Source organism: Pinus tabuliformis, chromosome 6, assembly GCF_031772625.1.
Source record: "Pinus tabuliformis cultivar Carrire ecotype Pingquan chromosome 6, CPIR1, whole genome shotgun sequence".
NCBI classification, from domain to species: domain Eukaryota; kingdom Viridiplantae; phylum Streptophyta; class Pinopsida; order Pinales; family Pinaceae; genus Pinus; species Pinus tabuliformis.
The window spans coordinates 71,096,638-71,384,995 of record NC_142292.1 but is presented as its reverse complement, the minus strand read 5'-3'; the positions used below and the strand labels follow the sequence as shown (position 1 = coordinate 71,384,995).

Genomic DNA, 288,358 nt, shown 5'->3' with positions numbered 1-288,358 from the left:
AGTGTGAATGCTTGATTGCAATGTGTGATCATTTGAGGAAGCGTGTGAGTATCTTGGCTGAGAGGTGGCTCGTCCTCCTCATGATTACTGAGAGGCGCTATGAAATGATGGCCAAGCGCAAAGAGGGCAGACATCATCACATGGTGAGGATAGATCATGAGTGAGTGGTGGTTGTGGTTCATGTCTCGTCAATGTGCTGGAGGGTAATCGCTTATGGAATTGGGAATAGACAGGTAAGGAATCATGATATATGATTATGGGCGAACTTAGGAGGGATTCAGAGGTATACTTCTATGATATCATTTTAACCATCTACTAGTTAAATTCAAGCAGAATACAAGCGTGTACCTGAACCACTTTAGCGATTTGGTGTCGATTGTGTGATTGGATGTGCTTACCGGAGCTTGAATGTAAGTAATGCTTGCTGCAATTGTGTGTCGCAACCCTAATCCTAGAAATGGAACTCAATTAACATGTTGTATCCTTGGCAAATTGAGTATTGATCCCCTGGATCTGTACTTACACAGAATGAATTGTTAACCCTAATCATCTTTGACTGCTGGTGAAGACAGGTCCCGGCTCAGAAACATGTTGACATATATATAAAGATGATCTCTTATGATCCAGAAGACTTCTACGTACACACTATGATAGCAAATGTATAATTATAGGACACAGATCTAGACAGAATCTCAGGACCCCCATATGTACTAATAAGTTTCATTTTAGACAGAGCACAGAGTATAGGCTGTTTGAATCATAATTCCGGGATCCTCATACATAAAAACCAATTGAATTTAGACAGAGTATAAGGCATAGGTTGTTTGAACATGATTTCAAGACCTTCAGACTTAATGCCATATACCAGGCTGCTCATTATCTTCAGAAAAAGGAACTGCTTATCAATCCATGGATTTTAACCAGGCCTGGAATGATGACTGCCTGGGGCATTTCTTCTTTAGGGAGCTGGAAATGACCAGAAAGAGAGCTCCATGGGGGCTTCTTTTTCGTAGTTATTCCTTTGGCCCGGAAAAGAATAATTCAATGCCCAAAGGATCCCTAAACTACTACTACCTTATTATTTTAATGAGCCTAAAGTAGTTAGTGCTCGAGGCATTCATGTTTAGAGAGTCTGAATTGCCCATAGTAGACTCCAGGGGGTTTCCTTTCCGTAAACATTTCCTTGAGCCCGGAAAAGAACAATTCTATACTCAAGGAATCCCTAAACTAATACTGGTCCATATTATTTACGAGCCTGGATCAGTCAATGCTCGGGAGCTTCATGTTTAGAGAGTCTGAAGGCTTCCAAAGAAGACTCCACCAGTTCCTTTTCCATAAATAATCCACCAGACCTGGATAAAGGAATAAACTTTCTCCTGGTGAATTCCTCCTTTATTCTACATGGGCTGTGGGGAGGACCTCCTGCAGATATAAAAAGTGACAGCCCACTGGTTTATATATATATATGTGTGTGTGTGTGTGTAAATATAAAAAGAATTAATCAACTGAACCAGCAAGGGGTTGGTCATTGGCATGAATCAGCTCCAAACCTAGATCCCTTTGAACTTCCTGCAAAAACTGATCACGTGAAAGTGGTTTATGATAAACTTTAAGCCGATGACCATTTACTACAAAAGAAGTCTTATCATCATCGATAGTACAAATACGAACTAAACCGTTATCAAAAACTTCAATCACCTCATACAGTCCTAACCATCTAGTAGAAAATTTACCTTTGAAATGCTTAAACTTACTATCGTATAATCGGGCTCTTTGGTTCTGTACTAATGCAGTTCTATGGTAGGCATCTTGTCGGATCTCATCAAGCTCGTTCAATTGCATCAATCTCTATTCTTGAGCCTCATTTAAATTCATGCCCAACTGAGTGGCAGTTTTGAATGTTTTTACTTGGAATTCGATGGGCAAGAGTACTTGTTTACCATAGACTAATTCATAAGGTGTGTGTCCGGTCACATTCCTCCAAGTGATCCGGTAAGCCCATAGTGCTTTTGGTAACTTTTCCGCCCAATCTTTGTGATGCAGTTGAATTGTTTTTGTAAGGATGGATTCCAAAACTTTGTTCATAGACTCCACTTGCCCATTAGCTTGGGGGTGGTAAGGAGTCGATTTGCGGTGCTTAACTTGATATTGCTTCGTGAGTGCCTTGACCAACTTTGATGTAAATTGGGTTCCCTGATTAGTGACAATTTCACGAGGCACCCCAAATCTTGTAAAGATGTCCTCGAACAAAAACTCTACTACTGCCTTTTCAGTGGCAGCATACAATGCTTTAGCCTCCACCCACTTGGTGACGTAATCAGTGCACACCAAAATATATTTCTTCTTATTTGACATTGGGGAGATGGGCCCTACGAAGTCCAATGCCCACTTCTCAAAGGGTTCAATGGAAATTTGTGGTTGAAGAGGCATTTCATTGGAGGCAACTGGTCTCCCCATTCGTTGGCAAGCATCACAACTTAAAACAAACTTCTTGGCGTCTTTAAAGAGGGTAGGCCAATAGTATCCGGTACAGAGAACTTTATATGTTGTTCTTTTATCAACAAAATGGCCACCACAAGGCTCATTGTGACTGGCACTTAATATATCATGCATTTCATCTTCCCGCACACACCGCCTCATAATCAAGTTTGGCCCTGTATAAAATAGATCTCCCTCGATCCAGGAGAAACTAGCATTGCGCTGCACTATATTATGCTTCTCTTGGCCCGACTTGTTTTGAGGTAGTTTTCCTGATACCAGATAATTGGCAACATCAGCGACCAAGGAGTAATAGTAGAAATGGCAAATAGAGCTTCATTTAGGAATTCGTCAGGCACTAGCGTTGGCATGCTTACCTGTGTAAGATTCAAATGAGATAAGAAATCAGCTTCCAATTTATCTCTTTTAGGCCTATCAAATATAGTTATATTGAATTCTTGTAGAAGCAACAACCATCTAGTTTTACTACCGTTATTAATAGGTTTATTCATTAAAAATCTAACATCAGAATGGTTGGTATGGACAAATGTCTCATAATCGGTAATATAATGTTTAAACTTCCTTATAGCATGCACAACTGCTAACAACTTTGTTTCAGTAATTGTATAATTTAATTCAGTAGGAGAAAGATTTTTACTAACAAAATAAATGGCATAGGGAAAGTTATCCTCCCTTTGTCCCAAAACTGCTCCTAGTGCAGTTCCCGAAGCATTTGTACAAATATGAAAAGGTAAGGACCAATTTGGCCCTCTTAGCATCGGAGCTGTAGACAATCTTTCCTTCAATACCTAAAAAGCCCGTTGACAATCAACATTCCATACAAAGTCAGCATCTTTAGTTAACAATTTAAATAATGGTGCTGCAATTCTAGTGAAACTCTTAATAAATCATTGATAATATCTTGCGTGCCCTAGAAAAATTCTTACCTCTTTTTGCGAGCTCGGAATAGGGATACACGAAATTACCACGATTTTTGCTAGGTCAACTTGAATCTCATCAAATGACACATGATGGCCTAGAACAATTCCCTTAGTTTGCATCATTCTACATTTATTGCTACTAAGGGCCAGATCAGCTTCTTGACAACGAATCAATACCTTCTCTAGATTTTCCAAAGCCTGTGGGAAGTCATCTCCATAGACTGTGAAGTCATCCATATAGACTTCCACACAGTCATGGATCAGATCAGAGAAAATGGAAAGTACAGCTCTTTGGAAAGTGGTGGGGGCGTTACAAAGACCAAAGGGGAGGACTTTATATGCATAAGTACCCCATAGGCATGTAAAGGTAGTCTTTTCCTGGTCTTCTTCGACTATTTGTATTTGATTGTACCCGTTGTACCCATCTAGAAAAGAAAAATATTTCTTACCTGAAAGCGTGTTGAGAACTTGATTGATGAAGGGCAATGGAAAATAGTTGCGCAATGTGGCCTTGTTTAGTTCTTTGTAGTCAACGCAGATCCACCACTTGTCATTCTTCTTTGGAACTACTACTAGAGGTGACACCCACTTACTATCAGAAATGGGGTAAATGAAATCTACGGCCAAAAGTTTCTGAAGCTCCTCTTTAACAATGTCTTTTAATGCTGGGTTCATACGCCTTTGTGGTTGCCGAACAGGTCTCATTTCTTCATTCATATAGATATGGTGGATGCAAGTGTCTAGATGTATACCCCTCATATCTAAGTAATCCCATGCGAATTCTCCAATTTGTTCACAAATCATACTCATCAATTGTTTCTTTTGTTCTACTGTCAATCTTGTACCAATATGTAAAATTTTCCCTTCAAATATTTCCACAGGTTTTGTGGTGAGCTCATGACTTTCCTCCATTGCTACAAATGAGGTGAAGACAGTTGGGTGGCAAGTTTTCTGAAACTCATCACTAAACACATGCTGATAACCATTAAAAGAGATGGGATAATTGATACAAGAGCTATCCTCTAAAAACTACTACAAAACATGCTCATCAGAATGCTCCTGGAGACCTCTAGACTGATCTAATGTTAACAAGGGGAACATGCAGTCTTCGTCTCCATATGGGTTTTCGAGCCATAATGGTACTTTGGCAGTTGTCTGAGCAGGTGGAAAAATAGACAATGTTTGATTTTGAGGACCATTAGAAATGATCATTTCCCCATTTCTACATCCTATGACGACATCAACAGTTGCCAGCCATGGCCGCCCCAGGACTACCGGGTGTCCGGGCCTAGAGGTTTTTGGAGAAATGACTATGAAATCTATGGGGTATTGCCAAGAGGCAATAGTAACTACTATGTCCTCCAGGGATCCTATCGGTCTAACGACGGATTTATCTACCATTTCTAAAAGGATAGGGGTGGTTTTAAGTCCAGGTAGTTGTAATGACATCATTGTTTCATAAGTCATTGCATTTATTGCTGCCCCTAGATCTACAAGAGTGTTTGGCAGAAGTACTCCATTTATCTCAATAGTGACAATGGGATTCCCGGGGTCATTGTATTTGGCAGGCATATCAGAAATCATAGTGGACATTTGGCTCATGATTTTGACATTCTGGTTCTTATGCCCCTTCCTCCCCGGTTTCTTAATGCAGAGATCCTTGACAATTTTGGTGTATATGGGAATGTCTCTAATTGCTTGTAAAAGTGGGATTTTAATACAGACATTCCTAAGTTCATTTTCTAGATCATATTCAAGCGGGGTCTCTTCTTTCTTTACAATTAGTCTTTCTGGGTACGGTGGTTCAGGTGATTCTTCTTCTTTCTGTGATTGTTGTTGTTTTTCGTTTTGTGAATGATTTTCAGATGACGTGGAGGGTACCTCTTCTTGGATGACAACAACTGATTTTCCTTTGTTGACTGTCTTTCCTAATCGTAATTGGATTTCGTTCATAGGAATGGCAGTGATCATGTATGTAGGAAAAGGCTGAATATCAATGTTTTGCACTGGTTGAGGTAACCTATTATGACTTGGGTTAGGTACGGGTTGCGCAGGCAACAGTGTAGGATGGGGTGGGTTTATGGTAGCAGGTGCCTGCGAAGATGATGGGTTAGTAGGTGCAGGTAATAATTGATGCAAAGGAGGTGGTGGCAGCGTAGGTTGTTGATACATATTAGGGTTATACGCTTGCTGATAGGTTTGCATGGTCGGATTATATGAAGTACTTGGCATATTTGGATAAGGCGCATAGAATTGGGGCTGAGGTTGATAGTTGTTGGCATAGGGGTTTGTCCTCCAATTCTAGCCCCAGGCAGTATTTTGTGGTTGTTGAGCAACCCAAGGAGGGTAGGATGCAGGAAAGGTCCATGGCTGAGTCTAGCTATAACCTTGAGGATTTGGATCTGGAAACACATTCTGACTCTGGCCTCTCCAGGTGGGTCTTTTGGTCGCTTGAGATTGGTCAACGGTTTCAGCGTTCCCCTTGTAGATGGCCTGTAAGCCGGGAAGTGATGGGCACTTCTCGGTCGGGTGTTCTAGGGTACAGATTCCACAGACCTCAATGGTGTTTAAAGGACATTCCCTTTCTACATGTTTATGCCTACACTTGGAACAAAAGACTGCCATGGCTGCTTTCTCAGCTTCTTTCTTTTGTTTAATTTTCATGGTGTCTAGTTGGTCACTGATTGTGTTCAAGATATCAGTTTTAAAATTTTCTAATAGGTTTCCCAGCTCGACTCTTGTAACAACATTAGCCGCAGTTTTCTTTTGCACATAGTCTCTAAGTTCCCGAAGCTTTTTACCTACTTTAGCTTGGCTTCTAGAATAGGTGCGACACAACTCAATGACTTCAGCAAATTGCTTTTTATAAATGTCTCCACCACTGAGCAGGTTTAATGTTTCAATGCAGTCATCTCTCAGCCCTTTTAGGAACACAGTTCTGATAATCTTTTCATCTAGGTTGGACCCATGAGATTTGTGGAAGTTGTATAGGAACCGTTCAAGATACTCTTCTAGGTTTTCATCTTCATTTTGCTGCATCCTAAGGATATCATTGATGTCCCTACTTTTACAAAAATCTTGATACTTTTTAAGAAAAACTGATCTCATGTCATCCCATGTGTATATAGTGTGTTTCCCTAGACTCATGAACCACCTAAGGGTTGCATCTTTTAATGTGGTGGGAAATAATTTAAGTTTATGAGCATCGTCATAATAATTATAACCATGACATAAAATATCGAATTCAAAAAGAAAGGCATCGGGATATTCAAATGATTTATCGTAGAATAATGGGAGAGATGCCATTAGAATGCCTTTCATTTTGATATCACGAGTCACATCTAGGATAGGGAATCCAAAGGTAACCTCCTCTTCGTTTTCCTAGTTGCCTCCTCTAAAGAGGTTCTCGCTACGTCGAGGACCTTCTCCCTCTTCCTATTGTTCTTCGTTGTGTATGTCCTCCCCATCTTAGTGATCCATTTCTGCAACTGGCACCCGCTGGGGTTTGCTGATTATGGTATGAATAGGGGATATGGGACACAGTGTATGTTGGTTGATTGCTCATCCCAGTTGTCTTGTTGTTCCACTGGTTCTTCTACAGGGTTGTCAAAAACAATTTGTTGAATGATCCTTTCCCCTCGATCTAAGAATTATTGATCTGAAACCACGTTGGCATCTAGACTTCCTCCTTCTTGTCTCAGACCTACGTATCGATTAGTAGCGGTAAGAATGGGTGTATTAACTGATCCAAAAGTTGTAGGAAACTTAGAACTAGAAATAAATCTACCTTTGTTATCCCTAGGTCGACTACCTGTACTCCTACGCATAAAGATAAAAGAAATAGAACTCAAGAACAAGAAGTGATTGGTCAGACTTTGGAGCAACCCCACAAAAGTGGATGCGTGGCTCTTCACTCGTGTCTTACTGTACTCTCTCCACCCTCTGACAGTCCTACAAGATCCTGAAACTCAAATGATAATGGTTACTTGAATAAGAAATGACAACTTCCGCAGAAACGGTGCCAAAATGTTGAGAGATTAAATTGGTGAATTAATCTCATAATATTTATATGTCAATCTAGACTCGTAAGCACGAGTTGTCTTGCACTTTCTTTGTTCAGTTCTAGATTAGAGTTTTAACATTTCCTTATAATGATCAGCGGGGTAATAAACACACTAATGCTTTCAAACTTAAAGGAAATCAAACATCTAGCTGTCATAAGCAGACCCAACAATCAAATTTAATCTGAAAAGACTTCAAAAACCTTTACACACTTAACCTAGGACTGAAATCTGAACTTAACAGGCTACTGGACTCTTTACCACTAATTTCAAATGATGAGAATGAATATCTAGTCACACAAGACTTAATCAATCAAATCACTCGAGTTCTGGTTCTAATTCCTACAATCCACACTCAAAGGAAATAAAGATTCACTACTTATAATAGCAATCCAATTCTAGCTTAAACAATCAATCTATACTTGATGATTTGTTACTCTACTAGCTCGTCACACCAAAGATCTTGAAGTTAAGTACTAAACTGGACACTTTGTTTCACTCTTGACTTACCAACTTGATTTTGTATTCTTAATTCAAACTGCATCTAGGTCCTTAATGATTGATCTGAAAATGGAGTGTTAAAGGCTTCTTGTCTAAATTACAAGAACTTCTCCCACTTCCAAAGCTTATATATATTCCCAAGATCTCGTGATTAACCAATTGCAGAATTAATAATGCTTGAAATGGGTGCATGCTTATGTTTGCCTTTAACTGTTAAGTCCTTTAAGTTTTGTTGCTTATGTTGATATTTAAATACATGTGACAGTAAATAATGCAGAAAATAAACAAACACAATAGAAATATTAATTTGGAGTTCACCCAAAACTCTTGGGCTACGTCTCCTTGAGCTCTAGTCAACTCGAGTGGGCTCTCTGGGATTATGGCATAAGTTCTTTTACAAGCTCCACGCTCAACTCCATTGGATTACACAAAAACAATGGGCTTAAAACACCATCTTATCCCTGTCTCTGAAGCTCTCAGGCTTTCTGGCTCTGGCTCTGGCTCTTTGGCTCTCGCTCTGACTCTTCGGCTATGATCTTCTCTCGGCCTCTACATGCATTTGTAGTTCGCTTGACCTCCAAGAGAATCTCAGCAACCTTCCAGTGACCTTCATCAACAACTCGTTGTTGTCAATTGAGCTCTTTGGTTCACTCGACCTCCAAGTGACTCCAAAACTCTCTGCACTCTCTTCGCTGCCTATCAATCGTGCTCTCTAGCTTTTGTGAGGCATCCTTCTGGCTCTATGGATTCTTGTCTGTTTCTCCACGTGTAATCATTCCTCTACCTCTTCAGCTGGCCCTCTGGCTTCTAGCTGTGTGGCTCTGCACATTAAAAACGCATCATTGGTACAAAATGCCCGCTTGCAGTGATCAGGAGCTCAGTACCAAGTGTCATAAAATGGTCAAAAATGAAAGTGCTTAGAACTGATTGGAACCTAAAAGACCGGATAGAGCTTGTCTTCCTGACTCCGGCGCCGCAAACGGTTCGAAAATCGGTCGCCGTATGAGAAAGTTATGCCAAAAACAAAATCACCCAATAACCCTTAATTTTTGAATTTAAAAAAAAAATTAAAAAGAATATTCCACAAAATATTCTTTGGAATATTTCGGGGAATATTCCTTTTGGGCAGCCAATCACAGGCTTCCATGTGGCAGGCCCAGAGGCCGCCACGTGGCCCAAGGTGACGTCATCAAGGGTATGGGCACATATTAAAATTTGTTGGTGGAATTGTGGTTTGAACCCGCAACCAACTCTACACAAATGCCAAGCCTTACCAACGCGCCACAGGGATGAGATTTGTCATATGGGTGGCATAAACGTAATTTGAACTTTGATTTGTGTTGGGAGGGGCCCAAATGGGGCCAGTCCCCCCATGCCATACGACCAGCGCCCAAAACCATGGGCCTAAACCCCCACCGCCCGACGCGAAATCCAATGTTAACCGCCAACCGGATTTTTCGGTCACATGCAATTTTAACAACCAGTTAATGCCCGGTTCGTTTGGCGGAGATTCTGGCAGGAGCGCCAAAAGTGGCGGGCCCGCCATATTTGGCGGGCTATCTGGACTTAACTAAAGTTAGCTGGAGTTTTTGTAGGGGCAGCTGGCAGTTGGGAGTAAATGGCCATAACTTTGGCTAGGAAAGGCGGTTTTGGACGAATTTTTTTATTTATTTTGGGTATCTTCGACCTTCTGAAGCCATTGGCACAGGTTTCACAGTCATCTGAGGTCATTTTCAGGTGTTTTAGCTTCGTGGAAGTTCCAGGAGCCACTAGGGCCAAATCAGTTTGGGAGTTGCATTGGGAATTGTGCAGCCAGTGAATGTGGAACGAAGGTCATTCTTGAAGGTTTTCAGCATTCTGAATCCATTTCTACAGCTCGTTTTGCCTGCTGAGGAATTCTTCTCACTGTTTAGCTTCAGGGAAGCTTTCAAGGCCATCAGGGCCATTTCAGTGTTGGAGCTGTTTGGGGGCTATATTCATCCATTTTTGGTGATTCAAAAGCCTATGTCTGCTATTTTCGACCTTCTGAGTCTAATGGCAGAGGTTTTAGAACCAATTGAGGTCATATTCACCTCGAAATTCTCCATGCAAGTTTAAAGGGCCACCAAGGCCAATTGGGGAAAGTACTATATAAGGTACAAATTTCATTGTTTAGTGTTTAGGAAAGAGCATGTTTAGCTAATTCCTATCTTCTGATTCTATATTTACAGTTATATCTGTCCTTTGAGACACCCATATTCTTGTATTAGCCTTTGTAGCATTTTTAATATAAGAGGACAAGCCTAGTTGGAGAGGTTTGGTCCAGCAGATGTAGCCCAGAGGGGGGGTGAACTGCTTTATCATTTTGATGTTTTTATTTGTGGAAGATGATATGCTAAAAAAAACTGATATAAAGTATTAAACAACAAATAAATATAACTTGCATACACACATAATCACCTATTCAGCTACAGAAAGTTACTTGTCTTATTCCGCAAGACCTTAAACTTCAAGTATGTGTATGTCAAAGACTTCTAAGTGTTTACTTTGTTATTTCTTTAGGCAGAGCCTGTAGAGGGCCAGGTAGCCTCTGGAACTCATCCTCTTTTTAGAGGTGACATGTCTGGTGAATGCCCCTACAGTCTATCTCTGTATAAGAAATAAGAAGTTTATACATTTTTAGAGGTCATTTGGAGTGTCTAGCTCACAGTTGAAATTATTGGAAATGGATACCTTGCACCCTTAAACAAGTACATTCCATTTTCAGATCATGCAACGTGGCACAATTATCAGGGGCAGTTACAAAGGAATCGGGGCCTTCCTTCAGGTGAAAACCTGAAAATGGAACAAAATTCCAATACACAGAGATTTACCGGAAATACACTATCGGGCACAAAATCCCGAACTTCAAATTCTATGAAATCATGCTCATAATCCCTATTGGGTCCACCCTTTTGTGGCTGTCGCAAGCCCACCATTGATCTGTGTGATCTCCAATCCAACGGCTGACAACCATTTCGGGTGGTTTATGTGCGCAGAGATTGCCCACCTGAAAAGGCGATTTTCTCTCTCCTGCGCCATGCCACGTGTCGGCCAATGTATGGGATCGGGTGGAGCCCGTCCAATACCACTTACCGCCTGAGGCCCGCCCAAAATCCCGCTTACCACGGAACTCAAATAAAAGAAAGTTGCATTTATAAACCTTTCGGGTCTGTCTTTATCACCTCGGGTCATTTCCTTTGTATTTCGGTTTTATAATGGAAATGCGCTAATACATAGAAAAATCCCGAAAACACTTTTATATCGGAATACAAAATTTATAGAATCGCATCCATAATCCCATCATGTCCATCTTCCTATCGCAAATCACTAGTCGCATGGTGAAATGGCCAAAAACCCATTTACACGGGAAATACATTAAAAATCTGAATTTCCGGATTTCAAATATTATAAAATCGGTTCTATAATCCCATCGAGTCTGGCCCTTATCGCTTATCGCATGTCGCGCTGTCAATGGCCCTTTATCTCGAGGATCACCAATCGCTGATCATCGTTCCGTCGATCCGCTGATCCATCGATCGTCGATATCTCTGATCATTGCTATCGGCTCCAATCGCAAATCGCAATCGGCATATCGCAGTGCCTGGGGTCCCGATATCGCATGCGGGCCTATCTCCGATGCGATAAGTTGGAGGTCGCAGTCGGGGGAGTCCTTCCGCCTTTGCCTTAAGTCCACCCCTTTGCACATTTGCGATGCGATTTCCTTAAGGAGCCTTTTATGCCATTTTTAGAAGAAATGCCTCCTTTTTCAAAGGACAAAGGCAATCTTCTTTCTGTGATAACTTCTTCATCCAAAGTCCATTTTAGCCCATTCAAATTGCATCAGATTCAGAATGAAAAGATCTATGCAATGGGACTATTTCTAGGAGCAGCCCTAGACTTTCATTTTCCTCTGTGAGGAACATTTTAGACTTAGAAGTATATCCAAGATCCATTTTGGATCACACCTTCCCAGTGAAAGAACTTTTGGTCTCCAAAACGCTAATATACTAATCTGAACAATACATGAGAGTAACAACACCCTCTTATTTCAGCCTGCATACACTTGCCTTGCATAGTGCCTCTGAACCAAAGCCTTCAACCACTCTCCTTCCTGCATGTGCTGGTCCTCCTGGGAAGAACTGTCTTCCTCCTTGACATCCTGTAGAACTCCTGCTGAGATGGTCACAAAAGGTAGTTTGGACTTCTCTTCCTTGATCACTAATCCAAGGCAGCTCAAACCAATGTGAAATTACATCTGCTTCACAAATTTTCATTTGTACCTGTTTTACAAGCTGTCAACAACAACTGTTAACAACAACATAAATACAGACAACAAATAGATGGCCTAAACTCCTGCTTGAACAAAAGAAACATATTTTCACATCTTGTGAACACCTCCACGTCTTACATCTGCATACAAATGATTGACTAGATAACAAGCCAACAAAAAATGCCTTTAAAACAAATGACCCTTCAAGTCAAGCATGCCTTTACATCTTTTCAAAATATGAAACACTTCATCATTATCTCCATCTTGGAGACCACATCAACTTTTCTCAAGTCAATATTACATTACATGTATGTTTAAGACAAAGAAATCAACCCTTCAAGTTAATTACACATACATGTTCAGAGACAAGGAAATCATTAACATCCCTGTGTTCATGCACATCGTGCTTATGCATGCATTCATCCTTCAACTTTCGTTTAAGAACACTGTACTTTCGAAGCTGAAATGAATATAATGTTGCAGCAATAAAGTGAGTCTCCTACTCAACTTTTCCATTCACCTTCTTAGTAAAAACCTGCAACTTGCAATCCATTGACAAAGAAATGCAAATAGATGCATCAAATCAAAAGACATGCAATCTTTAATTGGATAAGAACTCTAACCATTTCTTACCAATCCATTTCAAAGGTGCTACCTTTGTTTGCACACCAGCATCAACATGTGAATCATCTTGAAACACATCATTCATGGAATCTTCCTTTCCATTCCTGCCATGTTCTCCTTCCACCTTCTTCAAGTTTCGTGGAAGCATTGTTGGATTCAAAGTCCAACACTTTTCAGCAATGTGTGCTTGCTTATGGCAGTAAGTGCAACACATGTGCATCCTCTTGACAGCATGATTTGCCTTGTCCAATGGACCTTTGGCTTCTTGCTTCATTTCCTTCAAAAGTTTCTTGTATGTGACCATTCTCTTCCAACATCTAGAAACATGATGGTTATCCAAACCAAAAAAGGAACATGCAATTATTTTCCCATACTTATATGGAAATTTACCATGTTGAACATAATCAAAAGGAATATGATTAGAACTAGATTTATACCTCTTTCTTTTACCTTTATTGCCTTCTTGAGGAGGTGAAGTGAATGAAGAAGTAGCTCCCTTTGGAACACCATAAATCTCTTCAAGGCTATCATAGTTTCCACAACTCTCTGGTTCAAGTGTATGCTGATATACACCTTCTTTCTGCAAAGTATGCTTCACACTATTGCATTCCCCAAGAATTCAATCTTCACAATCTTGAAGTATAAGACCTGAAATGAAACTCCTTCTTGGAGTTGTTTCAATGGTCTTCATGGTAACCTTGGAACTTTCTCCATAATATTGTCCATAGCCAAGACCCAAATATTTAGGCCTTTCCTCAATTATTATTGACTCAACAACACCCTGTGCATGTTTACCCAAGCCTTTTCCTTCATAGCCCATCTTGGACATTACCTTGGAACCTATGCCTCTGATATGTTTTTCAAAAGAACCAATATAAATATTATTAGAGGAATCTGAAGACAAACAAGAATTGTTTACCTCTTCTTCAAGCTGATACTTGACGAAGGCTTCTCTGGCAACAAAGAGCTATGTCTCCAACTCATGCATCCTTTTCGGGTTCATATTTGCAATATGAAGTTGCCTCTCCATTTCCTGCAATTTATCAGAAATCAATTGCTTCTCTTCCTCCACGGAATTCAACTTTCTCTAAGTATTTGATCTTCCTTCCATCCTCATACATTTCTCTCACCTTGTCCATAATGATGAACAAGTCTTGCCTCATCTCTCCATCAAAGAATCTTGTGATGAAGGAGGAATTTGAGGACTCACTTGTAGAAGTTGTCATTATCAAAATGAACAAAAGAACTTCAAACAAGACTATCAAAGAGCTTATTCAAGCAACCTTTTGCAACAAACCTCTTATGCTTCAAGGATTGCTTTGAAGTCCTCTGGGATAAGAAGAATGCCTTTAGCCCTTCTTCCTTTTTGTCCTCTCCTGGATTGAGTTATCAATAGCTTTGCCATCACCTCTGCAAACTCAAACAATAGTCAGTCTGCAAACAAGCATACAATCAATCCTTGATTGGCCAAACACCTTTCAAACAAGCAATCTTTCCTCTGTCAATCAAGCATTCTAATCTGACACCACTTGAATCATGATACCACCTGCTTCATGATATAACCAGTTCTGATATAACCTTCTTTGAAGGTGGGGTTAATCAAACTTAAGCTCTGATACCACCTGATCTGAAAATGGGGCATTAAAGGATTCTTGTCTAACTTACAAGAACCTCTCCCACTTCCAAAGCTTATATATATTCCAATATCTCGTGATTAACCAATTGCAGAATTAATAATGCTTAAAATGGGTGTATTCTTATGTTTGCCTTTAACTGTTAAGTGCTTTAAGTTTTGTTTCTTATGCTGATATTTAAATACATGTGACAGTAAATAATGCAACAAATAAACAAACACACATAACAACAATATTAATATCGAGTTCACTCAAAACTCTTGGGCTACGTCTCCTTGAGCTCTAGTCAACTCGACTGGGCTCTCTCTGGATCTGGCTCTGGCTCTCGGCTCTAGCTCCGGATCTGGCTCTTGGCTCTAGCTTTGGCTCTTGGCTCGCTCTGGCTCTTCGGCTCTTACTCTAGCTCTTCGGCTCTGAGCTTCTCTCAGCCTCTGTGTGCCTCTGTAGTTCGCTTGACCTCCAAGTGACTCTCAGCAACCTTCCAGTGATCTTCAACAACGACTCATTGTTGTCAATTGAGCTCTCTGGTTCACTCAACCTCCAAGTGACTCAAAAAATCTCTGCGCTCTCTTCGCTACCTCTCAATCATGCTCTCTGGCTTTTGTGCGGCATCCTTCCAGCTCTACGGCTTCCTGTCTGTTTCTCCACGTGTAATCATTCCTCTGTCTCTTCAGGCGGCCCTCTGGCTTCTGTCTCTGTTGTTAGGATATTCCGACACATAGGATATAGTTAAGTTCAACTTGGTCTAGTGTAGAGATAGGTATAGAGTTAGGTAAAGTGCGTTTCTTTACCGCTGTACATTTTGTAACTTACAAACCGAAGGTCACGATATGTAGTGATCCGACAGTCCATTCTCTCCTCGGTATTACTGACACTTGATCCGTGGCTTGACACCCGATTGGTCGATGAATTCTATTTAAAGCGCATGGAGGGTCATTTGTAGGGTAATCCGTGCATGAGAGAAGCTTATGTAAATTTTCATTCTTTGATTAATAAATTGCCTGAAGTGGCCGCGTTGGCTCAGGCCGTGAACTGTTTCCCTCTTTGAGGGTTTTAACCACGTCAAAAATACTGGTGTATTGATCTGTGATCTGGTTGTGAGCGGTGTCCTTTTGGTGTTCTTTCTGAGGAACTTACCCTGTAAATTCCTACATGCTATCAGAGCTATTTGAGGGCCGCATCCATTGGTGATCAAAATCTAAAGCCGGTAGAACTGCATCCGACTGTTGTTTCCTAGATCTGCTGTTTCTGACTGCTTTCGGGCCGAGAGGACTGCTCTGTTGTGTTCGGAGCATCTGTTCCAGTGAGGAACCCCTTTCGTTTCACGCGAAAAGGTTTCCGGTAGCCCTAGCTGCGTCTTTTTTAAGATCTGGAGGTATACAGTGTTTATTTGCAGTTTACTGTTATTTTCTCTCTGCTTATTTCGGTTTCGGTTTATTTAGCTTTTTTTAACCGGATCTATATCTTTCATTTCTGCGTATGCTCTTTGCCCTGCGACTCTGTGCGATCTGGGCAAATCAGAAACAGAAAGGAAGGATTTTTCTCATGCGTATGCTCTTTTCCCTGCACCTTAGTGTGATCTCGGAAAATCAGAAACATTGAGAAAAATATTTAGTTTTTCGGCTAAAGCTAACTTTGAGCCACAAGGTTCAATTTTTTGAAAATATTTAGTTTTTTGGGTAAAGCTAACTTCGAGCCATAAGGTTCGTTTTCTTTGCATGCCCGTGTTGGGTTTTGTGTTTTTTGTTTTGTAGGGAAAAAGAGCTTTCTCAAAGCAAGCACGCAACCCAAAGCCCCCCCTCTCTCTCTCTCTCTCTCTCTCTCTAATTTTTTGTATAGATCAATTGGTTCAAAGCTATTTTAAGAGAGTAGAGGTCTTGGGTTCAAGTCTCCATTTTGTGGGGGCGGACTTTTTCATTTCCGCACATTCCCGCACTTCGTCGGCAACTTCAACAACCTTTTTTTAAAAAGCCATAACTTCTTCATCCGGAAGCCTTTTTCAGAGCCGTTTTTTTTAAACCAGCCTAATTTTTCTAGATCTATCCATTGGAACACTTACTTTCAGCATATTCAGCTTCAGTTTCTGTTGAAATGGAAAGTCAATACCAAGTTACCCTTGACAGCACCAACTACTTCCAATGGTTGTCCTACATGGAGGATTTACTTAGAAGTAAAGGTCTCTACCGAATAGCCACAGGCCAAGAAAAGAAACCAAAAGATGAAGACAAGGCTGCTAAATGGGAAAATAGACAAGATCAAGCACGTGGTTTGATAGGGATGTCTATTTCTCCAAATCTTAGATTCCATATTGCAAAACTTGAAACTCCTCATGAAGCAATGAAACAAATCAATAAAGTTTTTGGGATTAAAAATGAAATTAGAGCCCATCAACTTGAAAATGAGTTGCTTACATTGGACCCTAATAATTTTTCTTGCATTGAAGATTTCTTGTCTAAGTTCAAGACCCTTAGATATCTTTTGGAAGGTGTTAAGGTTAAGAAAGAAGATAGTAACCTTATTTATTCCATCCTTACTAAGTTGGGACCAGCCTACTCTGTATTTGTTTCCACCTTCCATTCTACAAGAGAAGCCTTCATTTCTCAAGGAAAAGACTACAAGCCCCCTTCCTTTGACTCTTTTTGTGATTCTTTAATAAGAGAACAAGAAAAACTCTTACACCTTGGTCTTCTTAATCTTGGAAAGTCTTCCAAGAAAGCGTTAGCCACCCAGCAGCAACCAAATTCAAAGAATCCTAAAAATTCATATCCTAAAAGGAATGGTCCTAAACCAAACAAGGGTCCTAAGCAAACTCAGCCTCAAAATGAAAGATCATTTCAGCAAAATGATAAGACCAATAAAAACAAATGGAAGAAGACTGACAGAAATTGCAATTTTTGTAATCGAGATGGGCACTTAGAATCAAAATGATTTAAGAAGATGGAAGCCTTGGAAGCAGCAATGAAGAATCATAACATCCATTTGGGGCAATCTTCAACTTCAACTTCATCTTCAGGAATGGCACTTTCTGCATGTGGCTTTCAATCATCTCGGTCTGGTTATGCATTAAATGTATCTTCTTCTTCTCATTCTCATGAGTGGCTCATTGATTCTGGAGCTTCTTATCACATGGCCAAAAACAAAGCCATGTTTTCTTCTTTAAATGATTGTAACACCAAAAATATCTATGTTGGTGATGATAGATCTCTTAATGTTGTAGGGACTGGAACTGTTCATCTAGACAATGGTCAGTTTAATGATGTATTATGTGTTCCAACCTTATCCTGCAACCTTCTATCTGTCTATCAGATAACTCATTCAGGTGAAGGTAAAATCGTTGAATTTTCACCTCATGATGTTGTAATCAAGGACTTAAAAGATCCTAAACAGATTTTGGCTACTGGCATTGCTGATGACTCTACAAGGTTGTATAAGTTTCACAACTTTGGGTCATCAAATCTTCCCTCAGTATTTGTTGCTCATAACGATGAAGTGAGCAAACTTTGGCATGAGCGATTTGGTCACTTAAACTATCGCTCCCTTCAGCATCTATGTAAAGAAAATATGGTGACAGGTCTTCCTATGGTATCTTGCAGAGATGGTGTTTGTTCCGGATGTGTACTCGGAAAACATCATCGGGACAGTTTTGAAAAACGTGCCTCTTGGCACGCCTCAGCCCCTTTACAGCTTGTGCATAGTGATTTATGTGGTCCACTTCTAGTTGTGTCATTCTCTGGTTGCAAGTATTTCTTAACTTTCATTGATGATTTCTCCAGACGCACTTGGGTCTACTTCTTAAAACTCAAGAGTGAAGTATTTAACACTTTTTTGGCCTTCAAGGCCTTTGTTGAAAAACAATCTGGACATCAAATTCTTAAGTTAAGATCTGATAATGGCGGAGAATATGTTAAAAACACATTCATCAACTATTGCACTGAGAATGGAATTCAAATGCAACATACTGTTCCATATACTCCACAACAAAATGGTGTAGCTGAAAGGAAGAATCGCACCTTAAAGGAAATTGCTAATTGTATGCTACAATCTAAAGGACTTGGTCTTAGTTTTTGGGCAGAAGCAATTAACTGTGCAAATTACATAATAAATCGCACTCCTACTAAGGCTTTAAAGAATATCACTCCAGAAGAAGCATGGAGCTCAATCAAACCAGATGTAAGTCACTTTCGTGTTTTTGGAAGTGAAGCTTGGGCCCATATTCCAGATGAAAAGCATAAAGCTTTAGAACCTAAGAGTGAAAAATGTACTTTTGTTGGATATTCTGAAGATGTAAAAGGCTATAGACTTATTCCATTTAAATCCAAAAATGTTATCATTAGAAGAGATGTAAAATTTGATGAAAATATATCGGCCTGCAAGCCTAGTCCGACGGATGTGCCACCTCTCTCTATCTCTTCTACTTTTGAAAACATTTCTTCTTCAGATGATGAAAGTGAGGATGACAATCCTCCCCCACCTTCTCAGGATCCTCCTTCAGCTCCTGAGCTTCCAAAATGGGTTCGTGCTACTCGAGATGCAGCAGGTGATCTTGCCGGTGATCCTACAGATCAGCGACGCACACGTTCTCAGTTCGAGAGAGCCTCTTCTTTACTGGCTCAAGCTCCAGTAAATTATGATCCTGACACCTTTGCAGAAGCTTCAGGCCATCCAGATTGGGAAGCAGCTATGAATGAAGAATATCATTCATTATTGGCAAATGATACATGGGATCTTGTTCCTTTACCAAAGGGACGAAAACTTGTTAGATGCAAATGGGTTTACAGAACCAAGTATGGACCAGATGGGAAAGTTGATAAACATAAAGCTCGTCTTGTTGCTAAGGGATTTTCACAGGTTGAAGGCATTGACTACACTGAAACCTTCTCCCCTATTGCCAAAATGAACTCTATCCGCCTTGTTCTTTCCCTTGCTGCCTCTTTCAAATGGGAAGTCCATCAGATGGATGTTAAATCTGCCTTCTTGCATGGGGACTTGCATGAAGAAATCTATATGGAACAACCCATTGGCTTCATACAAACAGACTCCAGCCTTGTTTGTCGACTTAAGAAATCCCTTTATGGTCTCAAGCAAGCTCCTCGGGCTTGGTATGCCAAAATGGATAGCTTTCTTTTAGAATCTGGCTTTTCTAGGTGTCATTCTGACAATACTGTCTACACCAAGAAAGTGGGCAACTCTCTTATCATCCTTGTTCTTTATGTTGATGATCTTATACTTACTGGTAGTGATCCCAACCTTATAAACCATGTGAAGTCTAGCCTCAAAAGGAAATTTGAAATGACAGACTTAGGACACTTACACTATTTTCTCGGTCTTCAAGTCTTGCAATCCAAGGAGGGTATTTCCCTTTCCCAGTCCAAATATGCTTGTGATATTCTACGTCATTTTCACATGGAAGACTGTAAGCCAGCCCCTTCTCCCTTTCAGTCTGGAGTCAAACTCTCAGTCACTTGTACTTCTCCTGAAGTTGATGCTACCTTATACCGTCAACTTGTAGGAAAACTTTTGTATCTAACCCATACTCGTCCTGACCTTTCCTTTGCTGTTGGCCTTGTTGCTCGGTTCATGCAAAACCCCCGTGAAAGTCATTGGAAAGCAGCTAAAAGAATACTTCGTTATGTTCGAGGTACAGTTCAGTTTGGAATTCATTACAGTGCCAAAGCATCTCCTCTATTGGTTGGTTTCACTGATTCCGATTGGGCTGGTGACCCTGATGATCGGAAGTCTACTGCCGGTTATGTGTTCACTCTTGGTTCAGGACCTATTACATGGGCTTGCAAGAAACAGGGTGCCATTTCTCTTTCATCAGCAGAAGCAGAGTATCGTGGTGTCGTAGAAGCTAGTAAGGAAGCCTTGTGGCTTCGTCAGATCCTGTCAGAGTTTGGCTTTGAGCAGCAACATCCGACTACACTTTGGTGTGATAATCAAAGTGCCATTCAGCTATGCAAAGATCCAGTCCAACATCAGCGCAGCAAACACATTAAACTGCACATGCACTTCATCAGAAATCTCATTCACGACCATGTTCTTGAAGTGCAATATTGTTCAACAGATGATCAAGTTGCAGACATCTTCACAAAGGCTCTCACAGAGGCGAAGTTCACTAAACTTCGATTTATGGTTGGAGTTCAGGAAGTTGTCACTAAGGGGGGATAGGCTCTAGTGCCTCCTTCCTTCTCCTATTGTGTCATATTTGTAAATCCTTCAATCCTATCCCAAGTTGTTCTTAAGGGGGGATGTTAGGATATTCCGACACATAGGATATAGTTAAGTTCAACTTGGTCTAGTGTAGAGTTAGGTATAGAGTTAGGTAAAGTGTGTTTCTTTACCGTTGTACATTTTGTAACTTACAAACCGACGGTCACGATATGTAGTGATCCGACGGTCCATTCTCTCCTTGGTATTACCGACACTTGATCCGTGGCTTGACACCCGATTGGTCCATGAATTCTATTTAAAGCGCATGGAGGGTCATTTGTAGGGTAATCCATGCATGAGAGAAGCTTATGTAAATTTTCATTCTTTGATTAATAAATTGCCTGAAGTGGCTGCGTTGGCTCAGGCCGTGGACTGTTTCCCTCTTTGAGGGTTTTAACCACGTCAAAAATACTGGTGTATTGATCTGTGATCTGGTTGTGAGCGGTGTCCTTTTGGTGTTCTTTCTGAGGAACTTACCCTATAAATTCCTACATCTGTGGCTCTGCACGTTACAAATGCATCATTGGTACAAAACGCCCGCTTGCACCGTGGCACAATGATCAGGGGAAGTAACAAAGGAATCAGGGCCTTCCTTCAGGAGAAAACTCGAAAATGGAACAAAATTCCAATACACAGAGATTTACCGGAAATACGCTATTGGGCGCAAAATCCCAGACTTCAAATTATATGAAATCGCACTCATAATCCCTATTGGGTCTGCCCTTTTATGGTTGTCGCAAGCCCACCATTGATCTGCGTGATCTCCGATCCAACGACTAACAGCCATTTCGGGTGGTTTATGTGTGCAGAGATTACCCGCCCAAAAAGGCGGTTTTCTCTCTCCTGCGCCATGCCACATGTCAGCCAGTGTATGAGATTGGGCGGAGCTCGTCCAATACCACTTACCACCTGAGGTCTGCCCAAAATCTCGCTTACCACGGAACTCAAATAACACAAAGCTGCATTTATAAACCTTTTGGGTCTGTCTTTATCGCCTCGTGTCATTTCCTTTGTATTTCAGTTTTATAACGGAAATGCGCTAATACACAGAAAAACCCTGAAAACACTTTTATATGGGAACCCAAAATTTATAGAATCACGTCCATAATCCCATCGGATCTGCCTTCCTATCGCAAATTGCCAGATGCATGGCGAATTGGCCAAAAACCATTTACACGAGAAATACATTGAAAACCCGAATTTCCGGATTTCAAATATTATAAAATCAGGTCTATAATCCCATCGAGTCCGGCCCTTATTACTTATTGCATGTTGCGCTGTCAATGGCCCTTTATATTGGGTATCACCGATCGCCAATCGTTGATCGCCGATCCGCTGATCCGTTGATTGCCGATATCTTCGATCATCGCTATTGGCTGCAATCGCAAATCGCAATTAGCATATCGCAGTGCTTGGGGTCCTGATAGCGGGCCTATCTCCGATGCGATAAGTCAAAGGTCACAGTCGGGGGAGTCCTTCCGCCTTTGCCTTAACTCCACCCCTTTGGACATTTGCGATGCGATTTCCTTAAGGAGCCTTTTATGCCATTTTTAGAAGAAATGCCTCCTTTTTCAAAGGACAAAGGCAATCTTCTTTCTACGATAACTTCTTCATCCGAAGTCCATTTTATCCCATTCAAATTGCATTAGATTCAAAATGAAAATATCTATGCAATGGGACTACTTCCAGGAGCAGCCTTAGACTTTCATTTTCCTCTGTGAGGAACATTTTAGACTTAGAAGTCTATCCAAGATCCCTTTTGGATCCTTGATCATAGTAATGAGAGCGGTTTCAAGCATTAATTCTACTTAAGCAAGACAATCAAACAAATAACTCTGAGAAACTATACTCTAAATCACCCTACAATCGTATTAATCTCCAACAATGAGTAACCCTATTCAAAATCAATGCTCTGCTATTGAAATCCAATCAGGCATTTAAGCTATGGGAAATTTAACCAAGTAATTAAATGAGACAGAGGAATCAATAGTCCAAACGAAACTAAAGAAAGTGCTTTAACACTAACAAACAAAACAGGGGAATCAATCATCCAAACGAGACTAATGAAACTGCTTTAACAACTAACACACGAAACACTTTGTTGCATTCTGAGGTTAATCCACACAGTCTACTTATCATTCGAGAAGTCTATTTGACAAATAAAACTAGTTGAAGTTATAATAATCACTCAAATCAACACTCTGAACATAGTTCTCATGTTGTACACCTTTATGCAAATAAACTAGCATCAACCCAATCAACTTAAATTAAACCAAGCTCACACCAATCACATTATTCAAACAATCAATCTAGAACAAATGCTTCCTATGTCGCAGATACCTGCAAAAACAATCCAAAAGAGAGTCAATCGATTCAGTGACTAAAGGAAACAAGAGAACGATTTCGAAATTGACTGATCTCCATCTAAATTAACTCAAATTCCATTCATCTTTGGTCTCTAAAAATGTTGTCCGCTTTAAGTATTTGAAAATAGTTTCTACGCTTCCAATAGATAAACTAAATCTTCACAATCATTACATGACAATGCAATTCGATAAACTTCATGTACATCTATGAAAATCACAGTTCAATACAATGTGTAAGGTTCATGAACAGAGTAGGTCTTTGTCCGAAAGCAAAAACAATGATTTACACCAGAGATTTAGATTCAGATTGCCAAAGCAACGAGGTTTAAAAACATCATAACATCAGCTTAATGCAATCGATCGAAACTTGAGAAAACTTTCCACATAGCAAGCAAACTAACAATTAAGTGCAAATAACTGAAGAATTGACTATGTCTACCACACAGAGATACTACTAAGCAATATTACAAAGCTAAACCCAGATGGGTGGGCCCGACCACACTTGGGAGCTGGTTAACTTACAGTAAGTAAGAGATTTTGATCACGATTAACTCGTCATCCACAACAAATCATCAAACGATTAACTCCAACTTAATGCAGAACCATTATGGACATATTTGATTCAAAAATAATAAGTCAAGGGATACATAGTAGCAATTTCAACTTTTGTTCACTAGCTCTAATGTATTACATCGCAGCCTTTTATAGGTGTTTAACTAAGTAAAACAAACTAACTATGGATAGTGAATCATAATAGTCGAGCTAATATATTCCTTCAACTTGGAAGGCTCAAATAACTTGTCCAAATTAGTTCAACAACCTTCAACCGACCTTAATCTTGGTGTCTTCTCAAGGATCTTCATTGTGGCTGGCATCGAACATATTCAAGCATGGCCGAAGGCAGCTTGCCATCTAGAAGCTTACAACCTCTTATCCCATGCGTTATTAGGTACCAAACCCAAAGATGGCTCTTGAGTATGAAATTGGGGAACCATGGTTCACTGCATGCATTTTCCTACTATCATACTACATATCTGTTGAAATGTCTACACTTCGACCATAGTAATTAGTTAGTTTAGGGATTAGCTACTCATATCTACTTAAATTCACTAATAAATAGCAAAATATTACCATAAAAGAATTTACCTTATAATGAAGATTAGGACAGTGATTATGACAAGAAGAATGGCAGGTGAGTAGGTTTGGGAATGCCAAAAAGGTCAAAATAGGGATGAAAAACAATAGTTGTCTGAACAAAACAAGGGATCAACAGTGAGTTAGGTAATGTAAATGATCTTAGTAAAACCTTGAGTATATGTAACAACCTATGTAAGCCTATAATTTTGATGACGAATTTCATCATAGGAGGTTTTTTAACAGCCCTGATTACCCGTGTTTTTCGACACAGTTAATCAAAATATTTTTTTACCTCAAGCTTAAATCCCCAAAGCTAGGGTGAAATTTATTGTCTTGAGGGTCTAAGACGAATGTGTATTCCCTCTTTGATTCTTGTAAATGAAAAATCATATGTATTAGAGGGTTGGAAAAATAATTAATCCCCTCATGTGTAAATTAAATAATTTTTCTGCAAAATAAAATTAAATCCGAAGCTAGAAAATTAATTAATTAGATTCAAAATTAAATTGTCTAGGAAAATAAATTCTCCAAATAGAAAAATATGTGGGTCTTAAAAGAATCAATTTATAAAGGTCTCCCACCAAGGGAATATGGTCTTTTTCAAGGAAATTTGGACCTTTGGACCTTGGTGGTTAAGTCAAAATCAAAATTTTGAAGAAATTAGCTCTAAATAATTAATTTTGAGTTAATTAAAATGGAATTAAATGATAAATTGGAAAATTCCTCAAAAATAAAAAATCAATGGTCAATATTAAAAGATCTTAAAGTGTTTGTCAACAGTCAAAATTATTTTGACAATGATCAAAGAAACTAGTCGTTATTTTTCCATTTGGAGGATTTACCTATAAATTAGAGAGCTAGTTGGGTCTCTAGTCATCTTGATCTCTGGCTAGAAAATTTATGTTGAAGCAATTTTGTAACTATTGTCCCACTGGGAACTAATTTTTCAATCGCAATAAAGTCTTTGGAGTGCAATTCAGGGGTTCTTGCTTATGGATTTGTGGTATGTGCTGACTATGAGCATCTCTATGTTGTGATGAATATTGGTAAGATTTTTTTTGACAATAGATGGAGATAGAACCATACTATTGATAGTTTTGGGCTAATCTTAGGTGGTTTGATTCCACATGTGATCTAACAAATTATTTTGAGATAAATCTATAGTGCTTGCAGGTACTTCAGTCCTTAGCCTCCAAGTTCACAAATTTGGGCAAGAATCATTGTTGCTTGGATTCTAAATATTTATATGGTGGATTAAATCTTCGCTAAGGCTATAGTATACATTGGGGTTTCTAAAGTATTTTTAGCCATTCTTCAAAGGAAAAAACTCCATAAAAATATTTTTCTCAAAAATTTAATTTTTTTAAAACCCTTGTATATTTGTAGATCTTGTGAATAATTTTGTAGATCTAACTTGTATATTATTTTTTCTAACTTGGGTTTTGGGGATTTTTAGTATTTTGTGTATATTTTGGGTTTGGGTGTTTTTATTTTCATTTTTGTAGGTTGGATCATGGAATCAAGTAAGAGAAGGTCTAGATCTAGGATCTTGAGGGTAAGATCTAGTCTCTAGCTAATTTTGCAGGGACATTTACTGAATATTTGATGAAAAAATTCAAATCCAAAAATAAATAAAATTAAATTAAAAAACAAAATAAAAATAAAAAACTTTTTGAGACATGGGTTTTCAGTTTTTGGCCTCCTCTTGCCATTTCAGCCCCCAATCTATCATCCTAGCCCTTTTATCCCCACAAATTTATCTCCCTTAGCCTTGTTCCCCATTTTCTTGGTCTTTTTTGCCTAGATTGACCTAAAACACTAATCTAAAGTTTTAATGCTAAATACTTGGCAGTTTTGCACGCTTAAGGTCTCAAAATTTTTATTTTTCAAGCGGCAAAGTGAGCTCAAAGTTTTATTGATTTTCAACAGTGGGATCTTCAAGTCCTTGGGTCTAGGGTTTGACCTCTAAACCCTTGTTTTATGCAGTTCTATTACAACAAACAAATTACTAATAGTTAGACCCTAAAATCACAAACCAAATGGTCAAAATCATTTAAATTTGCAAAATCTTCATTTTGGCCTCCTCTTGCCATTTCAGCCCCCCATCTGTCATCCTAGCCCTTTTATCCCCACAAATTTATCTCATTTAGCCTTGTTCTCCATTTTCTTGGCCTCTTTTGCCCTAAATTGACTTGAAACTCTAATATAAAGTTTTAATGTTAAATACTTGGCGGTTTTGCAGGCTTAAGGTCTCAAAATTCTTATTTTTCAAGAGAAAAAGTGATCCCAAAGTTTTATTGATTTTCAATGGTGGGATATTCAAGACCTTGGGCCTAGGGTTTGACCTCTAAACTCTTGTTTTCTGCAGTTTTATTACAAAAAACAAATTACTAATAACTAGGCTCTAAAATCACTAATTAAATGGTCAAAATCATTTAAAATTGCAAATCTTCATTTTCACAAATTTTGGCCTCTTGGGTATTTGAGTTTTGGCCTAGATCTAACATTTAAGTTTGCTGTATTTTTCTACATAACTGAAATTTTCTGCAGTTCTAAAATTTCTTAATCAAATACTTAATAAGCACCAAAAAATGAAATTTTCAATTTCCATAAAATTTTACCATTTTTGGAAATATTAGGGTTTTTCTTAATCATTGCTGGGTCGTTGATCTATCACAATTTCACTACTATAATAACATATCAATTCTGAAATTTCTGAATCACATCCTCTAAATAACTCAAAAAATTATTTTTTTCAAGTTTGGTGAAATTTTTCTATTTTTAGAAATATTGAGCATCTATTTTTGGTTTGATTAGTTTGTTGATATGTGGTTAATTCACTGTTGTAACAAACATATCAGTTCTTAAAATTGTTGAGTCAAACTCTCTAAAATCCCTAAAATCAAAATTTTCAAGTTCTGGTGCATTTTACTATTTTTGCGCATATAGGCCCTATATTTTTGGCAGTTTTATCTTGCTGATTTGTCTTTACTTATTGTTGTAAATCAAGAAATCAGATCTGAAATTTGATTGAATATATCAGCTTAAAGTGATCTAAGCAGGGTGAAGTACATTCATTGATCATTAGAATTTCAGTGTTTTATGTGGTGGGCAAGTTTCATCATTTGAAGTGGTTTATGCATTGTTGTTACAACATTGATAAGCTCTAAATTTTATGAAGTAGTATTGCTGGTATAAATTTGTGATCAACATCTTGATTATTTTAAGCATTTGGCATCTTGGGTTACTTGGTATCTTGTGGCATATTGTTGAAATTTACATTTGTATCTCTAGGCATTTTATCTTGTCTAAGATTGTAATTCATTGTTAAATAATCTTAAAGAGAATATAATTAAGTACTTAAACAACTTAATGAAATCTTAACTCAAGATAAATCTCACTCATAATCTCTTGCATAAGCATACTAGATTTAGATTTGCATTAATAATTTACCTCCTAGCATAAGCTAGGTTGATAGAGATATAGGACAACTCTTCTTATCTAGCTTGAGGGGCCTCAAAAACTCTTCGGTGGTTAACACAGTGACTTTGCAGTTGTTAGAGCCACAGTCTCTATAGCGTCGGAGGCATCGGGTGATAGAAGCCTAACAAAAAGTATCGTTAATCAGACCCTAGCTTGCTTGATGTTAGCCTCCTTCCCATAACCTACCTTTGAGCCTAGATTCAAAATAGTTAAAGGAATGTTACACTTAGACTAGACTTTTAACTAAAATTTACCAACATCACTGCATCTCACATAGGTCCTAGAATTTGCATATCATATAGGTTAGTCAATCATTCAAGCAGCGGGTGTACATCCGGTTATTTGGTTCCAATTCATAAGAAACAAGAATTTGTAACTCCATTAAGGCATTGGTCTCATAATAAAAAAAATCTAACTTAATCAATAATCTTGCTTAATTTCAACCAAGTGGCTAGGCCACTCATCCGTGTCTCCCAAATAAGTTTATTCTCAACTTGCTTTTCTTCACTTCATTCCATAAGGACTAACCCCCATAGCATTTTTTTTGGAGACAACTAGAATGGAGTGGGTGGGAATCAGAGTGACATCCCTCATCCTAAGCACTGTCGCAGTGCCTGTACAATCCGGGAAACAACACCTACCATACAAAAATTGCAAATTCTACAAACATACTTGGAGGGTTAGTTGCAAAACCCTAGTGACACTATTGACAAGGCATTTATAAAAGATTTTGTTTCTTGATCATAAAGACCTAGTCTTCACATGTAAGGAAGAGATTTCAAAAGTCATATCCATAATCTCTAATATGCTAATACTTTTTCAAAAGAATGTGAGATCATTAGCTTTCACCATGACCTAGAAAACTCAGCATAACATGCAATATACTTGGCATAGGTCATTAATTGCAAATGAACAAAAATCCTTTTTCAACCTTACCTATCCATCTTTGTAGATATATGGTCCTTTCACATGTACCAACTTATTTCAAAGGTACCTCAATCCTTCAATCACAGAAAGTTCTTTGGACTGCTAGCTTTGTCTTGGTTCCTTTCAAGAATCATAGACAGGTCGATGTCATGCTATGATTCATCCTTCTTTTATGTATAATTGTTTCTCATACTTGTGGTTCAGATATCTTGTCATAGCTCTTTTTATGATTTGATTTCTTCTTGCAAACTAGAATGTCATAGGTATGTTCTCTATAAATATTTCTTAGTGCCTCCAAGTTTGCATCCTTCATCATTTTGCGTTTCTAGCAAAGAATTGTAGAAGGCTCGGGTGTCATCATGCTTTCTTGTTTCTGTAATTTCCTTGTGACTCACATCATTAGATATTTGTATCATTGCAAATATGGTAGAATTCTTCATACGACTTCTATACTTCCGAAGTTATTCATAAAAAATGTCAATTGCCTCCGAGATGATATACTACAACAAGGTGACATAAAACTTTCAGTTCTTTGTCTTTTGTATATGTTGCTATAAACTCTATCATGTCCTTCCCACAGAGCATGGTTTCACTGAAACTTGGATCAACCTATCAACAAATTTATCTCAGAACTCTGACTACTCATAAAATTTCATATACCATAGTGCCATATAAAATTCAGATGTCATCACAAAATGGTTGGTTTTGTCAAACGTTCGAGTCTCCTCCTTTTGCTTTTGTACATACAAAATACTTCTTCCAAATTCTGAAATTAGATGCTTCAACAAACCTCAAAGAAGTGCCACAATATTAAATTCAAGTTGTAGGAATATAGAGCCACAAGTACGCAAAAATGTCAACTCAGTTCTTTAACAATTATTCTCATAAATTTTGTCTCGAGCTTGTTATTGTAGGTTCGATGCAATAGTAAGTTGTCATAATGATCTCTTCTTAGATAAATTACCATAGAATTTTGTATTCTAGCTTAGAGTGTAGACTTCAATTCATAAAATATAAATCTTTTCTTTCCAGAATGATTGCAAATCTTTTTCCACATCGTATAATCTAAGTCTCTCAGAATAGATGCAGACCTCCTACAAGTAATTAGAATTTCTTGTAGTATTCTCACAGGTTTGGTTTGTTCTTCACACTTGTTATCAAAGAATATGTTTCTTTGTATGTATTAAAGAAGTGTCATAGATCAAAAGAATAATGTTGTGTCACACCAGGATAGAGGCTCATATAAATACTAATGTAGTGATGTCTTAGGTAGCTTGGAAATTGTGCATAGAAAACTTGGATGTATGCCATCATTAATACTTCGAAGAACTCATATTTATGCCTCAAAATGGCTTGTACAACTGCCTCAAGAGTATTTGCATTACAGAGAGAAAGTATCCCATAAAAGGAATACTTACTTGTCAAAGGAGTGGAGTGCTTGAATGATGATGATGTTGAAACACACAAACCTTGTCATTGGATTTATCACGTGGATACTCATTTATAAAACATTATAATTTATTATTCGATATTCAAAATATGGTTTACAAGCCCTTGGGCGGCTCTCCTTTATAGGAGTTGACTAACCACAAGGGTTTAAAGATCATGTCTCTTGACATAAGTGTCTCTTCATAAGTAATGGGCACCAATTAAACTAACCTATTAATTATGACTATTTATTTATTATTATTATTATTTTTTTTAATTAAGATTTATGTATATAGATATAAGTTATGAATAAAAATATTCATAACATTGCCTCTCCCTTAAAAATTCTTTGTCCTCAAAGCATAGGCAGTGTTGGGTGTTGTTGGCGAAAACATTTTGTCTCCCATGATGAATCTTCTTCTGGTAGTCTTTTCCATTTGATAAGATATTCTTTAATAGTATTGGATCATAGTACCTTCTCCCTGGTATCTCTGTTTGTGCTGTTTGGTTTTGACAAAGTACCATTTTGAGGCTTGATACATGAAATGTGTTGTCAATTCGACAATGGTATGGTAACTTTAATCCATAAGGCACGTACTTATTTTTTATTTTATTTGATATGATATGTAATACTTAGGTGATAACTTATTTTTCCCTTGTTGTTTTAATGATAACTGCCTATAGGGTTGAAGTCTGACAAAAACCCAATCTCCTTCTTCAAACTCTCTTTCAATGTGTTGATTTCGGGTAGCGTCAGATGTGCTCTAGCCATGAAAATTGGTGGAGAGGCTAAAGGACATGAGATATCCAAGACCCAGAAATGGTTGGGCAGATTCTAACTGGTTTGGGAGATATTAAAATAATTAATATTTTTAATGGAGTTCCTAAGTCTAAACTTGGGAAAAAAAAATATTAATGGGTATTAATATAAAACTAGGTTAGAAGGGTCCAAAAGTCATGGATCAAGCCAAATATAATCTTAGCAATTGATTAGAGATTTAATCCTGGTCATTGATGGACCAACGAGAAAAGTATAAGAGGAGGCTTGAGGGTCAGTTGGAGAACACACCAAGTTGATCAAGAATTCGATTTTCTAGGGCAGGGTTTCCTGAGGAAATCAAGTGAGTGATCTGAGTTGCAGCTGAGGGGTAGTGAATACATAGCAGAGAGGCAGAGTTAGTACCAGGAGGATCAATGCAGAGTCGGGAGAGGTTGACATAGAGCCAGCTAGAGGCCATGCAGAGGCAGCTAAGAGTTGCGTAGAGCCAGAGAGGCCAGCGTGTGAGACACAAAGGGCCTAGGGGCTGACGCAGAGGCTCCAGAATTTGAGACAGAGGCCAGAGAGGCTGATCCGGGGCCTAGAGGTAGCGCTGGAGGATTTTGTGGGATAGACTGGGAGCTGAAGAGTTGGATAGGGTGATGTGGTCCCTATCAGAGTGACACAGAGCAGCAAACGCTGCATTGTTGGTGGGATCATCCATCCAGTGATTTAGCCGGAATATCTATCTCCAACTGAGAGGTACTACTGCCGAGGGCATTCTCTGTTGGGTGAGCCAATTCTGGCACCCAGGTTGTATTCTGAAACAGCATAATAATAAAACCCTCTGAATAGCTAGACCCATTTTCTCGCATTGGGTTTTTCGAGGACATTAGTCCAAAAACAATGGTCTCACGTGTGTGCTTGTTTTCTTTCAGTTGATGATCTGTATGTGTTGATATTGTACTTGTATTTATTTTCAATATTTACATGGTAAATAACTTGTTAAGTAATTGAACAAGTAGGAAGAAATAAATCAGATAGTACAGGAATAATTTCTAACGGGTTAAATTTAGAAATTCCAACATGGTATCAAAGGGTGGTTGTAGATCACAGGGTAACTGAAGGCATCAGCCGAGCAGAGAAGTAGCAACAGAAACAACTGTCCCGAGTGACAAAATTTGTTCCTAGCAGAAAGCAGCAAGGAAGGGGTGACGCAGAGGGCCTACGCCATCAGTTCGAGCCAGGATGAAGATTACTGCAGAGGCAGAGAGGAGCATACCAGACCTACACAGTGCCCGATCATCTTTCTTAGTCAGGAACGATCGATGTTGTGGCGAGGAGGTGCAGATTTTGTCGATGTCAGGATTGCGTAAAGCCTAGAAGCTCAGTCCTTCAAGTTACTAGGATATAGGAGGTTGCAGATAATTTGTGGAGCGAAGCTGGTGGGGTACTGTGGTAAGAATAGTACCTAACAGGGAAAGACCAAGGAGGAGAGATTTTCAGAAGGGAAATTGAGACTCAAAGGGAGTCGAACCGAGGACTTCTAGGAGGGAAGTAGAGAGACTCGGAGGAGTCGGAAGAAGAGCAGCATAATGGTTGTGAATGGACTGAGAGATCATGATAGGTTGGATGGAGCATCCAACTTCGTGGTCTAGAAGGATAGGATCTTGTCCATTCTAGACAGATATCACATCAAGGACCCCACCTTGAAAATAATAGTGATCCTAGTTGACGCAACTGAAAATGAGAAGTACGAGGAGGAAATGGCCAGGGTGAAGTGCATCATCCTTGATGGGGTCAAGGATCATGTGGTACCGCATATTGACGAGAAGGACACGACAAATGAGATGTGGGATGCCTTGAAGAAATTGTACCAGCATACTTTTGTGCAGAGGAAGATGTTAATTGAAAATTAGTTGCGGTCATACCTAATTCAGAAGGGAGAGCAGATAGATGTCTTCCTCGGTGGATTGAAGGAGATCCATGACTAGCTAACTTCCATAGGGGCCGTGCTAGATCAGGCACTGATGGTGAGGACCACATTGAACGCAGTCTCAGAGGATTGGAGGTATTTGTCCAGATCATATTGGACAGGTCGAGCCTTCCAGATTGGGAGGAATTGTGGGTAGCTCTTCATTAAGAAGAGATCAAACGGGTGACCAAGGCGGGGAGTAGTAGAAAAGGGATCAAAATCAAGGAGGAAGAAGAAGATGCAGTTCTCGCATCTACGAGAAAGCAGGAGAAGAGAAAGAAGAAGGACCTCTCCAAGATAAAGTGCTTCCATTGTGGGAAACTGGGTCACTATGCACACCAGTGTCCGAGGAAGAAGAGTAAGGGAGAGGCTTCTGACTCGAAGGCAGTGCCAGCAAAGGCAGAGAAATAAGTCGAGGAGGATGACGACTGTGCCATGATTGCTCATGCACCACTCGAGAGGAAGTCGGGTGACAACGAGCTGTAGTTAGACAGACTACAGGCGATGAGGGGTAGGATCCTTGAGGTACCCAACCTCTTGGATTATACCTTGCTACAGGAGCCCCGAGGAGGAGTAGTAGGACTGGAAGATGTCAGTAGAGATAGATGCGGATGGAGCGGCAGAGAGTTCTACAGTGCAGAAGTCTTGGTACAGCACAGAGGCTAGCAGGATGCAACAATGCGAGAAGCACGAGAGTATTGCACCAGTTCCAGATGGCATAGAGAGGTGCGCAACAGTGTGAGATGCATGGAATTGTTGCAGCAACGCAGAGGTCAGTAGAGGGAGCACTTGTTAGCAGCAGAGGGAGATTTAGCATCAGGAGAATCTCTAGCCTGACAGGGATTTCAAAGTTGGATGGATCAGTTACTTCCTTCTTAGTAATTGGGTTGCAGTGCAACAGTTAGCAGTGGTAGTGCTATGGGCAACACGATGCAGCGTGAGGAAAAGGGGATTCAATGCAGATGCAGTGTTGGGGATATGGACCGGAAGCAACATAGATGCAGAGGGAGTTGTCGTACAAATGTAGCAGTGGCAATGGCAGGGTCATGGGCAGCATTACAGGATGTAGCAGGATAGAGAATGTTTGGTGGGGAGGCCTAGCATCAGCACAGGGACCGATGCTAGATGATTAGGGTGATACTTGGTGTGGAGTATTACTAGAGCACAGTCCTCACTAAGAGGGAGTGTTGATTTGGGGTAGCATCAGATGTGCTATAGCCATGAAAATTGGTGGAGAGGCTAAATCACATGAGATTTCCAAGACCCAGAAATGGTTTGGGCAGATTCTAATCAGTTTGGGAGATATTAAAATAATTAATATTTTTAATGGAGTTCTTAAGTCTAAACTTAGGAAAAATAAAATATTAATGGGTATTAATATAAAAATGGGTTAGAAGGGTCCAAAAGTCATGGATCAAGTCAAATCTAATCTTATCCATTTATTAGATATTTAATCTCATCCATTGATGGACCAACGAGAAAAGTATAAGAGGAGGCTTGAGGATCAGTTGGAGAACACACCAAGTTGATCAAGAATTTGATTTTCTGGGGCAGGGTTTGCTGAGGAAATTGAGTGAGTGATCTAAGTTGCAGCTGAAGGGCAATGAATACATAGCAGAGAGGCAGCATTAGTACCAAGAAGATTAGCGCAGAGCCAGGAGAGGTTGACGCAGAGCCAGCTAGAGGCCACGCAGAGCTAGAGAGGCCAGCGTGTGAGACGCAGAGGGTCTAGGGGCTGATGCAGAGGCTCCAGAAGATGACACAGAGGCTATAGAAGCTGACGCAAGGCCTAGAGGAATCATTGGAGGATTTCATGGGACAGACTGGGAGATGGAGATTTGGATAGGGTGACGCAGTCCCTATCAGAGTGACAAGAGCAACAGAAGTTGCATTGTTGTTGTGGGATCGTTCATTTGGTGATTTAGCCAAATATTTGTCTTCGATCGAGAGGTACTACTGTCAAGGGAATTGTGTGTTGGGTGAGCCATTTATGGCACCCAAGTTGTATTTTAAAACTGCATAATAATAAAATCCTCTGAATAGTTACACCAGTTTTCCCGCATTAGGTTTTCCGGGGACATTGGTCCAAAAATAATGGTGTCACTTGTGTGCTTGTTTTCTTTCAGTTGATGATCTGTATGTTTTGATACTGTACTTGTATTTATTTTCAGTATTTACATGGCAAATAACTTGTTAAGTAATTGAACAAGTAGGAAGAAATAAATCAGATAGTACGAGAAGAATTTCTAACTGGTTAAACTTAGAAATTCCAACATGGTGCAATGTTGGTCAGTTTGTTGCTTCATTCTATTATGTGCCATGGTTAGATTTTCTTTTAACAACTTAACATCTTTGAATTGCTTCTAAGTGATTCTTTATAGATTGAACTTAAGAGTTGTGCAGCGCAAAATCATTCCACCTGGGTGGTTCATATCTGTATAGGGCTCGGAAAGGATTCATTTTAGTTAAAGTATAATAGGTGGTATTGTACCACCATTCTGCCAAGTGTAGCCACTAAAACCATTTGTTTTGTTTGTCGGTGACAAAACAACAGAGATATGTTTCCAAACATTTATTTACAACTTTAATTTGACCATCTGTCCAGGGGTGATAAGCCAAACTCATGTTGAGAGATATTCCTTCTTGGTGCCAGAAATCTTTCCAAAAATTATCTTTAAATTTTGCGTCTTTATCACTGACAATAACCTTGGGAAAACCATGTAGTTTGTAAATGCTTTTACAAAACACATTCATGATTTTCTTAGTTGTGTCAGTTTTTTTTATTGCCATGAAGTGGACATATTTGGTGAGTCTGTCCACTACGAAAAATATCTTGTCCTTACCATCAAACATAGGTAGTCCTTCAATGAAATCCATCGAGATTTCCTCCCATTTTTTATTTGGAATATGTAATGGGTGTAGTAAACCAAGGGTTGAGATATTTTCACTCTTACTTCTCTAATAAACATCACATTCCACAACATATTTTTGGATTTATTTACTCATGCCCTTCCAATAGAAAGATTGTCAAATGTTAGTAAGTTTGGAAGAATCTAACATACCCAGTTGTAGGAGAACTGTGAGATTCCTTTAGAATTTTCATTCTAAATTTGGATGATGGGCTTAGGTAAATTCTACCTTTGTACCATAATATGTCATTTTTCCATTCAAAATTGGCATATTGACTGATATTCTCAATCATAGAACTACAGTCCAATTCCTTAGGATACTCAGCTTGTATTTCGTCTAACCAATCAAGAACAACTACCAAAGCGGCACATGTTGTGTTGTCATCATCCTTACATGAGAGTGCATCAGCAACGACTTTTTTCTTTCCCTTTTTGTGCAGTATTTCTAGGTCGAATGCTAAAAGTTTCTCCATCCACTTTTGTTGTTCTGTTGACAATGTTTTTTGTTGAGGTGGGAATTGAAAACTATTGTGATCGGTTTGGATTGAGAACTTACTTCTAAGCAGGTATTTTCTCCAATTAGTTAAAGCATGTATGATGACAAACATCTCATTTTGGTAAGTAAATTTCAAGCTTTCCCATTTTTTAATCTTCCTGCTCTCGAAGGCTATAGGATGGTTGTCTTGCATTAATACTGCTCTAATTCCGAACCCTGAAGCATCACATTGGAATACGAATGGTTTGGAGAAGTCTCGAGTTGCCAGTATCGGTGTGGTTGACATCACTTCTTTTAGATTCCTGAAGCATTCGTCTGCCTAGTTATTCCATTGAAAAGCATTCCTTTTTAACAAGTTGGTCAAGGGTGTCGTCAAATGTGCATAATTTTATGAACCTTTTGTAATACCCAGTTAAACCTAGAAATCCTTTTAGTTTTGATATATTCTTGGGTTTGGGCCATTATTTAATTTCTTTGATTTTTTTGGGGTCCACTTTGACTCCTTCCCTGGATAAAACGTGTCCTAGGTATTCAACTTCCTTTTCCCCAAAGGTACATTTTTATAACTTGGAGTAAAATTGATTCTTCTCTAATACAAACAGTACTTCCTCTAGATGCTTGAGGTGCTCCTTCCACATCTTACTATAAGCCAGAATATTGTCAAAGAAAACTAATACAAATTTTTGCAAGTATGGGTGGAAGAATTCGTTCATGGTTGCCTAGAAGGTGGCTAGTGCATTTGTTAAACCAAATGGCATTACCTTAAACTCATAGTGCCCTTCGTGAATTCTGAATGCAGTATTTTCGATGTCTTCTAATATCACTCGAATTTGATAATAACCTAATCTCAAATATAATTTTGAGAAATATTTTGTGCCATGGAGTTCGTCCAACATCTCATCAATGAATGGAATCAGAAATTTGTGTTTAATAGTAATTTTGTTTAATCCTATGTAATCTATACACAACCGGAAAGATCCATCTTTCTTCCTGACCAATACCACTGGTGCAATGTATGGACTCCTACTTTTCGTAATGAATCCATGCTTTAACAGATCTTGTATTAATCATTCTATTTTTGTTTTATGATGATGGGGATAGCGATATGGATTTACATTTACTTGTGTTGAATCTAGTTTGACTTCGATGATATGTTTAATTTTCCTTTTAGGGGACAATTTCATCTGTAGATATTGAAAAATGTTCTTATATTTATGGATTAGGGATGAAACTTCAAACTTTTGGTGAACCCATTCCATCGATAATAACTCTAATTGTTAACATTGTGCAATGAATACTGGGGCTCCCTTGCGAATAAGCTTTTTTATTTGTTGAGCAGAAATGACTTGGGTAGTGGGGCTTGGAACCTAAACAAATTATACTTCCTCCCATCCATTTTGAACTTAATGAATTGTTTTTGGTGATTCACCGAATACGTCCCTAGTGTTTGCAACCATTGTACTCCTAAGATGGCGTCTGCTCCTCCTAAATGGACTTATAAAAACTGGACTTGATTTCGTATTCATTCAATTGCATTTTAACTTTATGACACTTTCTGAATCCATCTATTCGTTTTCCATCTGCCACCATAACTTTTAAATCTGCTACGAGATAAGAAAAAATGTTTAGTCTTTTTGCGACATTGTCATATATAAAGTTGTGTGTACTTCCTCAATCTATTAAAATGATAATATTTTGTTTCCTGATATGTCCTTTAAGCTTCAGTGTTTGTGGTTGAGTTATCCCTGTGATAGCTGCCAGAGAAATTCTTTGCATATTCTCTTCTTTTGGATCTGTATTAGGGGTCTCATTTTCTTCATTGTTTTCTTCGTCGGAGCTACCCTCTGAAGATTCTTTTTCTTGTTCTGCTTCACAGTTGTAAAGTTTTTGCGTAGCGCATCTGTGCCCTGGGGAATATTTATCTTCACATGTCCAACACTTGCCATCCATTTTTCTTTAAACACTTGACTGTTATTTTCCTCCATTGCACATTGGTGGTGGAATATACTTACCAGTGTTTTCTAAAGATGATTTACTTGAATTCCCCTTTGCGTAGTTGTTTGATTTTTAATTACTGGCATATGGCGCTTTATAGAATTTATATTTTCATTCAATAATTATTGTTGCATGTCTAGCTTCTTCGATGGTTTAGGGTTTATATAGTTTTAATTCTTCCCGAATATAACCCTTAAGGCCACATTGATACATTTTTAGCAGCTCTTCGTCTAAGAATCCCCTTTGCCTTATAGCTAATACTTCCCACTCGTGGGTGTATTCGCTTACCGATCCTTTCTATTTGAGGTGAACAAATTTTTCGTAAACATTGTCTTCTTCTTCGTCATGAAACCTTTTTAGCAGGGCATTTTAAATTTTTTCTCAATTGAACGAACAAGCTGCACATTTGTTGGACCACCATAGGAACCAATCATATTCTTCCACTTCCAGGTTGTTGGAGGTGGTTATGATCTTTTCTTGTTCACCTATTGGTTAGTTTGCTCTGAAAATGGCGTCCATTTTATTTACCCATACAATGATGTTTTTATAGTCCTTACCATCGTACTTAGGTAATTCTCTTTTAATTTTAAGGTAGTCTCTGTCAGGAAACTTTGTATGATATTGACTTCCTTCGAACTGTATATGTGGTACTCGTTTTTCCTGCATCAACGGAAATTCATCACTTGGAAAAATTTCCCCTTCTGAAGTCTTGGGACTTTGTGTGGCTGAGAGTGGATTGGTTCCTCCCATAAATTGGCTCATCATGTTCTTCAATTCTTTGATATCATTTGTCATTTTATCTTGATTACTAACTATCTTCTCGACATTGTCAAGGCAGTTACACATCTTATCAAGTTCTTCTTGGTTTTTTTTTAACTCGCATCATCACTGCTACTTCCCATTTTGTTTTTGTTTTTCCTAGTAGACCCAATTTTTTTAATATTAATAATTTTTTTTTCAATTAAATAATTAATTAAATTAATGGGAGTGTTTTTCAGACGACAGTGTGGACAATTGCAGTGGACGGCAGGTTTGAAAAACGAAAACAGATGCATTTTTGTGTAGCAGTGGAAGGGTTGCGACATCGAGCAGCATAGGGGAACGATTGCAGCTGACAGCAGGTTCGACGACGGGGTTGACGGGGGATTGCGGAATGTGTGTTGTGGGCAACATAAAGTATATCAACAGTGGAAGGTGTGGTGTGGGCAGCGAATGGTGAGCATGATGAGCACACAGTAACAAAGAACAGTGAGCACACAGGAACATAGCATAGTGAGCAGATGAATAGGTGGAACAGGTATAATCACAGGTCGAGGGGTTGACTGCTCTAAAACATGCAAACCTTGTCACTGGATTTATCACTTGGATACTCATATATAAAACATTATAATTTATTATTCGATATTCAAAAAGATGGTTTACAAGCCCTTGGGCAGTTCTCCTTTATAGCAGTTGACGAGCCACAAGGGTTTAAATATCATGTCTCTTGACATAAGTGCCTTTTCATAATTAATGGGCACTAATTAAATTAACCTATTAATTATTACTATTTATTTATTATTATCTTATTATTTTATTAAGATTTACGTATATAGATATAAGTTATGAATAAAAACAATCATAACAGATTCTTCAAAGAATGTAGATGATTCTATCTAGAATCTTGAGACCTCCAAAGATGTTCTTGAATGATGTCTTCTATAAAGATGTCTTCAAGCTGCTATGATGGCTTCAAAGATGAGTGATGAGCAAAAACTTTTAATAGAGTCAAAACAGAGAGATTGATTGTCGCTACAAAGATGATGGTCTTCTTCAAAATGATGGTTGCTAATGATGATGATCCTTGTGCCTTCTTCTTGTCAAATATAGTTGCTACAAGTAGTGTCCTCCATTGTGAGATGACTATTGTAGAGATGCCTTCAACTATGCCAACAAAAGTGATCTTCAAGCTACCTTTCCTTTATCTTAGCTCTGATACTATGTTGAGAAACCAATAGGCTAGGAAATTAGGGTTTATTTCTCTTACTCAATAATTTCTTGTGAATATTTGTTGGCTTCTTATTTCTTTTATTATGTTCTCTTCATCAAACAATCACCAAAATATAAAAACACGAATATCACAATATACAAAAAACACAAAGATGCAGGCTCCAAGACCAAGACTTTCCACAAGACCTAATTCAACCCTCCTTCAAACCTTCCTCAACCAAGTCAAATCCAACAAAGTCAACACTAGTCAATGCTCTTAAAAATTGGTCAAACTTGAATTTTTGGCCTTGCAATATCTCTGAACTTTTTCATCCCTACAACAGTCCTGAAATTTTCGCATGTGCGATAGAATTAGGGTAAAAAACACAAGAACTTCTCTCCTTTGACTTTCACTCTTCTCTTGATTTTCCCTCGCATTCATTCTCTTTTCTTGGGACAAAATTTGATGTGATTAATTGTTGTACAAATGAGGTCAAATCGTGCTATATTTATAGGTATCCAGGAGGTCGAATAGGTGTCTTTCTTGGCCGACTTGGTCTTGTGGAGGAAAAATTGACTCTTTTGACTCAAATAAAAATAATTTTCTTTTTGTTCCAAGAATTCCAAATGGGACTTTGACTCAATTACGTTTCTTTGATTCAAAATATTTTTTCTTTTGACTCAGATAACCCTATAAGCATGAAGAACATGCTTTGACTAATAAAAATAATAATAATAATAATATTTTTTTTGCTTTTACATGAAAAACATATTGATACAATTACAATGATAATTTTGAATATCGGACCTAGTTACATTTTCAATATCAATGCCCTAAAATCATTTTACATAACATTAAGATATTTTTAAAAAACATTATTAAGCATCATCATCACGTCCACGATAAAAATTAAACTTTCAATTTTGTAATTATGATTGAATCATTTTTTATTCCAAATTCTTCATTTATTTAGAATTTTAATAAAAATTGCATTTGATACTTCATAATAAATTTAATTGAAAATTTTATTTAATATCAATGACTACATTATAGAGCCCCTGGGGACAACCCAACTAGCAATCGTTGTGATAATGAAGTGCTATGTACCATGAGATTTGAGGTTCAAATCCCCCGATTTACTTGTGTTTGCAAAAGAAGTGTACGTCAGGCACCTAGAGGTTATAATGGTAGTGGTCAAAATCACCTCCATATCATATGAGTACAACACTAGCCTAGTTGTCGATTTCTCTAGTTACAAAAAAAAAGCTATATTACAAAAAATGTGTGTAACTAAGTATCGTTATCTTATATTTCATCCTAATGTATTAAATAAAGCATAACTATATATAAAAGATTACAAGTTAACTTATGATCTTTTGGATAATCTAAAATGATAATATAATGATATATATTAAATTAATATCAAAGTTACTATCTAGTTAAATCGAATCTTCCAAAAATTCCAATTCCAATTTCAATTCAAAATAATTATCAAATTATTAATATATATACACCAGAATTTTCAAAGTCTTATTTGCCAAATTATGCCACATAAACAAGAACTTAAACCCCTTTGGAATATATATATATATATATATATATATACCCTTGCCCAATGTTATCAAAAAAATTCAAAATGTCAAGAGGGTGGGATAGTAACGAAATCATTTTATGGATACAAATATTAATTGGTCAGAATTTAAAATATCGTAAGAGAAAATATTGATTGGTCAAAATTCAAAATGTCTAAGAGAGGAATAGAAATGAAATCATTTTATGAATACAAACATTGATCGACTATGTACTAGTAGATAATGTATCTATAGATAGGAGATGCACTGCTATGCACAAACATATGATGTATATATAATGTATATATAAATAGGAGATGCATTGTTATGCACAATAGATATTGATAATGGAATTGTTAATCAATTAACAAACTCTCAAATACAACTAATAGATATGCAAACCCCCTTTACTTACAAAATCATCTCATATTTGGCAATTATGATTTCACGTGTACAAACATGTCTCTTATAATCAAATTATATGGTAAAATATATACTTAAAATAACCAATTAACTCCTACATCATGTACACACTGTTACTTTTCACAATGCTCTATATTATTTCAATTACTTTTAGCTCAATTCAAATTTCAATTAGCAATCTTTTCAATAACAATTAATATTTTCAATCATCAAAAATAATTAAAGATAGAACAGTAAATGAATTGACAAAGGAGACAATCAACACATCAACAAGAGACACCAAATTTGGTCAAAGACTAGGGAAAACCTCAAGGGAGAAAACGCCTTGAAAATTTTTATTCTATTAGATTGTCGTAAAATGTTCAATGGAGAGTAAAATGAGCCCAATACAAAATCATCTAGCAAAATTAATCCATCAACATTCAAAAATATGTTCCCAACATCAATATATATCAAAGACAACTTTTCATATCTGCGGTCAGATGTCAAAACTTAGCTCGAGAGCCCAACCGCACGGAGGAAGATTTGTGCATGTCGTTGAGACCTTCTAACCGCACCCTTGAGTCTGCTAGCCTGTGGTTATAGCCGAAAATTGTCTTTGACAAGCTTGCAGTTGTGACCCAAACCCTAGAACACATGGGAGTTTCAGACCCTGGATCTATGTGAACCTCTTTCCTCGACCCAACCTCAAACTTGTGCAAACCAATCAATGAAGAAGAGAAGAAGATGATGCTTGGTGATGTCCAAATGAGTTTGAGGTCACTTGTATTTATAGGATTCCAAGGGTGACCAATTTCTTGTTAGGGTCGACCTATCCAATAGTGCATATGCGAGTTTTCTTCATAAGTACACTTTCCCTTGTCCAAATTGAGCGCTTCAATAATCAAAATTGATCTTCTCAAAAAGAAGAATCTAGTCCCATGGTTGGAATTTGTCACTGAGATGTAAAATTAACACTCTCTCTCAGATAGGGAGAAACTCCAACTGCATCATGTCATGTGTATCATGTCATCATATCATGTCCCATCTCCGCTCAACTCTATCTTGTTGAAAAATGCAGCAAGAACTTCTCAATTTGATTTTGCCTTGATTAAATTGAGAAAATTTGAACTTCCACACCAGCGGACAACTTGGATGCAACTAACTTGTGTGACATGGCCTGTGTCACCCAATTTACTCAGTAATTTCGAGTTGGAAGAGTTAGAGTTCAGTTAAGCATGTTTGATTACTAATTTTTAGCAAACAAAGTCAGTGTCTCAAGTTGTTTTTAGTTAAACTAGTTCCAACTGTTGGAGGAACTAGTTGAAGGTCAATTGTGCAGTGGGACTTCAGTCAAACTCAGTGATCATCCAGTTAACTGATCAATCAACCCAAAATAGTTACTACATGCAGAGAATTCAATTTCTCCAGTTGTGGTGGAGATTCCAAGGCATTGTAACATCAGTTGTAGACTAGTCTTGAGTGTATAGGTGTTACATAGAGTCACATGATCAGCCTTGGGAATTTAGCAATCCATTTTGGAGAAATTCCTAAATAATAGGGGTTTAATTTCTCAAGGAATTGCGCAAGGAAATAGGGGCTCAAGTAGAGGGAAAATTTGACTAAGTCTAGGTCAAAGCTTTTCAGTGAACAGAGAAATAGATTATTCACTTGCAGGCTGTGCTCAGTTGAACAAAGCAATTGTAATACATCTCTATTCATCATATTAATGCAAACAAACAGGATTTTTAGTAGATTGTTTTCCTCGGGAAAAATATTGTGTGCATGTGTGTTATTTCTTATTGCATGTCTGAAAATTTTGTTCTAAATTGTTAATTAACTTCTGTAGAGCAATAAAGTAGGTTTGTGTCTTGTGATTTTGATTAAAACTTCATGAGCAATTGCAAATCTACACCATAATTTCCACATGGTATCAAAGAAGGATTCACATTAGAGTAGGAATTTTGAAGTTGTTTCTCAGGAGGATCGAATTTGAAGTTCAGTGTAGCAGGATCTCTTCAGAGTTGAGAAGATGGTCTTCAATGGACTGAGGCTAGAGTATGTCTTGGAAGGCAGCTCTAATTTTATCTCATGAAGGCCGTATTGGATGACAATGGATTGCTAGAATACATCAAGACAAATGTTGCAAAAACATCAGAATCTAATGCCAAAAACCTTTCTCAGTGGAAGAAAGATGTATCCAATGAGAGGACAATAATCTTAGAGGGAGTACGGGATCACATTGTCTCAAATCTCCACATAAAATAAACTTTTTTCACAATGTGGAAAGCACTGATAGGATTGTTCGAGAAAAGTAGTGACAAGAGAAAGCTGGCACTCAAGGATAAACTTCGAAGTATCAAGATGCAGAGGAATGACACTATTCCACAATATGAGCATGTTCACATAATGTCGTGATGAACTTGGCGTGGTTGGTGTTAATATTCTAGAAGATTACTTGGTAAGCCTAGCCCTTCTAGGCCTTCCTAAGAGCTGGCATAGCTACCAAGATTCGATGAAGGAGAAGGAGAAACTATCGAATTGGGAACACTTATGGTTTGATTTGGTACAGGAGGAAATAAGACGAAATACTAGAGACGATACTTCATCCAAGGGCGAGGATGGAGAAAACTTTTCATTGGATGGACAGGGAAAGAAGGGAAAAGGGATAAAATGTCATTCCAAACCAAAATCCAATGAAGGGGGCAAGAATAAAGATTTTTCCAAAATTAAATGCTTCCATTGTCATGAATTTAGGCACTATGCCACGAAATTTCCACACAAAAAGGCAAGCAAGAAGACCCTTATCACGTGCATGGCCAACACAATGATGGGGAGAATTTACTACTTGGACTCAAGTGCATCGTTCCACATGACAGGGTGTAGAGAGTTTTTCAATGACCTAGACGAGAAAGACCCATAAATGCACATTGAGCTGGGGGACGACGGAAGGTACAATGCGACCGGGGTTGGTATAGTCACCTTTCAGAGGGAGTCAAGCTCCCCTCTCAAGCTCAAGGATGTCATGTTCGTTCCGGGCCTAAAAAAAATAATCTTTGTTGCAGTTTTGAAAGACCGTGGTTATGATGTGATCTTCAGCAAAGGATCCTGAGACACATAACCACGAGATAGGTGAACCAGATCGGGATTCATGTGAAGAACCTGTATAAGCTAGGTGTGGAAGATTGTGTTGCATTAAGCACAAAGGCGGAGAAGGTGCAAAGTCGTGATGTCGATGTACTTTGGCACAAAAGACTTGGCCATTTGCATCATGGTGCCTTGAAGATTATGCAGCAAATAACCACTGACCTCCCTAAAAGAGCACTTGAGCAACAGGATGTATGCAAAGGATGTACCTTGGGGAAGTACACAAAATCCACATTGCATAATCGAAACGACAAAGCACATGCAGTCCTAAAAACGACCCACTCTAATGTTTGTGGACCTTTTTCAACAACCTCCACTGCCAGACACAAATATTTTTCCATATTTATTGATGACTTCTCACAGAAGTGGTGGATCGTCTTCATGCGGAAGAAAGATGAGACATTCTCCAAGTTCATAGAATTCAAGGGACTGGTTTAGAAAGAAACCGACAAGAAGGTGAAGGCTCTCAGAAGCGATAACGGAGGTGAATATGTGTCTAATGAATTAAATATTTATGTGCAAATGAAGGCATTTGATGAGAGTTACAACACCCCACATCCCATAGCAGAATGGGGTGGCTGAGAAAAAGAACTATAGTATTGTGGGAGTGGCGAGGGCGATGTTGCATGACCAAGGCCTACCACTGTACTTGTGGGTAGAGACATGCAACATAGCAATCTATTTGTAGAACCAGAGTCCTCATCATATTCTAGGTATGATTACACTAGAGGAGGCCTTCATGTGGAGAAAGTCAAATGTGTCGTACTTCAGGATTTTGAGCCTCTGTTTACTGCCATGTCTCCAAAGAATCAAGGAATAAGCTTGAGTTGAAAGTAGAGATGGGGGTATTTGTGGGATACACAGAAACTCCTCACAACTACCATGTGTACTTGTCATCCCTTAGAATGACATTTGTGTGAAGGGATGTAAATTTTGATGAGAAGAAAGAGATGTGGTGCTCTCTTGAGAGGGAGCTTCAGATCCCACCAGAAGAGGAGCTTTTAGCTCCAAATGAGGAACCTCAGGAAGTTGTGGAGTAGCCACAAATTGAGGAGCTGAGAGTTGAGACAACCACTCAAGCAAAACCATCCAGAGAAGGTAAAAAAAAGAACCAGGCGAGCTGAGAGACTTGTGCATATGCGAGGGAGAATGTGGGTGCTCCTTCAAATCAACACAGGTAGAGAAGGTCACCTGATCGGTACACTGGCTACATGGTTCTAATGACTGAGCTTGTAGAGACTGAGTGATTCTCTTTCAAGGAAGTAGAAGAGCAACCTATATGGGTTGATGCAATGGTGGAAGAGTATGAATCCATTGTAAAGAACAATGTTTGGGAAGTGGTCCCAAGACTAGCAGATACATATGTAGTGGGTTCAAGATGGATCTTCAAGGTAAAGCAGGCATCAAACAAAAGAATAGAGAAGTATAAGGCCATATTTGCGGCCAAAGGGGTAATCTCAAGTTGAGGGAATTGAGTCTGAGGAGACCTTTTCTCCTGTAACAAGGCACTCATCCATTAGATCAATTCTTGCTCTCACTATGTAGATGGGGTGGAAGATCCACCAGATGGATGTAAAAACCACATTTCTCAATGGGGTTATTGAGGAGGAGGTTTACATCGAGCAACCAGAAGGCTTTGAGACATTTGATCGAGAGTCTCATGTGTGCAGACTCAAGAGAGTGTTGTACGGTATCAAACAAGCACCTCGTGCTTGATACACCAAGATCGGTAGTTATCTCACCGATTTGGGCTTCACCAAAAGTGAAGTGGATGCAAGCCTCTATAATATCTTGGTAGAAGTTAAATTGTTTATATAGTCTTGTATGTTGAAGATTTGATTTTAATTGGTGATGAGTAACTAAACAGATCTTGCAAGAGAATTTGAAATAAGGACATCGGTCTCATGCACTACTTCTTGTTGAAGAAATTATGACTAGGTTCGATCTTCATAATGTTTTGATCTTTGAAAATGATGTAATAAAAGAAAATAAATTTATTTTGTATGCCTTGGTGCATGGGTTTCATGCGCAAGAAGTGTCATAGGTTAAAGAATTATTCTTGATGTCTTTAGGATTTATTAATAATGTCAAAGATTCAAGTCATGTATGAAGCAACTCTTCTTGAGCCTATATTTAATGTATACTAGTCTACAAAATGTGTAGAAGCCCTCCAAAGACCAAGCACAATCCTCCAACTACAAGCACAAAGAAGTCTGCAAGCAAAACGAGAAGGAGATCATCATGTCGGCCTCAAAATTAATTAAATAGAAAAAATGGCAGTCATGTCGGCTTAGATAAATAGACACAATGGTTCATAAAGTCAAGTCGGATTATTTTTGGAGGACAAACCACTATAAATATCGGTCTAGGGTCTACGCAAAAGACAGTAGAGAACTCACATTTTCTCTCTGAAATTTCGAATGGGTAATAGAAGCATAGATCTGCATCACAGGAGGACATACCTCTACACTTTGGATGGCACAATGAGACGGGATTTCTAGCAAGCGAAGGAGTACAAGCACTTCGGATGGGTATAAGGTGCCGGCAACTTCAGGTAAGGATCTATGTTGTTTGGATGGGCACCACAAAGATTACATTTCGACCTCCTCACTGTCTTGGTTCACACTCTAAGATGCAGTCAATTGTGGATAGAGAGATACACTCTCTAACAGTCTCAGCATAATTATTATGGTCTCGAACATCCTACAGTTTCAATGGAGAGGATCACGATGATCCCACAGTAGCACATATTTGTTATACCCTCTCGGCATAATCACGGTCACAACTATAATGATATCAGTGCACACTCTGTCTTGACATTCTAGATAGACGCAACGTATCATGACTTATATCTCAGTCGTATACTTGGTGATCATTGTATCATTAAATATAGTCATAGTCTTGATATATTTGTGATAAGGAGGGATCTTTGTGATACGTTATCATACATAGTCTTGATGCTAGCATAGATGTAATCATGGTAGTTATAGGATCATGATTTTGATCTCGATATAACTCTCATATGTCTCAATGGTATGGCAATGATCTCAGTGCAAAAAGGTGCAAGAAAGATGCAATAGTAAATTATCTCAGTGGTACTGTTGTGAAGGTATCAGTGTTGTAGCAATGGTGACCTCAAAGAAGGTACATCAATGATGATTTCAGTGAAGGAGCAACAAGGATGATCTCAGTGAAGGTGCAGCAGTAGTGTGATGACATAAGTATAGCAGCAGTGATGATGATGATCTAAATAGTGATAGAGAAAGGGATTGATGTCTTGGTCTTGAAGTGGCAAAATAGGTCAAGGGTCATGGTCTTGGTATTTGTCAATTGGAATCTCTATAAGAAGAATTTTGCGCAGGTTTTCCTCTCCAATAGGGAGAGGTTTTGGCCGTGGCAAAAAGCCAAATAGTTTGTGTTCTTGTCTCTTTGTTTTTTATAGCAGTTTAATGAAGTAATCACAAACACTAATAATAATGAGAAGATCAAGCTAAGAAAAATTGCAAAAGAACTTCACAAATTATTATCATGCTAAGAAGAATCACTTTAATTCTGATTTCCCTAGATTCTTCAACATGGTATCAGGTCAAGGGTTCAGAAGTCAAAAAAAGGGTAGAAAAGAGACATTCAAGGATCAAGTTTCTACAAGGCATATGTTAGCGCTTGAGATTTCACCCTAGGCTGAGGAAGGTAAACCTTCAAGGCAACATCAAACCATTTCACCTCGTAGCTAGCCCTACGGGGTATGAGAAGGCTCTCTCCGGTCAAACTCAAGGTATTTTCTCAATGGGGTGAGCTGACCAATTAGGATCAAAGATATTAGGCTAGTAAACTGATGAGGAGGGTTGATTTAAAGTTTTTGGGGTTTTTGGTGGCAATTGGAGGGAGTGCAATTCAGGGTGTGGGGATTGAGCTCAGTTTTTGCAGGTGGGTCTTTGGGGCAAGGAAGGAGTTTGTGCTGATGCCTTAAGCTGAGATGGATGATCAAGGAAGAAAGAGAGGGAGCTAAAGAGGGCAAACAATGACTTTGAATCCTCTTTAGACAGTGGAAAACATAAATATTAAACAAAATTGAAAGCTGAGCATGGCATGCATGAATTCAAACTTTATCACTTCTTTTGTTTAATTGGCAGCAATAGAATAAGAGATGGAACACATAAACACACTTACAATGACAAGTAGGAAACACACCATCAACACAATAATCCACAAGAATCCACAAGAATCCACAATGATGTCTGCAAAACCCTGGCCTTCCTTTTCCTCAAATTGCAGAGATACAAGTAAAATATACAATAGAGCTTCTCCCTCAAGAGTCCAACCATGAAAATGAGCAAGAGAAGGCATAATATAGATCATCTAACTCCTTTCCCCACCTCTAGGGGTCGAGCTCAACTTCCTAGGAGCAGTTTGAACTAATTCTAAACTAAGCACTAGATAATAGGCAGTCAAAACAACTTGCCTCTAAAACTTAGGTAACCCATCCATGCATTTAATATTCACTATTTACATCAAGGAAACTTCTAGAAGGGTTAAAGGAGAGTAAATGTATCCATGTGCCATGAAAATTATCCAAAAATCCATTATTTACAAGCATTAAAAGTCAACCATAGTAAAAACTGAGTTTTGCAGGCCGAAATGGTCAAACTGGCAAAATTTCCCTGAGTGGTCGCGCCCCTCCCTTGGAGTGGTCGCGCACATTGGCAGCTGTGTTTGAGGGCCTTCCTGGTGTCCAAATCAAGTGCAAGATAGCTTGTTGGAAAGGTCTATGAGTCTACTTTCCAACCCCACTGGAATTTCTGAATTTGGAGTTGATTTGACCCCTCAAAAGTCATTTCTCCCAAGGCAGCTTTCTGCAACTCTAAATAGGGGCAGAAAGTCAAAAATTGCATGTATTTTGAGCTTTTGGAAGCCCAAATCTCCATAAAAACTTGACCCCATGCATAGGAAAGTGTATTTTTGCATGAAAATTCCAAAAATGCAAAGTTTTTCTCATTCTGAGCTGTCCCCACGAGTGGTCGCGCGCGGGGTGAGACCACTCCAACGGCCAAAACCTGTAAAATTGCACAAAAAATTCACAAATGACAAAATTTTCTCCAAATTTCTTGAAATTTGGGCTGGGAGTCCCCAATCAAGTACCATGCTCAGTCAAAGAGGCTTTGGCCAAAATTTGGAGTGGATCGGGCGTTTTCCTTCGTTTTTGTGCTTTGGCCAACCGTCCTTGGAGCACCTTCGTTCTTGCCGGTATTTTTGACATTTCTCTCAAACCATGACACCTGTGTAAAAAGTGAAAGAGGTTTTTCTTCCTTGTCATGTTGTGGACAAAAACCTCTCTCAGTTTTGCAAAATTCATCTTTGATTGCTCAGAAACAGCTTTTGAGTGAAACTTGTCCCGATGTGTGAAACAAGGGATTTTGTCGAAATGGAGCGAAATGAAGGGGATAGAGGGCTTCTAAATTCTTGGGGAAATTTTTGGGAGTGGGGAGGGATGTTAGGAAGCAGGGGAAAGTGGAATCTCAGAGATTGAGTGAGGGGAAGGGGTCGAAAAGGACAAAACACAGGCCAAACCTAGAAAATTGCCAGGTTGTAGCTAGAAACTAGGGTTTGTGCAAAAATGAGAAATTTGGCGGATCTAAGGGATGGGAAGTGTTTGATAAGGTACTTTAAGGATAGGGGAAGGTGTATGAACATCAGGAAACAAGTTTTTCCGGTGATTTGACCATCCAAGAGAAATTGCCTTCAAAACCCTAAGAGAGGGAAATGACCTTGCCTGGGCGCAACATGAAGCATGAACAAGGTGTAAAATGACTCATTAGACACTGACATGATAATGACAACCCTACGAATGATGATAAACTCAGCTGAATGGTGACATGGACTGACATTTGGGCAAACCCTAGACCTAATGCCTAGTGACCAAATTTTGCTTGAAGACTCACTGAAATGACAAAATTTGACCTTGACACTTCAAAATCACTTTGTAAGAGCACATTTGATCACTGTAGGAAGGCTGGAAAGACTGACACTAACAGCATCAAAGCAAGCTGAAAGATATCAAGCCCTACATTGCAAAATCAAACCCTAATCATGATCAAACCCTAGATCAAAGGATCAGTATTCAACAACAGTATTCAATAACAAGGGTTATTGTCTATGCAATCAAGGAGACAATCTACAACAACAAGATCTCTTTAAGGCCTCCAAGACTCTCATCAAAATGTCTACAAAGCAATGAAGCTCAAAGGACCTCAAATCAAAGACTACATCAACTCAAAGAAGGTCCTAGAAGCAGTCTTGATCTAAACTACAATTGAAGGCAATAAGGCATGAACATCTTCAGAGGATCATTTCCTTACCCTAGAAGGAAAACAGTCAAGGGAAGCAGCGAAGCATTCAAGAAGAAGCCCTCATACATCTTCTTCTACCAACATCAAAGAAATCAAGGTGAATACTTCATCTTCACAATCAAGTAAGTATCTTTTCATTCTATAATCAAGTTTGGTTCTATGACTTCATGATTGCAAGAAGATCTATAGGTTGGATGGGTCATCAAAGGTTCTTGCACATAATAAGAAGGATTATCATAATCCTTATGGAGAAGAGAAGTCAGTGAACATATCAAGGTCTCATTTGAATCCATAAGAAATCTTAAGGTTCTCTCTTTCTTATGTAGCAAGAAAGGAGACATAAAAGGGATACATGAAATTCTAGAAGATATACTCTCTAAATTGCAATAAAGAAGGTATCAAAGAATGAAGAAATATCTTCATGAGATCTCAATTGGGAGATCTTAGAAAGATGATAAGAAGATAATCATCTACATTCTTAATAAGAAATATGGCAAGTGTCCTTGGGACATGGAAGTTTCCTCATGCAACAACTTGTGGTATCTATGCAAGATGGAAGAAGGACAAGTTATGGAAAAAAGTGTTGAAGGTTTAAAAAACTTAAACATGTGCAGAAAGGCAATGGAAGTTTTCAATACAGAATAGTATAGCTAAGATTCAATGCTATGGAAAGACGCTCATATTGCCAGAAGGATGGAGGAAGCTGAAGAAAAAGGCCCAGGAAAGAGGTGTAAGAATTTACAGGGCAAGCTCCTCAAACAAAACACCAAAGGACACCGCTCACAAACAGATCACAGATCAATACACCAATATTATTGTTGTGGTTAAACAGTCCATGGCCTGAGCCAACACGGCCACTTCAGGCAATTTATTAATAAAATAAATAAAATTTACATAAGCTTCTCTCATGAATGGCCACCCTACAAATGACCCTCCATTCTCTTTAAATAGAGATCATGGACCAATCGGGTGTTAAGCCACGGATCAAGTGTCGGTAATACCAAGGAGAGAATAAACCGTCAGATCACTTCATTTCTAGAACATATCGTGACCATCGGATTGTAAGTTACAAATGTACATAGTAAAGAAACACACTTTACCTAACTCTACACTAGACCAAGTTATACTTAACTATTTCCTATGTGTCAGAATATCCTAACATCCCCCCTTAAGAACAACTTGGGATAGGATTGAAGGATGTACAAATATGACACAATAGGAGAAGAAAGGAGGCATTAGAGCCTATCCCCCCTTAGTGACAACTTCTTGAACTCCAACCATAAATCAAAGTTTAGTAAACTTCGCCTCTGTGAGAGCCTTTGTAAAGATGTCTGCAACTTGATCATCAGTTGAACAATATTGCACTTCAAGAACATGGTCATGAATGAGATTTCTGATGAAGTGCATGTGTAGTTCAATGTGTTTGTTGTGTTGATGTTGGACTAGATCTTTTCATAGTTGAATGTCACTTTGATTATCACACCAAAGTGTAATCGGATTTTGTTGCTGAAAACCAAACTCTGACAAGATCTAACGAAGCCACGAGGCTTCCTTACTAGCTTCTATGGCGCCACGATACTTTGCTTCTACTATAGAAAGAGAAATGACACTTTGTTTCTTCCAAGCCCATGTAATAAGTCCAGAACCAAGAGTGAAGACATAACCTGTAGTAGATTTCCGATCATCAACGTTACCAACCCAATCGGAATCAGTGAAACCAACCAATAGAGGAGATGCTTCTACACTATAATGAATCCAAAATTGAACTGTACCTCGAACATAATGAAGTATTCTTTTAGTTGCTTTCCAATGACTTTCATGTGGGTTTTGCATTAACCGAGCAATAAGTCCAACAACAAAGGAAAGGTTAGGACGGGTATGGCTCAGATACAAAAGTTTTCCTACAAGCTAACAATATAAGGTAGCATCAACTTCAAGAGAAGTACAAGTGATTGAAAGTTTGGCTCCAGACTGAAAGGGAGAAGGGGTTGTCTTACAATCTTCCATGTGAAAGTGGCATAGAAGATCACAGACATACTTGGACTGGGAAAGGGAAATACCTTCCTTGGATTGCAAGACTTGAAGACCAAGAAAATAATGCAAGTGTCCTAAGTCTGTCATTTCAAACTTCTTTTTAAGGCTGGCTTCACATAGTTTATAAGGTTGGGATCACTACTAGTAAGGATAAGATCATCAACATAAAGAACAAGAATGATAAGAGACATACCCACTTTCTTGGTGTAGACAGTATTGTCAGAATGACACCTAGAAAAGCGAGTATCTAAAAAAAGTTATCCATTTTGGCATACCAAGCCTGAGGGGTTTGCTTGAGACCATGTAGGGATTTCTTAAGCCGACATACAAGGCTGGAGTCTGTTTGTATAAATCCAGTAGGTTGTTCCATATAGATTTCTTCATGCAATTCCCCATGCAAGAAGGCAAATTTAACATCCATCTGATGGACTTCCCATTTGAAAGAGGCAGCAAGGGAAACAACAAGGCGGATAGAGTTCATTTTGTCAACAGGGGAGAAGGTTTCAGTATAGTCAATGCCTTCAACTTGTGAAAAACCCTTAGCAACATGACGAGCTTTATGTTTATCAAATTTTCCATCTAGTCCATACTTGGTTTTGTAAACCCATTTGCATCTAACAAGTTTTCGTCCCTTTGGAAAAGGAACAAGATCCCATGTATCATTTGCCAATAATGAACGATATTCTTCATTCATAGTTGCGTCCCAATCTGGATGGCCTGAAGCTTCTGCAAAGGTGTCAGGATCATAATTTGTTGAAGCTTGAGCCAGTAAAGAAGAGGCTCTATCAAACTGAGAACGTGTACATCACTGATCTGTAGGATCGCCTGCAAGAGCACTTGTTGCATCTTGAGTAGCACGGACCCATTTTGGAAGTTGAGGAGCTGAAAGAGGATACTGAGAAGGTGGGGGAGGATTGTCATCCTCCCTGTCATCATCTGAAGAAGAAATATTTTCAGAAGTAGAAGGGATAGAGAGAGGTGGCGAATTCGTCGAACTAGGCTCGTAGGCTAATATATTTTCAACAAACTTTACATCCCTTCTAGTGATAACATTTTTGGACTTAAGTGGAATAAGTATATATCCTTTGACATCTTCAGAATATCCAACAAAAATATATTTTTCACCCTTAGGTTCCAAAGCTTTATGTTTGTCATCTGGAATATGGGCCCATGCTTCATTTCCAAAAACACGAAAGTGACTTACATCTAGCTTACTTGAGCTCCATGCTTATTCTGGTGTGATATTCTTTAAAACCTTAGTAGGAGTGCGATTTACTATGTAATTTGCATAGTTAATTGCTTCTTCCCAAAAATTAAGACTAAGTCCTTTAGATTGAAGCATACAATTAACCATTTCCTTTAAGGTGCAATTCTTCCTTTCAGCTACACCATTTTGTTGTGGAGTATATGGAATAGTGTGTTGCATTTGAATTCCATTCTCAGTGCAAAAGTTAATGAATTTGTTGTTAACATATTCTCTGCCATTATCAGATCTTAGCTTAATAATTTAATGTCTAGATTGTTTTTCAACAAAGGCCTTAAAGGCCAAGAACATGTTAAATACTTCACTCTTTAGTTTTAAGAAGTATACCCAAGCGCGTCTGGAGAAATCATCAATGAAAGTTAAGAAATACTTGTAGCTAGAGAATGCAACAACTGGAAGTGGACCACATAAATCACTATGCACAAGTTGTAAAGGGGATGAGGTGTGCCAAGAGGCACGTTTTTCAAAACTATCCCCATGATTTTTTTTTAGTACACATCCGAAACAAACACCATCTCTACAAGATACCATAGGAAGACCTGTCACCATATTTTCTTTACATAGATTTTGAAGGGAGCGATAGTTTAAGTGACCAAATCGCTCATGCCAAAGTTTGCTCAATTCATCATTATGAGCAACAAATACCGAGGGAAGAGTTGATGACCCAAATTTTTTAAACTTATACAATCTTATAGAATCATCAGCAATGCCAGTAGCTAAAATTTGTTTAGGATCTCTTAGGTCCTTAATTACAACATCATGAGGTGAAAATTCAATGGTTTTACCTTCACCTGAATGAGTTATCTAATATAGAGATAGAAGGTTGCAGGATAAGGTTGGAGCACATAATACATCATTAAATTGACCATTTTCTAGATGAACAGTTCCAATCCCTACAACACTAAGAGATCTATCATCACCAACATATATATTTTTGGTGTTACAATCATTTAAAGAATAAAATATGGCTTTGTTTTTTTCCATGTGATAAGAAGCTTCAGAATCAATGAGCCACTCATGAGAATGAGAAGAAGAAGACACATTTAGTGCATAACCAGACCGAGATGCTTGACAACCACATGTATAAAGTGTTATTCCTGAAGATGAAGTTGAAGTTGAAGTTGAAGAGTGCTGCAAATGGATGTTATGCTTCTTCATTGTTGCTTCCAAGGCTTCCATCTTCTTAAAGCATTTGGATTCTAAGTGGCCATCTCGATTACAAAAGTTGCAATGTCTATCAGCCTTCTTCCCTTTGTTTTTATTTGCCTTATCATTTTGTTGAACTGATTTTTCATTTTGAGACTGAAATTGCTTAGGACCCTTGTTTGGTTTAGGACCATTCTTTTTAGGATACTGCTTCTTAGGATTTTTTGAATTTGGTTGTTGTTGGACAACTAAGGCTTTCTTAGAAGAGTTTCCAAGATTAAGAAGACCAAGATGTAAGAGTTTTTCTTGTTCTCTTATTAAAGAATCACAAAAGGCATCAAAACATGGGGACTTGTAGTCTTGTCCTTGAGAAATAAATGCTTCTCTAATAGAATGGAAGGTGGAAACAAACAGAGAGTAGGCTAATCCCAACTTAATAAGAATAGAATAGATAAGGCTACCATCTTCTTTCTTAACCTTAACACCTTCCAAGAGAAGTCTAAGGGTTTTGAACTTGGACAAAAAATATTCAATGGAAGAAAAATTATTCGGGTCCAATGGAAGCAACTCATGTTCGAGTTGATGTGCTCTAATTTCATTTTTAATTCCAAAAACTTTAGTGAGTTGTTTCATTGCTTCATTAGGGGTATCAAGTTCTGCGATATGGAATCTAAGCTGTGGAGAAATAGACATCCCTATCAACCCACGTGCTTGATCTTGCTTATTTTCCCATTTGGTTGCCTTATCTTCATCTTTAGATTTAGTTTCTTGGCCTGAGGCTATTCTGTAAAGACCTTTACTTCTAAGTAAATCCACAATTTAAGACCACCATTGAAAGTAGTTGGTGCTGTCAAGAATAACTTGGCATGGACTTTCCATTTTAACAGAAATTGAAGCTGTATATGTTGAAACTAAGTGTTCCAATGGAAAGATCTCGAAAAATTAGGCTGATTAAAAAAAACGGCTCTGAAAACGGCTTCTGGATGAAGAAGTTATTGAAGCTGTAGGTGTTGAAACTAAGTGTTCCAATGGAAAGATCTCGAAAAATTAGGCTGATTAAAAAAAACGGCTTCTGGATGAAGAATTTATGGCTTTTTGAAGAAAAGTTGTTGAAGACGCCAACGAAGTGCGCGAATGTGTGGAAGTGAATGATAATGTTATATTTAAAAAAAATCCACCCCCCCCCTTCCAAACTTAATCTAATTAGCTCACTTTAAAAAAATATTTTATATAACACACTTTTATAAATAAGTGAAAGTCACTTTTACAATGGTACTTCATGAGCTACTCACTAAATTGTAACTTAAATAAAAGACAAAGAGACTTTAGAATTATAAGTGACTCACTTTTTATAATGGGTGAAAACAATTTTACATAAATTAACTTTAAAACATAAGTTACATGTGCTTTTTGGAAAAGTAACTCAACAAAAAGAAAGATTTGAACGCAAGACCTCTATTCTCATAAAGCAACTTTGGTCCAAGTGAGCTAGTTTAAAAGGTTAGTAATTTTTGGAAAAGAGGAAACTTTTCTTTTTTCTTTTTTTTTATTGAAGCTTTGGGGTGTGTGCTTACATGAGAAAAACTCTTTTTGCCTACAAAAAAAAAAAACACACAACCCAACACGGACATGCAAAAAAACCCGAACCTTATGGCTTGAAGTTAGTTTTCACCGAAAACTAAATATTTTCCTCAATGTTTCTGATTTTCCGAGATCACACTAAGGCGCGGCAGAAAAGAGCATATGCATGAGAAAAATCTTTTCTTTCTATTTCTTATTTGCCTAGATCACACAAAGTCGGAGGGCAAAGAGCATACGCAGAAATGAAAGGTATAGATCCGGTAATAAAAAACAGAGAGCTAAATAAACCGAAATAAACATAGAGATGAATAACTAGAACTGCAAAAAAAGTGTATACCTCCAGATCTTAAAAATGACATAGCTAGGGCTACCGGAAACCTTTTCGCGTGAAAGGAAAGGGGTTCCTCACTGGAACAGATGCTCCTAACACAATAGGGTAGTCCTTTCGGCCCGAAACCAATCAGAAACAGTAGATCTAGGAAACGACAATCGAATGCAGTTGTATCGGCTTTGGATTTGGATCACCAACAGATGCGGCCCTCAAATAGCTCTGATACCATGTAGGAATTTACAGGGTTAGTTCTTCAAACAGAACACCAAAGGACACTGCTCACAAATAGATCACAAATCAATACACCAATATTCTTGACGTGGTTAAAATCATTAAAGAGGGAAACAGTCCACAGCCTGAGCCAACGCAGCCACTTCAGGAAATTTATTAATAAAAGAAATAAAATTTACATAGCTTCTCTCATGAATGGTCACCCTAAAAATGACCTTCCATTCTTTTTAAATAGAGATCGTGGACCAATCAGGTGTTAAGCCACGGATCAAGTGTCGGCAATACCGAGGAGAGAATGAACCGTTGGATCACTTCATGTCTACAACATATCATGAACGTCGGATTGTAAGTTACAAATGTACATAGTAAATAAACACACTTTACCTAACTCTACACTAGACCAAGTTATACTTAATTATTTCCTATGTGTCGGAATATCCTAACAGACCTCTACTATGAGTGAGATGGTGTCCCTCACAAAAAGGGTCCTATCACAAGCTCCAAATCTTTTGCAGATATGATCATGATGATAAGATGCGTCGTGGCATCATGGAAACAAGAGCTCGTAATATCACCATGGGAATCATGAAGGAAAAAATCCATGGCAGTCGAACATGAAGGACATAGCTCTTGGGAATCTCATTGGATATCAAAGGAAAGGAAAATAAGTAAAAGGAAAAACATTTTCCAAATGGAGACATCGAAGATCCTCAAGATTCTTTGATAGAAACCTCAACGAAAGATCCACTAATCTAGGAAGGCAGCAAGTGTTTCATCAAGAAATCCAACTTATGGAATTCATGAAATAAAGGTCTGTTGACATGAGAAATGAAGCATATCAAGGGATTGAAGATATTTTCAATCAAGGAAGCTGCTGGAAGGAGCCTAGATGACCTAAAGGTAAAATGAGGTATGTATGCTTGTGTTTAATATGGTTGCAGGTAACATGGATCAAGCATGATCAAGAACAAAAGGATCTCCTCCTCTGAAAGGATGTAGGAAGGCTTAAGTCACACTAGATGAAATCAACATAATATGTCCTCATATGAAGTATGAGGTGGCTTAATACAATTAAGAAAATCTCATTGAAAGCTCCTGCGAATGGAAGGTTTGAGGATGGAAGAGATCGTGAAATATGCAACCATGATGAAGGCAATCAGCATCCAAAGGATCAGGAAGATTTGACTAGGAAATCTCCTGGAAAGATATGAAGACTCTGGTGGAACTCTGAAAAGATGAAGACCCTTAACAACAGATATCTTTGGGAGATGTGTCAACATGTATGCAGGGTGTTGACACCTACAAGAAGATGTCATTGGAAAAAGGCCATCACCAAAAAGGTAATATGTGATTTGTTTTTGGTTTCTGACCTCTCGAAGAAATTCTGGGTATGTGTGTGAAGGATGTCACAACTATGTACCTTGTGATCTAAAGAGGTCACTGTTGAAGAAAAAGTGAAGATAGATGGCCCTATGAAGGAAGCCCCAGATGTAAAGCCAAGGAGGATACTTTCTGAGAAAGAATGAATGACATGATGGAGGAAAGTGATGGATGGTTGAACTCTACATATGAAGAAATTGATGACATCGAGGTTTTGGATCATCAGTAAAAAAGAAGACCTTATAAAGTACTGATGATAGAGTCCCTGTTTAAGAGGGAACTCTGGAAGGTTCCTATTAGTAAAGGAACATGAGTAAGTTTCTAAGTAAAGAGAAACTTGGAACTCATCCCTGGTTAAGAGGGAGAGTTAGACACAACATTCTTGTCTTCGGTTTGGAAGAAAGAATGGAGGATTGTGTAATCATCTGGCATCTAACACTCTTTGAGGATGTGATAGGGCATCCAAGACAAGAGTGGGCAAGAGGACCGATATTCTTGAGGGCTGGGAACCCAAGATGAGAATATTCCTAGTAGGGCATACTCGGAGAATACCCAGGTGGGTATGACCCTAAGAGAGACAATGATGATGCACGTATGTCAGTCATTGGTCTCGCCAACGTTGGTTGCTCTGATCTAAGTGAGAGATAGAGTTGTTAGTCAAGGCCTTGCTAGCTGAAAACAATGTTGGTTGAAATGATGCTATAACAGATGGATTGCAAATCTGATTCTTCTTATGAGAAATTCTTCAAATTGAGAATGACCAAGTACCATTATGAATACCTCCCTAGTAAAGAGGGAGTGTTGAAGAAAATATAACTAGGTTCAGTCTTCATAATGATTTGATCTTTGAAAATGATGTAATAAAAGAAAATAAATTTATTTTGTATGCCTTGTTGCATGGGTTTCATGAGCAGGAAGTGTCATAGGTCAAAGACTTCTTCTTGATGTATTTAGGATTTATTAATAACGTCAAAGAGTCAATTCATGTATGAAGCAACTCTTCTTGAGTCTATATTTAATGTATACTTGTCTACAAAATGCGTAGAAGCCCTCCAAAGAGCAAGCACAATCCTCCAGCTACAAGCACAAAGAAGTCTGCAAGGAAAATGAGAAGGATATCATCATGTCGGCCTCAAAATTAATTAAATATCAAAAATCGCAGTCATGTCGGCTTAGAGAAATAGACACAACGGTTCATCAAGTCAAGTCGGCTTATTTTGGGAGGACAAACCACTATAAATGCCCGTCTAGGGTTGGCGCAAAAGACAGTAGAGAACTTGCATTTTTCTCTCCGAAATTTCGGATGGGTAATAGGAGCATAGATCCGCATCACAGAAGGACATACCTCTGCACTTCGGATGGCACAATGAGATAGGATTTCTAGCAAGCGAAGGAGTACAAGCACTTCGGATGGTATAAGGTGCAAGCAACTTCGGGTAAGGATCTTTGTGGTTCGGATGGGCACCATAGAGATTACATTTCGACCTCCTCATTGTCTCGGTTCACACTCTAAGACACAGTCACTTATGGATAGAGAGATACACTCTCTAACAATCTCGACATAATTATTATGGTCTCGAAAATCCTACAGTTTCAATGGAGAGGATCACAATGATCCCACAATAGCACATATTTGTTATACCCTATTGACATACTCACAGTCACAGTTGTAATGATATCAGTGCACACTTTGTCTTGACATTCCAGATAGATGCAACATATGATGACTTATATCTCAGTCATATACTTGGTGATCACTGTATCATTAAATATAGTCACAGTTTTGATATATTCATGATAAGGAAGGATCTCTGTGATACGTTCTCATACACAGTCTTGATCCTGGCATAGATGTAATCATGGTAGTTATAGGATCATGATTTTGATCTCGATATAACTCTCATATGTCTCGATGGTATAGCAATGATCTCGGTGCAACAAGGTGCAGGAAAGATGCAATAGTAAATGATCTCGGTGGTACTGTTGTGAAGGTCTCAGTGTTGCAGCAATGGTGACCTCAATGAAGGTACATCAATGATGATCTCGATGAAGGAGCAGCAAGGATGATCTCAGTGAAGGTGCAGTAGTAGTGTGATGACATAAGTATAGCAACAATGATGATGATGATCTCAACAGTGACAGAGAAAGGGATTGATGTCTTGGTCTTGGAGTGGCAAAATAGGTCAAGGGTCATGGTCTTGGTATTCGTCAATTGGAATCTCTATAAGAAGAATTTTGTGCAAGTTTTCCTCTCCAAGAGGGAGAGGTTTTGGCCCTGGCAGAAAACCAAATATCTTGTGTTCTTGTCTCTTTGTTTTTTATAGCAGTTTGATGAAGTAATCACACACCCTATTAATAATAAGAAGATCAACTAAGAAAAATTGCAAAAGAACTTCACAAATTGTTATCATGCTAAGAAGAATCACTTTAATTCTAATTGCCCTAGATTCTTCAACACTTCCTTGGGTTGAAGTATGGCAAGTCGATGGGGAACTGTTTGTCTCTCAAGACAAGTATGCAAATGAGATACTACAAAAGTTCCACATGGAGAGTTGTAAACCCATGGAGACACCTCTAGCGACCAACTGGAGGAAGGAAGATGCCACTTCAAGTGAAGTGGATGTTACTATTTATTGGTAACTAGTGGGTTCAATCATATATCTTATAAACACACGACCAGATATGTGTTATGCAATCAACCAGCTGAGCCAAGCTATGGTTAGGCCAACCAAATTATTTTGGAAGAAAACTACGCATGTTTACATTACCTCAGAGACACTACCCAGTTTCAGACTATGGTACAGACAGACAGAGGGATTGAAGTTGTCTGCCTTCATAGATGTACATTGGGCATGGAGTCCACCATACCAAAAGAGTACATTAGGTCGAATTTTCAGTGTTGGGTTTGTTACCCACCATTTCTTTGGTGATATCCCTAGGAATTTTTTTTCTCCAAGATGGTCCTCAACCGGCAGCCAGCAGCCTCTTGAAGCCACCAGATATCTCATTGTGCCATTTCTCAACCGCCTTAGCCAGCCATGTGGTCCCTCGCCCATCTGCCATGATCGTATGTTTGAAGGTGGGCCTCCAGAACCTAAAGGTATGCCTTGTCATTTGGTAATTGAGTATTGTAGTTTTTTTATCATGGACACTTCTGGGCATGGATTAATGAGAAGATTGAATGAAAAGAATGGGTTAGGTCCGTGCCCTTGTCCCCAGACCCCTTTTGGATATTAACCTTACATTCCAGTCCCCTAGGATATCTTTTATTGACCATTTGGCTTTAGGGATGGTATTTCACGGGAAACCCTGATTTTGGTTGCATGGTCTCGTTACCTTATCTCCTTATATTACAATTTTTCCACTCATTACTACCCTAATCATCATTTGTCCCACCTGGGTCCACATTCCTCCACTGGGTCCACCTAGGGTTAACTTGCCTTTTCCTTTCGCCCACACCTTGGGTCAAGCTTGGAATGATGCCCCAAAGGTTGATGCAGCTAGAAATAAATACAAAAGCATATTTGGCCACATTCAACAGGAAAATGTAACACAAAATGCAAAAGATGGTCGGGAAAAACACATTTAGCACATGGAAAAAAGCCAATACATGAGTTCTACCCCATCATCATGGCCATCACCCTAGTTCCTACGGGTTCTATGAGCGCCCTTCATCATATAGGAACCCATGATTGTCCCAACCCCTGGTGGGCAATGAACCGCCCCACCTTAAAAGGGGTTATTCACTGCTACATCTTATGCATCATGCTCTTGCCCCTTAAGCCCTGAGCAATTAATCAAAGAAAACCATAAAAAGGAAAAAGACATAAAAAAGAGTGAAAAAATCAAGGTCGGGGCACCTCATGTACCACATTTTCTCTCTCCTATACATTATAAACCCAAGTGTGGGCTTCACATTTATTAGCTACCCTTGTATGCCAACATGTGGCCCAGGGTTGCCCCTTCTCATCCCCTACTTCATTCACCTATCTATCACATGCCACCACCTTTTGAAGGATGTACCTTGAACATACTATCCTCTTTAGAAGTAGAGACCCCCTAATAGGATGCTTGGTTAACCCCATTTGGATTTTAGGAGACAGTGGCACATTCCGAATTATGGAAGGGCAGGCCATTATGAAGCCCCCACATATTGTCCATGGTTGGTAAGCTTATTTACTCGATTTCTCTAATGACTGGTTGTACTAAAAGGCTACGTGACACATTAGATCTTATGCAGGATTGTAGATGGTCTCCATCTTGGGTTTGGTCTCCCTATACGGGGTCCTAATCCTCCAGAGGGCCACATTGGCACATGTAGGGTGTGCGTTGAGAGCCATGGGCCTCCACATCAGTAGAAAGAAATCGATGGATCCTCGAGGATGGTCAGAGATGCTCAAGATACTCCCATTGGACGAGGAAGATGCACCTGGTTCACCTTTGCCAACCAGCCCCACAGGTGTACCATGCACTTAGCAGTTGAGCCAGGACATGTAGGATGATGTGGCATCCCCTACAGCATTATCAGAGCCCTTGCAGACGATTTACAGGTATCTTCAACTCATTTGGAGACCCATGAGGCTATTAGTGTGCCCCCACACCCATTGAGAGCACCACAGGTTTATTGTTTGGAGAACAAGGGGCCAACCCCTTGTCCATCACTTTTGAGGGTCCTACTCTTCATTATGGCACCCATGGACCTCATCAGGCCTCTTAGAGGGGCCTATGACATGCATAGATTATTATTTGACCTCTTGAGAGGCTTATTCTTTCATTTGTGAACTAGTTTGGTGGGTTTCACCAAAAGTTAGATTATTAGAACACTATTTTATTTTTGGGGCTTATGTAGGCCAAGGAGGCTTATTCGAACTCCTCATTAGTGTATAAATAGAAGTGAGATGAGTTAATTTTCTCATCATCACTTTGGATTGGATCTCTTCTCTCTCTTGAGAATTTCACAATTTTTCTTAGAGGATGAATTGGAGCTTTATGGATGAATTTTGATGTGTGGATTTGGTCTATCTTATCTTGGAGCTTCTCTATTTTCTAATTGTGAATGGTTGGATATGTTCTATTACATGTACGTATATGCTTTTAATTTTATTCTTTTTTTACTTTGTCATATATATTGGACAGAGAGTTTTGCTATTTTTAGGGCTAATTGTTGCATGCATTTACTGCTTGAAATGTGGAATTTTGTCTCTATATAACATCTCTCAATGTATGGGCCAAGCAATTTGAATGAAATATCCTACGGGTAATTCTATAAATGAATTTACCTTGGATAAGCCATCCCCTTTTTCACATCAAAGTATAAAATCTGCAAAATTGCTTCTCTTTGACCTAGAATGCTAGCGAAGTAGTCTTGAGGCCTAATTGACTAAGAACCAAAAGTCCTCACTCATATTTATCATAGACTCCATTCTCCCAAGACTAAGGCATTGATCTACCAAGAGGTGATCACCTAAAATCAACTTCTTTTCACCTTTTCCTAAGTCTAGCCAAGTTGGGTCACCTAGGGCATCATTTTCCCGATGAACTAGCCCTCCAAAAAGTTCAACCTCCTTGCCTCTCTTGCGCTGGTGTTTCCTCAAGACCTCCTCCAATTTTGAAACCATTCCGATGGTGGATTTGTGAGAAAAGCCAAACCCTAGCTCTGAAATCAAACTTTTCCCTAGTATCCCCAAGGCTAGTGCCTTATAGGATCAATTCAGCATCTTTAAGTGAATATTATTTCCTTGATCCTTTCCCCCACCTTGTCTATGTTAATAACATCATTAGTTACTAAAATCTTTCCTCCTAACCTGGACTGGGTCTACCTAGTCTCGTGTGGTCTCGTTCTTTTGAAAAGACAATACTTCAAGAACCATCTGGGTTACCAATTTCAACAAGGATTTTAGGGATTTGGAAACTCTTTCACAAGTATTATTCCCTAAACCTAACCCTCGAATCCTCCCATCCTTATCCTAGAAGATATTGTACCTTGCTTAGAAAGCAAGCAAGCTCTATTCTTCAACCTCTTCTGGAAAGAGATCACTTGGGTCACTCCATATTCACTTATTGATTTATCCTTCATTGGTGACTCCAGAATATACCCGATCTCCTCCCATCGGTGAAAGTCTGTAAAGAGTAGGGATCCTTAGCTGAGGTGACATTGGACTAAGTCTTCATTTGTTGTCCTTGGTCTAGAATTTTTCCTTTAGGTCCCCTGCTAGTTTGAGCGGTAACAGGGTCCATAGTAGTTTCCTGTTATAGCAGGAAGCAAAGATCTGTGGCGCTCATATCGGTAGAAGCAAAATACACGGATGCAAGTCAACCAGCATGTGAGGCGATCTGGATGAGAAAGATATTTGTTGGACTATTTGGTTACATGATGGATGCAACTGTGATCTACTATGATAATCAGAGTTCCATCAAGCTCTTTGAGAATCTTGTTTTTCACGATCGATCCAAACACATAGATATCTGATATCACCATTTGTTAAGATATGGTATGTTCTATGCTTATAATAGTTTACTTCTTTTTCTAATTATATTCCATAGATTATCAATCACATGTACAAAAAGTAAAGTGCAAATAGAACATTAGACGATCGACAGAAAACAAGCCAAGACAAGGGACACAAGATGTGGTGGCTAGCCAGGGACAAACCCTACAATGTGTGGGGAACCCCTTTGATCAAATCTTCTTTTATCTTCAATAATTCAACAGAGAGAAATAGTACAATAAATCTGATTCATATCAGTAGTATCAAACCCTAGATCAGCAGCATCAGCATTATTGGCTTCATCATCAAACTAGGGCAGATGATATCTCACAAACCGATCGTCGGATCGGCTTGATTCCACCACCAAAAGTTGTGCTTCCAGAGGAGGTTCAAATGAACCTACAATGCAGTTTAGATGAGGAGATCTTCTAGTCCACGCAGGTCAAACTTTACTTCTGCAATTGCAGCTTCAGTTTCGGCAGCTTCCGACTTCAAACTAGGGTAGTCGATATCTTGCAAACCGTCTGTCGGATTGACTTGATTCCACCACCAAAAGTTGCGGCTTTCAAAGGAGGTTCAGATGAACCTACAACGCAGTTCAGATGAGGAGATCTTCTAGTCCACGCAGGTCAAACTTTACTTCTGCAGTTGCAGCGTCAGTTTCGGTAGCTTCCGGCTTCAAACTAGGGCAGTCGCTATCTTGCAAACCGTCCGTCGGATTGACGTGATTCCACCACCAAAAGTTGCGGCTTTCAGAGGAGGTTCAGATGAACCTACAACATAGTTCAGATGATGAGATCTTCTTGTCCACGCAGGTCAATCTTTACTTCTGTAGTTGCAACCTCAGTTTTGGCAGCTTCCGACTTCAAACTAGGGCAGTCGATATCTTGCAAACCGTCTGTCGGATTGACTTGATTCCACCACCAAAAGTTGCGGCTTTCAGAGGAGGTTCCAATGAACCTACAATGCAGTTCAGATGAGGAGATATTCTAGTCCACGCAGGTCAATCTTTACTTCTGCAGTTGCAGCTTCAATTTCAGCAACTTCTGGCTTCAAACTAGGGAAATCGATATCTTACAAAACGTCCGTCAGATTGACTTGATTCCACCACCAAAGGTTGCGGCTTTTAGAGGAGGTTCAGATGAACCTATGACGTAGTTCAAATGAGGATATCTTCTAGTCCACGTAGGTCAATCTTTACTTCTGCAGTTGCAGCTTCAATTTCAGCAGCTTCCGGCTTCACATGTGTGAGAGAGAGACCCTTTTCTGCGCAGTAGAGAAGAGACTCTTTTCCGCACAGTAGAGAGAGAGATGTGATGAGATGAGTGAGTCCAAATGAGGAAAAGTCCTCCTGTATTTATACACAATGTTGGTGTTTGAATAGATGCAACTGTTGGGCTTCTGAGCCTACATGAGTTGTAGGTCGGCTTAATAATAATTCCATAATCAAAATAAATTCATATCTCCATGAATACTTATTAGAATCGGATGATCTTTATATCAATCCTACACCTCTCGACGAGAGGAATCTAATAAAAATGTTATCAGCCATGAATAAAATGACCCACGTGAAGTTTTGCCCTAGTTGCCAATTTTAACACTCCCTCTCAACCAGGGAGAACTTCATCTGCAATCTGTCTATCGATCGTTACTATTCATCCATCAAATGCACTGCCCTGTACAGCCTGTCCCTTGCCTTGCTCTATGCTATCTTGCATGTTCTGCTTTGTCTTGTTTTTCCCTGTACTAATCTATATTGTTTTGCTCTATTCTGCTCTGCTCTTGAATTGTTCTGTTCTGCTCTGCTTTTGTCTGAATTATGAAGAAGAAGAATTGATCGAGGATGTATCATACTGACTCAAAGTCAGTCTCAGAGTATGTATCACTGGTCCCAGGCCAGTGTCAACCAACCCGAAGTCAGCGTCATAGTGAGTACAACTCTACTGGTCCCAGACCAGTATCATCCTCCACTGAGTCAAAGTCAGTCTCAGAGTGCATACCACTAGTCCCAGACCAGTCTCAACCAACCCGAATTCAACTTCATAGTAAGTACCACTCCTACCACTAGTCCCAGACCAGTATCGCAGTCTCAGAGAGTGTACCACTGGTCCCAGACCAGTCTCAACTGACCCGAAGTCAGCGTCATAGTATGTACCACTCTCACTGGTCCCAGACCAGTACTGCACTGACACGAAGTCAGTCTCAAAGTATGTACCACTGGTCCCAGACTAGTCTCAACCGACCCAAAGTCACCATCATAGTATGGTACAACTCCTACCACTGGTCCCAGACCAGTATCATTGATCCCAGATCAATGGAGGTCATCCTAGCGTAGGGAGTACGATAGATACAAGGATGCGTCCATCGGTACTACTATGGTCCCTAACTTCATTTCCTTGCTCATTGATCAGATGAGAGGTACTTCCCATGAGTCCCAGACTACATGGGTAGGATGCCTCAACATGAGAACTAATCAATCCTGTCCTCACAGGAGAACACATCAATCCTGCTACAATCGCCATGGAGAACACATCAATCCAAGCCTCACAGGAGAACACATCAATTCTGCTAAAATTGCCATGGAGAACACATCAATCTAGGCCTCACAGGAGAACACATCAATCCTGCTACAATCGCCATGGAGAACACATCAATCCAGGGCTCACAGGAGAACTAATCATCTTGCTACACAGGAGAGCAAATCATCTTGTTCCGCAAGAGAGCAAATCATCTTGTCCCACAAGAGAGAGAATCATCTTGTTCCATTGCGCACCACCAGGGGAGGGTGAGTCACCCTGTGGTCGTATGTTGCTTCCAATAAGAACTGCAAGCCCTCAGAGCTCCCAGAGGTCAATGTATGCAACATGCAGGACCCTTGTACAAGGGTTTCTTGATGACTCCAAGTTGTTTGGGAAAATCACATATTAGATCTTTCCTGGGGCTTTGACAAGGTGTATTGACCTGTACATCATCTTAATGCGATGGAGCCTCCATGCGCATTGACTTACCATATCCCATATGATGTCTATCTGTTGGAGCAATCGACGAATACGAGATTCCTCAATAATCGAATCCCACCTCTGGTTGTTACAGAGAATCACAGTCGTATGTGTTCAAACAGCTCACTGAAGAGCTTCCCCAACTAGGCAGCTTCATACGAGATCATACTCGTAGATATGTATCTGGTCTCGGCAGTGCTTATGGAAACCAACTTCTGCTTCCTGCTCATCCATTATATCGAAGCAGAATCCAAAGAGAAACAACACTAAAAATTGCTCCAGTGATCCTCCACACTACCTACCTAATCAGCATTCGAATAATCATGCAGTTTCATATTCCCGGCAATTTATCTCAATCCATGAGAGATTGTGTCCTGAAGACATCTCCGAAGATTCTTGGCACCAATCTAGTGAGGCTCAACCAAATATGAGCTCACAATGCTAACTGCAAAACATGTGTTCGGACGGAGGTTCACCAAGAACATCAACGCGAATGAGTTTTTGAAACTCATAGGCATTTCCCAAATCTGGTCCGACATCACTACCATATAACCTCTGAAAGTTAAGATCCTTGAGGTAGTCACAGGTTTGCAATCCATCATACCAAATATTTTCAGAATCTTCACCACATATTTTCCTTGAGATAGGAAAATTTACCTTGGCTTCTGCCAGACTTCAATTCCTAGGAAATAGTGCATTGGTCCTAGGTCTTTCATTTCAAATTCAGAAGCCAACTCCCTCTTACATTTGTAAATGAGAGGGTCTACACCTGTTAGAAAGAGGTCATCCACATACAACACCAGTATGAGAGGCTTGCCATCTTCAACCTTAAGGTAAGGGTTAGGATCGGCTTCACTCCTAGTGAATCCCAGCTTCATCAAGAAGCTATCGATCCTCTCATACCATGCTTGGGGTGCTTGCTTCAGCCCATAGAGAGCCTTCTTCAACCTACATACATGAGATTTTCAATCCTAAATCTCAAATCCTTTGGGTTGCTCCACATAGACCTCTTCTTTGATCGAACAATGCAAGAACACGGTCTTGACATCCATCTGATGTAAGTTCCATCCTTGTGAAGCCACAAGGGCTATGATCAAGCGGATGGTCGTATATCTGGCAACAGGTGCAAATATCACATCATAGTCTATACCTTACTTCTAGGAGAAACCACGAGCAACAAAACTAGCCTTATATTATTCCATACTTCCATCTACTGTAGCTTTATCTTGTAAAGCCATTTTGAAGTAACAATTGTCTTGTCTTGGGGTCTGGGAAGTAGTTGTCCTGGGGTCTGGGAACTACTTCCCAGACATCATTCTCCATAATGGTCATAGCATCCTTCCATACTTGATGCTTGACGGCATTTGAGAATGATGAAGGCTCATTTTGTATGATTGTGCTCATACTAGTAAGGTATCCCTGATACCTGTTGGGTTTCTTACTTTCACGGAAGGTTCCTCGGGGTGCAGCATGTCTTTCATCATCATCAAGTATCCCCCTAAGGCATGAAGGCCTCTTCCTGGAAAAGAAAGGCTCGGGTGGATAAATAGGATCCATCGGTTCTTCTACATCAAGCATTGTTACATCATCATAGACATAGCTTCCACAATCGTATGGTGCCGCACCATTCTGCTTTGGAGTATGTGATGTAGTAGTCTCCCTCTTAATGCCAACCTCAGGTATGCCTGACTGAACCAGCTGTAATATATCGGAGGTCTTGCTTAGGATTGAGGGGAATGGTCCTCTTTTGAGCTTTCCTTCAGCACATCCCGAACATACACCTTCTTTTTCTACTCGAAATTTGGGCATCCCTATTACCATATGTCTTACATCGAGTAGATATTTGTAATGAAGGCAGGCAAACCTCTAATGCCAAAGTTCAGAGTGAAGATATGTGTCATAAGACATGACACCTACCCGACTTTCATCGACCTGATAACATGAAACCCAAGAGTAAAGGCATCTTTAACATTATTTTTCGATACACGTACCTTGCCATCGCTGAAGGTAACCTTGTAGCCTTTGTCTGAGATGGAAACCAGGTTCTTTCGGAGGTCAGGTACATTTAATACATCCTGGAATTTCTAGCCTTCTTGAATGTTTGTCCTCTTCCTTGATTCCTAGCTCTCCTCTTACCTTTGCTGTTGAATTTTCCATTCCTTCGATTACCATGAGAGGGATTTTAATCATCGTCACGGTGAGAATCCTTTATATCAGGACGTTCCCTTGCATAGTGACCTACTTTATTGCAAATGAAACATCGTCCTTTTCTTCCACCCTTAGGTCCAGCCTTTCTTTTCGATTTAGACCCAAAATTATTTATTTTCTTAGCATGAGAAGAAAAAGTAGGAGGAGGACCTTTAGGCAAGGGCATTTCTTACTCTTCTACCCTTGTTTCTTCTTGAATGCATCTAGCCATTAATTCCTCGAAACCAAGAATTACATTATTGTTCAGAAGAGTAGTCCTGAATACGTACCATTAAGATGGTAATCCTCCAAGAGTTGTGAGTGCCATTTCTTTGTCAGTAATAGTCTCCCCAATAGATAGGAGATCGTTCTTGAACTCGGTGATTTTTAAGAAGTATGCTTGCATACTCTCATCTTTACCCTTCTTGAATTCTCTCAGCTTATTTCTAAGAAACAAAACTTGATTTGCATCATTAAATTTAAATAAACTCACCAGCTTATCGTAGATTTCCTTGGAGGTGTCTAGTTCAGAGATGTAGGCCACCAAGCGCTTGTTGATAGAGTCTCGGATGATCTTCTTTGCTTTAATTTCTTCGTTCTTCCATTTGTTCCTAGTAGTCGGAGGTGCATTTGATGGAGGCTCAACAATATTGCCTCTCACATGATCCAACACTCCTTGATCCTCAAGGGTTAGACATATTCCATCCGTGATAGTCAGCGTTCTCACGGAGCTTGTCTTCAGCAAGAAAGAGTGTTGAGGACCCCATCATTCTTTTAGAATAGCCTTGCCAATCTTCTCTTCGGTGATTGCTCTTGCTCTTGCTCGGGCTTTGTCTTCACCTCAGCTCTGATACCATGTTAAGATATGGTATGTTCAACTTCTTTTTCTAATTATATTCCACAGATTATCAATCACATGTACATAAAGTAAAGTGAAAATAGAACATTAAACGATCGACAAAAAACAAGCCAAGACAAGAGACACAAGATGTGGCGGCTAGCCAGGGACAAACCCCACAATGTGTGGAGAAACCCTTTGATCAAATCTTCTTTTATCTTCAATATTTCAGCAGAGAGAAATAGTACAATAAATCTGATTCATATCCGCAGTAACAAACCCTAGATCAGTAGCATCAGCATTAGCGGCTTCATCATCAAACTAGGCCAGACGATATCTCACAAACCGACCGTCGGATCGGCTTGATTCCACCACCAAAAGTTGCGGCTTCCAGAGGAGGTTCAGATGAACCTAAAACACAGTTCAGATGAGGAGATCTTCTAGTCCACGCAGGTCAAACTTTACTTCTACAGTTGCAGCTTCAGTTTTGGCAGCTTCCGGCTTCAAACTAGGGCAGTCGATATCTTGCAAACCGTCCGTCGGATTGACTTGATTCCACCACCAAAAGTTGCGGCTTTCAGAGGAGGTTCAGATGAACCTACAAAGTAGTTTAGATGAGGAGATATTCTAGTCCACACAAGTCAAACTTTACTTCTGCAATTGCAACTTCAGTTTCGGCAGCTTCCGGCTTCAAACTAGGGTAGTCGTTATCTTGCAAACCATTCGTCGGATTGACTTGATTCCACCACCAAAAGTTCTGGCTTTTAGAGGAGGTTCAAATGAACCTACAACGTAGTTCAGATGAGGAGATCTTCTAGTCCACGCAGGTCAATCTTTACTTCTGCAGTTGCAGCTTCAGTTTCAGTAGCTTCCGGCTTCAAACTAGGGTAGTGGATACCTTACAAACCGTCCGTCAGATTGACTTGATTCTACCAACAAAGGTTGCGGCTTTCAGAAGAGGTTCAGATGAACCTAAAGCGTAGTTCAGATGAGGCTATCTTCTAGTCCACACAGGTCAATCTTTACTTCTGCAGTTGTAGCTTCAGTTTCAGCAGCTTCCGGCTTCACATGTATGAGGGAGAGACCCTTTTCTGTGCAGTAGAGAAGAGACTTTTTTCTGCGCAGTAGAGAGAGAGAGATGTGATGAGATGAGTGAGTACAAATGAGGAAAAGTCCTCCTGTATTTATACACAATGTTGGTGTTTGAATAGATGCAACTGTTGGGCTTCTGAGCCTACATGAGTTGTAGGTCGGCTTGATAATAATTCTATAATCAAAATAAATTCATATCTCCATGAATACTTATCGGAATCGGATGATCTTTATATGAATCATACACCTCTTATCAGCCATGAATAAGATGACCCACATGAAGTTTTTCCATAGTTGTCAATTTTAACACCATTTATGGGACTGTGTGTAGATGCGGATAATGTTGCTTCAGTACATTCCTACAGAGGAACAAGATGCTGACATTTTGACAAAGGGCTTGTCAAGAGGGAAATTCGAGTTCCATAGGTACAAGATAGGGGTGGTTGATAATCCATTTCTTGCTTAAAAATGCAATAAGTACTTCTCAATTTGATTTTGCCTTGATTAAATTGATTAAATTTGAATTTCCACATCAGTAGACAACTTGGATGCAATTAACTTGTGTGACATGGCTTGTGTCACCCAGTTTACTAAGAAAATTTGAGTCGGAGGAGTTAGAGTTCAGTTAAACATGTGTGATTGCTAATGTGTAGCAATCAAAATCAGTGATCTCAAGTTGTTTTTAGTTAAACTAGTTCCAACTGTTGGAGGAACTAGTAGAAGGTCAATTGTGCAGTGGGACTTTACTAAAACTTAGTGATCATCCATTTAACTGATCAATCAGCCCAAAATTGCTAGTGCATGCAGAGAATTCGAGTTCCCCAGTTGTGGTGGATATTTCAAGGTAGTGTAACATCAGTTGTAGACTAGTCTTGAATGTACGAGTGTTGCATGCAGTCAGATGATCAACCTTGGGAATTGCACAATCCCTTTTGGAGAAATTCTTAAATAATAGGGGCCTAATTTCTCAAGGAATTGAGCAAGGAAATAGGGGCTCGAGCAAAGGCAAATTTTGACTAAGTCTGGGTCAGAGCTTCTCAGTGAGCAGAGAGATAGGTTATTCACTTGCAAGTTGTGCTCAGTTGAGCAAAGCAATTGTAATACATCTCTATTCATCAAATTAATGCAAACACGCATTGGGGTTTTTAGCAGATTGCTTTCCCCAGGAAAAATACTATGTGCATGTGTGATATTTCTTATTGCATGTCTGAAATTTTTGTTCTAAATTGTGAATTAACTTCTGCATAGTAGTAGAGTGGCTTTGTGTCTTATGATTTTGATTAAAAATTCAAGAGCAGTTGCAAATCTACACCATAGTTTCTACATATCTGTTGAAACATTCTCGAATCTAAAGAAGAAGAATCATTGGGGAGCATTAGCTACCACCATCTATAAGGTAGGAGAGCACATCTCAATCCAAAACAATATCAGGGAGCACATCTCAACCAAGAATCTCATGGGGGAGAAAATCATCTTCAACCCCATATTGAGCAATAGGTGATATAGGGGGAGCACATGTCAACCCATCTTATTGCCCACTGATCTTCCCAGAAATGACCCTCAAGAGTCATGTGGTAGAACATCTGTATAATAATTAGCTTGAGTTGTACACCCCCAAGTACACTCTCAACCTGTTGGCCAAATGGGGAGTGGTAATCCCAACAAGCCTAGCTTGTGGGTATGATGCCAACTGGGATATACTCTACAAAACCAATATAGGGAAGCAACATCTCCAACCCTATGGGTAACATATATGGGAGCAACATCTACGACCCTATTGTCCAGAGACCCCACAACCCCAGGAGCCTTTCCATCTCAATTTCTCACCTTGGGAGTTCAGATAGGGGGGGAAGTTGGCTCAATGTTCTCCATCAATGATGCCCCTTATCAGGAGGGGTTGCATCCATCAGTCCAAGCTGACCTCTAAAGACCAATAGCTTCCCTTTCGACAAAGGCTTGGTGATAATATCTACAATCTGTTCATCTGTCGATATATGATGGAGTCTAGCGGCTCCCCTCTACACCATGTCTTGAATGCAATGATATCGAATCTCTATGTGCTCGGACTTGTCATGAAATATGAGATTCTTTGTCAGATGGATCCCACTCTTGTTGTCGCAATATATCATTGTAGTGTTTAGGACCTGCTCAAATGGCTCTCCAAAGAGCTTCCTCAACCAACTGCTTTGCAGCTAGCCATGTTAGCGGTAATGTACTTTTCCTTGGCAGTACTTAATGCTATGGACTTTTGCTTCCTGCTCATCCAAGATATCATGGTAGATCTAAGGCTAAAACAACATCAAGATGTACTCTTCATGTCGACAATGTTTCCTGCCCAGTCAGCATCGGTGTATCCATGAAGTCGAACATCTCGGGCAAAATATTTTAGACCAAGTGTGATTGTCTCATGCAAATATTTCAAAATGTGATTGGCAGTGATCCAATGTGCATGGAGAGGCTCAGTCATGAATTGACTCAACGTGTTTACTGCATAGCATATGTCCAGACAAGTGTTCACTAAGAACATCAGAGCCCCAATCAAATATCTATACTCGGATGGATTCGCCAAATCGAGTCATGCATCTTCTCCACATAACTTCTTGAAATTCATTTCCATTGGTGTGTGCAAGGACTTGCATTTTGTCATTCTGAATCTCTCCTACAACTTTACGACATATTTTCCTTGTGAAAAGAAAATCTCATCGGGCCTTTACCACACCTCAAAGGCCTAGAAAGTAGTGCATGAGTTCAAGGTCCTTCATTTTGAATTCAAAGGCTAGCTCCCTCTTACACTCGATCATCAGGGGCTCACTACCTATCAAGAATAGATCATCAACATATAAAACCAAAGTCAATGGCATACCTTAGACTACCTTGAAGTAGAGGTTGGGATCGACATTACTTCTTTTGAATCTCAACTTCACCTGATAACTGTCTATGCAGGAGTACCATAGTCTGGGGGCTTGCTTTAAACCATACAATGTCTTCCTCAACCTGCAAATATGTTTCTTTCGATCTACTTTGAATCCATGTGGCTTCTCAACGTGCACTTCTTCTTGTAACATGCCATGGATGAATGTTATCTTCACATCCATCTGATGAAGGGTACATCCTTGATTTGTGGCAAGGGCAACTATCGAACAAATGGTTGTATATCAAGCCACAGGTGCAAATATACCATCATAATCTTCTCCCTCTTTCTGGGAGAATCCTTAGGCCACGAACCTTGCCTTATATTTTTCAATGCTACCATCAACTCCATGTTTGATCTTGAATAGCCACTTTGAAGTCACCACAAATTTTCCCTTCAGTCTCGGCATGACATCCCATATGTCATTCTTCATTATTGTTTCATATTCTTCGGCCATAACATCCTTCCAAACTTGTTCTTTCACGACTTCTTCAAATGTGGGAGGTTTGGCTTGAATCATAGTGCTCATAGTTGCAATATATTCCTGGTATCTGCATGGATTTTTGCTTTCTATAAATGATCTTTCAACGGGAACACGTCTCTTATCATCTTGTAATGTGTCACAAAGCCAAAGTGGCATTTTCCTGAAAGGAGGATCACATGGAGGAGGATCTAAGGGATCCATGAGCTACATGGGATCATCAACAATGTCTATCTCGGATTCATGCACAGAAGGACCATCTAAAATATCGATATCATCATTCTTCTTCTTAGGAGGAGGAGGTGGAGGAAGGTCCCTTGCTTTCCCAAGGGCAACATCTTCATCGAACGTTACATCCCTGCTAATTTCAACATTCCTTTGACCAGCAACATATATTCTAAATAGCTTTAGAATTTTCACAATATCCAACAAACGTACATTTTCTTCCTGTGGCTTCTAGCTTATTTCTTTCATGTTTCGGCACATGGAAATATACAAGGCAACCAAAGACACGGAGATGGCCAACATCAGGCTTGACACCTATGAACACTTCTTCGGGGGTCTTGTTGTCCAAAGCTTGATGAGGCAGCCTGTTTTGAACATATACAACAACATTTGTTGCTTCTCCCCAAAGGAACTTCGATAACTTTTGATCGTGGAGAATGGCACAAGCGGCTCGTACAATAGACCCATTCTTTCTTTCAGCTACTCCACTTTGTTCAAGAGTATAGGGCACAATCTTCTCTTTATTAATACCTTCTTTTTGGCAAAAATCAATGAACTCCTTTGAAATGTACTCTCCACCATTGTCAAACCTGAATATCTTGATTTTCTTCCCTGTTTGATTTTTGACCAAAGTTTTGAACTCCTTGAATATTTTGAAGGTTTCATCCTTGTGCTATAAATATTATACCCACGTATTTCTTGAGAAATCATCAGTGAAGGTGATGTAGTAGAGATGACCACCAATAGAATGTACGGGCATCAGACCACATATATCGGAATAAATAAGATGGAGGATGTCATTCGTCTTGCTCTCGCTAGAGGGGAATGGTCCCCTTGACTTCTTTCCACTCGCACAACCTGGACATACTCTATCATGTTGGGCTTGAACATTGGGAATACCAAAGACCGATTTCTTCAATTTCGGAAGAGCATCATAATGTAGATGGGCCAATCTTCAGTGCCATAGCTCGCTTAGATGATTTGTATCATGGACCAATGCTAGAAGATGTCTTTCAATGACTCTATAGAGTCCTTCAAATCTCGATCCCAATGTGAATGCATCTCTCATAGGTCATCCTACAGGCCAAGTGAGAACCCTTCCCTTGATGAAGGCAACCCTCATCCCTTTATCTTCCAAAGCATATATTGATACCAAATTCTTCTTTAATCTTGGCACATACATCACATCGTGGAGCAAAACAAATTCCCCGGAATCCAAATGAAATTTGACGGACCCAAAGCCTTTAATGGGATGAGTGGAGTTGTCTCCAAGAATAATTTTCAAATTTGACTCCCTCTCTACCAAATTAGAGAGAACTTCTTTATACCTAGAGAAATAATGAGTGGCCCCACTATCAACCAACCAACTATCCCACGAATCCGGAGGAGAAGAACTAGTGAGAGCATAAATAAGAATATATTCAGATTGATTGCCAACATTACTTTCATACCTTGAGAATCTTGGTTTCTTTTCAGGACGACATCTTCTTCATGATCACTTGGAGCATCTATTCTTCTTCTTTAATCTCTTCCATTGTGGTCATTCCTTCAGCCATCTCTTCTTCTTCGATCATCAAACTTCTTTTTGTTGCTTCTAGTGTTGTAGCACAGACCATTGTTCTTCTCAAGGCAATCTTGAGCATAATGACCCTTCTTGTGACGATTGTAGCATTCAATGTGAGATGATGTTCTATCATTCCTTCTCTTTGTATTTCAAGGAGGCTTTCTTGAATTTGATGAACCTCTTTTTCCTTTCTTCTTCTTGTTTTGAGTGACGAATGCAATGGACTCTCCTTCTTCATGTTTTTGTATCCTTCCTCTTGATATCATCCTTGATTCTTCTTGAGTGAGCTTTCCAACAATTTCATCAAATAACGAGAAGGTATTGTTGTTGCTTATAGTGTTGATAAAGATTTCCCAAATGGGAGAGAGACCTATAAGAGTTACAATTACCAATTCCCTTTCAAACACAGTTTCCCCAAATTTTTGGTAAGACGATATATCATCATAATGTAGGATTGCACAAACTCCCCTTTGTTCATCTTCATGTCTTTGAGTTGATCTTTCACGGAGATGATTTCATTCAAATTATTGACTTCATACATGCCAACGATCTTATTATCCAACATATGCAAGTAAACTATCTTGTAAACCATCAGCTATAATTTGTTTTGCTTTTAACTCAACTTTCTTGTGCTTGTTCTTGGCAGCAGTGGAACTATTTTCTAGAGGCTCAAGTACTTTTCCTTGAATGTATTCCAAAACATCATTGTTATCAACTACGATTTCCAACCTGATCTTCTATGTAGTAAAGTTAGATGAGTCACCCAATTTCTCATGCTCCTTGAAGAAAGATGAAGACATCTTGACTTGATTAGATAGGCTCCTTCAACCTTCCAAAGATGACTGTTTCAATGCTTGTCTCCTTGTGGGCTTGTCCTTCACCTTAGTTCTGATACCATGTTAATTTTCACAATGCTCTATGTTGTTTCAATTACTTCTAGCACAATTCAATTCATCAATTAGCGATATTTTCAATAGCAATTAATCTTTCCAATCATCAACAGTAATTGCAAATAGAACAAAATGCAATGGCAAATGAGACAATTAACACATCAACAAGAGACACATGATTTGGTCAAAGACCAGGGAAAACCTTTTGAAAATTCTTCTATTATATTGTCATAAAATGTTCAACAGAGAGTACAATGAGCCCAATACAAAATCATCGAGCAAAATTAACCCTACAACATTCAAAAATATGTTTCCAACATCAATATATCAAAGACAATTTTTCCTGTCTGCAGTCAACTACGGTCAGATGTCAAAATTTAGCCCTAGAGCCCAACCACATGGAGGAAGAGTTGTGCATGTGGTTGAGACCTTCCAACTGCACCCTTGAGCCTGCTAGACTGCGGTTATAGCCGAAAATTGTCTTCGATGAGTCTATGGTTCTGACCCAAAACCCTAGAACATGTGCGAGCTTTGGACCCTGTATTTTCAGATTTGTGCGAACCTCTTTCCTCGACCCAACGTCAGACCTGTGTGAGCCAATCAATGAAGAAGAGAAGAAGATGATGCTTGGTGATGTCCAAATGAGTTTAAGGTCACTTGTATTTATAGGCTTCCAACGGTGACCAGTTTCATGTTAGGGTCGACCTGTCCAAGAGTGCATATGTTGGTTTTTCCTCATAAATACACTTTTCCTTGTCTAAATTGAGTGCTTCAATAGTCAAAATTGGTCCTTTCGAAAAGAGAAATATAGTCCCATAGTTAGAATTTGTCACTGAGCTACCAAATTAACACATAATTCCCTTTGAAGTTATAATACAAATACCATGTTTTATGGGTGAAGGATTTACATTGTACATTTGCAATCTCCAAGCATTAGTCTAATAACTAAAATTCCACAGAAATGTGCATACTCCTTTAGGTATGAATATTTTGGTGTTTGAAACATTAAAATGGAATGGGATTTGGGCTTAAATAATATTTAGTGATCTTTTCTCTCTTACTTGGTTTAGGATAACCTGTTTATGTTCAACAAGCCGTTAAAAAATGATGAAGTTTATCTGTTGCTACACAACAAACCGTTTAGAAATGGTAAATTTCATCTCTTGCTTCACAACAAACCTTAGATCAAGGATATGAAATTTGACTCAAAATACTTTCCTTTGAATTTCATTGTTTTACACCTTCTTGTTGTTGTCAAGCTGACTCGAAATTTCACTGATCTGTGATCTTTCACCACTTTCAGCTATCGTGCACTTGATTTCATGGTGGAAAGGTAACTTTCAACATAGTCTGAATGTTTGAATTTTTTCATCCTTGTCTGTGCAGATTGATTTTTCAATCAATTTTGCTTGAAATCTGGCCAGCAATTGTTGGAATTGTAGTTTCAAGTTGTTAAGTGTCTACAATCCTACTACCCCAAGGGCTTTTCAAGGTGCAGAATCCATTTCTGCATTTTAAAATGTAATTTAAACAATGAAAAATCATGATCTCACCAAGAATCGTATCACAGAATTCTGGTAAAAAAGAGCAAAAAGTAGAATGTTTAGACTCTGCTGTAAGTTTCTAATTCTGGTTCTTAGGAGTTTGGCATTCTGTTAAAGTGTAGTTTATCTAAATGTGCCTTGCGAAATGTGATGAAATGATGTATTTTGGAGGCTCCAATTTTGTAAAATTAATCTCAAGAATTTATTGCTTAAGCCCAAGGATTCCTTTCTGCCTCCGAACTAGTCTGTTGTTTTCGAAAAGGACGTAGTGCACCTACACCCGAAGAATCATTTTGAACTTAGTGCCTTTCTTTACCTATGAGTTGAGAAAATTTTCTTACTAAGTATATTTCTATAACATAATATATGTTGCTTTCTCCCCAAGCACAAATGTATGCATATTACTTCTTTAGAATTCTGAATAAAGAGATGTGCCATAGAACATTTTCTTAGATAGTATATTTCTATAACATAATATATGTTGCTTTCTCCCCAAGAACAAATGTTTGCATATTACATCTTTAAAATACTGAATAAAGAAATGTGCCAACTTTCAGAAGAAATGTTTTCAATTACTTGCAACACCAACTTTGAAATCTGTAAATAGAAATAAACTATTAAATTGACAAATGCATAACGTCTTGTGGAATAAGCATGGAATTGTACTTTGATGACAATTTAAAGCTAATAATTTGTTTCTCAATTAGAACTTAGTGCAGCTAAATAAGCTAACAATATGGAATGAAGGATGAGAAACTCAAAATGATAACAGGTCGCTGCCATTACAGTACAAATTAAGGCTAGTGCTATTACAAAACAAAACAGCTCCTAATGAAGAACAATTTTATAGAGACAAGATTTATGAAACATGGCGTGATTTTCCCTTTGCAGATCTGCGGCCACTAAGAAAGGACAATAGGAAACCCTTGCTACGTGGAGGATGATGAACATTTGATCTCTGATTATTCCCAAAAGACGACGACTTTGTGCCTTGTCTAGGATCCTGCCAACATAGCAATCGACGATATTAAAAACTGAAATATGGTCTTTCAGAATCACAATAAGAATCTTCTTGCTAAAACTAGTTACCAGGGAGGCAAGCATAAGGCACATGGAGATTACAAAAAATTATGAAAAAATATGCCACCCACATTTTGTAGAATTAATGAAACCAAGTAAAAACATGGAAAAGTGCTTATGCATGCAATAGAATGTACACACAGTAATTGAAATGAAGCCAGTTATTACAAAATGAAAAGAATTACTTGAGTATATTCTAGGAAAAAATAAATTTTGGTTTTCAAATATAGTATGTGTTATGAACTTTGTGCCCTAAAAATGATAAGAAACCAATGATTACAGTTCCTCTTCGAGGGGGAAACCTCATTTTACAATGAATACAATGTACAAGACAATATTGGATGATTCTAAGATTAAGTCTCCTTAGTATATATATAGAAGCCCAGGGGTAAAATTATAATAAAGTGGGACCATGAAGGATTTTAGCCTACATAACAATATAACAATAGAAATGTAGTCACTCAATATCTAGGGCTTAATAAGGAGTTTTATGATTTACATGAAGCTTATATATGGTTTAACATGCCCCTCTGCTTCAAACAAGTGTTGTCTAGAACACTTGACTAACTGCTAGTGATTCTACCAAAAGTCATCTCCCCATGTCATCTTTTCCAATAGTAGGTTCTTCTATTTAATGATGTACTCCACAATTGTTGGGTTACTCGGTCACTTAATCCTTGTTTCAAGGATTGTTTCTACTTCTAGTATGATTTTCCCTTTTTCATTTATTTCTGGTACACTTCCCAGCTACAAATAAATAGCATGGTCATGATCTCAATAAGGTAGAAGACCCTTAGACATTAATCCAAATACCTTGAGATGATTGTTGACAGCTTTATGGAAATCTCCTGAGATGGATGATATTGGTGTTTATACATTTAGTGAACATAATTATGTCATTACACACTAGTGCCTATTTTTGAGTAATTTTGTCATTCCATTAGAGCTTATCACTTTAGAGGGTTTCCCTTGGATACCTCTAAGCTCAATTTCCTTCCCTTTTGAGGTAAATCTTATGAAGAGATCTTGAAAATTAAAGGTCATTGTTCCTAATTATTGTAACCATTTAACCCGTAATATAACATCTGCACCAACTGTTTGTATTGCCATCACAGGACTATCCAACAAATAAACCCCCATATTGAGCTTAATATTATGGCACTTCCCTGAACAATTTATGGTGCCTCCATCTGCAATCATTACTTGAAATTTTGGTGTTGGATATATGAAACAATTGAGAAGTTTTGCTAATTTGTAATTGATGAAGTTATGGGTACTTCCCAAATCAATCAACACTCTACCTTTTTCTTTTTGATATATCCTTCTATCTTGAGGGTTTGTGGAGTACTGATCGCAGCTAATGCACGACAAGATATTGTTGGAGTAATCTCTTCTAGCTCTACATCTTGTGATTGGTCCAATTCTTGATTTTCTTCCTCTTCAAAGTCTATGTAGAACAATTTCTTCTCACTGCATTTATGCCCTTTACTGTACTTTCTGTCACAATTGAAACATAGTCCCTTTGTTCTTCTATCATCCATTCGCTGAGGAGACAACCTTGTCAGTTTTAGGGAGGAAGCATGATCTTCGTTATAGTTATTGGTGACCGATTTTTTATTGGCCATATTTTTCCTTTCAACTTTCCTTGCAACACTAAAATCCTACTTTAGAGATTTAGGTTCAAAGAGACGCACCTTATGTTGGATGCTTGCCTTTAAAGTTCCCATAAATAAGTCTAACAAAATTATCCTCTGAAATATTCTTTAACTCTTGGAATTGTTGAATGTGCTCTATAACTAGATCTTTTTGTTGAAGATTTACCGATTGACTTGTTGACCACACTTTGTCAACAGTCCAAGAGGCAAAGTACAAAGCAGCAAACAATTTTTTTTTCAAGGATCATTATCATCATTGTAAACCCAATATCTGCAAAAAAATATTGTAAATTATTCTAGTATGACTATTAAGCCATGTAACAACACCTAGGTAAGCATATGATTCTTCTCAAAAGGTTTCATCCTAGGGAGTTTTCTAACCTCCCCAAATTATGTGTGCTTATAAACACGGCAGAGTTTTTCTCCCAGATATACCCCAAAGCTAGGGTGGAATTCTTTGACGAGGTTTTAGGTGAATCCTAGTGTTTATCGAGTTTATGTATTTTTCATGCTAGATCATATTATATCACAGAATTGGATAGTGTCTTGAGGGTCTATGTCTAAATGTGTCTTTCCCCTTCTAAGGGTTTTATTAATTTGTAGTATCTTGATGTAAAAAATATTTTAATGCATGGTTACTCATAGTTAGACACCATGGCTAAAGTATTTGAGGGTGGAAAAATTAATTAATCCTCTCTAGAGTCAATTAATTAATTTTTCTAGCAAAATTAAATAAAAATCCCAAGACAAAATTAATTAATTTTGAGTCAAAAAATAATTTGAGAAAATTAAATTCTCTCAAAGTGGAAAATAATAAAAAATTTATGGGTCAAAAGAGAATTAATTTTTTAATGTCCTCCACCAAGGAAAAAATGGATTTTTAAAGAAAATTTGAGCCCTTGGACCTTGGTGGTTAAATCAATGAATTTTTTGAGGATATTAGTCCAAAATATTATATTTTGGATTAATACAAAGGGGGTTGTTACCCACCATTTTGTGGGTAATGTCCCTAAGAAGATTTTTTTTTCTCCAAGATGGTCCTCAACCGACAACGAACAACCCCTTGCACCCACTACCTAGCTCATTGTGCCATTTCTCCGCCACTGAACTATCCATGTGGTCTCTCGCCCATCTGCCATGATCGTATGTTTGAAGGTGGGCCTCCTGAACCTAAAGTTATGTCTTGTCATTTGGAAATTGAGTATTGTAGTTTGCTTATCATGGACACTTATGGGCATGGAATAATTGAGGGATTCGGCGGAAAGAATGGGCTAGGTCTGTGCTCTTGTCCCCTAGACCCCTTTTAGGTATTAATCTTGGATTCTCGTCCTGTGAGATTCCTTTTACTGACAATTTGGCTTTAGGAATTATATTTCATGGGAAACCCTGATTTTGGTTGCGTGGTCCCACTCCCTTATCTGCTTACATTACCCTATTTCCATTCATTATTATCCCGTTCATCATTTCTCCCGCTTGAGTCCACATTCCTCCACTGGATCCACATAGGGTTAACATGCCCCTTCCCCTTGCCCACACCTTGGGTCATGGCCTGAAATGAAGCCCGGAGGTTGATGTAGCTAAAAAGAAAGATAAAAGCATATATGGCCACAATCAACAAGAAAATGTACCACAAAATGCAAAAGATGGTCGGGACAAACACATTTAGAATGTGGGCAAAAACCAATACATGAGCTCTACCCCATCATCATGGCCCTCACCCTGGTTCCTACAGGTTTTATGAACCTCCATCTTATAGGAACCCATGATTGTCCCAACCCCTGGTGGGCAATGAACCCGCCCCACCTTAAAAGGGGGTATTCACTGCTATATCTTATACATCATGCTCTTCCCCTTTGAGCCCCGAGCAGTTAATCAAAGAAAATCATAAAAAGGAAAAAGGCATATAAAGAAAGGTGGAAAAATCAAGGTCGGGGCACCTCATGTACCACGATTGCTCCCTCCTATACATTATAAACCCAAGTGTGGGCTTCCCTCTTATTAGCTACCCTTGTACCCCAGCGTGTCACCCAGGGCTGCCCCTTCTCATCCCCTACTTCACTCACCTATCTATCACATGCCACCACCTTTTGAAGGATGTACCTTGACTATATTATCTCCTTTAGAAGTAGAAACCACTTAATAGGATTATTGGTTAGCCCCATTTGGAGTCTCGGAGACATTGGCACATCTCGAAGCCCATTATGGAAGGACAGGCCATGATAAACTCCCCACTTGTGGTCCATGATTTGGTAAGCTCATTTACTCAATTTCTCTAATGACTTGTACTAGAAAGCTAGGGGACACATTGGATCTTATGCAAGATTGCATATGGTCTCCATTTTGGGTTTGGTCTCCCTATACAGGGTTCTAATCCTCCAAAGGGCTACATTGACACATGTAGGGTGTGTGTTGAGAGCCATGGGCCTCCATAGCAACAGAAAACACTCCATGGATCCTCACACCCATTCAGAGATTGCTCGTGGTTCACTTATTGGACGAGGAAGATGCACTTGATCCATCATTGCTAGATCACCCCAAACTTGCACCATACACTTGGCAGATGATCCAAGACTTGCACAATGATGTGGCATCACCTACACCATCATCCTAGCCCTTGCAGGCGATCTACAGGCATCTTCGATTTGCTTGGAGACCCATGAAGACACTTGAGTGCCCCCACATGTCATTTGGAGCACAACAGGTTATTACAAGGGGTCAACCCCTTGTCCACTACTCTTAAGGGTCCTATTCTTCATTGTGGCACCCATGGACATCATGAGGCATCTTAGAGGGCCCTATGACATGCATAGATTATTATTTGACCTCCTGAGAGGCTTACTTTTTCACTTATGATCTAGTTTGGTGGGCTTGTCACCAAAGTTGAATTATTAGAACATTATTTTATTTTTGGGGCTTATGTAGGCCGAGGTTAATTTGAACTCCTAAGTTGTGTATAGATACAAGTGAGATGAGCTCATTTTCTCATCATCACTTTGGATCGGATCTCTCTCTTCTTTAGATAATTTCACACTTTTTTCTAGAGGATGAATTGGAGCTTTATGGATGAATTTTGATGTGTGGATATTAGTCTATCTTCTCTTGGAGCTTTTCTCTTGTCAATTGTGAATGGTTGGATATATTTTGTTATATGTAAGTACATGCTTTCCAGGAAAGGGATTGTTTGGGTCACTCCACATCATTTCATTCACTTATCCTTCAATAGGTGACTCCACAATATACTGGGTCTCCTCCCATCAGTGAAAGTTCGTAAATAGGAGGGAGCCTTAGTTGAAGTGACAATGGGCTAAGTCTCCATTTGTTTCCCTTGGCCTAGCTTTTGCCCTTTAGGGATCCCTTTTAGGTCACCTACCAGTTTGAGCGGTAACATTTTGGCACCATTTTCAGGGACACGAGACGTGTTTTGTTCCCCATACGACATATCGACATATCATTATTGGCGACTCCATTGGAAGAATGAAACCCTAGTTCTTCATTGAGCTTTAAAGTTAATGCTTGTAGGGTGAAGCAAACATCTATCAAGGCACTTTAATTCACCCTGGTGACTCCATTATAATCTTAGTATGCAAAATCATAAAAAATGGAGATTTCTCTTAGTCCTATATTTGAAAAACTCAATAACCAAGAGATTCAGGAACTGCAAAAGAAAGCGGTGGAATATGCAAAATCTTTTCAAAATATGTTGGAGGGCATGGATATGGAATTCATGCTCAGGTTTTATAGGTCGCAAGAAGTACAACTCGACATAGTAAGGTGTGCTTATGAAAAGGATCCTAGTCATCTCCTTGACCTTGCTTGCATAACCTATGCTGTGAATATTTTGGATAAACTCATCAATAACAATGGGAAAGGGAATACCTCCTCTGAGGATTATGAAGAGTTGGATCCTGCAAGCCTCCAAATCACGCAAGAAAGAATGGATTAATATAGTAGGTCATGCAGGGAGGTAGTAAGGGAATATAATTCTAACATATTTTTCCCCTGTTTATATGATGAAGAGGTGAAGCTTCATAAGATGAAATGTGAATATAAAGAGAACCCTACTAATGCTCTCTTCCTAGAAGCATACTACCAGAATCATGTAACAAATACCTTAGCCATTGTTCTTCAAGAGAAGAGATACGAAGAGAGATCTCGCTTGTCAACCAACCAAGATGAAGATGAGCTTGAGGATCTCAGTGATGAGCAGAAGATGAGTCCTCGTTGGGGCTGCAAGATAGACAGGATGATTTTGAGAGCACGTGTTAAGGAGAATGAAATTATGGAAAGTAAGGTCGAGACTGACCTTACCTTTCTCGAGGATATCACTCTTGATTCCTCTCCTTTCGAAAACCTTGAAGAAGGTGATCCTATGAGCTCCTTGGAAAATGACACTGGAGATTATTTCCGCATTGAAAAAGAAAAATGGGAGATTGTTGGGCCCCAATTTGATTGTGTTCCCATTTATGATACTGACAAGGAAGATGAGATTGAGATTGGTTTTTCCTTTATCCTGAACATTACTTGCGATGACATATCCATTGATACCTTTGGGAAGGAGAATTATTATTTTCCCTTGCATGAAGAAGGACAGTTGGAAGTGATTGATTCTCCTTTTAATGAAAGCCCAATCTTTGATGCTTATAATGAGGAAAGCAATGAGGCTCCCACCTACCCACCTTATGACTATGTATTCAAATCACTTGAGCCTTTAGATTGTGGGGAAGGAAAACTCGTTGAATATGATACTTCGCCCTCCCCTTTGCCTTTCCCTCTTGTTCATCACCTTGAGTCTTCCTCAAGTAACTCCCTCGTCCCTTTTGATATGACCTCCAGTGACAATGCCCCTTTCCCCTTTTTGAATATGGTGTCAAGGAAGAACCCTTCATTGAATATACTTTATCCCCTTTGACTCATCCTCAGGGTTGTGATCACTCCGCGACCTCCCCTCCCCAATGTGACCATCACCTTGAGAGACCCATTTGTTCCACTCCTCTCCCTTACCTTTTATTCCCCTCTCATCACAACCTTGTTGCATCTACAAAGCATGATACTGTAGACAATGATTGTGATAAAGAGTTCTTGAGAGTGATCATTTATTCCACAATTGTGTACTTAGAAGGAAAGCCTAGGACCTCTAAATTGACCTATTTTCCTTCTCCTAGGACTTCCCATTACCACGGATGGAGATCATATTTTCCCGCCTCCCACCCGCTTCATCCGCCATGTGACTATGTCCACATTCAATTTGGGAGTTTCTACATGAATAATCATACTGACAGACATACATATATTGATGTGATGATATGTTGTTTGCATTATCTTTATGATTACACTTAGTATTAACCTTACTATATGCATGTTAGGTTAGGATGCATTGCATGCTCATTTTCTCATGAGAACTAACATCATATGATATTTCTTATAGTAGATAGGTGCGTAATGGCATATTTGATTTTCTATTGATTTTATGGCATAACATATAACATGTGTGATCATGAGACGTCGCGAAAGCATGTTGCCTCGTGTTTTTCCATCTATTATATGTGCAGGGGACAGGTTTGTGGTAACCAAGATATTGTTGGAATTCTCGTGACCTCTTGTTCGAGTAGCTTCGCGCACTTCTTTGAGAGATCACATCCCAATGGAGTCAGATGTTACCCACCATTTTGTGGGTAATGTCCCTAGGAAGAACTTTTTTTCTCCAAGATGGTCCTCAGTGGGCAACCAACAACCCCTTGCAGCCACCAGCTAGCTCATTGTGCCATTTCTCCACCACCTGAGCCAACCATGTGGTTCCTTGCCCATCTGCCATGATCATATGTTTGAAAGTGGGCCTCCCGAACCTAACGGTATGCCTTGTCATTTGGAAATTGAGTATTGTAGTTTTCTTATCATTGACACTTCTGCGCATGGATTAATGGGGGGATTGGGTGGAAAGAATGGGCTAGGTCTGTGCTCTTGTCCCCTAGACCCCTTTTAGGTATTAACCTTGGATTCTAGTCTCGTGGAATCTTTTTTACTGACAATTTGGCTCTAGGGATGGTATTTCATGGGAAACCCCGATTTTGGTTGCGTGGTCTCACTCCCTTATCTGCTCATATTACCCTCTTTCCATTCATCATTTCTCCCACCTGGGTCCACATAGGGTTAGCATGCCCCTTGCCCTTGCCCACACCTTGGGTCATGGCCTAAAATGAAGCCCGAAGGTTGATGCAGCTAAAAAGAAAGATAAAAGCAGATATGGCTACATTCAACATGAAAATGTACCACAAAATGCAAAACATGGTCAGGACAAACACTTTTCGCACGTGGGAAAAAGCCAACACATGAGCTCTACCCCATCATCATGGCCCTCACCCTGGTTCCTACAGGTTCTATGAACCTCCTTCATCTTATAGGAACCCATGATTGTCCCAACCCCTAGTGGGAAATGAACCGCCCCACCTTAAAAAGGGGTATTCACTGTTATATCTTATACACCATGCTCTTCCCCTTTGAGCCACGAACAGTTAATCAAAGAAAATCATAAAAAGGCAAAAGGCATATAAAGAAAGGTGGAAAAATCAAGGCCAGAGCACCTCGTCTACCATGATTGCTCCCTCCTATACATTACCGTTGAGAGATTAATTTGTCCGATTAAATCTCTTAATATTAATTGTCAACCCGGGGTTCGTTAGCGTGAATTGCCTTGCGCTTTCTCGGTTCAGGCTATGTCAGAGTTTAATTGTTTCCTTATTAATGATTTATGAAATAAATACTCGCAAATCTTATCGTCTAATGAGCAAACCCAACAATCAAATTTAACCTAAAATCTTCACAAATTCCAATATTCAAATCTGTACTTAACTGAGTATTCCTAGTGGCAAAAACAAACTTCTATTCACACCAAACCCTAATCAAACTTTGCATGTTGGTATCAGACTCTATATGAAAAATCACTCAATTGTTTTCAACAAGCATTCTATAATGACAATTCTTTGAAAGAAATCAAACCACCCGATGATAATCACCACTCAGCTTATTAAACTATTGATGCCATAATCATTCGTTACCAGAGCAAATAATGATAACCAATCTATAACAATCCAATTACTAATTCAATGAGTGATCTATCATGTTAATGCTTCAATCAACCAATTATTCTGCACTTAAGGGTTTATGTTCAGATCAAGTTTTAAGGTTCAAGTATCAATTGGAGGAATTACTCTATTTTGATCTATTCTGTTGTTTTGTATTCAATGGATTACTTACAGAATTCTAATAAAATGAGAGCAACCATGATACTTATCTCACTTGATGTTCAGCTATCAAATCTAAGACTATACCTAATTCTATGCTATAATCAAAATAAATCCCTACCTCTTGCTGCTGTAAGACATAACAATGATCTATTCATGGAGTAAACACCCTAATATATGAACTGAGAAAGAATTCATTCAAAGGACACTGCCTTTTGCACGAAAGTGAGGATGATTGTTTCGTTTTACCACCGGTATTAGTAATTAAATGAACAGAGAAGATAAATGGTGACTGTGGAACGGATCTTTTGAAAACGTTCCTGTAATGTTTATACCAGTTTACAATGCATCAATCCGCAATAAAACAAGTCAATTAATTATTTGTGCAACCAAGACATTCTCATATTTAAACTATCAATTCAAAAATTCAGTTGAGTTCATTAAGTCTTTCGAATGATCTAGCTAGTTTCATCCTAATTTCAAATGCCTCTGTAATACTATAATTGGGATTAACTTAAATCAATTCTTGTCAATAAAACAGAGGTTAATTTAAGGGAAGGGGACAAAGCCTATCTGATTCAATCGAAATCATTCTCCATCTATAACTACTCAAAAGATTAAGGGCTCAGACATTCACTATGGGTGACAATCCAAATATATTGATGACTATGCAATGCGTTTCAAGTGAAGGCAACAAAACAACAGGGTGGCTCTGGTTCGAAGGGCGCGATATCACACTAGAATTCAGTTGCAACTCAGAAAATGACAAAGACTCTGCAAGCATAACCAATAATCAATTAACCAAATAATAATTCACACAACAGAACTGTAAATGAAAAGGAGATTAAGCAAATCTAAGGTTGAAGTGTCACTGTTGTTTCAAATACAAACAATCCCAGATGGGTGGGCCCGGCCACACCTGGGGCTGATAACTTACATTAACTAAATGATTTGGTTCACAGTCAAAACATGGACTCCATTCCAATCAACGCATTCGAAAACAGCTTCAGAACAAGAGCATCATGATTATATTCAAATTGGTTCGATCATACATTAAAAATGCTTCATAAGTTCAGTGCTACAGTCCTTTCTTGTTGCTCTGCTTTTATACATGCTGGAGATTAATTACATTCTAAATCAAATGGGACAACAAAAAATTTGACTTCTCTAGATGGCCTTCGAATAGCTAATGGTTGTTGTTGATGTTGATCAATGCATGAATGGAGGAAAGGATCCTATCAAACCATAATTGTGGCACCAAAAATAGGCAAATCCGAATTTGATTGTTCGGTAGAAATCTGGACATTTTATATAAATTGGCCTCAGAGAACTCCACATATCTTCCAAACCGTAAGGAATTTTAGAAAATTGTTTGAGGGTTAGTAAATTGGTTATACTTGGACCAAAACCCATGTTCCAGGTTTTCCCATTCTCCTTCACCTGCACAGAAATCTAGGCGAAAGTTGGTAGTTTAAAAATTATTGCAAATTTGGGCAAATTTATGAATTTCCTTCTAGAGACCCACATGAGTGACTTGGGTGCAATCCAAGTTATGCAAAAGTATTACATCATTTTTGACAATAACCTCTCTCGGTTTCTTCGAAAGCATGCCGAAAGTGTCAAAAGTCCCAAATTGGTCATTTCCATACTCTACTGGTTTTGTGCAGAAACTTGGCGATGGAACCCTGTGAAAATGCGCTTGGCAAAACCGTCATTAGTAAATCATGGAATAATCATCTTTAATCATAGAAAAGCTAATAAAACTAATGATAATCAACCACAAGATATACGATGTGTTTTGGCGATAAATGATGGAATTAGGGTACGGAACAGGTTAAAGACCTAGGGTTTTAGGGTATGAATGGTGATATTGCGTGATGAAAACATGGGCATTTTTTAGGCCCATCAATTATAAACCCAAGTGTGGGCTTCCCTCTTATCAGCTAGCCTTGTACCCCAACATGTGACCTAAGGTTGCCCCTTCTCATCCCCTACTTCATTCACTTATCTGTCACATTCCACCACCTTTTGAAGGATGTACCTTGACTATATTATCCCCTTTAGATGTAGAAACCACTTAATAGGATTATTGGTTAACCCCATTTGGAGTTTAGGAGACATTGGCATATCCCGAAGCCCATTATGGAAGGGCAGGCCATTATGTGTTGGAAAATCAATGCAAATAGATTAGGGTTTGATTCTCCTTACTTGATAATTACTTGTGAGTTATGTTGGCTTCTTTTACTTCTTTATTATCTTATCTTTCATCAAGCAATTACCATATTATGTGTATGAAGATCACGAAACAAGAGACAAGATGTAGGCACTATGCCAGGGCAAAACCCAATCAAAAGTTCTCTTCCTTTCAATAGTATTCTTTGAGACTCTTCACCCTAGACAAAGACCAAACCTTCCTTCCACACCAAGTTAGCCTCCCAAGTCTTCGACCTCTTTCTAGCAGCACTTTCTTCGACTATGCAACAGCTTCCAGCATCAGGTAGCAGCAGAACTTGGAAGACTTTGATCTACCAAGCTAGGCACGAAGTAGAGAGAGAGGCAACAAAAGTTCGTTTTTCTTCTTCTCTTTAGACTCCACCCAACTCGCACTTCCTTTTGCTTCCTTAGACCGACTTCGCACTACTTCGCACTACTCCAGCTTCCTTAAAGATATCAAACTAGCTTGAGATGAGATGCTCCAAATGAATTTGAATTGCTTCTATTTATAGGCTTCAAGTGACCTCGATTAGTGTCCTTAGGTCGATCTCTTCTAGGCCGACTTGGTGTGGAGAATACATAAATTATATTTGAGTCAATAGTAAACCTTTTTACATGATTCAAAAGCCCAAGAAGGGTCTCTTTGAATGTACAATGACTCTATAAACTAATATTAATCCTATGAGTCCACAATGAGGACTTTGACTAACATAATGATGACCCAAGCATGAAACCCATGATTTAATAAGTCATTGACACAATAATAAAAATTTATTTCTTTATTCTTTTGACAAGTACATTTCATAATGACTCAAATACATTAATGAAGACCAAACCTAGTTACATTTTCCAACACTCCCTCTTAACTAGGGAGGTATTCATAATATACAAATACAATGGAAGATCTCAAACTATATGAACAATGAAGAACTTTAGGCACCACAATGCCATGGACTAGATTCTTGACCAGGGCAATCTATCCATTGGTCTCTCATCAATTTAGGCACCACAATGCCACAGACTAGATTCCTAACCAGGGCAATCTATCCAAGTGGGAATAAGGTGGACTCAAGCTTTCAACCTCTCTAGGTACCATCAGGCTTACTTGATAACCACCAACCCAGGGACCCAGGTGCATATCCATGGTCAGAGCTCTACAACCCATGCCACCTTCCCTATTTTGGGACCTAGACATCAACACAAAGTCTCTCAAAAGCATATAGAATCTACATCAAGGAAGGAAGACATATTGAAGTAAGCAGGGATGTCATATTTGATGAAAATCAAGCATATAAGAAATCAAAGGATATTCCTATTGACTTTGATGACGAAGAAGTTCCCATATTTGAAGAAGAAGAAGTTCATCATGAAGAACCTACTACAAATCTAGAAGAAGAAGGATCAAGTGAGCCTATTCAATTGGTGGTTATCCCAACCACAAGGAAAAGGCCAAATTGGTTAAAAGCTACATTAAAAGATGTTGAAGGACATGAAGCTATGAAAGGAACCTTCAGGGAAAGTAAGAGATCAAAGAGATATTTTGGTTGTGCTACATATATGACGAAGTTAGTTGAAGCCGAACCATCAACATTCAAGGAAGTTGCTCATCAAGAGGTTTGGAAGAAAACAATGCAGGAAGAATATCAATCCATCATGAAGAATGGGGTTTGGGAAATCGTTACTAGACCTAGTGACCAATCGGTTGTCACCTCCAAATGGATCTATAAGGTCAAACATGCAGTTGATGGAAGTATAGACAAGTACAGAGCAAGATTTGTTGCAAGGGGTTTCTCTCAAAAGGAAGGCATTGATTATGAAGAAACCTTTGCACCCACAGCAAGGTACACTACCATTAGATCTTTGGTTTCATTGGCTGCTACAACGGGTTGGAATATCCATCAAATAGATGTGAAAACCACATTTCTAAATGGAACCATTGATGAGGAAGTGTACATCGAACAACACGAAGGCTTTGAAGTTAATAGTGTGAAAATTCCTAAGCCGGAATCCCTACTGCAACAAACTGATGTTACTTCTCCTACTTGATTAAATCATACAAGTTATTTACTATCTTCTACAGTAAATTTCGAAGTAAATACATATGCAGCCTTCACTCAATTTACATGTATGTGGAAACAAAATACTGAGCAAGAAAGAAAAATTCAACACATAGGACAGTTATTTTTGGACAAATAGTCCCCGAAAAAACCCAATGCGGGAAAACCTGTGCAGCGGCTCTGAGGGTTGATTATTATTAAGCAATAGAAAAATTTGAATACATCACTGAACACCTCACGGGGTCATTTAGCTTCGTGAGTTTACCTCACACAATCATTGAGACAAGTGTCGGCTGTTCCGGCTGCTGGATGAGATGCCCCTAACAGGCACTACGTTGCCTCTACGTTGTCCCAGCGTCAACCCTTTCAGGCATTGTGTCACCAACTGGGAATCCAATCAAAAGTCCAGAGTCACTGCACTCAACCTCCCGGTCGCACAACCCAGCTTATCGCTGCTGAAACTGACCCTCTCCTCTGATTTTTTACCTTCTCTCTCTGCCTCTACGTCACTTCTGCGTGGCCCTTCTAGCCCTGCGTCTAGCTCTGCGTCAAGGGTTCTGGATTACTTACTGCCTCTCTCTGCTGACGTATCTCTGGCTAAGAATCTCTCTCTCCGGAAGGTGCTATCCCTGCCCCTCAACTGTAAGAGATTTCCTCAATCGATTTTTCCTCCTGAGAAATTCTCACTTCAGAAAATTGATTTTCTCTATCTCTCTATGTGTTTTCCAAATGACCCTCAAGTCCCTTCTTATATCTTCCCGTTGGGCAACCAACGACCTAGATTAAAACATAATCAAAGGCTCGGATCGTTTTGACTTGATCCATGGCTTTTTCTAGAAGTTTCACCCCTAATTAGATTAATACCCATCAATATTTTAATTTTCCTACATTTAGACCTAGGAACCCCATTAAAAATATTAATTATTTTAATAAAATCACTTCTGGGTGGAATTTCCCAAAACGCTTTCTAGGTTCTTTGGAATACCTGTGCCCAAGCCTCCCTGCAAAATTTGAGGCTTAGAGCACATCCGATGCTACCACAAATCTGTAAGAATTTACAGGGTAAGTTCCACAGAAAGAATACCAAAAGGACACCGCTCACAACCAGATCTCAAATCAATACACCAGTATTTTTGACGTGGTTAAAACCCTCAGAGTGCAAGGAGGGAAACAGTCCACGGCCTGTCCCAACGTGGGTACTACAGGCAATTTATTAATCAAAGAATGAAAATTTACATAAGCTTCTCTCATGCACGGATTACCCGAACAATGACCCTCCATGCGCTTTAAATAGAACTCATGGACCAATCGGGTGTCAAGCCACGGATCAAGTGTCGGTAATACCGAGGTGAGAGTGAACCGTCGGATCACTACATATCGTGACCGTCGGATTGTAAGTTACAAAATGTACAACGGTAAAGAAACACACTTTACCTAACTCTAACCTAACTCTATACTAGACCAAGTTGAACTTAACTATATCCTATGTGTCGGAATATCCTAACATCCCCCCTTAAGAACAACTTGGGATAGGATTGAAGGATTTACAAAAATGACACAATAGGAGAAGGAAGGAGGCACTAGAGCCTATCCCCCCTTAGTGACAACTTCCTGAACTCCAAGCATATATCGAAGTTTAGTGAACTTCGCCTCTGTGAGAGCCTTTGTGAAGATGTCTGCAACCTGATCATCTGTTGGACAATATTGCACTTCAAGAACATGGTCATGAATGAGCTTTCTGATGAAGTGCATGTGTAGTTCAATGTGTTTGCTGCGCTGATGCTGGACTGGATCTTTGCATAGCTGAATGGCACTTTGATTATCACACCAAAGTGTGGTTGAATGCTGCTGCTCAAAGCCAAACTCTGATAGGATCTGACGAAGCCACAAGGCTTCCTTACTAGCTTCCACGGCACCACGATACTCTGCTTCTGCTGACGAAAGAGAAATGGCAGCCTGTTTCTTACAAGCCCATGTAATAGGTCCTGAACCAAGAGTGAAGACATAGCCGGCAGTAGACTTCCGATCATCATGGTCACCAGCCCAATCAGAATCAGTGAAACCAACTAACAGAGGAGCTGCTTTGGCACTGTAATGAATCCCAAACTGTACTGTACCTCGAACATAACGGAGGATTCTTTTAGCTGCTTTCCAATGACTTTCACGGGGGTTTTGCATAAATCGAGCAACAAGGCCAACAGCAAAGGAAAGATCAGGACGAGTATGGGTTAAATACAAGAGTTTTCCGACAAGTTGACGGTATAAGGTAGCATCAACTTCAGGAGAAGTACAAGAGACTGAAAGTTTGACTCCAGACTGAAAGGGAGAAGGGGCTGGCTTACAGTCTTCCATGTGAAAATGACGAAGAATATCACAAGCATACTTGGACTGGGAAAGGAAAATACCCTCCTGGGATTGCAAGACTTGAAGACCGAGAAAATAGTGTAAGTGTCCTAAGTCTGTCATTTCAAATTTCTTTTTAAGGCTGGACTTCACATGGTTGATAAGGTTGGGATCACTACCAGTAAGAATAAGATCATCAACATAAAGAACAAGGATGATAAGAGAGTTGCCCACTTTCTTGGTGTAGACAGTATTGTCAGAATGACACCTAGAAAAGCCAGATTCTAGAAGAAAGCTATCCATTTTGGCATACCAAGCCCGAGGAGCTTGCTTGAGGCCATAAAGGGATTTCTTAAGTCGACAAACAAGGCTGGAGTCTGTTTGTATGAAGCCAATGGGTTGTTCCATATAGATTTCTTCCTGCAAGTCCCCATGCAAGAAGGCAGATTTAACATCCATCTGATGGACTTCCCATTTTAAAGAGGCAGCAAGGGAAAGAACAAGGCGGATAGAGTTCATTTTGGCAACAGGGGAGAAGGTTTCAGTGTAGTCAATGCCTTCAACCTGTGAAAAGCCCTTAGCAACGAGACGAGCTTTATGTTTATCAACTTTCCCATCTGGTCCATACTTGGTTCTGTAAACCCATTTACATCTAACAAGTTTGCGTCCCTTTGGTAGAGGAACAAGATCCCATGTATCATTTGTCATCAATGAATGATATTCTTCATTCATAGCTGCTTCCCAATGTGGATGGCCTGAAGCTTCTGCAAAAGTGTCAGGATCATGATTTACTGGAGCTTGAGCCAGTAAAGAAGAGGCTCTTTCAAACTGAGAACGTGTACGTCGCTGATCTGTAGGATCACCGGCAAGATCACCTGCTGCATCCCGAGTAGTACGGACCCATCGTGGAAGTTGAGGATCCTGAGAAGGTGGGGGAGGATTATCATCCTCGCTTTCATCATCTGAAGAAGAAATGTTTTCAAAAGTAGAAGAGATAGGAAGAGGTGGCACATCCGCCGGACTAGGCTCGCAGGCCGATTTATTTTCATCAAACTTTACATCTCTTCTAATGATAACATTTTTGGACTTAAATGGAATAAGTCTATAACCTTTTACATCTTCAGAATATCCAACAAAAGTACATTTCTCACTCTTAGGTTCTAAAGCTTTATGCTTTTCATCTGGAATATGGGCCCATGCTTCACTTCCAAACACACGAAAGTGACTTACATCTGGTTTAATGGAACTCCAAGCTTCTTCTGGAGTGATGTTCTCTAGAACCTTAGTAGGAGTGCGATTGATTATATAATTTGCACAATTAATTGCTTCGGCCCAAAAACTTAGACTGAGTCCTTTAGATTGCAGCATACAATTAGCCATTTCCTTTAAGGTGCGATTTTTCCTTTCAGCTACACCATTTTGTTGTGGAGTGTATGGAACAGTATGTTGCATTTGAATTCCATTTTCGGTGCAAAAGTTGATGAATGTGTTTTTAACATATTCTCCACCATTATCAGTTCTTAGCTTAAGAATTTGATGTCCAGATTGTTTTTCAGCAAAGGCTTTGAAGGCCAAAAAGGTGTTAAATACTTCGCTCTTGAGTTTTAAGAAGTATACCCAAGTGCGTCTGGAGAAATCATCAATGAAAGTTAAGAAGTACTTGCAGCCAGAGAATGAAGCAACAGGAAGAGGACCACATAAATCACTGTGCACAAGCTGTAAAGGGGCTGAGGCGTGCCAAGAGGCACGTTTGTCAAAACTGTCCCGATGATGTTTTCCGAGTACACATCCGGAACAAACACCATCTCTGCAAGATACCATAGGAAGACCTGTCACCATATTTTCTTTACATAGATGCTGAAGGGAGCGATAGTTTAAGTGACCAAATCGCTCATGCCAAAGTTTGCTCACTTCATCATTATGAGCAACAAATACTGAGGGAAGATTTGATGACCCAAAGTTGTGAAACTTATACAACCTTTTGGAATCATCAGCAAGACCAGTAGCTAGAATCTGTTTAGGATCTTTTAGATCCTTGATTACAACATCATGAGGTGAAAATTCAACAATTTTACCTTCACCTGAATGAGTTATCTGATAGACAGATAGAAGGTTGCAGGATAAGGTTGGAACACATAATACATCATTAAACTGACCATTGTCTAGATGAACAGTTCCAGTCCCTACAACATTAAGAGATCTATCATCACCAATATATATATTTTTGGTGTTACAATCATTTAAAGAAGAAAACATGGCTTGGTTTTTGGCCATGTGACAAGAGGCTCCAGAATCAATGAGCCACTCATGAGAATGAGAAGAAGAAGAAGATACATTTAATGCATAACCAGACTGAGATGATTGATAATGACATGCAGAAAGTGCCATTCCGGAAGTTGAAGTTGAAGTAGGCTCCACATGGATGTTATGTTTTTTCATTGCGGCTTCCAAGGCTTCCATCTTCTTAAAGCATTTAGATTCTAAGTGGCCATCTCGATTACAAAAGTTACAATGTCTATCAGTCTTCTTCCATTTGTTTTTATTGGTCTTATCATTTTGCGGAAATGATCTTTCATTTTGAGGCTGAGATGGTTTAGGACCATTCTTTTGAGGATATGACTTCTTAGGATTCTTTGAATTTGGTTGCTGTTGGGCGGCTAACGCTTTCGTGGAAGAGTTTCCAAGATTAAGAAGACCAAGGTGTAAGAGTTTTTCTTGTTCTCTTATTAAGGAATCACAAAAGGAGTCAAAGGAAGGGGCCTTGTAGTCTTGTCCTTGACAAATGAAAGCTTCTCTTGTAGAATGGAAAGTGGAAACAAATACAGAGTAGGCTGGTCCCAATTTAGTAAGGATGGAATAAATAAGGTTACCATCGTCTTTCTTAACTTTAACACCTTCCAGGAGATATCTAAGGTTCTTGAATTTGGACAAGAAATCTTCAATGCAAGAAAAATTATTAGGATCCAAAGTAAGCAGCTCATTTTCAAGTTGATGGGCTCTAATTTCATTTTTAATCCCAAAAACTTTAGCAAGTTTTTCTAATGCTTCATGAGGAGTCTCAAGTTCTGCAATGTGGAATCTAAGATCAGGAGAAATAGACATCCCTATCAAACCTCGTGCTTGATCTTGTCTATTTTCCCATTTTGCCGCCTTGTCTTCATCTTTTGGTTTCTTCTCTTGGTCTGTGGCTATTCTGAAGAGACCTTTACTTCTAAGTAAATCTTCGATGTAGGCTACCCATTGGAAGTAGTTAGTGCTGTCAAGAATGACTTGGCATGGGCTTTCCATTTTTTTTAAAAACTGAAGCTGAAAATGCTGAAAGTAAGTGTTCCAATGGATAGATCTCGAAAAAATAGGCGGTTTTAAAAAAAACGGCTCTGAAAAAGGCTTCCGGATGAAGAAGTTATGGCTTTTTGAAAAATAATTGTTGAAGTTGCCGGCAAAGTGCGCGAATGTGCGGGAATGAAAAAAATCCGCCCCCACAAAATGGAGACTTGAACCCAAGACCTCTACTCTCTTAAAATAGCTTTGAACCAATTGATCTATACAAAAAATTTGAGAGAGAGAGAGAGAGAGAGAGGGGGGGGGGCCTTGGTTTGCGTGCTTGCCTTGAGAAACCTCTTTTTTTCCCTACAAAACACAAAACACAAAACCCAACACGAATATGCAAAGAAAAACGAACCTTGCGGCTCGAAGTTAGCTTTAGCCAAAAAACTAGAAATTTTAAAAAATATCTCAAAGTTAGCTTTAGCCGAAAAACTAAATATTTTTCTCAATGTTTCTGATTTTCCGAGATCACACTAAGGTGCAGGGAAAAGAGCATACGCATGAGAAAAATCCTTCCTTTCTGTTTCTGATTTGCCCAGATCGCACAGAGTCGCAGGGCAAAGAGCATACGCAGAAATGAAAGGTATAGATCCGGTTTAAAAAAAAAGGTTAAATAAACCGAAACCGAAATAAGCAGAGAGAAAATAACAGTAAACTGCAAAAAAAACACTGTATACCTCCCGATCTGAAAAATGACGCAGCTAGGGCTACCGGAAACCTTTTCGCGTGAAACGAAAGGGGTTCCTCACTGGAACAGATGCTCCGAACGCAACAGAGCAGTCCTCTCGGCCCGAAAGCAGTCAGAAACAGCAGATCTAGGAAACGACAGCCGCATGCAGTTCTACCGGCTTCAGATTTGGATCACCAACGGACGCGGCCCTCAAATAGCTCTGATACCATGTAAGAATTTACAGGGTAAGTTCCACAGAAAGAATACCAAAAGGACACCGCTCACAACCAGATCTCAAATCAATACACCAGTATTTTTGACGTGGTTAAAACCCTCAGAGTGCAAGGAGGGAAACAGTCCACGGCCTGTCCCAACGTGGGTACTACAGGCAATTTATTAATCAAAGAATGAAAATTTACATAAGCTTCTCTCATGCACGGATTACCCGAACAATGACCCTCCATGCGCTTTAAATAGAACTCATGGACCAATCGGGTGTCAAGCCACGGATCAAGTGTCGGTAATACCGAGGTGAGAGTGAACCGTCGGATCACTACATATCGTGACCGTCGGATTGTAAGTTACAAAATGTACAACGGTAAAGAAACACACTTTACCTAACTCTATACTAGACCAAGTTGAACTTAACTATATCCTATGTGTCGGAATATCCTAACAAAATCAACACTCCCTCTTAGCGAGGAATGTGCTCTAGCAATACACTGCCTCTCTGCATACTGCTCTGACTCTAAAGCATCGTCTTTGCACTGTTGATCTCTGATGTACTGTCCACCAACCACTGCATTGTTGCTGCTACTGTCCTGTTGCCTTTGACACTACCACTGCGAATGCTACATCTGTACTGCAGCTCTCTCTGCATCCGTGTTGCTGCTAGCAGTGTTTTACAACCAGGCCGAGTTGACTCGGAAACGGCCTGGTCATACCGAGTCGGAAAAAAAAAATGCGACCAGGCCAAGTAACCGGCCAGTTTGGCCGAGTCAGCTATGACTCGGCCTAGTCATCTAATGACCAGGCCGAGTCATAGCTGACTCGGTCAACCAGGCCGAGTCCGCATTGACCAGGCCGGGTCAATAAAAAGCGGCTGGGCAGCGTTAAGCATGTGAATTTAACTCAACACTTTATAATTGGAGGCATGTGAATTTAATTCAATGACATGTATTTGATTGTGAATACAAAATCTCAACTGTAATTTACAGAGAGGACACAGTGGGTTGATCTGATTGTTTGTTGTTTCTTGTACAGGTATTAATCACTGTATTTGAAGTCAGTAAAAATAAACTGCAGAAATTCTACCTTATGTATGCTGATCTCACTTCTGATGCTTCAGTGCAATCGATGAATTTCGATTTTCAGCTGTAGCCAGTACAAAAATTTAGGACCTTGTGAAAGAGATGAATGCTGATATTGGATTGTCTTGTTCTTGATGATGTCAATGTCAAAAAATTGGCATAATGCTGAAAATGGCTCACCATTTAGTGATGATAGAACTCTGATGTAGTTACTGTGCAAGTTGTCCTGGCTAGCAGTGATTTTTTGGCTGTGTGCATGTCTGGAAGGGCAGATAAGTGTTACTACTAAATTTATGGTATCCGTGTTGGGCTAGATAATTTTGTGCACAGAACATGAGGTTTAGTTTATCCAATTTGTCCTTTGCCATTTTTGACATTCTTGGTTTCTCATTTAACGATTAGAAATTAAAGAGAATTTATTGCATTTGCTATGTAATAGAGTAGGGAAGAAGGTATCTGAGGATAATATGGAGTAGAGTAAGGGGAATATTGCCTAATTCTGGTAAATTTCTTTAATGTTCAACACAGAATTGAAAACTTGACCTTTGGAAAGATCCAGAGGTTGAGCATCGTAAAAGCAGAGTCTTTTTCCCACATTTTCTTATGTGAAGCATCATAACCATAATCAATTATTGAATCTCGAGAGTTAAGCACATAAGTATACAGACATACATAATTGTATGGCAGTTTGTTCTTGTGGGAACTTTGTGGGTTAAGATTATGCTAATTGATGTTATGGATAACTCTGATAGATTAAACATAGTTATAACTTATAAGTTGTCTAATGGGGTTCAGCTAATTTACGCTAGAAATGCATAGAGAAAGAGAGAAGGAAAACACAGATTTAACTAATCAGATAGTGTTGATCTAATTGACAGCCCTTGGGGTAACTGCCAATCCTCCTCTTAGTTGTTTGACTTATTAGTATTGTCCCTGTTATCACCCAAACTTGCAGCCCTTAGTGCAAAGCCTTCACATGGTACCACGTTCAAGTTTAACTCACAGGAGTTGTCATTGTCACCTCAACAACTACCTACCCTTTAGGTTGGGTAATCCAACACAAGGGGTTACTAATCTCAAGTGTAACTCATAGGAGTTGTCATTGTCACCTCAACAGCTACTTCCCCTCACTTTAGGTTGGGTAATCCAACACAAGGGGGTACTAAGCTCAAGTGTAACTCACAGGAGTTGTCATTGTCACCTCAATAACTATTGCCCCTCACTTTAGGTTGGGGAATCCAACACAAAGGGACCTTCTCTAACAGCAACCAGGTTCCCTAAGTCTAGAATACAAGGTTTCATAAGTTACTACCCACTTGCATCGACTTCATATATTAGTGATTAGCACTTGAGTTGATTCTTTAAGTATAAGCTCAGATCATGAGCCTACTTTGATCATATGTTGTCTTCCATCTATATTATAATGCTATGTGTTTGGAAACATGAATGAAAATCTTTAAAATTATGTTTAAAATATTTAAAATTATGTTTTTTTATAAAAAAAAAAAAATATTTAATGTATTTTTTACAACGACCGAGTCATTGAAATCGACTAGGCCGAGTCATTACCGAATCCTGGTCGGAGTCGGAGTCGATCCTCGGCCTGGTCGGAGTCCTGGTCCTGGTTGTAAAACACTGGCTGCTAGTCATTCCTCCCAACACTGCATTTGCACTACATCCTTCTCCTCCTGTTGTTTAGCTACAGAAAGGCCTCCCACTCAAACGTTGCATCTGCTATGCTGCTAGCACTACCACTGCTAACACTGCATCCGTACTACAACTCAGTTGCTGAGTGAAGCAACTGAAAACACCCAAAAACTGGATAAGTATCCAGTGGATACTCCTCGGTGCTGACATCCTAACTACTGCTAGTCCCACACTGCCTTTGAAGCCACTACACTACTGAAGCTCTACATTATGCCTCCTCGCACTGCTGCCTATTTGCTCTGCAATGCTCAATCTCTAGCTCTCCTAGCCACTGCATCTATCAAATCAACAAATAACAGGGAATCTCATGTTTGCAGACTTAAGAAGACCCTATATGGTTTGAAGCAAGCACCTAGGGCATGGTATGCAAGGATGGATGGATCTCTACTTAGAATTGGGTTCGTGGAGAGTTTTGCTGATTTGAATCTCTACATCAAGGTCGTGAATGACGTGCCCGTCATTATTCTACTATATGTGGATGACCTATTCATCACAGGTGTGGAGCAAAGAATTCAAGAATGCAAGAAGATGTTGGCAATTGAATTTGAAATGAAGGATCTAGGACTGATGCACTATTACCTGGGTCTAGAAGTATGGCAGTGAACTGGGGAGATATATTTGAGGCAAGGAAAGTACATCATCAAGTTATTGCAGAAATTCGAGATGATGGATTCCAAGTCGGTGACTACTCCTATGATTACCAATCTTAAGAAATTGAGTGACTCTGACTCTAGTCTTGTGGATCCTACCTCCTCTCAACAGTTGGTGGGTTTCCTAATGTATCTAGTAAATACTAGGCTAGATATATGTTTTGCAGTAAACAGTCTTAGTCAGTTGCAGTTGGAGCCAAGTCATGATCACTGGATAGCTGCCAAACATATATTGACGTATCTTCATGGCACTATACATCACTACCTAAAGAATGATAGTAAGGAAGTCGAGCTAATTGACTTCATAGACTCTGATTGGGGTGGAAGTGAGACCGGTGGAAGGAGCACTACCAGAGGATGTTTTAGTCTGGGAATTATTATGATCTCATGGATGAGTAGGAAGCAAGATCCTGTCGCTTTAAGTAGTGCTGAGGCAGAATATGTGGCTACATGTGAAGTAGGAAAGGAGGTTGTTTGGTTAAGGAAGCTTCTGACAGATTTGTTCGAGAAGTCTCTGGGTCCTAGTGTGATTAATTGTGACAATCAAAGTTGTATCAAGATGTTTGGAGATCTCGTGTTTCATGCTAGAACAAGGCATATCAATAATAAGTTCCACTTTATTAGGAACCTGGTGCAGAATGGGATCGTGAAGTTGGAGTATGTCTCGACAGATGAACAGGTAGCAGACATACTAACAAAGGCTCTTCCTAATAAGAAATTTGCATATCTAAGGAACCTGCTTGGTTTAGTAGATATTGCTGATCGTAGTGATGATAAGAGATTGGAAGAGATTTGTTAAGGCTTTGCGAGTGAATAATTACTTGGGAGGATATCTGGTTGGCACTTTGTGTTGATGTCTAGGTCCCAAAGTAGGGAAAGTCGTGTGGGTTGTAGAGCTCTGACCATGGATATGCACCTAGGTCCCTGGGTTGGTGGTTAGCAAATAAGCCTGATGGTATGGGACCACGTGGGACCAAGTGGACTCAACCTAGGTTAAGGGGAGGGAGTTTAGCAACCAATGATGATCTTAACCTAAACAAGGAAGGGGAAAGGATAAAAACAAAATTTTCCACTTAAAAGTGTCAAATTGATCCTATGAGGTACTAACCTAGGGAACACCAGGGCAAAATTTGATCTCAGAGCCGGGACTTGGGATATCTCACAATCCCACCGTCGAACTTTCTTCAAATTTGGAGGAGACCTTGTGGACACACTAGCGCAGTAGAGTCTAGGAGATCGAACATTTTCTATGGCTACTTTGTCGGGAAAGTGATGGCCTAGATGGCCTAGCGTGGCTAGACCTAGAAAAGAGGGGAACAAGGTGAAGAAAATGGTTTTAAGGTGATCACCTTATGGTGGATCAATGCTTAATTCCTTTGGGGATATGGAGTCAAGAAGAATTATGAGATTGGATCATGTTTCTAGTTCAAGGAGACTTTAAGGGAAACTTCGTCCAACGTTAGGGCAAAAACGAAAGTGGCCTTAAAGCGTTTATACTTCACTTGCAAATGAAGATGGCTTATCAAGATAACTTCGATCTCTAGGACAATGCGTTCAACAAACATGGCACATACATAGAGATATGCTATATAGAAACATAATTCCACAATGAAGCAGTAAATGCTTGCAACAATTAGCCCTAAAATAGCGAAAATCCCATGATCAATGTATATGACAAAGTAATAGAAAATAGCATCAATATTGTAGTTACATGTAAGAGAATATATCCAACCATTAGTATAGAAGCTCCAAGATAAGAAAGTCTAATTGAAACATCAAAATTCATCCAACTTCCAATTTGTCCTCCAAGAAATAAATGTGAAATTCTTGAGAGAGAATGATCCAATCCAAGTGATGATATAAATGAATTCATGTCTCAACTATTTATACACTCATTAGGAGTTCGAATTACCTAATTTGAGCCTACATTAGCCCATCAACTAAACAAACGTGCAAATGACTATCTATTGGTGACAAGCCCACAAAACTAGCTCATAAATAAAATTATAAGCCTCCCAAGAAGTCGAATAATCAGTAATACATGTCGTTGGGCTCTCTAAGAGGCCCGATGAAGTCCATAAGTGCCAAAATGATGAGTTGGACTTCTAAAAGTAATGGACAAGGGGTTGGCCCCTTGTTCTCCACATAATAAACCTGTGGTGCTCCCAATAGATGTCAGGGCACACAAGTGACCTCATGAGTCTCCAAGTAAGTTGAAGATGCCTGTAGATCATCTGTAAGGGCTCAAATGATGGTGTAAGTGATGCCACATCAACATACAAGTCCCGGGTCATCTGCCAAGTGCATGGTACAACTTTGGGGCAGGTTGGGCAAAGGTGAACCAAGTGCATCTTCCTCGTCCAATAGGTGAATCTCGAGCAATCTCTGAACATCTTTGGGGATCCATAGAGTGTTGTCTACTGCTGTGGAGGCCCATGGCTCTCAACACACACCCTACATGTGCCAATGTAACCCTCTGGAGGGTTAGGACCAATGTTGCACAAAGTGGGGACGAAACAGAGACGTTTTTTGGAAGCGGGGACGCAGAAGCGTCATTTTCCAAAAATCTAGGAAGCGAAGCGTCTCAGAAGCGTCTACTATATATATATATATATATAATCTTTTTTTGCATTTATATTAAAAAAACATCCAAAATACCAAATTAGTTGTAGAAGACATGAAAACATGCATATTTTTACATAAATCAAGATAGATATGGCATCCATTGTACATCAATGATTAATTATTCCAGCATCAACCATCTACAATCTAGATTCCTCTTCTCTTGTCTAGCCTTTGCCTCTACTTCAATTCTATAGGGATTTTAGTCAACATTGCCTAATTTTGATCAAACAGCTTAATCCAAGCCTTATAATATGGTAGAGAAAGCTTAACATGCCCGATCAATGATTTTGACTTGAGTGAAGGGTACATAATTGCTAAGGCCATGACAAAGGAGTTCAACAATCAATAACACCAACTCTGGGGGGGTACATATAGGGCTTGTTGCTCTTGATTAAATGCCAATCCCATGTCCTCATACATGATATAATCCAATGAAATGCCATAATCCCATTGATCCTGAAAACTGTCAAGTCTGCTGAATTTTGAATGGGATATGAAATTCAATTTTCTCCATATGAAGTCTCATGAGGTTGGAACCACTCTCAAACACCCTGAGTCATTTCACGGTAATGTCAAAAATTTAAGTAAAAGGATGGAAATGAAAGATAAAAGAGAATGTCACTTTTACTTTAAGAATTTAGCATTACCATTAGGGAGCACCTTGGGAGTATTCGGAAAGTGTAGTTCCTCACAGAACAGTTCGAAATTTCCAAAAACAAAAAAAGCCCTGCGGAACCGTCCACCTTCTCTTGGATCCATTCGCGATCCGCGGTGGATACACGCCCGAACCTCCACAAATCCGCGGATCAGGGAGTAGGAGCCACGGATCGAGGCCCCACGAATCCAATTTTGAGGAATCGCCGAAAAAAAGATGATCTACAAATCTGATTTTCCGATCTGTGGTTTTGCTAAAGGATCGATGGTGAATCCGTACGGGACGCGGATCTGCCTTTAGATCCTTGGGGGGCGGGACGGTTCCTGCAACACTGGTTAGGACCCCGTATAGAGAGACCAAACCCAAGATGGAGACCACTTGCAATCCCACATAAGATCCAATGCGTCCCATAGCCTTCTAGTACAACAAGTCATCAAGGAAATCGAGTAAAAGAGCTTACAAACCGTGGACCACAAGTGGGGTCTTCACAATGGCATGCCCTTCCATAATGGGCTTTGGCATGTTCTATTGTCTCCAAGTTCCAAATGGGGTTAACCAAGAATCCCATTAGGTGGTTTCTACTTCTGAAGGGGATAATATGTCCAAGGTACATCCTTTAAAAGGTGGTGGCATGTGATAAACAGATGGATGGTGTAACAGCCCTGGTGAAAAGTTCATATAATAAAAATTAATAAAGGAAAAATAAGACTACGGTTAAGGGACACATATTCCAAGCTGAATGTTGGGCAAATATATCCTAGTGGGCATCACTGGATGTGTGTTTTGGCTAAGGAAAATTGGCAAAGGCTAAGGCAAAGGCATTAAAAGGCAAAAAGGAATTTTTGACACATTTATTTATGAAAATAATGGAAATTAGGAGAAAAGTAAAGTGAAAGGTCACATGTTGCATGTGAGGAGGAAATTGAAGGAAAATAATGAAAAATGAAGAAATTAGAGGCCTCATTCATAAAAAGGCTTCTGAGGACCAGTTCATGGCTTTTGTCAATTCAACCTTTTGTCAGTTCAAGTTGGGAGCTCTCTCATTATTCTCTCTTTATTTCTCTCACTCTTGGTTACTTAGAGTTTTATTGAATCACTCTAGTTTGGAGCAAAGGAAAGGCAAAGCAAGCAAAGATCAAGGAAAGGAAAGCAAGACTCGAGCAGCTTCATCAGGAATACTTGAAGGTAACCTTTTGCATGTGTGATTTGCTCGTTGGTTTGGACATGCATAGCTTTGCATGTTGGTGTATGGTTCTCTTGCTGTCGGTGGCATGGTTTTGTCAGGTTATTACAGTGGATTTCAGCCTAGCCTAGCCTAGCCTTTTTCCGGATGCCATGGTATGTTGGGATGTTTATTTCGGTTTTAGAACTTTGGAATTGCTGGATGGATTTCGGAATCCGAGGAGGATGTGATCTCAAATTCCATTCCCAAAGGCCTAGGAATCCCTTGACCGATTTTGGCGGGATACATGGTAAAGCTTGAGGGAGATGTCTCAGTTTAGGGCCTAGTGACCCGGGTTGGATTGCGATAAAGCCTGAGAGAAAAGGATACGGAAAATTCCTCAAGGATAGTGATGGAATCCTGTTAAGTTTAGGTATGTTCTATGCTTACAACAAATTTACTTCAATTTTCCATATTAGCTCAATATAAATTCCAGACTAGCAATCACATTTAGCAAGACAGTAAAATGCAGATAGAACATAAACATAAATCGCAGAAAATAAGCCAAGACAAGAGGACACAAGATGTGGCGTCACCAAGGACAAACCCCAATGTGGGGAAACCCTTGATCAATTCTTCTTATGTTCTTAAATAATTCAGCAGAGAGAGAGAGAGAGATAGTACATATACATCAGAAGTCAACATTTTGACTTGAAAAAATAAAAGCAGAGATCTTCTCTAAGAAGATGACACATGAGGTAGCAGATCTGAACTCAAGTGATTCCATCACCATGTTGTACCTATCACTGTGTTGCACCATGTTGCTCCCATCATCATTGTGCATCATCAATGTGATGCACCATGTTGCACCCATCATCACTGTGCATCATCAACGTGTTGCACCATGCTGCACCCATCATCATTGTTCATCATCAATGTGCTGCGCCATGTTGCACCCATCATCATTGTGAATCATCAATGTGTTGCACCATGTTGCACCCATCATCAATTGGAACAGCACCATACAACCCTCTAATAGTCTGAGATCTCAACAGTATTACACACAACAGCTCCATACATAACGCTAATGATATGGGTCCTTAAATATCTCATACAGTGACCCAATCAGAATTTACGCAACAGCCCTATTGGATACTTCTGCCCAACATCACATACCCAAACAAAAATGTTGTTGTTTGGAGCCTCCGTTCGCTGCATATAAAACACTTATTGATAGCGTCCTAGTGCACCCTAAGTGCTGCAGTTAGGAGCCTCCTCTAGCTGCTGTGTGTTTCCTAATATAGCGTGAAAGGATTTCCCTTTACTGCGGATTAGATCTCCCTTTGAGGACTACCGTTAGGGCTTTTATGGATCTTCCTTTAGCTGTGTATAGAGGCTCCCTTTGACAGTGAATGGAAGCCTCCATCGTGACTACGTTAAGTGCCTCTTCCTGCTGCATACACACTCCTAATAGGACAACGTATTATGCCATCATTTAGCAGTGGTTAGGGCTTCTCCATACCAGTGTTAAGGTTGGCTTCATGGAATGTAATTTAGGGCAGAGTAGGTCTCTTTAGGACAGCGTTAAACATCTTCATGTTTAGGCAACGTAGAGCTACTCCATGATAGTGTTAGGCTTCTCCACATTAGGGCAACGTAGAACTTCTTTAGGACAGCGTTAAGCTTCTTCATGTTTAGGCAGCGTAGAGCCTCCTTTCTCATGCCAGCATCTAGATCTAGGGCTTCTTAGAACAGCGTATTCACTTAGGATCTTCTTCCTTCCACCAAAACCCAAACGAGTGGAGAGGAAGAGATCACATGAGATGAGTGACTAAATGACTAGCAAGCCACCTCCTTTTATAGTAAAACGTTGAGCACAAGTGGGGGCAATTTGGTTGTTGGCTGACCTTGATGAATTGACCCATAACACAAATAAATCATATCTCCATGAATACATGTTGGAATCGGATGATCTTTAGATCAATCCTACACCTCTCGACGACAAGAATCCAACAAAAATAGCAGTTGCCATAAATAAGATGACCCACATGGAGTTTGGTCCTAGTTGCCAATTTTAACACTCCCTCTCCACTAGGGAGAACTCCATCTGCTAATCCATTTGCCAGACTGTACTATCTTTGCCATCAGTGCCCTGCACTGCTCTGCTGAACTATGAAGAAGAAGAAGAAGAAGTGATTGAGAATGTATCATACCATCCCCTACTGACCCGAAGTTAGTCCCATATAACAGAGAGTGTCTCATACCACTCTCACTGACCCGAAGTCAGTCCCAATGAATAGAGTGTGTCATACCACTCTTATTGATCCGAAATCTGTTCCAAATAAAGTGAGTGTATCATACCACTCTTACTGATCCGAAATCAGTTCCAAAAGGGAGTGAGTTATATCACTCTCACTAACTAGAAGTTAGTTCCAATTGATCCCAGATCAATATCATCCTAGCATAGGGACTACGGTAGTAACACGATGCGTCCATCGGTACTACTATGGTCCCTATCCTCATTTCCCTGCTCATTGGCCAGATGAGAGGTACTTCTCATGAGTCCTAGACTACATGGGTAGGATGTCTCGACAGGGGAAGGATGAACCACTCATCCTGCCTACATAGCAAACCACTAGGGGAAGGTTGAACCACTCACCCTATGGTTGCTCATCGCTCCAAGATGTACCCCCAAGCCCCCGGAGCTCCCAGAGCTCAATGTCCATATCATACAGGACCCTTAGGAGAGAGTCTCTCCATGACTCCTAATCATTCTTAGAAAGTCACAAATTTGACCTTCCCAAGGGCTTCGACAGAATGTCGGCGACCTGCACATCAATGTCAATGCGATGGAGCCTTCTTGCTCCTCGATGTACCATATCCCAGATAAAGTGGTACCTGATGTCTATATGCTTGGAGCGATCATAGAATACGGGATTCCTCAACAATCGAATCCCCCTCTGGTTGTCACAAAAGATCACGGTGGTATCCAGCATGTGTCCAAACAGCGCATTGAAGAGCTTCCTCAACAAGTAGCTTCACACGAGGACATACTCGTAGCTATGTATTCGGTCTCAACGGTGCTCAAAGCAACCGACTTCTGCTTCCTTCTCATCCAGGATATCGTAGCAGAACTCAAAGAGAACCAGCAGCCAGAAGTGCTCCTGCGATCCTCCACACTGCCTGCCCAGTCAACATTCCAATAATCATGCAACTTCACATTTTCGACAGTGTATCTCAATCCATGAGAGATTATGCCCCGAAGATATCTCAGAAGATTATTGGCACCAATCTAGTGAGGCTCAACCATATATGAGATCAACATGCTAACTGCAAAACATATATCCAAATGGGAGTTCACCAAGAACATTAATGCTAGAATGCGTTTATGAAATTCAGAGGCATTTCCCATATCAAGTCTGGCATCACTACCACATAACTTCTGAAAGTTAAGCTCCATCGAGGTAGTCATGGGCTTGCAGTTTACCATTCCAAATCTGGAATCCAACTCCCTCTTACTTTTGCAAATGACAGGGTCTGCACCTGTCAAAAAGAGGTCTTCCTGATAAGGTGCCAGTATGAGAGGTCTATCATCCACAACTTTCAAGCAATGGTTTGGATCGGCTTCACTCCTAGTGAATCTCAGTGTCATTAGATAGTTGTCAATCCTCTCATACCAAGCTCGGTGTGCTTGCTTCAAGCCATAGAGGGCTTTCTTCCACCTGCATACATGAGATTCCCGATCATGAATCTTAAACCCCTCGGGTTGTTCCAAATCTGTGGACTTGCTACAAGAGGGGAATGGTCCCCTTGTAAGATTTTCTTTCGATACATCTCGGACATGTACCTTCATGCTCTTCTTGAATTCAAGCATCCATGTCACCATCTGACTCACATCGGCTAGGGCCCCATAATAAGCAGACCTTCAGTGCTAGATGTGTCAACTGACATGGTCCCCAATGGACTTCCTGCAACTTGATACAAATTGCCAACCCTAAACCCAAGAATAAAATCATCTTTGAAAATTCCATTTTCAAACACATACCTTTCCATCGATGAATGCCACCTTGAAACCTTTGACTTCCATTGCTGAAATGGACACCAAGTTCTTCTTGAGATCAGGTACATAAAGAACTTCTTGTAAATGAATTGTGTTACCCTCATTCAATTGAGGGGTAACATTCCCTACACCCTTTCTGGGATAGGTGGCATTGACTCCAAGTATAATCCCCACGATTGTTTCCATCTCTACCAAATTAGAGAGAGCTTCCTTCTATCCGATGAAGTGCTTTGAAGCACTACAATCAATAAGCTAGATTCCCAAAGAGTCTGGAGGAGAAGTAGTGGAGAGGGCCAATATAAGATAATACTCCTTTAACTTATCAGAAACAACATTTGATTCTTCATACCTGGAGTTCCTTGCTTTCTTTGAAGAGTTGGCCATTTCCTTGATGTCCTGCATTACCTGTCATTCCTCTGATCATTGAAGATGTCCCTGGAATGATTGTTATCATCATCAAGTGATGTGTCCCTTCTATTCGGACACTCCTTTGCATAATGGCCAATCTTATTGCAAGCAAGGCATTTGCCTTTCCTTCCACCCTTAGATCCGGACTTCCCATTGAAGTGATCTTTAGGTAGGCCATCAAATGCTTCTGTTGCGCCACTCTGATAATCTTCTTTGACTCGACTTCACCCTTGGTTAATTTGAAGAGGGATGAGAAACCCATTGAGCCTTTTTGTCCTTTCCAACTGTCTTCGGTGATTGCTCTTTCACTCTTGCTTGGGTTTTGCCTTCACCTCACCTCTGATACTATGTTAAGTTTAGGTATGTTCTATGCTTAGAGCAAATTTACTCCAATTTTCCATATTAGCTCAATATCAATTCAAATTAGCAATCACATTTAGAAAGATAGAAAAATGCAGATAGAACATAAACATAAATTGTAGAAAACAAGCCAAGACAAGAGGACACAAGATGTGGCGCCAGCCAGGGAAAAACCCCGATGTGGGGAAACCCTCGATCAATTCTTCTTATATTCTTCAATAGTTCAACAGAGAGAGAGAGATAGTACATATACATCAGAAGTCAACATTTTGACTTGACAAAATAAGAGCAAAGATCTTCTCTAAGAAGATGACACATGAGGTAGCAGATCTAAACTCAGGTGATTCCATCACCATGTTGTACTTATAACTGTGTTGCACCATGCTGCTCCCATCATCATTATGCATCATCAATGTGCTACACCATGTTGCACCCATCATCACTGTTCATCATCAATGTGCTGCACCATGCTGCACCCATCATCACTGTGCATCATCAATGTGTTGCACCATGCTGCACCCATCATCACTGTTCATCATCAATTGGAACAGCACCATACAACCCTCTAATAGTCTGAGATCTCAGCAGTATTACACACAACAGCTCCATACATAATGCTAATGATATGGGTCCTTAAATATCTCACACAGTGACCCAATCAGACTTTACGCAGCAGCCCTATTGGATACTTCTGCCCAACATAACATACCCAAACAAAAATGCTGTTGTTTGGAGCCTCCGTTAGCTGCATATAAAACACTTATTGATAGCATCCTAGTGCACCCTAAGTGCTGCGGTTAGGAGCCTCCTCTAGCTGCTGTGTGTTTCCTAATATAGCGTGAAAGGATCTCCCTTTACTGCGGATTAGATCTCCCTTTGAGGACTGCCGTTAGGGCTTTTATGGATCTTCCTTTAGCTGCGTATAGAGGCTCCCTTTGACAGTGAATGGAAGCCTCCATCATGACTGTGTTAAGTGCCTCTTCTTGCTGCATACACACCCCTAATAGGACAGCATATTATGGCATCATTTAGCAGTGGTTAGGGCTTCTCCATACCAGCGTTAAGGCTGGCTTCATGGACTGTAATTTAGGGCAGCGTAGGTCTCTTTAGGACAGTGTTAAGCTTCTTCATGTTTAGGCAGCGTAGAGCTACTCCATGATAGTGTTAGGCTTCTCCACATTAGGGCAGCGTAGAAATTCTTTAGGACAGCATTAAGCTTCTTCATGTTTAGGCAGCATAGAGCCTTCTTTCTCATGACAGCATCTAGATCTAGGGCTTCTTAGAATAGCGTATTCTCTTATGATCTTTTTCCTTCCACCAAAACCCAAACGAGTGGGGAGGAAGAGATCACATTAGATGAGTGACTAAATGACTTGCAAGCCACCTCTTTTTATAGTCAAACGTTGAGCACAAGTGGGGGCAATTTGGTTGTTGGCCGACCTTGACGAATTGACCCATAACACAAATAAATTCATATCTCCACGAATACATGTCGGAATCAGATCATTTTTAGATCAATCCTACACCTCTCGACGAGAGGAATTCAACAAAAATATCAGCTACCATAAATAAGATGACCCACATGGAGTTTGGCCCTAGTTGCCAATTTTAACAATTTCGGATGGCGTTCCAAGTTCTGTTCAGTTGTGATTGGAGCACCAGTTTTAGTGTGATCACGGCTTAATGAGGGTGGAGGCGGTTTAACCTCTAGATTCCCTTGGTTGTTCTTGGATTGGTTGTTTTATGAGATCCCATATTCATGCTTGGAATATGGCATGGGGTGACTAGCTGAAAGAGAGATTTGGTTCAGCGATGTCTATGGTTGGGTGTTACGTGGAAGTCCCGAAACCTGGTCAGATTTGCCTATGATTAATAAAAGCTAAATTCTCTTACTTTTGCACTGATTTATATGTGGATTTAATGGCTGGAATATCTTTGGTATTTATATGGTTTTAAGCGGGTTATAAGCATGGTTGAATAGCTGGTTTGTGTCATGGTTATTTCATATATTTATTTGTAACTATTAAATGGATGGATGCAAGACCTCATTGATGTTGTAGTAGTCCAATGGAGAAAGAGGTGATTCTTCTAGTTATGTTTCATAAATTGTTTCAGTTGTTTATGCTCTATCTCATATCCTAGACCTATAGGTTGCATTGATGCGAAGTGTTTGACAGAATGTCAGTCCCAATTGGGGATGTTCAGGCCTAGTCCTGGGGGTGATTTTTTATTGCTTAGCATTGTTATCATGTTTTTAATGAGTTCTGGAAGTTACAACAAGTTCTGGGCAGAGGCCAGGATTCTAAGCTAGAAAAGTGTCTTAAATCTCGGGGCCGCTGGCACAGAACTAGCAATTTTAGTCCACAGTCGCTGGTAGGCAGGCCTGTAAGAGCAACTTTGGGTTTTTGGTCGCTCCCTTGCCCATAGCATGAGATCAACTATGGCCTAAGAGTTGCAGAATAGCAGTGAGACCCAAGAACAGGTTGTCTGAGTGTCTGACTTGTCTCCTGAGGGTTTTGTTGATGATGTTGGATAATTGTATGTGATGTTCCGTCTATTCCACTTCCTTAACGTAATATAGGAGGTTGAATCTGATCATAGTAGCATCTCTCCTCGTGTTTACCCCAATTGTCATGGTAACTTTGGGTAGACCTGGGAGGGGGTGTCACAGATTGGTATCAGAGCATGGTTGCGCTCTCTTTGGGTCATATCTGGTGCTACAGATATGGGTGAATGTGTTGGTCATGCATGCATGTCAGTTGCGTGTGTGGCTCTTACACTTGCGTTCCATGTGCTTGTTGCACTGCATCATATTGATCATGGTAGTAGTAAGGTTATCATGAGGAACTTGATGTCGATTTTATGGAATGCATTGTCATGAGTATATGACTGGTTATACAATTATATGCAGCTTGATTACATCCTTGTACATTGGGTTGCATTCTTGGTTATTTGATTACATGCATCAGTCTTGTAGGTTGATTACAAGAATTGATCGCTTATGCTCGACTACATGCGGTTATGCATATGTGTAGTTGATTAGGCATTGCTTATGCAGGTGGATAGTTGCATGAGGCAATGTGTATACTAGAGTAATGGTTGTTGTCATGCATGAGGTCATAGCATGCATTGTTGATATGGCCTTGCATTGATGACTGGACCCTAGTTAGTATGATGGTTATGCGTTGATGCACTTATTGATATATGTCTATATGTTATTATGGTTATGTTGTACATGCATCACGCTGATTTGATGATCTTGTAGACAAGGTATCCTCCCCGAGTTATGCTAAGGTACGTTGATTTATGGTGATTTGTTTAGCTGACATAATATGCTTTACAGGAAATAGATCAGATGGCTAGCAAGGTGGTAGACTACATAGAATCTCCCTATGAGTCAGATGGACAGCGTGGTTTAGGGTACTCTTCTGACTTGGCAGACACATTGAGAAGCTTGAAGGAAGAAATAAGGAGTTGCAAAGCAGACAATGACAAAATCATGCAAGCACAAGAGAAACAAGCAGAGGTGAATGCGATATTACTTCAGAGTTTGTCAAATTTGCAGCGACAAGGACCTCTTCGGATCAGCCATGGACATGAGGAAAAAACTAATGGGGCATATGGCAACAGGTCTCATAGTAGACATAGGTCAGATAGATCTGACACTATCAGAGATGGCAGGATGTTGGACACTCCGGATAGGAGGGGTGACAGACACAAGTATTACTCTAGTTTTGGTTCTGATAGACATCATGATCGTCATCATTATCATCCGTACAGGAGGAATGATAGGGGATACTTGTCGGATGAGTTCAAGAAGGCAAAGCCACCTACCTTTGATGGAGAGATGAAGAAATCACAAGATGCGGAGGCTTGGTTGCTTGGCATGAGGAAATTATTTAGATTGCATGATTACTCAAAAAACATGAAAGCAAGGATAGCCCTTTTTAGTCTCAAAGGTAAAGCGGATATTTGGTGGGAAGATGTGAAGAATGTCAAGGACATACATGAGGATGATTTGACTTGGCATGCGTTTGAAAGGCTCTTCAAGAAGAAGTACTTGTCTGAGAGGTATTATGATGACAGAGCTAAGGAGTTTTATGAGTTGCAGATGGGTTCTATGACAAATGAGGAGTATACTAGCAGATTTTTGGAGTTGTTGAGATATGTGCCTTACCTCAGAGAGGAGAAGGCCAAGGTTCAGAGATTCATCAGTGGATTGCCAGTTGCATACAGAGATCGGATTGAGTTTGATGAGCCTAGATCATTGGAGGAGGCCATCCGAAAGTTGAAGCATTGTTATGAGCAGTCGAAGTGCAAAGTTGAGCCAAAGCATGACTTGAAAAGAAACAACAAAGCTAAATGAAAATGGCCACCAAAGCGAGGAAGACCTCAAGATGCAAGTGAGAAAGATAATGCAGTTCCTTACAAGAGATTCAATATAGCTGAGAAGGGACATGGAGAGCAGTAGGCTAGAGGCGGTGGTAGGGAACCATTGCAGTGTTGGATATGTGGTAAGGATCATTGTAAGAGGGATTGTCTGCAGTATCAGAGTGGTGGTAGACCCCAGATCTATAGTGCTCAGGAGGCGCATACAGTTGGTGATGTTGGTCATAGCATTCCTTGGATCTATGTAGTTGTGGACAACAGGCAGGCGGATCATCAGGCATCGATCATTGAGATGGATGGTAAGCTTTGTGATCAAGTTGTTTCTATTTTGATTGATCTTGGATCTAACTATAGTTATATTAATCCTGACCTGGTGGATAAGTGTGGTTTGAGAAAAGAAGTGCATGCAAAATCTTGGTTGGTACAGTTGGCTACAGGTACAAAGAAGCGAGTTCACCATTGGGTAAGAGCTTGTGCATTTGAGTTAAATGGTATGCCTACAGCAACGCATTTGAATGTATTTCCATTGGGATCGTATAGTATGCTTTTGGGTATGGATTAGTTATACCTTCACAGAACCAAAGTAGACTACTTCAACAAGGCCATTGAGTGTGTGGATGATAGTGGGGAAAAGAGGACCTAGCAAGGAAAGAAGAAGCCTACATCAGTGAGGATGGTTACCGCTATGCAGGCTAAGCGTAGTTACAAAAAAAGTTGTGTGATGTCTGCAATACACATTTCCAATGACAAGGGTAAGGAGGTTGAGGATGCAAAGGTGTTAAGCAGGTACTGTAGAGTCCAAGGACTGTCTTACCTTGACAACCTTTTTGCCTATACTTCTTCCTTTTTTTCCCTATACCTTATCACCTAAATAATGCAATAGACACAAGGTTTTGTTAAAGGTAACTTAAATGTCTTCTTCTTCATATTTGTCTATATACCTTATTGTTTTGTTAAAGTATGAATTCAGCTACGGAATTGCCCTGTTTCTGCAGCTAATCCAGATTTCCGCAGCTACCTCCATTGTTAACAAGGTTCAGATGCTCCAGCTCAGCAAAGGAAGATATGGATGGATGAGGAATGATCCCCTCGTGGATTATTTCCTATTCTCTTGAGCCAATCCTTCAAGAATATCACACGATAACACGATCAACCTCAAAGTCAACTGCAAGATTATCACCGGGATAGAGACCGAGTTTTCACGAAATCTTATCGATTTGCTTTTCCAAATAGAAAATCGATTATTTAGCGATATAGTTTGATTTAATAGGATCGAAATAAAGATATGTAGGCTTGAAACTCTCGTACTGTTATACAGAGAAGTATTATAAAAGCAATGGTCGCTCTATGTTTTGGGTGTGTGTCGATATATGTAAATTTTGAGAACATCTTGTTAAACTTGTTTGCGAGTAATAGACTTGGTTTATGTTTTCCATACTGCGTTGATTGGAGATTGTCGACTGTTTCGTGGAGGGCCCCTACGTCTAGTACAGGTCTTTAACCAATTGCACATAGATTTCTTTAATTGCTTAATCGTAGATGCTCTGTTTTGTGTTTTGAAATGCAGTATGATGGAATTCGCAATTGAATCGTTGTCTGCATAAGCAATTTCCTTTGCTTTATACCTAGCTTAATTCTGTTATTTCATTTGCTTTTTATCTGGTACAGTTTGATCATTTTCCTTGCTTTCTACCTAGTGTAGTTCAACTGTTTCATTTTCATAGCATAGTTGCTTTTCAGTTTATCAGATTTATGACTTGTTTGGATGAAGTTGAATGAGTAAAAGAGTGGCAGTGATTTTCTTGACAATTAAATTTAGACATCATTCATTTACAATCTGATAGAATAGATCTCATGAACTCATAGTAATTTAGACTTGGCTGTAGCATAAAATTTAGAAATAAAATCCAAAACAGTCTAACAAGAGTAAAGCTTAGAATCACACTTAAACCATCCGTAAACTGATTCAATAGAGATTAAATTCTAAGATAAGTAGCCAACAACTTTAAGGAACAATTCTCTAATATAATCAGTAATATCATCTTCATATTAATTCTAAGTTTAAACTTAACAAGAACATAGATATCTTAACGACATAAAATAAATTTATGCTGACAATTTAAGGACATTAAATTGGCTAAACAGGTACCTAGTTTTGCAGCAGTTTCAAGATGCATTTCTTGAGGACATTACAGAGTTGCCACCTCACAGGGAGTTAGACTTTTCTATTGAGTTAGTATCAGGGGCAGCTCCAGCATCAAAAGCACCTTACAGGATGAGCACACCTAAGTTGATAGAGTTGAAGTTGCATCTAAAGGAAATGTTGGACAAAGGATACATCAGACTAAGTGTATCACCTTGGGGCGCATTAGTGTTGTTCATAAAGAAGAAAGATGGTACTCTTAGATTGTGCATTGACTACAAGCAGTTGAATAAGGTAACAATCAAGAACAAGTACCCATTGCCGAGGATTGATGATTTGTTTGATCAACTAAAGGGAGCAACAGTGTTCTCTAAGATCGACTTGAGATCGGGATACCATTAGGTATGCATCAAGGAAGAGGATATCTTCAAGACTGCATTCAGGACCAGGTATGGGCATTATGAGTTTGTTGTTGTTCCATTCAGTTTGACTAATGCTCCAGCTACATTCATGTGTTTGATGAATAGTGTGTTGCGTCCTTATTTGGACAAGTTTGTTATTGTATTCATTGATGACACACTGGTATATTCTAAGAATGAGGAAGAACATGCCGAACATTTAACAGCAGTGTTGAGATTGCTAAGAGAGCATCAGTTGTATGCTAAGCTTAGCAAGTGCAGCTTCTTTCAGACTGAGGTACACTACTTGGGACATGTTGTCTCCAAGGAAGGCATAGCAGTAGATCCAAAAAAGATAAGGATCATCATGGAATGGGCAGCTCCTAAGAATGTAGATGAGGTGAGATCATTCATGGGATTGGCAGGGTACTATAGGAGGTTCATCAGGAACTTTTCATGCATTGCATATCCTATCACATCATTACAGCGGAAAGGTAAAAAGTTTGAATGGACGACAGAATGTGAAGATAGTTTTGAGCAGCTTAAGCAATTGTTGACACATGCACCAGTGTTAAAGATTGTGGATCCAGATACAGAGTTTGTAGTGTGTACAGATGCTTGCAAGAGGGGACTTGGTGGAGTTCTCATGCAAGAAGGACAGGTAGTGTGCTATGAGTCACGAAAATTGAATGAGCATGAGCAGAACTATCCAATGCATGATCTTGAGCTAGCAGTGATTATACATGCATTGAAGATGTGGAGACATTATCTTCTGGGCAGGAGGTTTACATTGATGAGCGATCACAGTGGGTTGAGGTATTTGTTTGACCAGCCAAATCTAAATGCCAAGCAAGCTAGATGGTTGGCTACCCTTAGTGAGTTTGACTTCGAGATTAGATACATCAAAGGGAAGGAGAACCGAGTTGCAGATGCTCTTAGTAGGAAGGTACAGGTAAATCATATAGCAGCTATAAGCTCCTATGGGACAGAGTTACATGATAGGATCTTGTAGGAAGGACAACGAGATGACAAATACATGGAGGTCATACACAGGTTACAGCAAAGTACAGGCATAGGTGCAGGTGCAGGTACAGGGGATCAGGACGCAAACTATTATCTCACGGCAGATGACTTGGTGAGGTTTCAAGACAGAATCTATGTGCCGAATTGCAGTGAGCTCAAGAAGATTATCTTGAGGGAGTTTCATGTGAAACCGTATTCGAATCATCCAGGATATCAGAAGACATTGACAACAGTGAAGAAATTTTACCATTGGCCGAATCTGAAGGAAGTAGCAAAATTAGTGGCAAGATGTTTAGAGCAATGTGGAAAAAGTCGAAGTCGGGATTAATTCGGCAAGGGTCCAAAAGTTGAAAAACTCGTCAAAGTCGGGAGTTTTTTGAAAAAGTCGGCAAAAAGTCGGCAAAAATTAAAAAAACACAAAATTATTCTTTTTTATTTTATTTTTTTTAACATCTAGAGTATCCACAACATCAAATAAAAGCATTTCCACATAAACATGTAAAGAAAGCTAATATGTAATATGTATATGAAGTCTAATGCTACATCACATATCAAAATAGTGAATCAACTCCTGAATTTTGGGTCATGTCTGAGTCTCAACTCTCAAGAGTCAAAATATCAACAAAAAATATAATAAATGTATATCATGAGTCATCTAAAAGTCATCAAGTAATCAGTCACTGAGATCCTCTTCCCCTTTTAATTTTTGTTTCCGCTAATTGTATTAAGAAATAAGTCATGCATTTATTCAGTATATTGTAATCTGCTTGGGTAATAAGGTGTCAGGTGGTAGGTCCAATGAAAATTAACAGTGAGTATCACAGTAGATGTGAAAATTAACGCTTGGTGACTCCAAGCTGCTTATTTTTTGAGAAAACAGTAGATGTCAGATTACTAACCTAGCCTTGGCATCTATTATTCAAAAACTCTTGGAGATAAAATCCACTTTTGATACATAACCTTTGCCCACATTTACAGGGAGTTCACCACTAAAGAAGATTCCCTTTCAAAACATGCTCTCATTGCAGGAAGGATCTTTGTTGTCACAAGATTTCACAGGTACTTTGTTCCTGTCTGAAAAATGGGTTCTTTTTTGAGGCACTGGTTTTGTTTTTCTTGGACAGGTTGTTGCTATTTGATCTTCATGACCTCCTCTTTGTTGTTTCTTCTAGAAGAATTCAACAACTGTAACAATGTTTTTGATGGTGTGGGGTTCTTTCTACGGAAGACTGTTGTATGCCTGTCCTTTTGGTACTTTTGTAATCTTTTGAAGGGGCAATGGTTGTTAGAGTTTGGATCACTAAAAGCCTGGAGGCTTAGCCAATGTATACTTTGCTTTCTAACTAGAAATATGAAGCATAAAGAATTGTTTTTCCTTGGAAAAAAAAAACATATCTTAACCTCAAAACTAACAAATTACAAATGAGACTGCTATGCTCGCAAGAAGTATGACAAACAATACAATGCAATAACTTGAAAATGCATGGATGGAAGCTTCAATTTACAGTTTTTTCACCTTTGTGGCCTCTTTATCCACGGCCTGGGAAGGGAGGCAGACTTTTTGGGTCAACTCCCGATTAAATCGGGAGTATAAGGAAAAAATCAGGATTTTTTCCTTTGTGAAAAAGTCGCCAAAAAGTCGGGGGATTAAATCGTTTAGTTCAAAAAATCGCGTTTTTAGGATTAAATCGGGATTTTTTCCAGACTTTTTCCACACTGGTTTAGAGTGTCAGCAGGTAAAGGCGAAATGCAAGCATCCAGGTGGTCTACTACAGCGTATTGCAATTCCGGAATGGAAATGGGAGGTCATTTCCATGGATTTCATCACAGGTCTTCCGAGGACAGTGAGGCAACATGATTCTATTATGGTCATGGTTGATAGGTTGAGCAAGGTAGCTCACTTCATTCTGGTGAAGACTACATATTTAGCCAGTGAGGTAGCACAGGTGTTCATCAGAGAGATAGTGAGACTGCATGGTGTTCCAAAGAAGATTGTGTCGAACAGGGATGCAAAGTTCACTTCCAAGTTTTGGAAGGAGCTATTTGCAAGCTTGGGTAAAAAGTCGGCCTTCAGTACAACTCATCATCCACAGACAGATGGTCAGACAAAGATGGTCAACGGGATCTTGGAAGATATGTTGAGGATGTACGTGATGCACCACCAGAGGAAATGGGAGGATTATCTACCAATGGTGGAGTTTGCATACAATAATGGTTATCAAGAGTCCTTGAGGATGAGTCCTTTTGAGGCATTGTATGGACGGAGTAACACTCCCATCAGCTGGAGTGATCCAGTGAACAAGGTACTTATTAGACAAGACATGTTGACGGACATGGAGTAGGAAATGCAGGTTATAAAGAAGAATCTAAATGGATCACGGGATAGGCAAAAGAGTTATGTGGATCAGCACAGGGTGTTCAAAGAGTTTCAAGTTGGGGAGCATGTGTATTTGCCCATCAAGCCCAAGAAAAGCTCTTGAGGATTGATTTGTGTGCCAAGTTGGCACCACAGTATTGCGGGCCTTTCGAGATCCTTAAGAGAGTTGGACTAGTGGCATACCAACTTGCACTGCCTCCAATAGTGAAAGTCCATGATGTTTTCCATATTTCATTGCTTATGCAGTACATAAAGGATGTTGATCATGTTATTGATTGGTCTGTATTGCAAGTGCAGCAAGGAGAGTTCCAGCCAAAGCCTCAGTGCATATTGCAGTGGAAACATCTCATGCTCAGGAATAGAGCCATAGAGCAAGTTAAAGTGCAGTGGAAGCACTTTGGGCCTGAAGAAGCTACATGGGAGATGGCGGATCAGATGTGGGCCCTATATCCTTCATTGTTTGCCAGTTGAGGCAAAGCAGTTTTGGTTTGATGTTGGTTTATGTTTGGCATATGTTTTGTTGATGTTTTTATATTTGTATATGTATATGTATATGGATGTAAATACCGCCATGAGCTAAGTTATAAAGCTCCAATAAGCAATATGGTTATTATCTTGTCATGTTGTCATGATGTTTTGCTTTTGAGCAGGTTCTTCATTGTAAATACTGCAACGAGCTAAGTTATAAAGCTCCATAGGCAGTATGTTTGCTTTTCAGCAGTTTTGTTGAGGTCTTGGTGTGGTTTAACACCGAGGACGGTGTTCCCCAAGGGGGAGGGTTCTATAACAGCCCTGGTGAAAAGTTCATGTAATAAAAGTTAATAAAGGAAAAATAAGACCATGGGTAAGGGACACATATTCCAAGTTGAACGTGGGGAAAATATATCCTAATGGGCATCATTGGATGTGTGTTTTGGCTAAGGAAAATTGGCAAAGGTGAAGGCAAAGCCATTAAAGCGCAAAAACACATTTTTGGCACATTTATTTATGAAAATTAAGGAAATTAAGAGAACAGTAAGGTGAAAGGTCACTGGTTGCATGTGAAGAGAAAATTGAGGGAAAATAATGGAAAATGAAGAAAAAATTAGAAGCCTCATTCATAAAAAGGCTTCTAGGGACTAGTTGATGGCTTTTGTTAGTTCAACCTTTTGTCAGTTCAAGTTGGGAGCACTCTCATTATTCTCTCTCTCTCTCACTCTTGGTCACTTAGAGTTTTCCTAGAGCACTCTAGTTTGGAGCAAAGGAAAGGAAAAACAAGCAAAGATCAAGGAAAGGAAAGCATGACTCAAGTAGCTTCAGCAAGAATACTTGCAGGTAACCTTTTTCATGTGTGATTTTCTAGCTGGCTTGGACATGCATGGCTTTGCATGTTGGTGTATGGTTCTCTTGTTGTTGGTGGCATGGTTTTGTTGGATTATGATAGTGGATTTCGGCCTAGCCTAGCCTTTTTCCGAATACCATGGTATGTTGCGATGTTTATTTCGGTTTTAGAACTTTGGAATTGCCGGATGGATTTCGGAATCCGAGGCGGAGGTGGTCTCAAATTCCATTCCCAAAGGCCCAGGAATCCCTTGACTGGTTTTGGCGGGATACATGATAAACCCTGAGGGAGATGTCTTGGTTTAGGGCCTAGTGATCCGGGTTTGGATTGCGATAAACCCTGAGAGACAAGGAGACGAAAAATTCCACAAGGATAGTGATGGATTCCGGATGGCATTCCAAGTTCTGTTCGGTTATGATCGGAGCACCGGTTTTGGTGTGATCACGGTTTGATGACGATGGAGATGGTTTAACATCTGGATTTCTTTGTTTTTTCTTGGATTGGTTGTTCTATGAAATCCCACATTCATGCTTGGAATATGGCACGGGGGTGACTGGCTGAAAGAGAGATTTGGTTCAGCCATGTCTATGGTCGAGTGGTACGTGGAAAGCCCGAACCTGGTCGGATTTGCCTATGATTAATAAAATCTAAGCTCTCTTACTTTTTCACTGATTTATATGTGGATTTAATGGCTATCATATCTCTGGTATTTATATGGTTATAAGCATGGTTGAATGGTTGGTTTGTGTCATGGTTATTTCATATATTTACTTGTAACTGTTAAATGGATGGATGCAATACCTAATTCATGTTGTAGTAATTCAATGGAGAAGGGGGCGATCCTTCTAGTTATGTTTCATAAGTTGTTTCAGTCGTTTATGCTTTGGCTTGTATCCTAGACCTGTAGGTTGCATTGATGCCAAGTGTTTGACAAAATGTCAGTCCCGGTTGGGGATGCTCAGGCCTATTCCTGAGGGTGATTTTTGATTGATCAACATTGTTATCATGTTTTTAATGAATTCTAGAAGTTACAACAAGTTCTGGGCAGAGGCCAGGATTCTAGGCTAGAAAAGTGGCTTAAATCCCAGGGTCGCTGGCACAGAACTAGCAATTTTGGTCCACAGTCACTGGCAAGCAGGCCCATAGCATGAGAGCTACTATGGCATAAGAGCTGCAAAATAGCAGTGGGACCCAGGGACAAGTTGTCTGAGTGGCTGACTTGTCTCCTGAGGGTTCTGTTGATGATTTTGGATGACTGTACGTGATGTTATGTCGATTCCACTTCCTTAAGGTGACATAAGAGGTCAAATCTGATCATAGTAGCATCTCTCCTCATGTTTACCCTGGTTGTCATGGTTACTTTGGGTAGACCTGGGAGGGGGTGTCACAGATGGAGTAGGGAATGAAAAGGGGCAGCGTTGGGCCACATGTTGGGGTACAAGGGTGGCTAGTAAAAGGGAAGCACACGCTTGGGTAAATAATGTATACGAGGGAGAAATCGTGGTACATGAAGTGCCCCCGCCTTGATTTTTCCATCTTTCCTTATATTCCTTTTGCCTTTTTATGATTTTTTTTAATTAGCTGCTTAGGGTTCAAGGGGTAAGAATATGATGTGTGAGATATAGCATTGGATACCCCTTTCAAGGTAGGGTGGTTCATTGCCCACCAGGGGTTTGGACAATCATGGGTTCCTCTATGATTAAGGAGGCTCATAGAGCCTGTAGGAACTAGGGTGATGGCCATGATGATGGGGTAGAGCTCATGTATTGCCTTTTGCCGGCGTGCTAAATGTGTTTGTCCTGAGCATCTTTTGCATTTTGTGATACATTTTCCTATTAAATGTGGCCAATTGCACTTTTACTTTTCTTTTTAGCTACATCAATCTCCGGAGCATCATTCCAGGCTTGACCTGAGGTGTGGGAAAGGGGAAAGGTGTAGGAATTTACAGGGTAAATTCCTCAGATAGAACACCAAAGGACACTGCTCACAAACAGATCACAGATCAATACACCAGTATTCTTGACATGGTTAAAACCCTCAAAGAGGGAAACAGTCCATGGCCTGAGCCAACGCGGCCACTTCAGGAAATTTATTAATAAAAGAAAGAAAATTTACATAAGCTTCTCTCATGAACTGTTGACACCTAATACTTGTGATTGGGTGAATATATGTAAATAGATAAATAAGAAATATGAATAGTCATTGGGAGATGAACTGAACAGTCTCTCCCTCATGTATATAATGAAGACCTACCTGATGGAATAATACACGAATCATTTTTGCCTTATGGAGTTACTGCCTGGCCTGACATGGTATCAGAGCCAGCTCCTTTTTTAGCTTTTATGCCCTTTGTAACTCCCTATTCTGCTCCTCTACTCCTCTGCTCTCCATTCAAAATAGCCTTCCATACAAAGCGCTGTCTCTCCATTCAAAAACACTGCCTGTTCATAAATGTTGGTAGCCTGCTCCACGCAGTCACCTGAACGCTGCTCCACGCAGGTTATCAGGTTCCTCTGCTGAATATTCCAAAACCAATTTTAGTTCCAATGTTGAGACGGTTTCGATTTCTCTGTCACGGCATCTTCCACCTTTTTCCATTGATGTCCGATGAACCTTCTCCTATAAACTCTGGAAACTCTGTGTTAATTCTTTGAAAGAAAATTTCTGAAATGTATGAAGTCGATTGTTGCCCTGAGTAATGAGTTGAAGCTGCCATAACAATCGTGCACAGTCGTGGGGGTGAAGATCATTTTATTTTATTGAATGAATGCTGGTCGAAACTCCTGCTTTGGTTCGTATGTGCTGAAGAGAGCAACGTATGATGGAATGCTTCTTCTTTGAAATGGAATAGTTTGTTCAAATCACTGTGTGAATCCTGCGTTAATGTTATGCTGGGAAATTTTAAATGATATGCTGCATGAATCCTTGAAAGCCATATGATCACTGCAATCCTTTTATACATGGTTGTCATGTGCTGGTGTTCCTTTCTTTCTTGAAGGTCGTTCTGTGAGTGAAGTGGGTATGTTGTATGGTATTCAATATATATTGCAGCCAAACATATTCGATATATATTGTGCGTTGAATATTTTTAAAAGGGTCCATATGGTAGTTGCAATCTTCCACCTTTTTCTGTTGCCTTTTCATGTAAAACAATTCAAGAACGTTGCAGAAAAATGATGAGGATGAAATTTGAAAATTTTCTGAGAATGCATAGCTGATCTATGTTTTATATTTTCATGAAAGACAAAGACTGTACATGGAGAAAATGCCCTTTTGAAATGTAAAAAAAAAATTACCACCAGAAGTACAATTTTACTGTATATTGGCAGAAGTATTTTTTCTATCAGAAGAAGTTTTTTTTACAGAATGCATTCAATCATATCCATGGTGGGAATAGTTCTCACTGGCAAGGAGAACTATCCTAAATGGTCCCGGATGATAAAACACACCCTCATTTTCAATGAGTTGTGGAAAGGAGTGTGTGTCAGGGACGAAGACAATGAACCAGTACAGCCTACCTCAGACAAAGAACTCATCATTTGGGAAAATAAGAACAGCAAAGCTTATGCATTAATTGCAGCATCTGTAAATGAAGAGGTGAGTCGCCATATTTCATCATATTCAACTGCCTTTGAAGCCTTACAAAAGCTGAAAGAACTCTATGACTCACATTCTGCACTTGAAGTTATTCAACTCATGATTAAACTCTTCACTCTTGAACTGCAAAATAATGATCCTCTTGCTCTTGCATCTGAAGTAAAGTCTATAATGCATGATATCAAATCCACTAAGGTTGAATTGGATATTCCTCTTATTGCTTTTCTCAAGGCACTTTATCCTACTTACTCCAATTATCTTGAGTCATTGCAAGCAAATGGAAATCTCTAAGATATAACCTTTGACTCTCTTGTGAAAAAGTTTGTTGAAAGAGAGAAAGCTTTTGGAAAGAAGACAGCCCCTGAATCTTCTAAAGAGGTTGTGTACCTTGCTCATAAAGAAAAGCATCCTGTTCAAGATTCTACAAGAGGAAGAGGTGGTCGAAGAGGAAGAGGAAGATATTTCATAGGCAGGGGGGCAGACATTCTCAAGGAGAAAAGGCAGATTTGCACTGCATACACTGCAAAAGAAATGGATCACATGATGCCTCTACATGCAAGCTACCATGGGACAAAATTGAGCAGAAAAGAAACCAACAGAAAGGTAAAACTGATGATATAGACAAAGGTAAAGCACCTAAATCCGCTCACTATGTTGTGGCACAATGTAACATTGGAGTAATGAAGATTTATTTAATGCTTCACTTGCTTCTTGAAAAAATGATTGGTTGCTTGATTCAGGAGCAACCTGCCACATGACTCATAGAAAAGATTTTTTTGAAGATTTCACTGATAATGTTGATGGAGCAGTATACTTTGCAAACCAATCAAAAATCAAGCCATCAGGGCTTGGCACAATCAGGCTTAAACTGCCTGGTCTTCCAGACTTTCTTCTGCATCATGTTCTATATCTCCCACAGCTCAAGAGAAACTTGTTGTCCTTGGTCCACATCCGCCAGCAAGGTCACTCCATTCATATGTTTGATGGCAAGCTTGAGGTAAGAAAAGCATCTGACCACTCACTTGTCATGAGGGGAATAGAAGAAGAAAGGCTTCTCAAGCTGCAAGGAACCTCTGCTCATACACAACATTTCTCATACAATTCTCATCATGAAGAAGGTACACTTCCATCAAGTTTATTATGACATGCTAGATTTGGACATTTGAACTATGACAGTCTTCGCTTATTGAAGAAAAATGGTGTTGTTGGTTTGCCTACAATTCCTAGGAAACTTGAGCAATGTGATGCTTGCATTCTAGGAAAGCATAGCAAACAGTGTTTTCATGATTCACATTCAAGAGCACATAGAAAACTTGAACTCATTCATTCAGATTTATGTGGTCCAATGCCTGTTCCTTCTGCAAATGGAAATAAATATATCATGACATTTATTGATGACTACACCAGAATGTGTTAGGTTTATTTATTGAAGAAAAAATCTGATGCTTTTCAAACATTCAATAATTCTCATAAATGGATTGAAAATGATGCACAATCTCATATTGGGTCTATTCGCACTGATAATGGAAAATAACACACATCAAATGAATTTGAAAACTATCTTCACCAACATGGGATTAAACATCAAACAACTGTGCCTTATAATCCCCAACAGAATGGTGTAGCTGAAAGAATGAATAGGACAATCTTAAATATTGTACGATCCATGCTCTTCTTCAAAAATGTAAAGATAATGTTTTGGGCTGATGTTGTTCTATGTGCTGCATATATAAAGAATAGATGTCCATCTAATGCTATAAGAAACAAGACTCCATATGAAATGTGGTATGGACATGTTCCTTCGGTAAAGCATCTCAGGGTCTTTGGTTCCACCTGTTATGCCTTGATACCAAAGGTACATAGAAACAAACTTGGTGCTAGAAGTAGTAAGTGTATCTTTCTGGGGTATTCAAACACCTCCAAAGCATACCACCTCTATGATGAAATAAATAAGAAGTTTGTTGTATCTAGAGATGTAATTTTTCTTGAATCATCCAAAACTGACAATGTTGTTGAGCGGCAACTTGATCGCTTGGATAGATTCACAAAAGCAAAATCATTTCAAGAATTTGATAATCAGATTCCACATCTTGAAGGGGGGATTCCTATACTAGATCAACATGTGGAATCTTCTTCTGAAGAACACTCTCCCCTGCATGAAACTCCAACAACGGATGATGCTTTAAGTGATGTGATTGATAGAATTGGGAGACTCAATCTTGATTTAATCCAAACTCAATCAACAGAGCAGCCTGGACCATCTGAAAAAGGTCCCCCAAAGTGGCTGACAAAGACACTTGAAAGTGTTCATCCTGATGAGGTTGGAAAGACAGGAACTAGAAATTCAAACCAGCAAAATGGAGGTAATGTGGATGATTCTAATTCACCTGTTGATATGGATGTTTCTTATGATTGTGAATTGAACTTGTCTACAGATTTTGAACCAACTTCCTTCAAAGAAGTTGCTTCTCATGATGAATGGAAAGAAGCAATGCAAAAGAAGTATGATGCCCTCATAAAGAACGGCACTTGGAAGCTGGTTGATCCTCCATTAGGAACCAAACCAATTGGCTGCAAGCGGGTCTACAAAAACAAGTATAACGCTGAAGGCTCACTTGACAAGCACAAAGATAGGCTTGTGGCAAAAGGTTTTGCACAGAAGGAAGGGGTCGATTATGAGGAGACTTTTGCCCCCACAGCAAAATGGGCTACCATCCGAACACTCTTTGCACTAGTAGCTCAGAACGGTTGGAAAGTCCACCAAATGGATGTAAAAATTGCTTTCTTAAATGGGGTTCTAAAAGAGAATGTTTTTATGTCCCAGCCTGAAGGATTTGCTGTGAAAGGACATGAACATAAAGTATGCACATCAATACTAAATATTATCTAATTCGACATCATGTTGAGGCCAAAACAATCCATCTCCGTCATTGTTCCACAAAAGAGCAAATTGCAGACATCTTCACCAAAGCACTTGGAAGAGAAAAGCTTGAACGATCAGAATCATGCTTAGACTCACCAACATCCCTTCAAATTAAGGGGGGAATGTTGACACCTAATCCTTGTGATTGGGTGAATATATGTAAATAGATAAATAAGAAATATGAATAGTCATCGGGAGATGAACTGAATAGTATCTCCCTCGTATATATAATGAAGACCTACCTGATGGAATAATACACGAATCATTTTTGGCTTATGGAGTTACTGCCTGGCCTGACATGAACGATCACCCTGCAAATGACCCTCCATGCTCTTTAAATAGAGATCATGGACCAATTAGGTGTTAAGCCACGGATCAATTGTCGATAATACCGAGGAGAGAATGAACCATCGGATCACTTCATGTCTAGAAAATATCATGACCGTCGGATTGTAAGTTACAAAAGTACATAGTAAAGAAACACACTTTACCTAATTTTACACTAGACCAAGTCATATTTAACTATTTCCTATGTGTCAGAATATCCTAACATCCCCGCTTAAGAACAACTTGGGATAGGATTGAAGGATGTACAAATATGACACAATAGGAGAAGGAAGGAGGCATTACAGCCTATCCCCCCTTAGTGACAACTTCCTAAACTCCAACCATAAATCGAAGTTTAGTAAACTTCGCCTCTGTGAGAGCCTTTGCAAAGATGTCTGCAAACTTGATCATCGGTTGAACAATATTGCACTTCAAGAACATGATCATGAATGAGCTTTCTGATGAACTGCATGTGTAGTTCAATGTGTTTGTTGCGCTGATGTTGAATTGGATCTTTGCATAGTTGAATGACACTTTGATTATCACACCAAAGTGTAGTCGGATGTTGCTGCTGAAAGCCAAACTCTGACAGGATCTGTCGAAGCCACAGGGCTTCCTTACTAGCTTCTACGGCGCCACGATACTCTGCTTCTGTTGAAGAAAGAGAAATGGCACTTTGTTTCTTGCAAGCCCATGTAATAGGTCCAGAACCAAGAGTGAAGAAATAACCTGTAGTAGACTTCCGATCATCAGGGTCACCAGCCCAATCGGAATCAGTGAAGCCAACCAATAGAGGAGATGCTTCTGCACTGTAATGAATCCCAAACTGAACTATACCTCGAACATAACGAAGTATTCTTTTTGCTGCTTTCCAATGACTTTCATGTGGGTTTTGCATAAACCGAGCAATAAGGCCAACAACAAAGCAAAGGTCAAGAAGGGTATGGCTTAGATACAAAAGGTTTCCTACAAGTTGATGGTATAAGGTAGCATCAACTTCAGGGGAAGTACAAGTGACTGAAAGTTTGGCTCCAGACTGAAAGGGAGAAGGGGTTGGCTTACAGTCTTCCATGTGAAAGTGGCGTAGAAGATCACAGGCATACTTGGACTGGGAAAGGGAAATACCTTCCTTGGATTGCAAGACTTGAAGACCAAGAAAATAATGCAATTGTCCTAAGTCTGTCATTTCAAACTGCTTTTTAAGGCTGGACTTCACATGGTTTATAAGGTTCGGATCACTACCAGTAAGGATAAGACCATCAACATAAAGAACAAGAATGATAAGAAACTTACCCACTTTCTTGGTGTAGATAGTATCGTCAGAATGACACCTAGAAAAGCCAGTATCTAAAAGAAAGCTATCCATTTTGGCATACCAAGCCCAAGGGGATTTGCTTGAGACCATAAAGGGATTTCTTAAGCTGACATACAAGGTTGGAGTCTGTTTGTATAAAGCCAGAAGGTTGTTCCATATAGATTTCTTCATGCAAGTCCCCATGCAAAAACGCAGATTTAACATCCATCTGATGGACTTCCCATTTGAAAGAGACAGTAAGGGAATGAACAAGGCGGATAGAGTTCATTTTGGCAACAGGGGAGAAGATTTCAGTATAGTCAATGCCTTCAACTTGTGAAAAACCCTTAGCAACAAGACGAGCTTTATGTTTATCAACTTTCCCATCTGGTCCATACTTGGTTCTGTAAACTCATTTGCATCTAACAAGTTTTCATCCCTTTCGAAGAGGAACAAGATCCCATGTATCATTTGCCAATAATGAACGATATTCTTCATTCATAGTTGCGTCCCAATCTGGATGGCCTGAAGCTTCTGCAAAGGTGTCAGGATCATAATTTGCTGAAGCTTGAGCCAGTAAAGAAGAGGCTCTATCGAACTAAGAACGTGTACATCATTGATCTATAGGATCACCTGCAAGAGCACCTGCTGCATCCCGAGTAGCACAGACCCATTTTGGAAGCTGAGGAGCTAAAGGAGGATCCTGAGAAGGTGGGGGAGGATTGTCATCCTCGTTGTCATCATCTGAAGAAGAAATATTTTCTAAAGTAGAAGGGATAAAGCGAGGTGGCACATCCGCTAAAATAGGTGTTGAGAGATTAAATTGTTGAACTAAATCTCTTAATATTAATTGTCAACCCAGGGTTCATAAGCACGAATTGCCTTGCGCTTCCTCTGTTCAGGCTATGTCGGAGTTTAATTGTTTCCTTATTAATGATTTATGAAAGAAATACTCGCAAATCTTATCGTCTAATGAGCAAACCCAACAATCAAATTTAACCTACAAATTCCAATATTCAAATATGTACTTAACTAAGTATTCCTAGTGGCAAAAACAAACTTCTATTCACACCAAACCCTAATCAAACTTTGCATGCTGGTACCAGACTCTATATGAAAATCACTCAATCGTTTTCGACAAGCATTCTATAATGACAATTCTTTGAAAGAAATCAAACAACCCTATGATAATCACCACTCAATTTAGTAAACTATTGATGCCATATATTCTTTACCAGAGCAAATAATGATCACTAATCTATAACAATCCAATTACTAATTCAATGAGTAATCTATCATGTTAATGCTTCAATCAACCAATTATTCTACGCTTAAGGGTTTATGTCTAGATCAAGTTTTAAGGTTCAAGTATCAATTGGAGGAATTACTCTGTTTTGCTTTATTCTGCTGTTTTGTATTCAATGGATCACTCACAGAATTCTAATAAAATGATACTTGTCTCACTTGATGTTCAGCTATCAATCCTAAGACTATACCTAATTCTATACTACAATCAAATAAATCCCTACCTCTTGCTGCTGTAAGTCATAACGATTATTTATTCATGGAGTAAACATCTGAAAATATGAACTGAGAAAGAATTCATTCAAAAGAGACTACCTTTTGCACAAAGGTGAGGATGATCATTTCGATTTACCACTGGTGTTAGCAATTAAATGAATAGAAAAGATAAATGGTAACTATGGAATGGATCGTTTGAAAGCGCCCCTGTAATGTTTACACCAGTTTACAATGCATCAATCCACAGTGGAACAAGGCAATTAATCATTTGTGCAACCCAAACATTATTGTATTTAAACTATCAATTCAATGATTTGATTGATTTCATTAAGTCTTTCTAATGATCTAACTAGTTTCGTCCTAACTTCAAATGCCTCTGTAATACTATAATTGGGATTAACTTAAATCGATTCCCTTCAATGAAACAGAGGTTAATTTTAGGGGAAGGGAACAACGCCTGTCTGATTCAATCGAAATCATTCCCCATCTATAACTACTCAAAAGATTTAAGGACTCCAACATTCACTATGGGTGACAATTCCAAATATATTAATGACTATGCAATGCGTTCCAAGCGAAGGCAACAAACGACGGGATGGCTCTGGTTCGAAGGGTGTGATATCACACTGAAATTCAATTGCAACTCAAAAAATGACAAAAACTTTTGCAAGCATAACCAATAATCAATCAACCAAATAATAATTCACGCAACAGAACTATAAATGAAAAAGGAATTAAGCAAATCTAAAGTTGCAGTGTCACTGTTCATTCAAAACAAACAATCCCAAATGGGTGGGCCCGGCCACACCTGGGGTTGGATAACTTACAGTAACTTAAACGATTTGATGCACAGTTAAAACATAAACTTCATTCCATCAACGCATTCAAAAACAGCTTTAGAACAAGAGCATCATGATTATATTCAAACTGGTTCGATCATACATTAAAAATGCTTCATAAGTTCAGTGCTACAGTGCTACGGTCCTTTCTTGCTACTCTACTTTTATACATGTTGGAGATTAATTACATTCTAAATCAAATGGGACAACAAACAAATTTGAATTCTCTAGATGGCCTTCGAATAGCTAATGGTTGTTGTTGATGTTGATCAATGCATGAATGGAGGAAAGGATCTTATCAAACCGTAACTGTGGCACCAAAATAGGCAAATCCGAATTTCACTATTAGGTAGAAATCTGGACATTTTATATAAATTGGCCTCAGAAAACTCCGCATATCTTCCAAACCGAACAAAAATTTAGAAAACTGTTTGAAGGTCAATAAATTGGTTATACTGGGATCAAAACCCATGTGCCAGATTTTCTTCATCCATCTTCACCTGCATCGAAATCGAGGCAGAAGTTGGCAGTTTGAAAATTATTGCAGATTTGGGCAAAATTGGGAATTTCCTTATAGAGACCCATAGAAGTGACCTGGGTGCAATCCAAATTATGGAAAGGTATCACAACATCATTTTTGACAATAACCTCTCTCGGTTTCTTCGGAAGCATGCCGAAAGTGTCAAAAGTCCAAAATTCGTCACTTCCGTACTCCACTGGCTTTGTGCAGAAACTTGGTGTTGGAACCCTATGAAAGCGAGCTTAGCGAAACCGTCATTAGTAAATAATGGCATAATCATCTTTAATCATATAAAAATCTAAGAAAACTAATGATAGTTAACCACAAAACATAAAATGTGATTTGGCAGCAAGTTGATGGAATTAGGGTACGGAACGGGTCAAAACCTAGGGTTTTAGGGTATGAATGGCGAAATTGCATGACGAAAACATGGGCATTTTCGAGGCCCATCATCCCCCCATGCCTGAGGTTTTGCATGTCCTCATGCAAACAAATACTTTGCTAGGAGGAGGAAAATAATGAATAGGAGATAGGTGACAATGGAAATGGTAGATGGTAATGGAGATGTGTTTGCATGTGCTATTTTTACAAGGCTTTATGGACGATCCCTTATGAAAAGCAACAATGACTTCATCCTCTATAGGATTCAACTGACAATATGTGTGAATGTAAGAGGGGAAGGTTGTTAGGATATTCCGACACATAGGAAATAGTTAAGTACAACTTGGTCTAGTATAGAGTTAGGTATAGAGTTAGGTAAAGTGTGTTTCTTTACCGTTGTACATTTTGTAACTTACAATCCGACGGTCACGATATGTAGTGATCCGACGACTCATTCTCTCGGTATTACCGACACTTGATCCGTGGCTTGACACCCGATTGGTCCATGAATTCTATTTAAAGCGCATGGAGGGTCATTTGTAGGGTAATCCGTGCATGAGAGAAGCTTATGTAAATTTTCATTCTTTGATTAATAAATTGCCTGAAGTGGCCGCGTTGGCTCAGGCCGTGGACTGTTTCCCTCTTTGAGGGTTTTAACCACGTCAAAAATACTGGTGTATTGATCTGTGATCTGGTTGTGAGCGGTGTCATTTTGGTGTTCTTTCTGAGGAACTTACCCTGTAAATTCCTACATGGTATCAGAGCTATTTGAGGGCCGCGTCCGTTGGTGATCCAAATCTGAAGCCGGTAGAACTGCATCCGACTGTTGTTTCCTAGATCTGTTGTTTCTGACTGCTTTCGGGCCGAGAGGACTGCTCTGTTGTGTTCGGAGCATCTGTTCCAGTGAGGAACCACTTTCGTTTCACGCGAAAAGGTTTCCGGTAGCCCTAGCTGCGTCATTTTTAAGATCTGGAGGTATACAGTGTTTATTTGCAGTTTACTGTTATTTTCTCTCTGCTTATTTCGGTTTCGGTTTATTTAGCTTTTTTTTAACCGGATCTATACCTTTCATTTCTGCGTATGCTCTTTGCCCTGCGACTCTGTGCAATCTGGGCAAATCAGAAACAGAAAGGAAAGATTTTTCTCATGCGTATGCTCTTTTCCCTGCACCTTAGTGTGATCTCGGAAAATCAGAAACATTGAGAAAAATATTTAGTTTTTCGGCTAAAGCTAACTTTGAGCCGCAAGGTTCATTTTTGAAAATATTTAGTTTTTTGGGTAAAGCTAACTTCGAGCCGTAAGGTTCGTTTTCTTTGCATGTCCGTGTTGGGTTTTGTGTTTTGTGTTTTGTAGGGAAAAAGAGCTTTCTCAAGGCAAGCACGCAACCCAAGGCCCCCCCCCTCTCTCTCTCTCTCTCTCTCTCTCTCTCAAATTTTTTGTATAGATCAATTGGTTCAAAGCTATTTTAAGAGAGTAGAGGTCTTGGGTTCAAGTCTCCATTTTGTGGGGGCGGACTTTTTCATTTCCGCACATTCCCGCACTTTGCCGGCAACTTCAACAACTTTTTTTCAAAAAGTCATAACTTCTTCATCCGGAAGCCTTTTTCAGAGCCGTTTTTTTTAAACCAGCCTAATTTTTCGAGATCTATCCATTGGAACACTTACTTTCAGCATCTTCAGCTTCAGTTTCTGTTGAAATGGAAAGTCAATACCAAGTTACCCTTGACAGCACCAACTACTTCCAATGGTTGTCCTACATGGAGGATTTACTTAGAAGTAAAGGTCTCTACCGAATAGCCACAGGCCAAGAAAAGAAACCGAAAGATGAAGACAAGGCTGCTAAATGGGAAAATAGACAAGATCAAACACGTGGTTTGATAGGGATGTCTATTTCTCCAGATCTTAGATTTCATATTGCAGAACTTGAAACTCCTCATGAAGCAATGGAACAAATCAATAAAGTTTTTGGGATTAAAAATGAAATTAGAGCCCATCAACTTGAAAATGAGTTGCTTACATTGGACCCTAATAATTTTTCTTGCATTGAAGATTTCTTGTCTAAGTTCAAAACCCTTAGATATCTTTAGGAAGGTGTTAAGGTTAAGAAAGAAGATAGTAACCTTATTTATTCCATCCTTACTAAGTTGGGACCAGCCTACTCTGTATTTGTTTCCACCTTCCATTCTACAAGGGAAGCCTTCATTTCTCAAGGAAAAGACTATAAGCCTCCTTCCTTTGACTCTTTTTGTGATTCTTTAATAAGAGAACAAGAAAAACTCTTACACCTTGGTCTTCTTAATCTTGGAAACTCTTCCAAGAAAGCGTTAGCCGCCCAGCAGCAACCAAATTCAAAGAATCCTAAGAAGTCATATCCTAAAAAGAATGGTCCTAAACCAAACAAGGGTCCTAAGCAAACTCAGCCTCAAAATGAAAGATCATTTCAGCAAAATGATAAGACCAATAAAAACAAATGGAAGAACACTGACAGACATTGCAACTTTTGTAATCGAGATGGCCACTTAGAATCAAAATGCTTTAAAAAGATGGAAGCCTTGGAAGCAGCAATGAAGAAGCATAACATCCATTTGGGGCAATCTTCAACTTCCACTTCATCTTCAGGAATGGCACTTTCTGCATGTGGTTGTCAAGCATCTCGGTCTGGCTATGCATTAAATGTATCTTCTTCTTCTCATTCTCATGAGTGGCTCATTGATTCTGGAGCTTCTTATCACATGGCCAAAAACAAAGCCATGTTTTCTTCTTTAAATGATTGTAACACCAAAAATATATATGTTGGTGATGATAGATCTCTTAATGTTGTAGGGACTGGAACTGTTCATCTAGACAATGGTCAGTTTAATGATGTATTATGTGTTCCAACCTTATCCTGCAACCTTCTATCTGTATATCAGATAACTCATTCAGGTGAAGGTAAAATCGTTGAATTTTCACCTCATGATGTTGTAATTAAGGACTTAAAAGATCCTAAACAGATTTTGGCTACTGACATTGCTGATGATTCTACAAGGTTGTATAAGTTTCACAACTTTGGGTCATCAAATCTTCCCTCAGTATTTGTTGCTCATAACGATGAAGTGAGCAAACTTTGGCATGAGCGATTTGGTCACTTAAACTATCGCTCCCTTCAGCATCTATGTAAAGAAAATATGGTGACAGGTCTTCCTATGGTATCTTGCAGAGATGGTGTTTGTTCCGGATGTGTACTCGGAAAACATCATCGGGACAGTTTTGAAAAACGTGCCTCTTGGCACGCCTCAGCCCCTTTACAGCTTGTGCATAGTGATTTATGTGGTCCACTTCCAGTTGTGTCATTCTCTGGTTGCAAGTATTTCTTTACTTTCATTGATGATTTCTCCAGACGCACTTGGGTATACTTCTTAAAACTCAAGAGTGAAGTATTTAACACTTTTTTGGCCTTCAAGGCCTTTGTTGAAAAACAATCTGGACATCAAATTCTTAAGATAAGATCTGATAATGACGGAGAATATGTTAAAAGCACATTCATCAACTATTGCACTGAGAATGGAATTCAAATGCAACATACTGTTCCATATACTCCACAACAAAATGGTGTAGCTGAAAGGAAGAGTCGCACCTTAAAGGAAATGGCTAATTGTATGCTACAATCTAAAGGACTTGGTCTTAGTTTTTGGGCAGAAGCAATTAACTGTGCAAATTACATAATAAATCGCACTCCTACTAAGGCTTTAAAGAATATCACTCCAGAAGAAGCATGGAGCTCAATCAAACCAGATGTAAGCCACTTTCGTGTTTTTGGAAGTGAAGCGTGGGCCCATATTCCAGATGAAAAGCATAAAGCTTTAGAACCTAAGAGTGAAAAATGTACTTTTGTTGGATATTTTGAAGATGTCAAAGGCTATAGACTTATTCCATTTAAGTCCAAAAATGTTATCATCAGAAGAGATGTAAAATTTGATGAAAATATATCGGCCTGCGAGCCTAGTCCGGCGGATGTGCCACCTCTCCCTATCTCTTCTACCTTTGAAAACATTTCTTCTTCAGATGATGAAAGTGAGGATGACAATCCTCCCCCACCATCTCAGGATCCTCCTTCAGCTCCTGAGCTTCCAAAATGGGTTCGTGCTACTCGAGATGCAGCAGGTGATCTTGCCGGTGATCCTACAGATCAGCGACGCACACGTTCTCAGTTTGAGAGAGCCTCTTCTTTACTGGCTCAAGCTCCAGTAAACTATGATCCTGACACCTTTGCAGAAGCTTCAGGCCATCCAGATTGGGAAGCAGCTATGAATGAAGAATATCATTCATTATTGGCAAATGATACATGGGATCTTGTTCCTTTACCAAAAGGACGAAAACTTGTTCGATGCAAATGGGTTTACAGAACCAAGTATGGACCAGATGGGAAAGTTGAGAAACATAAAGCTCGTCTTGTTGCTAAGGGCTTTTCACTGGTTGAAGGCATTGACTACACTGAAACCTTCTCCCCTGTTGCCAAAATGAACTCTATCCGCCTTGTTCTTTCCCTTGCTGCCTCTTTCAAATGGGAAGTCCATCAGATGGATGTTAAATCTGCCTTCTTGCATGGGGACTTGCATGAAGAAATCTATATGGAACAACCCATTGGCTTCATACAAACAGACTCCAGCCTTGTTTGTCGACTTAAGAAATCCCTTTATGGTCTCAAGCAAGCTCCTCGGGCTTGGTATGCCAAAATGGATAGCTTTCTTTTAGAATCTGGCTTTTCTAGGTGTCATTCTGACAATACTGTCTACACCAAGAGAGTGGGCAAGTCTCTTATCATCCTTGTTCTTTATGTTGATGATCTTATCCTCACTGGTAGTGATCCCAACCTTATAAACAATGTGAAGTCCAGCCTTAAAAAGAAATTTGAAATGACAGACTTAGGACACTTACACTATTTTCTCGGTCTTCAAGTCTTGCAATCCAAGGAGGGTATTTCCCTTTCCCAGTCCAAGTATGCTTGTGATATTCTTCGTCATTTTCACATGGAAGACTGTAAGCCAGCCCCTTCTCCCTTTCAGTCTGGAGTCAAACTTTCAGTCACTTGTACTTCTCCTGAAGTTGATGCTACCTTATACCGTCAACTTGTAGGAAAACTCTTGTATTTAACCCATACTCGTCCTGACCTTTCCTTTGCTGTTGGCCTTGTTGCTCGGTTCATGCAAAACCCCCGTGAAAGTCATTGGAAAGCAGCTAAAAGAATACTTCGTTATGTTCGAGGTACAGTTCAGTTTGGGATTCATTACAGTGCCAAAGCATCTCCTCTATTGGTTGGTTTCACTGATTCTGATTGGGCTGGTGACCCTGATGATCGGAAGTCTACTGCCGGTTATGTCTTCACTCTTGGTTCAGGACCTATTACATGGGCTTGCAAGAAACAGGGTGCCATTTCTCTTTCATCAGCAGAAGCAGAGTATCGTGGTGCCGTAGAAGCTAGTAAGGAAGCCTTGTGGCTTCGTCAGATCCTGTCAGAATTTGGCTTTCAGCAGCAGCATCCGACTACACTTTGGTGTGATAATCAAAGTGCCATTCAGCTATGCAAAGATCCAGTTCAACATCAGCGCAGCAAACACATTGAACTGCACATGCACTTCATCAGAAAGCTCATTCACGACCATGTTCTTGAAGTGCAATATTGTTCAACAGATGATCAAGTTGCAGACATCTTCACAAAGGCTCTCACAGAGGCGAAGTTCACTAAACTTCGATTTATGGTTGGAGTTCAGGAAGTTGTCACTAAGGGGGGATAGGCTCTAGTGCCTCCTTCCTTCTCCTATTGTGTCATATTTGTAAATCCTTCAATCCTATCCCAAGTTGTTCTTAAGGGGGGATGTTAGGATATTCCGACACATAGGAAATAGTTAAGTACAACTTGGTCTAGTAGAGAGTTAGGTAAAGTGTGTTTCTTTACCGTTGTACATTTTGTAACTTACAATCCGACGGTCACGATATGTAGTGATCCGACGGCTCATTCTCTCCTCGGTATTACCGACACTTGATCCGTGGCTTGACACCCGATTGGTCCATGAATTCTATTTAAAGCGCATGGAGGGTCATTTGTAAGGTAATCCGTGCATGAGAGAAGCTTATGTAAATTTTCATTCTTTGATTAATAAATTGCCTGAAGTGGCCGCGTTGGCTCAGGCCGTGGACTGTTTCCCTCTTTGAGGGTTTTAACCACGTCAAAAATACTGGTGTATTGATCTGTGATCTGGTTGTGAGCGGTGTCCTTTTGGTGTTCTTTCTGAGGAACTTACCCTGTAAATTCCTACAAAGGCATTATAGTTGTTGCTTTTGTTTGCATGAACCGATATGATTGTGACCTAACTTAGGGTAGCATGCAAATGGAGGGTATATGGAATATGTAGTGGTTTAATCATCAAAAGTTCCCTTAAATTTCTAATCAATTAGAGAATCTTAAGCCTCCTCTACCTTAAGTTTACCCCTGTTCTTGGTGTGTCTGGTGCTACAAGATGAAGTGAAGAATGGAAAGGTTGTAGCTGTTGTGACTGCCGATAGAACCTACTGCAAAAGGAAAAAGGTCTTGACATCCTCGTTATCCCAAACATTTTTATGCATGTATCATCCCCATTATCCCGCAAATGTTGATGTATGTGTATTGCAACTTCCTGAGACAACACAAGCACCATCATCAATAATCCTCTTTACTGAAACAAAGGAAATAGGTAAAATAAAGAACAATTACTTGATCATGCTCCAAGCCCAACAATTGTGAAACCATAAGCGTAGGGTGAAAATGTTAATTTATTCATGAAAATTTTCTCTCTCCTAACATCTTCTCCCTCTCCCCCCATGCCTATCATCCTGCATGCCTTCAAGCATGAAAAACCTCTGACAGAGATCAACGATTGAAGGGCTATGGTTTCTATTTTATAATATGTTTCATCAACTTAAACCACAGGGCCAATTAAATGAGAGCATGTCAGTGAGTTTCATGTGATGTCAACTTCCTTTGTATCAATAAGATAATAAAAACAGTAACTAGGGATCCAAGTGATGTCCAAACTAACTTTTATTATTGTAAAAGAGTAACTAAAGCTAAGGCTATAAAAAGAATGACAACAACATCGTTACTGCAGAGATAATGTCATCCTAAAATGTTTAACCATAAGAATTTCCACACAACATCTCAAGAGAAGTTCAAAGCAGAAGGTCTTTACAGTTAATAGCCTCATTATGACAAGTAAAAGCGACTTCATTTAAAAACCAAGGGTTTACAATGGATTGAAGATAGGGGAAAAATGACAAAGTGATCCCTTTCCATAATGAATGTCTTAACATTACCCAAGCTTATAATTGAAGATTCTCTTATTCAAGAAGAGTGAATCACCTGTACTAAGGGTCCCACATCCATAAAAACAAAATCATTTCTGAAAGATAGAACTCCAGAGCACATTACTGAAAGGATCTTAAAACCATTCTCAGAGAGATATGATGGTGAGTTCAGGGAAAGGAAAAAAAACAACCAAGTAAATCATAGTGCAAAGTTAACTTTGATACCACAAGCATAGCCCTTCTACCAGCAAGCGTCTATAGCTTCGACAAGGATGCCTTTTAACCTAATGAAATCTCTATATCCCACTTACTAGATATAGATTCAAAGTTAGCTTATTTGACTTCTAGATAAAGGCCATTGTCCTAGCTTGGTAACCAGCTGATGGAAATGCCACTCACAAGAATTAACATGGATGAACAGGTAGGCTCGTGATGAGACCTCCCGACTTCCAGCTTTTGGGCTGAAAGCCATTACTCTGGTTTGGTGACTAGGAGCAGTAATGTCATGCATGTTAGGTCTTATGATCGTGGTAGGTCGACTCATTACGAGACCTCCTATCCTCTCCTAAATCTTTTCGTAGACTCTGATTATGGTTAACCTTAGAGGTTACTTAATAAGTGGGGAGACAAATTGTTAAGTTTAGGTATGTTCTATGCTAGAGCAATTTATTTAAATTTTCACAGTTAGCTCGATATCTTTTCCAGATTAGCAATCACATCAGTGTTAAAGTAAATTGCAGATAGAACATAAATATAAATCGCAGAAGACAAGCCAAGACAAGAGGACACACAATGTGGCGCTAGCCAGGGACAAACCCCACAATGTGGGGAAACCCTTGATCAATTCTTCTTTTATGTTCTTCAAAGTTCAGCAGAGAAAGTGAGAGAGAGATAGTACATTTACAATAGAAGTTCATACTTGACTTTGATATCGCATGAGATTAGTTGAAGACATATTGCTTCAACTGATTCTCTAAGGTGACTCCTTCACCTATCTTAGTGCTGCATCTCGTCCATTTGCTGCACCCTAGGTTGCACGAAACGGGGAAACAGGTACGAGTTTCCGAAACGGGAAGCAATACGAAACGCAACCTCCCCAAATTTTTGAAACGGGGAAACGCGAATATATATATATATATATATATATATATATATATATTGAAATATATATATATATATATATGTGCAATCATAAAGCATAAATGATACATTATAATTTATTACATTTAAACTTTAAGATTTAATTTACATCACATTTACTTATGAATGATCACATAATGAAAATAAAAATAACGGAATATCTAAAAGCAACCTTTATTATATATCCAAATCTCAAAATCAACATTTATTCATATTATATATGAGGCTGCAAGTACAATAAAGACTATAAGGCTGCAAAAGAGAGATCCAAATCAGGATTTTCTGCATCCACATCCCATTCTTTAGAAGGACCACTGTTGAATTGGGAGTCTCCTCCTACATAGTCGAACGACCTTAGTGCTCTTTATTAAATACAAGTTTCATACCCTAGTACCCTACATGATCTTGATTATTGGGAGTTTCCCCTGTATAGAGGGCTTGGTTCTCTTGATTAAATACAAGTTCCATACCCTAGTACATGATAAAATCCAATGGAAACATTGCAATCCCCACAATCCTGAAATCCTGAAAAACAGATCAGTCTGCTGGATTTTGAGTGAGATCTAAAATTCTACTTTCTCCATATGAAATCCAATGAGGGCAAAACCACTCTCAAACATCCTGAGTCATTTCATGGTAATGTTAAAAATTTAAGTAAAAGGATGAAAATGAAAAATAAAGGAGAATGTCACTTTTACTTTAAGAATTTAACATTACCATGAACTGCATATGCCTCAAACTTCTGATGAACTGCAATCAACACTAGGGCAAAAATTCACTTTTATAACTTTAGACACGCATCTAGAAGCAACTAGAAGTCACTAACATACCCTACAAATAAATTAAAAAACAAAAAAAAAAACACAAGTTAATGAGGAAACGTAGGTCGTACGGCCGTGAAACGCGTTTCCGACCGTACTGGCCACGTTTCCGTCTCGGGAAACGTGGCAATACGGCCGGAAATGCATTTCACGGCTGTACCAAACGCGTTTCCGTGTTTCGTACCAGTTTCCATACAGAAATGGACCTCTGTACCACGTTTCCTACAACATAGGCTGCACCTTATCGTGTAGCACCATCATGCTGTCTCATTCATCATCGTGCTGTCCTTTACTAACATGCCCATGACGCTGCATCTTTCATCATCATGATCTGAGACTGTTCATCCTTTGATGTTCATTGTGATAGGGTTGCTACAGAGATGCCATTCTATCACTGTTGTTCATTGTGATAGGGCTGCTACAGGTATGCCCTTCTATCACTATTGTTCATTGTGATAGGGCTGCTACAGGTATGCCATTCTATCACTGTTGTTCATTATTATGCCTCCTAGTTACGACCGTACCTCAGAGACATCTCTATGCTGAGATTGTCTATTAGGTGACCTTGTTGCTCTCTATCACCCTTGAATGTTGGTCCCTGTACCCGAGTTCAGTTCACTTCTTGACTGCGGCTACTATACTCGGATTTTCAGAGACGAAGTTGTGTGTTCTCCTTTGACTACGTTTGAGTGTCACCATTGACTGCGTGTGTCTTTTATGAACGGCGTGTAAGGAGCCCTGCGTATAAATGTCTTCAAGAACAGCGCATAAGGTCTCACCATGAACAGCGTATAGTGTATACGGTTTCTCATGAACAGCGTATCAGGTTTCTATGAACAGCGTATAGAGATTCATCATGAACAGCGTATGGGTTTCCTTGAACAGTGTATAGGGTTTCACCATGAACAGGTTTCCTTGAACAGCGTATAGAGATTCATCATGAACAACGTATCAGGTTTCCTTGAACAGCGTATTGAGATTCATCATGAACAGCGTATGGGTTTCCTTGAACAGCATATAGGGTTTCACCATGAACAGGTTTCCTTTGACTGCGTGAGCAGGTCTTCCTTTGCTGCATGAACATGTCTCCTTTATTGCGTGAACAGGTCTTCCTTTGCTATGTGAACATGTCTCCTTTGATGTGTGAACATGTCTCCTTCCTGCTGCGTGAACAGGTCTCTATTGATCTGCGTTTAGGATTCTAGAGGCAGCATATTAAAGGCTCCTTCATGGCAGCGTATAAGGGCCTTTTGGACAGCATATTAGTTGACTGTATAAGGGCTTCTAGCATAGCGTATTAGGGTCTCCATCTTTGCTGCTAGGATCATCATACTGCAGCTAGGGCTTCATCTGTGGCTCTGCGGCTAGGGCACCATACAAGACCAGCGTACCCTTTTAGTGTCTCTCCTTCACCAAAACCCAAAGACGTGGAGAGGAGGAGATCACCTTAAGAGTGTATGTGTGTTGCAAAATGACTTCAAGTCCTCTATATTTATACTCAAACGTAGAGGTTGAATAGACATGACCTTTGGGCTTCTTGAGCCTACATAAGTTGTTGGCCGACTTGACAATTAGTCTTATAACACAAATAAATTCATAACTCCATGAATACTTATCAGAATCGGATGATCTTTAGATCAATCCTACACCTCTCGATGAGAGGGATCCAATAAAAATATCAGCTGCCATAAATAAGATGACCCACATCGAGTTTGGCCCTAGTTTCCAATTTTAACACTCCCTCTCAACTAAGGAGAACTCCATCCGCTGATCCATATGTCCGACTATACGTCTCTACCATCAGTGCCCTGCACTGCTCTGCTCAGCTCTGTTGGATCTGCTCAGCTCTGTTGGCTCTGCGCTGCTTAGCTTTGCTGGCTCTGCTCTACTCTACTCAACTCTGCTGGCTCTACTCAGCGCTGCTCTACTCTGCTTAGCTCTGCTGGACCATGAAGAAGAAGAATTGATCGAGAATGTGTCATACCATTCTCCACTGACCCGAAGTCGGTCTCAGAGTGTGTACCACTGGTCCCAAACCAGTCCTCAACCGACCCGAAGTCAGTGTCAAGTAGGTACAACTCCTACCCCTAGTCCCAGACCGGTACTCTACTGACTCGAAGTCAGTCTCAGAGTATGTACCACTAGTGCCAGACCAGTCCTGTACTGACCCAAAGTTAGTGTCATAGTGGGTACAACTCCTACCATTGGTCCCAGACCAGTATCATTGATCCCAGATCAATGAAGGTCATCCTAGCATAGGGAGTACGGTAGATACAGCAATGCGTCCATCGGTACTACTATGGTCCCTATCCTCATTTCCCTGCTCATTGATCAGATGAGAGGTACTTCCCATGTGTCCCAGACTGCATGGGTAGGATGCCTCGACAGGAGAACTAATCATCATGTCCACAAGAGAGAGAATCATCCTGTCTAGCGGATGCCATGGAGAACTAATCATCCTGGCCCACAGGAGAGCGAATCATCCTGTTCCACAATCGCCATGGAGAACACGTCATCAAGGCCTCACAGGAGAACTAATCATCCTGCTACACAATCATCATGGAGAACACATCATCCAGACCTCACAGTAGAACTAATCATCCTGCTACACAATCATCATGGAGAACACATCATCCAGACCTCACAAGAGAACTAATCATCCTACTACACAATCGTTATGGAGAACTAATCATCCTGCTACATAATCGCCACGGGGTGTCACAGGGAAAGTTTTGATTCTTCTACCCTGTACAAGTGCACCACCAAGGGATGGTGAGTCACCCTATGGTCATATGTTGCTCCAAGAAGTGCCCTGCGCCCCCCAGAGCTCCCAGAGCTCAGTGCATGCAACATGCAGGACCCTTCTAAGAAGGTCTCTCAACGACACCAAGTCATTCGGGAAAGTCACAGATTTGACCTTTCCGGGCTTTGACAAAATGTTTGCGACCTGTACATCAGTCTCAATGCGATGGAGCCTCCTTGCTCATCGACTTACCATATCCCAGATAAGGCAGTATCTGATGTTTATCTACTGGAGCAGTCATCGAATACGAGATTCCTCAATAATCGAATCCCACCTCTGGTTGTCACAGAGAATCACAGTGGTATTCATCATGTGAACAAACAGCTCACTTAAGAGCTTCCGAAACCATGCAACTTCACACAAGATCATACTCGTAGCTATGTATTCGGTCTCGGCGGTGCTTATAGCAGCCAACTTCTGCTTTCTGCTCATCCATGATATCGAAGCAGAATCCAAGGAGAAACAGCACTAAGAAGTGCTCTAGTGATCCTCCACACTGCCTACCCACTCAGCATTCGAAAAATCATGTGGTTTCACATTCCAGGCAGTGTATCTCAATCCATGAGAGATTGCGCCCTGAAGATATCTCAGAAGATTCTAGGCACCAACCTAGTGAAGCTCAACCAAATATGAGCTCATCATGCTAACTGCAAAACATATGTCCAGACAAAGGTTCACCAAGAACATCAACGCGAATGAGTTTATGAAACTCAGAGGCATTTCCCAAATCTGGTCCGACATCACTACCATATAACTTCTTAAAGTTAAGATCCTCGAGGTAGTCACAGGCTTGCAGTTTATCTTTCCACATTCGGAATCCAACTCCCTCTATCTTCTACAAATGAGAGGGTCTGCACCTATCAGACATAGGTGCCGGTATGAGAGGTCTATCATCCACAACCTTCGGGTAATGGTTTGGATCGGTTTCACTCCTAGTGAATCTCAGCTTCATACGACAGCTATCAATCCTCTCATACTATGCCTGGGGTGTTTTGCTTCAAGCCATAGAGGGCTTTCTTCCACCTGCATATGTGAGATTCCTGATCATCAATCTCAAACTCCTCGGGTTGTTCCAAGCCTATGGACCTGCTTTTCATCGATGAGTGCCACTTCGTAACCTTAGACTTCCATTGTTGAAATGGACACCACGTTCTTCTTGCGATCAAGTACATAAAAGAGATTCTGTAAATGAATTGAGTTACCCCCATCTAGTTGAGGGATAACATTCCCAACATCCATTCCGAGATAGGTGGCATCAACTCCAAGTATAATCCCACAATTGTTTCCATCTCTACGATATTAGAGAGTGTACCCATCTATCCGATGAAGTGCCTTGAAGCATTGGGGTTCCTTGCTTTCTCTGAAGAGTCGGTCGTGTCCTTGATGACCTGCGTTACTTATCATTCCTCTGATCATTGAAGATGTCCGTGGAATGATTATTATCTTCATCAAGAGATGTGTCTCTGTCATTCGGACACTCCTTCGTATAATGGCCGAACTTATTGCAACCAAGGCATCCGCCTTTCCTTCCACCCTTAGATCCAAACTTCCCAATGAAGTGATCATTAGGTAGGCCATCAGAAACTTCCACTGCGCCATTCTGATAATATTCTCTACTTCGACTTCACCCTAGGTGAATTAGAAGAGGGATGAGGAACCCATTGATCCTTTTGTCTTATCCCAACTGTCTTCGGTGATTGCTCTTTCACTCTTGCTTGGGCATTGTCTTCACCTCAACTCTAATACCATGTTAAGTTTAGGTATGTTCTATGCTAGAGCAATTTATTTAAATTTTCACAGTTAGCTCGATATCTTTTCCAAATTAGCAATCACATCAATATTAAAGTAAACTGCAGATAGAACATAAATATAAATCGCAGAAGACAAGCCAAGACAAGAGGATACACGATGTGGCGCTAGCCAGGGACAAACCCCACAATGTGGGGAAACCCTTGATCAATTCTTCTTTTATGTTCTTCAAAGTTTAGTAGAGAAAGTGAGAGAGAGATAGCACATTTACAATAGAAGTCCATACTTGACTTTTGATATCGCATGAGATCAGATGAAGACATATTGCTTCAACTGATTCTCTAAGGTGACTCCTTCACCTATCTTAGTGCTGCATCTCGTCCATTTGCTGCACCTTACCGTGTAGCACCATCATGCTGTCTCATTCATCAACATGCTGCCCTTTACTAACATGCCCGTGATGTTGCATCTTTCATCATCATGATCTGAGATTGTTCATCCTTTGTTGTTCATTGTGATAGGGTTGCTACAGATATGCCATTCTATCACTGTTGTTCATTGTGATAGGGCTGCTACAGGTATGCCATTCTATCACTATTGTTCATTGTGATAGGGCTGCTACAGGTATGCCATTCTATCACTGTTGTTCATTGTGATAGGGCTGCTACAGGTATGCCATTCTATCACTGTTGCTCATTATTATGCCTCCTAGTTACGACCGTACCTCAGAGACATCTCTATGTTGAGATTTTCTATTTGGTGACCTCGCTGCTCCCTATCACCCTTGAATGTTGGTCCCTGTACCCGAGTTCAGTTCACTTCTTGACTGCGGCTACTATACTCGGATTTTCAGAGAGGAAGCTGCGTGTTCTCCTTTGACTGCGTTTGAGTGTCACCATTGACTGTGTGTGTCTTTTATGAACTGCGTGTAAGGAGCCCTGCGTATAAATGTCTTCAAGAACAGCGCATAAGGTCTCACCATGAACAACGTATAGTGTATAGGGTTTCCCATGAACAGCGTATCAGGTTTCCATGAACAGTGTATAGAGATTCATCATGAACAGCGTATGGGTTTCCTTGAACAGCGTATAGGGTTTCACCATGAACAGGTTTCCTTGAACAGCGTATAGGGTTTCACCATGAACAGGTTTCCTTGAACAGCGTATAGAGATTCATCATGAACAACGTATCAGGTTTCCTTGAACAATGTATAGAGATTCATCATGAACAACGTATCAGGTTTCCTTGAACAGTGTATAGGGTTTCACCATGCACAGGTTTCCTTTGACTGCGTGAGCAGGTCTCCTTTGCTACGTGAACATGTCTCCTTTGCTGCGTGAACAAGTCTCCTTTGATGCGTGAACATGTCTCCTTCCTACTGCGTGAACAGGTCTCTATTGATCTGCGTTTAGGCTTCTACAGGCAGCGTATTAAAGGCTCCTTCATGACAACGTATAAGGGCATTTTGTACAGCGTATTAGTTGACTGTATAAGGGCTTCTAGCATAGCGTATTAGGGCCTCCATCTTTGTTGCTAGGATCATCATACTGCAACTAGGGCTTCATCTGTGGCTCTGCGGCTAGGGCACCATACAAGACCAACGTACCCTTTTAGTGTCTCTCCACCAAAACCCAAAGACGTGGAGAGGACGAGATCACCTTAAGAGTGTATGTGTGTTGCAAAATGACTTCAAGTCCTCTATATTTATACTCAAACGTAGAGGTTGAATAGACATGACCTTTGGGCTTCTTGAGGCTAGATAAGTTGCTAGCCGACTTGACAATTAGTCTTATAACACAAATAAATTCATAACTCCATGAATACTTATCGGAATTGGATGATCTTCATATCAATCCTACACCTCTCGATGAGAGGGATTCAATAAAAATATCAGCTGCCATAAATAAGATGACCCACATGGAGTTTGGCCGTAGTTACCAATTTTAACACAGATCTACTCCTTAAGAGCGCGGGATGCGTGAAATGTTTTTAATTACTAATCCTTAACGGTTGATCCTGCTACCTTAAAGACTCAAGAGAAAGAAGACATCTCAAATAATGACTAAAAGACTCGTTGAGTTAGTCATGCTTATGAGAGCTCATTATGGTTTTATAGGAGTGGTCCACCATAGGAGGATTTTCATTAAACCTTCGACGAGAAACTTGAAAAGATTTCTTGGATGACAGTCTGCTAAGTTTATGAATGGAAAGTATAATAATAATAATCCCCTAACTAAGCTAATGAATACTCTCAGCCAATAATCAAAGTCACTTTATAAAATATGAGGCATTAATAGTGAATTGCTTCTGACATATCTTACCCTAAGAGTGCATAATTACAGAAATTGAATGGTTTAGGAATTGTAGTTTCATGTGTACTACTGTAACAATTTTATTCATTTTCCTATACTACCCTATTCTAAGTTAGAGAGAGGAAGGTATCCTTTAAGTGTAGGCGTACTTCCAATGCAGCCATGTGCGGAGCAGGTGCAAATAGATATCCATGCTCAGATTTAACATATAAACTTGGAAGTGTACATGAGCATGAAAAACCAACCAATGTACTTGATATGACAACAAGAGTTTTAAAAGAGAAGAATACTCCCTTGCTTGAGTCATTGTTCGGAACCAATGTTCGATATGATCATGGTATTCTTGGTTCATCTTCTGATTTGGCCCATGTTGCTCATCCTCTTCTTCCATGTCATGTTGATTGTTCTCTGTAGGGTGAGTAGTCTCTTGATTACATTCTGGATTTGCTGATAGACATGTCAAGAACTCCTCATCTCAGGTTCCAATGGATGTTCTCCATTGATTATAGTGCATGATTCATTCGTCTCCTTAGATGACTGGTCAGGGAAATCAAAAGAGACTTCCAAATCCTCTTTTGGTGGTGGAGAAATGGACAAGTTCTTGAATATGTCAAGAAGTTCTCTTCCTAAGAGGTAGAGGTCAAGATCCCAGCAGCTGCTAGCGCTTGTGAGAGGTCCTTCATATTTATCATCTTCAAGTCCATCTGGTTGATTGATAGTCCCTGTCTCCACACACATATTAGTAACGGGGTTCTTACAGCACCCCAAAATGATATAACGTTAAAGATCTGAAGATGAATTTAAAAGCTATATTGACTAACGTAAAACTCAATACACTTGAGAGCGAATTAGAATACTATTTAATCTATTAAAAGCAAAACAATTCGGAAATTAAATATCTCACAGGGTGTTTCAAACTATTCTGAGGCATGCTGCTTGTGAGGCTTAGCTATGGTTCCTGTAGATGTGTCTTACTAAATCTGTGAGATTTACAAACTTTGTGAATTACATGAAATACGGAAATGAAATCAAACTACTTCTACTTCTACGCATAAATATAAAGGAAATAGAAACTCAGGAACAAGCAGTGATCGGTCAGACTTTTGGAGCAACCCCACAAAAGTGGATGCGTGGCTCTTCACTCACGTCTTACTATACTCTCTCCGCCCTCTGACAATCCTACAAGATCCTGAAACTCTTATAATAATGGTTACCTGAATAAGAAATGACAATCTCCCCAGCAACGGCGCCAAAATGTTGAGAGATTAAATTGTTGAATTAAATCTCTTAATATTAATTGTCAACCCAAGGTTTGTAAGCACGAATTGCCTTGCGCTTCCTCTGTTCAGGCTATGTCAGAGTTTAATCGTTTCCTTATTAATGATTTATGAAAGAAATACTCGCAAGTCTTATCGTCTAATGAGCAAACCCAACAATCAAATTTAAGCTACAAATTCCAATATTCAAATCTATACTTAACTAAGTATTCCTAGTGGCAAAAACAAACTTCTATTCACACCAAACCCTAATCAAACTTTGCATGCTGGTACCAGACTCTATATGAAAAATCACTCAATCGTTTTCAACAAGCATTCTATAATGACAATTCTTTGAAAGAAATCAAACCCTATGATAATCACCACTCAACTTATTAAACTATTGATGCCATAATCATTCGTTACCAGAGCAAATAATGATAACTAATCTATAACAATCCCATTACTAATTCAATGAGTGATCTATCCTATTAATGTTTCAATCAACCAATTATTCTGCGCTTAAGAGTCTATGTCCAGATCAAGTTTTAAGGTTCAAGTATCAATTGGAGGAATTACTCTGTTTTGCTTTATTCTGTTGTTTTATATTCAATGGATCACTTACAAAATTCTAATAAAATGATACTTGTCTCACTTAATGTTCAGCTATCAATCCTAAGACTATAACTAATTCTATACTACAATCAAATAAATCCCTATCTCTTGCTGCTGTAAGTCATAACAATGATTTATTCATGGAGAAAACACCCGAATATATGAACTGAGAAAGAATTCATTCAAAGGAGACTGCCTTTTGCACAAAGGTGAGGATGATCGTTTCGATTTACCACTAGTGTTAGCAATTAAATGAACAGAGAAGATAAACGGTAACTATGGAATGGATCGTTTGAAAGCGCCCTTGTAATGTTTACACCAGTTTACAATGCATCAATCCGCAATAGAACAAGGCAATTAATCATTTGTGCAACCCAAACATTGTTGTATTTAAACTATCAGTTCGATGATTTGATTGATTTCATTAAGTCTTTCTAATGATCTAACTAGTTTCGTCCTAGCTTCAAATGCCTCTGTAATACCATAATTGGGATTAACTTAAATCGATTCCCTTCAATGAAACAGAGGTTAATTTTAGGGGAAGGGGACAACGCCTGTCTGATTCAATCGAAATCATTCCCCATCTATAACTACTCAAAAGATTTAAGGACTCCAACATTCACTATGGGTGACAATTCCGGATATTCCGACACATAGGAAATAGTTAAGTATAACTTGGTCTAGTATAGACTTAGGTAAAGTGTGTTTCTTTACTATGTACATTTTGTAACTTACAATCCGACAGTCACGATATGTAGTGATCCGACGGTTCATTCTCTCCTCGGTATTATTGACACTTGATCCGTGGCTTAACACCCGATTGGTCGATGATCTCTATTTAAAGAGCATGGAGGGTCATTTGTAGGTTAACCGTTCATGAGAGAAGCTTATGTAAATTTTCATTCTTTTATTAATAAATTGCCTGAAGTGGCCGTGTTGGCTCAAGCCGTGGACTGTTTCCCTCTTTGAGGGTTTTAACCACGTCAAAAGTACTGGTGTATTGATCTGTGATCTGTTTGTGAGCGGTGTCCTTTGGTGTTCTGTCTGAGGAACTTACCTGTAAATTCCTACATGGTATCGGAGCTATTTGAGGGCCGCGTCCGTTGGTGATCCAAATCTGAAGCCAGTAGAACTGCATCCGACTGTCGTTTCCTAGATCTACTACTTCTGACTGCTTTCGGACCGAGAGGACTACTCTGTTGTGTTGGGAGCATCTGTTTCAGTGAGGAACCCCTTTCGTTTCACGCGAAAAGGTTTCCGGTAGCCCTAGCTGCGTCATTTTTAAGATCTGGAGGTATACAGTGTTTATTTGCAGTTTACAGTTATTTTCTCTCTGTTTCATTTTATTTAGCCTTTTTTATTACCGGATCTATACCTTTCATTTCTGCATATGCTCTTTGCCCCACGACTCTGTGCGATCTGAGCAAATCAGAAACAGAAAGGAAGGTTTTTTCTCATGCGTATGCTCTTTTCCGCTGCGCCTTAGTGTGATCTCGGAAAATCAGAAACATTGAGGAAAATATTTAGTTTCCGACTAAAGCTAACTTCGAGCCGTAAGGTTCGTTTTTTTTGTATGTCCGTGTTGGGTTTTGTGTTTTTTGTTTTGTAGGGAAAAAGAGCTTTCTCAAAGCAAGCACGCAACCCAAAGCTTCAACCCCCCCTTTCTCTCTCTCTCTCTCTCAAACTTTTTGTATAGCTCACTTGGTTCAAAGCTAATTTATGAGAGTAGAGGTCTTGAGTTCAAGTCTCCTTTTTGTGGGGGCGGATTTTTCATTTCCGCACATTCCCGCACTTCGTCGGCGACTTCATCAAATTTTCTTCAAAAAGCCATAACTTCTTCATCTGGAAGCCGTTTTCAGAACCATTTTTTTTTAAACAACCTAATTTTTCGAGATCTTTCCATTGGAACACTTAGTTTCAGCATCTATAGCTTCAGTTTCTGTTAAAATGGAAAGTCCATGCCAAGTTATTCTTGACAGCACCAACTACTTCCAATGGTGGTCCTACATTGTGGATTTACTTAGAAGTAAAGGTCTTTACAGAATAGCCTCAAGCCAAGAGACCAAACCGAAAGATGAAGATAAGGCAGCGAAATGGGAAAATAGGCAAGACCAAGCACGTGGGTTGATAGGGATGTCTATTTCTCCAGATCTTAGATTCCATATTGCAGAACTTGATACTCCTGATGAAGTATTGAAACAGATTACTAAAGTTTTTGGAATAAAAAATGAACTTAGAGCCCATCAACTTGAAAATGAGTTGCTTACATTGGACCCAATAATTTTTCTTGCATTGAAGATTTTTTGTCCAAGTTCAAGACCCTTAGACTTCTCTTGGAAGGTGTTAAGGTTAAGAAAGAAGATAGTAACCTTATCTATTCCATTCTTACTAAGTTGGGACCAGCGTACTCTGTGTTTGTTTCCACCTTCCATTCTACAAGAGAAGCCTTCATTTCTCAAGGACAAGAATACAAGACCCCTTCCATTGATTATTTTTGTGATTCTTTAATAAGAGAACAAGAAAAACTCTTACACCTTGGTCTTCTTAATCTTGCAAACTCTTCTAAGAAAGCGTTAGCCACCCAGAAGCAACCAAATCCAAAGAATCCTAAGAAGTTGTATCCTAAAAGGAATGGTCCTAAACCAAACAAGGGTCCTAAGCAATCTCAGCCTCAAAATGAAAATCATTTCAACAAAATGATAAGACAAATAAAAACAAAGCGAAGAAGACTGATAGACATTGCAACTTTTGTAATCGAGATGACCACTTAGAATCCAAATGCTTTAAGAAGATGGAAGCCTTGGAATCAGCAATGAAGAAGCATAACATCCATTTGGAGCACTCTTCAACTTCAACTTCAACTTCATCTTCAGGAATGGCACTTTCTGCATGTGGTTGTCAAGCATCTCGGTCTGGCTATGCACTAAATGTATCTTCTTCTTCTCATTCTCATGAGTGGCTCATTGATTCTGGAGCTTCTTATCACATGGCCAAAAACAAAGCCATGTTTTCTTCTTTAAATGATTGTAACACCAAAAATATATGTTGGTGATGATAGATCTCTTAGTGTTGTAGGGACTGGAACTGTTCATATAGACAATGGTCAGTTCAATGATGTATTATGTGTTCCAACCTTATCCTGCAACCTTCTATCTGTATATCAGATAACCCATTCAGGTGAAGGTAAAATCATTGAATTTTCACCTCACGATGTTGTAATTAAGGACCTAAGAGATCCTAGACAGATTTTAGCTATTGGCATTGCTGATGATTCTACAAGGTTGTATAAGTTTCACAACTTTGGGTCATCAAATCTTCCCTCGGTATTTGTTGCTCATAATGATGAAGTGAGCAAACTTTGGCATGAGCGATTTGGTCACTTAAACTATCGCTCTCTTCAAAATCTATGTAAAGAAAATATGGTGACAGGTCTTCCAATGGTATCTTGCAGAGATGGTGTTTGTTCCGGATGTGTACTCGGAAAACATCATCGGGACAGTTTTGAAAAACGTGCCTCTTGGCACGCCTCAGCCCCTTTACAGCTCGTGCATAGTGATTTATGTGGTCCACTTCCAGTTGTGTCATTCTCTGGCTACAAGTATTTCTTAACTTTCATTGATGATTTCACCAGACGCACTTCGGTATACTTCTTAAAACTCAAGAGTGAAGTATTTAACATGTTCTTGGCCTTTAAGGCCTTTGTTGAAAAACAATCTGGACATCAAATTCTTAAGCTAAGATCTGATAATGGCGGAGAATATGTTAACAACAAATTCATCAACTTTTGCACTGAGAATGGAATTCAAATGCAACATACTGTTCCATATACTCCACAACAAAATGGTGTAGCTGAAAGGAAGAATCGCACCTTAAAGGAAATGGCTAATTGTATACTTCAATCTAAAGGACTTAGTCTTAATTATTGGGCAAAAGCAATTAACTAAGCAAATTACATAATAAATCGCACTCCTACTAAGGTTTTAAAGAATATCACTCCAGAAGGAGCATGGAGGGTCATTTTTAGGTTAACCGTTCATGAGAGAAGCTTATGTAAATTTTCATTCTTTTATTAATAAATTGCCTGAAGTGGCCGCGTTGGCTCAGGCCATGGACTGTTTCCCTCTTTGAGGGTTTTAACCACGTCAAAAGTACTGGTGTATTGATCTGTGATCTATTTGTGAGCGGTGTCCTTTGGTGTTCTGTTTGAGGAACTTACCCTGTAAATTCCTACATTCCAAATATATTAATGACTATGAAAAGCATTCCAAGCGAAGGCAACAAACGACGGGATGGCTCTGGTTCGAAGGGCGCGGTATCACATTGAAAATCAATTGCAACTCAGAAAATGACAAAGACTTCTACAAGCATAACCAAATAATAATTCACGCAACAGAACTATAAATGAAAAAGGAATTAAGCAAATCTAAGGTTGTAGTGTCACTGTTGATTCAAAACAAATAATCTCAGATGGGTGGGCCCAGCCACACCTGGGCTTGGATAACTTACATAACTTAAACGATTTGATGCACAGTTAAAACATAAACTTCATTCCATCAACGCATTCGAAAACAGCTTCAAAACAAGAGCGTCACGATTATATTCAAACTAGTTTGATCATACATTAAAAATGCTTCATAAGTTCAGTGCTACAATGCTACGGTCCTTTCTTGCTGCTTTGCTTTTATCAATGTTGTGAAAAGCGCGAGCGGGATTAAATCGGCGCCGGGAATGAAGCGGAAAAAATCGGAAAAAAACGGGAAAAAAGCGTTTGGTACAAAAATATTCATTTTTTTTCATTTTTTTTCAATTTTTTTAATATCTAAACCATCTACAACATAAAATAAATACATTGACACATAAATATGATGAAAAAACTAATATATAAGATGTTTAATATCATTTCTAGCGCTAAAATCACACATAACATTGAATCATGTCCTGAATAGTAAGTCCTGACTCCTGAGTCCCAGCTCAGCCTCAAAATATCAACAAAAAATATGATAATGTATCTCATCATGTCATAATGTCATATACAATAAAATGAGGTCTAATCCTATCGATTTCCTCTGCCCCTCTTGCGAGAAAATGCCACAGCTTTCCCTTTCCCTCTAGATGTAGATGCTGGTGCTTGTGCTAGTGGAGATGGTAGTGGAGTCTGATGTGCTCTAGAAGCTGAAGAACTAGAAGTAGGAGCTATAGGAGGTAGACCACGTCCTCTACTGGTGGCAGGGGTAGCCCGAGTAGGTGGTGTCACCTGGAAACATTACAATCTCCCAATCCTGAAATCCTGAAAAACTGATAAGTCTGCTGGATTTTAAATGAAATCTAAAATTCTACTTTCTCCATATGAAATCCAATGAGGTTGGAACCACTCTCAAACATCCTGAGTCATTTCATGGTAATGTTAAAAATTTAAGTAAAAAGATGAAAATGAAGATTAAGGAGAATGTCACTTCTACTTTAAGAATTTAACATTACCATGAATAGCATATCCATACTAGGGCCTAGACTTGATCATTAAGCTGCCCCACTCAAAAATTATTTGTTTCTTTCAAAAAAAATTGCATGAAAAAATCCAAATGACCAAATGAAAAACCAAAAAAAAAATTATAAAATCGTGCTGCCTTGACACCCCGAGCTTTTTTCCGAAAAAAGCGCGATTTTTCCGAAAAAAGCGCGCTTTTTTCCGAAAAAAGCGCGCTTTTTTCTAAAAAAGCGGCAAAAAAAATTTTAGGCGCTTTTTTCCCATAAAAAGCGCGATTAAATCGGCTTAGGGAAAAAAGCGCGCTTTTAACAACACTGGCTTTTATACATGTTGAAGATTAATTACATTCTAAATCAAATGGGACAACAAACAAATTTGACTTCTCTATATGGCCTTCGAATAGCTAATGGTTGTTGTTGATGTTGATCAATGCCTGAATGGAGGAAAGGATCTTCTCAAACCGTAACTGTGGCACCAAAATAGGCAAATCCGAATTTCACTGTTAGGTAGAAATCTGGACATTTAATATAAATTGGCCTCAAATAACTCTGCATATCTTCCAAACTGTATAGAATTTTAGAAAATTGTTTGAAGGTCAGTAAATCGGCTATACTGGGATCAAAACCCATGTGCCAGATTTTCTTCATTCATCTTCAGCTACACGAAAATCGAGGCAAAAGTTGGCAGTCTGAAAATTATTGCAGATTTGGGCAAATTTGGGAATTTCCTTCTAGAGACCCACAGGAGTGACCTGGGTGCAATCCAAGTTATGGAAAGGTATTACAACATCATTTTTGACAATAACCTCTCTAGGTTTCTCTAGAAGCATGCCGAAAGTGTCAAAAGTCCCAAATTAGTCATTTCCGTACTCTACTGTCTTTGTGCAGAAACTTGGCGTTGGAACCCTGTGAAAGTGAGCTGAGCGAAACCATCATTAGTAAATAATGGCATAATCATCTTTAATCATATAAAAATCTAAGAAAACTAATGATAGTTTTTTTTTTTTAACAAGATCGGGTAGTTGATATATTACCAAAAGCTGTAGTGGAGCAAACTCCTATTACATTCCACTGTATTATGATAAAAGACTAAGCAATGAGATAGGAGCGCAGTCCCATCTCCTGTGCTTGACTTCAAAACTTCAGAAATTTTTTTAACTATTCTTGAGTATTGCCTGATAAAATGACCTACTAAGAAAGTGAATTTACATTTCATGTATTCTCTGGAATTTTTTCATGGCTTGTAGACTGAGTATTCCTGGGCTGATTGGTTCGTCTTGTTGTTGTTGACCGAGTTCTCTCCTTCATTGCTCATGGTGTTATTTTTGTAATATGCCACTGCTTCTTCCAAATGCTTACATTTGGTTTTCAGTGCCATTATCTCCTCTTTTTGCACTACCATGTTTTGATTCTGGAAGTTGTATTCCATTCTCATTTCACTTCTGAGATCCTTGAGTGACTCTTGCAGTCGGTGGATCATGAACTTGTTCGCTTTGCATGCTGGGCATGCATCATTCCTTGCTACCTTTTCAATGGGGTTGAATTCCATTTGATTTTTTCTTTCTCTTGTGCTTCTATTCTTCCTGAATCTTGTATTGTCTGCAATAATTCTACTGTTGCTGCCAACCACGACCCTTTTGTCCTGCACTTCCCTGCTTTGCTGACCTTTGCCCTGTGCTTTCTGAGTAAAATAGTGGAGAATGAGGCCGAGGTCTTTATGGAGCTAAGCGAAGGCCAGAGTATTTGGAGGGGCTCGTAAAGAACAAAGGTCAGAGATGCGAGGTTGTCTTGCTGCTATGTGAAATTGCTAAGTGTCGGGGTAGAGTGAGGCTGAGGGCAGAGTGCGTGAAGACATTGGATTCTGGGAGTGATTACCATAGGCTGAGATAGAGTGCGAGGAGGGGCTTAGAGATGGCAAATGGACTGTGTGCTTGACAGGGGAGAAGATCTCTCTGCATGCACAGGTTTGCTTGATTCGAATAACCAGCTTACCATTGTTCTTATAACCAGAGTGAGCAGCCCGAGAACTACAGTCAATGGGATAGACTATCACATGGACCGGATTGCGATAGTCCTTCATTGATTTACTTATGCATAATTCTCCATTGCAATGATAGGCTGCCGCGTGATGCTTGTGTATAGGATTGCATTTCCTGACTTTGCTCATGCCAAATTCTCCAATGTCATGATGTTTCCTTTGGCTTCTCGTGATTTTTTTATTTCCCTTGCAGTTGTATGTCCTTTGATGGATTCTGATTTTTGATTTGTGAATTATTTCTTTTATCCGAATGCTTTGTTCCTTGTTTTTAGAGAGCTTCATTCTTATCATTTCTGTTGGATATTATGGGAAAGAATTGTAATATTCATCATTGTTTTCACGGACATTCCATTCATTTGTTTCCACTACTTGGTTTGCAAGGTAATCAGCCTGTTGATTATGTATTCTCAATACATGTCTGAAAATTACATTGCCAGAACCGTCTAAATTTCTCCTGATTCTTTTGAAAATTCTGCTCATAAACTCATTACTTGGATTTTTGTTTCGAGCCATTGCCTCAATTATTATCGTTGAATCTCCTATAATTATAGGATTTTGAATTTCTCTTTTTTTTTATCATTCTTGTCCCCATCAACAAGTTGTATGCTTCAGCCTTGTTATTTGAAATTTGTCCCAATCCCCATTCATAGGTGACAATTTTTTTCCCATCCGGATCAAGAATTATTCCCCCTGGGCCTGCCTTTCCCGGATTATTCTTGGAGGCCCCATCAAAGTGTAGGCAATGTCTATTCTGAAGTTTTTTCCATTTTTCGAGTTCCTCTTCACTCATTCTTAATTTCCAAATATTTCCTGAGTTTACCTTTCTCTGTCCTTTTTGTCCATTATTGTTAATTATGGCTTTGCTGAGTCAATCTCGTTCTTCTTGTTGGAGAGTACTGTAGTCCGCTGGTGTTGTTCCTTTCACATTGAGGATTTCAGAAGTTAATCCCCACGTTTTTTATAGGGTCTTCCCTATTCTTGGATTTTGATTTTTGAAGATACACTTATTTCGAGTCAACCAAATTTGCCATCATAGAACTGTTGGAATGCATTTCCATATTCTTTGAATTGTGACTTTCTTCTTTATTGCGTATGGGTAGGATTTCTCTAAAGTTCAAAGAAATTCCGGCAATGGTTTTTCAAAGTTTATATTTATTTCCAGGGGGCTTATAAGCTGCTGCCAGCACTCTTTTGAAAAACTGCACCCTTGGAATAAGTGTTGAATATTTTCTTCGGCTTGCTGGCATAATGGGCATCGTTATGGCCCCTGAAAGCCTTTTTTTTAATTTTCACTGGTCAAAATCTTCCCTTTTAAAAGGGTCCAAGTGAAGATTTTTATCTTAGGCAAACTCTCGGATTTCCATGCTATTTTCCAAGAATCCCAATCTTGTTGATTTGTTTGTTCTTGGAGGATTTTGTATCTAGTCTTGACAGTGTATTGCCCACTACTTGGATCCCAAAGGTAGTTATCTTCCTCATCATAGTGGATTGGTGCTACCCCTTTTACGAGCTGCCTGATTTTGTTCCATTGTCCTTCCAGGTTTGTTGGGATTGCTGGAATTTCCCATTCCTGCCATTCCTTTTGATTCCACCGAGAGATTGAGTGTAGAGTATTGAAGCCTTTTCCTTTCATCCACTCTTAAATGCCTTCAATTTCCGGGTGATTCTGCAGTGGATCTTTTCCCATGATTCTGTCTTCCCAGATCGATATTGTTTTTCCATTACCTAGAATTTTTGAGATGTGGCTACTCATTAGAGGAATTATTTTTTTAACTAGCTTCCATGCTTCAGTGCATTGTCTTATTGGGATATTTCTATTAAGCAATCTGTTCCTGGGTCCTTTCATGTATTTATAGACGAGAGCTTTTTTCCACCAGCTCTCTTTACCTGTGATGAGTCTCCATATTATTTTCATTCCCAGGGCTGCATTCATGAGCCCAGGTAACCGTATGGATAGGCCTCCTTGTTCATATGGTAGCACTACTTGTTCCCACCTAACCAGGCTAAACTTTTGGTTTTCTTGCTTCCCCCCCTACCATAGGAAACTTCTTAAGATTAATTCCATCTGTTGATAGATCGGTGATCGGTAATGCAGCAAGGACTGCTTTGATTAAAATTACCCTTCCAGCCATATTTAACCACATCATACCCCAGCTCTTTATTTTATTTTGCATTTTTTCAATCTGCTTTGTCCATATTTCTGCCTTCATGCTCTCTTTTGAGATTGGTAGTCCCAGGTAAAAGAAGTGATTCCATTTTTCTTGTACTAGGATTTCTATGATTTGTGAAACCCTTTGCATGATTCTAGGAGGGGTATTCCACCCATATATCCTGCATTTTGTATTATTTAATAGCCCACCTGAGACCTGTAGAAATTCATCAAGTATTTTTTTGAATCTTCTTGCTATTATTGTTGATGTTCCTTGCAGCAGCAATGTGTCATCCGCAAAGAGTGAATGGTTTATGGTTTTTACTCCTTTTGCTATTCTGAGCCCTGTAATATTTCTTTCCTTTCTCTGTTTTTCTAATGCTCTACTTAAGGTTTCTGCCATTATTAAATAGAGAAATGGGGAGAAGGGGCAGCCTTGCCTGAGTCCTCTTGTGCTTTGGAAAAATTCACTGGGTCTTCCATTTATGAGAGGGGCAATCCAAGGAGTAGATATGCATTCCCAAATGACTTCTATTATTTCTTTTGAGAAGCCAAGAGAGTTGGTGGAAACTAATCCTGAAATTGGGAGAGTCTATTCGCGGAAGACAATGTCAGAAGAAGTTTCTGTAGGGCCAGACCCTCAATTCATAGAGAGTTTCCTAGCTATAAAGTCTATGGTTGAAGAAATGTACAGAGACTTTAGAAAGCAAAAGGTTGAAGATTCATCAGGTTCTAAACAAGATAAAGAAGAAGATGAGTCTCACTGCCATGACCACTCTAAAGGAAAGGGGAAAGAGGAAAGCTTTCTCACACCTCCTAATAGCCCTGTGCATAATAAGAAAGCATCTTTGATTAAGCTAGATGTTAAATTTGATTTGCCTATATATGATGGAGAGCTAAATGCTGAAAAGTTGGACAATTGGATTAGACAAATTGATGTGTATTGCAGGGTACAGAACATAAACTCAGACAAGAGTAAGATTCAGCTGGCAAGCCTACGCCTAGGAGGCACTGCCTTGGTTTGGTGGGAAGGCAGAACCCAAGCTGATATGAAAAGACATGGTAAGACCATCTCTGTCTGGAGTGACTTTGTTTCTGCAATCAAAAAGAAGTTCTATCCATTGGCCTACATGCAACAAGCCATGATGAGTTGGCAAACTCTTCGACAGTTGAAAGGGCAAAGTGTGCAAGGGTATACTCAAGAATTTAGAAAGAGAGCATTGATATTGGGTATCTCATTAGACTCACCAGAGACTCTTTTGAAGTACATTGGTGGTCTACACAGCTACATGAGGCATACCATCCTCATGTTTAATCCCACTAGTATAGATGAGGTATCTGTACAAGCTACTCATCTAGAAGCTAGAGGAAAGAATGGAAATCCAGAAGTTGGGGGACCATCCCAACCCACTATAAGCAAGAGCAAGGAGAAAAGAAAACAGAAGTGGAAAGCAAGGAAGGCTAACACTGCACAGAAAGCCAAAGCTTCATGCACTCATTGTAAAAAGGAGGGGCATGATGATGAGCATTGTTGGATTCTGCATCCAGAGCTGAGACCTAAGAAGCCGAGGGCAAGAAGAAGAAGACAGTTGCAGCTATTCAGAAAGATTTGGGGTCAGACTCGGGAGATGAAACAACTATAGCAGCCACAAGTATAAAAGGTAAGAATTCTGAAGCATCTACTAGTAATTCTTCTGCCTCTGTCTTTTCACCTTCTACAGCTGCGCTTGGAGTTCCTGGTTCAGCGTCATAATGAACGCTCAGGGAGTGGCCACTTGTCCTCTTCTAAACGACGCCAGCATACTTCGTCAATTCATTTCTTCAGTTACGTCGTGGATGAATCTTTCCTCCATCGTGGCGGTCAAAACGGATTCCAAATCCCTTCTAAAACGCGACGTATTCCCTTGTCGATTCTGCTTCCTCCGTCGGGCGCGATCTCAACCGTCCGATTTGAGCCCTCCAGATCCGACGCCATACGCACGTTTCGCGTGATTGACTTGCTCGACCGATAGCGCGCGATCAACAGCGGTTTTCTCTCACCTCCGCCTGCCACGCGCCAATCGGTGTATGGAATCACTCCGCTCTCGTCCAAAACCTCTTACCATTCAAGGGCGCCCCAATCAAAACCACCGTTTCCAGAGCGTGGGTCCTGCCATTTGTACGTTTAGCACTTTTACCTTTTCAGCCCGCAGTTCTCCGGCTCCCGATGCGACCGAGTGCTCGGGCTTCCCCATTTTAGCCCTGTTCGCCCAGCGATGCGCTAATCGCGCATCAAAAATCACCTCTTTTTCCCATTCCGGGGCTCCCAGGGGCTACTTTGGCCTCCCGCACAGTCTCCATGGGCCTCGGTCAGCGCGCTTTGACCGAGGTCCTCATTGTTCCACGTTGGCTGCCATTGCCACTGGTTCAGGGTGTCTTTGATCGTTGTTTTGGAATTCTTTAGAGATTTGTTCGACCTGATACAGTCATGGTTCTTTGACAGTATTCTATGGATCCAATTCAGATCATATGTGCTCGCTGCATCTTTCTTGCTTGTTGTCCCTAGCTTGCTTGTTGTCCCTAGCATGCTTGTTGTCCTTTGCATTTTTGTTGTTGCATGCTAGTTGTCCCTTGCATGCTAGTCGTAACATTGCATGCTTGGTGTATTTAATGCTAAGTACCATACAATTGTTCGAATGTTAGTTAGTTGTCCCTTGCATGCTGCTTTCCTTCGAATACAGATGCTCTGGCTATTCCAATAGTTCCGGCAGTTCCGATTGTTCCTGGCAGTTCCGGTAGTTTCGGCAATTCCAGCAGTTCCCGGCAGTTCTGACAGTTCCGGCAGTTGTGGTTGTTCCCGACAGTTCCGGCAGTTGCCCTCTGCGTTAGCTTTCCCGCTTGTTCCGGCAGTTCCTGACAGTTCCAACAGTTTTGGCAATTTTGGCTGTCCCCGGCAGTTCTGACAATTCCGGCTATTCCCAGCAGTTCCAACAGTTACGGTTTTCTTGGCAGTTCCGGCTTCTGCCCTTTGTGTCATCTTTCCCGGCTGTTCCGACAGTTCTGGTTGTTCCCGGCTGTTCCGACAGTTCCGGTTGTTCCTGGATGTTCCGGCTATTCCCAGCAATTTCGCCAGTTCCAGCAATTCCGGCAATTCCCGGTAGTTCCGGCAATTCTGGCTATTCCCAGCAGTTCCGACAGTTCCGGCCTTTCCCTGTAGTTCCGGCTATCCCCTGCAGTTCCAGCAGTTCCGACAGTTCCTAGCAGTTCCGACAGTTCCCGGCAGTTCCTGACAGTTCCGGCAATTCCCGATAGTTCCGGCATTTCCCGGCAGTTCCGACATTTTCGGCTTCTGCCCTCTGGATTAGGGCAACGTTATCCCTTAGGATCTCTCCTCCTACTAAAACCCAAAGACAAGTAGAGAGGAAGAGACCCCACGTGTGTTGAAATGACTTGAAGGCCACCTCTTTATACTAAAACGTTGAGCACAAGTGGGGTTTATTTGGTTGTTGGCCGACCTTGACCAATTGTCTCATAACACAAATAAATTCATATCTCCATGAATACTTACCGGAATCGAATGATCTTTAGATCAATCCTACACCTCTCGATGAGAAGGATCCAAGCAAAATATCAGCTTCCATTAATAAGATGACCCACATGGAGTTTGGTCCTAGTTGCCAATTTTAACACTCGCTCTCAACTAGGGAGAATTCCATCCGCTGATCCATATGTCCGACTGTACTATCTCTACCATCAGTGCCCTGCTCTGCTGAACCATGAAAAAGAAGAATTGATCGAGAATGTCTCATACCATTTTCTACTGACCTGAAGTCAGTTTCATCTGAAGAGAGTGTGTCACATCACTCTTACTGGCCTGAAGTCAGTTTTATTGATCCCAGATCAATATCACAAGAGAGTGTCTCAAACCACTCATATTGATCCCAGATCAATGGACGTCATCCTAGCATAGGGAGTACGGTAGATACATCAATGCGTCCATCGATAATACTACTATGGTCCCTAACCCCATTTCCCTGCTCATTGATCAGATGAGAGGTACTTCCCATGAGTCCCAGACAACATGGGTAGAATGCCTCAACAGGAGAACTAATCATCCTATCCACAGGAGAACGAATCATCCTGCCCCAAATTTGCCATGGGAGAACTAATCATCCCGACCCACAGGAGAACTAATCATCCTGTTCCACAGTTGCCACTAGAGAACTAATCATCACAGCCCACAGGAGAACTAATCATCCTGTTCCACAGTTGCCACGGGAGAACTAATCATCTCGGCCCACAGGAGAACTAATCATCCTGTTCCACAGTTGCCACGGGAGAACTAATCATCCTAGCCCACAAGAGAACTAATCATCCTGTTCCACAGTTGCCATGGGAGAACTAATCATCCCGACCCACAGGAGAACTAATCATCCTGTTCCACAGTTGCCATGGGAGAACTAATCATCGCGGCCCACATGAGAACTAATCATCCTGTTTCACAGTCGCCACGGGGTATCACAAGGGAAGGTTGAACCTATCATCCTGTACATAGCGCACCACTAGGGGAGGGTGAGTTGCCTTGTGGTTGTATGTTGCTCCAGTAAGTACCCCAAGCCCCCCAGAGCTGCCAGAGCTCAATGCATGCAACATGCAAGACCCTTATAAGAAGGTCTCTCAACGACTTCAAGTCGTTCGGGAAAGTCATAGATTTGACCTTTCCCGAGGCTTTGACAAAATGTCTACAACCTGTACATCAGTCTCAATGCGATGGAGCCTCCTCGCTCATCGACTTACCATATCCAAGATAAGGCAGTATTTGATGTCTATCTGCTGGAGCAATTTCGAATACGGATTCCTCAATAATTGAATCCCCCCTCTAGTTATCACAGAGAATCACAGTGGTATTCATCATGTGTACAAATAGCTCACTGAAGAGCTTCCACAACTAGGCAGCTTCATACGATATCATACTCATAGCTATGTATTCGGTCTCGGCGGTGCTTATAGCAACCGACTTTTGCTTCCTGCTCATCCATGATATCGAAGTAGAACCCAAAGAGAACCAGCGCTGAGAAGTGCTCTAGTGATCCTCCACACTGCCTGCCCAGTCAGCATTTGAATAATCATGCAGCTTCATATTTCCGGCAGTGTATCTCAATCCATGAGAGATTGTGCCCCAAAGATATCTTAGAAGATTCTTAGCACCAATCTAGTGAGGCTCAACCAAATATGAGCTCACCATGCTCACTACAAAACGTATGTCCGGACAGAAGTTCACCAAGAACATCAATGCAAATGAGTTTATGGAACTCCGAGGCATTTCCCAAATCTGGTCGAGCATCATCACCATATAACTTCTGAAAGTTAAGATCCTCAAGGTAGTCACGGGCTTGCAGTTTACCATTCCACTCCAGAATCCAACTCCCTCTTACTTCTGCAAATGAGAGGGTCTGCACCTATCAGAAATAGGTCGTCCTCATAAGGTGCTAGTATGAGAGGTCTATCGTCCACAACATTCAAACAATGGTTTGGATTGGCTTCACTCTTAGTGAATCTCAGCTTCATCTGACAGCTATCAATCCTCTCATACTACGCCCCGGGACTTTTGCTTCAAGCCATAGAGGGCTTTCTTCCACATGTATACATGAGATTCCTGATCATGAATCTCAAACTCCTCGAGTTGTTCCAAACCTGTGGACCTGCCGCATGAGGGGAATGGTCCCCTTTTAAGATTTTCCTTAGGTACATCTCAGACATGTACCTTCACGCTCTTCTTGAATTCAGGCATCCCTATCACCATTTGACTCACATCGGGTAGGGCCCCATATGTAGACCTCCAGTGTTATAGATGCGATATGTCAATTGACATGATCCCCAATGTACCATCCTACAACTTGATACAACCCTGAACTCAAAAACATCTTTGAAAATTCTATTTTCAAACGCGTACCTTTCCATCGATGAGTGCCACCCTGTAACCTTTGACTTCCATTGCCGAAATTGACACTAGGTTCTTCTTGCAATCAGGTACATAAAAGAGATTCTATAAATGAATCGAGTTACCCTCATTCAATTGAGGGGTAACATTCCCTACACCCTTTCCAGATAGGTGGCATCAGCTCCAAGTATAATCCCATGATTGTTTCCATCTCTACCAAATTAGAGAGTGCACCCTTCTATCCGATGAAGTGCCTTGAAGCACTACAATCAATAAGCTAGATTCCCAAAGAATTTGAAGGAGAGGGTTAATACAAGATAACACTCCTTTTTCTTATCAAAAACAACATTTGATTCTTCATTCCTGGGGTTCCTTGCTTTCTTTGAAGAGTCGGCCATTTCCTTGATGACCTGTAATACCTGTCATTCCTTTGATCATTGAAGATGTCCCTGGAATGGTTGTTATCTTCTTCAAGAGATGTGTCTCTGCCATTTGGACACTCCTTCGCATAATGGCCGAACTTATTGCAACCAAGGCATCTGCCTTTCCTTCCACCCTTAGATCCGGACTTCCCAATGAAGTGATCTTTAGGTAGGCCATCAAAAACTTCTGCTACACTATTCTGATAATATTCTCTGCTTCGACTTCACCCTCGGTGAATTTGAAGAGGGATGAGGAATCCATTGATCCTTTTATCCTTTCCCAACTGTCTTCGATGATTATTCTTTCACTCTTGCTTGGGCATTGTCTTCACCTCAGCTCTAATACCATGTTAAATTTTAGGTATGTTTTATGCTTAGAGAAATTTATTTCAATTTTCACAGTTAGCTCAATATCTTTTCTAGATTAGCAATCACATCAACATTAAAGTAAACTACAGATAGAACATAAACATAATTCGCAGAATAGAAGTCAAGACAAGAGGACACAATATGTGGCGCTAGCCAAGGATAAACCCCAATGTGGGGAAACCCTTAATCAATTTTCTTATATGTTCTTCAATAGTTCAGTAGAAAGAGAGAGAGCGAGAGAGAGTACGTTTACAATAGAAGTCAACACTTTGACTTATCTAGATAAGAGCATAGATCATCTCTAAGAAGATGATACATGAGATCAGTTGAATACATGTTGCTTCAACTGATTCTCCAAGGTGACTCCTTCACCTATCGTTGTGTTGCATTTCATCATCATGCTGCACCTCACCGTGCTGCACCATGCTGCACCCATCATCACTATGTTGCATCTCATCATGCTTCATTAGTCATGACTGTACCCATCACTGTACTGCATTATGTGCCATTGCTGCACCATATCGCCATACTGACCTATGTGCTCGCTGCATCTTGCTTGCTTTTTGTCCTTCGCATGCTTGATGTTGCATGCTAGCTGTCCCTTGCATGCTAGCTGTAATATTGCATGCTTGGTGTATTTGCTGCTAAGTACCATACAATTGTCCCAATGTTAGTTAGTTGTCCCTTGCATGCTGCTCTCCTTCGGAGACAGATGCTCTGGCTATTCTGGTAGTTCCCGGCAGTTCTGGTTGTTCCTGGCAGTTCCAGCAATTTCGGCAATTTCGGCAGTTCCAGCTGTTCCCGACAGTTCCGGCTTCTGCCCTTTGCATCAGCTTTCCCGCCTGTTTCGGCAGTTCCCGGCAGTTTTAGCAATTCCGGTAGTTCCGGTAGTTCCGAAAATTCCGGCTATTCCCAGCAGTTCCGACAGTTCCGGCTTTTCTCAGCAGTTCCGGCTGTTCCTGGCAGTTCCAGCTATTCCTGGCGATTCTGCCAGTTCCAGCAATTCCGGCTATTCCCGGCAGTTCCAGCAGTTCTTGGCAGTTCCGGCAATGCCGGCTATTCCGGTAGTTCCGGCTATTCCGGCTTTTCCCCGCAGTTCTGGTTATTCCCGGCAGTTCCTGACAGTTCCGGCAATTCTCGACAGTTCCGACAAGTCCCGATAGTTCTGGCAGTTCCGGCTTTTCTCGGCAATTCCAACTTTTCCCAGCAGTTCCGACATTTCCGGCGTCTGCCCTCTAGATTAGGGCAGCGTTATCCCTTAGGATCTCTCCACCTACTAAAACCCAAAGACAAGTAGAGAGGAAGAGATCCCAAATGTGTTGAAATGACTTGAAGGCCACCTCTATTTATACTAAAACGTTGACCACGAGTGGGGTTTATTTGGTTGCTGGCCGACCTTGACGAATTGTCCCATAACACAAATAAATTCATATCTCCATGAATACATATCGGAATCTGATGATCTTTAGATCAATCCTACACCTCTCGATGAGAGGGATCCAAGAAAAATATCAGCTTCCATTAATAAGATGACCCACATGAGTTTGGCCCTAGTTGCCAATTTTAACACTCCCTCTCAACTAGGGAGAACTCCATCTGCTGATCCATATGTCTGACTGTACTATCTCTGCCATCAGTGCCCTGCATTGCTCTGCTTTTCTAAGCTCTGCTCTGTTGAACCATGAAGAAGAATTGATCGAGAATGTCTCATACCATTCTCTATTGACCTGAAGTCAGTTTCATCTAAACAGAGTGTGTCACATCACTCTTACTGGCCCGAAGTCAGTTTTATTGATCCCAGATCAATATCACAAGAAAGTGTCTCAAACCACTCATACTGATCCCAGATCAATGGAGGTCATCCTAGCATAGGGAGTACGATAGATACATCGATGCATCCATCGTAGTACTACTATGGTCCCTAACCCCATTTCCCTTCCTCTTTTGTTGTTGTCTTTCTTGAGCTTTGGACAATCTCTCTTGTAGTATCCATAATCATGACAACCATGGCATTGAACCTTTGACATCTTCTTGTTTCTTTTCTGAGGACCAAATTTCCCAAATTTCCCTTTTCCCTTAGCCATAATAGCATATGCTTGATTTTGCTCATTTGGTCCTACATCAGATTTTGCTTTCAACGTGGTTTCTTCAATTTTGCATAGTGACCATAGATCCTTGAATGGAGTAGCTTCCTTCTTGCCATAAATGCTTGATGTAAAGTGTTGGAATTTCTAAGTCTAACCCGTTAGAAACCCTTCATGTACTTTCTGATTTATTCCTACCTACTTTTTTTGTAAATTAACAAGTTATTTACCATGTAAATACTGGAAATAAATACAAGTACATGCTCAACATATTACAGATCATCCACTGAAGGAAACTGAAACAAGCACACAAGTGACACCATTGTTTTTGGACTAATGTCCCCGGAAAAACCCAATGTGGGAAAATTGGTGCAGCTATTTAAGGGTTTGATTTATTACGGAGTTTCAGAATACAATCTGGGTGCCAAATCCGGCTCACCCAATAGAGAAAAATCTCGACAGTAGTACCTCTCTACTCGAAAGCAGATATTCCGGCTGAAACCCCGGATAAACACTCTGGGAGCTCCACAGCTCCAATCTGCCCCACGAAACCCTAGCTTCAGCCTCTAGGGACTGCGTCAGCGCTTCCTGGCCCATCGTTTGCCCAACATCACTTTGGCTTGCCCTGCGTCAGCCTCTAGAGGCACTGCGTCAGCCCTCTGGCCCTCTACGTCACCCACGTTGGCCCTCTGAGGCACTGCGCAACCCTTGGCTGCCTCTGCGTGAGTCCTGGCTAGCTCTATGTGGACCCTTGCTGGTTCTGCATTCCCCTCCCTGGCTACTGCGCTGATCCTCCCGATGCTATCTCTACCTCTCTGCTTCTGCATTCACTACCCCTCAGCTGCAACTCTGATCACTCTCTCAACTTTCTCAGCAAACCCAGCCCCAGAAAGTCGAAATCTTGATCTCTTGGTGTGTTCTCCAAGTGACCCTCAAGCCTCCTCTTATACTTTTCTCGTTGACAAATCAACGACCGAGATTAAGTCCCTAATCAACGGCTAAGATTAGATCTGGCTTGATCCATGACTTTTGGACCATTCTAACACAGTTTTGTATTAATTCACATTAATATTTTATTTTCCCTGAGTTTAGAATTAGGGACTCCATTAAAAATATTAATTATTTTAATATCTCCCAAACTGTTTAGAATCTGCCCAAACCCTTTCTGGGTATTGGATATCTCATGTGCCTTAGCCTCTCCACCAATTTTCGTGGTTAGAGCACATCCGATGCTACCCCAAATCAACATAAAGTTACCCCATTCCTTTGGTAGTGCATTGAGCACTGAGGTAGTCATTTCCTTGTTAGACATTATTTCTCCCAACTCTTGGAGTTGATCTCTTATTTCTAACACCCTCATAGAGTATGAGGTTATTCCTTCTTCTTTTGATATCTTCATCTTGTAGAGCTTGAGCTTCTTCTTTCGTCGGTTCGAAAATTAAACCCTTAACATGACCAACGACTTCATTTTTAATGAGGATCAAATCTACCCTCTTCTTCGATGCAAGAAAGTTTGACGACCCAACCAATTTGTTGCTCTCCTTGCAATATGAAGTCATTTTGACATATTCAAATATAGATATAAAAATACTTACTCTCCAAGTGAAGATACTCTTAGATTATGAAATCTTCAACTTGATGCCTTCTTGATTTTGATGATGATGTAGATAATAGAAGATGTCTTCTTGGTGAAGATGTCTTTCTTCAAAAGTGATACTTGGCTTAAAGGGAGATGATGATAACAATGTTTTTTCCTGCTTTTCTTCCTTCTGACAAAGCTTGTTTCACAACCTCAAATTTCGGCCCTTCTTCAGAATTTCAGCCTTTTCTGCAATAACCCTAGTTCACATGTGTGGCTAGAAGATGGACAAATTTGCCTCCTTTCTACTTCACTTGACTTGACTTCTTTTTCTTGTTATTTCAGCTTGCAAAGGAGACCTTTCTTGGCACAAAACTTGATCCTTGATGGTGGTTGCAATTCGATACTTGTTGTTGCAGAAGGATGTCTTAATAATTCGCATGTGTGGAGAATATAGCCTAGAAAAACAGACCCAAAAGTGCTTCGCTCTTCCTTCCTCGTGATAATGATTGTAGAATGTGTGGGTTTCCTAAGAACGCTTTAAGTGTGGAACCCTTCTAGGGTTTTGAAGTCTTCTTTGATGCTCTTAATTATTCCCTTTCAATATGATGAGAGGGTTAGTCCTTCTCGATGATTGATGCTCTTGATGTTTCCAAGATGATCTCTTTATACTTCGGCCCTAGAGTATCCTTTTCCATGTTGCCCTTCTTGATGTGGTCACCTTAGCTTTGATACCATGTTGAGAAATCTATGGCAACAAGTCTTGGTGATTTCTCTTATTTTGATAACTTCATGTGATGCATCTTTACTTTACTTGACTAACTTCTTCTTTTCTTATTATTATTAGTGTTCTCTATCATTAAAAAACTACCAAATCATAAAGAACAATGATACAATAGTACACAAGATATAGGTGATCAGTCAGGGCCAAAACCTCTTCAGCTGAGAGGAAAACCCACCACAATCCTTCTCTTCTTATAGAACTTCAATTGATGAATTCCAAGACCTATGACCCTTGACCAAGACCCTCTAAGACCAAGTCATCCTTCCTTCTTGATGAGCTTTCCTTACACAACTTCCAGCAACAAACTTCGAACTTCTAGCAACTTCTCCAGCAACTTGGAACCCAGCAACAATTTTTGTAACTTCGACCTAGCAGCTTGAACAACTTTGACCTAGCAGTTTCACAGCTTCGACCTTGATGCAGCTTCCGCAGCTTCGACCTAACAGCTTCACAACATCAATCTAGACACAACTTCGACCTTGCAACTTCAGCAGCTTCGACCTTGATGCAGCTTCACAGCTTCGACCTTGCAGCATCACAACTTCAATGTAGTTTCAAAATTTAGTCTAGCCCAGAAACTGTAGAAACCCTAACGAAAGAGAGAGAGAGAGGCGCCCAAAAACTTCGATGTTGACCTTCTTCTTCTTCGTTGTCCTTTTCCAGCTTCTATCTTGAGGAAATGAACTTGCTTGAGTGAATGTTCAAATGAGGTCAAATTCCTTCTTATTTATAGGCTTGTGAGGGGTACGAATTTCTCTCTTAAGGCCGACTTGTCCCTTCATGTAAGCCGACTTGATCTTTGTGCCATGACAAGGTCTTGGAGGGTCTTTTGACTCAATAATTTTTTTTTACAATATGTAACATGCCCAAATGGGTCTTCAATACATGACAATGACTCAATTGACTTTATGACAAACCTAGAAGCACTCAATGGGTGCTTGACCTAAAAATAGATTTCCCTTGAGCATGAAACCTGTGCCTCAAGAATACAAATAATAAATTTATTTTTCTCTTTTCATTAAATACATAAGATCACAATCACATATGCCATTATTAAGACCGAACCTAGTTACATATTTCAACAGATCCTCCCTAGTTGAGAGGGTGAGATAGACACACCAGTCTTGTCTTCATATCATGAAGAAAGAATGGAGGATTGTGGAAGCATCTAAGACCAATATTGATACTCTTTGAGGATGAGATAGGGCATCAAGTAGGCAAGAGTAGTCAAAGAGGAGATTCTTTGAAGATGTGTAAATCCAAGAGGGGAATGGTCCTAAAAGGACATACCTTGTGAACATCTGGATGGGGTATGTTCCTTGAGAGATAATGACGAAGGCGTCTATAAATCATTGTCTCCCCAGCATTGTGCTATAATCTAGTGGAGAGATAGAGTTGTTAGTCAAGGCCTTGCTATATGACAATGTTGGTTGATATGATGAGATGCATTAATATAAGCTGAAAAGATAGCTTATGAGATGGCTTACCAATATGACTCTTCTTATGAGAATTCTTTAGTACGAGAATGTCCATGTACTTTCTATGTATTATGAATACCTCCCTAGTTAAGAGGGAGTGACGAAATATGTAACTAGGTTCGATCCTCATAATATTTTATGTACTACTGACTTTATGTAAAAGAAAAAGAAAATTATTATTGTTATTTTATAGCATTGGTTTCATGCTCTAGGTCAATTTGTTTTAGGTCAAAGCACCCAATGTGTGCGTCTAGGGTTTTCCCATAGAACCAAGGAGTCAAAAGACTCATTGTCATATGTAATAGACCCTATTGGGCATCTTGTATCAAATCAAAAGAATTTAAGTTGAGTCAAAATGTGTCATAGTCTCCCTCCAAGACCAAGTCAGCCTACAAAGAAATCAACCTCACTAAGGGCAATTCGTAATCCAAGGTGTTAGATTTTGTAGCATCGGAGGTTTTCTAGTCTCGAAACTTTGTGGAGAGGCTAAAACACAAGAGTTGTCCATAACCCAGAAATCCTTTCTGAAAATTCCACCTAGAAGTGTCTCAATTAGATTATTAGCCTATTTTTTAATATTTCCTAAGTCTAAACCTATGTTGCACGATACTTCTAGGAACCCGACATTTCGGGATGTACCTGTACTTGAAACTCTATAACTCAGTCGAAACTCAACCAAAACTCGACCATCATGTAATCATCTATAAGAGTTAATATAGACTTGGTTTTCCTTCTAAGTTATCATCTATGGGTCTTATTCCCTTTTTTCTTGCAAGATAATTTGTTATTCACTTATTTATAAATTTCTTTTTTTATATATAAACATATATGATGTTTTGGGCGACGTTTCGGCCGGCGTTTCCATTTTTGGGAGGTTGCGTTTCTAAAGTAACCCGTTTTGGAAACTCCGAAATATTTCGGCAGTTTGTGCAACTTAGGTCTAAACTTAGGAAACTTGGTTAATTAATCATATTAATTTAGAAAGGTGTGAATCATATAGAAACTCACACAGATCGTCGACTGGGAAATGATCTTAGCCCTTAATTAAGTTTTAATCTTAGTCGTTGGAGGTCCAATAAAATATTATAAGAAGAAGTCAATGGGTCAATGGGACTACTATTACTGAATAGTGTCTCAGAGGAGTCGCAGGTGTTTGTCCAAAGTATCTTGAGCAAAGACACATTGCCTAGATGGGACAGGATGTGGTCCGATCTATAGTAAGAGGAGTTGAGGCGAGCTTTGTTAAAGAGCACCATTAGCAGGAGCAGTAGCAAGGGTGTGAAGGGTGAGAAGGATGAGGAGAATGTGGCTCTAGCATGAAAGGGACCCAATCAAGGACAAGGGGAAAGAAGAAAAAGAAGGACCTATCTAAGGTCTATTGAAGAATGTAACTAGGTTCAGTCTTCATAATTGTATTTGAGTTATAATGAAATGTATCTATCGAAAGAAAGGAAAAGAAAATTATATTATTATTATTATGACTTATTAAAGCATGGGTTTCATGCTTGGGTCATCATGTTTTATGTAAAGGTCCCCATTGAGGACTTCTACATTTCATCTGGATTCATTAGAGTCATTTTCCATTCTATGAGACCTTTCTTAGGCTTTTGAATCATGTAAAAAGGATTATTATTGAGTCAAATAAGTCGTTTGTCACCTCCACACCAAGTCAGCCCTTACCTAATGAAGTCGAACTACATTAGGGTAATTCAACCCACATAAGAGGCTATATATAGAAGTGCAGTTCGATCCATTTACTCACTTACTCAAGAAGTTCAATACAAAAGGAGCAAAAAAAGTGCGAAGTTATTAGGGAAGAAGGAGAATTGCAGGAGAAGGACAAGATCGAAGTTTTTGGGCTATCTCTATCTCTCACATGAAATTACTGGGCTACTGTTGGGGTCGAAGTTCTGTTGCTGGAGTAGTCAAATTTTTGTTGTTGCTACCAAGTCGAAGTACTACTAGGTCGAAGTTCTGATGCTACTACTGGGTCAAAGTTTTGTTGCTACAAGGTCGAGGTTCTAGGTCAAGGTTGTTGCTGGAAGGTTATCATCTAAAGAGGAAGGAAGGGTTGACTTGGTGATTGGAGGAAGTCTGTGTCTAGGTCAAAGAGTCTTGGATTATCTCGTCTTGTCTTGTGAAACTACTAAAGGAAGAGTTGTTGACTGGGTTTTCCCCTGTATAAGGGTTTTGCCCTAGTTGTCTGCCTACATCTGGTGTCCCCAATCTTCATATTTTGTATTTGATAATTGCTTGATGAAACAAAGATAAAAAAGAACATAAGAAAGTTAATAAGAACACAAGAATATCACAAGTAATTATCATCATAAGAAAATCTCTGCCTTTATGATTTTCCAACAAGGTCAAGTGCTTCATGTGTGGCGAGCTTGGCCACTACAGTACACAGTGTCCTCTCCGGAATAATGACAAGGAGAAGCATGACCAGGCGGCAACGTTCACAGAGATAGACAAGTAGTCCTCCAACCTAGAGGAAGATTTCGCCATTTTTGCAATTATACCTCCAGGAGTGAGGTGGGGCGATATGGAGCTATAGTTCTAGAGTTGCGCAGATTTGGGTAGGATCCTTGAGGTGTCCTCCTCATGGATCATTACCTTGCTACATGGGCCCACAATATTCAATAGCAGGATGGATCAATGTCAGTTGCTACAGTCAAATTCTGAAGTGACAGTTGCAAACTAGTGGCAGTCAGTTGCTGAGGAGCACAGAGCATTGTTCACAGCAGAATAGGAGGCTCAGTAGCAAAGTCAGCAACAACGCAGATTCTTCAGTGAACAGTGCAGTGGCTTGTAGTAGTCAAATGCTAGAGAGACAGATGCAGCATGAGATACAGTTGATTCAGTATTTAGGATGCTTCTTAGTTGCAGTAGTTGCAGTTGCTGCAACAAGAAATGAGAGGGAGTTGTAGTGCAGATGCAGATGCAGATTTGGCAGTAGCATAGCAGTGTCAGCAGCAGCACAGATGCAGCATCAGAGTTGCAATGGTTGGTGGGTAGTGGCAGTAAGTCACAGTGGCCAGACATCAGCAACGTGATAGAGGGTGATACAAAGACGGGGTGTTGTTGCAATGATGCAACACTAGAACGCCTTCCTTGCTAAGAGGGAATGTTAATTTTTGTATCATCGGAGGTTTTCTAGTCTTGGAACTTTGTGGAGATGCTAAAACATAGGAGTTCTCCATAACCCAGAAATCCTTTCTGGAAATTCCACCTAGAGGCTACAAGTGTCTCAAATAGATTATTAGTCTATTTTTTAATATTTCCTACGTCTAAACTTCGGAAATCTGGTTAATTATCAGAATTAATTGAGAAAGGTGTGAATCATCTAGAAATTCACATGAATCGACTAAGAAATGATCTTAACCCTTGATTAAGTTTTAACCTTGGTCGTTGGAGGTACAACAGAAGATTATAAGAAGAAGTTGATGGGTAGATGGAGAACAAACACACTTGAGATCGATTTCCTTGGAGAGTTCAATTTTCCAGAGAGTATCCGCTGTTGGAAGAGTTCGAGTCAGAGAAAGGAACCAAAGGCAGAGAGGGGAAGGGACAGTAAATCCGGAAGAAGATTTTCCAGATCCGGCGAATTCTTTGCAGAGAGGTTGAGATTTTCTCTAGGAGGTTGCGCAGAGGCAACATAGAAGCCTCAAAAGGGTAGTTTGATTTTGCTGGAGAAGACGTTTTCAGTTTTAGAAGACGGGAAGAGTTTCTGGAGGGAAGGAGAAGCGTTTTCCCAATCAGCAGTAGGCAGGACGGCTAGATTGGCAGTGGATTCAGGAAGCATGTGTGGCAGGCAGCGCTAGAGTGACGCAGAGCCTGGGCAAGCCTAGTTGGACAGTTAGCTTTTCAGAGGCCAGAGAGTGCCAGGATTGCTCAAAGTGAGGGTAATTTCCCTCAGATAATTTTTGCTAGTATTTTCTCTGCAGGATTGCCAGTTTTCAACATCCAGATTGTACTCAGATTATTTCACTGCTGCGTAATTATAAAAAGTTAAACCCTCAGCTGTTGCACCATTTTTCTCAAGTTGGGTTTTTCCGAGGACATTTGTCCAAAAAAAATTGTGTCAATTTTTATGTGTGTGCTGGAATATTTCTCAGTTTCCAACGCTATTATTTTCCATAGTATTTTTGTGATTATTGCAGTGTGTTTATTTCCTTCTTGTTGTAGCAATAAAATGCTAATTTAATTAACAGTTAGAGGAAATAATACCAATTGCTGCAATAGGATTTCAGTGGTGAAATTTTCACACAAGGAAGCCTATGTATAAGAAGAATTCGACCTCAATTGAAGCATATCCATCAAGTTCGATAAAGCAAGTTCGTTGAAGCAAGAAGGAAGACTAGAAGTCAAGCAAAGGAGGAAGATCTAAGGTAGAAGAAATCGAAGTCTAGACCCTAATTTTTGTCTCCTTTCTCTCACACATGCAAATAAGAAGTTAGGGTTTCTGCAGCAATTAGGACGAAATTTCAGATCTCCAAAAAAAGGCCAAAATCTATGATCTAAAGGTAAGGCATATCATCCACTTGACTAATAAAGAAGAAGAAAACCAAGCGAAGAACAAAGGAGGCTTAAATTAGCCTTTCTATCCCACACTTGCGAAGTTGCAGCTGCTGCAGAAGGGCCAAAAATTGCAGACCTGCAGCGAAGGCCGAAATTTGTTGTTCGGGGTCAAAGCTACATAAAGTTGCCAAGGTCAAAGTTGCAGAAGTTGTTGAAGTTGCTAGAAAAATTGCCGAAAGGTTGGAATTTGTTGACTTGGTCTTGGAGGGGTCTCAGTCTTGGGTCTAAAAGTCTTGGAATTCATCATTTGAAGATTCTATAAGAAGAGAAGAACTTCTTGTGGGTTTTCCTCTCTAGAAGAGGTTTTGGCCCTGGCTAGCAGCCTCCATCTTGTGTCCATTTCTACTATTGATCTTCATGTTTTGGTAGTTTGTGAGTTAAGAGAGTTAGCATCGGATGAGAGGTTTTCTCTCTTAACTAACTCCAATCAAATCTTCTACCATTGACCTCACGCTTTGACTCAATGTGCCCAGGATTGAAAAAGGCACTAGTCTATTTAGTGTGGCAATCCTTATAAAAAAATTCAAAACACTAATTCTTCTAGGGTAAATTAAGGTTATGTCACAACAAAATTTGCATTTAGTAGCATAAAATACCATGGACCTCATAGTCCTAGGGTTAGGCTTTGCATCTTCTAAATTCAAACACTAAATTCAAACACCTTTTCAGGGCTGACATCTAGGGTTTTGTAGCTGGTTTATGCATTTTCAGCCATTGAAAAATGGCTGCAACCTATTTCCTTGTTTACTTATTTAATAGCCTTTGTTTTTTATGGTCATTCATCATTTATAGGTTATTTCATTATTGCTGTCATAAATTTTGCATGCTTTAAATTGTGCTTCTTAAAAACCCTAATTTATAGCAACAATTATTAATTTAAAGGTAGCATGTCTTTGGGATCTATTTGAGCCTCTTCAGGACTATCCAAGCCCTCTAGATTTAGCCATAAGTCCTTTAAACTCATTACCTTATGTCACCCAAAGCCTTTCTTTATTGAACATTATCCTTGGGTGTTTTATTCAGTGAAAACCTTGAAGGCTATTTGACCTAGGAGCTCTTGGATTATCTAATCTCCAAGTTCCGCTTGTGGGGATAGTATCCATTCACAGAATAGGAGGGGAACAGTTACTAAGATGACAATGGTGGCTAATCCTGTTGTTGCCCTTAACCTGGAGTGCTTAGTGAGGCTTTGCACTAAGGTGTTAGATTTTGCAGTAACAGTGGGCAGGCTTATCTAAGTCACCAATGGCGTCTCATGTATGGGTGGGAATTTCGCATCAAGTGAGAACCTAGGAGGTTACACCAAGAATGTGCATCACATTTAAAAAATAAAAATCACAAAGCTTTATAGCACAAATATTTAAATCAATCCAAAAAGCTGAAAAATAAGCTCCAAAACCCTTTTAATATTTCATGCAAGCCATGGATCTACTTTTATTCATCTGAGAGGAAGTTGACATATTCTAGGACGTTCACACTAGTAGTTACTCTAACACGGGTTATTAAAACTAGCATTTAGTTACATTTCTTCACCGAGCATTGAATATTATACACAAATAAGCAGACATCATTTAGGCTGGTAAATGATAAGGCATATTAAGATCATCTCAACCACCAGTAGAAGTGATTATCAAAGAAATTCTCACACCCTAACACATTCAAAATCATCAGGATACATGTCAGATAATCTCTTAGATGCATAACAAAGGGAAACACAGCATCAATTCATTGCAATCTTAACATAAATGGGAAGCCATACCATGCCTCTGTCAGGGGTTTTTAGACTAACCTTCCATCCAGCACCAGAAAAATGTGAAGAAATAGTGGACCTTGGAGTCCCAGCCACTGATTGGCTTTGGGAAGAAGCAGAAGTTGATGAAACTGAAACGTCAAATTCTGAAGCCATCCACCAAAGATTATTAATCCAACATGCCCCTATATTCATGTAATGCCAGAAGGAAAAAAACTAAAAAGCTTCTTTTATTATAATGTACAAAATCCTGAAATTTTAACACCACCAATAAGAAAATAAAAACTGAATGCAGATTCCCCAGAGAAAAACTATCAAAAATCAGTCTACTTAAATTTAGACTTTAAATTTTGTTAAAATAGAAACCTAGCAGAAAAAAAGTTCCAGATACTGTACCAGATGACCTTGAAGAGAATCCATTGCTGCAAACAACAAGATCTCAAACTTAAGCTCAGGTGGGAAATTATGATTCTTCATTTATTCCAAATACAAAAGACAATGAAATAACTTGGAAAAAAATCCATAATTATAATTTCCTTATCTTCGAAGGTGACATAGTGAATATTAACCTGGAATGAGGATTTACGTTCACCTTCAATGCAGCTTGCTTTTCTCCTGTCAAATGCCATGAAAGATATATGGTTAATGTTGCACCTGGGAATGTGGACATACAACTTATAGAAAAAAAATCCTCTATTGCTGTATAGCAAAATGCTCTTAAATTACAATGCGCCTTAACCTTAAATTATTTGTAGTATGGTGCATAATTTCTTTGGAGTATTAAGGTCTTAATGTTTAACTTGGTATAAATTAGAATTGTGGTTCAACAAGAAGTTAGGCTTCAGGTTAATTTTTGGGCTTTGCATGAAACACCACACTTGGAACGTGTTAAGAACGTGCTTGGATATAGGAGATCTAATTGCTGTATTAAGGTATTTTGATTTTTTACATGCCTTCTGCTTATTTGACTTTCTCTTCCTTCAATATGTTCAGTTTAGAACTACCATTTTTAGTTTCAAGTAAGCTCAAAGAGGTTGCTTATGCAAAGATTCAATGGTGAAACGGTGAACTGCCTTTTACAAAACCAAAATCCATGTCTTCGGTAGGACTTGTCAATATAATTAATCACCTTGCCACTCAAGCATCACCTAGACATGAAATCGAGGAAGAACTGGGATCACATGAGGGATGATATAAATTTGGATGAAAATTTTCATAGAAGATGAAAAAACACAAATGAATGAAGTTGATGGACAATAATAGCATAACTGTTGAATTCAGTGTTGAAGAGTTCTAACCAAAATCACCATGAAACAGTCCACTTACAAGTTGATATTTATATTAATGTCTACCAGAGACCAAACTACGTCAAAGGGACTAGAGGTACATCCATTATGAAAATCCCTACAAAACATAGGGTGGTGAACAAGAGGACCCCTAAAATGAGAAACAAATCTGAGTACAACAACAACAGAAAATGAAACAATATATACCCTAGGCTTACAAGTAGGCTATCCTAAGGGGGCAATCCCTATAAAGTGGAGAGCCAAAGAACAAACAAGTTTTGAACAAAAGTGCAACTAAAACCAGGAGAGAGGGAACCTAGGGCCTACACATCCTCTAAATCATTATTGCAGATATCCATACACACTGCCTACCAAATAATGTCCTCAATAGAGTGCGCCAAGCTAAAAAGGGCCTTTGGAGTAAGCTTGGATGGTATCAACATATTCCCCTAAGACAAAGGCAAATGGAGGGTTGTTGCTATTACCCACCTCCCCATAGGAGAAAATTTGTCTCCTTTGGACAGCCAACCAGCCAGAAGCCCTACATTGCTCAGTACATTGATGATATGTCATGATCGTCCATCATTTGCACCAGTCAGACACCTCTCATCGTCCGGCATCCTCTTGAAGAAAGAATGTGGGTCATCATTCAACAACTACTTTAACCATCTCATAATCATGTGTTTTTATTAATGTTTTGGGCATTCCAACATGTATTAAGTGGTGATATAGATGATTGACCGATCTTGACTATAAACCTGTTCTCTCACTTTACCAGGGAGGTTAGTTTTTTATCCTAACTTAGTGGGACCTCCTTCGAGGCCTTAGGGTTATAGAAGGGGCACTACATGGGAGACTTGTATTGAAGTAGTGTGTCCATGATTATTCCATACCACTTCCCATCATTCCCTAGATCTCATCTGATCCAGATTTAAACAGGAACGCAACAAATTACAGAGATAACCATATACACAAAGATGCAGCGGAATAATACTTCATTTCATTAATGGAAAATACTGAAATATGCTTACAACCAGAAATGGAAATAAACCAGCTAGGGCAATGGTAGCTTATCTTTGAGAAGAGATGTGATGGCTACATGCCTCTGAACTGTGTTACAATGAGGCTCGAAGGCCTATTTATTGTTGAGAAACAATGGAAAACCCTTAACATTCCAAAACCTAACCCTAGGAGATGAAACGCCAAACTGTGGGCCCCGTTTGGGGTAAATTGGTACATCAACTTCCCGGGGTCGTAACTTTGGCATATGATCTCCGTTTGACGCGTACAATAGCTCGTTAGAAAGATCTATCCGAGTACTATCATTGTTGGAACAGACAACATCGGTCCATTCCATGGACCCATGTTGCCCCCGGATTCCCCAAAAAACGTCGTTTAGGGGCCTCAAAACGGCTCCGGAAGTTCAGGACCCGAAAAACTGCTAAAAATAGTAAGTTGTGCTACAATTAAGGAAACTGAAAATGCTGAGAAAGACAATGGTGGGGGTCCAGGTGGACTTGGCAGGTGGCCACCAATATCCACCTGGATCATTCCTCCCCCCTTAGGAAGCAATGGTCCCCATTGCGTTGAGCTCCTCCATGAGATGAGGAAACTTTTGCTGAACTTGTTCCCTGGTGAGCCACTTGCCCTGCTGAAGGAGTTGGCCTGCTTTGACAACTCGATACAGTTGGATATTCTGTTGGCGAGTGTTCTTGATCTGTGTGTCCATGATCCGAACAGTTGCAGCTTGTTCCATGCAATCTGGATTTAACTCTGTGGGTTTGAGTTGTTCTGCAATGTCGGATGTGTCTAGCAATGGTGGAAAGTATGGTCGAAGGCGGTCCACATTGAACACTGGGTGCAGGCCAAGGAATGGGGGAATGCTGAGCTCAAATGCATTGTCTCCCATAGCCTTAGTAATGGTGTAAGGACCATATCGGAGTGGTCTCAATTTCCGATAGGCTCCAGTAAGGCGTTACTTTTGCAAATGCAACCAGACTTTGTCGCCCACCTGAAACTTGTGTGGCACCCGGTGTTGATCATGTCGCTGCTTGTACTTGGCATTTGATTTCTCAAGAATGTCATGGACCTGCTGGCGAATATGTTGGATGCGCTCAATGAAGCTGGTGGCCTTATCTGTTTCGGACTGGACATGAGCTGAATTCATGTGAGTAGCTGCAAGTGGCATGGCCACATCAATGGGGCATAGTGGCTGGAATCCCAAACCCACCTGAAAAGGGCTATGGCCAGTGGAGCTGTGAAGAGCTCGGTTGTAGCTGTGCTGAACATAGGGGAGGCTCTCGTCCCATGTGCGTGGATGCTTTGAGTTATACATGCGCAGAATGTGCACAATCATCCTATTGACAACCTCTGTCTGGCCATCAGTTTGAGGATGGAAGGCTGTGGACTTCGTGAGTTTGGTGTCCAGCATTGACCAGAGACTGGACCAAAATGTGCTGAGAAACCGACTGTCCCGATCTGAGATGATAGACTGTGGGATCCCAAAGTGCACCCACACTCGTTCAAAGAAGAGTTTAGCAGTGGCTTCTGCTATGATATTCTTCTTGCAGGCCATCATAATGGCCATCTTCGAGAACCTGTCGACGACCACAAAAACACAGTCATTTCCATGCTTAGTGGAAGGAAGGCCTGACATGTAATCCATGGAGATGGATTCCCAAGGTCGACTAGGGGTAGGCAACGGGGTATAGAGGCCGTGCTTCTTAATGGTCGGTTTGGCAATGGCACAGGCAGTACATGATCTGATGTACTTCCCAACATCCTGTCGAAGATTCGGCCAATAGAAATAATTTTGCAGTACTGCCACTGTTTTCTCGACCCCGAAATGCCCAGCAGCCCGACTGTAGTGTGCTTCCCAAATCATCTTGGCACGCTCGCTTGAAGGAACACAAAGGTGACCGAGGTGGCATAATAGGGCATCCTGGAGGTGAAAATCTGCAACATGCCGACCCTCCAAGAGTGTCTGGTATGTGTGGCCGAATTCTGGGTCGCTTTTGTAGAGAAGTGGCCAATCAGAAGTCTCGTGCCCACAAGAGTTGAGCACGGTGGTTAACGCCATGATCGGTGGTCGACTGAGGCAATCTGCAACATTATTAGTGCTGCCCTTCTTATACTTGATATTCAAATGGAACTGTTGCAGGTATGTAGACCACTTCTGATGGCGGTCATTCTGCAATTTCCCTTGGGTCTGTATGAACTGCAGGGGTCGGTGGTCTGTGTGGATGACCGTTTCCTTCCCCAAAATGTAATGCTTCCATTGTCGGCAGGCATGTACAATGGAATACATCTCTTTATCATAAGTGGGGTACTTCCGGACTGTGTCTGAAAGTGTTTCACTGTGATATGCCACTGGATGTCCATGTTGAGTAAGGACTGCCCCAATAGCATAGTCAGAGGCATCTGTCTCGACCTCAAATGGTTGTTGTAAATCTGGTAACGCGAGCACTGGTGCCGTGCAGAGGCGATCCTTCAACTCCATGAATGCCTTCTGTTGAGATTCAGACCAAAAGAACTTTGCTTTAGCCCCTCCCTTGGTGACTTGACTCAAGGGCCAAGAAATATGGGAAAACCCCAACACAACCCTGCGGTAGAAGTTGGCAAGACCTAGAAAGCTGCGGAGCTCTGTTAGAGTGGTTGGAGAGGGCCAATCCCGAATGACTTGGATCTTGGCTGGATCGACATGCACCCCCTGTTCATCAATGATGTATCCCAGATACTGAACCTAGGTCATGCCAAAAGTGCATTTCTCCAAATTGGCACATAGCTTGTGTTGCCGCAGTGTTTGGAGAACCTGTCGGATGTGGTGGAGGTGCTCTTCCCAACTCTGGCTGAAGATCAGAATGTCATCCAAGTATACTACTACAAAGGAGTTGGTGAATGGCCGCAAGATGTCATCCATTAGCCTCATAAAGGTTGCAGGAGCATTCGTCAATCCGAAAGGCATGACCAACCATTCAAAGAGGCCCTCCTTGGATTTGAAGGCAGTCTTCCACACATCAGAGGGTTCGATTGGTACCTGGTGATATCCTGACTTCAGATCGATCTTGCTGAAATATTTCGCCCCCTTTAGTTGGTCTAGGAGGTCATCAATCCGCGGGATCGGGTACCTATTACGGGCAGTGATCTTGTTCAGCGCCCGATAGTCAATACAGAGTCTCCACGTCCCATCCTTCTTCTGTACCAACACGATCGGGCTCCCACAGGGCGATGAACTCGGACGGATGTGACCTTTCTGCAGGAGCTCCTGAATCTGCCTCTTGATTTCATTATTCTCCAGAACGGAGCGCCGATAAATTGGTCCATTGGGTAGCGGCGCACCTGGGGTCAGATCGATGGAGTGCTTGACTTGACAGTGCAGAGGAACCCCTGCCGGGGAGGTGAAGATGTCCTCGTACTCCTCCACAATCTTGTCCATCTGTAGTTGTCGTGCAGAGGGACCCCGTCTGGAGGCCGCGGCCACTGTCTTCTTCTTTCCTTGAGGGCGTATCATCAGGAAAACAAATTTCCTGGTTTTGGAAATGATCTTACTGCATTGTTTTGCAGTAATCAAAGAGATGGCGGCAGGTGGTGCTACCTCTGGTATCCTGAACAACTTATCTCCCAGTGTAATAATAACAGCACGGGGCCTTGATTCATACACAGCATGTCGCTTCCACAAGTATGGTTGTCCTAGTAATACATCACAAACTTCAAGGGGAGCTATGTCACACAATACCTCATCCATGAAGGGCTTGATGTTGTATGGAAGGCGACACTGCTGGCTCACGCGAAGATCTCGTCCTTGGTGAAGCCACCCAATGGTGTATGGTTGTGGATGCGCTGTGGTCGGTAAGCCCAACCGCTTCACGACCTCTGCCGAAATGAGGTTCTTTTGACTCCCGCTATCAACAATGAACTGTATCGGGGAGCCCTTTACCCACATCTGGGAGTGGAAGAGACGCTCCTCCTCTGGATCTTCGGGTTCATTTTTCTGGATCTTTGCGATAGCAACAGTGGCGCTGGGATCCGCATCAATGATCTGCTTCCCTTTTTCATACCCCTTATCGGGTTCTGACTCAGAGTCGGAACATGCATCTGATTCTGAAACCTTTAGCTCAGCCACCAGTGACTGCTTGGCCCGACACTCACTTGTGTTGTGAGTGGAGCTCTTATGGAACTCGCACCATTTTCCAGTGTCCTTTCTCGGCTTCGCAGCGTTGTTCTTTGCTTGCAGCTTCGGCTGGTTGTCTTGGGCTGTCCCGCCTTGGCTTTGTCCTTTGTTCTGTGGTTTCGGGGCACCTTTCCCCTGCTTTGGATTCGCAGATCCAAAGTCTCGCTTTTTTTGTTTAAACTTCTGCTCGACCTTGACGGCATATCGGTATGCTGCGCCGAGCGAGGGGATGTTTAGGAATTGTATTTCTTCCTGGATGTACTTGTGCAGGCAGCCACGGTATTTGAGTATCAAATGTTGCTCCGAATCCTTGATACCCAACTTTGTGCGAAGGGTATGGAAAAGATTGGTGAACTCTGGCACGTCTTGGTCCCTTCCCTGCCGCAGCGTGGTCCATTTTATGTATTCATCCTCATAGCCTCCAACAGGGTAGTACTGCTCCTTGATGGCATCCCGGAACGAATCCCAGGTGGGTGCGGCTGAAAATAGTGAGCCAGTACTTTCATCCTTCTGCTCGCAGTAGGTTTCCCACCAGTCCTTGACGTGGGGGGCTGCTTTGAGAAGAGCAAAAACAATCTTTTCCCGACTCGAAAATTCATGAACAGAAAAATAACCCTCTAGCAGATTTAACCATTTATCTACGGCATCTGCGTCTATCTGACCCTCGAATATGGGGATTTCAAAATTAACTTGTACCTTAAAGGGTGTGGCGTTTCCAGAGTAGCTGCTGGAAGCCGATGCGTTGCTTCTGGGTAGCCGCTGAAGGATCTGGGCAAAGCTGTCCATCATCGCGTTCCGTTGTCGCTCGAGGGCTTCTTCAAGCAAGATTTTGATGGGATCTCCTGCCCCCTCGTCTTTCTTCTCGTCCGCCATGGGAGGCCGTCGGGATTTGCGAGGCTGGTCTTGCAAAGGTTCAACCAGTTCAAGCCCTAACTCCTTATATCCCGACCTTGTTGGGGACATGCAAAGAAAAACAGAGAAAAAGCAGACCGCTCTGATACCACTGATCCGGATTTAAACAGGAAAGCAAATTACAGAGATAACCATATACACAAAGATGCAGCGGAATAATACTTCATTTCATTAATGGAAAATACTGAAATATGCTTACAACCAGAAATGGAAATAAACCAGCTAGGGCGAAGGTAGCTTATCTCTGAGAAGAGATGTGATGGCTACATGCCTCTGAACTGTGTTACAATGAGGCTCGAAGGCCTATTTATTGTTGAGAAACAATGGAAAACCCTTAACATTCCAAAACCTAACCCTAGGAGATGAAACGCCAAACTGTGGGCCCCGTTTGGGGTAAATTGGTACATCAACTTCCCGGGGTCGTAACTTTGGCATATGATCTCCGTTTGACGCGTACAATAGCTCGTTAGAAAGATCTATCCGAGTACTATCATTGTTGGAACAGGCAACATCGGTCCATTCCATGGACCCATGTTGCCCCCGGATTCCCCAAAAAACGTCGTTTAGGGCCTCAAAACGACTCCGGAAGTTCAGGACTCGAAAAACTGCTAAAAATAGTAAGTTGTGCTACAATTAAGGAAACTGAAAATGCTGAGAAAGACAATGGTGGGGGTCCAGGTGGACTTGGCAGGTGGCCACCAATATCCACCTGGATCATCATCTCCATTCTTCGGGCCTGTGGTCATTGGTTCATTGGAATTGGCACTCTCTTATCCTCATCCTTGAGCCTAGGCCAGAAACTTTTCCTTGGAGGTTGATGCAATTAAAAGAAAGATAAAAGCATAAAATGGCCACAAAGAAAAAAAAAAAATTAAATGCAAAAGATGGTCGGGACATTAATTAGCACATGGGAAAAAACCTAGCGTGATCTCTATCCACCTCATTAGCCATCACCCAGTTCCTTGAGCACTTGATGCTCCATCACATAATGAATGAACTCTTGCATGTCCCAACCTTGATGAGCGATAAATTGACTCATGATTAAGGGGTAAATAAATGCTAAATCACTAAAAGCAAGTTTGGGCTCCTAAGTTGTGCTCCTATTCAAAGCATTATAAAAAATAAGTAAATAGCGCACCAGAGGGGTGGAAAAAGCAAGCCAAGGAAAGAGGTAGCTCATGCCTCCACAGTTTCTCCCTCCTTACATCTATATACTCAAGATGATGGACCTCCATCAACTAGTCCCACGGCTTGGCACATTGCCTTGAAGTCCTTCCCCTCCATTAGCACCATTATTACAAGCACCTTTGGATTCAAGGGTTGACCTAGGACATGTCACCTCCCCTTAGGGGTTGGAATCACCTAATAGGGTTGACCATCTAATCATCCCTAACACAAGTAGGGAATGTGAAAATTTCTAAACTGAAATTCTAGTGCAGCAACTGATTTATTTCACCTACTTATTATTCACAATAAGTTATTTACGAATTCCCTTCAGCAAGTATTAAAATAAATTCTACTGCAGTTATCACCTAATTACCCAGAGAAAAAATACATGCACAAGAACCAATCACATCAACACAGTTGTTTTTGGACAATTTTCCCCGAAAAAACCCAATGCGAAAAAACCGGTGCAGCAGATGAGGGTTTTATTAATCTTCAGCAGCAATTACTTTTACAGGGAATGATTTTACAGAGAAACTAAAAGAAAACACTTGAGACTTTCCCTTTGAGACTTTCTGACACTTTGGAGACCCTGCTCCAATTCCTATGTCACCTCTGCGTCACTCTGTGTGGCTCAGTGTGGCTTTGAGTGACTCTGCATCAGCTTGCGTGACGGTTGCGTCTCTCCTCTGGACTGCATCTCTCTCTGTGTTGTCTCCTACAATCCCTGTGTCACCTCCTCCTTAGTCACTGCCTGTTGTCGATGCATACATGAGATTTCTTCTCATATGTCTCAAAACCTTGTGGCTGTTGGTATATACTTCCTCTTCTATTACCCCGTTCAAGAATGTCATCTTGACATCCATCTGATGAATCTCCCATCTGCAAGAGATATTACAGTTCTAATAGAAGTATACCTTGCTAATGGGGCGAAGGTTTCTTCGTATTCTATCCCTTCCTTCTGAGCATACCCTTAGCCACAAACCTGGCTTTGTATTTCTCCACACTGTCGTCTGCAGCATATTTGACCTTGTAGATCCATCTCGAACCTACCACTGATCTGTCTTGAGGCCGAGGTACCACTTCCCAGACATCATTGACCATTATAGAGTTATATTCCTCCACCATAGCATCTACCCATACTCGATGTTGAACGGCCTCCTGAAAACTAGAAGGTTACCCAACCTGAGCTACTAAGGCCTGGTATCTGTCTAGCTGTCTCCGCTCCAATTTATTATTCCTGGGTGCACCAATGAAGTCCTCGGCATCCCACAAAATCTGTCGAAGTTCCCAGCTCTTTCTTCCATTGGTAGTAGGCACGTCTATTAGCTCTTCCTCTTCCTGAGATTCCTCCTGTTTTGAAGCTTTGTCTTCAAGAGAATTTCTGGTACTAGTTTCTGCTGGTCAAAGTGGTTTGACCAACGGCTCGTCTTTCGACTGCTCCTGGGAAGGCACTTCTCGGGATTTCCTGAAAACTCTGTCCTCCATGAACTTTACATCCCACCGAACTACTACCTTCCTACTGCCTGGAAGATAGACTCTATATGCCTTAGCATTCTCTCTATATCCCACAAGATATCCTTTCTCAGCAGTTTGATCTAAATTTCTTCCTCTTTTCTTCGAATATACAGCAATACGCTAAACTCCCAAATATCCTGAAATGACTGACTTCAGGTGTCTTCTCTGTGAAGACCTTCTCCGAAGTGATTTTGCCCAATGCCCTATGTGGAGTCCTGTTCTGGACATAAACTGTCGTGCTGCATGCTTTTGCCCACATAAATTTAGGCATATACTAATCATACAACATTGCCCTAGCTGCTTCCACAATAGTCTTGTTTTTCCTTTATGCTACTCCATTCTGCTCTGGATTGTAGGGAGTTGTCCACTCTCTTATGATGCCTTCCTTAGCGCAAAAATCGGTGAAGACCTTGTCAACATACTCTCCACTAGAGCCTTGAACTCTTTGAATCGACCAAAAACCTCATCCTTGGATTTCAGAAAGTAGATCCAAGTCTTTATGGAATGGTCATTGATGAAGGTGACGAAGTATCTAGCACCACTAAGAGCTTTTGTGGACATCGGTCCGGAAATATCTGACTGTATCAATCCTAGCACACTCTTAGCCCTATTGTTACTTCTGGAAAACGCTGCTTTGGCATACTTGCCCAGATCGCACCCTCTACATACATCATCTCGCTTGGTACTTAGTTTTGGAACTCCTGACACTATTTTCCTGAGAATTCTCAGAGCCCCATGGTGTAAGTGTCCCATCCTCCTGTGCCATAGTTCATTCAAATCTTTGTCTCCATTACTGCCTATCAGTGCCATTGGTGATTCTAGCTACAACCTATACAACCTGTTACTTCTGATTCCAATCTGGGCCTTCTTTTTCCAACTCGGGTGTTTGACATATACTTTCTCCTTAATGAAGAAAACGTCATAGCCCTTGTTTTGAAGTTGAACTACGGAGAGTAAGTTCATCCCTAATCTTGGCACATATAGCACATTGGTTGCTCGAAGTCGCTCTCCTGCTTCGGTTTGAAAGACCACAGTACCTCTTCCTACTGGAGTACACTTTGCCTTATTTCCCATGGTGATCTGAAAATTCATTCTTTCTTCCTGATAATCTAAAAAACATTCTCGGATTCCTGTCATATGCCAGGAAGCTCCATTGTCTATATACCAAACCTCAGAGGAGGCAGAGCTTGCTAAGCAAGCGACTTCTTCTTCCAATCTGGAAGCTAACATAGAATAATCGTAATTCATGTCCCTTGTGCATTCTTCTGGAAATTTGCGTGAGTCCCCTTGAGTGGATGCCTCTACATCATGCTCTTGACCCATAGTTGATTTTCCTCTCCTGTTGCCGGATCTCTGCTCTGATACCATGTGAAAATTTCTAAACTGAAATTCTACTACAGCAACTAATTTATTTCACCTACTTATTATTCACAATAAGTTATTTACGAAATCCCTTCAACAAATATTAAAATAAATTCTACTACAGTTATCACACAATTACCTAGAGAAAAAATACATGCACAAGAACCAATCACATCAACGCTGTTGTTTTTGGACAATTGTCCCTAGAAAAACCCAATGCGGGAAAATCGATGCAGCAGATGAGGGTTTTATTAATCTTCAGCAGCAATTGCTTTTACAAGGAATGATTTTACAGAGAAACTGAAAGAAAACACCTGAGACTTTCCCTTTGAGACTTTCTGACACTTTGGAAACCTTGTTGCCACTCCTGTGTCACCTCTATGTGGCTCTAAGTGACTCTACATCCCTCTGCGTCAACCTGCATGATGGTTGTGTCTCTCCTTTGGACTGCGTCTCCCTCTCCGTTGTATCCCACTGTCCATGTGTCACCTCCTCCTTAGTCACTGCCTATTGCTCATGCCCTCCTCTTCCTCCACCCTGCAACTCTCCCTCTAAAATCGATCTCCTTTAATTGAGAATCAATTTTCCTATAGATACTATCTGTCGGTATATCTCCAAATGATCCTCAAGTCTTCTCTTATATTTTTCCTGTTGATGAATCAACGGTCAAAATCAAGTCTCTAGTCAATGGCTAAGATTAAAACAGACTTGACCCTCATCTCTTAGAAGCTTCTCACACTTATCTTTATTAATACCCATTAATATTTTTATTTTCTTAAGTTTAGACTTAGGAACCCATTAAAAATATTAATTATTTTAATAACTCTTCATCATGGTGGAATTTCTCAAAACGATTTCTGGGTCTTAGAGATCTCATGTGCCTTAGCCTCTCCTCCAAATTTCAAGGCTAGAGCACATCTGATGCTACCAAAAATCAACAAGGAACACTTTTACAAGACTTGGTTAAGTTAGATATTTGAAGGTGATCTCAATTTGAAGTGTTATTGTGCCCTTAATAATTAAGTATAGTCCACTAAAATGCATCTATGATCATTATCCTTGATGATTGGTGGCTTTCACTTGATATTTGTTAATTTTTCAGAGTTCTATGCTTAGCACAATCACTTGCAATAATTCTTCTTCAATTAGCAATCACTTTTCCAATAAATTCAATTTTCCAGTTACAATAAGTAATTGTAGATAGACTTCAAGTGCAATAGAAGACAGCGAAGAACATGAAACAAGAGCGACACAAGATTTGGTCAAAGACCAGGGAAAAACCGCACAAGGGGGAAAACCCTTTCCAAATTCTTCTTCTATTAGATTGTCATCAAATGTTCAGCAGAGAGATACAATGATTCAATTCATCAACAAAAGAGCCAAAGTCAATTCGTTGACTAGCCAAGAGCTCAACCAACCAATATCCAAAAGATGAGCCTCAAAGTCAAATCTAGTCAACAAGTCAAAGTCTATAATTTTGTCACAATCAAAAACAGTGAAAGATTCCCTAACCAGTCCACAAGTCAATGGTCAAACTTCCTCCAAAAGAGCTCGGCCAACAGTCAAAATATTCGGCCTTCCTTGCTAGTCAAAATAGTCCTAAACAACTCAATCAAAGGAGAGAGAAAAACCCTACGGACAACTTTACATTTCAAAGGTCAAAGTCAATGGTCCGTAATACTCAAAGTAGCCCAGAAAATCTTGGTTTCTCCATAGAAAAACTCTGTCTCCAAAGATCGAATTTTGCAAATCAAAGTGAGTCAAAATGCCAAGTCAAACTTGGTCAACGATCAACCAAACAGAAAGTCAACGCAAAATTTCACAAGTAGCCTTTATCCCTTCGCACGTGTGAGCTCAGTTGCCTTGCTTTAGAGCTTTACAAACCAATCACAAGAGGAGAGAGAAGAAATGAATGTGTTGTGTGATGTCCAAATGAGGATGCCTTGATGTGAATTTATATGTGACAACCCAATTTTGACTTTAGGCCGACCTAAACTTTTGTGCAAAAGTGGTTCCATCATTAAAAATAATAATTTTTCTTGACCAAATTGAATTTTTCCAAGGGCCAAGAGGGTCTTCTCTAGATGAGGAACATTGTCCAATGGAGGGAATTTATCTCCGAGCTGCCAAATTAACACTCTCTCTCAACTAGGAAGAAATATTCGACTACATCATAAGTCCTATCTAAAATGTCTTGTCATCGTCATTAGGTCATATCTCATCTTTGTTCATCTTTGATCATATGTTGAACATTCTCGGATCTAAAGAAGAAGAATCATCATAGTAGAGCTCTGGTTACCACCCTATACCCACACAGATAATAGGAGGGATACAACTTACCATGAGAGGTAGGGATCACACCTATCCTAATGTCTGGTGACAATAGGCAAGATACATTTACCACAAAGGGTAAGGATCACACTCTATCCTATTGTCTGTTTATCTTCCCATCTTGACCCTCAAGAGTCGGTGGTAGTACACATGCATCCCATCACTTGACCAGGATACCACTTACCATAAATGGTAAGGATCACAGACTATCTCAAGTATGCTCACCCGTTGGCCAGATGGGGAGAAACGATCCCAACAAGACCAGCTTGTGGGCAGGATGCCAACTGGGGTATACTCTGTCACATCCAAAGGTGACAATAGGTAGGATACACCTACCATGGGAGGTAAGGATCACATACTATCTTATTGTCTAGAGTTCCCTCAACCCCATGAGCTCTCCGACTCAATTCCTCAACCTGGTAGCTCAAACAGGGGTGAGAGCATAGCTCAGTGTCCTCGATCAGCGGAGACCCTTCCCTGGGAGGGTCACATCCATTAGTCCAAGTTGCTCTCTGAAGACTAAGAACTTCCCTTTTAGCAGAGCCTTGGTGAGAATATTTTTTATTTGCTCATCAGTCGATACGTGATGGAGTCTCACGACTACTCTCTACACCATGTCTCGAATATAATGATATTGGATCTCTATATGCTTGGACCTGTCATGAAACACGAGATTCTTTGAAAGATGGATCTCACTCTTGTTGTCGCAATATATCAATGTTGTATCAAGAACCTGCTCAAACAACTCTCCAAAGAGCTTCCTCAAGCAAATAGCCTCGTAGTTAGCCATGCTAGTAGCAATGGACTTCTGCTTCCTACTCATCCAAGATATCATACCAAAACCCAAAATGAAGCAACAGTGTAACCATGAGGTCTCACATCTCCAGAAAAGTACCTCAAACCAAGATTGATCATCCCATGAAGATATCTCAGCACATGTTTCGCAACAACCCAGTGTGCATGTAGAGGGTCGGTCATGAATTGACTCAAGGTGTTAACTGCAAATCATATGTCCATACGGGTGCTCACAAGGAACATCAATGCCCCAATCAACTGTCGATACTCAAAGGGATTCGCTAGATCAAGTCCTGCAGCTTCTCCACAACTTCTTGAAGTTCATCTCCATCGGTGTGGCCATGGATTTACATTCAACAATATTGAATCTCTCCAGCAACTTCACAACATATTTCCCTTGCGAAACAAAAATGTAATATCCCGAATGGGAAATTATGGGTATTTTTCTCGAAATTCCTCTTAAATAAAATCTTCACAACAAATTCTCATAAATTTAACAAAAAATTTCCATGTAAAATAAAGCAACTAGCATGCGGTAAACAAGTACACAATAAATTGGAAAACAATCTCAACGTTATTATTATACGAAACAGGGTTACATGCAGATAAGCTAAGAATAGTTGAAACTAGAAGTTGACCTCGAAGATAATCTGTTGCAATGCACCGACCCTCCAAACTGACATGAACTGTACTGCTAAGCTCTCCTGTGAACTCTGGATGAAATCACCAAGGGGAGATGGGTACTTGCCCAATCCCACTAAGTCACCCGAGGGTTTTCGTCCTGGAGCTACCAATGAAGTAGAGATCTTGGTTTTGCAACCTCTTACACAAGAAGAGAGATCAAATCCAAGATGTCCTCTAATGACCTCCTCCTCTTTTTATAGATTTGATGGACCCCTCTAGAACCTCCTATTTTATTAGTATTTTAATCATTGAGTGCATTTCCCTCTTTTTATTTCAATTAAAATATATTTTTAATGTGGGAAGATGGTAAATTGGCCACCATGCCTCCTCAGGCCATTGAAACCCACTTCTAGACATCCCATCATGTAGATCTTCTTGTTTTGGTTCCAACGAGCTATTACACTAAGGTGTTTTGTCAAGTATTCCTCCCGAAATGCCACCTTAAGCGTAATTAATTGAGTCAGACCCATTAATAAGTTTATTTTTTGAAAGTTGTCGGAATGCAACGGAACGAAAGGAAAATTGTGCAGATGATGGAATATACAAAGTGAATGCCATCGAACCTCATAAAACCTCCTCAAAACCCCTTCAAAAGCCCCTGGGCCTGCTGATGACGTAAACTTGCTCTTGTGACCTGTCTGCCTCCAACCCTGAAAATCCATCCTAACCATGCCATAAGGAACACCAAAAAAGGGAACATCAAAAATCCACCCCCCCAAGATTGCTTGCCTTCAAGCAATAAAAACCTATGGACCAGTTTGGTGACCCAATGTAACTGAGACCCAATACCCGGATCCCATACAAACCACTGGGTGATGCTACGCCTTTGTGTGAGCCCACCATGAATGGACCCCTCAATGCCCGAATCCCAGACCAACCTATGACTATTATCAACAAATCCTCTTGGATCCCAATGCCACCAAGAATAGGCATCAGTGCTCCATGGCTCCTATTGTGCTACAGCTCCAAATATGAATGTTGCTCTATTAACCGCATACCAGCTCATCACCTCTCTCCACTCCAACACTTTGCATCAGCCAAGGTTAGTCCTACTACGTAGACGCAGGCCTGAAGGACTGGAAAGTTGTTGGCCTACCTCCCACTTCCAACTAGAGCACGTAGTACTCCTCATGTCTACGGGTCCCTGTTGCGCTATGCTCCTGACTGAGAATATTGTGTCACCAACAGGATACCAACTCATGGTCTCTCGCCAATCCATCCCATGGGAAGGATCAGATGCATGTGCACCTATATATGGTACGAGTCCCCCGTACTGCACCATGCTCAACTCATGCATCTCCGCCCAACAAATCAACCAGATATGTCTAGGAATCCCTGCTTCTCTCCCTATAAATGGGCAACCCATGTTGCACACCCCTGTCTATGTACTCCTGGAGAGGGTTGCTGCCTAGAAATACTGCAACTTTGCTAGTTGCTACTGCATCTACCTGCACCTCGTTAAAGGGTAGACCTAAAAATGGATGCACCACTGTCTCCAAAAGAGCCTCCCTCATCAGACCCGAAAACTCCATGCTCCACCGGTCCACTCGTCGCCTACAAAACTATCTTGTCAGTCCCAATGCCTCCTGATGACCCATGTCTACAAATACTTCCTCCCTGGTGGTTGTCTATACATCTACCTGCTCCTCATCAATGGTTGCCCCAAGGATGTCTGCTCATCCTCCTCCATCATGGGCTCAACATGAGCCACTAGCTGACTCTCCAAAGATGGCCCATCATGCGCACTGTGTTCCACTATGTGTTGCTCATGTTGAATGGGAACAAGTTGTTTCTCATCAATCTCCTCTACCAAATATGGTTGTGTCTCTGAGTTGTTGTTAACAACTCCCCATGACTGCTCATGCTCCTCAGAGGTGTCCTCGTAAGAACCCATGGACTCAACTATATAGGAAGAATCCTCATCCTTAAATTCAGAAGGAATGTCCTCTTGATATACTTTTGCCATCTCCTATGTGTCAATATTGCATTATTAGTCAGGTCCCCAAGGTTCCTTGCAGGTGAAGCAAAGACCCTTCCTCCTTAACTCATTCTTGCTACATGGTCTTCCAATCCTGAGCAGTTCCTCCCTGGTCAACTATCTCCGGAATAGTCTAATATTCTGCTCAACCAACCTTTCGGCTAGCTCATAAGCAATGATCGAGACCATCTGTTCCTTCCTCCAAATGGCCAACAACTCAGTTTGTAACTTCTATCAAATGGCATCACGGTCTCCCATAACTGAAGACAAGATGGATTGCATGTGTGCTTTGACCATGTCTAGATGATGTTTCTTAGTGTTGAAGAAGTATTGGAACATTCGAAAAATCAGGTCATCACACTCTAGATCAAACATGATGTCATAGGTTCGGAGCTTGGCCATATCTTCCAAAATCTAGAGCTTTTTCCCAAAGGTAAGACCCATAGTGTTATCCAAGTCCTTAAAGGTATCTACTATCAATCTAAAAACTCTCCTCATAATATCATTGTTGTAAGGAGGTATAGGTGCGGTCGACCTCATAATGTTACTGAGACAGGATGCAACTGGAAGTTTGACCCCTTCACAAGGTTCCTCCGAGAAGTTGTGTTGTATGAGAGCAAGCATAACTAGTTTTAGGGCCCAAATCAGTTTCTTCCCCTCTAATTGGTTCACTTCGTAAAGGAGTGAATCTAGTTCATCTAATTTAATAAGGGCTTCCACTGTGACCCTCATGTGTTTCAAATTTGTCCCAAGTGCAAGGATTTTGTGTCCAATCTCCAGCTCTTTTTGCAGATCCTTTGGTTGTTCTTTTTGGAGAATGGCATAGACCCCCTTTGAGAAGGGTTTGTTGTTTGTTGTTGCTAATTCATTCAGGGAATCTATGAGGGTTTGATCCATATTTTAGTTCAATGATGGAAAGTACATCAAGCTGACTCATAGAAGACTTGACTGACCATAGAAATTGACCAATTGATTCAATATATTTTACATGGCATAAGTCTCAGCAGTGTGCTTCAACACTTATGACACCAACAACATAGAGGCTCATCACAATTATGACCAACTCTCTCTCTCACCGACAATTAAACAACAACCCTTTGTTTCAATACTCGACAATATACATGTGTAGCAATTACAGGGGTTAATAGATGCAACCTCAATCTTTTAAAAAAAAAATCTCCAAGTTTCACTCACTAAAGTCCCTGTTCTTGAGGTCGGAGTTGTGAATGGTGCTTCATTTTATTACCTAGTCTTAGCAGAGAGATTAAGTTCTATGTTTATTTGTTTTGACCACAAAGAATAATGTCAAAAACCTCATACAGTCCCGAATACTAAACCAGAATAGCCATTAAGGGTCAAGACAAGTCTAGTGGTTGTAAACACTAATTATGGCACATCACACAGACATTGTACTAATACATGTAAACACAACAGGGAAATGACACAAGAACCTGGAATGGGGACGTAACATCACCATTTTGTCTTGTTGCAACAGTCAAAATCAGTCCATAAAACTCGACATACGCACGATAAACTGAATCACACGTGCAGGAGAATTTTGGCCCCTTTTCCTTGTCCACTCTACCCAATAAGTTTCAATCTCATCATCTGTAGGAACCTAAGTTGCACTATACGAGGGGATGGGTACGAGTTTCCGAAATGGGTATGGGTACAAAACATGACCCCGCCAAATTTTGGAAATGGGGAAACACAATATATATATATATATATCTTAGGACATTTAAGAAATATGTGCAATCATAAAGCATACATGATACATTATGATTAAATTGTCCAATGTCAATGCATAAACTATAAGTCTCTAAATTTACATCACATTTACTCATGAATGATCACATGATGAAAATCGCAATATCCCAAATCAGCAATTTCTTGTCTCATGCTTGATTGGGAGTCTCCTCCTGCATAATCGAACGGCCTTAGTGCTCTTGATTAAATACAAGTTCCATACCCTGATACCCTAGGTGCTCTTAATTATTGGGAGTCTCCCTTGCATAGAAGTTAGGTTGCACGAAGCGTCGAAACGTTTCGGAGTTTCCGAAACGGGTACATTAAGAAACATCGCCTCCCAAAAATGGAAACGTCATCCAAAACGCCATATATGTTTATATATATAAAAAGAAATTTATAAATAAGTGAATAACACATTATCTTGCAAGAGAAAAGGGAATAAGACCCATATATGACAATTTAGAAGGAAAACCAAGTCTATATTAACTCTCATAGATGATTACATGATGGTCGAGTTTCGATAGAGTTTCGATCGAGTTTTGGCCGAGTTTCGGAGTTTCGGCTATGAGTACAGGTGCGTCCCGAAACGTCGGGTTCCTAGAAGTTTCATCCAACATAGCATAGAAGGCTTGGTTCTCTTGATTAAATACAAGTTCCATACCCTGGTACATGACAAAATCCAATGGAAACATTGCAATCCCCCCAATCCTGAAAAAATGATAAGTCTGCTAATTTTGAGTGAGATCTAAAATTCTACTTTCTCCATATGAAATCCAATGAGGGCGAAACCATTCTCAAAGATCTTGAGTCATTTCATGGTAACATTAAAAATTTAAGTAAAAGGATGAAAATGAAAGATAACGAAGAATATCACTTTTACTTCGGCCCCTTCAAATATTTCTTCAAAAAATCAATACTCTAGGCCAATGAAAATTAAAGCAACACAACCCTCCCAAAATAAAATAAATTTGCCGATAAAATCGAACGTTTAATGTGTAGGCAACAAATTCTTGAAAAATAGATAAGAACTTGGATAAACTGATAAACCTTAGCAAGGCGGTCTACAGAGGGACAAAAATATCTTCAACAACTTCGATTTTAATGAAAATTTGATCCCTTGGGTAATATGGTGCCCTGACAATACAATGGCACTTCCAAAAACAATCCCATGAATTGAGCTCAAAATTGATGTACAAAGTAAGAAACCCTCAGGCTGGCAGAATGGTCGACTCTGATACCACTTTAATATCCCGAATGGGAAATTATGGGTATTTTTCTCAAAATTCCTCTTAAATAAAATTGTCACAACAAATTCTCATAAATTTAACAGAAAATTGCCATGTAAAATAAAGCAATCATCATGCAGCAAACAAGTACGCAATAAATTGGAAAATAATCTCAGCTTTATTATTATACGAAACAGGGTTACATGCACATACGCTGAGAATAGTTGAAACTAGAAGTTGGCATCCAAGATAATTTGTTGCACTGCATCAGCCCTCCAGACTGACATGAACTGTACTGCTAAGTTCCCCTGTGAATTCTGGATGAATTCACCAAGGGGATATGGGTACTCGCCCAATCCCACTAAGTCACCCGAGGATTTTCGTCCTGGGGCTACCAATGAAGTAGAGAACAGGGTTCTCCAAACTCTCACACAAGAAGGATCAAATCCAAAGTGTTCTCTAATGGGTTCCTCCTCCTCTTTTTATAGATCTAATGGACCCCTCTAGAACCTCCTATTTTGTTATTATTTTAATCATTGAGCATGTTTCCCTCTTTTTATTTCAATTAAAATATCCTTTTAATGTGGGAAAATGGTAAATTGGCCACCATGCCTCCTCAAGCCACTGAAACTCACTTCTAACCATCCCATCTTGTAGATCTTCTTGTTCTAGTTCCAACGAGCTATTACACTAAGGTGTTCTGTCAAGTATTCCTCCTGGAATGCCACCTTAAGCATAATTAATTGAGTCAAGCCCATTAATATCTCTGTTTTTTTAAAGTTGTCGGAATGCAACGGAACGAAAGGCAAACTGTGTGGATGATGGAAAATATCAAGCGAATGCCATCAAACCTCGTAAAAACTCCTCAAAACCCCTTCAAAAGCCCTTGGTCCGCTGATGACATAAGACTACACCTATGACCTGTCTGCCTCCAACCCTAAAAGTCCATCCTAACCATGCCATAAGGAACACCAGAAAAAGAAACATCACAAAAAATCTCACTAGGCCTTCGCCACTCCTCGAGGCCTAGGAAGTCGTTCATGAGTCCAAGTTCCTTCATCTCAAATTTAGTGGTCAGCTCCGTCTTACACTCGAGAATCAAGGGATCACCGCCTGCCAAGAATAATTCATCAACATTTAAACCAAAATGAAGAGGCATACCTTGGACAACCTTGAAGTAGAGGTTAGATTGACACTCCTTCTCATGAATCCAAGATTCATCAAGTAGCTATCAATACAGGCATACCAAGATCTTGGGGCTTGCTTCAATCCATAGAGATCCTTTTTCAGCCTACATATATGAGTGTTCCTGTCTTGTACTTCAAATCCATGTGGTTGTTCAACGTATACTTCTTCCTGGAGAAGGCCATGTAGAAATGCATTCTTCACATCCATTTGGAGAAGACTCCATCCCTGACTAGCAACTAGTGAAACAATAGATCGAATGGTACTGTATCAGGCAACTGGTGCAATGATGTCATCACAATCTTCTCCCTCTTTCTGGGAGAATCCTCGAGCCACGAGTCTCGCCTTGTATTTCTCAATACATCAGCTCCATGTTTGATCTTGTACAACCACTTAGAAGTAACGACAAACTTCCCTTCGGGTCTCGGAAAAACTTTCCACACAACATTCTTCATAATAGACTCATATTCTTTGGCCATAGCATATTTCCAAACTTGTTCTTTCGCTGCTTCTTCAAAGGAATGTGGCTCAGCCTGAATGATGTTACTCATGGCCACAACATAACCACGGTATCTACATAGCTTCTTGCTTTCTCTAAAGGTTCCTTGGGCAACAAAATGTTTCTCAGCGTCTTGTAATGTATCATGAAGCCATAATGGTCTCTTCTTGGGAGGAGGATCGCTTGGAGGAGGATCCAAGGGATCCATGGGATCCATAAGGTCATCAACAATATCAAACTTAGGTACAGGCACAAAAATCTCTTCTCGTGGGTCCATGTCATCATCCTTCTCTTCAACAAGAGGGGGAATATCCCTAGCCTTTCCAAGAGCAGCATCTTCATCGAAGGTCACATCCTTGCTAAACTCAATAGTTCTCTGCCCAGACACATATATCCTATAAGCTTTAGAATTATCACAATACCCAACAAATGTACCTTTCTTTCCAGCGACTTCCAGCTTGTTACTCTTGTCCTTCGGCACGTGAAAGTACACGAGGCAGCCAAAGACTCTTAGATGACGAACATCGGGCCCCACACCTGCGAACACTTCTTCGAGAGTTTTGTCACCCAGGGCTTGATGTGGAATCCTATTTTGAACATAGGCCATTGTATTAGTAGATTCTCCCCAAAGGAACTTCAACAAATTTTGATCATACAACATAGCACAGGCAACTTCCATAATGGTCCTATTCTTTCTTGCAGCCACACCATTTTGTTGAAGATTATAAGGTACGATGGTCTCCTTGATCCCATCTTTCTTGCAAAAGTCAATGAACTCATTTGAAGTAAATTCACCACCATTATCAGACCTAAAGAGTTCGATACTTTTCCCTATTTGATTCTCTATTAGAGCCTTAAAGTCCTTGAGCATATCAAATGCCTTGTCCTTGTGTTTCAAGTAGAATATCCATGTTTTCTATGAGAAGTCATCCACAAAGGTTAGGTAGTACAGGTAGCCACCAAGACATTTCACCGACATGGGTCAACATAAATTAGAATGGATGAGTTGTAGAATATCACTGGACCTGTTTTGGCTAGAAGGGAATGGTCCCTTATTATTCTTTCCACTTGCACATCCCGGAAAAACCCCACCATGCTTAGATTGAACTTCAGGCATTCTAGAAACCATCTTACTTTAGGCATGGCTTCATAATGTAGATGTGTGAAGTTTTATCTATTGCAGCTACTAGAAATTATTCTTCTAACTTAAAAATTAATTATGCAGTTTATTTGCTACAACAAATAACGAATAAAATCACAGCTGCAATTTTCACCATAAAAAATACTGCGAAAAATAAAACACTGGAAATTGAGAATTTCTAGCACACACAATAATTTCGACACAATTATTTTTGGACAATGGTAGCAGGGAAGGCTCCAAGCCACATGCCATGGTACAAGAGTAGCTATAATGAGGGAAACCCGCACATGGGTGTATAAATGTAGGAGGGAGCAATCATGGTACATGAGTTACCCCAGCCTCTTTTTTTCCACCCTTCTTCATATGTCTTTTGCCTTTTATTGATTTTTCTTTCCTTTAACTGCTCAAGGCTCAGGGAATGAGAGCATGATGCATATGATATAGCAGTGAATACACCCTTAAGGTCAGGCAGTTCATCGTCCACTAGGGGTTGGGACAAACATGGTTTCCTTAATGATGCACGGGTCTCACACAAGGGCCCTAGGAACCAGGGTGATAGCCATAATAATAAGGGGTAGGGCTCATGTTTGGCTTTTTCCGACGCACTAAATTTTTATGTCCCGACCATCCTTTGCATTTTATGGTACATTTCCTGTTGTAAGTGGCCAAATTATGCTTTTAACTTTCTTTTTAGTTGCATCAACCTTCAGGGGACAAGGGGAAGGGACAGCTAATTCCTTGTGGACCCTGTTACCCACCACCTATGGGTAGCGTATATAGGAGAAAAAATTTATCCTAGATGGTCCTCAACCAGCAACCAACAGACCCATGCAACCACCAGATAGCTCAATGTGCCATTGTCTCCACCACCTGAGCTAACCATGTGGTCCCTCAACCACTTGTCATGATTGTATGTGTGAAGGTGGGCCTCCCAACCCCGAAGGTATGGCTTTTCATTGGTATAGTTGAGTAATTTTGTTTACTTTTCATGGGCACTTTTGGGCATGGATTGGTTGGGGGAATCGACGAAAAGAGAAGGTTAGGTCTGTATTCTTATCTCCATTGCCCGATTTCGTGGTTACCCTTGTACCCTAGTCCCGTGGGATCTCCTTTACTGGCCATTAGATTTAGGGCTAGCACTATATGGGAAATCCCGATTTTGGTTGCATGATCCCTCTTCCTAACTGATCCAAAATGGATTTTCGATAGACTCCTAAGTTTAAGTGTTCCTCACTGAGGAAAATGAAAGTCCAAGGAAGTTCCTGGAACTAGCCCCATTGCAGAGATCGTCTCATTCTGAATCTACTGCAACTTGAATGGGCAAAAACTGACTTAGGATGCAGAGGTTATCACCAAATGAAGTTGCCCTTTTTCCAAAGGAAAAAGAGGCAAAATCCCTTGAAAATGGGTCCTAAAAACCCTCTAAGTCCTCAAAATCTCCTAAAAAGCCAAAACCATCGCAAAAGGGGAAGTTTCAGAAAATTCGGATTACACTATCGGAACCCAAAAACATGAAGAAAACCATGAAATTGAGCTTATCGAAGGCTTGAACAGTGAATGCACAGGAGCCGTAGAATCTGGCCGATCAACGGTCCAGATCCGATCGGCAATCGCAATTGGTAGTGGCTATCGGAGGATCTCGGAGCATAATCTATGGTTATTGTGATCGCAACATCGCAATCGGCGACCATAATAAAGCGCTTACAACAGCCCAGGTCATCGCAATATGCGATTGCGATCAATCGCATCGCGATATCGCAATCGGAGCTACATAGAGGAGCGGGCTATATATATATATATATCTGCGATGCGATTAACCGGACCCGATAACAATCATAAACGATGTTTGATATATTTTGAAATCTGGGAAATGTCAATTTCCTTTGTATTTCGTAAATCTGCCAAATGAATGGATTGCGAAGGAAATGCGTTGATGCAAGATTACGGACCCAAAAGGGTTTATTCATGCTGTTGAACACTATTTCAAGTCCAATATGGCGGATTTTCATCGTTTTTAATGCAATTTTAAAATACAAAGGGGCAGGCCCTTGCAACATGCGATGGCGACTTATGGGCAAACCCGATAGGAAAATAAAGGGCATTTAGGGAAATTTGAAGTCCCGGTGAACAGTGTTCTCTACGAATTTTTTTCGTGTTTGGTATGATTTCCTGTGTAAGCCGAGAATGGCTATATTGAGGGATTTCAAGCGCCGATGACCCATTCCGTTACAGTATAGGTGGCATCCATCCCTGAGGGCATTTAGCAATGATTGCTAATGCTCAGAGAAGGGATTTGAGCAGGTTATGGCTGGAAGATAGAGAGCCCGAGAGGGGAAATGAATCAACAGCGTCGATTTGGCTTAAAAGCCGTGAATGTCAAAGACAGAGGACTGGCAGAGGTTGTTGATAGTTGGCTACTGAGGTTGTTGAGCGGTGATTGCATGAAACAGAGAATAGGCCAAGCCAAAGCAGGAAGCTAAGGCAAAAGAGGCAGCGCAAAAGCAAAAAGGCAGCCAAGGGAGTCACTTGGAAGCCAAGTGAAAAGCCAAGAGGGCTGTAAATTGATAGAGGGCAGAAAGAAGCCAAAGCCGAAGAGCCAGAGCCAGAGCCAAAGTCGAAGAGCCAGAGTCAGAACCAGAGAGCCAGAACCAAGAGCCAAGAGCTAGAGCTTCAAGAGCCAGGGAATAACATGGTGTTTGAACCCACTGTTTTTGTGTAAAACAGCAGGAGTTAAGACAAGAGCTTGTAAAAAAGACTAATACCATAATCCCAGAGAGCCTAGTTGAATTGATTAGAGCTCACGGAGATGTAGCCCAAGAGTTGTGGGTGAACTCCTAATTAAATTGTTGTTTCTGTGTGATTGTTTATTGCTGCTTTATTTTCTGTTACATGTATTCATACATCAGTTTCAGCACATCAACTTACAGCACAGACAATAGATTTTAAAGCATATAATCAGTTTAAAACAAACATAAGCATACACTATATTGTCAAGCATTTTTAATTCCGCACTGGGTTATCATTAAGACTTGGGAAAATTTTAAAGCTTTGGAAGTGGGAGAGGTTCTTGTAAATTAGACAAGAAGCCTAAGTGCCCCATTTTCAGATCACTGACTCCATATACATCACCCCCTTTCCACTCATTTCAACCCCATTCATCATTTTTCCCATCCGGATCCACATGTCTCCACTGGGTCCACCTAGGGTTAGCCTCCCCTTCCCCTTGTCCACACCTTGGGTCGAGCATGCAAAGATGCCCCGGAGGTTGATGTAGCTAAAAAGAAAAGAAAAGCATAATTTGGCCACTCTCAACAGGGAATGTACCACAAAATGCAAAAGATGGCGAGGACATACAAATTTAGCACGTGGGCAAAAGCCAAACATGAGCTCTACCCCTTATCCATGGCCATCACTTTGGTTCCTATGGGCCCTAGATGATCCCCTCCATCATTAAGGAACCCATGATTGTCCCAACCCCTAGTGGGCGATGAACTGTCCCACCTCAAGGGGTTATCCATTGCTATATATTGCACATCATGCTCTCATCCCCTAGAGCCCTGAGCAGTTATGAAGAAAAATCAATCACAGGCAAAAGGCATATGAAGAAGGGTGGAAAAAAAGGTCGGGGTAACTCATGTACCACGATTTTCTCCCTCCTACACTCATATACCCAGGTATGGGCTTCCCCTGTTATAGCTACCCTTCTGTCATGACATGTGGTCTGGATGTTTCCACCGATCCTCGCTTCGTTCCATTACTATATCGTTTGCCACCTACCACTTGAGGGGTGTACCATGGACATGTCACCCCCTTTAAAGGTTGAAACCACCTAATAGGGTCCTTGATTAACCTCTTATTGAGCTTGGAGACACTTGTACATGCCAAGGGCATGCCATCATGAAGTGCCCCATTGATTCCACGACTTGTAAGCGCTTTTACTTGATTATTCTAATAATTTGTTGTATTAGAAGACAAGGGAACGCATTGGATCTTATGCAGGATTGCAGGTGGGTCTCCATTTGGGGCTTGGTCTCCCTATACAAGGTCTTAGCCCTCCAGAGGGCCACATTGGCACTTGTAAGGTGAGCATTGAGAGCCATGGGCCTCCACCATAGCAGGCATACTTCATGGATCCCTAGCAACACTCGTTGATTGCTCGTGTTCCACGTTTTGGATGAGAATGATGCACCTGGTTCACCATGCCCATCCAGCTCTACACATGCACCATTCACGTGGCAAATGTTCCAGAGTCCAGAGGATGTCTCCCATTGTAGAGGGAGGGCTTATATCATCATCCTAGCCCTTATAGATGGTCTACAGGCATTTTCGATCCACTTGGAGACCCATGAGGATTTCCTTGTGCCCCCTACACCCACTTGGGAGCACCACAGGTTCTTTCTTTGAAAACGAGGGACCAACCCCTTGTCCACTATGTTTGGAGTCCAGTTCTTCATCATGGTACCCCTTGGACTTCATTAGGCCTCCTCAAAGACCCAACGACTCACTTTTTTCATTATTCGACCCTCTTGAGGGGCTTCTTATTATATTATTGAGCTATTTGGTGGGCTTGCCACCAAAAGTATTGTTATTAATCACATTAATTTATTTTAGGGGCTCAATTAGGCCAATTTAGCTAAATCGAATTCATTAGAGAGTGTATAAATAGAAGTGAGATGATTCATTTTCATCATCATCACTTGGATTCGGTTCTTATCTCTTGCAAGATTTTCGCTATCCCTTTTGGAGGAGGATTTTGGATGTAATGGATGAATTTTGATGCTTGGATATCTCTCTCTTGTCTTGGTGCTTCATTATTGGCATAATTTTGGAGATTGGCTATACTCTTTGCACATGTATGTAATATTTTCATGTTGATTCTTGTTATTTGTTTTAATACATTGATGTTGCTAGGATTTTCGCTATACTAGATCTGAAATTTACTGCTTTTCTTATGCGAAATTATGGAAATTTAGTCTTTTGTAGCATTGTGTCATCTCATGTATCATGTGTGAAACAATAAAAATTTTCCTAGAGATTATTTCTATTAAACATATCATGATAAGTCGTCAACAATTGCAAATTGAAGTATAAATTCTTCTAGCAGTTGCTCTCATGCCCTAATTGCCATGCAAAGTTGTCTAGGAGGCTCCTTGATTGGGTGTATTTCCTCTAAATTACAAATTTCATCTTGACTCCATATTCCCCAAAGGATTAGGCACTAATCCTTCCATAAGTGATCAGCTTCAAAGAGAATTCTTGTCACCTTCCCCTCTTTTCCTAGGTCTAGCCTTCATAGGTCACCTAGGACATCATTTTTCTCACGATTTAGCCATCAAAAGAATTCGATATCTTGCCCACAACTGCGCTGGTGTGTCCTCAAGAAACCTCCAAATTTCACGAGATTCCGACGGTGGGATCTTGAGATATTTCAAGCCCTAGCTTGAAGATCAATTCTTGCCCTTGGTTTCCCATTGGCTAGTAACCTCATTGGGATCATAGCACTAAATCATCAAAGCAAGATTCTTTCTTTGATCCTCTTCCTTTCCCCAATTAGGTCAAGTACATCCTTGATTGATCAACTCCATATCCTTGACCTAATTTCGGGTCCACTTGGCCCTTGGTGATCTCGTAACTTGTTGACTCCAATTCCACAAAGATCACTTAGAAGTCAAGCCTTCATAAAGCCTCTTGAGACTAGGGACTACCTTGACAAGGCATACTCTCACACGCTATCCTCAAAGGCCATCTTAGCCCTTCCTAGAGAGCCCATCACCTTGCTTCTAAAGCAAGCAACCCAATTAGTTGAGTCTCTCTTATGAATAGGCCTAGGAACCACTTCTTTATCTTATCATTGACCATATATTCTCGTGGTTCCTCATATACCAGGACTACTCCCATTGGTGAAATTCCATAAAGAGCAAGGGGCCTTAGCTGAGGTGACAGTGGGCTATTGCTCCATTGTTTCCCTTGACCTAGTAGTTGCTCTATAGGAACCCCTCCTAGGACCCCTACTAGTTGTTGAAGTTTCTAACTCTACTTAGTTTAGAAACCCTTCATGCACTTTTTCTATTTATTCCTACCTACTTGTTATTTTTCCTTAACAAGTTATTACAATGTAACTACTAAAAATAAACACCACTGCATGCTCAACATATTACAGATCAAAAACTAAAAGAAACAAGAGAAAACACACCACATGACACCATTATTTTTGGACCAATGTCCCCGGAAAAACCCAATGCGAGAAAACCGGTGCAGCTATCTAAGGGTTTTCTTATTAAGCAATATCATAGTACAATCTGGGTGCTGAAACTAGCCCACCCAAAAGAGAATTTCCTCAGCAGCTATATCTCACTGTTTGAGAGAAATCTCCTGGCTAAAACCTCGGAAAATCCTTCCGGCAGCTCCTCAGCACAAAAGTGCTCTGCAACCCCAGCGGTCAGCCCCTCTCTGTCTCGCGCTAGCCCTGCATCAGCCTTTGTTGGCCTGCGTCAGCCCCAAGAGGCCCTGCATCAGCTTCCTAGGCCCCTGCGTCAGACACACTGGCCTCTCTGGTGCTCTGCGCAGCACTTGGTTGCCTCTGCGTGGCTTTGCGTGAGCCCTTGCTGGTAGCTATCTAAGGGTTTTCTTATTAAGCAATATCAGAGTACAACCTGGGTGCTGAAACTAGCCCACCCAAAAGAGAATTTCCTTAGTAGCTATATCTCACTGTTTGAGAGAAATCTCCTGGCTGAAACCCCGGAAAATCCTTCCGGCAGCTCCTCAGCACAAAACTGCTCTGCAACCCCAGCGTTTGCCCAATCTGGACTACGTCAACCCCTCTCTGTCTCACGCTGGCCCTGCATCAGCCTTTGTTGGCCTGCGTCAGCCCCAGGAGGCCCTGCATCAGCTTCCTAGGCCCCTGCGTCAGACACGCTGACCTCTCTGGTGCTCTGCGCAGCACTTGGTTGCCTCTGCGTGGCCTTGTGTGAGCCCTTGCTTGCTCTCCCAGCATAATCTCTGCCTTCTCTATTTCTCTGTACTCAGTGCCCCTCAGTTGCTCTCCCGATCACTGATTCTATCTCTCTTAGCAAACCCCGCTCTAGAGAATAGAATCACTAATCATTTGGTGTACTCCTCCAAGTGACCCTCAAACCTGCTCTTATACTTTTCCTATTACATCTCAACGGCCGAGATTAAGTCCATAATCAACGGCTAAGATTAGATCTGGCTTGATCCATGTCTTTTGGACCACTCTAACACAGATTCATATTAATATACATTAATATTTTATTTTCCTTAAGTTTAGACTTAGAGACTCCATTAAAAATATTAATTATTTTAATATCTCTTGGTCTGTTTAGAATCTGCCCAAACCCTTTCTGGGTATTGGAGATCTCATGTGCCCCAACCTCTCCACCAAATTTCGTGGCTAAAGCACATCCGATGCTACCCCAAATCAACACTAGTTTGAGCGGTAACAGACCCAATGGACAAATGTGGACCCGGATGGGAAAAGAGTGAAAAGGGGTTATAATGAGCGGAGGGGAGTGATGAATATGGTGCCGAGAAGCGGGACCACGCAACCAAAATTGAGGTTTCCCATGTAAAGCCACTCCTAAAGCTAGTAGCCAATAAAGGAGATCCCACAAGACTAACCACGAAGTTGGGGCAAGGGAACAAGAGTACAAACCAAGCCCATTCTTTCCGCCGAATCCCCCCACTAATCCATGTCCAAAGTGTCCATGATAAGAAAGAAAAAATACCCAATTACATAATGAAAGCCATACCTTCAGGGTTGGAAAGCCCACCTTCAAGCATACGATCATAACAGATGGGCAAGGGCACATAATGGTTGCCTCAAGTGGTGGAGATAGGTGGCACATCGAGCTATTTGGTAGCTGCAAGGGGTTGTTGGTTGTCGGTTGAAGACATATCTACAAGAAAAATTCTCCTTTGGGTGTCACCCACTGGTGGTGGCTAACAGATACCATGTGAAATTTTTAAGACTGTTGCAATTAATTGGTTATTATTCACCTATCAATTGATTATTTGTTTTCTGCAATTAATTGCAGCAAATACTGAATAAAACACTATTGCAACTTCACAGAAAATAAATGAACCATAGGAACTAAGAAAATTATTGCACATACACAAAAATAATGAACACCAATATTTTTGGACAAATGTCCCTGGAAAATCCCAGTGTGGGGAAACCAGTTCTACAAATGCATAATATTATTATTAATTCTTCGGACTTTGTGATGGAGAAATTACAATCGTTTGTCGTAAATTAGCAAACCACCGGAAAATTAATCTTGTAACTTTTGCAAGTCAATCTAGCCTCCTGGAAGCAATTCAGCCTCCCTCTGGCTCCTGAACTGGTCACATGTGCGGACATGGCTCACACCCTTCTCTAGAAAACTCACACTACTGAGAAAATGAACTCAACCTCCACTGAATTTCGATCTCAACTGGAAAATCTCGACTTTCCTATGCAAATCGATCACTCTAATGATTTATCTCCTTGCTCTGGCAATTTGTCCTCTCTAGCGAAATTCGTACTCCTTACTGGAGCAACTCGCACCACTAGAAAATGAACCTCTCTCTGTAGAAAAATCAATCTCCAAATAACTCAAGAAATCGTTGTTATAAATCTCCTCCAGCAATCCTATCTCCAAATGCTGTTGATTTCTGGTAGCATTGAATGTGCTCTAAGTGTCAAATTTTGCAGGGAGGCTTGGGCACATGTATTCCAAAGAACCCAGAGCGTTTTGGGAAATTCCACCCAGTGACAGTTTTATTAAAATAATTAATTATTTTTAATGGGACCCTAAGTCTAAACGTAGGAAAATAAAATAATTAATGGGTATTAATCTAACTGTGGGCGTAACTTCTAGAAGAAGATGAGGATCAAGCAGAAATGATCTTAGCCATTGATTAACTTCAAATCTGGGCCATTGAATGTCAACGAGAAGATTATTTAAGGAGGCTTAAGGGTCATTTGGAAGATACACAGAGAGATCAAAAGTTCGATTTTTGAAGCAGAGCAGGTGCCTGAGAGATTTTCGATAGTGATCTTTTGTGGTGAGGGGCAGAGATAGTATCCAGAAGAGGGAAGTTTTCCTGGGCCGGAGAGTACAAGGCAGAGAGGGAAGAACAACGTCTAGAAAGAGGTTGACGTTGGCCCACGGAGAGCTGACGTAGTGGCAACACAGAGCCTAGAGGAAGATCGAATTCCTACTGGGGAGATCGATTTTAGAAGCTGGGAGCTGGGGTATGAGACCGGGAGGCTGAAAATCGAATTTTCTAGGAAGCAGAAGATCCGTAGGAAGAGCAACGCAGTCCCCAGCTGAGATGACGCAGAGACTACGTAGGGATGACGCAGAGGCTAACACAGAAGGGACATAGAGCCTCCTTCCAACGAGATCAGGGTCAAATTCTTCCAGTGACATGGTGAGATCATCTCACTATTTGTTTTGTCTAGTTTCTCTCTGTATCGGATAGCCAGTTGGGCTTCCAATGAATTGTCCTCAGATTTACTACTGCATCATAATAAAACCCTTAGAGTTGTTGCACCGATTTTCCCACAATGGGTTTTTCCAGGGACATTTGTCCAAAAACAACTGTGTCACTTGTGTTGTATCTTTCTCTATTGTTCAGTTTCTTGTTTCGACATATTAATTTTAAATAGTGAATGTTGTAGTTGTATTTACTTCGATATTTATCATAGAACACAATAAATAACTTGTATGGGCTAATAAGTAGAAGTAACATCAGTTTGTTGCAGTAGGGATTCCGGGTTTAGGAATTTTCACAAACACTGCTAATCTCGATCTATTGATGACCCTTTGTTGCCTCTGCACCTTTGTTATCACTGCAAATCTATGTCTCGATGTGATCTCCAAATGTCCATCTATTTCCTCTTATAATCTCTCGTTGAGAAATCAACAGCCATGATCTAATATCAAACGATGGCTAGGATCATCTTGACCCCTTCTCGTGACTTTTCTAGAAGTCGCCACAAGAAAATCGATTTACCTCAATTAATTCCAATTAATTAAGTCATTTTCTAAGTTAGACTTAGGAAAATTAATAAACTGGCTAATTAATTATAATCAAGGCCTTTTCCTTAGAAACCTTTTCTAGGTATTGGAGAAAATGTGTTCCTTAGCCTCATAGACACCATCTGAGACTAGAACACTTGTCCAAGCTACATAAACTAACACAATATCCACCAAGTCGAGTCTTCCTTGAGGTCGAGATATTCCTGAATATTATATTCTCTCTTCAGTAGCAGGATTGACAAAGGATTCTTAATAACAGAGGGTTCAAAATAATTCCATTTCTTGTAGTTGATCAGAGTTGTAGTAGAGAATGAGCTCTCTTTGAAGAATATCCTATTGTTTCCAGTGGCCTGAGATAGCTTGGATCCAGGTTCCAATTGATTTGGCAATCTAAAATTCTTCCTCATGAATTAATAGAATTAAGAATGGCCCTCTTAATCTTTTGTTGTGTGTGTATCATTGATAATTGTTTTCCTAGTGTTCGACAGAAAGTTGAAGGAGTTTGTTTGCAAATTGTTTGTTGAAAGTCATCAAAGAAAATTTTCAAAAACTTATTGGTTATTTTAACCCTAGTACATTACAATCTCGAATGTAAAGGACTATTTAATACTTCAAATAAGGCTTCCCTTCCAAAATTGGGGACTTGAACTCGCATTGGTGTTTCCTCCCTAGGTAGGAGTGGCTAAAAGACAACCCTATTTGGTGTTTCCAACCCCTAAGGGGAAGTAAGATTTCCTCAGTCCACCCTTCAATCGATAGGTGTTAGTGAATAATGACGGTATGGAAGGGAGAAGTCTCCATGGCCAAGTGCCCTGGTTAAAGGGACCAACATGATCGGGGTCCACATCCTAAGTGTATAGATGTGAGGAGGGAGCAATCATGGATGCATGAGTTACCAACTTGGCCTTTGTTTTTCCACCCTTCTTGTGAGCCTTTTACTTTTGCCTAATTTTTTCTTTGTATAACTGCTCATAGCTCAAAGGGTTAGAGCTTGCTTTGAATGATGTATAACAGTTGTATTACCCGTTAAGGATGAGTCATTTCATTGCTCATCGAGGTTGGGACATGCAAGGGTTCCTTTTATGATGAAATGGAGCAACAATGTGCTCAGGATCGGAGTAATGGCCATAATGAGTGAGGTAGAGCTCATGCTAGGCTTTTTCCCACATGCTAATGTGTATGTCCCGGCCATATTTTGCATTTTGATATTCTTTTATTTTATTTTGTGGCCATAATATGCTTTTTCCTTTTCTTTTAGCTGCATCAACCTCCCAAGGCAAAGTTTCGGGCCCTACCCAGGTATGTGGATGTATGGGTGCCAAATCCTAGAGAACCAATGGTTAGTTGAACCCGAAGAATGGAGGTGGAATATGGGCTTGTAATGTAAGATGGAAAGTGGTAAGTATGGAATAGGGATAGATGGAAAACGCTATCTCAATCGAGGCTTCCCGAGTAGTGCCCCTTCAATACCCATTGGGCCATTAGGGGAAGTCCCACTAGACTAGGATTTAAGATTAATCCCCCATTTAAGGTGAGGGAACAAGATCACGTCAAAACCCCTCCTCCTTCTAGGTCACCCCATAATCCATATCAAATTCCCTAATACAAACAAGCATAAGCACCTGATTGCAAAATGAATAAAGTACCTTTTAATCGGAAGCCCACCTTCGTCTACGCGCTCTTGCTAGATGGGTGAGGAAGTATATGACTAATGCGAGTGGCGTAGATAAAATGGCACGTCATTAGCTAGTGGTGGCTATCAAGAGTTGCATGGTTGGTCGACTGGATGTGGAAAATGGGAGAAAAAATTTCTCCTATAGGGTCACCCATTGTAGTGGGTAATAGGCTCCTTCACTTATCTTGTACTTGAAGATTGAAAGGCCTAGGGATAGTGAGTGGACTTCACCTAATCTAGTGAACATAAATCTACTCCTCCTTCCCTTATCTTGTACTTGAAGATTGAATGGCCCATGAACAATGAGTGGACTTCCCCTAGCCTAATGAACCTAAATCTACTCCAATATCTTTCAAGTAAGTTGATCCTTGACCCCATATGCCTCAAAAATATATTGGCAAGCTATGGCACTAATCTTCTATCCTCTATCACCCTTTTTTTCTTTTAAATCATTTAAAATGTTTTGTTAGGGTTTACTCTCCTTGTAATTCCTAGTTGTGTATGTTTGGAGATCTTCCCTTTGAACTCAACCCTAGATATTAACCTCAAAACTTTAGGAATCCTATCTCAAAGATCCACCTTAAACCTTAATTGTTCAATGTTGTGACTAGTGGTAACAGAAATAGAAGCCTTGGGGGCTCTTGACTTGGTTTGACTAGGCCATTAGATCACTAAGATCTACTAGGGAGAACCCCCATTGAGCTAGAGAGCTAGCTAGAAGTAAGAAGAGGGTTGTTGAGTTGACAATTTATGCCCCTATTGAGTATAGTGGATCTCATACTTGAGCTTTTGGACTTTATCTCGATAAGTGTGAGATTTTGCTATAACATGGACCACTTGCTAGCTTGGGATGGTTATTATGGAACATTCTCCTAAGAGGGTTATTATGTTGTTTTCTCACTCATGCATCTTGGAAACGCACTTAGTAAGCTCTTCTAGTTGGTCATTGGAGCACATGCTCCCATGTTAAAAGATATTTTATTGTATTTTGCATGCATGCATGCATCTTAGAGGGCACTATCTATGTGGATCTAATAACATCTTGACTTGGCTCTTATGCCTATTTTTGGTGGCGCACCCTTTCTTGGAGATATGTAAAGTATTCTTATTCCTTATTTTGGATGAGGGTGAGCTCTCTTAGAGCAGATAATGTCCTCATTCTTTGACATGGTCAACCTTGCTTGAGGAGGTATCTATCTACTTTTTTACATTATTTGTTTGAATTTCACTGGAGTTAGCTGGATCATAATATTTTTTATAAGAAAAAAGAAACTCCTCCTATAACGAGGAGCATTTTCTCCATTTGATGGTCGTTGGGAGTTTGGGGATTGAGGAGCTCTCACCTTGGGCTATACATTGTACATCATTTTGTCAAGCTTAATGGGAAATTGAAGGTATTGATTCTACTTGATTAAGGAATATCTGATCCGGTCGAGTCATAATCATATAATTTATGTAGAGGAGATGTCATGTATGCCTTTTTATGTTTGTGATTATTTCACATGTTGATTTTTGCTGTAGGAAACCCTTGTAACATGTTATGAAGACTTTGTAATCAACTATGTGTCAATTGGATAGTGTAAGGTGAGGATTTAATCCCTCTTATATCTATGGTTGTTGTGTTAAGCTTGCATCTAATAAACCTAGTTATTCCTAATGTAACATAACCACACCTTCATAACAAATGCTGAAGAATAACACGCCTAGACTTCCAAAGTAATTTTCCGCCAGAATTTTCAGCAAGCTAAGATTCTTTTGTAACAAATAGATCAACCCTCATTTACATTACATATCCATGCACTTGCCCTCTTAGATATATGTTTCTTTTGACTTCATTTTGCCCACAATGTGATTAGGCATTGGTCTTAGGGATTCACCTTCTATTGCTACAACATTTGTTCTGTTAAGGCTTACTCTTCAGTTGACACCTGAAGCCTCCACTACATAGCCTTAGCAATCCTATCGTTGGGAACCTCCTCTTGACTTGGAGAAGAACTAACCAAAAGTGAGAGGAAGAGCTATTAAGGTGACAATGGGTAGCCTTCCCAAGTTGCATAAAACTAACACTTAGGCGTTGGGACTGTAACAAGGTTAAAAGACTTGATATCACAACTTCTAATGAAACCAAATTGTCTGGCCCAAACTTCCATTCAATACATAAGAATTTTCCCATATCGAATTGGAATGGAAATGACTGGGAAATGTACACAAATGTCATTTCCATATTGTAAGTTGTAACAGCGATACTTAGTTTAGTGGATGGGTCACATAACTTGGACATTGAAAAAGACAAAGAAATAATTAAGAAAACTATGAAAAGCAACATTTTCCACACTGTAAGAAATGTTGTTTTTGTACCGTAGAAGGTTTTTTTTTAATTATTATATAAATGTGTGAGTGTTGTTGTTGTTTCCCTATATATTGAAAGTGGCATTCTGGAAACCTGTACATGTTTCCCCATTCTAGGTGCCATGGGTATTATTCTTTTTACCTATGGTTCATTCTTTGTGCTGAAATGTTTCTGAGAATATCATAATCTGCAGGAAATGTCAAATGCTTTAACAATTTAAGTCAACAAAACATTTACCAAGGTATTAGACTTGGAAGTAAACTACAATAGCCAGGCTGCCAACAAGAACAAGGATTCACCTAGACGCAATTGCTGCAATCTTTCCTGCTCACTATCTAGGCCAATATATGAGTTCTTTGCTGCACCAGCCTCGGAAATCCCAGATTCTGTGCCCATTTCAAAGCCAGGATGGCATGTCAGAACGAGGACATGAGTCAGGTCCTGAATGAGCCTGGCCTAACAGGTTAAATCAACTAAACGAATGTATCCATTTTATTTATTGACTATAAATTAGCATTCCAACTTACCCGGTAGAACATAATGCCTGTGAAATCTTGGAATAGTTTGTACCAAGCACTGCTGTCTGAGAGCTTTGCCATCAGTATACTCCTTACATGCCAGAACCCTCTACAAAATTCCACAGCATGTCATTCTGATGACTCTCGACGTCATCTAGTGAATGTGTTCAATGTGAACAAATATGCAAAGTACAAGATCATCTCTACTCCATTCAGTTTATTTAACTCCGTCCATTCATTCTAGAAACCAGTTATATGATAAAAATTATTCTAACTTCGAAAGTTTACAGGCTTTGCAGCAAGAAATGACTTTATATCCACATCTAGACTAGTGCTTTCTTAACAGAGCCATAATGGAACCCAGGTAAGACTATCTAAATCAATAAATTACAGGTTCCTTTTTATCCCAGACGTGAGTGTAGCCGCCAAAGAAGAATCATTGCATAGGATATAATACCTGATTAAGGCAATCAATTCGAAGTTCAGTGGCAGCGATCTCTGCAGTTTCATTACTGATTAAGTCATCTAGCTTAGAAGCAACATTCCCAAGATGATCTACAGCATTCACCAAAGACTTGACTGCATAATCCTTTGAATTGTCGAGCACCCTGAGCAATTGATGAGATGAGATTGATAACATTTCCATTCTGGTAGATTACATCTGATACCAAAATCTATATAGTTCTGACAAACATTTTTAGAATTAAATTCAAGTAGCTAAGTCTCCAAACTTTTGTTGGACTGTGGACATAATCAAATGGAGGTAATGTGTTTCGAGTAACAGAAGGATAAGGGTGATTTTGGCTCAAATTAGACCTCCAGCAAGACTAAGAAGCCATATACTTTATTTTCAACAAAAATTGCAGTTTGAACAAAGGACATCATATTAGATGTTAAAGTAGATGATGTAAAGTATTGTTGGGTATACGACCAAAGTCCCAGTCCCACATTGATTAGAAGTGGTAGAAGTGGGAAGGATCATGGGTATATAAGGATGAACAAATATCTCCATTGGTATGAGGCTTTTTGGGGTAAAGCCCAAAAACAAACCCATGAGGGCTTAGGCCCAAAGTGGACAATATCATACCATTGTGGAGATATTTGTTCATCCTTATATACCCATGATCCTTCCCACTTCTACCACTTCTAATCAATGTGGGACTTTATACCCAACAAGTGCCAACATGTTGGCACTGTTACTCTGCACAAAAATACAACGAGTTAAGCTGGAAATTATAAAAGATTTCTCAACAAATTAAGCTAGACTAATAACATGGGAATAAAGAATTAAGAAAAGTCTTTCGATAGAAATTACATAATAAAAATGTTTGGTCGACGTGTTTCGAACCAACAAGCGTGGTTCATCATCAAGAATAATTAAGCCAGTTTGGCTGTGGTCTAAAGACAGGTCGGTAGGCTTGCTGCAATGATGACCCAGGTTCAAAACTTGGAAGATGCACTCTGTGTGAGAATGTGATTGACTTAATCTGTTTGAGATATGGATCGTGTTAATATGGCATGTTAAGGTAATAACACTGGTTCCATGATACTGTGGAGATGTTAAAGCTGGCAACTGTGCTACTGCAGTGTTTTGGACATGTAAAGCTAATCTTACAAGGAGTTTAAGTGCATGTCAAAATGAGTTCAACTTGAAAAAATAATAATTATAATTCAGAAAAAACTGACTGAGTTCGAACGAGTCAAATGTAGTAATAATTCAGGGATAAAAAACAACAAATGTAGTAATAATTCAGGGATAAAAAACAACTGATACTACACTGTAAATTTACATTGAAAATGCTTTCACATCTAGAAACAATTCAAAAAATAAACGAATACGGACGCTGTACTTTAAATTTACATTAAAAAAAAATAAAAAAATAAAATAAGAAAGATGAAATGCAATTTATCATTTAAACCCAAAACAGAAATGCGTTTGGAACTTCGGCTGTAACTTTACATAAGATAATGACATATTGGGGAAAAAGGCTGCTGGAACATATCATAGAAATTAAGCAGAAAACAAGGGCTAAAATCCTACTACAAATTCCATGCTTTCTTTCGATGGCAAGACCAGGCTTAAAGACGCATACTTCGTTTTCTGTTGTTGATTGTGTAAGTAGGACTTCTCACAATAGTCTGCTGCAAAATACAGCTGTGGTTTTAAATTTTTTAGTTCCTGCGACATAAAGACAGCGCAAAAAATAAATCAGCATCGTTGAAAAGATTAAAGAAAAGGGTTAGAAGATGAGAGGAGTATATAATGAGACCTGCAAAGCACCGAGGAAATTCCTGCTGCGTCGCATAGAGAATTCATCGAATGTCATGCCTCCCTCTATTGATGCCCGCTCCTGCCCCATTTCACAGCCTACTTCGTTCTCGCTAGGCTCAATAACAATTTCCATTCACTGCATAGATGTAGTTGCGTTCTACGAGGAAGTGGGTGAACCGAAAACTCCATTTCTGTGCAGAGGAAGAGTAGGGACAAGATGCTCCAAGACAAAAAAACAATAGTTATGACTTATTAATTGCAGAGGGGATTGGTGGTACATGCTCAAATGAATTGGCTGACTGACAAATATACCTGTTTGGTTTCGAAGTTAATTGCAGTTTGTTTTGCGAAAGGGCATTTGTAATTTTGAGTTTAAAAGTAAGCTGACACTGAACTTGATCAGTGAAAGAAGACAAAAAGAGGAGGAACAATGGTCCCACATGTGTAGGTTCATTGAATATTCTAAACCTCCATTTTTAAATCCATGCAAAGCCACTGTAACATGATTCCAATCGGCCAGAAGCCTGTAAGGGTGTACATTTTGGCCATGGGCACAAAGTTCGATAAAAACAGTCAGCATCAACTATGTCTTCTTTTTCCCCACCCTCCGCTTGTCCCCTCGATTTGACGTCTCAACTCTTCAAGTAGTATGTCAACCTTGTCTCTTTTTCCCATCCTCCGCCTGTCTCAACTCTGCAGGTAGTATGTATAGTGGGCAAGCAATATGCACCATTGAAATCTGCAAGTAGTGTGAAGTGTGGGCAAGCAATATGCACCATTCAATGGAATACTTTGGGTGCAATGGAATACTTTATAAGTCTCAGACAAATTCAACTTTGCACGTGTAGTGTGGGCCAGCAATATGTTGATATATTCCTGTCAACTCTGCGGGTCGCACCTCCTGGAGTGTGTATACACGGCAGTTGTGGGCATCCAAACATAGATGTTTAGGTTCTGCACATCCTAGACCATGGACACGTGAGGATATATCTAATTAAATTGAGTTTAGTTGAGTTAGCTGAGTTAGCGGTGTTTTTAATACGGAAGAAATGTTGTAATATTTTGTTAGGTTATTTAAATATTTTGAAATGAAATGAAATGATATTTTAAAGTCTGTGAGACTAAAAATAGTCTATAAGACTATTAGTTCTTTGTTTTTTGCTTTTTGCAATTCAGTCTTTTTCGGATTTAAATTGATGATGAGCTGACCCAACCTTCCAACAATCTCCTCGCTAAAAAGACAATGCCAAGAAATTGATGCTAACCTGTTCTCATAACTTTCTCTGATGTCTTTGAATGCCTCACATTCCAAAATGAAATGCTTTTCCGATTCCACAACCCCAAACGTGCAAAATGTACACACCCGTTCTTCCCATGCTTCTTTAGGCCTTTTCCAACGTCCTCTTTCACACCGAAGTTGATGTGAGTTGGTCCTTAATTGAGCAATAAGAACCTTTGCCCTCCACGAAATGCTAGCTCCAATGAACTCTTTTTGTTGAATCACACGTAGAGTTGAATTCCTCAATGTAATATTTCTTCTTTCTACCCAACTCTTGTCCCCATACCTCTTTACGAAACTTCCCCATAACAAAATCCTTTAGCTCTTTACTATTTGTGGAACAGGTATTGATGTAGATATTCCGTTTTTGCATCCATGTGTAGTTTTGTTTCATCCATGTTTTCTTTCTTTCACTCATGCCTTCATTGAAGATAACATTAGGCCATCTACCTACTCTCATTTGTTCAATTATATTATAATTATAAAATTATAAAAACTTATGTTTATAAATATTGGTATCTAGATATTTTAGTTGGTAAATTTTGAAATGATATAATAAATTTATTTTTGGTAGTTTTTGGGTTTCAGGTTTTGATAACCCATGTTTTGTCTGCCCACTATAAAGGAGATATTGTAATGTTATGTAATTATTTTGACTTGGTCAAATTACATAAAAATAAAATAAATTAATAAAAGTATTAATTTAAACATTATGACTTGGTTAAATTACATTTAAAAAAAAAATATTCCAGGGAAGGAGGGAGATGGACTATCATCGGTTTTACTTCACTAAAGAGTATGGGGACACAACAGTCTGTCCCCAAGCAAGGTTAAATGCGGCCAAAGTAACAAATCATTACTTAAGTGCAACTTAACATGGCCGGTAACATTGGTGAGGAGTACAGGTAGTGTGCATGCGAATTGGCTCTCAATAAGGCAACTCATGTGAAATTGATAGATTCCCCCTCCCCCCCCCCCCAAATGGCACTTCACACGTTAAGTGAAGTCGCTAGTAGTCTAGTTAGGGAGGCTCTACTAAGTCAGTTAGCAGAGGGAAAGGAGGTATGGGATAGCATTCTACGTGAGTGGCCTTGGATTGGTGTGGTGGTGACGTTGGTATATTTTTAAAGGGAGCTCGAAAGGCAAATTCTCCAGTACGAAGTGTTAGGTTTCGCTATGATTTTCTTAGAGGAGTTGTGTTTGAAAGGTAACTTTTGACATCCCTTTGTATTGGTTTAGGGTCATTTATGGTTCCAAAGAGGTAATTGGCACAACAAGGTGCATGTGTGAATTGATGCTCTTTAATAGTTTAACATCCACAAAGACCAATATGGTCTATCAAACCTTAAGAAAGTAAGTGATTAACTGATGCTCTTTAATAGTTTATTTCTATGATCAAAGAGAAGGGAGAGAAGTGTTCCAAGATCACTGTATTTTTGTTGACTTAACAAGTCATGAAGGTTGGCAGTATGGTAAATGTTTTGTAAAGGAGAACATGTGTGAATAAGGGTCGGATAATCCAAGAGAAAGTGTTTTTCATCTTCAACTCTTTTAGTATCGGAAAGGGGGGGAATTCTTTCGTCCCAAGGTGTTTTGGAAATAGACAAATGCCCAGTTTCACTTCGAAGCTCATGAGAATTAGTTCTTATCTTTGCAATGTTCATTTTCTTCTTAACACTAGTAAAGGCATAAATATAATTCTGGTCAAGAGTGGGGTTGATCACCTCCTTATAGTATCTTAGCTTCCTTATTCTCTCATGCCATAACTTATCCTTAAATTTGGAAGTAATAGTGTTTTTAATATCATCCTTATCATCTAAGATGATCTCCTCCTTTATACCCCAATGGTTGAGCTGAGACTGGGCATCCTTATGCCAGCCTCACTTGAGTCAGAGGTGGGTGTTTTGACTATAATTAGAAGCAATTTTGGGGAGCCTCTTGGCTTCCATGTCGTACAACGCCTTGTACATCATATATCTAAACATAGCCATGCTTTCAATGGGGTAGAGACTAGCTTCAATCAAGAGAATAGGGTAGGGAGTATTCTATTTGATCTTGAGGATCTTGAGGTTGTAGGTTATAAATTGCTTTCGGATCATCTCAATCTTTCTCCAAGATTCTCTAGATATATTGCAACCCCAAACCTCACATCCATATAAAATAACACGGGTGACAAGAGTCTAAAAGAAAAACTTATTTTTACTCTAAACTCAAAGATCAATTGACTTACAATTGTTTTCAATCTCATAGTAAGTTTGTCAATCTCCAATAATCATGTTTTTAATGCTATAGTTCTAGTTAAGCTGATGGTGAATGTCAATACCTAAGTATTTCTATTTGGAAACCTTCTCCAAGTAATGGTTATCATAAATGAAATTATCATAGTTGATCCTTTTGGATTTAATTATCATGGCGTTAGTCTTGTTGGTATTAATAATCATACCCATGTTTTTTTTTTTTTTTTTCTAGGCTAAGACTAAACTAAGTACCCACGGGGAATTGAACCAGTGACCTATCGCAAGGAGTGCCTTAACAGCGCACCCATTCACCGTCAATCCAAAGCCCCGTGGGCAATAATCATACCCATGTTGGAGGAGTAATCATGGAGGATTTTAATCTGCTTGTCGAGATCATTAGGACTTCTAGCAAGAAGAACGATATTGTCATTATAAAGGAGAAGAGTAATGACTATACCAGCAAGCTTGGGTCCATCGCATCTTGCAGCTTCTAAGCACTCTTCTTGCTTACCAATGTAAATGCCAAAAAGGGTAGGGGATAGGGGACATCCTTGCTTAACCTCGATATTGCATTTAATCTCCTCAGACCAACCCTAGGTGGTATTAAGATTGGAAATAACATTACTGTATAACCTAGTTACAACTCTGAGCTCGAGAGGAACCAACATCTCATAGAGCCTTTACCATAACTAAATATCTAAAAGTCATGTATGAATATTGCAACCAAATCAATAAATTATGGCATAAAATATGTGACACAGTTATGCACATGGCATTATATTGTGCAAAGGTCCAATCAAATGATTGAAAAATAGTTTTTTAATAAAATTGAAAAATATTTTTTCATTTTTCAAATTTAAACATTAACAGTTGCATTGGTCAATGCTAAATTAATAGTGGTCAACACACAAATTGATCCATAGAGTAATGCTAAATTAATAGTGGTCAACAGACAAATTGATTCCTAGAGTCTTGCCTTGGCGAAGACTAATAATAAAAAATTACAATCTCACGTTAAAAAGAAAACATTTGTTAATTAGTTATGCCATTGAATAATATAATTTACACCATTAAATAATGCAACCAATTGCATAATATTGCTTCAAGTGGAACACAAAATTGGATATATACTAGTTCAACCATATCATTCAATAGTTGGTAAACATTAATATGCATCAATCCATAATAAGCATCAAAACACATAATTCATGATATATGTCATATTGTCAAGATAAAATAAATAATAAATAATCATAAAATAATTAAAGACTAATTTTATTTTTAATTAAAAAAATAATATGTGAGAAACATATATACATTTTTAAAAACATGTAACAATATTATTAACCATGGTGATTCACCCCACTTAACTATGGAAATTCTTAATATGCAAATAGACTTTGTTACAATACCACGGCTTATCAATACCACATTACCAAAAAACCATGATTCATTTCAAATGAGACTTGTTAATATGGCATTATTTTTAATTAATAAATTTAATGAAAAGGGGGAAAGAGCATAACCTTAATCTGTGGTTAATATTCTAAAATATTCCATGGAGGTTAATTCTCTACCCTCTACCCACTAATTATTGATAATTAAATTAAAACTCTAGAAGCTCATTCCATATAAGTTAAATCTCTGCCCTTCACCCAATAATCATTGGAAACTCTGTTCCTAAATAGACACAACTTTACAAGCTTCAAAGTCACAATCACAATAACCCAACAATATTAATTTCAATAGGTAAGAGATTTAAAATATTAAACTTTGAATCTACCAAGCACTTAGAGGAATCAAATCTCTCAATATACAAACCTCTTTTTGAGTGGTTAACTTGAAAAAAAAGTTGTACCTTAAGAGATTTGATTCCTCTACGCACTTAGTAAATCGAAGTTAAAATAAATTTATATTGATTTTTAATAATATTATTTATATTTATATTAAAAATGTATATAAATATTAAATTTTTATATATTTATTATTTAAATTTAAATTTAAATCTTTATGAGATAGATATTATTTATATTTTATATATTTTAAAAAATCCTATATAATAAAAATATTAATTATATGTTTTTGAAATATTATAGTTTTGAATCATTATCATATTAAATTTAACGGGAATAGGTATATTATGAATTTTTATTAAAAATCGTTTATAATAAATAAAATTACACTATAATTTATATAGAAAGTACAATATTTCTATAGTATAAATAAAATGTTATAGTAATCTTTCTAAATATGGTAAATTGCTTTGTGAGTCTAATTATCATTTACAATAATTGGATGATGCATCAACTTAGCACCTCATTTATACAACCTCGTATGTAATCCATTTTATTAAATGTTCTCCCCAGGTGAAGACACCTATTAAAGCTTTGTATCTTTAAATGGAATTAATATACATGAATGCGGGGAATTTAAATTTTATTTGAGAATTAAAGAGGTGCTTCTAGGGACTTGTTATCATGTGGTGTTTTAAGAGTTAATGGGCAAAGTTGTTGGGAGTTGGTTGCTTGAAATCCAACGTATCATTAGTTGCTAGGAGTTGGTTGCTTGAAATCCAACGTATTCCATATTATATTATATTACATTGTTTATATTATTATATTATATATGATTACATTATGTATTTGGAGAAAATTTGAGTCTAAAATCTCAGGGACCAAAGTCTTTATTAATATAGTTATTGTCAGTCGCAGTGTTTATGGTTGCTTGAAATCCAACGTATTCCATATTATATTATATTACATTGTTTATATTATTATATTATATATGATTACATTATGTATTTGGAGAAAATTTGAGTCTAAAATCTCAGGGACCAAAGTCTTTATTAATATAGTTATTGTCAGTCGCAGTGTTTATTCATATAAGATTTGAGTTTAGAATCTCAAGTGACCAAAGTCCTCACTCACGTAGTCACATCTTACAAGTCATTCTTCATGTTTATGTAAGTATTTGTACATATTGTTGTTGTTTTATTGTTGTTTATATATATGTATACATTTCAATTGTTGTTGTATGTATATATTTTATTGTATTTTTAAATGTTTATTTCGGATAAGGAATTGTATTTTTAGTTAATTGTTAGTTAGTTAATGTTTTTATTATCAGTATAGATTCATCTTAACCACATTTTAACCACAGATCTAAAACTTGTAGAGAGGGATCAAATCTTTTGAGGTACAAACCACTATATAATGTAAAATTTGAAAAAATGTTTGCATCTTGAGATTTTTTATCCTTCTCCATGCTTAGTACTTGATTGATTAGTGGTTAATATGGATCTATTCTCTCTCTATCTTTACTAGATTATAGACAAACTTGACCCAAAAAATATAAGGACTAAAATGTAAACTAATGAGATTATTTGAAATGTTTTAACCATAAGAATTATTTTTTTTCAATTGCTTTATATTATATACATATAAATTTTCCCTTTAACTATATAATATATATAGTTGACTTTGAAATTTAGTATAGGAACATGATCAATAAATTTTAACTATATATAATATATACATGGTCTATATTAAAATATTTTATTTAACATGAGAACATGGGCAATGAGATATTTTATTTATAAACCATAGAGAGTTAATAAGGAAAAGTTGTTGGTGATTAGTTGTTTATCAATGTGGTGTCCCATCATATCCTTCAAACTCATTGTATCATTTTTCTAACTCTTTTCCCCATCTTACATGTCATTGCTTATGTTTATGTGAGTATATGTAGAGATTGTTGTTTATGTGAATATATAGAGAGAGATGTTGCATATGTTGTTGTATTTGTACATTTTGTTTTTTTCGAGTGTTTATTGAAAATGAGGAATTGTAGTTTTAGTTAATGTTTTTACTGTGAGTATAGATTTATTTTAATGGGATCAAATATTTTGAGGTACAAACCACTTTATAATGTAAAACTTGAAAAATAGGTATTTGATCCCTCTCCATGCCTAAAGTTTAATATATTAGTGGTTAATATGGATCTACTCTCTCTCCCTTTCCCTCTCTACTAAAATTTAGACAAAAAAAAAATACTACTTAAATGTAAAATAATGAGATTATGTGAAATGTTTTAACCACAAGAATTATTCTTTTTTCAATTGCTTTATATTATATACATATGGATTTTTCAAACAAAATTAACTAAAATAATATACACTTAAATGTAAAATAGTAAGATTATTTGAAATGTTTTAACCATAAGAATTAGTCGTTTTCAATTGTTTTATATTATATACATGTGAATTTTTCTTTTAACTACATTGTTGGACACCTAATCCTCAATGGGTCAGTGTGGAAGCCGAATGGACAAAAGGAGTCCAAGAGACCTTGGGATGTGAAACCCAAGAGTCACATATTGTACTATAAATGTATATCTCTTGTTAATAAAAATTGTACTCTCATGATTTATCTTTCATATTGTTCTTGCTCCCATGTGTGTTTAACATGGTATCAGAGCAGGCGATTGTTGGTCCTGCTCCAATTTGAGCCACTTGTTTTGTGGTCTCTATATATATGTCAGTTCTGCGTTACCTGACCTCTGACTCTGCGTTATTCCCCTCAGATCTGAAATAACCTGCCTCTGCCAGCACTGCACATCTGTCCATACTGTCAATTTATTATAGCACTGTCATTTCCTGTTTTAGCGCTGAGGCCTGACGGTGCCACTGCAGAGATTTGCCACCATCGATGAAGGTCCAGCTCCTGTTGAATGCGTTATGTTCGAGGTTTGAATGCGTTATGGTTCGATATTGAATGGTATGCGTAACGTTGTCCCGTAGTATCAACGTTTGGTTTATTGAATGCATATTGCATTAATTGTGGCTGAATCATTTGAACGCTGTTGAATCTGCTGAGCCACGCAGAGATACCTGTATTGCTTTAACGTTTGAATGGTATATGCGTTGAACCTGAATGGTATATGCCTATGCGTTTGAATTGTTGTGTTATTAACGCTGTTGAATGAATGCGCTGTTGAATGCGTTTGAAACGCTATGGTAATTGAATGCGTTTGAGTATTAACGTTGTGGGTTTACTCACTGAAAAACCATGGATTCCACGGCTCTCTTAATCTGGAATCGAGTTTTCTTGTTCAAGAATTCGTTACAATCGTGATCTCATCGTCCTTGTATGGCACTACGCCCTTCCGTTGCGCCAAGAGCGCTTCAAGCGTCTGCGACAAACTCTGTTTCAGTGCCCGTCCAAATCTGTATATGCGTGGGAGATGCAAGATTTTTGAATTAAACTGTTTTGAAGCTTTAAGGTCGCGAGTAAGATTAAAGCTTCAGATGGACGGCTTGAAAGTGCTTGAATACTGAAGATCAATAGGCGCTTTTCCCTGCAAGATTCCTTGGTTTGCGGAGGCTCGAGAGCACTGGTTCGAAATTGTTGGACGGAAGTAGCTTGACTCTACAAACAATCCTTTGTGAAGATAAAAGATTGAAGAGCATGGTTGAGAGTTTTGCTAAAAGAGGAAGTCGTGAAATTGAGCCGGTTTCAAGCTTCGCTGGTTCTAGTAAAGCTTTGAGAGCGATGATCCAGAAATGATTAAAGGGTGACCTTTGATTGCAACAATTTAGCCCTTTCAAGGTGAAAGCTTCAAACACGTTTGAAATCATCTACAAGGGAAGATCACTTGTCGATTAAGGTGATTTTAAGCTTTCTTGAAGCTGATGCAGCTCGAGAATACTATTTCAAAAATGATTGAAGTCTGTAGTCAGAATTTTCCCAAATAATCCAATTTGAAGCTCCTTCAAGCTTAAACATCGAGAGCCATGGTTCACAATTGCTTAAAGCTTTGAAGTTTGACTGTAAAATTAATCAATTTTGAAGTTTTTCTTGTAAGTTGAAGCACAGAAACCATGGTTAGGATTCTTTGGGGTTAAAGGCATACGAAAGTTTTCGTTTAAATAACATCGCTACTCGATTCATTTAGCTTCTGGAAAATAGAAAGATGAAACGCTCTAAGCTTGGCATACGGGAGTTTTCATGTACTTGATGGCTCGTTTATACTGAAATAACTGGTACTGTGCACACTTAGCTTTACTGGAGGACTATTTTGAGCTATAAGCTTGAAATTGAAGTTGATGAGAATATCAATACCATGTGACTATTGGGCAGGGTGGAGTACTCACACGGTATTGAATTCACAGTTCTGGAACCTGTTAAAGAGAAATCAGTGAGGTCAAACTCCTTTTGTTTGCAGGAGGATGCCCAACATTATGGAGAAGCAAAATAGTGGTGAAGATAGTGATAGCAAGGGTCAGCTTTATTGCATATCTAATAAATGAAAAATATTGTTGGCTCTTATATTCTTTAGTTCTTCTACATACGCTCTCTGTGGTGGACTGTTATATGGTTTGAAACCTTGAAGGTTCATCCCTCTTCATGGATTAAAGTATTCTTTGCGTGTATTATTGAATTCTGGAGTTCTTTCTGCGGGGCCTAAAGTCGTCATTCCACCTTCTGTTATTGTTGTAGCTACATTGAAGGGACTGTATGCTATCTCAGAAGTTGAATGAGTGTGGTTTGATCATGATACAAGGACTGTGGTGAAGAGGGAATCTATTCTTCCATTTCCTGGGCAGCGTACATCATAAACAAATGTTGAGGTGCCATTTTGGGGACTGATAATTGCATATCTACTAATTTGTGTTCGCTGACATTTAATTATCAGGTTCTATCTTCCAATCTGTTTGTTGTTTAGTTAAGTTTTTTGAATGAGAAAAGTCCATTATGTAGTAGCTATCACTTAATGGTCGTTGCATTTAATTTTCTATTGGATAATATAAGTTTATTTGGAGACTGTTACTACATGTGGAAGCATTAAAAACAATGTACAGTGAATAAACTTACGAAAATCACCCACCGTGGAGAACATTGTGGCAAAAAAAAATCATTTGCATATCAGGGTTTATCTATTGAGATAATGGCCAGACTTGAAGATGCATTAAAGTTATTGAATATCCTAATTCATTCCACTGTTGATGGGATGGTAAAAGTCAACAAAGAAACTCTTTTTGACATTCAAACTTATTTGCAAAATGCACAAGAAAAGATCGATTTTTTGCAGCTTGAATCACAGCTACAGCAAGAAGAGCTACATCAAAATAGACATCATTCTGAACCTGTTTTTGTTTAGAACATTGAGACAACCACCCATCAGCAGCAAGTCAATAATGTTACCGTTCATTCAAATAAAGTAGCAGTTGTACATGCAGATGCAGAAACTCAGTCTGCACTTCCCAAGCCCATCATCAGACCTTGGGAACAGCTTGTCTACAACAAGCACAGAACCAGTCTTGGATATGACAAGGACTTGTCCTTTCATATTCCGGACTACTCAAAGCCCATTCAGTTTTAGAGTGCTGGATTCATTCATGACAGTTCACCTGCTCCTCATGATAGTTCAACTTCAGCTGTTCCAGATTTTTCCCCTCTTCCACAGCAAAAACAACAACAGATTGTGAAATGCCAACACTATGACCGAGTTGGCCATTTGAAAGATCACTGTTTTGATCTTCATCCATGTAAGCACTGTCATAAAACCAGTCATTCTTCACACAGATGCTTCAGAAACAAACGTCCTGCAAGAACAAAGATTCATCTAGGATGGATCGCTTCTTGGCAATGGGTATCAACAGCCAAGAAGATATTCCAAACACATGTCAGAACTTGTTCCAAAGTATTGAACAGTCTTGCAGTTGAGTTTTCTCCATCATCTCACCTTGTATCTGACAGGGGGGAAATGATGGTCATCTACAAGCTTCAAAGCCACATCAAGCGAGCCTGAGCCACAACCTGCCACACCAGTTTTAGAGTTGTATCTAGAAACAAAGATGCCTATAAACATGCCTTCAGTTGGCAATCTGGGACACTTCCTCTAGCAGAAGACTTCAGCTTCTTACCAGTTTTGGAAGAATTCCGGGAACAAAATTGAGAACACTTCCTCTAGCAGAAGACACCATCTTCTTGCCAGATTTGGAAGAGTTCCAGGAATTGCATTAAGCATTCCAGAGTTGTTGGTCATCCTTAAACCATCACAGGTTGAGACTTCCCTTTTCAGGTTGAAGTTCTCCCTTTTATGCGAGGTGAGACCTCCCTTTATTGGTTGAAGGTTTCCCTCTTCAAAACAATAGGAGCACTTCCTCTAGCAGAAGACTTCAGCTTCTTACCAGTTTTGGAAGAGTTCCGGGAACTGCACTAAGCGTTCCAGTGTTGGTGGTCATCCTTAAACCACCGCCCTTTATACCAACATTTCATAGAGCACATTCAGCCTAGTGCTGCCATGCATTTTTTTGCACATTTTGTATTACAACTCTCTTCTTGGACTCATACATAACCCTTCGGATTAAGGGGGGGAATGTTGGACACCTAATCCTCAATGGGTAGTGTGGAAGCCAAATGGACAGAAGGAGTCCAAGATACCTTGGGATGTGAAACCCAAGAGTCACATATTGTACTATAAATGTATATCTCTTGTTAATAAAAATTGTACTCTCATGATTTATCTTTCATATTGTTCTTGCTCCCATGTGTGTTTAACATACATAAAATATATACATAGTTGATTTTGATATTTTTTTCTTAATATAGGAACATGGCCAGCGATTTTGAACTATATATAATATACATAGTTGACACTGCAATATTTTACTTAACAGATCTTATGAGTTGTAGGTGAAAGAGTTAGGGTTTAGAACAGGGAGCAACAGAAGAAGCGAGCTGGTAGCAATGGAGGGGCCGGGAGGAGGGAGTTCCACTCCCTCCTACAGTAACGTCGTATCAAACAGAAGCAAGGAAACGATTTTGAATGGATTCAGGAAACCCTTGGAGGCAGGAAAAAAGAAGACAAACTCAAAAAAAACCGGAAAGCAGCAAATCCGATGAACAGGAAGAGACTCACGGGGAGGTCAGAAGGGAGGAAAGACCAGGGGACAGCAGTCAAAGAAATGAGTACAAATCTGCAACAGGACCCTGTAAACCCAAGTCAACCATCAAACCCCGGGTGGTTCTGAATGATCCTGCACTGCAGGCGCACAGAGATCACATGGCGACTTATGCTATTATATGCAAGTTTATGGGTATATGGCCTACAGAGAAGAATCTGTACACATGGATAAGAAACAACTGGAAACCAAAGGGAGAAATAAATCTACATCTAGGGTCCAAGGGTTTCTTCACAGTGGTTTTCACTAGCCTAGAGGACAAAGACAGAGTGTTTGAAGGAGGACCCTATTTCTATGCTGCTGCAGGCCTATACATGCGACCCTAGGTGATGAACTTTGTCCTAGAACGAGAAACGTTCACATCGGGCCCGGTATGGATAAGACTATACTCCTTACCTTTAGATTATTGGCTGTCTGAGTCCTTAAAAGCAATAGGAAACAAATTAGGACATTTTCTAAAAATATCAGAGGCAACTCTGCGAGGTAAATATACTTCCTTCGCACGAATATGTGTGGAAATGGATCTATCGGGAGCACTCCCGGATGAAGTTGTCCTAGAAGTATACGATGAGGAATGGGTACAGGTGGTGGACTATGAACATGTCCCATTTAGATGTCAGAAATGTCATGAACATGGGCACCTCTTTAGGGACTGCCCACAAAACAAAAGGGAGGATAATCCGAGAACCAATACAGGCAAAGATCCTGAAGGATTCACCAAGATGGGAGGCAGAGGGAAAGGAGGGGGAAGAAAGTACCAAAAGAAACCCAGTGAGAACAAGATACCAAGTCGCAATAGTTTTGAGATTTTAGAAGAAGAAGGAGGGAACATTTGAAAAGACGATACACCAGACAACCATCCCACAGAGAAGGAAAAGGAGGACAATATGGAAATAATACAAGAAAACAACGAACAAAGGGAGACTATACCAAGCAATATGGAATCAAGCAGGGACCAGGAGATGACCCCAAGTGAAGTTGGAACAGAGGAACATGAACTACAAGAGATTCTTGAGAGGGAGAATCTTGATCTAGAAAAATTCTTAGACCAGGGAACCAACATAGGGTTAGACTCCTACCACAAGAGGAGTTTGACAGAGTACAATAGCTCTTCCTCTGGAGATCTCAGACAAAAACCACTGGAGTCAAAAGAATCCACGATAGCCAGGAACATAAAGGGGTCAAATCAATGGAGGAAGTGTTAGGACACTCGGCCAAGAACCCAGGCAAGAAAAGAGGAAGGAAGAGACAAAATGAGTTGCTAACAGAGTGTGGGAAACTCATGCTCAACTCAGGTAAGATGAAAGATCTCACCAGTTACTCATTTAAAAACCCATCATTATGAAGCTCACAACTTGGAATATTAGGGATCTTGGAAGTAAAATCAAACAAAGGAATCTCAACAATAGAATAAAAGAAGAAAACCCAGATATGGTGTTTATACAGGAAACAAAATGTTCCATAGATAAAGTCTAGGAGATTCATAGCAAATGGCTTTGTAAATATAAGCACCTAGAAGTCAAAGCCAATAATACAGCGAGTGGGATTCTTACTCTTTGGAACCCTCGAAAATTTGGAATTCTGGATGTTGAAGCTTCCAGGAACTACCTTTCAATGGCTACCCAACCTTTGGGTGACAAGGAAATCTATATGATCACAAATGTTTATGGTCCTCAAAAACTTGAAGACAAACTCAAGCTTCTCACTTCACTAGAGGAGCTTAAGGAGAGATACCCAGTAATGCCCTGGATTCTGGGTGGAGATTTCAACATGATCAAATCTCTTGCAGAAAGAAAAGGAACCAGAGTAATAGGAAGAGACTCTATTTCTTTCCAAAACTTCATAATCGACATGAGGCTAGTGGACTTGGAAATAGCAAATGGTGCCTTCACATGGAACAATAAGAGGGGAGGAGCTTCCCAAGTTGCCTTGAAACTAGATAGATTCATCATCTCGGAGAACCTCTTTCTCTCTAGCCCTAACTTGAATGCTTTTATCCTTCCTTTTGGAGGTTCAAATCATTGGCCTATTCAGTTAGAGGCTTCTTTTATTGGAACTCTGAGGAACAGACCTTTCAGGTTCGAAAATGTTTGGCTTAATCACCTTGACTTCATCACCAATATTAGTAAATGGTGGAAGGAAGACATGCCCATTCAAGGCATGAAAATGTTCCTTCTGCAACAAAGACTCAAACGCATAAAGGTCAAACTTAAAGAATGGAACAAAAATGAGTTTGGCAATATTTTTAAAGCCAAAAAAGAAGTGGAACAAAAGTTACAGAAAATTAACCAAATTCTCATCAAGGAAGGTTTCACTAAGGATATGAAATTGCAAGCTGACTCTCTCCAATAGGAATGGGACAATAGATGTCAGCAAGAAGAAATCTTCTGGAAGCAGAAATCAAGAGTGCAATGGCTTAAAGAAGGAGAAACAAATACAAGGTTTTTCCACAAATCTACCATGGAACATAGGGCTCATAATCGGATTACAAAACTCATAGATCCTCAAGGGATAGAGCTGAGCACGCACAAAGATATGGAATCCATTCTGGTACAACATTTTCAAAATATTGCAGAGGAGCCTATCTTAGACAGATCTCTATTTATTAAAATATTTACTCAGCACATTCCAAAACTGGTGACCAGGGAAGATAATTATAATCTCAACAGGCCAGTGACAGAAGAGGAGGTCAAAGAAGTAATCAAAGAGATGCACAATGGGAAAGCTCTAGGCCCAGATGGTTTCAACGTAGACTTCTTCAAGGCAGGCTGGGAAATAGTCAAACATGACATACTGGAGGTGGTGGAGGATTCAAGAATCTCAAAAACAATCCTAAAAGCGCTAAATTCCTCCTTCATAGCCCTAATTCTTAAGCAGGATAAAACAATGACTCCAGACCGATTCAGACCCATAACCCTCTGTAATGTAGTATACAGAATTATCTCTAAAGTTATTGCAAACAGACTCAAGCCCCTTCTTCCAACTCTCGTGTTTGAGGAGAAAACTGGATATGTGGAAGGAAGGCAAATCCTCAATAACATCATTCAAGCTCGTGAGATAGTGCACTCTCTCAAGATTAATAAGCAAGCAGGTATGATCATACAGCTTGACCTAGCGAAAGCTTATGACAAATTAAGTTGGTCATACATCAGAGAAGTTCTAAAAGCGTATGGCTTTGACCATAATTGGATAAGATGGGTAATGGCTCTGGTAACATCTGCTAGCTTTTCTATCCTTCTCAATGGTTCTCCATCCAAATCCTTTCAGCCCTCGAGGGGTCTCAGGCAAGGAGATCCGCTCTCTCCCTTTCTCTTCATCCTTATGATGGAAGGATTAGGCAAAGCAATCATTTCAACCAAGGGGGAAGGTAGAATCCAGGGTCTCAAGCTTACCCAGGACAAAGACTCTTTGACTCATCAGCAATTTGTAGATGACACCATGCTACAGGGCACACCCATGGTCAAAGAAAACAAAGCTTTCAAAAAAATTCTGCAAGATTTTTCTATGGCAACTGGTACATAGGTATGTCTCACAAAATCAAAAGTATTTTGTTTCAACACTAACATTGCTATTCAAAGAAACCTCTCTACAATTCTCGGCTTTCAGAGAGATCATCTTCCCTCCAAATATCTGGGAATACCTCTCATGGACAAACCTCTGAGCAAGGAAGTTTGGGATCCACTGACTAATAAACTGAAGGACAAAGCCAGCAAATGGACAAGTAGATCTCTAAATCTAGTAGGTAGGCTAGTTCTCACAAAGGCGGTCCTGCAAACTATTCCAATCTACATGTTTTCGGTTCTTCCTATCCCTAGAGGAGTAGTACAACAAATTAGGAACATTCAAAGAGATTTTCTTCAGGGAAAAGGGGAGGAAAAAAAGAAATGGGCTCTGGTAGCTTGGGACAAACTATGCAAACCCAAAACTCATGGGGGTCTGGGGCTCCATGACCCGGACACTCTCAACAAAGTTTTGGGGGCAAAACTTTGGTGGAGATGGTTGAAGGAAACAAGAAACCCATGGGCCAAGCTCTGGAAATAGAAATATGCAAAGGACTGGCAAGAATGGGACCATATTAGAATGACCGGACACATCAGGGGCTCCCATATTTGGAACAATGCCTGAGAGAACAAAGCATTAGTTCAGAAACATAGTTTCTGGGAGATCGGGAATGGGAACCTGGCTTGGTTTTGGGAGGATAACTGGCAGCAGGAACCCAACTTATGCAGAGAAGGACAGGATATTCTCATAGATGATATTGTCAACAAAGGACTAAAAAAGGTCAGTGACTATTGGGATCAGACAAGGAACAATAATAAATGGAGAACATGGAAGGTACCAGTTTACAGTGAAGAGACTCCTCTGAAGGCCCAGGTTGAAGCTCTTGCAACAATCATGGAAAAGAGGAAAATTTTGATCTCAACTTTCACAGATCAACTTAGATGGGGAAGAAACAGTGAGGGCAACTTCAATCTCAAAGAAGCCAAAGAAATTGCCACTGGAAATAATTTGAAAAACCCCGATAAAGTATGGAAGGACCTATGGAAGAACCCTCACTGGATGAAAATCAAGTTGTTTATGTGGATGGTGCAACACAAAAAGATTCTGACTTGGGAAAATCTTAGAAAGAAAAGATTTGTTGGACCATCTAGATGCCAGTTATGTGGTCTTCAGGAAGAAACGATGGATCACCTTCTTAACCTCTGCACTTTCACCTCGACCTTATGGAACTAGGTTGCCTCTATCTTTAGGCAAACGGACCAGGATGAAAATGACATCTCTAAAACTTTAAAGAATTGGAGGAAAAACTTTCTAAGAATGAGACAATCAACATAGCCTGGACTTTGATTCCAGGCTTTTTGATCTAGAATGTCTGGAAAGAACGCAATAACAGAATTTTCAACGATAAATCTGGGTCAACCCGAAACATAATAGCTCAGCTCTTAAGGCAACTCAAAGAAACTGTAAATACCCTTCAGAAGCAACCTCCTGAGTATCCTCCATCTCACCAGGAGGCTCGCATTCTTTTTCTCTTGGGCCTCCAGAAGCTTGTCCCCCAGGGCACAAACAGGATTACAACTCACTCTACAATGGGGCAGGATTACTAGCAACCACCCCCCTGGCTTCTTGAAATTTAATACAGACGGAGCCTCAAAAGGAAACCCGGGGGTTGCGGGTTATGGTGGAGCTATAAGAGATGACAAGGGGAATATTATAGTTATCTTCCATAGTCATTTAGGGAATGCTACCAACAATATGGCATAATTAATGGCCATATAGCAGTGCTTAGAGATTCTGAGAGATCCCAATATGTCGAACACTATCATAGAGGTTGACTCTGAATTAACAATTAATTTGATAAAAAAAATAGCAAATGGCTCAGCACCAGAGAAAGTCTCGAACCACTGGTGACTTTTGCAGGTCTATCATCGTATTCAATCTCATTTAAGAATCATGAGAACCCTAAGTTTCGTACATGTGCGCAGAAATGCTAACAAATTAGCAGACCGGCTGGCAAATGAAGGGATGCTCCATAAAAAAGATCACAGTATACATAGGTGGGAGCGAGCACCTGCAGGGAAATTGCGTGAGGAATGCCACAATCTGGCGCGCGCAGATAGTGAACATTATCACATTATGAAGGAGAAGCAGCAATTGGGCAATTAAGCAAATGGAGGACAAGGGTTCATCAAGCAGAAGACAACAGAATCGGCGCGAGGGGATCTTTCAGACAGACGGAAGGATGTGGAGAAAGAGCGGCTTTCTTTTTCAAAGAAAATAGAGGTTTAGCGGTTTAGTGGTTTATCAGGCATCCCCAAGCTCCCAAGCAGTTTTTCATGGTTTGCCCCCGATGCCACTCATCAATCACCATGTGGCGGCGGGAGGAGAGAGAAAACTGCCTATATCGGGCGGGTTTTCCTCGTGCTTCTTCTCTGCCCGATATTCTCCTCAACCATCGGATCAGACAGTTGATGATCTTCGGCCACGGTTCATTAGGCTTGTTGGTAGCGTTATCCTCCGAGCTTATCGTGATCCTGGTGGTGTCTCAGGGGTTTCGAATGTTAAAGTAGCTCGAGATTTATCTCCTTGGGCGGACCCGCTTGAATTCTTGAATGGGCTGAATTTCCCTTCAGGTCAAGGGTGTTTGACAATTTGTGTGCTACTTGATTTTCCAAATTTACCCCTCAACCGTGAGATCCTTAGAATCAGATCCTATGGTCGATGGCAATCACAAAGTTTTGTGGGCCCTAGGCCCAATTTTTGAAGCATGGCAGAGACTGGATGTTCCTGTAGGCATCAATGTCAGGATTTGTAACATAGTTTTGTAACTTTTTACTTAATGAATGAGAAGGAAACACTCTTGCTTTAGCAAAAAAAAGAAATATTTTACTTAACATAAGAATATGGACAATGAGATATTTTATTTATAAAGCATAGTAATATTATTATTATGAGTTAATATTATTTAACCCTACACATTGATGTTTTATTTATTTATTTATGATAACATAAATTTTATAGTATTAATATTTTAAATGCAACATATTAATTTTATATTAAAAATTTGAATGAATTATACATCTCTCTTTTATTATTCTAGAAAGTAATTGAACTTTTTTACTTTCAATCACTTCTTCTGTTTATGGATTGAGATATATATATATATATATATATTCAAATAAATGATTTAAATATTGTATTGAAATATTTTTTAAAAAGTATATAAAAAATAAAATTTTAAGACAAAATATAAAAAATTTATTTTTATTTTAATTCTTTATTTATTTCTAAATTTGTTATAAAATTATATTACTTTATATGGATATCAAAATATTTTATTTATGCCTAACCTTTAGAGTGAAAGATTTTTACATGGCATAATTAAAACTAACTAAACATGTTTATTCATTTTTTTAATTATATATTACTTTTTGTTTTAAAAATGACATGTATCAACTCAAAGTTGAACATGGCCAGAATCACACATCCTCATACTGGGTTGTAGAATGCGCCTCTAAACACAATATATATGTATATGTATATATATTATTTTCATATATAAAATATTTAAATTATTTCCATTTTCTCGAATGTAAGGAAACATACCTAAGACCCATATACCTCTGGCACGAGTGAAAGCTCTCCTTACAGACCATCAATGGCCCATATGCATCTCGCACGAGTGAAAGCTTGCCCCCTTACAGACCACCAATGGGTTATTCCAGGTGGCATGGTTTTCCTTGAATAACGATGATGAGTCAACCTGCGTTGGCTCTTAGCAGCTAGAGATGGTTCCCTTTATTGCTAGTTTGACAATTGAGTTATGATAGGTTTTCCCACCCGTGGGAAAAAAAAATATGTTACTATCCCTGTCGGGATTACACATTTGATATTGGGCTTACCAACTATTAGTTTGGTCAACAATGTTAAATAATTTTTAATTTCTCAAAGTAAAACTTTACAAATTCTTTTTTTATTTATTGTAAATTTTTTATCACCTTTTATTTGTAATGTTATTCGCTATAATTTTAAACATCTTATAGTTGCATGCTTGGTAATTCGTGGTTGTAAAATGACACCAATGTCAGGTTATAAATTCTGAACGAAATCCATGCACTTGCAACACACAACTCCTGATGCGAAAATGCATGTGGCCTCAATGCATTTTTTGTCGGGCATTGGTTATTATTGTTGGTAAACCTTGTTAAATATAGAAATGTATAATTGGATAATAAAATTTCATATTGCTTAATTTCAAAACTCATTGGTGTTAAAACAATTAAGCCTTAGCCACATATATAGTAACACATCTATTTTATAATCTTAATAAAAATATTCATTCCAATTATTATTATATATCTTAAGCCATGGGCATGTGTAACGCCAATATCTAAAAAGACATAAAGTAATTTTTTCAAAGAATACCACTTAGAGTACTGCCTGTGTAGAGCACCCATGGCATTATTCCAAGTAACCGCTTAATGATGTCACCAACGATTTCAAAATGGTGGTGTAGAGTTATACTCCTTGGAAACGATAAGGCATCATCGTGCCTCTTGCGTGTGGCTATATTTAAGCATCGCAGTGATTAGAGACTGCTCTAGCAGTTTGTTACAAACTAAACCAGATACCTTATGCACTGATTTTGTTTGATGTGAGAGTGTGTGAGAATAGTTGCATGTTGTATATTCAGTGTCTGAGTAGCAGGTGTGCAAGGGAAGTGATTGTTGGTTGCGCTGTGATTTTGTGATTCGGAGGATGGTTCTAGAGTTAAATATGGCCTAGGTTCCATACTTATTCCACATTCTATTCTTCTCCCAATTGAAGAGCTTGGAAATTAAGGTTGGCTTCGGATTTGGAGGTCAAATTTTCTTCTTCAATGTACTTCGAATGACTTTACATTCACGTAGGAAACATAAAGAATCGAAGATGTAGAGAGGAAAATTTGAGGCGTTTGCAGAGTGAAAATTCAGCTGTGTGAGCAGTGTGGTCAGTAGTGAGAGCAACGAGTAGTGAACAATGAGTAGTGTGAGAGCAGGGAGCTTTTATGCAGCAAAAGTATTGAGCAACGAGCAAGGAGCAGCAATAACCTAAACAACAGGGAACAGTGCAAAGTAATCTTGGCATTTTACAGACCTACATATTTCTCGAAACAGGTTGGACAACAAATGCATTCAAACTTGACAAAGGAACAAGAAATTTCAGAACATGTGGAGACAAATGAGTTAGGACAAGTGAAAATTGCCTCATCTGCCAAAGCTGGGAAGTGGGTTTGGGTCAATGCAAAACAATGTCGGGGCATTTTAAAACGAAGAATAGCCCGTCTAAAATGGGAGCAAACAAGGAAGAAACGGTTTAAAAAGAAAAGTACTCGAGCCCTTTGCAAAAAGCACTCAAACAAGTCTCCTCTACAAGCACATGGCAACAAGAAGTCCAGAGGAAAAGTCATTGATGATTCTGCCTTATATAGTCCCACATCCACACCTCTCACTTGGCCATCTGATCTTTATGTGAAATAATTGTTAAATGAAAAACAAAGGTTGGAGGATTTAGAAGTTAAAGGGCAGGAAAGAGATCATAAAATTCATATAATAACAAATGAGAACAAGGCTTTAGCAGAAAGCAATAAAGTTTTAAAATAACAAGTGGCATTGCTACAGGAAGCTCTCCTGATAGGGAAGACAGAATGGCAACGCATGAAGGTGGGTGTGCAAAACATAAAGAAATCTATAGTGGAAAGCACAGAGGTGGTGAATGTGAAATCATCCCAGGATAAAGGGAAAATGATTGCCCAAATAAACAACCATGAAGAGAATGCAAGAGAAGAAACGAAAGGAGATTCCACCAAAGTTTCCAAAACTTGGGCTCAAGTTATTATCAATTCTGCTAATAAGGAAGGATAAACAAATATTCAGGTTGACAACATGCAAGATAGTGAAGGCAAGGAAAGACAAAATAGGGCAGAAAACATAATTATTAAAGGGGTGAAAGACTATGGGAAAAATGAATGTACTCTTGATCTTGCAAGAGACTTCTTGAAAGACAAGTTGTTATGGCAAGGACAAATATTCCAAGCATGGAGGGTGGGTAAGATTAACGGGGAGAGAGCCAGGCCCATAAAATTCATTATAACTAGCTTGTGTGATAACTATATCATTCTAAGAAAGAAACATCTCTTGAGAGGTTCTCGTTTTTTCCTAGAAGAAGATTTAACTATAAAACAACAGGAGGAAAGAAGGGAGGAAATTTTAAATGTTAGGGTAGCAAGAGATGAAGGCAAGAGAGCATGGATTTATAAAGGAAAAATTGTGCTAACACGATTTGGACCTCCTTCCAAAACATAGCAGCAAGATGGTAATAAAGAAGAGGCAACAAGCTCTTCAACAGGAAATCAAAAAGCAAGGTCAGTATGGGAAAGCAGGGACAAAGACTCAAATGTGAGTCTTGCGTGTCAAAATAAATAGCAATCAAGTCATACCTAGGTTTCCTTAAGATTAGTTTGTTGGAATTGCAGAGGTTACCCATGGAGACGAGGACCTGGGTTAGGGCATATTGCGGAAGATAGAGACATAATTTGCCTCATAGAAACACATGAGCATGAAGGGTGCAAGACACCTCTGTTTGAAGGATACTAGAAGATGGCAGTGTGGAACAAGGCAACAGGGAATGGCAAAGGGCATGGGGGTATCATGGTTTTATTAAGGGAGAAAGAAGGTCGTCTCATTCAGTTAGAAAAAGAAGACTCAAATAAGCAATTCATTTGGTTTAAAATATCAGAAAATGGAAACCACGTCAGAATTGCAACATGCTATTTTGCGCCGCAGGTTTCAAAAATCTACAAAGGTAGAGGGCTTGACCACAAAGATCCATTTGCAGCCTTAAAAGCGGATATTGCAACATATTCGCAGCTAGGTGAAGTCCTTATAGTGGGTGATTTCAATGCTAGGACTGCAAGTGAGCAAGCTAGCATTCTTTGTTGTAAAGATGATTATGACCCTATTTGGCTTACAGAAGAAAGTAATCATCAATGGGAAATAATTTTAGAGGACAAGGGCTGCAATCTCTTTGGTGAACAATTGCTTACTCTATGTGGGGCCTTTGATTGAGTCATTTGTAATGGCTTGACTAGATGGGCAAAGTCCGGTAATTTCACTTGCATTACTTACAATGGAGCAAGTGCGGTAGATTATGTAAATAGCAATCAAGTCATACCTAGGTTTCCTTAAGATTAGTTTGTTGGAATTGCAGAGGTTACCCATGGAGATGAGGACCTGGGTTAGGGCATATTGCGGAAGATAGAGACATAATTTGCCTCATAGAAACACATGAGCATGAAGGGTGCAAGACACCTCTGTTTGAAGGATACTAGAAGATGGCAGTGTGGAACAAGGCAACAGGGAATGTCAAAGGGCATGGGGGTATCATGGTTTTATTAAGGGAGAAAGAAGGTCGTCTCATTCAGTTAGAAAAAGAAGACTCAAATAAGCAATTCATTTGGTTTAAAATATCAGAAAATGGAAACCACGTCAGAATTGCAACATGCTATTTTGCGCTGCAGGTTTCAAAAATCTACAAAGGTAGAGGGCATGACCACAAAGATCCATTTGCAGCCTTAAAAGCGGATATTGCAACATATTCGCAGCAAGGTGAATTCCTTATAGTGGGTGATTTCAATGCTAGGACTGCAAGTGAGCAAGCTAGCATTCTTTGTTGTAAAGATGATTATGACCCTATTTGGCTTACAGAAGAAAGTAATCATCAGTGGGAAATAATTTTAGAGGACAAGGGCTGCAATCTCTTTGGTGAACAATTGCTTACTCTATGTGGGGCCTTTGATTGAGTCATTTGTAATGGCTTGACTAGATGGGCAAAGTCTGGTAATTTCACTTGCATTACTTACAATGGAGCAAGTGTTAGTGTCGGTCTTGAGCCCTCCATCGGTGATCAAAAAACTCTTTGCATATGCATAAGTAGGTGTCTCATCGATGTCAGTTTTGCATTCCATTAGGAATGCCATAAAACTGATGGAGGAGCTGGCCCTTGTTCCCTTCTTGGCTTTGCTGGATCAGGTCATGTCAGGTATTAAGCTTGTGTCATATTTGTTTTGTTTTGTCTTGAGGTCCCAAGTCTTAGGTCTAGGGTTTTGGTCAAAAATCACTGCAAGGTCAAGGTCCATGAGTGCCCAGCAAGCCAGAAGGAGGTATGTACATATGTTCCATTGATATTTTTCATCAGGTACAGATCATTTATACCTTGGATTTAAAAACCTTGTTTTTAAACCCAAGGTCATGTAATATTTGTAAAAAATAAGGAAAATTTCAAAAGTCTTCAAAATGCCGGCAATAACCCTGGTCTCCTCGCCAGAGTCCATCAGATGGTCAACCTGCAAAAAGAATGAAGTTAAAGCGCCTCAAAAGCTAAATTCAGGACAAAGCAACTCAAAAAGCAGTGTTAAAAGTGAATGTCAAAATAGAACATTAGAGAGTGGGTTTTGTAAATTAATTTTTTCAAATTGAACCTACAAGAGGTAAATTTCCCTCTAAACATCTTCATTATGCCTCTATGAGCTAGCAAAGAAGAGCAAGAGGGCGGAAAGGGAGAAAGAGGGCGAATTGCAGAAAAATTAAGGAGATTTCTGGTGCGCGACCACTCGGGCAGTGTGCGCGACCACCTGGGCGGTGCGCGACCACTCGGCGCCTCCTCCACAGTTCAAATTTCTAACGCGCGCGACCACTCGGGGTGTGCGCGACCACTCGGAGCCTGCGCGCGACCACTCAGGCTCACACTCACAGAACCTTCCTAAATCCACTCAAATCGCGTTTTGGTTTGCTAATTGCTCAAGGTAGGCCTCTCTAATGTATTGAATGTTTGAAACATGGATGATGAGCTTGTGTTCATGCATTTTTACCATCAAAAATATGAAGAGAAATAGGTTTAGTGATTGTTTGTTCATGTAGGCAATTTTGCTAAGGTTGGTGTTTGCTTTCAAGGTTTTTAATTCCTCTTTATTCCCTCCATTACTCCTATTAGATTTACAATTGTCATAATGTGTCTCTATCTCATCACATTTGCAATGAATATCAATTCCCCATTCCCTATACCTAAAACCCTAATCCCTCTCATATGCATCCCTAAACCCTCTATACAAATCTGTCCCAAAACCCTAATTCATTCCCCACAACAATATTATAAAAAAAAAATATGTAAAACCACAGCAAAGATCAAAAAGTGATGTGAAAATGAAAGAGCAATTGCAATAATAAAACAAAAAGACAAAAAACAGAGAAAAAGATTACTATGTGTAGCCAAGTTATTGCAAAGACAAAAGAAACTTATTGATGTGCATAGTCCTCATAAAAACAGTGAAAAGGAGGCTGTTATTCATAACAAAAACAAAGTAAATACAACTATACATATTTATTAAAGGACATGCTGCTCTGAAATACTGTTTGCAAAAGAATGTTGCTGTGTCTCCAAAACCAAACCCTACGCATCCTTTTCCCTTCTATCCCCCTAATACCCTTGATGCAATGCATCTCCTTTCTCTTTTGAATTTGTTAAGTAAAGCCCTCCTCCCCTTATGACAAATGTAAATTAATTCCTTATTTCCCCTTAGCATCAAAAGTACATCAATCCCTTGGAAAAACAGAGTATGCCTAATAATGTACAGTCAAAGGACAAAATCTAAGAGCTATCTGTTGATGCTAGTAATCAGTGCTGCCCCATCTCCTGTATTACATGCTATCCCTTACCCCCTGTTGAAAAATGTATTGTCCTTTCCCTTGGTGACCCTATTACATGTCTTCCCTGATAAAGATATTTCTTTGCAAATGATTTCCCGATGATGAGAGATGAGATAACATGTTTGACATTTTGTGAATTATTCCTTAAAAGTTCCTTGTTTTTATATATTTTCCCATTCCTTATGAAAAAGTCCCTCCCCTAACATTTCCCTCATGATTTTTTCCCCTTGAAAACAGCATACTTCTCAGCATTTTGCAGGCAGGGCAGCAGTCAACTTTGTCTATTTTCTCCACCTTGCTCAATAACACCATGTCAACCACTGAAACTAATGAGCAAGGTGACGACCGGTCTTCTTCTACGGAGGTTGAGGCATAGCAGAGGCCTCGTAGGGGTGGCAAAGGTGGTCATCATAGGAGAGAAGAGCCCACATCTTTAGCAGAATTACAGGCTTGCCCATTGGCAGTGACTTGTTTCCAGTACATGTCATGTTTCCAGTTTTGCGAGAGGCTTGCCCAGATTCAGCACCACAGGGAGTTGGCCCGGCTATTTGTTTTGCGCCTTCATGATGGGCAGGTTACTCTTGCAGGGGTGAATTTTGTGTTTTCTCCTGAGATGATTTCAGAGGCTACCGGGATACCCAATGTGGGTGAGGTGTGGCCAAAGCGCAAATGGCTGGATTTTGTTTATTTTGAGCCATATGTCAGGCCAGCATTCGTACATCACTTGTCAGGGAACTTTCCTTTCAGATTCCTCCGAGAGGAGTATGCTCCGATCATGCGGCTTATCATGCATTACTTCACATGTGAGGGAAGGTTTTCACGAGTCTTTGCTTGTCACATTCGCCTGTTGATGCACTTTACCCGAGTGAGGATGATGAACATCCCGGTTTACTTCTTCCATGATATTCAGAGGATGGTGTTCGTGTTTCAGAGGCAGTCCCCAGCTCAGCAGCATAGGAGTTTGTGCCATCATGGTCTCATCCAGCTCATTGTTTCCCATCAGTTGAGTCAGCAGGGCATTCCATGGGCAGACTTCATTTCTCATGAGTTCTTTACAGTGCCACCACAGCCACAGCCACAGCCACAGCCAGAGGTCATTCATGAGGCGGGAGGTCCATCACACCAGCCCGATATTATTGTTCCGAGACATGTGGCTTCTTCACCTCGGGTCACCTATCAGAGAGGTCCTAGGACCTCATTTGCAGCAGCTCGACGAGTATTTTCTCCACAGCAGGTGGAAGGGGTCTCGTCATCTTCTTCAGATCAGCGAGTGTTATCTCCACACCAGGTGGAAGGGGCCTCGCATTCTTCATCAGCAGAGGCAGTACGGGAGGGCAAGCAGCCCATGATTGAGGATGAGAGAGTTGGCGATACACATCATGATTTCATTGACCTTGACGCTCACTCTCCTTCTTCAGATTTTTATGAGCTTATCAGACAGAGAGAGGAGGAGAACCTCGTGTTGCAGCAAAAGCTCCAAATGGCTCAATGGACCATCACTTATCTAGAACAGCGCACCAAACAATTAGAAGAAGAAAAAGAACTTGATGAGCTATGGAGGATCCGCGGTAATCGAGGTTTGAACCGTAGGAGGCCCGGGGACCCATTGCCTGCTGACCGGGAGTCTTTGCTCATTCAGGCAAATGCTCGCTTGGAGAAACTGTTGGAGAAAGCCAACCAAGACAAAAGGCTGCTACGGAACATGAAAAATCATTATTGGGCGACAATGCATGTTTGCAAGGCAAAAATGAAGATACTCCAAAGGAAGTTATCCGAGGCCCGCAAGAGGAGGAAGAAGACCAACCCGCTCCGTATCTTGGCTGAGGCCTCTCTTACTCACCATGATACTCATTAGCCTCCTCCTGGCAGCAAACTCAAGAAATTTTGAGAGTTTTGAGGCATTTTTGGCATTTTTGAGAATTTTACAGGTTTTGGCCATTGGAGTGGTCTCACCCCGCGCGCGACCACTCGGGGGGACAGCTCAGAATGAGAAAAACTCTACATTTTTGGAATTTTCATGCAAAAATACGCTTGCCTATGGATGGACTTCAAATTTTATGGAGATTTGGACTTCCACAAGCTCAAAATACATGCAAATTTTGACTTTCTGCCCCTTCTTTGAGTTGCAGAAAGCTGCCTTGGGAGAAATGACTTTTGAGGGGTCAAATCAACTCAAAATTCAGAAATTCCAGTGGGGTTGGAAAGTAGACTCATAGACCTTTCCAACAAGCTATCTTGCACCTAATTTGGACACCAGGAAGGCCCTCAACCACAGCTGCCAATGTGTGCGACCACTCCAAGGGAGGGGCGCGACCACTCAGGGAAATTTCACCATTTTGACTATTTCGGCCTGCAAAACACTGTTTTTACTTTGGTTGACTTTTGATGTATGTAAATGATGGATTGTTGGGTAATTTTCATGGCACATGGATACATTTACTCTCCTTTAACACTTCTAGAAGTTTCCTTGATGTAAATAGTGAATATTAAATGCATGGATGGGTTACCTAAGTTTTAGAGGCAAGTTGTTTTGACTGCCTATTATCTAGTGCTCAGTTTAGAATTAGTTCAAACTGCTCCTAGGAAGCTGAGTTCGACCCCTAGAGGTGGGGAAAGGAGTTAGATGATCTATATTATGCCTTCTCTTGCTCATTTTCATGGTTGGACTCTTGAGGGAGAAGCTCTATTGTATATTTTACTTGTATCTCTGCAATTTGAGGAAAAGGAAGGCCAGGGTTTTGCAGACATCATTGTGGATTCTTGTGGATTATTGTGTTGATGGTGTGTTTCCTACTTGTCATTGTAAGTGTGTTTATGTGTTCCATCTCTTATTCTATTGCTGCTAATTAAACAAAAGAAGTGATAAAGTTTGAATTCATGCATGCCATGCTCAGCTTTCAATTTTGTTTAATATTTATGTTTTCCACTGTCTAAAGAGGATTCAAAGTCATTGTTTGCCCTCTTTAGCTCCCTCTTTTTCTTCTTTGATCATCCATCTCAGCTAAAGGCATCAGCACAAACTCCTACCTTACCCCAAAGACCCACCTGCAAAAACTGAGCTCAATCCCCGCACCCTGAATTGCACTCCCTCCAATTGCCACCAAAAACCCAAAAAACTTTAAATCAACCTTCCTAATTAGTTTATTAGCCTAATATCAGTGTTAACTTGTTGGTCATCTCACCCCATTGAAAATTTGACGAGATAGACCGAAGAGAGCCTTCTCATACCCCGTAGGGCTAGCTACGAGGTGAAATGGTTTGATGTTGCCTTGAAGGTTTACCTTCCTCAGCCTAGGGTGAAATCTCAAGTGCTAACAGGGGTATCATGGTTTTATTAAGGGAGAAAGAAGGTCGTCTCATTCAGTTAGAAAAAGAAGACTCAAATAAGCAATTCATTTGGTTTAAAATATCAGAAAATGGAAACCACGTCAGAATTGCAACATGCTATTTTGCGTCGCAAGTTTCAAAAATCTACAAAGGTAGAGGGCATGACCACAAAGATCCATTTGCAGCCTTAAAAGCGGATATTGCAACATATTCGCAGCAAGTTGAAGTCCTTATAGTGGGTGATTTCAATGCTAGGACTGCAAGTGAGCAAGCTAGCATTCTTTGTTGTAAAGATGATTATGACCCTATTTGGCTTACAGAAGAAAGTAATCATCAATGGGAAATAATTTTAGAGGACAAGGGCTGCAATCTCTTTGGTGAACAATTGCTTACTCTATGTGGGGCCTTTGATTGAGTCATTTGTAATGGCTTGACTAGATGGGCAAAGTCCGGTAATTTCACTTGCATTACTTACAATGGAGCAAGTGCGGTAGATTATGTAATTTTCTCGCATGGTTTGTGTGAGAAAATGGAGGAAGTTTTGATTGGAGATCAGCTGTGGGACTTGAAATCAGATCACAAGCCAATTTATTTATTTTTCTCTTGGATTAGAAAGAAATAATTAGAGGCAAAAATTCAGCATGTCCAACAAAATCTCCGACATGGCATAATTCTTTTGACCCAAGAAAATTGTAATACCTTCAAAATGACGCTAGAGAGGCTCTTCGAGAAGGAGAAAATTACAATTCACAACCTTCATAGTCGTGAATTAACACATTTAATTCAACGCGCACTTGCAAAGTGCAAAAGAGCAAAAATTAAGAAGTCTGAAACAAATTTCTTTCCGATTAATGCTCGGTTTGACGAGGAATGCAAAAAGGCAAGGAGAATGTGGAAAGATTCAAACAACGATAACATAAAGCTCAAAGCTTACAAGTAGTTATTAAGCAAGAAAAAGGTCAAATTCATGGTTTCAAGGAGGGAAGAACTAATCTTCCTTAGGAAAAATAATCCCAAATTATTTTGGAAGGAGCTCCAACCGAAAAAGATGCAAATTGGAAATAATATTAAAACGTCTAGATGGTTTGACTATGCAAGACAACTCTATGAGAAGGTTCCCAAGGTTGACCCCTCGGTCAACACTGATACTGAACTCTCCACGGTACAAGAGGTAGAAATGGGTGTCAAGAAGTTGAGTGTTGGAAAATAAAAAGACTTTGCTGAACTCCGAGCAGAATATCTAAAGTGGGGCTCAAAGATTCTTGCACCTCACATTACAAAAATCTTCAACAACATCATACAACAAGGGCTCCCCATAGATTGGACAACTAGTATGGAAATACCTCTTTTCAAGAGCGGTGATGTCAATAATCGCTCCAATTATAGGACCATCATGATAAAGCCTTTGTTTGCAAAGCTATTTGGAAGCATGCTAGAAAACAAAATTAGCAAGTGGGTAGAAGAAAGAGATAAGTGTGCTAAAGGGAAAGCATGTCTTAGACCTAAACATTCCACAATTGATCATTGTATAACTTTAAGGCACATCATTGAAAAAGTTTGGGAGAAAAAGGAAGAAGTATTTTGTTGCTTTGTTGATTTCAGAAAAGTGTTTGACTCGGTTCCTAGGGATAAGCTTTGGAAAATAATGGAGGAACTTGGGGTTCCTAAACATTTGAGAGCAGCTATGCATAGGCTATATGAAGAGGGGAAAGTCAAAATTAGAACTTCAGCAGGCATTTCTGAAAGTTTTAGAAGTGATATGGGGGTCAAGCAAGGTTGCCCACTGTCTCCTACCCTTTTTGGTTTATATATCGACAAGCTTAAGAAGTGGTTAAATTCGCAAGGGGGTGATGGTATCTATTTGGGCAAGTTTGTTATAAGGCTTCTTTTGTATGCAAATGACCTTATTCTAATTGCTAAATTGACTCTTGGTTTGAAAGAGCACTTACTATTCCTTGAGCATTTTTGTAGAAGTGTGGGGATGCAAGCCAATATCAGCAAAATGAAAGTAGTGGTCTTCTCTAAGAAAAGAAAACATAACTAGCATAAGTTCTACTTTGAAGGCAACATTCTGGAAGAAGTTGCGGATTACAAACACCTTGGAATTGACTTCAACAAAAATCTGAGCTGGAATGGTTGTAGAAAGAAAAGAACTTTGGGGGGTTGGAAAGTATTTTATGCTTTTCAAAATAGGTGTAGAGAGGCAGAGTTATGGGATTGGAAAACCACTCAAACTCTTTTTGTGCTTCTAGTGATTTTGGTGATTCTCTATGGTTGTGAACTATGGGCCAACAATACATCCGACATGCAGCGGAGACAAATTGAGAAAATTCAGAAGCGTTTGATTACAAACAAATGTAAGATTAAAAGTGCAGTTCCTTATGATATCTTGTTAAGTAAAACATGGACTGCTCCTATTGAAGGAATTGCTATGATGTGAGTCATAAGGTATTTAAAAAAAATTGAGCAAATGGAAGAGGGTATATGCCCTAAGGTTGTCTTTAATTATAGGTTGAACGTGTGTCCCATAAACAACAAAGAGATAAAAGCTTTTGTTATGGAAAAGTTCCACAAGCGTACTTGGGATAAGGAGCTAGGAAGAAAGAAAAATTACTATATTGAAGTGTTTAATCCCACTCATAGTCATCAACCAAAAGCATACATAGAGGCCAATATCTCTTGGAGAGCCAAAATTCTTATTGCTCAGTTAAGGACTAATTCTCATCAACTCCATTGTGAAACAGGGCGTTGGAAAAGGCCAAAGGAAGTGTGGGAGGAAAGAGTATGCATTTTTTGTTCTTCTGGAAAAGTGGAAACAAAAAAACATTTCATTTTAGAATGTGAGGCCTTCAAAGACAACATGGAAAGTTATGCAGATATGCTCGCAGCTAGTTCTTGGGATAATCTATTTAGCAAGGGGTTTGTCAAGAAGATGGGAGCATTTATTTTGAAGCTTTATAGAAAAGGGCCAAATACATCAAGCAGATGAAGAAGCAATCTGTCCCATAGGCTATCTTTAGCCTCGTGGACGTTAAAATAATTTCTTCTTCTTCTTCTAAATACACATTAAACAATGAATGCATGTTGTTAAAGGTTAAAAATATTAAACTTACTTAATTGTTGTATTTTTGGATAAATTATCACTAGATTATTGTAAAGATAAATTTTGTGTCATTAGCTGGACCATTATTCATTATATATATATATTTTTTATTTTATTTCCTCTTTTGTGCTAACTCACTTGGCACAGAGGATTTTGTTTTCTCAAATCACTCATAGTCTAGATGATGAGCTCAGCCCACGTGACCGCTCACTCCAATGCCTACGCGGGAATTACGTGGCAACTTGCAATAATGAACTGCAGATTATTTGGTATACGAGTTGATTCGCCGGCAATTGGATTTATGGTCGCTTCAATTATTCCCTGTACTGGCACCGGTGATTGGTACCTCCGTCTCCCGTTAACTGCCAACTGTCCTCCCTCGGTCTTCACGTTCCGCCTAGGTATGAGCGATCAAACCCTCGTTGTGGTCATTTGGCTTGTGTCTTCGTTGGGTTCTGTAAGCTCTGCGTATTCGATGTCTTCTGGAGGTTTCGACCTGGGTTTATGCTGCTCGTTCCCCGACTCGGAATACTGACCGGACGTTTCCCTCCTCGTCTGCTTACAATGCTGGTCCGGTAAGGTCTGTTCTTACTTGCTCTGTTCTTGTTTTTGGCGGGTTACTGGTTATCCACGGTCTGCGTTTGCGTTTTTACACTTCTTGTAAATGACTGTATGAATGTTTGTGGTTTCGTTCTTTTTGTCACTGCATTCGACTGTCGACTAGACTGCTCCAGATGTTCGTTCTCCGGCTCCGGTTCCTGGTTATCCTTTCTGGTTCGTGGCAGGTGATGGTGTCAACTCCTTCCGGCGCCTTCGTCAATCCACCAGGTAGGTTCTCTGTTCTATGCTAGTAGTTTATACTCTTCTCTTACTCAGCTCACTAACGTTCTCGCTCCTTCGTGAGCAGGATCCTCTGATACAGCTATTCCGGCCACGACTCGCCAACGTCAGGTAAGCGCTTTGGGGTTCTGTTTTGTTACCACCTGTTAGACATTTATTTCTCCTTGCATGCTTTTCCCTGTGTTTATGACACTGTGCTATTGGTTGCAGGGTCCGATTCCTCGGAAGGATTGGAGCCCGGCGACTTGGTTGGCGATTCAAAACAATTCCACACCCGGCAGCTCGGTTGTCTCAGTTTGTCACGGGTAGCAACATTCCTCTGTTCTGGTTGTTGTTGTTTGTTCCTTTCTTGAATGGATGTGTCGATGGCTTGCTGTGTTCCCGTTGGTGGCAATCTTGGCTGTTGAACTTACAGTTGTGATTTCACTCTCTGGTTCCTTGTAGTGGCGTCGTGGGTTTCCAAACCCTTGTGATATCTTGTCCGAATATTTTTCAAGGAATTTATTTTCTTTAACACGACACTGTAACTATTGAATGTTCCTGTTTCGACTGATATATCTATGAAATGAATGTGCAGTGATTTTCTTTTGTTTCCTTTATGTATACATTTAGATGTAAAGGATTGTGAATATTCGTCGGGGGTTCATACCTGGCAGTGTTTGAATTTGATTTCCTGTCCGTAAATTATGTGTTCGACCGGCCTTGTTATTTCTATATATGGGTCTTCTCGTGAACTGGAAAAAGTTCTTTAGTCCCTCGTCCTGGGGTTCATTTGAGTGCTGTACAGCCTCAGTTCTCTTTCCTGGGCCAACATGCTTTTGTTCTTGTATGTGACCACACGCCTGTGAATTTATCATGCACAGAAACTATACAATGCACATAAAAGAAACTGGGTGCGATATGGTATAACAGTTCAACTGTTTAGGGACACTGTGGAGGTTAGAATACACATAATAATATTTGTGAAAACAATTTCTTTATTTCCTAGAATATCGAAGAAGAAACTATGATGTTTTGTCCACCTTTTCAACCACTGTTAGATGGTTAGCAGTTTCTTTCCAACTGCTGTCTGTTATGTTTTGAGTAGTTACATCAGTTTTGTTCTGAACTGTTTCTTTGTCGTTAGTCATTAACACATGGACAAAAATTGACTGTCTTAAAATCCTAATCCTAAATAATTAACATTCCTATTAACGTTTCTATTGTTCCTAATTACTGTTCAGTTACTTGACTCTTACAGCTTAATTAAATAAAAGACAAAAAATAAAACAACCACATTATCATTGCAGTGAATTTACTCCTTCGTTCCCTTCAGAGACCATTCCGCCTTTATTTTGTCTTTGTCCTGTCAGCCAGATGCTCCTACATCAGGCTCCCGGGGTAAGAGAAAATCATGGCTCCATTCCATCAGCTCCTCCACCGAATAGCCAGCCTTCTGTATCTGCGCCGCGTCGAGCCATGAACTGTCCTCAATTGGACGGTTTTTCCACTTGACGAGATATCGCAGATATTCCTTCCTGCGTGTCTTCTTGGCTACCTGGGTATCGAGAATTCCCTCAATCTCATGGGGTTGAACCAAAGGCATATGCCTCATCCAAGAACTGTCCTCAACTTGGGTGTCCCGTTCTGGTCGTACCACACTGTCGTCCTCTGCGTGGGCAGTATATGGGAATAGGTCCACCACATTGAAAATAGGTGATATGCCTATGTCAGGTGGCAGCTGAATTTCATAAGCGTTGGCTGAGAACTTACGCAAAATCTTGCAGGGACCAATCTTTTTAAATTTCAACTTATTATATGTGCCCTTAGGAAATTGTTCTTTGCGCAAGTGTGCAAGGACCTCGTCTCCAACATCAAATTGGACTTCCCTCCGCCTTGAATCTGCTTGCTGCTTATATTTCTGTACGCTGTCCTGCAACTTTAATTTTACCCGTTCATGTAGTTCACTCATTGCTTCGGCAAAATCTTCGCCATCCGCACTTCTCCGCTCCAATTTCCCCAAATCTCGCAGTTCATGTATCCCCCGAGGATGCATGCTGTACAAGATTTGAAATGGGTTGTGTCCGGTGCTACGATTTGGCGAATCGTTATAAGCGAATTCCGCCTGAGCGAGAGCACGATCCCATAACCGTGAATTTTCCCCAGTCAAACTTTGTAATAAATTTCCCAAACTCCTGTTCACTACTTCCTTTTGTCCATCAGTTTGCGGGTGATACGCAGAACTGAAATTCAATTGCATGCCCAACTTTTTCCATAGGGTACGCCAAAAGTGTCCTGTGAATTTTACGTCCCTGTCAGAAACAATAGATCTGGGTAGGCCGTGCAGTCTAACAATCTCTGTGAAAAACAGGTGAGCTACATACGTGGCATCACTAGTTTTTCGGCAAGGGATGAAATGCGCCATCTTTGAAAACCTGTCTACCACCACCATCACTGAATCGTACCCTCGCTGCGTTCTAGGTAGTCCTAAGACAAAGTCAATGCTGACTGAGTCCCATGGCCTGCTTGGAACAGGTAGTGGTGTGTAAAGTCCAATATTTTGGCTGTGTCCCTTTGCTAGCTGGCATACTTTACACCGGTTCACATACCGTTGTACATCCCTGCGCATTCTAGGCCAGTAATAAAAATGTCCGAGCTGCTCCAAAGTTTTGTCTATGCCGAAATGACCGGCTAGACCCCCACTATGTTTCTCCCGTATGATATTTTCCCTCATCGAACAGTCCGGGATACACAATTGTCCACCTCTGAATAATAGTCCTTCCTGCAAATTGTAGTCCAACCATGGACTTGTATTTCTCAGCACAAAATTTTGGCAGGCTTCAAAGGCTTCCTCGAAGTCCGTGTCCGCCTGATACAAATCTTTTAGATGTTCGAATCCCATCACCTATATTGTACTTTCCTATAAGAGAAAAGCTCTTCTGCTCAAGGCATCTGCCACTTTATTGGCTTTCCCACTGATGTGTTTTAGCACGAAAGTGAAACTCTGCAGATATTCTACCCATTTGGCGTGTTTATGGTTTAATTTGTGTTGTTGCATTACATATTGCAGCGCTGAATTATTAGAGAATAACACAAACTCATTGCCCAGCAGGTTGTGTCTCCAATGCTTTACCACGGCATAAAATTCCTTGTCATATGAGGAGTATTTCTGCCTGCTTTCATTCAATTTCTCACTAAAGAATGCCACTGGTCTATCTTCCTGATTGAGCACAGCGCCAATAGTTGTCCCACTTGCATCACATCGTACCTGGAAAAGCTTGTTAAAATCTGGCAGCCTTAAAATTGGCCTCTCTGTAATCTTCCGCTTCAAAAGCTGAAAGCTGTCTTCCGCTGCTCTGGTCCAACAAAAAGGTTGACTGGCCTTTTTGATGGTGTCTAGCATTGGTGCGCAGATTTCACTGAAATTTCTAATAAACTTTCGATAAAAACTCGCCAATCCGTGAAAGCTACGTACCTCAAACAAGCTCTTTGGTGACGGCCAGTTGATGATTGCTGCGATCTTTTCTGGATCCATCTTCAATTCATTTTCTGCGACTACAAACCCCAAATAAACCAGTTCCTTCTGCAGGAAAGTACACTTTTTAAAGTTTATCAGCAGTTTGTTCTGCTGCAACTTCTCTAGCACTCTTCGAACATGCTGAAGGTGCTCTCCCTTCGTTCTGCTGAAAATCAAAATATCGTCGAGATAGACTATCACAAACTTGCCAATAAATTCTTTTAACATCTCATTCATCAACCTCATAAAAGTACTAGGAGCATTGCTCAAACCGAACGGCATGACTAGCCACTCGTACAACCCTTCATTGGTTTTGAAGGCTGTTTTCCACTCATCTCCCTCTCTGATCCTGATATGATGATATCCACTCTTCAGATCAATCTTCGTGAAATAAGCTGCCCCGCTGAGACAATCCATCATATCGTCCATTCTGGGTAAGGGAAACCTGTACCGAATGGTGATTTTATTAATAGCTCGTGAATCCGTACACATCCGCCATTCTCCACCCTTCTTAGGTGCGAGTACTGTTGGTACCGCACAAGGGCTCAAGATTTCTCTGATCAGCCCCTTATCCAGCAGCTCTTGTACCTTTTTATGAATCTCTTCATTATCTTTCAGGCTCATTCAATACGCTACTTTATTTGGTAGGCTTGCTCCGGGTATGAAATCGATATGATGGCTGATGCTCCTTTTGGGAGGCAACTTGTCTGGTAAGTCATCAACTACGATGTCTTTAAATTCTTCTAACATCTTCTGAATCTCTGTAGGCAATTCAGACATTTCTGTGTTCAGCAACACAGTCTTAGTTTTCCTCACGACCGCATAATTCACTTCGTTTTCCTCAATCTGTTTAATAAACTGCTTTCCTCCCACCAATAATGCCTTTGTTCCACTGGCTTCTGTTGTATCCTCTTCTCTGATGGGTACAAGTGTATGCTTGACGCCATCTTTCATAAATTTATAGCAATTCGTCTTTCCATCGTGCATCACCTTTCGATCATACTGCCACGGTCTTCCTAGCAGTATATGGCACACATCCATTGGCATGATATCACAAACAACCTTGTCTTGGTATTTGCCAATGTGAAATTCAACCTCGCACTGTTCATCAACTAATAGCTAGTGGCCTTTCTGTAGCCACGACACCTTGTAGGGTGTGGGATGCTTAAGCCGCTTCAATCCCAGCTTCTCCACCATCTCGGTGGCAACCAAATTGTCTGTACTCCCACTATCTATGATCAATTTACAACACTTTCCATGTGATTTGCAAACTGTTCGGAACAGTGCCTTTCGTTGTGTTTTCTCAACCGTCTCCTTGGCTAGCTTCAACAATACTTTATTTAAAACCAACGCTTCTCCTATTTCCGCCACATTTCCCACCTCCCGAGGTGGTGCTTCAGCTTCCTCAGGCTGTGCGACAAATGTTCCCCTCTAGCCAGCATGCTCAGCTTCCGGGCATTCATAGGATCTGTGCCCCCACTTGTGGCACCTGTAGCACTGGACATTGGCTCCCCTTCCTCGACCATTTCCTCTTCCTCGCTGATATGGCCGTCCTCCTCTCGTGCTATCCCCCTTCTCTGTTGTTCCTGAAGCTCTGGAGCTGCTGCCTTCCTCACTGTTAGTGGCAGTTCTTCCTCTACCATAGGACTGTCCTCGTCCTCTGCCATTTCCTCGTCCTCTCCTGTTATTCTGTTTTCTATTAATTTTTTCCTCAGCCTTTACAACACTCTGAAAGGCTTCTTCTATATTCCGCGGAGAGAGAATACTGATCTCATCCAGTATTTCCATCCTCAAACCATTCACATATCTCGCTGTCTTCTCTGGAGTATCATCAGTATAACCAGCCCTCAGGTTTACTCGATAAAACTCCTCCGTATATTCCTTTACGGTCATACCCTTCTGTCTTAAATTCTGCACCCGTCGGTAAAGCTCGACCTGATAATCTTTAGGCAGAAATCTGCCTTTTAGTTTTGCCACCATCCTTGACCACTTCCTTATCGGTAGCTTGTTCATTCTTCTCCTGTCCGCTTGGACACTATCCCACCACAAAGCGGTGTGTCCCTTTAACTTAGTTGCAACAAATCTGACTCTTTTGTCCTCACTGATCTCTTCATTTTCAAAATACTTATCTAACTCACTTACCCAGTCCAGCAAAACATCTGTGGACAGAATTCCGTCATAATTAGGAATCTCAAGTTTGGGTTTGCTGCTGGCTAGCAATACCGACCTCAATAGTCTTAATTCTGGGGTCTCTTCATCTGATCCATTTGTAGCAGTTACTGCCTCATCTTCGTTGTCATCTCCAAGTTCTGGGTCTCTTCTCCTACCTGCCTCCACTGCTTCTAAACGAGCAGTAAGGGCCCTTAATTCTCCCCTCAAGCCCTCATCTGCTGCCCTGCGCACACCTCTTCCACGTCCTCGTCTTTGAACCTCCATATCCTGATTTCTTCAACAATCGGCTCTAATACCACTTGATGAGCTCAGCCCACGTGACCGCTCACACCGATGCCTACACGAGAATTACGTGGTAACTTGCAATAATGAATTGCAGATTATTTGGTATACGAGTTGATTCGCCGACAATTGGATTTATGGTCGCTTCAATTATTCCCTGTACTGGCACCGGTGATTGGTACCTCCGTCTCCCGTTAACTGCCAACTATCCTCCCTTAGTCTTCACGTTCCGCCTAGGTATGAGCAATCAAACCCTCGCTATGGTCATTTGGCTTGTGTCTTCGTTGGGTTCTGTAAGCTCTGCATATTCGATGTCTTTTGGAGGTTCCGACCTGGGTTTATGCTGCTCGTTCCCCTACTCGGAATACTGACCGGACGTTTCCCTCCTCGTTTGCTTACAATGCTGGTCCGGTAAGGTCTATTCTTACTTGCTCTGTTCTTGTTTTTGGCAGGTTACTGGTTATCCATGGTCTGCGTTTGAGTTTTTGTACTTCTTGTAAATGAATGTATGAATGTTTGTGGTTTTGTTCTTTTTGTCACTGCATTCGACTGTCGACTAGACTGCTCCAGATGTTCGTTCTCCAGCTCCGGTTCCTGGTTGTCCTTTCTGGTTCGTTGTAGGTGATGGTGTCAACTCCTTCTGGCACCTTCTTCAATCCACCAGGTAGGTTCTCTGTTCTATGCTAGCTGTTTATACTCTTCTCTTACTTAGCTCACTAACGTTCTCGCTCCTTCGTGAGCAGGGTCCTTTGATATAGCTATTCCGGCCATGGATCGCCAACGTCAGGTAAGCGCTTTGGGGTTCTGTTTTGTTACCGCCTGTTAGACATTTATTTCTCTTTGCATGCTTTTCCCTGTGTTTATGACACTGTGCTGTTGGTTGCAGGGTCCGATTCCTCAGAAGGATTGGAGCCCGACGACTTGGTTGGCGATTCAAAAATTCCACACTGGCAGCTTGGTTGTCTCTGTTTATCACGGGTAGCAACATTCCTCTATTCTGGTTGCTGTTGTTTGTTCCTTTCTTGAATGGATGTGTCGATGGCTTGCTGTGTTCCCGTCGGTGGCAGTCTTGGTTGTTGAACTTACAGTTGTGATTTCACTGTCTGGTTCCTTGTAGTGGCGTCGTGGGTTTCCAAACCCTTGTGATATCTTGTCCGAATATTTTTCAAGGAATTTATTTTCTTTAACACGACACTGTAACTATTGAATGTTCCTGTTTCGACTGATATATCTATGAAATGAATGTGCAGTGATTTTCTTTTGTTTCCTTTATGTATATGTTTAGATGTAAAGGATTGTGAATATTCGTGGGGGGTTCATACCTGGCAGTGTCTGCAAATTATGTGTTCGACCGGCCTTGTTATTTCTATATATGGGTCTTCTCGTGAACTGGAAAAAGTTCTTTAGTCCCTCGTCCTGGGGTTCATTCGAGTGCTGTCCAGCCTCAGTTCTCTTTCCTGGACCAACGTGCTTTTGTTCTTGTATGTGACCACACGCCTGTAAATTTATCATGCACAGAAACTATACAATGCACATAAAAGAAACTGGGTGCTATATGGTATAACAGTTCAACTGTTTAGGGACGCTGTGGAGGTTAGAATACACAGAATAATTTTTGTAAAAACAATTTCTTTATTTCCCAGAATATCGAAGAAGAAACTATGATGTTTTGTCCACCTTTTTAACCATTGTTAGATGGTTAGCAGTTTCTTTCCAACTGCTGTCGGTTATGTTTTGAGTAGTTACATCAGTTTTGTTCCGAACTGTTTCTTTGTCGTTAGTCATTAACACATGGACAAAAATTGACTGTCTTAAAATCCTAATCCTAAATAATTAACATTCCTATTAACATTTCTATTGTTCCTAATTACTGTTCAGTTACTTGACTCTTACAGCTTAATTAAATAAAAGACAAAAAATAAAACAACCACATTATCATTGCAGTGAATTTACTCCTTCGTTCCCTTCAGAGACCATTCCACCTTTATTTTGTCTTTGTCCTGTCAGCCAGATGCTCCTGCATCACTAGATTACAAACCTTAACAATAACTTGAATTCAATATTTTTACTTTAGTGTAACTATGTTTAAACTAAGCGGGAGGGAGAAGCTACTATGTAGCACTTGTTAATTAACAAATTTGAAATCTTATTGTGGAGCTTTGATATGTTTTTTTTATTATCATTCTTAGATAACTTTAAATTTTTTGTTTCAAATTAACTTTCTTGCCAAACTTTGACCCAACAATTTTTCATTCTTAGATAAGTTACTTTAAGTTTTAATTTAACTTTACTAAATTTTTATTGAAGTAATATGACTAGTTTAACAAATTATTATTTTATTTGAAAACCCTTGCATTAGCTAATGTCTTAAGAACACCACCTATGTCAAGGCCTTATTAAGACTGACAAATGCCTCATCTATTATCCTAATGTGTATAATCTATAATAAAGCAAGGAGATATGTGTTTTTTCAAAGGCCTGTATCCTCTTTGATAGGTGCATTTGCTATCACTACCTTTGATAGATGCATTATTATTCACCACTTTTTGTATATTCTATTCTTCCATAGATAAGTAACAATAATATTTGAAATGCATAACAATCACTGGAGATGAGGTAGAGTTAGTTGTAGCTACCTCCCCTAGTTATGCTTATTTATAAACTACATCTTGAAAGGTATTTGTAACACACTATTTCTTTGGGTCTCATAACTGAATAATGAACTATGCTACTCATACAATAGTTGTAAGAACTACACATGCACCTAACACCAAGTGGATGCCTTTATAACATGTTATTTCTTTGGATTTCAAAATTGAAGAGTGAATTATGAATAATGATGCTAAAATAATGGCCATAAGAACTGCACATGCACCTGGCCACTAGTGGATAATGTTAGTTGAGGTACTAATTTATTAATTTCACTTCCATTATATATCACTTTAATATATATATATGAAAAATTTACATAAGGAACAATTGGTTAGAATCCATGATCATATTAATAAGCAAACAATGTTGATTGATTGTTGATTGTAGCTTCTATAGACATTCAAAACTGTGTTTCATAGCAATATTTGATCATCTAAGTTTAGCACACATGAATAATCATCTAGTAATCCATTGACGCAACCATAAGTTTAACAATATAGAACTAGCTCACCCCCTTGAATTCTTCTACTCAACAAAAGCCAAATTCAGTTTTAAAATCAAGTAGTAGGAACACTCAAAGTTAAATATACATCAAAGGTGCTTGCCACCATATTTTCACACGCACTTTTACTAAACCCTAGGATTATTAAACATTTTCCTAAGGTCATAAATAGAAAAATTAAAAAAGGAAGAAGAGTCAACATAACACCATAGTTATGGCCCCTACTTCCCTCACAAGACATCGTTCTTCATTGCCCATAAAACCTTCACCTTCACCTCCACCTTCACAATAGGAGGACAATAAAATACAAAGGGCCAATGGTAATGCATGTGCTTGCTTTAGAGGAGTTAGAGAAAATAAATAATAAATTCATGTCATCTCAAACTTGTGTAGTAGAAATTATGGTCTTAAGATTTTACATAACAAATATAGTGATGTCCATAATTAGCATATAAATCCTACATGTAGCTAGGGTGATGGTAAAATCTTTCCTTAATCGTGCATGAGGATTCCATAAAAAATATTACATATCTGTGTTTCCAATTAATACTATGAAATATTCAGTATATAATATCTAACATTATATTAAATTCAATTAGTTTGATATGGTTTGTGTATCTTAAGTGTGGATTATGAAAAACACCTTACATAATCCTTGCTTGAATTGATTGCTAGTGCTCAAAGGTTTCCAGCAATTGGTATTAGAGTGGGGCTCTTAGTTGCAAATTTATCACTAGAGAGTATATCTAGTGTTTGTTGGCAGAAATTGGTTTGGATCATTTTCTTGAGATCCAAATATCACCATGGATAAATTTGGTCTTGGATTTCAAAAGGGTGAGTATAGCCTGCATGCAGACAAAAATAACAAAGAAGAACCCAAGAAACCTGTATCAAATAATCATATATATCTCACACTATGATTCACCCCCCCTCTCAGTAGTGCTCAAAGGTTCCCAACAATTGGTATGAGAGCGGGGCTCTTTTTTTTTTATCTCACACTATGATTCACCCCCCCCCAGTAGTGCTCAAAGGTTTCCAACAATTGGTATCAAAGTGGGGCTCTTAGTTGCAGCTTTATCACTAGAGAGTAGATCTAGGATTTGTTGGCAGAAATTGGTTTTTTTTTTTTTTTTTTTTTTTTTTTTTTTTTATCTCACACAGTGATTCAGACCCCCTCTTTGTAGTGCTCAAAGCTTTCCAACAATTGGTATCAGAGCGGGGCTCTTAGTTGCAGCTTTATCACTGGAGAGTAGATCTAGGGTTTGTTGGCAGAAATTGGTTTTTTTTTTTTATCTCACACTATGATTCACCCCCTTTAACAGTAGTGCTGAAAGGTTTCCAACAATTGGTATTAGAGCGGGGCTCTTAGTTGCAGCTTTATCACTGGAGAGTAGATCTAGGGTTTGATGGCAGAAATTGGTTTTTTTTTTGAATGGGAAAGAGTGAGAGGAAATAATTTCAGAAAAATAATAGCCTTCAAAATAAGGAATCTCAACCAAGATAATCTCATCTTCCTAATGCAACCGATTCAACAAATGATGTGCAGAAATCAGAAGATCAAGAACCAAAGGTATTGCAGCAAAATGAATCCAAATGTATAATGGTTAATGATTTCCTTTTGAGTTATAATTTTGAGGATTCAGATTTTGATGAAGATGGGAATGTTATTAAGAGTCTTAGATCTGAGATTTCTAGACTTAAATATGCATGCAAGGATTAAGAAAAATTATTGCATATCTGCAATGATAAGGAGGCCAAGCTCAAGGAAAAGAATGTGAGCTTAAAAGTCAGAATGGTTGAATTTGAGAAAGTTGAGGAAGGTATGTGGAAGCAATATCAAGTGAAAGTAGAACAAGTTGAAAAATTGGAAGCAGAAGTGGTTTCCTTGAGAAAGCAATGAAAGATGGAGAAGAGAACAATAGCCTTGGATCATTATCTTGAGATCCAAAGATCACCATGGATAAATTTGGTCTTGGATTTCAAAAGGGTGAGTATAGTTTGCATGCAGACAAAAATAACAAAGAAGAACCCAAGAAACCTGTAGCAAATAATACCAACAACAAAAGTGAGATCCAAGGAAACAAGAAGCAGATACATCAACCGAATAGCAAACAAAAGAACTAGAAGTAGATCAAGCAACACAACCAGCAGCGAAGAAGAAAATATCAAGGAACGCCTACATTCAGAAGACCTTTTGCTCCTAGAGATAGTCGTGACAGATATGTAAGATTTCAAAGGAATCAAAGTCCTTTTGTGCTAATTTAGAATATTAAAATTGTCACAAGTTTGGGCATATTGCAGCAAATTGCTAGAGCAAATCATATAGACTACATCAGTATAAATTCCAGCAATATCAAGAGTCACAGAGATTGGCCTTCAGGTATAATCATGATTTTTATGGTTATTGTTACTCATGTCACCTGTTTGGCCATGTAGTAGCGGCTACAGCCACCCTCCAAAATTTTTCCTTAGCTTCATTTTGGAGCCTCTCTTCCAAACTTCACAGCACCTTGTCTTGCTTCGTCAAGTTCAAAAGCTTCAGTGTTTTGCTTGCACAAAGGCAACCTGTCGATCATGGCTTGATGCATTCCCCTCACAGGCTAATCACCCGGACTTGGTCCAACTGCAGGCTGAGTAGCTCCCCCAAGAAATTGCACAATCCTAGAGGTCAACTGGCCTTCCCTCCAGAAATTGCGCAATCCTAATTGGCAGCCTATTGGGCTCCAGAATTGCACAATTCTGGCAGTCAGCACTCATAGTGGAAATTGCGCAATTTTCCCCAGCAGGGCTACTTAGCCCAGAATTTACGCAAATTTGGGCAGCAGTCAGCTGCTCTTCCTAGAAATTGCGCAAATAGCCTGTGCAACCAGCCCAGCTCCCAGCCAAAAATTTTCATTTTCTCCCAGTAGTCAAACAACCTCTTATGTGAGCAGCCAAGTTGACCAGTTCCCTCCGGGGCTGAGAAAAATAGACTTGCATGCATGTGTTGCTTCTCCCAAGGCAACATGCAAAGGCATCCCTTGTTTCAGGGATCTATTTTTGGGCAGTTGGAGGTTACATGCGAGGATCACTTTAGAAACCTCCCACCAAGTGTCGCTTTCCCTAGATTTGTGGTATGTGCATCACAGCCTTGATTTTATCAAAACTCATCAACCGGATGCTGCAAAGCTCATTCCTCACATCAATTTTGCAGCTCTGCCATCCCACATCACATCTAGGAGCTGCCAGCTCATTCAACGCATTTGTCTTGGGGTAAGCTCGCCTTCCATGTCTTGTGTTGCATTGCTGGCGCTTTTTGTGTTTTGCTTCGTATGAATGCTCTCTGCTTGATTTCAGCACTTGCAATCATTTAGATACATACTAGCTTGTACTAGCACCATTTTAGTTTTTGTTGCTATCTCACTATTGTCGCATGCATGAAACTGTTTTTCACGAACGGTCGCTGATTCGGTGACTCGCCTCACCCACATGCATGTTGTTCCATTTTCTGAATCTTCCATTCATCATTTTCATGCACGATCATTCACGCATGCTTACACTCAGTATTGCCATGCATTTGTATTCACATTCACGTTCAGTTTCCCATTAGTGAATCTGGGTAATCTCGGTTCGGACTCTGCCTTCACTGAGCCAGCATTGCACAATTTGGGGAAGGAAGGCTCTGTCTTCCTCTCTAGAAATGCGCATTTCTGACCAGGCACTGTCCTCTAGGACTGATTTGCTCATTTCTGAGGGACAAGTGACTGTTGGCCCAAAAAATTGTGCAATGCAGTCACTGAGCTTGCAGCCATTGCTAGTTGAGATTGCGCATTGCACAATCCCAACAGTCAGTAGCCATACTGGATTGTGCATTGCGCAGTTCCAGCAGTCAGTCAGTCTCCTGACCTCCCGGCCAAAATTACGCAAACTTCATGATTAGTCACACAGGTATGTTGCAAGTCAGTTCTCAAGTTCATTTTAATTTTCGACTGACAGATTACTTGCCATGAGTGATGCCATGTCTCCAAGTATTTCAAGTGTTCATCTGCCTCTCAGTAGTGCAGGTACAATGGTTTCCAATAAGAGAAGAGTCCAAGACACCATTTAGATCACACCTAGAGATGCAGTCAAACAAATGTCTTTCAGCTTGCCTACTCACAAAGATATCAAGTTGTTCGTAGACAAGGACATCAAGATATGACAACATCAGCATCACAATGAGCAGCATCACGAACAACAACTGATGGCAGCATACTGAATGCAACAAATGCAATGAATGCAACGAATGCAAGAGGAAGGTTGTTGAAAACACAAAGGCAGAACAAAGTTGCAAGATCAAGCAAATCCACTAATGATGAAAGCATCCTTGGAGACTCAGGATATGAGGTGACGACGCAACATGAAGATCGCGCGAAGACAGATAATGGAACAAAGAATGAGTTGTATGTGCTGAAGCAGCAATTCAAGGAAGAACATGAAGTTGCACAAACAGACGAATGAGTTACAGCAAGAACAGGAACAACATTGGGCGCAACATGCACTCACAGATGAAACTGCGCCTGCACAAGTTATAGATCTATCCTAGCAGCTGGCATAGAGCAGACATGTTGAGTAGTGTTGTTGATCACATGCAAGGGACTCAGCAGCATGCATGTCATTGTGCACACACATGCGATCCAACCCATTCATCACACTCACTGTTAGAGTCGGTCTAGTAGCCCTCCATCAGCGATCAAAGCTCTTTGCATTTGCATAAGTAGGTGTCTCATCAGTGTCATTCTTTGCATTCCGTTAGGCATGCCATAACCCTGATGGAGGAGCTGGTGTCTTTGTCCCCCTCTGGGCACTGCTGTATCAGCTTGTTTCAGTCATTAAACTTTGTCAAGGTTACTTGTCTATTGTCTTGAGATCAAATTTTTAGGTCTAGGGTTTTTGGTCAAGTTTGTCTTCAAGCTCATGTCTCTGAAGGTCAATAAGTACCTAGCAAGCCAGAGGGATGATTTTTAAAGTATTTTTTCAAAAGATTCTATCTTGTACAGTTAATTTTCACCTTGGATTTAAAAACCCTATTTTTAAAGCCAAAGTCATTTCTCAAAAATTTTGTGAAAATTGTAAAAAATTCAAAATGATTCAAAGGACACCATATAACCCTGGCTCCCTTGCCAAGATCCCTCAGAGCCTATCCCTGCAAAAATTATCAAAGAAAAGCATCAAATCAATCAGTTTCAGGACAAAAGGAAACCAAAAAGTCAAGTTTATAAAGTGTCATGGAAAAAACATTATAAAGTGGGTTATGATATGAAATTAATTCAAACAAGGCTATAAAAGCCCTAATCTCCCTCTATCAAGCCTCATTATGCATCCAAGTGATAGAGCAACTGATTGCAAGAGAGTTTGAGTGAAGTTTGTGAGTTGGGAAGGCGCGCGACCCGTCGAACCAGGCGCGTGACCCATCAGGCACCCTCCGCTAGTGTTAATTTACAACGCGCGTGACCCGTCATAGGCGCGCGACCCGTTGGGTGAGGCGCGCGACCCATCAGCGCTCTCTCTGCAAAACCGCCAACAAATTTTCCAAGGAGCCACAAATTGCTAAATTGTGCAAGCATTTTAATCAGCAGTTTGCAAAGCAGAAACAGCAGTACATTTCAGCCACTTTGCTCCTAAAACAATGTCAGAAACCGAAACCAATTATGAGCAAAGTGATGACCATGCATCAGCTTCAGAGTTTGAGGAACAGAGGAGGCCTCACAAGGGTGGAAAGGGCAGTCATCATAGGAGAGAGGAGCCCACCTCTTTGACCGATTTGCAGGCTTGTCCAATGGCAGTATCATGTTTCCGTTATATGTCTTGTTATGAGTTTTGCGAGAGGATCTCTCGGATTCAGCATCACAGGGAGTTGGCTCGCTTATTTGTTTTGCATTTGCATGATGGACATGTGAACCTTGCTGGGGTGGATTTTACATTGACACCCGAGATGATTGCTCAAGCCACAGGGATACTGAATGTCGGAGAGGTGTGGAACAAGCGCAGGATGCTGGACAGTGTTCAGTTTGAGCCTTTCATTAGACCTGCATTCATGAGACATTTGACGGGTGTATTTCCCTTCAGATTTTTGAGGAGTGAGTATGCTCCCATGATGAGGCTTATCATGCTCTTTTTCACCTGTGAGGGCAGATTTTCACAGATATATTCGTACCATATTCGCCTGATGATGAATTTCACACGGGTACGGATGATGAACATCCCTATTTTCATGTGCCAGAACATTGAGAGGATGGTGCCCTTGATGCAGAGGAAGAGCCCAGCACAGCAGTATAGGAGCCTCTATCATTACGGTTTGATTCAGCTTGTGGTTAGACATCAGTTGGCTCAGCAGGGCATCACATGGGAGGAGTTCATCTCTCATGAGTTCTTTACAGCACCACCACCACATCCGGAGATTGTTCATGAGGAGAGAGGACCATCACAGCAGCATGATATCCCCGGGACTAGCCATGTCAGCTCTTCTCCATTGGTCACTTATCGGAGAGGCCACAGGGCCTTATTTGCAGCAGCTAGGCGAGTATTTTCTCCACACCAGGTGGAAGGGGTCTCGCCTTCTTCATCAGCACCAAGAGTGTTATCTCCACACCAGGTGGAAGGGGCCTCGTCTCTGACAGTAGCACAGGTATCAGAGAGGGGCAAACAGCCCAGGATTGATGAGGGGCCATCAGGTGTTCCAGATATAGAGCTTGTTGATCTTGATGTCAGTTCTCCTAGCCTAGAGTCAAAGGAGATCATTCAGCACCTTAGAGCTGAAAATGATGCATTGCAGAAGAGATTAGAAGGGTCACAATGGACAATCTCATATCTAGAACAGCGCAACAAGCAGTTGGAGGATGAGCAAACTCTTGATGAGTTGTGGAGGATTCGTAGTGACCGCAACTTGAATCGAAGAAGACCCGGTGATTTAGTGCCAGTTGAGCGAGAGGCTATGCTTATCCGGCTCAATGCTCATTTAGAGAGGCTGTTGGCTAAGGCCAACCAAGATAAGAAATTGCTGAGAAACATGAAGAATCATTATTGGGCACAGATGCACGTGTGCAAGGCAAAGATGAAGGTGCTCCAAAGGCGGTTGGTCAAAGCACAAAAACGGAGAAAAAGGCCCGATCCCCTCCACATCTTGGCTGAGGCTTCCTTGAAGGAGCATGGCACTAAATAGCTCAGCCCCAGCACAAATTCCAAGAAATTTTGAGCATTTTGGGTGATTTTTGGTTTTTAAGGCAAAAAACAGGTTTTTCCGCTTGACAGGTCTCACCCCCCGCGCGACCCTTTCACTTGGCAACTCTATTTTCAAAAAACTCAGCATTTCTGGATTTGGCATGAAAATTTACACATGCTCACCCATTGCCAAGAGATTTTATGAAGTTTTGGGCCTCCTGAAAGTCAAAAAACAAGCAAAAAATGACTTTCTACCACATTTTTGACACACAGAAAGCAGTCTTGGGAGATTGCAATTTTGGAGGGGCAAATGACAACCAAATTCAGAAATTCCAGTTGGGTTGGAAAGTAGATTCATAGAAATTTCCAACAAGCCTACTCTTGCCTCATTTGGACACCTGAAATTGCCCCAAAAGTGCTCTCAAAGGCGCGTGACCCGTCAGGCAAATTGCTCAGGATTTCAGCCTACAGCTCAGCAAAACGCAGTTTTGACTGTGTTTGACTTTTTGGAGTTGATTTTTATCCTTCTTGTTGTAAATGATGTAAATTTATGACACTTTTACACTTATGTATCTCTTCTGGAAGATTCATTCATGAGATAGGTGAAAATTAAATGAATGAATTGGTTTCCTAGTTTATAGAGGCAAGTTGTTTTGACTGCCTAGTTTTCAGTGCTTAGTTTAGAATTGGTTGAAACAGCTCCTAGGATAGAGAGCTCGACCCCTAGAGGCAAGGAAAGATGTTAGATGATCTATATTATGTACTCTCTTGCTCATTTTCATGGTTGGACTCTTGAGGGAGAAGCTCTTATTGTATTACTCACTGTATCTCTGCAATTTTTGGCAAAGGAAGACCAGGGTTTTGCAGTCCTTTTTGGGATTCTTGCGGTCACATTTATTGATGGTGTGTTTCTCTTTGTAGTTGTAAGTGTGTTATGTGAATCATTTCCTTACTTTTCCTTCTGCACATTAGGCAAATGAAGTGTTAAAGTAGAACTCATGACTGTCATGCTCTGCTTTTAAGTTTGCTTAATATCAATGTTTTCGACTGTTTAAAGGGAATTCAAGGTTATTGCTTGCTCTCTTTAACTCCTCACCGGCCATTCTCATCCATCCATCTCTATTAAAGGCATCAATACTGTTTCCTACCTCGCCCCAAAGAACCCCCTGTGAAAACTGTGTCCAATCCCCGCACCTAAAATTGCCATTTCCCCAATTTTCCACCAAAAACCCTAAAAATCCCAAATCAACCCTTTTGATCAGTTTACTAGCCTAAAATCAGTGTTACCCTATTGGTTATCTCGCCCATTGAAGATCTTTATCGAGATAGACCGGAGAGAGCCCTCTCCTGCCCCGTAGGGCTAGCTACGAGGCTAAGTGGTTTGATGTTGCCTTGAGGTTTACCTTTCTCAGCCTGAGGTGAAATTTCAAGCGCTAACACTCACCAAGGGGAAGACAAGAAGCAAGTCCAACTGGAGCTCAACATGTACTTCAGCAAGTTGATGTGCATGACCATTAGCACACCCTTGAAGACCAGCACGGACACTATGCATCAGTGTGTTGCCGATTTAGCTGCACCCAAGAAGACCATGCGCATGTCATAAGATGAGTCAGATGAAGGAGCCGAACCAATGCACCAGTTGCATCGGAGGCAAGAGTTCACTTCAGCAAGACGTCACCATGGGGTGCATGGACACCATCACGGATGACCAAGCTTGGCATAAACTCACCACCTTCGCCATCACAAGCATGTCAAACAGTTGGTCTCATCACAATGAGCCGAGTGTCAGTGATGTCTTGCATGGCTTTCTCAAGCCATGTTGTCTCACATCATTACATGTGCATTGTAATGTAACATCATGTCAAGTGTCAATAGTCGGATGTAACAGTCATAGAGTAGGTGAAGAGTCATGAGGGTAGTTGAACTATCACAAAGGGGAATGTCAAGGGTCACCCCACCCTTTGCTATAAATAGTCCCTCATAACTCATTGTAAGGGCTTTTGGTCAGCCAAGCTTCCGTTAAGACTATCTTGGAGAGAGCTTGGACAGTATTGTAACATGCCTTGGCTTCTCCGCTGCACGGAGCGATTTCGTCTCTTTGGAGGAGCAGGTGGATGTGGCTGTCACGTTCCACTATTGGGCTAGCGGGTGTACATGGATGTATTGTATGACTAGAACTTATACTTCTTTATATAATAAGAGCCATCACGTTTCATGCATATGTTGTATTGTATTCCAGTTGTCTTGTTTACTCTAAATGGCATATGTATTTGCTTTCTTATGCATGCATGTATGGATTTTTCTATATGAGTATGTATGAATCTTTTTGAAATGTGTTGATTGGTTTAACCATCACTTTGGATTGCTAGCTGACTTGCTTTCTAGCTTGTGATGTATCTTCGCTGATGTGTTCCCTTCCCATCTGAGTACTATTACAGGTTTCCAAGGGATGCACTCACCTCAACCCACCTATGTTAGAACCTCTCATGCACCTTCCTTGACTCACTGTAGCAGTCACACCCTTGCTACCAACAGAGTTATCTTACTTGCCTCTGTGTGAAATCGTGGTCAAGGCATTGCTATACGACCCACTGTTGGGACTCCTACACCAAACGGTCTGAGGTCTAATTGGGACTTCTTACCTAGGAGATCCCCTAACATGTTGGCGAGTCCAACACCATCAACATTTTGGCACTAGAAGGAGGGCCAGATGACAATTTGATTCCTCACATATGTTTTGAATCTCTACACATCTATCATGACTAACTACCAAATTTCTCTTCCGAAATGTATGTCTTATGGAAACGATTTCATTATATCAAAGAGCTCTCGGATAAATTGTCTCATGAAACATATGAGGGTGGAGGTTAAGCAACCTTGGTTAGGCTCACATTCGGCATTATAGGCTCATGCGAAAGACATGGATTATTTGAGAAATACATGAGTTGCGCGTTGTTCATCTACATGCTTCAAGGGCACCTAATGCACTGGTGTGCCACAGTGCTCGAAAAAACTATTCATTCTCTTGTTCATCTGGTCACAGAGATAGACCGTTCTTTCAACCACTTTTACCATGAAGCACTTGATCAAGAAATTTTGAAATTACAAAAAGCACCCGATGAATTCGTTGATCAGTTTTACACATGCTTTTGTAATCTTGCATACTGATTTCCTCAAGATGAAATCGATTGGGAATTTCTTTGTGGAAGATTTGAGTATCTTCTTCACGCATCTGAACCCCACTCAGCACACTTTGGTCATGGAGTTGCACAATCACAAGCAGGCACATTCGCTGTCACAAGTGACTACCCACCTTCACCTCGTCAAACAACTCCACCACAGCCGAGTGATGTGGGAGAATATGTGAACACATCTATTGAACTATCACATCCTCCCACCCCACCTACTCTTGAGATCTGCGCAGATTTGTCTTGCAAGCTTGTTGGTTGTCACGTGGATTCGTTCCCTCAACCTCCGTCCTCACGTTCTGTTGATCCTCTGGATTGTACTGTCTTGTGTTCTTCCATTCCGGAGTCCTCACCTGTTGTGAACAAGGATCAAGTTTTCGACGGAGTTAGTGTTATGCGGCCAACCTGCGCCATCATTCATGATGAGTTTGTGTGGAATCTAAAGAATAACTCACGGTGAAGGATGACTCCCTTTCAGTTGTGCATCATCCGCTTCATCCTGACATCTGTTGTGATTCTGCCACTATTGATATTCCCTGTGCAAACCCATTTTCAGATGTTTCTACTTCTAATCATTCACAGGACAAGTCAGATGTCGGTCTGTCATTACAGTGTGGAGAGGACACATCTTCCTCAGAAAATCCGTCCAATCTGTCATCTATCTTTCCTGAAAACACAGAGGGTGAACATATTTTCTTCCCATCTACCCCTCTGCTCGATTCATCAAATCATGAGGATGCTGATGAACATCTTGAATTTTCTGATCTTGGTTGTCGTGATATATTCACTTCCTCATCTGATCACGATGTTGATTCAATCATTGTTAATATGTCCAAGACACTAGTCTATGATGGTCTATCTATCAACAAAGTGGAAACCCCCTAGAATGTCGAGGCACTTCAGCCCGAGCTAATGGTTATGTCAGACCCTTGTTGTCCTAAGGTTGGTTTCACTTTCGGTCAGGAAATTGTTGAAACACTCAAGGATCCTCATCACTCTTTGCTTTGCATAGAAGATCAACCAAACATCCAGATTTCACTTCCTCCACTCGAACTACACGATCCCATCGCTCATGCATTGGAGGAATATTACACAACAAGCACATGCGCACAACACAAATGGTCTACCTTTCTCATGTTTTCTTGCATGTCACAGTCAAGAGAATGCATACACCCAACATCTGCATGCAGTGTAGCACAGTACCATGGAAGCTCCAAAGAATGCATGTCATGCACTCTCACTCATCTTTGTTCTGTGGTTGCTTGTACCTCAGAGTGTGTTTGTCTTCATTGTTACATCTTTCTTGCTTGTTGGTTTGCATAGATGTCTTGTTCGCGAACAATGCCTTCACCAACATGGTTCAACCAATGCGCCGGTGGCTACATTGGAAGTATCACTTCACGTGAGATGACCCATGCACTATTAGCTTAGGAGTAGGAGTAGTGTTTTCTTTTGAGTTTTTTGCTTGCATGCTTGTTTGCTTACTTGCTTTGTTTGTTTGTTTGTATTCTTGCTTGATTACTTACTTTCTTTGCTTTCGCTTTTGCTTTTTCTCTTTCTTTGCTTTGTTGTTTGTTAGTTCACTTGTTTCATTTTGTAGGATAGTTTCACATGAAACCATGTATGACTCTTGAAGCAAGCTGGGTAAAGTACAAGAGGCCTTGTGTTGCTATCACTACTTGGTTATCTATCATCTTGCCTCTGTATGAAGAACTTGTTACTTTTAGTCCATGATACGTTGAAGGAAAATACATACTATTCGAAGTGAACCTTGGTGAAAACACAACGCTTGCACACTAACTAGTATCACCTACTTTATTCGGTTGTTTTGGGTTAATCCTTGTCAGCTCAGTCAAGTAGAGAAGGTGAGGGGGAAAACCTTAACAAGCACGTCAGGGGTATAACAAACTACTTCTCTGCAGGAAAAACCTCTTCTGCTCTCAATAAGTCGAGACCCCTCTTCCGCCTATGGAATGAATAAGTGTTATGCATAGTTACGAAGATGAAAAATGAAAAATTGAAAATTTTTTGAAAAAATGAAAATGAATAAGGCGAAAGAAGAGAAAGGCTTCCTGTGCAGAGAGTTGATATAGTTAACTCCGCTGGGGTACTGACCAAACTTGATGGCAACAGAGCCATGCTTGTGTTCCCATGTGAATCCATCAGGGTACTGTTCAGGCCTGCTGGCAGCGGAGCAACACCAGAGATGAAACTAAGACTCTGACAACTATATTGCTTGTCAATCAATATACCCCTCAACCCCAATCAAAAGAATTGTGTTGCCTTGGCTTGGAATGTGTGTCAATCGACCAAGAGCTTGGCAGATGCTACATCTTAAAATCAAGTTAGTGTGGAAACCAAAAGGAGTTGAGAACTGAAAAATACTTCCAGAGGTGTTAGACTTGCTTTTCACGAACAAGGTCCGTTCAGAGAGCTGGAGTTCTACCAGTGTGTCGCCAAGTGTTGTAGTGGCTACAGCCACCCTCCAAATTTTTTCCTTAGCTTCGTTTTGGAGCATCCCTTCCAAACTTCATAGCACCTTGTCTTGCTTCGTCAAGTTCACAAGCTTTAGTGTTTTGCTTGCACAAAGGCAGCCTGTCGATCACAGCTCAATGCATTCCCCTCACAGGTTGATCACCTGGACTTGGTCCAACTGTAGGCTGAGCAACTCCCCCAAGAAATTGCACAATTATGTAAGGAAACCAGCCTTCCCTCCAGAAATTGCATAATCCTGACTGGAAGCCTACTGGGCTTCAGAATTGTGCAATTCTGGCAGTCAACACTGGCAGTGAAAATTGCACAATTTTCCCCAGCAGGGCTGCTCAGCCCAGAATTTGTGCAAATCTGGTCAGCAGTCAGCTACTCTGCCTAGAAATTGTGTAAATCTCCTGGGCAACTAGCCCATCTCTGAACCAGAAATGCACATTTTCTCCCAACAATCAAACAACCTCTTGCATGTGCAGTCAAGTTGACCGGTTCCCTTTGGGATCGAGCAAAACAGACTTGCATGCATGGACTGCTTCTCTCAAGGTAGCATGCAAAGGCATCCCTTGTTTCAGGGATCTATTTTTGGGTAGTTGGAGGTTACATGCAAGGATCACTTCAGAAACCTCCCACCAAGTGTCGCTTTCCCTAGATTTGTGGCATGCGCGTCACATCAACTTTGTAGCTATGCCATCCCACATCAAATCTAGGAGCTACCGGCTCATTCAGCTCAGTTGTCTTGGGGTAAGCTCACCTTCCATGTCTTATGTTGCATTTCTGGCACTTTCTGTGTTTTGCTTCGTATGAACGCTTCCTCCTTGATTTCAGTGAGCACTTGCTATCGTTTTGATACAGATTATCTTGTACTAGCACCATTTCAGTGTTCGTTGCTATCTCACTATTGTCACTGCATGAAACTGTTTTTCACGAACGGTCACCGATTCGGCGATTCGCCTCACCCACATGCATGTTGTTCCATTTTCTGAATATGTCATTCACCATTTGCAGCTCGATCATTCACTCATGCTTACACTCAATATCACCATGCATTCGTATTCACATTCACATTCAGTTGCCTGTAGGCGAGTCTGGGCAACCTCGGCCCGGGCTTTGGCTTCGCTGAGATAGCATTGTGTAATCCAGGGAAGGAAGGATCTATCTTCCTCTCTAGAAATGTGCATTTCTAGCCATGCATTGTCCTCCAGGATTTCTTTGCCAATTTCTGAGGGACAGTGACTATTGGGCCAGAAAATTGCGCAATGCAGTCACTGAGCCTGCAGTCATTGCCATCTGAGATTACGCATTGCACAATCCCAATAGTTAGCAACCAGACTAGACTGTTCATTGCGCAATTCCAGCAATCAGTCAGTCTCCCAGTAGCCCAAACTGTGCCTTGCGTAGTCTTGGCAATCAATCTCCCGACCTCCTAGCCGAAATTGCACAACCTTCATGATCAGTCACACAGGTATGTTGCAAGACATTTCTCAAGTTCATTTCGGTTTTCGACTGGCAGATTGCTTTCCATGAGTGTTTCCATGTCTCCAAGTATTGCAGTGTTCATCTTCCTCTCAGCAGTGCAGGTACAATGGTTTCTAAGAAGAGTAGAGTCGAAGACACCATTTAGAGCACACCTAGAGATGCAGTCGATCAAATTTCTATGAGCTTGCCCACTCACGAGGATATCAAGTTGTTCGTAGAAAAGGACATCAAGATATGACAACAGAAGCATCACAATGAGCAGCATCATGAACAACAGCTGACGAAAGCATATCAAATGCAACGAATGCAATGAATGCAACAAATGCAACAAATGCAAGAGGAAGGTTGTTGACAACATAGAGGCGAAACTAAGCTGCAAGCTCAAACAGATCCACTGACGATGAAAGCAACTTTGGAGACTCAAGCTATGAGGTGACGACATGACATGAAGACATAGAATGGAACAAAGAAGGAGTTTCATGTGCTAAATTTTCATAGACAAACGAATGAGTTGCAGCAGGAACATGAACAACAGTGGGCACAACATGCACTTACAGATGAAATTGCGCTCGTAAAAGTTATAGATCTATCCCGGCAGCTGGCACAGAGCAGACATGGTGAGTAGTGTTGTTAATTGCATGAAAGGGATTCAACAGCATGCATGTCATTGTGCACACACATGTGATCCAACCCATTCAACACACTCACCAAGGCGAATACAAGAAGCAAGTCCAACTGGAGCTCAACATGTACTTTGGCAAGTTCATGTGCATGACCACCAACAAACCCTTGAAGAACAACATGGACATTATGCATCAGTGTGTTTCCGGTTTAGCCGCACCCAAGAAGACCATGCGCATGTTAGCAGACAAGTTGGATGAAGGAGCCGAACCAATGCACCGGTTGCAACAGAGGCAAGAGTTCGCTTTAGCAAGATGTCACAATGGGGTGAATGCACACCATCACGGACGACCAAGCTTGGCATCAACTCACCACCTTCGCCATCACAAGCATGTCAAAGAGTTGGTCTCATCACAACGGGTTGAGTTTTAGTGATGTCTTGCATGGCTTGCTCAAGCCATTTTGTCTCACATGAGTACATGTGCATTGTAATGTAACATCATGTCAAATGTAAGTCAAGTGTCAATAGTCGGATGTAATAGCCATAGAGTAGGTGACGAGTCATGAGGGTAGTTGAACTGTCACAAAGGGGAATGTCAAGGGTCACCCCACCCTTTGCTACAAATAGTCCCTCATAACTCATTGTAAGGGCTTTTGGTTAGCCAAGCTTCTGTTAAGACTATCTTGGAGAGAGCTTGGACAGTATTGTAACGCGACTTGGCTTCTCCGCTACACAGAGCTAGTTCATCTCTTTGGAGGAGCAGGCACATGTGGCTGTAACATTCCACTATTGGGGCTAGTGGGTGTACATGGATGTATTGTATGACTAGAAATTACACTTCTTTATATAATAAGAGCCAACATGTTTCATGCATATGTTGTATTGTATTCCAGCTGTCTTGTTTACTCTAAATGGCATATGTATTTTCTTTCTTACGCATGCATGTATGGACTGTTCTGTATGAGTATGTATGAATCTTTCTGAAATGTGTTGATTGGTTTAACCATCACTTTGGATTTCCAGCTGACTTGCTTTCCAGCTTGTGATGTATCTTCGCTCGTGTGTTCCCTTCCCATCCGAGTACTATTACAGGTTGCCAAGGGGCACACTCATCTCAACCCACCTATGTTAGAACCTCTCATGCACCTTCCTTGAGACACTGTAGCAGTCACACCCTTGCTACCAACAGAGTTATCTTACTTGCCTCTGTGCAAAATCGTGATCAAGGCATTGCTATACGACCCACTGCTAGGACTCCTACACCAAACGATCTGAGGTCTAATTGGGACTTCTTACCGGGGAGATCCCCTGACATGTTGGTGGGTCCAACACCGTCAACAGGCCATAAGGCATCTTATTGCAAGTCTAACCAATGGAGGAGAGACACATTTCATGCACGATTTTGATCTGGCATGAGCAGTAGGAGATTTTATCCTCTTACTTCATATCTTAGCCATGTGGAGTGCTATATTTTCCATATATTTGGCCATATGGCAAGAGATTGTTTGTTGCCCCATTAGTCAAGGAAAAATCGTCAAAGACAACAAAAACCAAGAGGATCTATCACAAAACCAGTGAAGAAAGACAAGAAGGAGATGAAGGAAGAGAAGAAGCAGGTTAAGGAAGAAAGGAAGTAACCCAAGCCAATGTGGAAGAAGAAGGAGCTTCAACTCTTCATATAGTGAAGGGCATTGCCTCCTGGAGTCCATGATAATTCAGGCATACTTATAGAGGATTACAGATCATGAGAGGTGCATAACCTCAGGGGGAGTGTATGATGGAGTTTGCAACAACATATGATGAGTTCATTTCATCCTTCATGCTTTTTCAGGTCCACATGATCAACCTATCTCTTGGATGTTTATTGAGCTCAGGGGGAGCTATGCATGGTATGGAGACTCGTGATTTGTTTTGTCTCTTTCACTTCTTTCCACTCATGTGATTATAGCATCTTTTCATATGTATTCATGAGTGAAAATGAGCACATTTTTCAGCCATGTATATGTTTTTAGTTTCCACTAACAACTGGTTGAAAAGATATGCAGCCATGCATAGATTGAGATCATGACTCCATGATGTATTGTAATGACTTATGACTTGGACCAGCCATGTATGATTTTTTGTATGATGCTTACTAAAGCCATGTATTTTATATTGTTTCATCATTATGTATTGGTATTGAGTCTAGTCAATAGTATGATGAGTCATCATTGTGATAGTGTTGTTATGGAGGAGTCATTTTGCAGCCATATGTATGGGCTAATGATGATGTAATTGTCATGATGTATTATGTATTTTAGTCATTGGTCCATAGGAGATGATCATAGCAGCTATGTATTTCATTGATGTATTCATGTAAATGCTCATGGAGCTATGTACTTATGATGTACTATATTTTGGGTCATATTTCCATGAGTCATGAGGTCATGAATGCTTATATGAGTTATGTATGGGCCTTATGATGCTACTAAATCCATGTATTTATCATTTTATATGTCATATGAGTCATGGTCATGTGGAGTTACAGTTTGTATGCTGCTTCTATCTGTCAAAGGAAGCATTGTTTGCAACGGAAGCAGTCATTTTCAACCCAACAGTTGGTATCTCTACAACTTGGAGATGGCGTGTGTTTAGGGCGAGCATTATTTGTTCTTATTTACTTCATACATACATTTTTTCCATTATGATCTTCTTGGAGGTGTCATGTTATGCCTCGTTCTATGCTATGATAGTGGGGTTCTTAGCCTCATGTGATGAGATGATTATGATAGTTTTTGCTATGTAGTTATGGGGGAGATTGTGTGCGGTTGCCTTATGTGGATGTTGTTGCTATGATGAGGAGTGATGGTTTGATGCTTATGTGCATATTGATGCATGTACTTGATTTTGCTCATAGTTAATATTATGATGATGTTGCATATGATGCTTATGGTTGCCTTATGTTGGCATATGCTACTTGTTGCTAGTATTTGTTGGTTGATCTTATGCTATGAATGGTGATTGGATATATATGTTGCTTGTTGTTTATATGGAGACATGGATGATAATTGATTGCAATATATTTGAGCCATGTAAAGATGTATTACTCCAGTTCTTGTGCTTCAATTCTTGTTGCCTATTCATATGGAATTTTACCCTTTTCCATTGATGTCAAAGGGGGGGGAGAATTTGGATGGATAGAGATCAACCTCACATGTTGATGAGGTTGACATCAATGCCAAAGAGGGAGTTTTTTGGCATTGATGTCAACAAGGTCATGATTATAGTCATATCGGCCATGATCATGTGTGATGGATGTTGACTTGGTGGTCCTATTCGTTGGCATGATGTATTGACATTGATATGTTTGTGTTGGCATTGATGTCAACTTTTGAGATCATGCACTTATGTCAACCTCATGATGATGCAGATTGATGGACCATGGTATGTGTCGGTATGTGTTGGCATAGATGGAGCTTGATGGTAGCATGATGGTCTTGGAGGATTTGGCATGTGTTCGAATGTGCATTGATGGAAATGTCATGATGGTTTGTTGATGTTTCTACAGGTAGAGGAGGCTGCTACAGGTGATGATCAAATCTACATATGCTAGAGATGATTCATTGCACACTAGTTCAGTTGACAACTAGGTCTTCATGCTTATGCTTCATGAAGATGACTTGTTACAGTGTGATGGCTTCATGATGATGATGTTGATGTTGCAGAGGTGCTACATAGGTTTGCAGGCCTGTTCAAATGTGTTGCAACCTATTCAGAGTTCTAATGGAGAGTGGAGGACTTGTTGGCCACTTGCCATCCTTGTTTGTTGCCCCTTCTAGGTTGACTTGGTAGTGACACTTGGGATGTATGTTTGGTCTACTTGCAAATGTGTCAGAGGCTATGTCAGATTTCTAGAGGCTAGCATAGATGCTGGAGAAGAGGATGCAACAGATGGCAAAGGTCCTGAGCTAAAGGACTGATGGCTTTCCTCTTCCTTAGCCATAGTCGCATGCATAGAGGCCTATGGGAGCAATTGGAATGCTCCAATCACATGGAGGATAGCCTATGGGAGCGGTTATAGCCCCAATCGAGTTTAGACATTGTCAAGGGAGTGACTATGGGATTTCACGAGATTTTCTCTACATTCCTCGCGCTGTTCAGAGGAAAATTAGATTGGAAATTCTTAGAGGCTTCCAGAAAAAGTAAAAAAAGTCAAAAATGGTTTGAAAATGTCCTCTCATGATGTGAATGAATTTGATGCACTAGTAGTGAACTTAGTGGATTGATTTGGTCCAATTTGTGCACCTTTCATCTTATCCCCAAGTTCATTTTCGCCCTACATGTTTTATATACTTGATCTTGGAGATGAGGATTGATTGATGATGGATGGATGTGAGTGAGAAGGTATTAGAGAAGGAGATTATGCTTCAGACCTAGTGGAGAGTCTAGATCCTTCAGTCCATGAGTGTTCATGACTGAATAACGAGTAGATATGAAGCATGTTGCAAAATATATCAGAATTGGAGTTGCTAGTGTAGAGTTTGAGTTGGAGAGTTTTGTATGTTGCTAGAGTATATGTTGGTGATCCTATCAAACTTGCTTTATATGAGTCAATGATGCATTTAGCACATAGCCATCTGTCTTATGATGTTACTTGTAATATGCACCAATTTATTGTTGTGACGGTTTGATAGTATTCCGATTTTATGTGGTCATAGTTTTACTTGTTTATATTCTATTTGATCACAAGATCTTGCTAATGAGAGCATGTATGCAATCCGGTTGAGAATAGGGTCTTAGGAACCAATTTGAAAATACATGAAAGGAGGTCTACATGGTGGTGAGGAGCAGTGATATCGAAGCTTCAGCGAAAGGAAGAAATTTCTCAATCCAATGGTGGTTGGATAGTCCAATGGTAGTTGGGCGAGGATCGACTGATCGTGGTGGCCTTCAGTAGATTGTAGTCCGCAGAGATCCATAGAGAAAAAAGTATTCCAATCTGATTAGTAATATTGAGCCTCCTAGACAATGGGAGTTGGAATTATGTATTTGAGGTCAAGTCCCCATGTTGATGGGAGTCAACAAGCTATGTAAAATACCAATTGCTTAACTAATAGAAATTTAGAGCAGAGCAGCAGCATCAAGGGTGTTTTTTCTCCTGGACATTTCCCCCAGAAATCTTGTGTCTCATTGTTTTGATGTGTTGTGAATGTTTTATTGTTTATATTGTTGCTTATGGTTTTCAGTTATGTTTATGTGATGCAAGTGTTTAATGAGTAGCTACTAACTTATGTGTGATTCAGTAATTAATAAGTAATAAAAGGAAACAATAGTATATATATCACACTACTAATTCACCCCCCCCTCAGTAGTGCTCAAAGGTTTTCAACACCTCATTTTTATCTTTGGTAATGAGAGGCAAAATGTGTTGAACTATTTTATGTATAGCCTTCAAGAGATCCAACTTAGGGTTGGATAGTAGCTCTTTATAATATTGAACCAACACAGCAGCCATGTCCTCATGATCCTGAACCTTGACACCTACCTAATTTTTTAAGGAAGAAATATGATTGTGGCGTCGATGTTGAAGCATTGAATTGTGGAAGGAAGCAGTATTTCGCTCTCTTTCATTTAGCCATATAATTCTAGATTTTTGTGGCCAAAGTATTTTTTCCTGTTTCCTTCTTTCTTCAAGCAAAGTGAGTTATGCACTTCCTCCTTTATGAGCTCCTTTAATATTCATTGGTGAATCAGTTCCTATTGGATGTGATCCATTTTGGCTTCTAGGTTCTATATGTCCTCAGTGACGTTCATGAATTTTTCCTTTTCCATGTTCTATTTGTCCTGAGTGATGTTCTTGAATTCCTTTTCCATGTTTTGAGATGATATTTAATGTGCTTCAACCTCCTTTATGGGAAGAACATAACCAATCCTTCCAAGTTGGCTAGTCCATCCCACCAATCCTTAATGATGGGTTGGAAGTCTGGATGTTGGAACCAAAAATGCTATAGGAAAAAAGGCCTATGATTCTTTTTTGGGTTTGTTACCTTGATTCAAGAATGGATCTGCTTAGTATTTTTTAATTGATGGTCTGAGTTCAAGTTTGGGTCTTTATCTTTCTGATGCCTTAGCAATACTTAGGAGGTCGAAAGCATCCAAATACATTTCTTCGGTGCCCTCATTATTGTGCAACGACTTAGAATATTTATTTGAGGGTTCTTGAGGATCCAAATTTGGGGGTTGTGAGGAGGTAACAGGATGAACCTCAGAGGATTATTTAGGGTTGTTGGTATCAAGCATGTCTATCTTTATATGGGGAGGGTTTAGAGGAAGGGATGGGGATTTGAGATTTGTAAGTGGTTCAAATATTTTACTGGTAACAAAGGTTTCTCCAGAGTGTTTTTGCAAGAGTGAAGGCTTGGTTCCACAACAATGATTAATCAATATGGAGAAACCATTCTAATTTGCAACTTGGCCTTGATCTGGAATGGTTTTAGGAACAAGCATGTGGAAATTTCCATAGAGATATCCATATTCGTGACATCTATAGAAATGGAATGGAATATGTTCATAATCCAATGTTTTCTTCCAGAGTTCGTCTTGATAGTAGATATTAATCGACTCGGGAAGGGACTTTGGGATACACACACACACACACATATAATTCGTCTTGAAAGTAGATTTTTTTTTTGGTAAGCTTGGCAGAACCTTTCTATTACTTTTCAAAAAGGCAGGTATTACAAGATCAACATTCAAAGCTAGATGGTTTCAACCTACCTTGAGGGAAACCAGGTCTGTTGACCATCTAGTTTCATTATAAGCCATCCAAAATCTGAATTGTTTGAGATTTTCCAAAAGACAAAGATAAACTTGATAGTCTTTATAACTCTTATTAACCAGAAGCCTAGACCATATGTTCAAAAAATCCTGGCTAAACATCTACACAAAACCATATTGAAACAAAAAAATAACCATACTATTCTCGAGACCATACTAATCATTAGAGGATTCGACTGGCGTCGGGTCTTTAGCACTGGAGCCCGATAGCTCAGTCTGAGGCAAGCAGGGGATGTGCTTATTTATGTGTGCAAGGGGGGGATTTTTTTGTTGGATATGGTGTTGGATTAATTGGAATTCCTTGTGAATTTCTTGGATCTCATTTGCATAACCTGAGATGCTTGTAATGTTCACCATCAAAGCCTTCGCTAAGAGAGGCTTCACCAACCAAAATATGTATAAAGAATGTTGGTACTGAGTGTGACAACCTCAAGTGTGTTCTTGGTTTGGAATCAAGTCCCCCAACTCCTCCAGAATTTCTTGGCCACTGATGTTTGCTTTCTTAACAATCTCTGCTTCCCATTCGTTGATAGTTTTGCTGGACGGGGCCCAAGGTTAAGTGCTAGTC

General features: G+C 40.0%; 1 protein-coding gene across 1 annotated transcript; it reads right to left on the bottom strand.

Moving 5' to 3' along the window:
* Positions 1-81,433: 81,433 nt before the first annotated feature.
* Positions 81,434-224,539, bottom strand: LOC149257295 (uncharacterized). Its single transcript, XM_089413913.1, has 9 exons — positions 223,922-224,539; positions 223,745-223,830; positions 222,109-222,259; positions 221,661-221,760; positions 221,433-221,519; positions 184,629-184,674; positions 184,456-184,481; positions 184,099-184,205; positions 81,434-81,838 (listed from the first exon to the last, which is right to left on the bottom strand). Exons 1-9 carry the CDS (start codon positions 224,054-224,056, stop codon positions 81,695-81,697), a joined length of 882 nt encoding a protein of 293 aa, XP_089270039.1. The 5' UTR covers positions 224,057-224,539; the 3' UTR covers positions 81,434-81,694.
* Between the last annotated feature and the right edge of the window lie 63,819 nt (positions 224,540-288,358).

Excerpts from the sequence above, each read along its gene's own strand:
- LOC149257295 (XM_089413913.1), bottom strand. The coding sequence starts at position 224,056 with ATGGAAATTGTTATTGAGCCTAGCGAGAACGAAGTAGGCTGTGAAATG. Across the intron at positions 222,260-223,744 it reads AATCAACAACAGAAAACGAA|GGTGCTCGACAATTCAAAGG; the intron begins GTATGCGTCTTT and ends TCAATTGCTCAG. Across the intron at positions 184,482-184,628 it reads AACGTAAATCCTCATTCCAG|CAATGGATTCTCTTCAAGGT; the intron begins GTTAATATTCAC and ends TGTTGTTTGCAG.